A 251,754-nucleotide genomic window follows, 5' to 3' on the forward strand; every position below is an offset into this window, starting at 1 on the left:
TGCGCTCTATAGATTTCAGTCTACTGGCAATCCATGACGTGATTTATACTACAGTAGACCCCCGGCAATCCGGCCCCTGTCTAATCCGGCACCTCCTGTAATCCGACATGTCTAATTTGAATTTACTTTTGACCTACATAGTGAAGTATGATTTGAACTTCAGAGTATGTATAACATATAGAATCTTATCATTGGATCTATAATTTGTCGGATTACAAGGTACTCTTTTTTAAAAAAATCCGGACTATAGGGGGTCTTAGGCAGTACTCTATAATCCGACAAATTCGATAGTCCGACAATGTCCTGCAAAACGTTTGTCGGATTACCGGGGGTCCACTGTATTTCCACACAAATTCCACATACCTACCCATTTGTTTATAGCCAAAAATCCGTATTCCCTTTATTTGGTATATTTTTTATACAAATATCAAATATACAAAGTTTAAGGCCTTGCAATCGTTTTTCGCATGTTAGTTAAAACAAACTCAATTGAATCATTCTATTTGCATTATTCCTCACTGTACCTTGAACCGTATTTTAATAATAACAAAGCTTATTTTCGTACATGTTATTTTAAAATGTAGTGCATTTATAAATGCTGTATAAAAGGAGACGTATCATTATGACCAGTTATATTGAGTGATATATTGGTTTAGAATTTACAAGCGATAAAGAAAATCTTAGTATTGAATATTGTACCTGCTTGTGTTTTTAAAAATATGGGTTTTAAGACAGTGGTCTATTTTTGGTTACTCGCTTTTTTGGTTCAAGTAAGTTTTTCTACCTAAGTAGGTACTTTTGGTTTTCTACTTATTGGACCTATTAGCCTCTCTCCGTCACTTACTCCATACAATCTTAGCCCCAATTTCATTTGAATATTAAGCAACCAAAGTCTATGAAATTTTGCAGACATAGTCTAGAAACTAATATCTGTGTCTGTGGTGTTTTAGATTTTTCTAAAAATATGCAGTTTTAAAATTACAGGGGCTGAAAGATTTGTATGTGAATTTTTAAGACCGCGTAACTTTGAAACCGAATATTTTAACGGAAATGTGGAAAACCACAGGCATAGATATTAGTTCCCGGAACGTTTCTACAAAATTCCATTGAGTATGATTTGTTAGTATTCAAATGAGAGACGAACTACGTTTGTATGGAGCGAGTGACGGAGAGACCCCTCTTAATTTAAAGTTCTGTATCTGTATTTATTTCTTTTTAAGCTCATTGCTAACAAGATAAAGTAAAACAGCATTAAAACCTGACTAATATTTTATTTCATCATCATCATCATCAGCCGGTGGACTTCCACTGTTGGACATAGGCCTTCCCTAAAGAGCGCCACCACACCCGGTCCTCAGCCTTCCTCATCCAGCCACTTCCCGCCAGCCGCTTTATATCGTCGGTCCATCGTGCTGGAGGGCGTCCCACACTACGCTTGCCTAAACGCGGTCTCTACTCAAGGACTTTCCGGCTCCAACGGCCATCGCCTCGACGACAGGCATGGTCTGCCCACTGCCACTTCAGCTTGCTAATAGTTTATTTAACATTGCACTATTTATATTAATGAACTCAAAAATTTTTCCTCTTTCATTTGATACAATAGCAAAAAAAAATTGGTTGTCTGTAAAGTCGGTTTACTGACGATAGTTGAACGTGACAACAAAGGCCGATTGTGCTTCTTTGTCGCTCGTTCCGCGCTCTCGCTTGCACTTCAAGCCTTACATGGAACGCCTCAGAGCGAGGTAACGCCGCATGAGTCATGTTTTTTCGTGCGTGCAGCCGGCTCTATCGAATTATAAGACGTTGTCACGTCAAAAAATTTTTGGAGATCCACACTTTTTTGGATGTAAATCCGTGAGATTGATTTTTTTCGTATAAAATGTCGTCTATATTACCCGGACCATAATAACGAATCGATTGACACCTCATTCATAAAAATCGGCTCAGTAGTTTAGGCGCTACGGTGGAACACACTAAATACAAACCTACATACATACATACTAAATTTACTTACATAGATTGCTAAAATCATAACCCTTCCTTTTGGCTTTGCCGTAGTCGGGTAAGAAAGGAAAATCTCGTGTAAATGAAGAGTAAAATAAGTGTAGCAGTTATAGCTACTAAATCTAAGTTTATTTTTCCAGATAGCAAGCTCCCACTGGATCGGAGGTTACGGATTCCATCCACCACCACCAATCATTGGTGTGGGAATCGTGAGGCCGATTCCACCACCCTTCTTCTACCATCCGCTGCCGCCGCCACCGCCACCACCATTTTTCTATGGCTAAATAAATAAATGTTCGAAAATATGTATAGTACCTCTCAAATTGAACGTATGTAAGGATTTTAAATACTAATAAGTTCATTCCGACAAGGCTCTTTTGGCACTTGAGTGAGGGCGCTGTTGTCGCTTTATGACGAACTCAACAAGTGCACTTCTCTAGATGGCGGCTTTAGTTCCGATTTTGGCTACGCGCCAAAAGAGCCTTGTCGCACTGTATAGATAAATGATGAAAAGAGTAATTGAATTTTTAATCACCAAGTAAACTTTTTAAGGAGTGATGTTTCACAGTTTTCCTTTAGGAAATCTATTCCTTTAGGTTATTTTATAAAAAAAAAGTAGCGAGCAGGTTACCGCCGCCCATGAACATTTGCAGTACCAGAGGAACCGCCAATGCGTTGCCGGCCTATCAGGAATTTGCTGTTATCTAACTAAGAATCCGCCCTAAGTATTATATAATTGTATTATGTATAAACCTTGTAAAAACCTATTTTCTTGATAAAACAAATGCAAAAATGTTACTAGTTACTTAATAAGGATAAATTTTTGTTTTTGTGTTTTATATCGTTTGATTAAGTTTGATAGATGGAAATAATTTTGTATTCTAAAAATATTACTTACTTACTTATTAAAGATAAACACCTAAAAATATGTTTTTTTTTCTTTCCTTTTCCAAGTTACCAACCAAACCAAGTAGATATTGTAAAAATAAAATACACAATAACTAACTGTAGACAAACAAAATAATGTTTGAAAAGCGCTGTATTACTTCAACAAGTGTAAATTAAAAATTTATAACACCCCCGACAAGTGAAGGTTACAGTAACTAGAAAAGAGCTGATAACTTTCAAACGGCTGAACCGATTTTCTTGAATTATAGCTAAGAACACTCTCGATCAAGCCACCTTTCAAAGAAAAAAAAAACTAAATTAAAATCGGTTCATTAGTTTAGGAGCTACGATGCCACAGACAGATACACAGATACACACGTCAAACTTATAACTCTCTCTTTTTTGGTCGGGGGTTAAAAATAGCTGATCATCATTCTATACTCTATACTAATAAATAAAATTGGAGTGTCTGTCTGTAATTTCGAAATAACTACCTCATATTAAGCTCATATGGTTATTTGAACGATACCATAACTGAATCACACGTTTTTAAAATTTTTGTCTGTCTGTCTGTCTGTCTGTTTGAAAAGGCTAATCTTTGGAACGGCTGAACTGATTTTGACGGGATTTTCACAGACAAGTAGAGGATTGGCCAGGGAGTAACATAGGCTACTTTTTTAACCGACTTTCAAAAAGGGAGTTGTGTTTTTCTACCTATGTACACCGAAATCTCCGAGATTTCTGAACCGATTTGCGTAATTTTTTTTTAATCCCACGGGAAAGTTCCCACGGGATTTCAGACCCTAAATCCACGCGGGCGAAGCTGTGGGCATCAGCTAGTAATAAAATATATTCAACTCAATTCAAACATTGCAACTCCTACGCTCCGCCTCAGGAAAGTGAGAAAGACATTATTTTGTGGGAATGAGTGTAATATGTATTTTATAATAAAATTCCACAGTCAATTTCAGACTTGCCTTCACACAAGTTTAAAAACTCTATTAAAAGTACGCTCCTAGAAAAAATATATTATACAATCGAAGATTATGTAAATGATAAACAAGTGTAAATTAAAAATTAATAACACGCCCGACAAGTGAAGGTTACAGTAATAACTAGAAAAGAGCTGATAACTTTCAAACGGTTGAACCGATTTTCTTGGATTATTGCTAAGAACACTCCCGATCAAGCCACCTTTCAAACAAAAATAAATTAAATTAAAATCGGTTCATTAGTTTAGGAGCTACGATGCCACAGACAGATACACAGATACACACGTCAAACTTATAACACCTCTCTTTTTGGGTCGGGGGTTAAAAAGCATGGAGTTTACTCGCTTCAGCAACGCGCGGGGCTGTAATTGCTTGTATAGTGTGGCATATTATTGGAAATTGAACAGTTAAAAAGAGCAACCGCCGAGTTACTTCCTGATTCTTCTCGGTATGAACGGCATTCCGAACCAGTGGTAAATTATTTTGACGATTCAAAAGCACTTGTAAAAGTCTACTTGAATAAAAATCTGTTCTATTCTATTCTACTCAAGGGAAAATCAGAAAAACCTATAGGTACATACATTTTCTGAGGGCTTCCCCATGTTTACTTCTTACCTACGTCAGACGATCTAATTTACAAGCAGGTAGGTAGGTAAGTACCTAGTGTTTTTATTTGCTCTTCGTAACTCTTAGTATAAATAGAATATTAGCGACTGATCGCTAATTATTTATTATTCACCTTTATACATGGATATTGTATATATCTACTTATTCCGATGTGTAAAATTGGTACATTACTGACTGACAAACAACGTTTCTAGTATAGTACCTACCTATTTTGTATGTACAAAGCAAGTTAGAAATATCTAAATAACCTGGGTACCTACTTATACTTAGGTACATTAAGAATCAAAAACATAGGTTACTATTGGGTTACTAACATAATATTGTATTGTAACACTTTTACTGTCTGAGAAAATTAAAAACCATGTACCTAACCCACTCTTTATAGATTCAATAATTACTGCCATACCACTTATTGTCCGCTTATTTTAGACTGCAACATCACTTAACACCAGGTGAGATTGCAATCAAGAGTTAACTTGCATATGAATTTAAAAAAAACACTAACGTTAAAAATTCGGCTAAATATATCACTGTAATTCAATTAAATTACTTAGCAAAATTGACAAATGTAAATCAATTTATAACACCCCCGACTAGTGAAGGTTACAATAATTAGAAAAGAGCTGATAACTTTCAAACGGCTGAACCGATTTTCTCGGATTATAGCTAAGAACACTCTCGATCAAGCCACCTTTCAAACAAAAAAAAAAAAACTAAATTAAAATCGGTTCATTAGTTTAGGAGCTACGATGCTACAGACAGACACAGATACACACGTCAAGCTTATAACACCCTTCTTTTAGGGTCGGGGGTTAACAAATAACAACGTCGTTAAAATGCGAAAGAGTGTATGTCTGACTAATAACTTTTCACGGCCCATCCGTTAAACCAATTTTGGCGAATGCAGAGATAGCTTGCATCCCGGGGAAAGACATAGGCTATTTTTTATCCTGGAAATCAAAGTCCCCACGGGGTTTTTTTAAAACCTAAGTCCATGCCGACGACGTCGCGGGCACCATCTATTTGGTACAGAGATGTATTTTATCCTGGAAAGGAATATATAGGATTTAGGTTTTTCAAAATCCCGTGGGAACTCTTTAATTTTCCGGGATAAAAAGTAGCCTATGTGCTAATCCAGGATATTATCTATCTCCATTCCGAATTTCAGCCAAATCCGTCCAGTGGCTTTTGCGTGAAGGAGTAACAAACATACACACACACACACACACACACACACACATACAAACTTTCGCCTTTATAATATTAAGTGTGAAGTGTGATTTTTAGTCCGACATATAAAAGAGTTCACTCGGAATTTAAAAAAAAATTAACCAAGTGCGAGTTGGACTCGCACACTAACGGTTCCGCACCATCGTATAAGAAATAACACTGATTTTCCGGCATCAAAAGTATCCTATGTGATTATATCCGCATTTATAATATTAGTATGGATATGGTTACCAAAAGGTTGATGTCTTATTCCATTTTCTCATATACTTGTCAAAGTAAACAGAAAAACCATGAACTTGGTAATTTATTTGCGCTTACTAAACTCAAAATAGAGTTATTTTCAACCTTATTTCCAAATAGATATGAACTGCCTATAAATTCGTAGTATCAAACTAAATTTGTTTTCAGTTAATTCTAGAAGTCGTTTTATAAAAGAGCGCATTTTCCATTTCACGTAATTGTTGAATGTGTATTACAGATTACGGTCGTAATATTGTGTAATATTGTGTAATTTAAAAAAAATGTCCTTCGCTAAATCTCTAATTTTGTTTTTCACTATCATTTTATTAATTCAGGTGAGTGTTTTATTTTTTTATTCTGTGGTAGGCTGGCTAGTTACCATCCTATTGGAAAGCCTTGGATTAAAAAATTGTCTCAATTCTTAATCTAAGCAATCCAATCCTTACCAATCCTTAAGAGGGGTCTCTCCGTCACTCGCTCCATACAAACGTAGTTTCAATTTCATTTGAATATTAAGCAACCAAAGTCCATGAAATGCAGACATATTTTAGAAACTAATACCTATAGTGTATCTGTGTATCTGTCTGTGGCTTCGTAGCTCCTAAACGAACGAACCGATTTTAGTTTAGTTGTTTTTCTTTGAAAGGTGGCTTGATCGAGAGTGTTCTTAGCTATAATCAAAGAAAATCGGTTCAGCCGTTTGAAAGTTATTAGCACTTATCTAGTTACTGTAACCTTCACTTGTCGGGGGTGTTATAAATTTTTAATTTACACTTGTTAGTTTTCTTATAGAGGTTTTTGTGTCGGGGGTTTTTTAAATTTTGAGTTATTGGTAGGGCCGTCATATTTTTTAATTTTTTGAATTTCGAATCGCCAGAGAAACTTGCACTTAAACTTTTTTTTAATCCCCGACCCAAAAAGAGGGGTGTTATAAGTTTGACGTGTATATCTGTGTATCTGTGTGTCTGTGTATCTGTGTATCTGTGTATCTGTCTGTGGCATCGTAGCGCCTAAACGAATGAACCGATTTTAATTTACTTTTTTTTGTTTGAAAGGTGGCTTGATCGAGAGTGTTCTTAGCTATAATCCAAAAAAATTGGTTAAGCCGTTTAAGAGTTATCAGCTCTTTTCTAGTTTTCTTGTAGAAAAGAAGGTTAGATAACCGTTAGGTTTATAATATTATGTCAATTGACAAATGTCAAGCTGTCAAGATGGACGTTGCCTAAATACATAATTATTTATTTGAAAATGATGTTTTGGAAAACTCAGATACTTTAGATCGTAGGCGCGGAATAGTCCAAGAAAATCAGTTCAGCTGTTTGAAAGTTATCAGGTCTTTTTGGTCTTTTCTAGTTACTGTAACCTTCACTTGTCGGGGGTGTTATAAATTTTTAATTTACACTTGTTAGTTTTCTTATAGAGGTTTTTGTGTCGGGGGTTTTTTAAATTTTGAGTTATTGGTAGGGCCGTCATATTTTTTAATTTTTTGAATTTCGAATCGCCAGAGAAACTTGCACTTAAACTTTTTTTTAATCCCCGACCCAAAAAGAGGGGTGTTATAAGTTTGACGTGTATATCTGTGTATCTGTGTGTCTGTGTATCTGTGTATCTGTGTATCTGTCTGTGGCATCGTAGCGCCTAAACGAATGAACCGATTTTAATTTACTTTTTTTTGTTTAAAAGGTGGCTTGATCGAGAGTGTTCTTAGCTATAATCCAAAAAAATTGGTTAAGCCGTTTAAGAGTTATCAGCTCTTTTCTAGTTTTCTTGTAGAAAAGAAGGTTAGATAACCGTTAGGTTTATAATATTATGTCAATTGACAAATGTCAAGCTGTCAAGATGGACGTTGCCTAAATACATAATTATTTATTTGAAAATGATGTTTTGGAAAACTCAGATACTTTAGATCGTAGGCGCGGAATAGTCCAAGAAAATCAGTTCAGCTGTTTGAAAGTTATCAGGTCTTTTTGGTCTTTTCTAGTTACTGTAACCTTCACTTGTCGGGGGTGTTATAAATTTTTAATTTACACTTGTTAATTTTGACTTGTTTTCCAGACTATCAGCTGTCACTGGTACGGAGGATACGGACGATACGGTCGCTTCGGTGGGTTCGGTGGGTACGGGGGATACGGTGGGTACGGCTTCCCCCCTCCCGTCATCGTGGGGGGTTACGGCTTTGGGGGTTTCTATAGACCGCCGTTCTTCGGACGTCCGCCTTTCTTTGGTTGAATCCATATTAAAAAAAAGTGTTTTTCCATTTTTCCCTGATTGCCGATATTTTTTCAAAAAAAAGTTAATTTTTTGACAGTTTTGTGTTGAAAATCTGTCAAAATATCAATTTAATCCGTCAGATACTGGCTTTCGAAAAATCAAAAATAGGTAGAGCTTTAAAATGGAATTTTAAAACTTATAACTGACAGATAAAGTAGAGTTTTTGTCAATTTTTGTATTGGAAATCTGTCAAAATTTCAAATTTTACAACTGAAAAACTTTATACAATATGGGTAGATGTTTTGTAAGTAATAATTGTGATATTAATTTTTATTAAATAATGCAATGTTATAAATTGTTTTTTTTTTCTTCTAATGTTAGGAATGTAGATTGTTACCTTGTTATTATTAATAAAAGTTATAGAAAACTGAAAAAAGATCAGATTTAATAAATAATTGACCGTTTATACAGGTTTGGAACCTATAAATTCAAATCAATTAGTTTTATTTTTTTTAATATTCAAATTAAGAATAGGGCTAAACTCCTATATTTTCAATTTATATATTTTAATGTATGTATAATTTATAAGGTCTTTAATTTTGAACACTATTTTTGTATCCTGTTGCTCCTCTTTCATTTATTTTTTATATTCTTTCTTCCGTTAAAAAATTGAGTAGGGTTGTATCTTGTTGCTTGAATTAAAAGTAGGGTAATAAAAAAAAACATTGCCGACATGATTTGTATAATATAACACATATATTAAATACACAAGTTAAGTTTCTTAGCATAAACAACTTTTTCATAATAATTCTTTAAACTATGTAAACATTTTGAATATCATCAACCGGAAACGAACTATTTTTTTTTCTAAAATATAAGCATTTTAGGCCTTTTTAGTCAAACTGTAAATTTTCAACTGGAAACAAATAAGATATCTCATATCTTTAACAGTGGTTACATATTTTTTTGGCAGAAAAATATCTTTTTTTTTTCGCTATACAACTTTAAGAAAATACTTAGACACCATACGCTTATCTATAGTTTTTTAAAGAAAAAAATGTGATATGCTTATATTTTTTTCTATATAACTAGGAATATATTTAAAAAAAAAGTTACATTTATAATGATATGTTTTACCTAGGCACCTAGATTAATCGAGTCACTTAACATTATGTTTTTTTAGAATAATCTAAGCGAAAAATTACTCTTATGTATTCTAAATTGTATTGTATTCTATAATTCAGTAAAACGACACTTTTACACATCAATTATTTTTAAAAACTATTTTTTATATAAATGCCTCAGCCAGTGATACTGATATGTTTAAGTTTCGATAATGAAGACTTTAATTAAGTTAACCTAGTTAATTTTAAAGGTTAAACATGTTAAAATTTACTAGTAATAATAATAATAACATGGTGATTTAACATTCATAAGAATAGTTATAACATTTATTAGTTTAATAAGGTTATTTTTTATACTAACAACTACTCACATCGTAATTTCAATAATAATTTGAAATAAGTGATAAAAAATTTAAATAAAAAAAATCACGTCTCTCTACACTTTTTTGGATTTTTCTCAAAGCTTCTATAATTCAAAATTAAAGGGCAAATCGGTGGCCGTTTTTCAAAGCGTTTGAATTGTTTTTTTTTATTTTTCGAAATCGTAAATTGAAAATACGATCGTTAATATAAAATTGAAGGTTCTTTTAGTAACTTCTCTGTTAAAAATAGTGTCTTTTATGGAAAATACATCTATATTCATAGTTATGGAATATAAAAATATAATATTTTGTGCTTTGTTAAGAGGTTTTTCGTAGATATAGGTAACTTTTTTAAATTATAGTAGACTATTACAGTAAAATTCAATTCCTTGACAGAATTCCTTTCAATCGTTTTAAGTCAAAGGTCGTATTTTCAAATATTTTTCTCTACATCGAGGAAATACAATAATATAGACTTTTATAATATATGTATATAATATAATGTATTTTGAAGACAATAATTGCTGAGTATTTCTGACATTTTCCATAATTATTTTATTGTATATCCTCAATTTATATTTAAATCGTTTATACATGAAAAAAAAAATATTTTTTCGCTTGTTTCTTAATGCACGAGTTTAAATTAGAAAAAAAATGATAGGGGAAGCATAGATATTATGCCTTTACTTTCATTTTTTTTCAAATCAGTATCATTTTTGACTTGAATTTTTTTATTTATAAACGATTTAAAATGCCATATTTTACGTTGAGTAAAGTAAGACTTAACAACGAATCTTGAAGGCATGAAGCAGGAATAAGGCAAGAATCAAGTTACAGACAAATTACAGTCTTACTTTACTCTCTGTAAAATTAAATAAAAATATTAAGCCCAGAGCAGACATGCGGCTTACGGTTAAGTTAATTTTCATTTAACAAGTTAATGGTTGACTAGAGAAGTTGTAATTTTTTTAAATTAAAATAGCAAACAAGTAGGCGCGTCATCTGATGTTAAGTGATTACCGCCGCCCATGAACATTTGCAGTTCTAGAGGAACTACCAATGTCGGCTTTTGAGAAATTTTAGAAATTATGAAACCGCCGTTGCCGGCCTTTCAGGAATTTCAGAAATTACTTTATTTTCTTCTTTTGCCACACATTTAATGTTTTTCCAAGCCATTTAATTAATAAAATTGCAAATTTGTTTTATAAACTGGAAACCATCAATTCCTTAATTTTTAAAAATGTATATATTATTATTTTTGTTATTTTTATATCTGTCTTTATGTGGCAATAAAATAATTTTGGTTTTTTATTCTTGCAAGTTCAATATTTTAAGTCAAAGTTACTAAGTCTTTTGAATCGAGCAACTGCCGAGTTTTATTCCAGGTCTTCTCAGTAAAACCTGCTTTCCAAACAGTTGTACTTATTAACACATCATGTCTTCCATAACATTGATAAAGAATCCAAAGATAAGTTTAAGACAGAAGTCGTCGTGTCGCGCGACTACAAGTCGCAAGTCTGCTCTAGCCGTATATAGTAAGAGTTTTAATGCATCGTATACACTCCGATCCTCTTCTCTCCGGCCGTGTGTTGGACGATCTCTCTGATCTGGTCTGTTGCGACGGGGCCGATGCAGACGAGCGGCTCCTTGAAGTAACCACAGCTCTGAAATTAAAGAATATTTTTAATTAATCTCATTAATTCTCTCATTAATCTCAACATGCATGAAAGTAAGTGCATAGTGTAAATGCGGCTTTAGGGAGGGGTCTCTCCGTCACTCGCTTCATACAAACGTAGTTCCAATTTCATTTGAATATTAAACCAACCATTAAGCACGCGGTCTTAAAAATTTACATACAAATCTTTGAGCCCCTGTAATTTTAAAACTACACATTTTTAGAAAAATCTAAAACACCACAGACACAGATATTAGTTTCTAGAATATGTCTGCAAAATTTCATGGACTTTGGTTGCTTAATGGTTGGTTTAATATTCAAATGAAATTGGAACTACGATTGTATGCAGTGAGTGACGGATAGAGCCCTGTTAAATCTAACAACTAAGCCATAAGGTTATATGAAAAACAACAAACAGTGCGGAAAAACAGTACCTAATAAAACTAAATTCCTGAAAAAACATGAAAATGTACTTAATTAAAACAGAGAATGATAGGCATTTATATTTTTCCGAAATAATTTTTCCACGAAAATATTTTTCCTAATTTATTCACGAGGGGTAAAAAGGCTTTCACGGCTGGTGGGTGTATTTTCTGAGAAATTGAATAAAAGCAATGTTATCCAATAATGTTGGTGAGGTGTGCTAGGGTTGGCTCTGATTCCATTATGTTTCTACTAGCTTATGCCCACGACTTCGTCCGCGTGGACCACACAAATTTCAAACTCAATAGCTCAACGGTTATAGGAGCGGACTGAAATCCGAAAGGTCGCCGGTTCAAACCCACCCGTTGCACTATTGTCGTACCCACTCCTAGCACAAGCTTAACGCTTAGTTGGAGGGGAAAGGGGAATGTTAGTCATGATTAAAAATGGCTAATATTCTTTTTTTTTTAAAAACCCCCTATTTTAGCCCCTTAGGGGTTTCATTTCAAATCCTTTCAAAGCGGATGTCTACGTCATAATAGCTATCTGCATGCCAAATTTCAGCCCGATCCGTCCGGTAGTTTTATGCGTTGATAGATCAATCAGTCATTCAGTCAGTCAGTTAGACATCTTGTCCTTTTATACATTTAGAAGATAATCACACTAATATTATAAAGGCGAAAGTTTGTATGTGTGTGTGTGTGTGTGTGTGTTTGTTACTCCTTCACGCAAAAACTACTGGACGGATTGGGCTGAAATTTAGAATGGAGATAGATTATACTCTGGATTAGCACAAAGGCTACTTTTTATCCCGGAAAATCAAAGAGTTCCCACGGGATTTCGAAAAACCTAAATCCACGCGGGCGAAATCGCGGGCATCGGCTAGTCTGTATAATAAATTCAACTTATTTAAAAAAGGACAAATTCGTATCTCTAAAGTCCATCATCCTATTACTGACTGGAGCTAATATCGCTTAACCAGAGCAATCGAGTGATCGTCGTAAATAAGCCAACCTAACTAGGAACGACTTTTTAAATACAAAAAATATTTGTTGAAAAAAAAAAAAACAGAAAGTCGTTAGCGACAGCCCTAACTATAAAAATAAGAAAAAGATATCGTCTTTAATATAATATTCTGTATATATTTTTTTACATTGACAGGGCTCTCTCCGTCACTCGCTTCATACAATCGTAGTTCCAATTTCATTTGAATATTAAGCAACCAAAGTCCAAGAAATTATGCAGACATATTCTAGAAACTAATACCTGTGTCTGTGGTGTTTTGGATTTATCTAAAAATATGTAGTTTTAAAATTACAGAGGCTCAAGGATTTGTATCTAAATTTTTAAGACCGCGTAACTTTGAAACCGAATATTTTAACAGAAATCTGGAAAACCACAGACACAGATATCAGTTTCTAGAATATGTCTGCAAAATTTCATGGACTTTGGTTGCTTGATATTCAAATGAAATTGGAACTACGTTTGTATGAAGCTAGTGACGGAGAGACCCCTCTTAAGTATAGTATTTTATTTATATTTTAGAAAGTTTGCCGGGATTAGAAAAATTGGATTCTGACAATAAGGTTAGGAGAACGGCTTACTTTTAGGTAAATTTAAATTTGTATAGTCCACACCGATGACTGATTCTTAAGGGAAGGCCTATGTCCCACTGTGGACGTCCACAGGCTGATGATGATGATAATGACACGGAGGAAGTCACGGGTATAAGGTAGTTATTAAAAATTAAAAAAAAACCGGCCAAGTGCGAGTCAGACTCGCGCACTGAGGGTTCCGTACTCTGGTATCTTTTCCAACTTTCTGCACGATAAATCAAAAACTATTACGCATAAAAATAAATAAAAATCTGTTTTAGAATGTAGGTACAGGTAAAGCCCTTTCATATGATACCCCACTTGGTATAGTTATCTTACTTTGAAAATTTAAACACGTTTTAATTTTTTTTGAATGATGTAACCACAAATTCGCGGTAGGCCTTGTGCTACAAGACCTACCTACTTACCAAATTTCATGATTCTAGGTCAACGGGAAGTACCCTATAGGTTTCTTGACAGACACGACGGACAGACAGACAAAGTGATCCTATAAGGGTTCCGTTTTTCCTTTTGTAGTATTGGCGTCACTCAGAAAAGCAGGTATTATTTAAATATTTTTATCGAATTATTGGAATGTCCTCTCCAAAACCAACACAAAAAAAAAACACAAGTTTAATGTGCAAGGTTATCCGAGAGTTTTAATCTAAACAAACTAATGCCAAAATAAATAATTTAATTAGAGCGTGATTGCTATCACAACATCTAATTATCCAGTTCACAACCCAAATACCGAAAATATGCGATATCGCTCCGAATCTCAGAAGGAGACTAAACTAATACCTTCAAAACAGTAAACACCCGTATTTATGCAAGTTCAATCTTGTTGGCCTCCTAGTAACAGATTGTATGACATCGAATGAGCCAAATATCGATTTTACCAAACTACCTTCATCAGCTAAATTAATAATTTTATATTATTGTTATTTTTTCTGTTGTTTCTGTTATTTTTTCTGTATTTCTGTTATTTTTTCTGTTGTTCTTGTTATTTTATTGTTTATTGTTTAAAAATAGGATAAAATGGGAAAAATAAATAAATGAGAGTTATATTATTTTTGACAACTCAAATCAACTTTTTAAAAATAACCTTACAGTTGGTTCCTACCTTCCTGGGCTTTTGGCGATGTCTGCGTTGCATGATGCAGCAGAGTCCGCGGGTGATGTCGCACTCACTAGATGTCGTGCAGTCATCGTTGTATTGCTTGTGTCCAATTGATGGTGGGCGGCAAACGTGCATCTCCCCTAAGGAAAAAAAATCAGATTGTTCCCTTTACTTGTACCACAATCTCTTCCTTCGTATTATTAACAGGGCTCTCTCCGTCACTAACTCCATACAATCGTAGTTCTAATTTCATTTGAATATTAAGCAACCAAAGTCCATGAAATTTTGCACAATTTTCTAGAAACTAATATCTGTGGTGTTTTAGAATTTTCTAAAAATATGTAGTTTTAAAATTACTGGGGCTCAAAGATTTGTATGTGAATTTTTAAGACCGCGTAGCTTTGAAACCGAATATTTTAACAGAAATCTGGAAAACCACAGGCATAGATATTAATTTTTAGAATATGTCTGCAAAATTTAATGGTCTTTGGTTGCTTCATATTCAAATGAAATTGGAACTACGTTTGTATGGAGCAAGTGACGGAGAGACCTCTTAAATAAAAAATCTGGTAAGTGCGAGTTGAACTCGCACACAAAGGGTTCCGTATCATAGTGCAAGAAATAATACTTTTTTTAAATTCGCACGGCGGCCATTGTGATTTTTTAACCCCCGACCCAAAAAGAGGGGTGTTAGAAGTTTGACGTGTGTATCTGTGTATCTGTCTGTAGCATCGTAGCTCCTAAACTAATGAACCGATTTTAATTTAGTTTTTTTTTGTTTCAAAGGTGGCTTGATCGAGAGTGTTCTTAGCTATAATCCAAGAAAATCGGTTAAGCCGCTCTTTTCTAGTTACTGTAACCTTCACTTGTCGGGGGTATTATAAATTTTTAATTTACACTTGTTTATTGCTTGTTGTTGTAGTGGCATAGAAGTATACAATCGAGTGGTGTTGGAATCTGTGTGGTCCTGCGTACAGATTTCGTTGTTTTGGCGGGTTATAGCAAATTAAGCTTTTGGTTCCTTGTACATAAAATAAAAGATTCCGATGAATTGAGAAACTCCTCCTTTTTGATAGTCGTTATCTCTCACCTGGAACCACCTCCTCGCAGACCAGCCCAGCATCACATTGGTTCTCTCTGTTGCACATTTCACCCATTTTCCGTCCAGTGAAGGCGGGAAGACAACGCCCTCCGTCTTCTGCGTAAGAGAAATATTCACTTAATCTGATTCTACGTAGTATAAGGCTCATTTTTAGGGTTCCGTACCTCCAAAGGAAAAACAGAACCGTTATAGGACCACTTTCTCTGTCTGTCTGTCTGTCAAAAAACCTATAGGGTACTTCCCGTTGACCTAGAATCATGAAATTTGGCAGGTAGGTAGGTCTTATAGCACAAGTACAGGAATAAACTTACCGCGAATTTGTGGTTACATCATTTAAAAAACATTAAAATGTCTTTCAATTTTCAAAGCAAGACAGACGGACAGACAGAAAGACAACAAAGTGATCCTATAATGGTTCCGTTTTTGCTTTTGAGGTACGGAGCTCTAAAAAAGTATAAACAATTTAACTTGTTGCTACTGTTTATATATTTTCATCTCTTTCGGAAAAAAGCAGTGGCACCGATTAATCAGTAGTGAGCTGGAGATTTGATGGATTACGATGATGATGTATTAATTATTACATAGCCATGCTTAGATTAAATCAACCAGTCCATATAATCTAAGTTAGTGCTATGTTAATTTATTAAATATTCCTTCTACTCAATCAATCATGACTTACCCATCTAAGTTTATACTAAGTAATTAATCGAGATAACTACGCGGTAATTGCAGCTAAGTCGTTCAGACATCTCCTCTTCGGGGAGTCGGGGGTTCGATCCCGGGAACCTTTAAGTTTTCGGAGTTATCATGTGCGTTTTCAAATGTAGTATTATATAGAAGCAGGCGTTATTTTGCGGAAGTCTATGATATACAATCAATCAATCAATTTATTTATTTGCTGATACAGGTATTACAGGTGTAATTATAAAATAGTCCAGCTGTATCACGCCAAGCTGGCATGCAAATACATTAATTCAAAATAGTGAATAGACAAATTAAATTAAAAGTAAAATTTTCGTTTGTTTGAAATAAATGATGTTATACAATAAAAGGAATTTACAATTCTGAATACAAGGAACCAAAAGCTTAATTTGCTATAATCCGCTAAACCAAAGAAATCTGCATGGTGCAACATGCAGCATGCGACATGCACCACCCGCCCTCCCACTGATAAACATGCACCAAGCAAGCCACACGCACCACCACCACGCAGCACCACACAAATCCCAACACCACTCGACGCACGTTTCGCCCCGACACCAGAGCATCCTCAGGAGATTTAGACCTTACAATGCCTAGTTGCAATTATGCCTGCTTGGTGGTTGGCTTTTCCTGCATGTTTACCAGTGGGAGGGCGGACGGTGCATGTCGCATGCTGAATGTTGCACCATACAGATTTGTCTGGTTTAGCGGATTATAGCAAATTAAGCTTTTGGTTCCTTGTATATCATGGACTTCCGCAAAATAACGCCTGCTTCTATAGGTACTACATTTGCTTTAATTAACGGTGAAGGTAAATATCGGTGAGGGAGAATGCTCCATAATATTCCCAAAGGTATGCGAAGTCTTACCAATCTGTACTTGTCCAGTGACACCCGTGTTCAGTAGTGGAAGAACGAAACTATAAAGGTTTTTATATTTTACAATGGAACTTTAAAAGAGACCGCACCAAACCTTGTCATTCGAGTAACGCACATAAAGGTGCGCCATTTTGAATCTTTCTCCATTAACCTTAATTAAACTACGAAGCAAATTCATGGTGAATTTCATGGTGAGGAAATTATGATTACATTGTAACTTTGTTGAGTAAACATAGCCATTAAAACACCCTTAGGAATGGGACTTCGGGTTCTTAGTAAGAATGAAAGAAAGAAAAATGTTGATAGCTTGAATGAATTGCCACAAAATTGGCTGTATCACAATCCAAGGGTCACTGGTAGAAATCTCATAAATGTAGAGAAAAGTGCTTCCCTGTCCCTTTTTCATTTTTTTTCTCATTCTGATACACATTAAAAAAATCGACCAAGTGCGAGTCAGACTCGCGCACCGAAGGTTCCGTACTCGGGAATTTTTTCCGACATTTTGCTCCATAAATCAAAAACTGATATGAATTAAAATAAACAAAAATCTGTTTTAGAATGTGCAAATAAAGCCCTTTCATATTATGATACCCCACTTGGTAATAGTTATCTTACTTTGAAAATGGAAACATATATTTTTTTTGGCGATGAAAGTGTAACCCTAACCACAAAATGGTTTTCAGATTTTTTCTTTACTTGTGCTATAAGATCTACCTATCTGATAAAATTCATGATTCTAGGTCAATGGCAAGTACCCTATAGGTTTTCTTGACAGAAACGACAGACGGACAGACAGACAGACAATAAAGTGATCCCATAAGGGTACCGTTTTTCCTTTTGAGGTACACGGAACCCTAGAAAATGAAAAAATAAAAAGTTCTCACGGGATTTTTAATCCACGTGGACGAACTCGCGAGCTTCATAAGCTACTTAGATTTTTGCGTGCCTTTCCAAAGGTTAAGTTCTTAACAAGAAATGCCAAGGCAACAGGATTAGCATAATTTCTCCATAATAAGCATTTTTATTTTTCAATCGTAAACAGTTACTATATACTGCTGACGTCGAGTTTAGATTCTTTGTTTTTATTTCTTAGTATTTTGAATGGGGTAAGCTCGCACTGCGAAAATTCATCGCGCGATATTTCCCGCAGAAATCTCTGACATGGAAATCGTATGAAGTTCGTGCGATTATTTTTCGTAAGTGCATGAGGCTCCATGCATTTCCCATATTATACCACAAAATCGCGCGGTGGAAATTCCCAGTGCAGGCATACCCTTATAACATTAGGCATTAACTTAGCTCATATCTCAGAATAAGCATAATTTCTCCATAAAAAGCGTTTTTAATATTCAATCGCAAACTATATCGGTATTAGAAACATACTGCTGACGTCTAGTTTAGATTTAATTTTATTCTAGAATTTTTAACTAAACTGCTGCTACAGGGTGCGCTGAAACAGTGGGTGTCATCGGCACCCTATATTATGCCTTGCTAATCCTGTATACATACCAGTCTCCAAGCACATGAGTCCACGGCAGCAGTCACCATTACTCATACAGGGTGCGCTGAAACAGTGGGTGTCATGCACCCTACATGCGATTGCCTTACTACACCCTAGACCCTGTATATACATACCTGTCTCCAAGCACATGAGTCCACGGCAGCAGTCACCATTGCTCATACAGGGTGCGCTGAAACAGTGGGTGTCATGCACCCTACATGCGATTGCCTTACTACACCCTAGACCCTGTATATACATACCTGTCTCCAAGCACATGAGTCCGCGGCAGCAGTCACCATTGCTCATACAGGGTGCGCTGAAACAGTGGGTGTCATGCACCCTACATGCGATTGCCTTACTACACCCTAGACCCTGTATATACATACCTGTCTCCAAGCACATGAGTCCGCGGCAGCAGTCACCATTGCTCATACAGGGTGCGCTGAAACAGTGGGTGTCGTCAGCATCCTCTATGCGGTTGCCTTCCAGTGCCTCGGCGGCGTAGATCTCTTCAGGTTCGACCTGGTAACAAGAACTTGTATTATTAAAGCAATTAAATCAGTTTTTCTTATTTTTAGGGTTCCGTACCTCAAAAAGAAAAAACGGAACCCTTATAGGATCACTTTGTTGTCTGTCTGTCTGTCGGTCTGTCCGTCCGGCCGTCGTGACTGTCAAGAAAACCGATAGGGTACTTCCCGTTGACCTAGAATCATGGGCAGGTAGGCAGGTCTTATAGCACAAATAGGTAAAGGAATAAATCCGAAAACCGTGAATTTGTGGTTACATCATTAAAAAAAATTAAAATGTGTTTAAATTTTCAAAGTAAGATAACTATATCAAGTGGGGTATCATATGAAAGTGCTTTACCTGTACATTCTAAAACGAATTTTTATTTATTTTTATGCATAATAGTTTTTGATCATCATTGATGATTTATCGAGCAAAATGTCGAAAAAATACCCGAGTATGGAACCCTTGGTGCGCGAGTCCGACTCGCACTTGGCCGGTTTTTTAAATCTATTTATGAACCAATTACTTCAAATAAAACATAACGAATACAATGAAAACACTGAGTACTTAAATACTGAAACTTTTGAGATGTGTGCTATAAATAGATAAATAACAATCAATGCAAAATAAGTTATTCTTAGGTACTGTAAAAAGTGTTTTTTTTTTTTTAAATTGAAACCATATTAAAACAGTTTTGATCCAGGGCTTATTGGGGCTTATGTAGGCACCAAAAGCGCCACTTCGCTAAAAATAAACTAAAGGGTTGCAACTTTCAACTTCAAAGATCCATTGGATGGCTGCCACTTCTCTCAAAAGGTCACGCTTACGGCTCGTTTGACTTGTTCGGTGACCTTTGACGTCAAACGATCGGGCGGCCCTAAAATAACATTTGTTTTTGTATGAAAAAGGACTGACAATAATGGGAAATGATCGATGAACACAACAAGTGTAAATTAAAAATTTATAACACCCCCGACAAAGTATTTGAGTTTTCCAAAACATCATTTTCAAATCTAATCTAATTATGTATCTAGGCAACGTCCATCTTGACAGCTTGACATTTGTCAATTGACATAAGATTATGAACCTAACGGTCTGTTACAAAGTTACAAGAAAACTAGAAAAGAGCTGATAACTTTTAAACGGCTGAACCGATTTTCTTGGATTATTGCTAAGAACACTCTCGATCAAGCCACCTTTCAAATAAAAAAAAACTAAAATAAGATCGGTTCATTCGTTTAGGCGCTACGATGCCACAGACAGATACACAGATACACACGTCAAACTTATAACACCCCTCTTTTTGGGTCGGGGGTTAAAAAGGTGTCATCATGATCAACCCATCGCCACGCCTGGCCAAGTGCGGATTGGTAGACTTCACACACCTTTGAGAATATTATAGAAAACTCTTAGGCATGCAGGTTTTTGGAGTCCCGTACCTCAAAAGGAAAAACGGAACCCTTATAGGATCACTTTGTTGTCTGTCTGTCTGTCTGCAATTTGCAGCTGTAAAAGTTTATTTGAATAAAATTCTATTCTATTCTATTCTATTATCGTACAAGTTTAACAATTTCGACCATCAAAAGGAGTACAATTGTACCTACTTTGATATGATAAATGATTTTGACTTTGACTTTATGTCCAGCAGTGGAGTCCCTCGGTTGATGATGATGATGTTTAGGAGCAGACCTTTACGATGGTTTGCGGTCCGGAACTAAAGTGGACCCTGGAAATGCAACTCTGGGTCAAATAGCCATCTTACCTGCCCATAAGCGTAGTGGCGATAAGGGGACCGCCCGTAGCCCATGTTGGCCAGCATGTCGGAGCTGAAGCGGTTGAACAGCCCGCCCCACGCGTGGGCAGACCCCAGGCACACGATGAACAGTAACGCGCTGGCGGCCATGATGGTGCTGGGAAAATATATCACTTTAAAAAAAGAAAAAAAACCGTCCAAGTGCGAGTCAGACTCGCGCACCGAGGGTTCCGTACTCGAGTATTTTTTCGACATTTTGCACGATAAATTAAAAACTATTATGCGTAAAAATAAATAAAAATCTGTTTTAGAATATACAGGTAAAGCCCTTTCATATGGTACCCCACTTGGTATAGTTATCTTACTTTGAAAAGTTAAACACTTTTTTAATGATGTGACCAGAAATTCACGGTTTTCAGATTTATTCCTTTACTTGTGCTATAAGACCTACCTACCTGCCAAATTTCATGATTGTAGGACAAGGGGAAGTAGGTTTCTTGACAGACACGACGTACGGACGGACAGACAGACAAATTTTATCATGAAAAAGAACTAGAAAATCCTGTTACCTAATGATTCTCTTTGAATTTTGTTTCGTCAATTCTTCAAAAGAGATTTTAATTACAGAAAAACTTTAGTTTCCATGATAAAGTTTTGATGGCAAAAGTTTAGTCATTAAGAGGGCTCTCTCCATCACTCGTTTCATACAATCGTAGTTCCAATTTCATTTGAATATTAAGCAACCAAAGTCCATGAAATTTTGCAGACATATTCTAGAAACTAATATCTATGTCTGTGGTTTTCCAGATTTCTGTTAAAATATTCGTTTTCAAAGTTACGCGGTCTTAAAAATTTTCATACAAATCTTTGAGCCCCTGTAATTTTAAAACTGCATATTTTTAGAAAAATCTAAAACACCACAGACACAGATATTAGTTTTTAGAATATGTCCGCAAAATTTCATGGACTTTGGTTGCTTAATATTCAAATGAAATTGGAACTACGATTGTATGAAACGAGTGACGGAGAGAGCCCTGTTAAAAGAAACCAACAGCTTTCCTCTTGAATTCTGTCAAAAAGACTAAATTAATCAAAGAAACAAAAATTTAGAAAACAAATGGTGAAGCCAAATTAATCTTTTCAGGTAATTTGCGAGAACTTTTTGTTTTAATGTTTTAGGGTTCCTTACGTTCGAATGAAAAAACGAAATCCTTATTCACATTGGTAACGGATCGAAGTATATAACTAGTAGGGAATTATAAATAACTAGAGGATGCCCGCGACTTCGTCCGCGTGGATTTAGGTACACAAAGATCCCGTGGGAACTGTTTGATTTTCCGGGATAAAAAGTTGCCTATGTCAATTACAGGGACGCAAGCTACCTCGGTACCCATACAAATCGGTTAAGCGGATGGGTTTTTGGGAATCCCGTGGGAACTCTTTGATTTTCCGGGATAAAACGTAGCCTATGTCCGTCCCCGGGATATAAGCTAATCGTGTACCAAATTTCGTCAGAATCGGTTAAACTGTTGGGCCGTGAAAAGGTGGCAGACAGACAGACAGACAGACAGATACACTTTCGCATTTATAATATTAGTATGGAAGTATAGATAAATAATTTTATTATTTGGGCAAGAAGAGAAATATAGATAATTATTTATTTTATTATTTGGGCAAATACTTACAGAAAAAATATAATTTTCTGTCACAAATTAATCATAGAAGCATTTAAGACTATATAAAGAAAATTCAAAATTGTTAACTTTGGAAACATGAATTAGCTACCAATAAAAATTTTACAAGAAATTTTGCGTACAAAGTTAAGTCCCTGAGTAATTTTTCCAGGAAAAGTGCAGTTAATCATTTTTACTCACGAAAAACTTTAAGCGCTCGAAAGGTTTAAAAAGGCAGCAAAAGCAACAGTTTTTCGAAAGGTGAAAAAAAAACGAAAGTTACTTTCATTACATACAAGGAGGCATGTAGGCCATGGAATATACCCGACTGCGGCAAAGCCAAAAGGAAGGGTTATGATTTTAGCAGTCTATGTATGTATGTGTGGGATGTATGTTTGTATCCAGATTCTGTGTGTTCCAACTTCCACCGTAGCGCCTAAACTACTGGGCTGACTTTGATGAATGAGGTGTCAATCGATTCGTCGTAAAGGTTTGGGTGACATACGCTACATTTTATATATAAAAAATTGACCTAACGGATGTTACATGAAAAAAATGGGGGTCTCCAATTTATAACACCCCCGACAAGTGAAGGTTACAGTAACTAGAAAAAAGCTGATAACTTTCAAACGGCTGAACCGATTTTCTTGGATTATAGCTAAGAACACTCTCGATCAAGCCACCTTTCAAACAAAAATAAACTAAATTAAAATCGGTTCATTAGTTTAGGAGCTACGATGGCACAGACAGATACACAGATACACACGTCAAACTTATAACATTCCTCTTTTTGGGTCGGAGTTTAAAAACAAAATACAAAGTAATTTTTTGATATTTGTTTTCAATCAAAAACGTAATGAATGTTTCCAGAACTCATATAAAAATTAAAAAAGGTTCACTCTAACAGATTAATTGGGTAGCCGAGCCTACATAAATGGAAGCTCTCAAAATAAATTGTTTGGAGCAATTTTCGAAATGAAATTGTATTTTTTTTAGCAGCGGGTTGCGTGTTTTAATCCCACACACTCTATGATAAATATTTCTTTTATAATTGGATACCTATTACGTTTGTGTATGAAAATAATTGAATCTGTTTTCTTTTATTAACCCCCGACCCAAAAAGAGGGGTGTTATAAGTTTGACGTGTGTATCTGTGTGTCTGTGTATCTGTCTGTGGCATCGTAGCGCCTAAACGAATGAACCAATTTTAATGTACTTTTTTTGTGTGAAAGGTGGCTTGATCGAGAGTGTTCTTGGCTATAATTCAAAAAAAATGGTTCAGCCGTTTAAGAGTTATCAGCTCTTTTCTAGTTTTCTTGTAGAAAAGAAGGTTAGATAACCGTTAGGTTCATAATATTACGTCAATTGACAAATGTCAAGCTGTCAAGATGGACGTTGCCTAGATACATAATTATTTATTTGAAAATGATGTTTTGGAAATCTCAGATACTTTGGATCGTAGGCGCGGAATAGTCCAAGAAAATCGGTTCAGCCGTTTGAAAGTTATCAGCTCTTTTCTAGTTACTGTAACCTTCACTTGTCGGGGCTGTTATAAATAATTTACACTTGTCCATACTAATATTATAAATGCGAAAGTCTGTCTGTCTGTCTGTCTGCTAACTTTTCGCGGCCCAACAGTTTAACCGATTTTGACGAAATTTGGTATAGTTAGCTTATATCCCAGGGATGGACATAGGCAACTTTTTATCCCGGAAAATCAAATAGTTCCCATGGGTTCTTTAAAAACTGGAATCCACGCGGGCGAAGTCGCGGGCATCCTCTAGTACTTAATATTTTAAATGCGAAAGTGTGTCTGTCTGTCTGTCTGCTAGCTTTTCACGGCCCAACAGTTTAACCGATTTTGACGAAATTTGGTATAGTTAGCTTATATCCCAGGGATGGACATAGGCAACTTTTTATCCCGGAAAATCAAATAGTTCCCATGGGATCTTTAGAAACCGAAATCCACGCGGACGAAGTCGCGGGCATCCTCTAGTACTTAATATTTTAAATGCGAAAGTGTGTCTGTCTGTCTGTCTGCTATCTTTTCACGGCTCAACAGTTTAATCGATTCTGACGAAATTGGGTACAGAGTTAGCTTATATTCCGGGGACGGACATAGTTTACTTTTTATCCCGGAAAATCAAGGAGTTCCCACGGGGTTGTAAAAGACCCATCCGCTCAACCGATTTGTATGAAATTTGGTACCGAGTTAGCTTGCGTCCATGTTATGACATAGACAACTTTTATCCCGGAAAACCAAGCAGTTCCCACGGGATTTTCAAAAACCTAAATCCATGCGGATGAAGTCGCGGGCATCCTCTGGTTATAAAATATTTTATCAAAAAAAATAGACAGTGACGAAATTTTTTACGTAATCTAGACATATTCAATACGCGTAGATTTAGGTTTTTAAAAATCTCATGGAAAGTAAATCAGTTATCTTTTTTAGGGTTCCGTACCTTAAAAGGAAAAACGGAACCCTTATACAATCACTTTGTTGTCCGGCTGTCTGTCTGTCAAGAAACTTATAGAGTACTTCCCGTTGACCTAGAATCATGAAAGGCAGGTAGGTAGGTCTTAAGCATAGTTTACACGGAGCCAACACTGGCTGCCAATAAGACTGGCAGCCAGTGCTGGCTCGGTATTGGCCTTGTGTAAACAGTTTTTCAAGCCAAGCCAGCGCTGGCTGCCAACGCTGGCGAGAATAGAGCGACCGTCTATTTTTCTAGCCAGTGACCTCCGCCCGCATACCCTTCGACCCCCGCGCCAGCGTTGCGGACCCGTGTAGACGAGTCTCGCCAGTCACTGGCGAACGTCCGTACGGTGTGTGTTCTTTGTTGTTTTTCCAAACGTGTGCACACTAGAAGAAAAAATCCGTGAATGATTGGCCGCGTCTAAACAACAAGGGCCAGGCCAACGCTGGCTTGTCTGCAGACTGGCGCTAGCATTACTGGCTTCGTGTAAACTCTACTTCATAGCACAAGTACAGGAATAAATCTGAAAACCCCGAATTTGTGGTTAAATCATTAAAAAAAAATTAAAATGTTTTATAATTTTCAAAGTAAGATAACTAACTATACCAAGTGGGGTATCATATAAAAGGGCTTTACTTGTACATTCTAAAACATATTTTTATTTATATTTATGTATAATATTTTTGATTTATCTTGCAAAATGACGGAAAAAATACCCGAGTACGGAACCTTCAGTGCGCGAATCTGACTCGCACTTGGCCGGTTTTTTACAGGGATATTCAAAGTAAGTATATAAAAGGTTTTTAAATCATCCTAATCAACGCGAAAGAACGAATAATAATCTATATTTATAAATTCAAAATTCAAGATATTTCTATTCAATTAAACTTTTACGAGTACCACTACCACTGGTTTGGAATGCCTTTCCTACCGAGAAGAACCAGCCAGAAACTCGGCGGTTGCTCTTTTCAAAGATTAAGATTAAGATTAGAATACACAATATTATGCCATGTATAAATGTAATTGGAGCAAGCTGCAGGCCAAATCCACGCTCTTTTATCATTTACATAATCTTCGATTGTATAATATACTTTTTGTAAAATAAAAATAAATTTGCACCAAATTGGATAAATCTTTTTTTTGTATTCGTTATTGTCAGGACAAGGTTTTTACTAACGATTTTTTTTTGAAAAATGCACAGGAAAAAACAGTTTCCACGGGATGCGGACGAAGTCGCTGGCAACAGCTAGTCTTAATATATAAAACAATCAACGTACAGTGAAAACTACTCCAAAAACTTAATTTGCAGATTATTATTATCCCTCTAACAGAACTCTACTAAAAAAAAGAATCTTCAGTATATGCGCGACGCGTCGCCGTCTAGTTAAATAACTCAAAATTTAAAAACCCCCGACACAAAATGCTCTATAAGAAAACTGGAAAAGAGCTGATAACTTTCAAACGGCTGAACCGATTTTCTTTAATTATAGCTAAGATTACTCTCGCCAAACCACTTTTCAAACAAAAAAAAAAACTAAATTAAAATCGGTTCATTAGTTTAGGAGCACCGATGCCACAGACAGATACACAGATACACACGTCAAACTTATAACACCCCTTTTTTTAGGTCGGGGGTTAAAAACTAGTCCCAAAACTATAAGAAATGTTTATAGATAGAAGACAATATCTCTATAACAGAACTCTACTAAAAAAAGAATCTTCAGAAAATGCGCGACGCGTCGTCCGTCGTCGTCTAGTTAAAAAAGTAACAGTAGTGGGGTAAAAATAGAATAAATATAAACCGTTCCTTACCTGTTACACGTCTGATCTCCTGGATGGCCGGGGCTCGACTGGCTCTCGTCAGATCCATAACCAGGATATCCATTGCGCATGGGTGGGTAGGTAGTGTTTATATTGGAAGAGATGTTTGGAGATGGGCATCGTTGCTACTTCTCAATCATTTCATTTGGTGAAATTATTTTTCGTTCACAGTCATTTTTTTTAAAGAATATTAGCCATGTTAAATGACTAATATTCCCCTTTCCTCTCCAACTAAGCGTCAGGCTTGTGCTAGGAGTAGGTACGACAATAGTGCAACGGGCGGGGTTTGAACCGTCAACCTTTCGGTTTTCAGTCCACTCCCTTACCGGTTGAGCTATTGAGGCTCTTTCAAAGGCAATTGTTCATGGAAGGTGATTTTTCAATTTTCGCATTTACAATTGTTTACTACATTAATTTAACTAAAGGTCCCTATTCTCTAGAGTTCTCTCTGTTAGGTAATACTATAGGTACAAATGACAAAGACCAAAAGTCAGTAGGTGTTCAGTGGCCAACCAATCACAAAAGTACTATGCAGTGATGCAAGTGTTCTCACTCGCACACTCTTTAGCGGCTCAGATTGGGTGAAGACCATACGTACGCGAAAACAAGTGTAAATAAAAAATTTATAACACCCCCAACAAGTAAAGGTAACTAGAAAAAAACTGATAACTTTCGAACGGCTGAACCAATTTTCTTGGATTATAGCTAAGAACAGTCTCGATCAAGCCACCTTTCAAACAAAAAAAAAAAAACTAAATTAAAATCGGTTCATTAGTTTAGGAGCTACGATGCCACAGACAGATACACAGATACACACGTCAAACTTATAACACCCCTCTTTTTGGGTCGGGGGTTAAAAATAAAATAAAGCAGATTAAACTTCTGTGCGATATGTGTTTTTTCACCTGGGTAGCACATACCTAGAAAGTTTTTCACGGCATTTTTCACATGCTATACCTGCGCAGTGAGTGGCCCATCCCTAGTAGGTGCTAGGTAGTGTTTATATTGGCAGCCAGGGGGGTACGTAGTGACGTCATTCGTATATCGCGTGGGCTTGCGATTTTCAAATTTTATTGTAGCTGTCATACTTGATTAAGCATTTTGTCCTAAAGTGGGATTCAAAGTGCCACTAACTTTGCCATCCCATGTCTAAAAGCCGTTTACTGCAAAAAATAGTTTTTGCGTTTTCGCTTAAAACATTTTGAAATGAAATGAAATGATTCTTTATTTTGCGAAATGTGAGTAACAATGATGCATTTGTGTATGGCACATTTTGCCATTTGTGTATGGCGTGCAAAATATATAGTTAGACTATTAATTACAATAAATAACCAATAAAAAATAAGAATATTAATTGAGATTGAAATGACCACGCGACCCATGACAGTGAGATATTACAGTTGGTTAGGTACAGCAGTTCATTATTCTAAGAATTACAATACTTTACATTGATTTACTAAATGATGCCCGCGACTTCGATTGCGTGGATTTAGTTTTTTTTAAATCCTGTGGAACATCTTTGATTTTCCAGGATAATAAGTCGCTAATGTCAATTTCCGGAATGCAAGCTACCTCCGGTTAAACAGATGGGCTTTTGAGAATCCCGTGGGAACTCTTTAATTTTCCGCGATAAAAAGGAGCCTATGTCCTTCTCCGGGATGTAAGCTAACTCTGTACCAAATGTCATCAAAATTGGTTAAATTGTTGGACCGTGAAAAGGTAGCAGACAGACAGAAAGACACACTTCCGCATTCATAATATTACTATGGATTAATGACATTAAGTTTTTTTTAAATATTACGTTTAAAAAAAACAAAAAAAAAGTCTTAACAATTTCCACCTTATTCAAAACGCGCCCTTAGCCACCTCCTATACAAACACGTCGGAAACAATTTCCTGGAGATATAATATTTAATACCGGTATAAACTGTAAAGTAATTCCAGGAAATAGATTCTCTAGCTTTTAGTTTTCTAGCCTTATTAGCTCAACCGTATAAAGGTACTTTTTTTTCTTTTTTAAAACAATATTAGCCATTTTAATCATGACTTACATTCCACTTTCCCCTCCAACTAAGCGTAAAGCTTGTACTAGGAGTGGGTACGACAATAGTGCAACGGGTGGGGATTGAACTGCCCACCTTTCGGATTTCGGGCCGCTCATATAACCGCTGAGCTGTTGAGATTTAGTTGTGGGTTCAAATTCTACCGAATTATCTAGACTTATATAGAGTGTAAGGGATATCTAATGAAAACAGATAGAGCTAAGAGGTTCCTTTTCCACTTTTTAGGGTTCCGTACCTCAAAATGAAAAATCTGGCCAAGTGCGAGTCGGACTCGCGCACCGAGGGTCCCGTACTCGGGTATTGTTAGCACCACCACCACGCAGCACCACACAAATCCCAACACCACAAGGTAAGGTCTACATCTCCTGAGGATGCTCCGGTGTCGGGGTGAAACGTGCGTCGAGTGGTGTTGGGATTTGTGTGGTGCTGCGTGGTGGTGGTGCGTGTGGCTTGCTTGGTGGCTGGCTTTTCCTGCATGTTTATCAGTGCGGGCGGTGCATGTCGCATGCTGCATGTTGCACCATACAGATTTCTTTGGTTTGGCAAATGCAAAATAACGCCTGCTTCTATACTAGAATTTTTTTAGAGGTAAGTAAGTTGATGAGTTACAGGAAAAAACTAACCAGGTAAATAAATATAGAAAAACCAACAAATTAGAGCACAAAACCATTTATTTTACAAGTAAACAACAATTATACAAAAATAAAAACACAATAATACCAATTCAAAGCAACAATTTCTCTAATTCAATCAATACATTTTTGATTAATTTAATCAACGTAGTCAACAAACCAGACCCGTCATTCAAACCGGTTAAAACACCCAAAACTAGGTTCAAAACTTGTATAACTAGACCTATTAAAAGACCTGGCGCTGCTAAAACGTTAGATCTAAACAAAGAAATCAATATACTTATATACAGAAACAGAACGGATGCCAAATCGGTCAAAGTAGCATAAAGTAAAGGTAACGTACAGCCAAAATAAGGCAATAAGGCTGGTGTTAGGTTCTGAACAGTATTGGATAGGTTGTTGAGGTTGTTTATAAGATTAATAAGAAAAGTAATCTATAGGATAAGCATGGAAATTGATAAGTTAAAGGAAATAACTAACCAGGTAAATAAATATAGAAAAACCAACAAATTAGAGCACAAAACCATTTATTTTACAAGTAAACAACAATTATACAAAAATAAAAACACAATAAATCAACTTAAAGCAACAATTTCTCTAATTCAATCAATACATTTTTGATTAATTTAATCAACGCAGTCAACAAACCAGACCCGTCAGTCAAACCGGTTAAAACACCCAAAACTAGGTTCAAAACTTGTATAACTAGACCTATTAAAAGACCTGGCGCTGCTAAAACGTTAGATCTAAACAAAGAAATCAATATACTTATATACAGAAACAGAACGGATGCCAAATCGGTCAAAGTGGCATAGAGTAAAGGTAATGTACAGCCAAAATAGGGTAATAAAGCTGGTGTAAGGTTCTGCACGATATTGGATAGGTTGTTGAGGTTGTTAATAAGGTTTATAAGGAATGGTATAAGAAGACAGCCCAGTTGGTTCACGACGGGTAGTATTTCGGCCATCTGGTCAAATGAACAACGCAGCGCTGACACTGAATACGCTGGAATCATTGCTTGACTGCTTTTTACCTGAAAAACGATCACACTAATATTATAGCCTCGATAGCTCAACGGTTGAAGAGCGGACTGAATTCTGAAAGGTCGGCGGTTCAAACCCCACCCGTTGCACTGGCACAAGCTTTACGCTTGATTGGAGGGGAAAGGGGAGTATTAGTCATGATTAGCATGGCTAATATTCTTTAAAAAAAAAGGTGAAAGTTTGTGTGTATGTGCGTGTGTAAGTTTGTTACCCCTTCACGCAAAAACTACTGGATGGATTTGGCTGAAACTTTGAATGGAGATAGATAATAATATCCTGGATTAGCACGTAGAGTACTTTTTATCCCGGAAAATCAAAGAGTTCCCATGGGATTGCGAATACCTAAATCCACGCGGACGAAGTCGCGGGCATCAGCCAGTATTTCAATAAATTGGTTAACGCACATGCAAATTGTGGAAATGACTCCGATCGGCGGTGTTCCCATTAGATTACAACATGGGGTTATTCAATGGGCGGACCAAAAAATTCCTGAAAGGCCGGCAACGCATCTGTGGTTCCTCTGGTGATACAAATGTTCATGGGCGGCGGTGATCACTTAACATCAAGTGATCCACCAGCTCATTTGCTCGCTATTTTTATTTAAAAAAAACACAAGGTATATGTAAGTGTAAGTTCATAAGTTCGCCAGTTAAAATGCTGAGGGCCATAACGCAAGAAGTTCGCTTCACTATTATTTATTGCAAAGTTATGATGTCCATTAAAAAAAAATCGTTTCTTTATAATACTTTAACTATCTGTCTGTCTGTATGTCTATCTGTCTGTCTGTCTGTTTATCCATCCGTCCGCCCGTCGTGTCTGTCAAGAAAACCGTGAATTTGTGGTTTCATCATTAAAAAAAATTAAAATGTGTTTCAATTTTCAAAGTAAGATATCTATTATCAAGTGGGGTATCATATGAAAGGGCTTCACCTGCATATTCTAAAAGAGTTTGTTATTTATATTTTTGCATAATAGTTTTATTGTCGGAAAAATTACTTGAATACGGAACCCTCGACATGCGAGTCTGACTTGCACTTGTCCGATTTTTGACATATAGCATCGAATTCAATCTCCACTTTAATGCCCCCCCCCATTTCGTATGGGAGCTAGGGGGGCTCACATGAGCCTATAGGATGGATATATCATATACATATGGATATATGGATATAGCATAGGATGGATTCACAATCCATCTACGTATTAAGAGGAGTCTCTCCGTCACTCGCTCCATACAAACGTAGTTCGTCTCTCATTGGAATACTAACCAATCATACTCAATGGAATTTCGTAGAAACGATCCGGGAACTAATATAAATGCCTGTGGTTTTCCAGATTTCCGTTAAAATATTCGGTTTCAAAGATACGCGGTCTTAAAAATTCACATACAAATCTTTGAGCCCCTGTAATTTCAAAACTACATATTTTTAGAAAAGTCTAAAACACCACAGGCACAGATATTAGTTTCTAGAATATGTCTGCAAAATTTCATGGACTTTGGTTGCTTAATATTCAAATGAAATTGGAACTACGTTTGTATGGAGCAAGTGACGGAGAGAGCCCTGTTAACAATCACATTTAGTTTGTAGAATAAAACGTACTACTAAAAGGACCTACTGATAATGTACCTACTTTTATTCACTTAACAAAGATGTCACGTTTTCTTTACCTTTATTAGGACCTTAATGTTACATTTATAGCACTAAAAGCTTTTTAGACCTTTTATTAAGGCTATTTTGTCTCTGTTAATGTCATTAAAGGAGTGTGTTTTTGAAACTTATGGTCTGTAGACCAGGAGAAAGGGAATATTAAATTTTGTATCAGAGTTTTATAAGTTTTCTAGCTTACGTATGGCCGCAACTTCGTCCGCGTGTACTACACAAAGGAGTGACATTTGCGAATTCCATAGAGTTTCAGACCCAAACTAACAGAACCATGTTCCCACGTTCACGAATCAAACTTCTCATGCTTGTTCTAGTAAACCAGTCTAACAAAAAACTTCATCAAAGTCTATCAAATAAAGTTGGGAGAAACAAGATATTCACTTGTATTGCCATGCAACGGTTATTTACATATAATGTGTGCTTGTGAATAATTATATTTTTGATCCCCATCTTCTAAAAGTATCAGGCTTACACGGAAAAATACTCTGAAAAATATTATTAAAATTAAATGATTTCTGAATCTGAACGGTTTTTAAAAATGCTGGGTCCAAATTCGCCAACCTACTTTCAAACCCCTATTTTACCCTCTTAGAGGTCGAAATTTCAAAAATCCTTTCTAAGCGGATGTCTACGTCATAATAGCTATCTGCATGCCAAATTTCAGCCCGATCCGTCAATTAGTTTGAGTGCGTTGATAGAGCAGTCAGTCAGGTTTTCCTTTTATATAATACTAGCAACTCGCCCCGGCTTCGCACGGGTGTTCTATGGAAAAGTAGTTATAATGGCTAAAATATAAATGTTTGGTTTATACTATCGCGGACTTTTTTGTAGGCATTATTGAGTTCTACAACTTTTCTATAGAAGTCAACCATACATCTCTAACCATTTAGGCAGCGTTCGCGAGAATCGTAAACGTACGGCAGTTTTTTCGACGCCTTACTCCACAATTTTCACTACCACGAAAAATCCTATCTATTTTCCGGGATAAAATATAGCCTATACGGATTCGGAAGAATCCCTCTAAGTAATAGTAAAAGAAATTTTGAAATCGGTCCAGTAGTTTTTGAGCCTATTCAATACAAACATACAAAAATACAAAGGTTTCCTCTTTATAATATGACCAGAGGATGCCCGCGACTTCGTCCACGTGGATTTAGATTTTTATAGATCCCGTGGGAACTGTTTGATTTTCCGGGATAAAATGCCTATGTCAATTACATGGACGCAAGCTACTTCGGGTACCTTTCATACAAATCGGTTAATGGATGGGTCTTTAGAAATCCCGCGGGAACTCTTTGATTTTCCGGGATAAAAAGTAGCCTATGTCCGTCCCCAGGATATAAGTTAACTCTGTATCGTCAGAATCGGTTAAACTTTTGGGCCGTGACGCATTTATAATATTATAATAGTATGGATGGATATGGATTTAGATTTAGATAAGAGTCATCATGATCAACTCATCGCCGGTACACTACTGAGCCCGGGTCTCCTCTCAGAATGGGAATGATTTCGGTCATAGTTTTCCATCCTAGCCCAGTGTTGATTGGTACATCACACACCTGTGAAATCATTTATGTGGAAAACAAGTTGGCAATCGGAGGTCCAGCGTTCTTGTATTAGACGTATGTATTAGGTCAGTGATTTCTCTACCAATGCCTAATAATATGGCCATGATCTAACACCTTATTACAAGTGTAAATTAAAAATTTATAACACCCCCGACAAGTAAAGGTTACAGTAACTAGAAAAGAGCTGATAACTTTCAAACAGCTAAACCGATTTTCTTGAATTTTAGCTAAGAACACTCTCGATCAAGCCACCTTTCAAAAAAAAAAAACTAAATTAAAATCGGTTCATTAGTTTAGGAGCTACGATGTCACAGACAGATACACAGATCACACGTCAAACTTATAACACCCCTCTTTTTGGGTCGGGGGTTAATTTAAAATTAAATATACTAACCAAGCATAGTACTGCAAAGCACGATAACACAATTTTATGCATTTTTACCGAAAAATAAGTAAATTAATTATTAAAATTAAAAAAAACACAGTCCCTAATAAAACTTTAGGCACGATGTGCACAAAAAATAAATACGTAACTTATATACTTTAACAGTTACCCACATTATTTATTATCAAGAATTATGAAAATGTTTGTTACTCAAGTATTTTTTTTTTGTTAACATTTTGTTTTTATCTATATTGTACAAGATTTTCTCAAGCATTTTGTTTTAAATAGATAAGATAGGAAAGTAATTTCTATTGCTAAAATATATACATAGCTTGGGCCATAGTCTATCACGCTGGGCAAGTGAATTGGCAGACTTTACATACTTAGAACATTAATGGACATCCAAGGAGCCAAAAGCTTAATTCAGAGTCAAAGTCAAAATCATTTATTCATAGTAGATACAATTGTACTCCTTTTGATGGTCTAAATTGTTCCGCCGGCAACGCATTGGCGGTTCCTCTGGTGCTGGAAATGTTCATGGGTGGCTGAAAAAAGATCACACTAATATTTTATAGGCGAAAGTTTGTGTGTTTGTGTGTGTGTATGTTTGTTACTTCTTCACGCAGAAACTACTGGATGGATTTGGCTGAAATTTTGAATGACGATAGTTAATAATAACCTGGATTAGCACATAGAGTACTTTTATCCCGGAAAATCAAAGAGTTCCCACGGGATTGCGAAAAGCCTAAATCCACGCGGACGAAGTCGCGGGCATCAGCTAGTATTTCAATAATTGGTAACGCACATTCAAATGACTTCCATTGGCGGTGTTCCCACTAGATTACAACATGGGGTTATTCATTGGGCGGACCAAAAAATGTCTGAAAAACCGGCAACGCCCTGTGGCACCAGAGGAACTGTGGTTCCTCTGGTGATACAAATGTTCATGGGTGGCGGTAATCACTTAACGTCAGGTGACCCGTCTGCTCGTTTCGCTATTTTGTTATTAAAAAAATACAGCTCCGAAAAGTAAAATGCGTGCCCGGGATCGAACCCTGGGTCCCGTGAGTACCTATGGCCGATAATCACTATGACCACTTTTTACTTGCTTCTCGATCTGAGAAGAGACCTGTGCTCAGTAGTGAACTGGTCATAGATCAATCATGATAATGATGATAGTACCCATCCAGTTCAAAGGCGGTAACCCATCCAAGTACCGAGCGACGTAGATCAACGTGTGATGACCCCCCTGGCACAGTGGTAGCCCCTGTGGTCTTATTAGTGGGAGGTCCCGGGTTCGATTCCCGGCAGAGGTTTGGAATTCTATAATTTCTATTTTTTTTTTTTTTTTTTAATTGAAAATATTACAATAAAACTTAAAGCTAGCCTTATCTAATTACTATACAAATCATGCCCGCGTGGAATGGTGCCAAGAATACTGGCTGCATTTCCGCGTTGGACAGCCAGGCTGATCCGTTGTGCAAAAAATGAGCCAGCCCTTCTGTCACCCGATGAGGCTATTAAACGCGGTGAAATGTCTCGTAAAAATTTCTTTGCACTAAGACTCCATGGCCCCAGGGTCTCCACGGCAAACGGAACAAATTTTTGGTCTGGTCTGGTGGGAGGCTTCGGTCGTGGTTAGTTACCACCCTACCGACAAAGCCGTGCCGCCAAGCGTTTTAGCATTCCGGTACGAAACCGTGTAGAAACCAAAGGGGAATGTGTTTAATAAAAACTGCCATATCCCGTCCAGGTTAACCTGCTTCCATCTTAGACTGCATCATCACTTGCCACCAGGTGAATTCAAAAAACATTGTTAAGTCAACGCAACTTTGTAGTGTAATCAACAGCCTGCATGATCGCAATTAGGCCATACTATGTAACTGATAATAATTGATATAATTTTTTAACTAATAAATTAGGTAACCATAACTTTTGATAATTACTTATCTAACAAAACTTACTGTTAGCTATACATAATACTACAATAACGCAATGTTTTTTAATATATAACATGAGAACTTATTTATAATTTAGATAAACTTTTAGGTTTTACACAAAAATACGTTTCTAGCGTAAATAGATATAAATTTTATTTTCAAAAAATGTCAAAAACAATCACATTTGCGTTCGTTTTAGTAGCATTTGTCGCGTTTACGGTAAGTGAAAAGTGATATAATTTAGTTCTTTACTAAAAACCAGCCAAGTGCGAGTCAGACTCGGCTCAGTGTGCCTAGTGGGAGATTTGAATTGAAACAGCGCCATCTTCTTGTCACTAGATGGCGCTGTTTCAATTCCATACAAAACGCAGTTAACTTTTACGCGATCGAATAGGTTAAAAATCTCCCACTAGGCACACAGCTCTTTTTCTAGTTATTACTGTAACCTTCCCTTGTCGGGGGTGTTATAAATCTTTAATTTACACTTGTACTTATACTTATTAGAACTGTCAAAGCTGTTTGGCAATTCAGTCCCAAGCTTTTGTTACCATCATTTAAATAATCCTTTAGCTTGTAATAGGATTTTTCTATCAGTGTATTTTTTATCTCCAATATCTATCCATCATAGCCTCAATAGCTCAACCGGTAAAGGAGTGGACTGAAAACCGAAAGGTCGACGGTTCAAACCCCGCCCGTTGCACTATTGTCGTACCTACTCCTAGCACAAGCCTGACGCTTAGTTGGAGAGGAAAGGGGAATATTAGTCATTTAACATGGCTAATATTCTTTTTAAAAATAATAAAATAAATCTTAAAAGTTGCTCAGCGAGCTATGGAGAGGGCTATGTTAGGAGTTTCCCTGAGGGATAAGATCCGAAATGAGCAGATCCGCAGGAGAACCAAGGTCACTGACATCGCCCAAACTATTAGCAAGCTGAAGTGGCAGTGGGCAGGCCATGCCTGTCGTAGAGGCGATGGCCGTTTGAGCCGGAAAGTCCTTGAGTGGAGACCGCGTTGTGGGACGCCCTCCAGCACGATGGACCGACGATATAAAGCGGCTGGCGGGAAGTGGCTGGATGAGGAAGGCTGAGGACCGGGTGTGGTGGCGCTCTATAGGGAAGGCCTATGTCCAACAGTGGACATCCACATGCTGATGATGATGATGATGGTCTCCAATATGTATTTCTTCTGTTTGCATATTTCCAGACTCCTGTATCAGCAAACGGTGTCCAGCTCCCAGCGGTATACCCACTAGTGAACATCCTACTCCCACTTCTGAACAACGTCTACAACCTTCTGCTCTCCCTTCTATCAATATTTGACACCCTACCTCCCGCCATCAGTGCCGTGATACCAGTTGACTTGGGGGCTCTGGAGACTTCCTTATTGAAGCTTTACTCTCAAGCTTTAGCCATCGTCAACTTCTTAAGGTAAGTTAATTATAAAACCGACTTCAAAAATCGAAAACACTAAAAAGTAGAAAATAATTTTTGTTTAGCTACATGTGTAATGTACCTAGGTATGAAGTCGAGCGAGCATATTAAAACAAAATTAGAAATCCAAGAGTGAAGCTCGCCCGATTTCATACCTAAGTACATTAGACATATAGCTAAACAAAAATTATTTTCCACTTTTTAGTGTTTTTGATTTTTGAAGTCGGATTTATTTTTCTTTTGAAAATTTTTTATTTCACAATTTTTAGTGGCCCCACTGTACTATAATATGCTATGCCCAGTTAAAACCCTACTGTTTACTAAGCTATTACACTGATCGCGAGCAATTTGCTCTCATCCATTGAGGAGTTATGTTCTCCATCTCCGAAGATATTTATCAGATCTTCACCAAATTTATATGGGACCACTTGCACAGTATACCCTTTCAAACAAAAAAAAAATTCCAAATCGGTCCAGGGGTCTTTGAGTAATCGGTGAACATACATAAAAAAAAAAGATCCCGACGGATTGAGAACCTCCTCCTTTTTTGGAAGTCGGTTAAAAATCAACTTCACCATCACAGCCGCCAAGCGAATAATCTCTGCAAATAAAGATAATTAAAAAAAGATTGCGTGGGGATTTCTACATTTTTCGGCCTTGTAACGCTTAGATTACGTATGAAGTGGTAGGTACTTTCAAAGTTTAGCCATCGTCAACTTTTTAAGGTAAGTCAGTCTGTGGCATCGCAGCTCCTAAACTAATGAACCGATTTTAATTTAGTTTTTTTTTTGTTTGAAAGGTGGCGTTGTTTCGAAGAAGAGCAGAGAGGACTAACTTTTCTCAGCTGCATAAATATCAATTAATTATTTATCTATTACTGAGAATTTCAATGATAGAAAACCCCGGACTCGAACCGTGGATCCTGTGATCCGCAATTGAATAAACGGCGTTTATTAACCCCCGACCCAAAAAGAGGGGTGTTATAAGTTTGACGTGTGTAACTGTGTATTTGTGTACCTGTCTGTGGCATCGTAGCTCCTAAACTAATGAACCGATTTTAATTTAGTTTATTTTTGGTTGAAAGGTAGCTTGATCGAGGGTGTTCTTAGCTATAATCCAAGAAAATCGGCTCAGCCGTTTGAAAGTTATCAGCTCTTTTCTAGTTACTGTAACCTTCACTTGTCGGGGGTGTTATGAATTTTTAATTTACACTTGTTTATATTTTCAAGGTCCCTGCCAGAATATGCGACAGGAGCGAACCCCAAGTCATCATGCACTATCGTCTCCAGCCTCCAGGGTCTGCTGGGTTCCCTGGTTACAGCCATCACAGAGCTGGCTGAGGATCTGCTCATTGGCATTGGTGGTGGTCTACTACCTGCTCTACTCAAGCTGGTCCTTTGCGTTGTGCAAGCGTTGCTCAACTTGCTCATTTGAGCTTGACATCAACGCTACTTGCTATAGTTCTACTAACATTTGTCGTTAGACATGATTTCTACTTAGATGCTACTTACTGCAGATATTGTTTTGAGTGTTTTATTTAATAAAATTAGTACCGTTATTTTGTTATTTTAGAGTTTTATTTTATCTGAGCTGTGCTTATTTTATATTAGCCGATGCCCGCGACTTCGCCCGCGTGGATATAGGTTTTTTCAAATCCCGTAGGAACTCTTTGATTTTCCGGGATAAAAAGTAGCCTATGTGCTAATCCAGGATATTGTCTATCTCCATTCCAAATTTCAGCCAAATCCGATTAGTAGTTTTTGCGTGAAGTAGTAACAAACATACAGACACACACACACATACAAACTTTCGCCTTTATAATATTACTAGCCGATGCCCGCGACTACGCCCGCGTGGATTTAGGTTTTTTGAAATCCCGTGGGAACTCTTTGATTTTCCGGGATAAAAAGTAGCCTATGTGCTAATCCAGGATATTATGTTTCTTCATTCCAAATTTCAGCCTAATCCGTCCAGTAGTTTTTGCGTGAAGGAGTAACAAACATACACACACACACACACACACACATACAAACTTTCGCCTTTATAATATTAGTGTGATAGTAGTGTGAAGTGTGATGTGCTAACTTTTTATGTTTCCTTTTCCTTCCTTTAAACACAGTGACAGGCTTCTACCTTCAAAGTGGTCCTTCGTGTTGTACAAGCGCTGCATAACTTGCTCATTTGATCTTGACATCAACACTACTGCATTTGATACTTGGCATTTGAGATAGACATCAATGCTACTTACAACTAACTAAAAGCTTAATTTGCTATAATCCGCTAAACCAAACAAATCTGTATGATCCAACATGCAGCATGCGTAAGCTCCGCCCGCCCTCCCACTGATAAACATGCAGGAAAAGCCAGCCACCAAGCAATACCCACCACCACCTAAAAACACTCGTTTTGAATGAAACGCACTTAAGGGCTCTCTCCGTCACTTACTCCATACAATCGTAGTCCCTATTTCATTTGAATATTAACTAACTTTGAAACCGAATATTTTAACGGAAATCTGGAATGCCACAGGCATAATTCCCGAAATGTTTCTACAAAATTCCATTGGTTAGTATTCCAATGAGAGACGAACTACGTTTGTATGGAGCGAGTGACGGAGAGACCCCTCTAGAGAGCAAAAGTTTTTACTACTGTTTGTGTGCAGCTGAAGTAAATAGGTATGTATAGAGATATTACTTACTAGCTGGTGCCTGTAACTTAGTTCGCGTGGATATAGATTTTTTAAAGCTCGTTGAGTTTTGGGGATAAAAAGTAGATTATGTGTTAGTCCAGCCCGGCTAGCATGGGCAGTAGATAAAAATTATATCCCCCGATTATATCCACTGATGTCATAGAAATCAGTGGATATAATCCGGGATATAATTTTTATCTACTGCCCATGCTAGCCGGGCAGGGTATAATCTATCTCCATTCTAATATAATCTATCTCCAATCTCAATTCCAATCCGTCCATTAGTTTTTGCGTGAAAGAGTAACAAATATAATACACATGTATATTTGTTACTCTTTCACGCAAAAACTACTGAACGGATTTCGTTGAAATTTAGAATGGAGATAGATTATACCCTGGACTAACACATAGTCTGCTTTTTAACACGGAAACTCAAAGAGTTCCTACGAGATTTTTAGCAAACCTATATCCACGCGAACAAAGTCGCAGGCATCAGCTAGTAAGTAATATCTCTGACTAATAATATACCTATTTACTTCAGCTGCACACAAACAGTAGTGAAAACTTTTGTTGTTAACTTTAAATGCGCTTCAAAACGAGTGTTTTTAGTTCCCGTAGCAGTTTTATGTCGGAACATATAAAATAAACTCAGTTTTACAACTTACTCAATACAGCTACCTAGGGTACTATGAGTTTTGCAACTAAGGCACACATTTAGCGAAAAAACGCCCACGTATTTCCGCTTTGTAGGGGTTTTTTTTCTCTCTCGTCTGGCTTTACAAAGATTAGCCAATGTCAAGTTTGTAGTTATTTGTAACAAGTTAGTTTAACTATACAAGTATGGACCCCGTCTGTGCCGGCGCTCGTCGACACACGCACGACACCTCCTGAGAGCGCTTTTCAGTTTTAACAAAAAAAACACTCCAAAAAGGCAGAGCACGCCCACCAGCCAACACCAACACAGACGAAGTCCTTTAACGAACTTCCTTTGTAGGGTTACGACTTGCATATCTTCAGAGAAAAACCGATCAAGTGCGAGTCAGACTCGCGCAGCGACGGTTCCGTACTCGGGTATTTTTTCCGACATTTTTCACGATAAATCAAAAACTGTTATGCATAAAAATAAATAAAAATCTGTTTTAGAATGTACAGGTAAAGGTTGGCTACGTAGAGAAACTCCATGCAAGCATGAATAGCTCTCTTTATAGAGATCTATTCATGTGCGGTGAATACTACCTTAGTGATACCCGCGCAACCGCCAGTCCGTTGAGGAACAAACACAGGTTTTAGTGGGTGCAAGCCCCACATAACCCCTCCGTTTCCCCTGACGGAAGGGTATGCGTTAGGCATTTCCTGTGTATAAAAAAAAAAAAAAAAATAGAGATCTATTCATGCTTCTAAATCTCTAAATCTCTAAATCTCTCTATTTGGAGTTTCTCCCCATTTTTAGGGTTCCGTACCTCAAAGGAAAAACGGAACCCTTGTAGGATCATTTTGTTGTCTATCTGTCTGTCCCTTTGTCGTATCTGTGAAGAACACCTATAGGGTACTTACCGTTGACCTAGAATCATGAAAGACAGGTAGATAGGTCTTATAGCGCAAAGGGAAAATTCCGAAAACCGTGAATTTGTAGTTACATCACACAAAAAAATTAAAATGTGTTTCAATTTTCAAAGGGAGATAACTATACCAAGTGAAATATCATATGAAAGGGCTTTACCTGTACATTCTAAAATAGATTTTTGCTTATTTTTATGTATCGTATAGTTTTTGATCTATCGTGCAAAATGCCGGAAAAAATACCCGAGTACGGAACCCTCGGTTCGCGAGTCTGACTCGCACTTGGCCGGTTTTTCTGATAGCAAGTGCATTATGAAACCATCCCATACATCCGTGCTCAATCATTAACAAATGTACCTGCCTAATCACATCTGATGCTATTATCTAATAAATCTTGATATCAGTCTGTACGTAAACGTTTATAAAAGACATAAGAGTGTATTATCACGTATTTAATACGCAGATTCGGATTCAATTCATCTCATTTTTACGTTTTATGTAAGAATGTTTTAAAATAATGTTCAAAACTATATTGTTATTACATAGCTGTATTTTTCTCTTGGTAAGAGTTTTCTTAATTAAAAAGCGGCGTATAAACCGGTGTACAGTACAACCAAATTAATAATGCGCATGCAGATCTTCGCTAATTGTCGTATTCCGAATCATTGAATCGTAAGAGCCCTAAACAATGCACTTGCATTTTGCACCTTGTTGTAAGCGAATAGGAGTCAATATCATGTGTATCATACGACCGTTGCCGAACAGTGACGAAGATTTCTATGCGCATTATTAATTTGGTTGTACTGTAATTAAATGAAATCAAGTTTTACAATAAAAGCAAAAAAAAACTAAATGAAAGCTGTTGAAACTTATCTATTTAGTAGATACCTACCGTTTTGAGTGAAATTACATAATTTGGGTAGAGTTTTGGCCCGTTTTACTTGAAAATGTGTTGGGATTTGAATTCAGTTGACCAAAAACGTTAGGAAAAATGTGTTTTTTTTTTTTTGCCAGCTCCTGAACGCGAAGCTGCTGCGTTTAGTATTTTTTTTTAATTTACAGGCTAGCGCTTGGCTGCAATCAGACTTACTGGCAATTGATGATGCAATCGTAGATGGAGTGCGCTTGCTTAACAGGGCACTCTCCGTCACTCGCTTCATACAATCGTAGTTCCAATTTCATTTGAATATTAAGCAACCAAAGTCCATGAAATTTTGCAGACATATTCTAGAAACTAATATCTGTGTCTGTGGTGTTTTAGATTTTTCTAAAAATATGTAGTTTTATAATTACAGGAGCTCAAAGATTTGTATGTAAATTTTTAAGACTGCGTAACTTTGAAACCAAATATTTTAACAGAAATCTGGAAAACCACAAACATAGATATTAGTTTCTATCATATGTCTGCAAAATTTCATGGACTAAAGTTGCTTAATATTCAAATGAAATTGGAACTACGATTGTATGAAGCGAGTGACGGAGAGATCCCTCTTAAAACATGCCTAATATAAATTAACAGGCATATTTTTTACTTCCTAAAAATACGTATCAAAGATCCGTCAAATACGAATCGTAAAAACACGAATGAGTGCACACGCGTACGTACGTTTTGTATCGTATTTTTACGAAAACGAATTCGAATTGAATACGAATGAGTGCACAAACGCCCTTACTAAAACTAGGCTACAGTACGTAAGAAGGTTACAATTTAATATTTTAAGTATAAGTTACTCAAATATGCATTTCTCATTTCAGGTAAAGTCTAATCCTTTACAAGGACTTCCTTCATACCCCGTAATCCAATACCAGGAAGATTACAGGAATCAGCTACCAATCTTCGTACAGCCAAGCGATTTTAATACTTACCCACATCTACATTTGATTCAAAATCAATTAACACCATATCAGAGTATTCCTATTTCATATAACGACTACGTGCAACCAAATTATTTAGATAATATTCTTCGAAATGGGTTGAAATCAGCTGTATATGAAAATTGTGTTCAAAATGGTGGTCCGATTCAACAGTACGTAAATCCTACAGATATTCCTGTACCCAATGTTATTAACAATTATATTATAGTACCAGTTCAAACTAATACTAATAATAATACTAAAGATTGTCGAAAAATAACAAGAACTAAGACAAGAGATGATGGAATATCTACCATAAATGAAAATGATGACCAAAAAAAGAATAGAAAATGTAGAAAAAGAAAGAATACATCAAAAAATACAAATGATAAAGGTCATGAAAATACAGGAAAATGTTCATGTGATAAAAAAATAAATCGAGGTGAGAAAGAAAGTGAGGCAAACAAGCAATCAAGCGATCAAGATATAAAAGTGTGTAGAAAAAAGAAATCTAGAAATAAATCGCAAACACTGGAGAGGTCAACAGAAAAAGAAAGTTCGGTACATAATAACAAACGGGAAAAAGATAATAATTCAAATTTAAAATTGGAAAATAACAAAAATGCTAATATGAAGAATTGTAATAAAATTGAGAAAGCCTGCAAATCTATCGATAGTGAAAACGATATAAGGGAAACAAGTAAAAGAGTTAAAATTGACAAAAGAACATCAAATTATTGTAAAAAAGAAATTAGAAATGATTACTCTTGTGATTTTGATCGAACACGAGATCTAGATGATTTATTTAACATAAACGAAGATTGCACTGAACTTGATATCCGTTGCACTCGTAATAACAGAGAAGATAATACCCAAAACTATCAGCAACAATATTACCCACCCAGTGATTTTTCTAGTAACATGTCACCATATAACATGATGTTTAATCAGAAGTCATTTAATACAAATGGATATTTTCCCTTTGATTTTGACTACTTATATAATATGCAGCGATTTCCAAATGAAAATATGAATCCACCACGGAAAAAACCAAAAATCATTACACGAACCTTTCGAAGAAAGAAGCAGAAGAAGGGAAATAAAAAAAACTGCAATCGAAATAAACAAAATACGCAACAAAATGGTAGTTGTGAAAAAAATTTAGAGTTATTACCAACAGTCGTTGACGTTGCAACAGGCCATGAATGTGATTCTCTAAAACCAGCTAAAATAGTTGAAACGATAACTGAAAAAACTCAGGATGACCCCGATATTGACAGAGAAGAAACAGACATACAATTAAGTAGCCATGAAGATTTGAAAGAAATTGCTCCACATGATTGTTTTGATTGGAATCATGAAGATCACTCACCTGTTTATAATGATTACTATCCAGTGTTCCATTCAGATAATGTTTACACAAGTGAAGAAGAATTTTACTGGAATAACTTTAATGACAGACATTATTATTCTTGCAGCGATATGAGTGAGCAAGACAAAGATATCAAAAAGTATGACAGCACAGACAATGGACCAGTAACCCAACAAGATAATATTATTAAGCCTAATGATATCAAAACTTTTGTTTATAGTAAAAAAGGTAAAGAAAATAACGAAAAAGTAAACAGCAAAGAAGAAAATGATAACACAAAACTAAAAACATCAAGTGAAGAAATACAATTCAAATCACCACCTGCATTAGACTTTCCAGATTTCAAAACTGAAATGATAAATAAAGAAAATCGTAGTCCAAAAATTGAAATATATTACGAACCAAATGACAAAGCAATCAATAAATTTGAAAATAGTAAAATGTCTTCGTATTCCAATACGAAAAAAGCCGAATCAAATGAGAAAAGAAGCAAAGTAGTGGATCAAAATGATGTTGAAACAGTTTTTGGGCATTCCAAAGTAGTCAAATATGGTGCACCACCAAACAATGTAGATTTAAGTTCGGATATTATCAATGGCTCCGATGATCGTGACAAAGAAGACAATTACCCTCATCCTAGTGCTGAGAAAACTACTATTGTAATAGCTCAATCTTTACCTTATCCATACTAATATTATAAATGCGAAAGTGTGTCTGTCATTCTGTCTATCTGTCTGTCTGTCTGCTACGTTTTCACGGCCAAACAGTTTAACCGATTCTGACGAAATTTGGTACACAATTTCGGGGTAATAAATTATCCCGGAAAATCAAAGAGTTCCCACAAGATTCCTAAAGGCCCATCCGCTCAACTGATTTGTATGAAATTTGGTACCGAGGTAGCTTGCGTCCATGTTATTGATATAGAATACTTTTTATCCCGAAAAACCAAATAGTTCCCACGGGATCTTCAAAAACCTAAATCCACGCGGACGAAGTCGCGGGCATTCTCTAGTCCAATATAAAGATTTAACTAAATAATATTTAGAGGTAGCCTTTAGTTTATGTATTATGTGTAGTTAACTTATTTATTTACAAAAATAGAGGTAGGTATTAGAGAAATATGCATTTCAATAATAATAAAAAACACTTTTTCAAATTGTTGAAACATATCTTGTTTTATTCTACGATATTTACGATTCTTAACTACGATACCTTACATACTAAATAACAGTCTTATAAATTAACAAAGAAAACTTTGATGCTGATGATGATGATGGTGATGATAATCGAAATTTGAATTTTCATAAATTTAGCTATTTCATTTATTGGCACTCCAAGCACTATTAACATTAGCAATTAGCATGTTGCTGACGCGATCTTCCCCATCCCAAAATCGTCTTATACGCCTATAAAAAAAAACTCACTTTAAAAAAAACTTATTACTTAAGTCTTTTTTTAACCCCCGACCCAAAAAGAGGGGTGTTATAAGTTTGACGTGTATATCTGTGTATCTGTGTATCTGTGTATCTGTCTGTGACACCGTAGCGCCTAAACTAATAAACCGATTTTAATTTAGTTTTTTTTTTGTTTGAAAGGTGGCTTGATCGAGAGTGTTATTAGCTATAATGGAAGAAAATCGGTTCAGCCGTTTGAAAGTTATCAGCTCTTTTCTAGTTACTGTAACCTTCACTTGTCGGGGGTGTTATAAGTTTTTAATTTACACTTGTTTAAATTACTATCACAATATTATTTCTTGGCTCCTTTGGTGGCATTACATTAATAGTAATCGAAGCAATGTATGGCATTGACGACTCCATAATACTTAAATTGTCTGTATTTACTTCTGACATCTTTGTGTTCGGTGTTGGTTTTGTACATGTTAGATCATTCAAACATGCAAGAGATTCTACGGAAGGATTGGGTAGATATAATACAGGTATAGACGATGAAACAGGAGTTTCAAAATAAGCAGTACTTAGAAATGGATTTATAAATGGAGCTGTTACTGAATTCATACAGTTCTTTGGGGCGCAGTTTAATTGATTAATCAAATCTACTGAATTCATTGAAACCACATTTAAAAAATCTCTTTCAGAATAAGCTGGTGGTGTGCTGCTTGGATTTATTATTGGATAAGTAAAATAATCTAATGATTTCTTAGGTGTTGGAGGGTAACCAATCAATATTTTTTCGGATGGACTTATTAATGAAGGTGAAACTGACTCAATTGGTTTTTCCGGAGTATTTGCTAGAAGAGCTGATAAAACATTTGAAGTTAGCTCAGGCACTAACTTATTCAAATAATTGCTTAAATAATCCGTGTAGTATTCATTATTAGATTTGAATACAGAATTTGATGGTACGATTATTGGCCCAGTATACATTGAATATTCATTTAAATTGTTGGTATTTATGGGTGCATTACTTGTTTGAGTTAATGCCTGGTCTACTCCTCTCTGCTGAATTGGAGTTTCAGATGTATCTAATGAAATTGGACCACCAGGTACAGAATTAGGTATTGCAAGAGGTTCTTCAATGTCTTCAGACACCTCAGCGTTAAAGCACTTACTTGGTTGAGGAGTTATACCCATGCTATCATCCTCATTTTCTTCTGTAATTAAGAATTTATCACTATTAATTGCACTAGTATCAGATAAACCTGATGAATACGGACCGTTTTGTAGAGAATTGGGTATTTCTAGAGGTTTTATGCTGTCTTCAGATTCCTTATATTTAAAGCACATATTGGGTTGAGAAGTTATGGCTGTGTTAATACCTCTATTGTCTACTGGGATTAATAATAATCTACCACTGTTAATTGTATTGGTCATTTGATTTTCGGGAACCACTATATTTGGAGTAGATACTGCATACATTGGAAGTGCATTTAAATTATTGGTATTCATAGGAGAGTTATCTGATTGAGGTAAAGCATTAGCTTCTAATTTTTGTCGATTTAGAACTTCAGGTGAAATGATTTCACATAGAATGTTAGGGGAAAAATTCGGTATTGCTAGAGGTTGAATGTTAGCAATATTATTATCTAATGACATCGTATATGGGTTATTTGATTGAGTAGTTATAGCTATATACACTATCTAGCTATATATACTATGAAATGGATTATCCACCCGATCACTAGGTATTACTCTGTTATGAATACTTGTTATTGGTATTGGAAGTATTATAACGTTGTCATCTGTATTTTGTTCTGATATCGTATTCGGTAAAGCTGAAAGTGGTGTAGCCTTAACGTCAGTTATTGGTAGAGCACTTGCGAAATTTGCCTTTACAATATTTGCTGGAGACATTACTGGAGTTATGACTTCTTTATTAGCTTTATATGCATCATTTACAAATTTCTGTATAGTTTCCCAATTTGGAAGGGATTTAAGAGGAATAGTCGGTTCTACTATTTGTTTATCTTCTAATATTCCTAGGGAAATAGTAGGTGTACAGACTTCAATATTTCGGTTTGGAATTGGATCAAATATGTTATAGTTTTCTATATTATTTTTTACTGCAAAAGTTCCAGTTGGTAACGTTTGCACACATGGTGCTATGGTAGGTTCTGTTAATATAGAGCTACCATACTTGTTTTCTGGAATAATGGAATTAATTTCATAATTTTTGGGAAAGCCATCTGTATTAATAAGTAATGGTGATTTGATTGCTGGTGAAATTTCAGGAGCTTTAAACGGAACATGGTTTGATCTGTAATCAGATGATAAGGTAGAAAAATCATTTAAATTTTCTACTTGTAACCCAGGAGTTTCAAATCTGTTTACAACTTTATAATCCATTGGCAATGGAGGAAAATTATTCGAAGCAAAATTATCAAATTCTTTCATCATTTGTAAGGAGGATTCTTGCAAATATAGTTTATCATTTAGTTTTGGATTCTGTACTAAACACGATTGAGCAGCTTGTAAATTAGGCTGAGTACATGTAAAAAATGCTGGAGATGTTTGCACTACGTTTGAAGGGAATCTTATTCCAGAGTTTTGCACTCGATTTGATACCTCTTGTAAAGGATTTTGTAAAACAGTTTTGATGCCATTAGATTGTTTAAGATCTTCTTCAGCTTTAATTATGGTTGACAGCCGCTCATTATTTCCCTGATTGAAATTTCTAAAATCAACTTCGAATGGCTTGATATCACTTTCAGTTTTAGATGATATTAATTTACATTTGCCATATCTCAGTAGTTCATTCTTAAGGTGAGATCCTTCTGTAAAAGTTTTAGGAGTATTATCAATTTCTATTAAGCGCATGTCCTTGGATCTAGCTGTTGGATCAAAATGCTCATATTTCAGTAGATCTAGGTTAAAATTATTTTCTTGTGTAGAACTTCTAATAGGATCAGGAGGTTTGGTTGTATCGACATCTAGATTTCTTCTGGTCCATGATGATGGATCTGGGGTTTTCATTTTTTGAGGCTTTTGGGAATTGCCATTGCCTTGTAATCTTTTTCGTATGTTATCGATTTCAAATTTATTGGTGTCTTTTTTTGTTTTAATCAATGAAAATAAGTCAGGATTTTCATTTTTCAATAATGAAGATACTAACTCTGATTCTGGATATGATGATTTAGTATTCCAGCATGTTAAGGGTACTGTTACTGATTGAATAATGCTGAACTGAAAAAAAAATTTAAAATTAAATTAAACCTTGATAAAAATTACTGTTAAACTTTGCAACACACACGCTATGTCTAGATTTTAGATAGATATTAAAAAGGAAATAAACATTATTTTTTACCTCACATAGAAAAAGCAGCAAAATATCAATCTTAAAATCCACCCCCATAACTGACGAATTTCGCGCGACTGTTAAATTTTGAGTTAACTAATTTATATAAAGTGTTACAAATCTATTTTTAAAAATTAGTTAACATGATAGATATTAACTGATATTATTATAAGATACGCAACTATTCTATTACCTATTTGAAATGCGTTCCTCTAATCGTCACGCACTTATTGTGTAAAAGTAAATTCGAACGTAAAATATTACATAATTACAGCTTTTGCTTCGTTGTAAAATTAAATAAGTAAGTTGAAATTAAAAAACTATTTTAACAGGGCTTTCTCCGTCACTCCTTTCATACAATCGTAGTTCCAATTTCATTTGAATATTAAGCAACCAAAGTCCATGAAATTTTGCAGACATATTCTAGAAACTAATATCTGTGTCTGTGGTGTTTTAGATTTTTCTAAAAATATATAGTTTTAAAATTACAGGGGCTCAAAGATTTGTATGAAAATTTTTAAGACCGCGTAACTTTGAAACCGAATATTTTAACAGAAATCTGGAAAACCACAGACATAGATATTAGTTTCTAGAATATGTCTGCAAAATTTCATGGACTTTGGTTGCTTAATTTTCAAATGAAATTGGAACTACGATTGTATGAAACGAGTGACGGAGAGAGCCCTCTTAAAGTTAAGAAAAGCTTTGACATTATTAAAAAAATATATGTACGTATGTAATGGTTATAACTATTACAATTACTGCAGGAATTTTTTGATTTTTTTGATGATTGAAAAAGTAACTTATATGTGTTAATAATGTTAGCCCTATTAAAAGGAAACTCACAGTTTGGCTCAGAAACGAAAAAAATGCTTTAAACATTTTGAAAAGGTTCCAAAAATATGTGAGTACGTATATCAAGTAGGTAAGCACCTACCGGAAACTCGAAGTGTAATCTTATTGTTTAATCAGTGGTTACAAAAAATATCTTATCTTTCAAATAATAATATTTACATTATTAGGTACATAGTTATAACTAGAAACTATCTATTGTATAATAAATACCTATTAGTATTAGAAAATAGATAAGAAATAAAATTGATAACAAAAATTATCAACGAAGTTGAAAAAAGTTTCTTGTAAAAAGATTACATAAAAAAATCTATTTTGCAATATTGTGATAAACTTTAATTATAAATACTGTTAATTACAATTTAAAATTCATTCGATCTTTACTTCCAAGTCATTTGTTTGTTTTAAAAAAACAAAATTCAAAATGGCGTCCAGACTAATTGCATTTATTGCTATCCAAGGAATTCTTCTTCAGGTAATTAAAAAGTTCTCGTTTTAAAAATTATTTGCCTGGCATAACCAAGTTCTTGAGAGCTTTTTAAAAATTCAAAGTTACTAAAGTAAAATTATTACCATACTTTTCCGAGCATATTCAGAACCAATGAGACCTTCCTTTATAACCTCTAGAGTCTAGACCCAGTACGTGTGTGAATGTCAGTCAGTCAGTTACATTGGCAGTTACTATTAGACTTATAGACTATTGGAAATAGCCCGAATTTCAAATTTGCTAGTCAGTTTAGATACGGCATCATTGAAAAATCTGGCCTGATTATTTTTTCATCACACCTATTCGAAAACGAATATTGCATAATCGAAGGGGCATAAAAATTCCATTTTCCAGAAAGAACGTTCAGACTTCCATGGAAGTTTGAACTTTCTCTCTGGAAAATAATGGGTGGCCAAAATATTTTGTTCCCGGGTCACATAAGTATATTAAATTCCTCGCTACGCTCAGGAATCTGCGTTAGAAGCCTTCGCTTCGCTCTGAATTCAAAATAACGTCCTCGAGGAACAAAATATCACTTTGCCACCTTGTGACACAAAATAACTATTCTATACTTACAACATAATCTTTTTCCACAGACTGCCTACACCCAATGCATCAACCGAGTTGTACCGACAATGGGACCTAACGTCGTGGAAACCATCCTGCCAAACCAAGTCCTTTACAGAGAACCAGGTCTACCAATCCTCCCTACCCCATGTGGAGGTCAAATCTTGCCCCCCATCTACCAGACCCCCATAATCTCTGGGCCTATTGGACCAGTGGTATCAGAAGTTGGATACCCAACAGTTATGCAAGACAGTAGCGTGGCCAACAGTTTGGCAAATGCCTTACAGTTGCTAGTAGTTAGTAACTTGTTGAGTACTACCCTCCCCACCCCGTGCGAGATGCCTCTTTACCCGTACGAGGTGATGGGCATGCCTGCATATAACTATATCTACTAAAATGCGTTTTGTTAGTAATTGGTGATGTTTGTTGACTAAATTACATAATATTGTTGTTTCCATTGTGTTAATTTTTCGTTTTTAATTAATAAATTGTAATATACATTAGAAACTAGCTATTTTTAACTTACTTCCACCTTTTACACCCTTTACCTCAAGAACACATACATTTCAAAACTAAAAAACTTATTTCACATTGAACATTGTGTCTAGCTAGTTAGATAGGGAAACGACTAAAAATCCTTACAGTCATTCTAGGCGCCGCGTCTCATCAAAGTCCCATTTTGTCTGGGTCTATGGTTTTAAAATTGAGATACTCAACAATTATCCAAGATGGCGAAGCGAATATTTTAGCGAATGCCTTACAGATAGATATCGTCCTAGATGCCGGTACTCCGTACCGTCCTCAGTGCAGAATATACCCATACCCGTACCTCATACGGGTATACGCCCGTACGAGGTTATGGGCATACTAAATTTCCTAATATGTATTACTAAAATAATAATATGCATCTAAAGTTCGATAACTACGTACCTAGGTAAAACAATTTTTTTGTATTCTTTGTTCTTTTTGGTTTTGGGCACATTTTTCCAACGAATTTTGAATTCTTAATAGATTTCCTATGTAAAAAAATATCAAACGTCAATATCCTCAGCAGTTAAAAGATGGAACTAAGAATCAGCACAATTCATGGGTGTTAATTAATTAAGTTTTCATTTGTTTTGTGGTTTTTTTTTTTAAATTATATATGTATTATATTATATTTGTGGTTATTTGGCGATTGATTAATAAATTTATTGTTAAACAAGCGTTGATTTAATTTTATTTACCCAACTATCTCCTTCTTTAACCCGGGAAACCAAATACGTGTATTATTCAATTTAGTAATGCTGGAACTCAATTATTATTCAAAGTTCCAAACTTGGTATATTTAACAAGTTGATTTAGTAGATTATTATTCCAAGATGAAAGATATCTAACTTCTAAGTTAAATATTGTCTTTTAATCAAAATTCTAAGAATTAAGAAATGGTATCTAAATTAGGTACCTATCCAAAAATGTCTACTGCAGTACTGATATTTAAAAAAAAAAAATTTCGAGTGACGCCTACGTAAGTTACTTAAGAAAAGTTATTTAAGTATAAAGTATTCATATTATGTAGTACCAAAATTATTATTTATTGTTTTAATATACAAGTGTAAATTAAAAATTTATAACACCCCCGACAAGTGAGGGTTACAGTAACTAGAAAAGAGCTGATAGCTTTCAAACGGCTGAACCGATTTTCTTGGATTATAGCTAAGAACACTCTCGATCAAGCCACCTTTCAAACAAAATAAAAACTAAATAAAAATCGATACATTAGTTTAGGAGTTACGATGCCACAGACAGATACACAGATACACACGTCAAACTTATAACATCCCTCTTTTTGGGTCGGGGGTTAAAAATAAGATTTCTTGTGAGCCTACGTAAGTTACTTAAGAAAAGTTATTTAAGTATAAAGTATCCATATTATGTACCTAGTACTAAAATTATTTATTGTTATAATGTAAAAGTGTCTGTCTGTCTGTAAATTTGATACTGTAAATTTGAGCTTGTATCCAGCAGAAGGACAACCTAGGTTATTTCTGTCTAGGTCATTAAGGATGCAGAAACATCTTGTATCCCAGCTGTACCTAATATTATGTACTTACCTATGTTTGAGTTCTGGAAAATTAAAGTGTCCCAGTGGAATCCTTAAAAAACCCTAAATCCGCGTGGATGAAGTTGCGGGCATCATCTAGTAATTCAGAATTCATAATCCATACTAATATTATAAATGCGAAAGTGTGTCTGTCTATCTGTCTGTCTGTCTGTCTGCTACGTTTTCACGGCCCAACTGCTGAACCGATTTTAATGAAATTTGGTACAGACTTGAAATACATCCCAGGGAAGGACATAGACTACTTTTTATCCCGGAAAATCAAAGAGTTCCTACGGGATTTGAAAAATCGATATCCACGCGGGCGAAGCCGCGGGCATCCTCTAGTAAGTAATTAATTTAGAATCGGCGGTATAATCCTAATGCTAATCCTAATATCCTAATATCCATACTTAATATCATAAATGCGAAAGTGTGTCCGTCTGTCTGCTTTTTCACGGTCCAACAGTTTAACCGATTCTGACGAAATTTGGTACAGGGTTAGCTTATATCCCGAGGAAGGTCATAGGCTACTTTTTATCCCGGAAAATCAAAGATTTCCCACAGGATTCTTAAAAACACTTAACCGATTTGTATGAAATTTAGTACCGAGGTAGCTTGCGTCAATGTTACTGACATAAGCAACTTCTTATCCCGGAAAATCAAATAGGGATCTTAAAAAAACCCTAAATCCACGCGGACAAAGTCGCGGGCGCTTAGAGTCTAGTACCAAATAATCAAACGTTACATTAAAATACGAAATGGGAACACATCCAGAACGGATGGGAGCATAATGTAACGCGAAACTCAATCTTGCTGCCTGGACGTGATGTGGAAACAGAAACGGCTATTTTCCATTTATATTTACTTTCAGCCGCCATTTCATGAAATGTATCTTTGTTGGAGAGCAGCTATGCTCGGAGTTTATTTACGTGCTCAAATCAGAAATGAGGCAGGTAGCACAAGTAAAGGAAAAAAACCGGCCAAGTGCAAGTCAGACTCGCGCACTGCGGGTTCCATACTCGGGTATTTTTTTCAACATTTTGCACGATAAATCAAAAACTATTATGCATAAAAATAAATAAAAATCTGCTTTAGAATGTATAGGTAAAGCCCTTTCATTTGATACCCAGCTCAATTTTCAAAATAAGATATACAAAATGGGGTATCATATGAAAGGGCTTTACCTGTACATTCTGAAACAGATTTTTATTAATTTTTATGCACAATAAAGTGCGTGTTATGAGTTTGACGTGTGTATCTGTGTATCTGTCTGTGGCATCGTAAACCGATTTTAATTTAGTCTTTTTGTTTGTAAGGTGGCTTGATCGCGAGTATTCTTAGCTATAATCCAAGAAAATCGGTTCAGCCGTTTGAAAGTTATCAGCTCTTTTCTAGTTACTGTAACCTTCACTTGTCGGGGGTGTTATAAATTAATTTACACTTGTTATTAAACTGAAAAAATACGCTGACAACAAATATTACGTAACATTCATTAACTTAATCAATTATACTTATTCTATCACACTAATATCACACTAATATTATAAAGGCGAAAGTTTGTATGTGTGTGTGTGTGTGTGTGTGTGTGTGTGTGTGTATGTTTGTTACTCCTTCACGCTAAAACTACTGGACGGATTGGGCTGAAATTTAGAATGGAGATAGATTATACCCTGGATTAGCACATAGGCTACTTTTTATCCCGGAAAATCAAAGAGTTCCCACGGGATTTTTAAAAAACTACATCCACGCGAACGAAGTCGCGGGCATCAGCTAGTATTACAATAAAACTTAAAACTAGCCTTATCTAATTACTATACAAATCATGCCCGCGTGGAATGGTGCCAAGAATACTTGCTGCATTTCCGCGTTGGACAGCCAGGCTGATCCGTTGCGCAAAAAATGAGCCAGCCCTTCTGTCACCCGATGAGGCTATTAAACGCGGTAATTAATCAATTACTTAATCAATTTGCTCTTTATACTGATAACAGTAACAATTTACCTAAAACGTGCTCGATAAAAGATGTTAGATAATTCGAGAATCTATATCAACAAAAGTCTAGATATAAAACTGCAGTTACTTTGCTCCCACTGGACCAATATGGCTCGAAGATTAGTTTTAGTTATTCTAACGGAATTCCTAATTACAAAGGTAAAGATAAAAAGTTAATACTGCTACTGTGCTCTTAACAAAGGAACTTCCTTCATTTTAACTAAAATGAAATACATTTTATGCTTGAAATTCTAAGTTGAAACTGCAGTGTTAACTGAATTCAAAAAACCGCCCAAGTGCGAGTCGGGCTCGCGCACCGAGGGTTCCGTACTCGGGTATTTTTTTGACATTTTGGACGATAGATCAAAAACTATTATGCATAAAAATAAATAAAAATCTGTTTTAGCATGTTAAGGTAAAGCCCTTTCATATGACATCCCACTTGGTAGTTATCTTACTTTGAAAATTGAAACACATTTAAATTTTTTTTAATGATGTAACCACTAATTCGCGGTTTTCAGATTTATTCCTGTATCTGTGCTATAAGACCTACCTACCTGCCAAATTTCATGATTCTAGGTCAACGGGAAGTACCCTATATGTTCTTGACAGACACGACGGACAGACAGACAGACAACAAAGTGATCCTATAAGGGTTCCGTTTTTCTTTTTGAGGTACGAAACCCTAAAAACCAGTCCGGACGAGCTGGACTCCCAAAGAAAGGGTTCTATCTACAAGATAAAAAATTTAATTTACTAAATCGAATATAGATGGGGAGGTCCGTTTTTAACTTGCAGTGTGTATACCTTGAATGATGGTACGGAATCCTTCGTATGGGAATTCGACTTGCACTTGACTGGTTTTTACTTGACAATATACTTTTCAATTATTGCGTCAGTTAGTATTATATATTGAGTCAGTTGCTATCACACTTAATATTATAAAGGCGAAAGTTTGTATGTGTGTGTGTGTCGTGTGTGTGTGTGTATGTTTGTTACTCCTTCACGCAAAAACTACTGGATGGATTGGGCTGAAATTTAGAATGGAGATAGATAATATCCTGAATTAGCACATAGGCTACTTTTTATCTCAGAAAATTCAAGAGTTCCCACGGGATTTTGAAAAACCTAAATCCACGTCAGCTAGTTAAAAATATGTGTAAGTAGATATAATATACAATGATTATATATTTTCAGGTCACACCGTCGTATGTGCAGCGCTATTCACCGAGTCCTTACGTCGTTCGAGATCCAAGATCCTCAAACCCTTATCAAGACTACCAATCGTACTACGCGAGATATGCCACCCAAGCAGCTCAACCAACGTATCAGAGGTCTACACAAGCACCAAGACCTGTACAATATCGACAACCAAGTTATCCAAGACCTCCAGCACCTTTACCACCGACTGTTCCAAGACCTATGGAATTTCGACCACCTTATCCAACACAAATAGCTGCACCAACTATTCCATCACCGGTGATCGGTATGGAATACCGATCACCAAGGTATCAGAAATCAGCAGAATTTGTACCACCAGTTGTACCAACTCAAAAGCCTGTAGAATACCGAATACCGTACCAGAAACCCGGAGAATATATCATTCCAGCAATCCAAACTGTGGATTATCGTCAGCCATTCCAACAAGTGACTGAATATGTCGCTCCACCATTCCAATCAATGGAATATCCGTACCAAAAAGCTGTAGAGTTATTAACACCAACCATTCAGTCAGCTGTGGAATATCAATCACCAACGTATCAGAAAACATCAGAACTTATACCACCAACAATTCATATACCTTCAGATTATGAGCCAGGCTATCAGAAAGTTGTAGAATTCATAGCAAATCAGAAGCCTATAGAAACCCAACAATCTACATGCCTTACTGATTTGACTTCTAATTTACAATCATCAGAGATTCCTACATCATTACTCGACTCATTACAATCATTGGCTTTGTCGAAATCTGATTGTTTACCAAAAACTAGTTCAAGAGCATTAGACACGGATGTAATTAATAATTTAGCTATTGCGTTACAATTATTAATAGTTAATAACATTATTAATCATCCCAGATCAGAATCAACTGAATCAATGTCTAATTTATCTGATTCTATCCTAGAATTAGTTTATCCTACAGAATTACCAGCATCTAATCCTTATAATCTTCAAAGTCCTTGTGAAATGTGTAATGCTAAATTTTTAGGGAGTTCAAACTTTGGTGACGATGGTATAATATCTAAAGGTATGTTAGGATTAGGTTCATATGGCACAGGGTCGCCTTTATCAAGATCTGGTTTTAATTTAATGTCTCCATATGACGCCATTGCAGCTTCTTCGTCATTGTCTGATCCTTCGCCATCTGCATTTACGTTGAAGAGTAATTTTCAAAGCCCATACGCTGCTATGATGGCAGCTGATAATAATAAGGATTTGTTTTCGATGTCTGATTTATTTTAATATATATGCCCGCGACTTTATCCGCGTGGATTTAGGTTTTTAAAGATCCCGTGAGAACTGTTGCTCCATGAAAAGGTAGCAGACAGACAGACAGATAGACACACAGGACACTTTCGCATTATTATAACATTAATATGGATGGCGATCTCTGGTATGAATAAATTGTGCTCTAGTCGTAGTATTAATAGTTTTTTTTTTTCTCTCGTCTGGCTTTTACAATGATTAGCCAATGTTAAGTTTGTAGTTATTTGTAACAAGTTAGCTAAACTATACAAGTATGGACCCCGTCTGTGCCGGCGCTCGCCGACATACGCACGACACCCCCTTAGAGCGCTTTCCAGTCAGTTTTAACAAAAAAAAAAACACTCCAAAAAGTCACAACACGCGCGCCAGCAAACGCCACCACAGACGAAGTCCCATAGTTTTTATTAATATTATTTGTACATATTTTGTTAGTAAGGGAACGTTGAATAAATAAATATCTACTTAAATCATATTTTTGTATTTTATTGTACTCATCCTACTAGTATAATGAACATACTACGAGAGAACTGATCATTCATAGTCGTGGTACTAATTTATTTATTTATTTATTTATTTATTAGGACACCAGAAAATTATAATATTACTTAATACATTCTTAAATCTATAAATACACACACACATTATTAAATATATAACTTATTAATTAGGTGTCACAACTTGTGCCAAAAGAAATAAAAAATAATCATTATTAAACAATAAAAAAGTTTAGGTACAATGTACAAAATTTATGCCTTAAAATAAAGTAAAATAAAAATACTAACTAGTTAGTTATTAATGAACAAATGGTGAAAGTGACTACAAGTAATAAGTAATGTGTAATTGTAGTATGTAATATGGACCGATTTATGACCTTAACAATTCCATTATTTGTTTCTTGAATTTTGGTAGTGTGTTGTGGAAGATGTCAACCTCTTTACTGATTGTGTTGTAGGTTTTAGTTAATCTGGATACGGCGAAAAATTGTTTGAGGTTAGTTCTGGCTATGGGTTGGTGTAAAAGACCGGTTGCGTGGCGGGGAATTCTGCGTGGGACTTTTAACTGGAAGGCTTGTAAAAGTGGTGGGCAATCAGTTATACTTCTTAGAGTGATGAATACTATGCTATACTTCTAATGAACCACATTTTGCGATATTGCTTTTCCTTAGTATTTCTTTTTAATTTTATCAAATAATATACAAAAATTGCTATCAAATATATCTAAATATATGAAAGGAAAGGCTGACTGACTGACTTATCAACGCACAGCCCAAACTACTGGACTGGACGTAGACCACAGTAGACTGAGAAAGAACTTTTGAAAATTCAACCCCTGAGGGGTCAAGTTTGAAAGTTGTGTAGTCCAAGCGGACGCAGTCACGGCAATAAGCTAGTTATTTCATAAATTTCAACGTTGTTTTAAATTTTAAATCGAGTAAAAAAAAATATTACATAATTAGGAATTTTTAGTTCCATAATCGTTCGTGCCTTATCTACCTTTTTCTATATAACACAATCTTACATAAGATTTGTGTTGCATAAAGTATTAAAGAACATGACAAAATTAAGATTTATTTAAATGTAGGTATGTATTAAATGTTATTTAGATAGACAGACCATATTATCAACTAGCCGATGCCCGCGACTTCGCCCGCGTGGATTTAGGTTTGAAATCCCGTGGGAACTCTTTGATTTTCCGGGATGAAAAGTAGCCTATGTGCTAATCCAGGGTATAATCTATCTCCATTCTAAATTTCAGCCCAATCCGTCCAGTAGTTTTTGCGTGAAGGAGTAACAAACATACACACACACACACACATACAAACTTTCGCCTTTATAATATTAAGTGTGATTTTTTAGAAATCCTACATACTGTAGTTTCTACATAATTCTACTCCACTTTAGATATTATTCAATTTTTTTTAATCAGAGAGTTTTTTTTTCTTAGTGGGAGGCTTCGGCCGTGGCTAGTTACCACTCTACTAGCAGCAAAGCTGTACCGCCCAGCGATTTAGCTTTTCAGTACGATGCCGTGTAGAAACCAAAGTATGGATTTAATGAAAACTGCCATACCCCTTCCAGGTTAGCCCGCTTCCATCTTAAATTGCATCATCACTTACCACCAGGTGAGATTGCAGTCAAGGGCTAACTTGTATCTGAATAATAATAAAAAAACCGGTCAAGTGCGAGTCAGATTCGCGGTTTTCAGATTTATTCCTGTACTTGTGCTATAAGACCTACCTACCCACCAAACATGATTTCATGGTCAACGGGAAGTACCCAATAGATTTCTTGACAGACAGACAGCCAAACAGACAACAAAGCGATCCTATAAGGGTTCCGTTTTTCCTTTTGAGGTACGGAACCCTAAAAAAGTCTGGTGGTCCTCGGATCTTGCTCTATATAGTGGTTTTATTATAAAGATACTTTGTGAAACAATTCAAAACATCTTTATCATAATTTCTAAAATAATTAGGTATTGCATACGCAATAAGTTCACATGACATTATGCAAGTAACCTATATAAAAGGTTACTGTGTCATTCCAGTGGCTTCATTTCAAGATGGAGTATAGAATTGTAATCTTTGCATTTGCAGCCTTATTGTGTCAGGTATGTAAAATCACACTAAAATTACAAACGCGTAAGTTTGTGTGTATGTGTGTATGTTTGTTACTATAACACGCAAAAACTACTGGACGGATTTGGCTGAAATTTGGAATGGAGATAGATAATATCCTGGATTAGCACATAGGCTACTTTTATCCCGGAAAATCAGAGAGTTCCCGCGGAATTTTGAAAAATGTAAATCCACGCGGACGAAGTCGCGGGCATCAACTAGTCACACTAATATTATAAAGGCGAAAGTTTGTATGTGTGTGTGTGTGTGTGTGTGTGTGTGTGTGTGTATGTTTGTTACTCCTTCACGCAAAAACTACTGGACGGATTTGGCTGTTTGGAATGGAGATAGATTATACCCTGGATTAACACATAGGCTACTTTTTATCTCGGAAAATTAAAGAGATCCCGCGGAATTTTAAAAAATGTAAATCCAGGCGGACGAAGTCGCGGGGATCAGCTAGTCACATTATCACACTAATATTATAAAGACGAAAGTTTGTATGTGTGTATGTGTGTGTCTGTGTGTATGTTTGTTACTCCTTCACGCATAAACTACTGGACGGATTGGACTGAAATTTAGAATGGAGATAGATTATACCCTGGGATAACACATAGGCTACTATTTTTCCCGAAAAATCAAAGAGTTCCCGCGCGGACGAAGTCGCGGGCATCAGCTAGTATTTTATAAATCATGCTCTAATGTTATTTGTTTTTGGTTACAGGTCCAATCCCAACTATGCTACTGTCCAGAAGTGGAGGTTATTAGCTGCCCACCAATGGTTTCAATACCCCAAGTCCCAACCACACCTATAATACCAACTACTGTAGTAGACAACTCAGTAACAACAGCTTTACTTAATGCCTTACAACTACTTATAGTTAAGGACATTTTACAATCGCAATTAGGTCCATCTTGCCTACCAAATTTGTTTCCTATAGAAACCCCGTGCTATGAATATATTAGTCCTATAACATCTTGCGCTACTCCTATAGCATCTTGCGCTACTCCTATAGCATCTTGCGCTACTCCTATAGCATCTTACGCTACATCTTGCGCTACTCCTGTAGCAACTTGCGCTAATGCTATAGCAACTTGCGCTACTCCTATAGCATCTTGCGCTACTCCTATAGCATCTTGCGCTATTCCAGTAGCATCTTGCGCTACTCCTATATCATCTTGCGCTACACCTATAGAAGTTATATCACCTGTAATAGAACCTTATCCATATTTAGGTGGATGCACTGAAATTAGTTATCCAAATATTGGATGTGCTTCAAATTATTACCCTTGTGGAACTGAATATGTTAACCAATATGTTCCTACTTGTGGAAATGCAGTAGTTACAATACCATATAACAATGGCCGTAATATATGTTACAATGAGTTAGTTACTTCAATTCCTTACAACTCTTGTGGAGAAATTATCAGTACGTGTAGTACTTATGGAACACCAGAGACTATTCCTCTATGCGGACAATGTTATGGTATTCCTGAAGTTATAACATCAAATTGTAATTGCAATTATGGCAATCCTTATAACACTTTTGGTGTCACAGAATATATTTCACCATGCAACCCAGGTTGCGGAGTACAAGAGATTATACAGCCTTGTATACAATACTACAGTGGGTGTCCTGAAGTCATATCACCCATCTGTAACCCAGGGTGTGCTGGTATGCCAGAAGTGATTCCTGCCAACCCGTATGGGTGTTGTCGTGAAATTGTCACACCTTGCAACCCAGGTTGTTCAGGATTTGATTTTTGTGGGGCACCAGCGACCTTCTGTGGTAATTCTATAGGTTCTTGCGCACCAGCGGCGGAGGTATTCATCCCATCATGCATTCCCGCGCAATTGACCGGCAATTTTGGTTATTCCCCAACCTTAGGTCCTTGTATTAATTTTAATATCGAACCCGTACCTTTTGGATCCTGCTTATGTTAAGATATCGCTGAAATTAATAAACACGGTTTACATAATAAATACGGTTTTAGCAATCACTCTTGTTTGTTTTATTTACTAACTAGCTGATGCCCGCGACTTCGTTCGCGTGGATGTAGTTTTTTAAAAATCCCGTGGGAACTCTTTGATTTTCCGGGATAAAAAGTAGCCTATGTGCTAATCCAGAGTATAATCTATCTCCATTCTAAATTTCAGCCCAATCCGTCCAGTAGTTTTAGCGTGAAGGAGTAACAAACACACACACACACACACACACACACACACACATACAAACTTTCGCCTTTATAATATTAGTGTGACTAACTAACATAACTTAGACCCGCGACATTTCGAACAGAAGACAACGCCCTCTGATTTGGGAGGTCGGGGGTTCAATTATTTTGTTGCATGATAGGCTTGCGCTTGATGACAAACATGCTATAAAGAAAGCAATGATGGGATCTAAGTTGGAGCGCGCTTGCCTAGATGCCTCTTCACTCTTAAGAGTTTCTTGCCGAGTTTCTTGCTGGTTCTTCTCGGTAGGAAAGGCATTCCGAACCAGTGGTATATGCTTTTGACGATTCAAAAGAACTTGTAGGTAAAAGTCTAATTGAATTAAAATATTTTGAATTTGAATTTTAAGAGGGCTCTCTCCGTCACTCGTTTCATACAATCGTAGTTCCAATTTCATTTGAATATTAAGCAACCAAAGTCCATGAAATTTTGCAGACATATTCTAGAAACTAATATCTATGTCTGTGGTTTTCTACATTTCTGTTAAAATACTTATTCGGTTTCAAAGTTACGCGGTCTTAAAAATTTTCATACAAATCTTTGAGTCCCTGTAATTTTAAAACTACATATTTTTAGAAAAATCTAAAACACCACAGACACAGATATTAGTTTCTAGAATATGTCTGCAAAATTTCATGGACTTTGGTTGCTTAATATTCATATGAAATTGGAACTACGATTGTATGAAACTAGTGACGGAGAGAGCTCTGTTAAAGGTACCTAAGTTATACGTGGCAGAAAACACGACTGCCGAAAGAGCCAAACCATAGCGTTTCGTATCAGAAACGTTGAGCAAAAACGCTTCGTGTAGATTGGATCTCGAACATCGCATCCCAGGCACGCACGTCTAACTTTTACGTCTGTGTTATATGTGGTTTAAATTACTTAATTAATTTAAATTACTGGCCACTTCGCCGTTAAAGCCAGTAATTTAAATTACTGGCTTTAACGGCCATTAATATTTAATTGGTTTAATATTAATATTTAATATTAAACGGCCATTATTATTTAATTGGCTGGCGAAGAGAATCTTGAGGAACCTCCTGCCTGAGAGTTAGTCCATAATATTCGTAAAGGTATGTGAAGTCTGACAATCCGCAATGAACCATTGTAACAGACTATATCTAGTCTGAATCTAGTTTTCATTCTGAAAGGAGACCCATGGTAGAGATCTTTGTGAAAAAGAGGGGTCTCTCCGTCACTCGCTTCATACAAATGTAGTTCCAATTTCATTTGAATATTAAGCAACCAAAGTCCGTGAAATTTTGCAGACATATTCTAGAAACTAATATCTAAGCCTGTGGTTTTCCACATTTCTGTTAAAATATTCGGTTTCAAAGTTACGCGGTCTTAAAAATTTACATACAAATCTTTGAGCCCCTGTAATTTTAAAACTACATATTTTTAGAAAAATCTAAAACACCACAGGCACAGATATTAGTTTCTAGAATATATCTGCAAAATTTCATGGACTTTGGTTGCTTAATATTCAAATGAAATTGGAACTACGATTTTATGAAGCGAGTGACGGAGAGAGCCCTGTTAAGAAATACACATTGAATTTTTATTTCATCAATATTTAATTGTAACAAGAATAAATTAATAAAACTAAAAACTTATACAATCAAAGCTTAATTACGTAACATACTAAGTAAATTACCAACTACACTATTCATGTTCACATTAGAAATGGGTAAACTAGAAATAACATTAGGGGAACCAACGAAATTGGAATACAAAGACGCAGTAGGAGAAATAAGATTAGGAGAAACTTGATTTGGACATGTTGAAATAACGCTAGGGTTTAATAAATTAGGGGAAATAGGATTAGTCAAAACTGGATTTGAACATGGACAAGTATTACCAATAGGATTAATAGGTTTAGTCAAAAATAAATTCGGTTGTGTTAGCATTAGTTCTTTCAAAAACGGTGCAGCCAATTGCAATGCAACATCAGGGCCGCCCTTTTTCTCTTTTATCAAATTAGCTACTGACATTAGTTGTATAATATCTATTAAAGTTTTGCATACATTTGGGGTACAATCCGATATTATAGTTGTAGGATTAATTTCCCTTAACTGTGAAGTTAATAACGGTTGAATGTCTCTTATTTGTGAAGTCGGTAATGATTGGGCTTCTCTCATTGGTTGATATATTGGTGCAAACTGTTGAGGGTAGATTACGGATGATTCCACAATTTTTTCTGGCACCTGTCTGTTGTAGATTATGTTGCGTTGACCAGGACATTGTGATGTGGCGACCTGTAACAAAGACAGATTAAAAACTAAATGAAAACAAGTGTAAATTAAAAATTTATAACACCCCCGACAAGTGAAGGTTACAGTAACTAGAAAAAGGCTGGTAACTTTCAAACGGCTGAACCGATTTTCTTGGATGATAGCTAAGAACACTAGAGAGTATCTGTCTGTGGCATCTTAGGTCCTAAACTAATTAACCGATTTTAATTCAGCAAGAAACAGTTAAAAATTATTTTGCTATAATCCGCCAACAGAAAAATCTGTATGGTCAAACATGCAGTTACAAGCTAAGCACCGCTTACCTCCCCAACCAAGCAATAAAGTCAAGTCAACAATACAGCATTGTAAAGTCGAAATCTCCTGAGGATGCTCCGGTGTCGGGGCGAAACGTGCGTCGAGAGTAGTGGAAAAGTCTTGTGTGGTGGTGCATGTGAATGGTGGTGGCAGTGCTTGCTTGGGAACTTGGCTTTATTGCTTGGTTGGGGAGGTAAGCGGTGCTTAGCTTGTAACTGCATGTTTGACCATACAGATTTTTCTGTTGGCGGATTATAGCAAAATAATTTTTAACTGTTTCTTGCTAAACATGAACTTCCGCAAAGTAACGCCTGATTCTATCCAAGATTTTAATTTAGTTTTTTTTGTGTGAAAGATGGCCTGATCGATAGTATTCTTAGCTATAATTTAAGAAAATCGGTTCAGCCGTTTGAAAGTTATCAGCTCTCTTCTAGTTACTGTAACCTTCACTTGTCGGGGGTGTTATAAATTTTTAATTTACACTTGTTAGAGACATGTTTTAGAAAATTCTCATGTTTCTTGACGATAACTCAAAAGCTACTTTTTAAAACCGCTGTTTCAGGGTTGCAAACGGGACCATATTACTAAGCCTCCGCTGTACGTCCGTCCGTTCGTCCGTCCGTTAACGGGACGTATCTCGTGCACCGTAATAGATAGAGAGAAATTTTCCCAGAATATATTTTTCTATTGGCGCTATAACAACAAATTAATAATAACTAAAAATTTCAAAATGGCCGTTATGAAAATTTAAAAAAAAAACAAAAAGTGTTATGTCTTCTACGTTTGTACGGAACCTTACGTGTGCGAATCCGACTCGCACTTGGCTGATTTTAGTACGGCAAGGTAAATTGCAGCAATCACACTATCACACTAATATTATAAAGGAGAAAGTTTGTATATGTGTGTGTGTATGTTTGTTACTCCTTCACGCAAAAACTACTGGACGGATCGGGCTGAAATTTAGAATGGCAATAGATTATATCCTGGATTAGCACATAGGCTACTTTTCATCCCGGAAAACCAAAGAGCTCCCACGGGAATTTTAAAAATCCTACATCCACGCGAACGAAGTCGGGGGTAAGCGGGTATCAGCTAGTTTACCATAAAATCAAATAAGACACTTACTTGAATGCCAATACAGGTAAAACAAACAATAGTTACAATTTGTTTCATTTTAGTATAACTTCAAGCCTGCGCCACTGATATCTCAAATTTTATAAATAAGAAAATTCAGAACCATTTTATATTTATTGATATTTTATCTGTGAATCGTGTCTTATCAGATCTTAGTCGATCTTTGTAAGTTTTAAAGAAGAAACGTTATTTTTAATATGATGATAATTGATAACGGAAACGTAATTTTACGCAAGAATTTATTCTAAGAATATCGATAGCTGAAAACTTAGCTCCTGAAATTAAATCACACTATCACATATATATGGTGCAGGGCTATTGCGTAATGCAGTCGCAATCAGCATAGTCTGACTATACTCTATTCACGGAAAAAAAACACACTAATATTATAAAGGCGAAAGTTTGTATGTGTGTGTGTGTATGTTTGTTACTCCTTCACGCAAAAACTACTAGACGGATTTGGGTGAAACTTTTTAATGGAGATAGATAATATCCTGGATTAGTACATAGGCTACTTTTTATCGCGGAAAATCAAAGAGCTCCCACGGGAATCCACGCAGGCGAAGTCGCGGACATCGGCTAGTGTTCCATAAAATAATGAAATAGTCTCGATTTGGTACCTGTTACATTGTGTTTAGTTGGGGTTGGTTAATAATGGGCATCCACGACTTTTACTTCACTAATCTGAAAGAAAACATAGTGAGACTACCTGCATGCCTGAAAGTTTCCCAATCTGCACTTGGCCAGCTTAGGCTATGCCTATAGGGCTCTTAAAATAAAAAAATAAACTATTGTTACTGTCAGTTGTCATTGTTGTGTCAGTTGGCAGTGTTTTCACTTTTAGATATTTTACCTTATTTTAGGGCGAAACAAATATTATTGGGTACGACTTAGGGCGTTCTTATGGTGGCAGGAATTTAGGGTAATTTGGGTTAAAATCGAACTTCAGATGGTAACCCTATATCCAGCTAATATAACTTTTGTATTTCTTTTAATTTACCAAAAAGAATAGGTAGAAAGAGGTGGAAATTGTCCTCCATTACCACCTCTTTCTACCTATTCTTTTAAAATATTTAATAACAGAGTATTTTTCAGTGTAATTAATAGGGTAGGTACCTAGGATTATATGATCAAGGTGAATTCCTACAGAAACTGGGGTAAAGCCAAAATTGTAAGTAGAAACACTGTGGGCGACTTGTCTGTGTTGGTGTTAGCTGGCGGGCGTGCTCTGCCTTTTTGGAGTGTTTTTTTTGTTAAAACTGACTGGAAAGCGCTCTGAGGGGGTGCCATGCGTGTATCGGCGAGCGCCGGCACAGACCGGGTCCATAATCGTATAGTTTAATTGACTTGTTACAAATAACTACAAACTTGACATCAAGCTTGACATTGGCTTATCTTTGTAAAGCCAGACGAGAGAGAGAAAAAAAAAAGAAACACTGTTGCTGGTTGTCAGTGTCAATTTCACGTGATATGATATTTGACACTGACAGTTGACAGTGTGATTTGCTGATTAGCTGAAACCAGCTGAAACTTGATGCGGTTTCGGCAATAAAAATTAAAAATCATTAATATTAATAAACAGTGCAAATATTATTTACAAAAATGGTGGAAGCGCAAAAATATAGGATCGAGCAAGAGATGACTAATCTAGTCAATGAGCTAGACAGAAGTTATTTGAGAAAAATGCAGGTCAGTTTGATTTTGAGGTTAGGCCTTCGCCTTATCGGGATAGCTTATGCAACTTTTAACGGAATTTGTATCCTGGAGGACAAGTTACTACGCAGATAAAGTAATTTTGGTCCGGTAGCTGCCTATTTTAAAAAAGTTTGAAGAGAAATCTGTTTTCGCTTTTATTAAAAAGAAAAATTTCTAAAAAATTGCGCTCATCTGTTGCTCTATTCCGGCATGATTGGTGAACAAACCAATAAACCAACAGACAAACACTTTCGCATGTATAATATGATGCTGCAAGGGACCTGACCACCATGGGATGGGATGGGATTTAGAAACTGTTGTTTATAAATTGATATTGAAGGTATCTTTACCAAGTAAAGACTGTCGTTTGTGTTCGAGGACCCAACTCCTCAATCCTGATGCTGTAAGGAATTACATTCCTAAATCCTTGTGATCACAGAGGATTTTTAAAGGATCATCCGTTTAAATGTTTTACGACAGAAATACTTTGCATCCCTGGGACGGGCTATTATGGAGAGGCTACTTTTGTCCAGGAAAATCAAAAGTTCCCACGGGATGTTTAAAAATCTAATATGTATTTGTATATACTATTTTTTTTGTTTAATATTGATTTTTAACCCCCAACCCAAAAAGAGGGGTGTTATAAGTTTGACGTGTGTATCTGTCTGTGGCATCGTAGCGCCTAAACGAATGAACCGATTTTAATTTAGTTTTTTTTGTTTGAAAGGGGGCTTGATCGAGAGTGTTCTTAGCTATAATTCAAGAAATTCTGTTCAGCCGTTTGAAAGTTATCAGCTCTTTTCTAGTTACTGTAACCTTCACGTGTCGGGGGTGTTATAAATTTTTAATTTACACTTGTTTAAATCTAAATCCATGCAGGCATCTAGTAGTGAAAAAAATAAAATCTGTTTTAGGGTGACATGCACAGATGCGCTGCAAAATGCTGTGACGACCAGCAGTCCTCACTGGAAAGGGTTCACGGATGTATAGAGAACTGCACCACATCGTTAAACCAGGCTAACAATTATGTACAGGTAAGTTTTCACTCATCATAAGCAGTGATAGCCTAGTGGTTAAAAGGGGTGATAGTCTAGTGGATAAGATGTGGACCTCGTAATCAGAGTGTCCGGGGTTGATCCTGGGTATGCACCTCTTTTTTAGAGATATTGGTACTGATTCCGTTGGCAACTAAATTTTAGAGTATTCGTATCCTCTTCTTACTAATGTAATATGAAAAGGACAAACACAAATTTAATTTAAAGCTGTCAACCCTCGTGACTTTAGCTACCAGTCCCGAGCCTATTGTTTAAATTTGTAGGGTGCACTAAAATTTAGATTCTTTCTCCATAATGTTCTCAAAGGTGTGTGAAGCATCTCTACTAAATTGACAGCTCTGTAACTAGTGCTATCCTTTTCTATAGAGAGCATTATGAAAGAGATAGCAATACATTTAGATCTCAAAATTTATTATTAACTTAGAGATTATGTATGTAACAGAATGTTACATACATTTCTTGTTTTCCCCCTGTAGCCTTCAATTTATTTTGGCAAATACTTCCTTACTCATTTTTATTCCATACTAGCTGATGCCCGCGACTTCGCCCGCGTGGATTTAGGTTTTTCAAAATCCCGTGGGAACTCTTTGATTTTCCGGGATAAAAAGTAGCCTATGTGCTAATCCAGGATATTATCTATCTCCATTCTAAATTTCAGCAAATCCGTCCAGTAGTTTTTGCGTGAAGGAGTAACAAACATACACACACACACACACACACACATACAAACTTTCTCCTTTATAATATTATTGTGACTAAAAATAAAAATTGAACTATTATCTGTCAGTTATTTCATTCAGAAATCATAACAGCTAGTTATCATCATCTCTTCTCAGACTTGGGCTCGTTTAGAACCGTCGTAGCTTTAGTTTTAAGTTACGTATTAATTATTATCACCACTATATCGACCATCAAAAGGAGTACAATTGTACCTACTTTGAATAAATGATTTTGACTTTGACTTTGACTTTGGCTCTAATGAGCTCCAACACAGCTGGTCCTCAGCCTTCCTCACTAAAGCTGTATTAAAAATTTATTTTACAGAAAGAAATGAATCTCCTACAGAACAGACTGCAGCGTTGTGTTATGGACTGTAATGATTCAGCAAGAGATAGGTTAGGGCCGGACCCTAGTCAAGAAACTGTGAGTATTTTACAAAATGGATAATCAACAAGTGAAGGTTACAGTAACTAGAAAAGAGCTGATAACTTTCAAACGGCTGAACCGATTTTCTTGGATTATAGCTTAGAACACTCGATCAAGCCACTTTTCAAACAAAAAAAACTTAATTAAAATCGGTTCATTAGTTTAGGAGCTACGATGCCACAGACAGATACACACGTCAAACTTATAACACCCCTCTTTTTGGGTCGGGGGTTAAAAATGAATTGTCAAATGCCTTCCTACCGAGAAGAACCAGCAAGAAACTCGATGGTTGCTGTTTTCAAACTTTGTTCACATGGACTACACTACACAAATTCCCAAACCCGTATTCTACCCCCATAGGTGATAAATTTTTAAAAATGGATGTCTATCTACTTCATACTTTTTATCTCCAGTAGTTTCAGCTATGTGTTGATAGATCAGTCAGTCAGTCACCTTTTCCTTTTATGTATTGAGACTAGCTGATGTCCGCGACATCGTTCCAGTGGATATAGGTTTTTAAAAATCCTGTGAGAACTCATTGATTTTCCATATTTTCTATATGATTTGACATATCCACAGTATAATCTATCTCCATTCCTCAGCCAAACCCGTCCAGTAGTTATTTGCGTGAAGGAGTAACAAACTTACACACACACATACCCACAAACTTTCACCTTTATAATATTAGTGTGATAGGCTACAACGCTGTGTAAGCTGAATTGTACTTTATTGCATCGTAACAAGAGTTGTTATTAATTAAAATGTCTGCAAAGTCCTCCTTCTTTACCTGGAAGGTACTAATAAGTACTCTGTGATAAAAGTATATTTTTTTTTACAGATCGACAAATGTACGATAGAATTTGAGAAGTGTGCAATCAAATGTGTTGACAAACACATAGCCTTGATCCCTAGCATGATGAAGTCCATGAAGAAGGTCCTAGCCAGTGGGAAACCCCCTCCAATGAGCGAATGAATATATATACTAAATTAGATGTTCTAAGATAGTTTAACACTGGTGGTAAAGTGGGAAGGGCACGGAACCTTAAAGCTCATTTTTAACCGACTTCGAAAAGATATAAAAAAAAGACTATAATATATACCTACTAATCTATACTAATAAATAAAATTGGAGTGTCTGTCTGTAATTTCAAAATAACCACCTCATATTAAGCTCATAGGGTTATTTGAACCTTAACTGAATCACACGTTTTTAAAATTTTTGTCTGTCTGTCTGTCTGTCTGTCTGTCTGTTTGAAAAGGCTAATCTTGGGAACGGCTGAACCGATTTTGACGGGATTTTCACAGTCAAGTAGAGAATTGACCAGGGAGTAACATAGGCTACTTTTTTAACCGACTTTCAAAAAGGGAGTTGTGTTTTTCTACCTATGTACACCCAAATCTCCGAGATTTCTGAACCGATTTGCGTCATTTCTTTTTTAATCGATAGAGGAACTTTGCGACATTGTTTCATAAAAAATTTGGAGTCCAACTCCTCAATCCTGATGCTGAAGGGGATCTGACCAATCCACGCGGGTGAAGCTGCGGGCATCAGCTAGTATAAAAATAATATGTATCCCATAGTGAAAAATCGGTTTAAAAAAGGTAAAACTGTAGTTGTATTCATTATACTGAATATTGCTGCTCTAGTAATAACAACTCTATGCTTACATGTACTTTGTTGTTATATATACGTTTCTGACGCATTTATAAGCCTTAATTCGCACAAGCGTTAAGAGGGCTCTCTCCGTCACTCGTTTCATACAATCGTAGTTCCAATTTCATTTGAATATTAAGCAACCAAAGTCCATGAAATTTTGCAGACATATTTTGGAAACTAATATCTGTGTCTGTGGTGTTTTAGAATTTTCTAAAAATGTGTAGTTTTAAAATTACAGGGGCTCAAAGATTTGTATGAAATTTTTTAAGACCTCGTAACTTTGAAACCGAATATTTTAACAGAAATCTGGAAAACCACAGACATAGATATTAGTTTCTAGAATATGTCTGCAAAATTTCATGGACTTTGGTTGCTTAATATTCAAATGAAATTGGAACTACGATTGTATGAAACGAGTGACGGAGAGAGCCCTCTTAAAACCCGGCGTTGCGCTGAGATCCGAAGTGCGCGTTAAAAAGCGTTGACGTGTGAACAGATACTTGGGAATGCATTTGTTCTATTTGAACGCTTTTTTAACGCTGGTGCGAATGAGGCCTAAAGGTACAATATTATATTATGTACAGTTTACATTGTTAAGAATAAGTAAAATTGTAGGTAGTTACGAATAAAAGATTTGTTGATTAAAGTATTTTTTATTTTCTTAACATCTATTCTACTAATCTATACTAATCTACACTAATATATATATATTATAATAAATAAAATTGAAGTGTCTGTCTGTAATTTCCAAATAACTACCTCATATAATTAAGCTCATAGGGTTATTTGAACGATACCATAACTGAATCACACGTTTTAAAAATTTTTGTCTGTCTGTCTGTTTGAAAAGGCTAATCTTCGGAACGGCTGAACCGATTTTGACGGGATTTTCACAGACAAGTAGAGGATTGACCAGGGTGTACCATAGGCTACTTTTTTAACCGACTTTCAAAAAGGGAGTTGTGTTTTTCTACCTATGTACACCGAAATCTCCGAGATTTCTGAAGCGATTTGCGTCATTTCTTTTTTAATCGATAGAGAAACTTTTTGACATTGTTTCATAAAAAAATTGGGATTCCAACTCCTCAATTCTGATGCTGCAGGGGATCTGACCAATCCACGCGGGCGAAGCTGCGGGCATCAGCTAGTTTTTTATAATAAAGAGGTAATGCAAGGAACCAAAAGCTTAATTTTCTATTATGCGCCAAACCAAAGAAATCTGTATGGTGCAACATGCAGCATGCGACATGCACCGCCCGCCCTCCCACTGATAAACATGCACCAAGCAAGCCACACGCACCACCACCACGCAGCACCACACAAATCCCAACACCACTCGACGCACGTTTCGCCCCGACACCGGAGCATCCTCAGGAGATGTAGACCTTACAATGCCTAGTTGCAATTATGCCTGCTTGGTGGTTGGCTTTTCCTGCATGTTTATCAGTGGGAGGGCGGGCGGTGCATGTCTCATGCTGCATGTTGCACCATACAGATTTGTCTGGTTTAGCGGATTGTAGCAAATTAAGGTTTTGGTTCCTTGTATATCATGGACTGCCGCAAAATAATACCTGCTTAGGTATACTACATTTAAAGAGATAATGTTTATAAGTTTGTTTGTAGGGGGTAATCTCTGGAACTACTGAACCGATTTAAAAAATTCTTGCACCAGTAGAAAACTACATTATTCCTAAGTTACGTAGGCTATATTTTATTTAAAAAAAATTAGAGATCCCTACGAAATTGTAAGAAGCTACCCGTGCGAAGCCGCTTACTACGGAATGCATACTAACACGCGAAATTGTGTGTCTGTCTGTTAGCTTTTTGCGGCACATCGCTTACTTAACCGATTAGATTGCATCACTTGCCACCACGTGAGATTGCAGTCAAGGGATAACACTTGTATCTGAATTTAAAAAAAAACAAGTTCGATATAGTTCAGTTAGTTCGCTTAGTTTAACTTAGTAGTTCGCGATGTGAGTATGACGTCATAGCTATGTGAACTAAGCTAGGTCAAGTTAACTAAGCCTAGTTCGCGGTATGGCCTGCGCATTTACCACTTCTATAAAGTGCCTATTCTTTGGGTCCTACTGTATGGTCTGAACTCAGAATTCATACACGTATACTTAGTACGCGACAGATCGAAATGGCAAATGGGGTATCAGACTAATATTATAAAGGCGATAGTATGTGTGTGTATGTTTGTTACTCCTTCACGTAAAAACCACTGGACGGATTTGGCTGAAATTCGGAATGGAGATAGATAATACCCTGGATTAGCACATAGGCTACTTTTTATCCCGGAAAATCAAAGAGATCCCACGGGATTTCAAAAAACCTAAATTCACGCGGGCGAAGTCGCGGGCATCGGCTAGTAATATTATAAAGGCGAAAGTATGTGTGTGTATGTTTGTTACTCCTTCACGTAAAAACCACTGGATGAAATTTGGAATGGAGATAGATAACATCCTGGATTAGCACATAGGCTACTTTTTATCCCGGAAAATCAAAGAAATCACACGGGATTTCGAAAAACCTAAATTCACTAGTCAGCTAGTAAATTATGAGGCGGGGGTCGCTCCACACACCCGCTGCATAGCGCGGACGACGATCCCGATTGCCATCTCGACTTGTCGCGAACTATAGGTACCTACCTATATGAAACACGACATTCGTGAGGATAAGCAAATGGGTATTAACGTTTATTATGTAAAACATTGCACCTACTATAGTTTTTCTAGTATGTAATTGTACATCTATTGCACAAAACTACCTATATTAAATGAAGAGAGGTTTTGTAAATGGGTCTCTAAGTAAGTGAGTGGTATCACAGTTACAATGGCTGCATTTTACAAGTTTATTTTCTTCCTAGCTTTTTGCAGCGTAAGTATTTTGATATATCTAGGTCTAGGTAGTTTTTTTCTCTCTTGTCTGGCTTTACTTAGATTAGCCAATGTCAAGTTTGTAGTTATTTACAAGTTAGGGAAACTATACATGGTGTTTGATAATTAGTATATAAGGACGACACGTACCCATGCTACTTTGATCTGATAAATACAATGCTGAAGTATAATCTATACTTAGGTATTAAATAATAATAAATAAAATTGGAGTGTCTGTCTGTAATTTCGAAATAACTACCTCATATTAAGCTCATAGGGTTATTTGAACGATACCTTAACTGAATCACACGTTTTTAAAATTTTTGTCTGTCTGTCTGTCTGTCTGTCTGTCTGTTTGAAAAGGCTAATCTTTGGAACAGCTGAACCGATTTTGACGGGATTTTCACAGACAAGTAGAGGATTGACCAGGGCGTAACATAGGCTACTTTTTTAACCGACTTTCAAAAAGGGAGTTGTGTTTTTCTACCTATGTACACCGAAATCTCTGAGATTTCTGAACCGATTTGCGTAATTTTTTTTTTTTTAATCGATAGAGGAACTTTGCGACATTGTTTCATAAAAAATTTGGATTCCAACTCCTCAATCCTGATGCTGCAAGGGATCTGACCAATCCACGCGGGCGAAGCTGCGGGCATCAGCTAGTGACGAAATAAAATTGTAAAAATTTCCGTACAGTTTTTATTTTTCATTTTTTCATGTCAAAGTTTTCATGATCCTAACGTGCCCTAACTCACTGAGATCGTTGGCCATCTTTAAATAGGCGGAGGCAACGATCTCAGTGAGCTAGGGCACGTTAGGGTCATGAAAACTTTGACATGAAAAAATAATAAAAAAAATTTGTTAAAAAGCTAAATTCCACGCGGACGAAGTCGCGGGCATCCTTTAGTTTATTACAATCTTTTCCAGATGTATGCTGCTGCAATGGATGTTTTAATATCCCCTAACGGATATTATACGTCTCTAGCTGAGTACGGATGCATGCCGGTAGCTGAGTGTGGATGCTACATGCCTGCATGCGGATATACGGCTACGAATGCATGCGGATATAATATACCTGTTCGGGTGCCTGAGTCATATGTGACTATGCCTGCATGCGGATGTATGTCTGTATCTGAGTACGGATATACACCCATGCCGGAATACGGATGCACAGCCATGCCTGCGTGCGGATGCACAGCCATGCCTGCGTGCGGGTGCACAGCCAAGCCTGCGTGCGGGTGCACCGTACCTTCATACGAGCCTGTGTGTGCATGCGGTATATCCACGCTCGGCTGCACCATACCACCATTAGCACCCGTGCTCGGATGCCCGAAGTATCTACGACAAATCACCATACCACGTCCACCTTGTATAGATGTAATAACTATTTAAAAGGATTATTAAAAAATGTTTTGAAAATATAAGCGTGTTTTATTCATCCGACGGACCTACTTAGTAATAGGTTAGTAGAAGGACAGATTTTAGGCAAATGTAGACTTTAAAATTTCATCATTTATTTATTTCACGTGTTTTTTTAAAAATTATAGTTAGCTAGCGCTTGGCTGCAATCAGACTCGCTAGCAAGTGATGATGCAGCCTAATAGATAGCCTAGATATTAGTTTCTAGAATATGTCTGCATTTCATGGACTTTGGTTGCATAATATTCAAATGAAATTGGAACTACGTTTGTATGGAGCGAGTGACGGAGAGACCCATCTTAAACTGCAACGGCATTTATTATCGGCGATATCGCAATTAATTGAAACCTGTCAACTGTAAAAATCTTCATCTAAAACTATGAATATTGCACGTAATTCTAAGTTTATTACCTACTGATAACAATTCATGTGTTAACGAGTTACATAAGATCGATCTTAATAATCTTTTTACAAAGATTTAAGATAATAATTAATATTGCGTTATTTCTTTTTATAAAAGGTTAATTGTTTTCGGAAGTGATCATTAGTAATCGTTTTTTGGTTGGGAGGAGTCAAAATAATTTCAACTGACTTCATCTAAAGTAGGTAAGACATTTTCCAGAGTGGAACTCAGGGAAAAGGCCTTTTTATGACTTTCCTGGCGCTGTGGTCTTATTAGTGAGAGGTCCCAGGTTTCAAATCCTGGCAGGGAAAATTTAGAATTTTAATAATATCTTTATTTATTCAAGCAACAAAGGCCCACAATATTATGTTAGTAAACATCTTAACCTATGTTAGTAACTAAATTATAATGTAATGTATGTTAGTAAGAAACTTATTCTATGTTAGTTAATATAATTAATATACTTATTAACTAATGCAGACATCCAGTGCGCTTTGAGAGCGCTGTCCTGTCTGTCTGCTATCACCTTCAGGATAATGTTGGGACTTCTCTCCAGCCTGCTTTTAATTGAGGCGATTTTATAATTTCAAAATTTTCTTGATCTGATCTGGTGGGAGTCTTCGGCCGTAGCTAGCTACAATCCTACCGGCAAAGCCGTGCCGCCAAGCGATTCAGCGTTCCGATATGATGCCGTGTAGAAACCAAAGTATGGGTTTAATAAAAACCGGCTAAGTGCTAGTCAGACTCGCGCACTGAGGGTTCTGTACTCGGGTATTTTTTCCAACATTTTGCACGATAAATCAAAAACTATTATACTTACATAAAAATATAGGTTTCTTGACAGACACGACGGACGGATGGATGGACAGACAGACAGACAACAAAGTGATCCTATAAGGGTTCCGTTTTTCCTTTTGAGGTACGGAACCCTAAAAACTGCCAATCCCCTTTCTTCCATCTTAGACTGCATCATCACTACCACTAGTAAAAGTAGCAGTCAAGTGCTAACTTGTATCTGTATATAAATAACTAAAAACCGGCCAAGCGCGAGTCAAAATCACGCACCGAGGGTTCCGTACTATGGTATTTTTTCCGACATTTTTCATGATAAATCAAAATCTGTTTTAGAATGTACAGGTAAAGCCCTATCATATTATTATACCCCACTTAGTATAGTTATCTTACTTTGAAAATTGAAAATACGCCACGACTCCTGCCACTGGATCGAAAAATCGATAATTTAAATTCATCGCATCAATTGTGGTATTTTGAACCTTATATTATAACTTGTGTTTTTTTTCCAGTTAAGATGAGATACCAACTGTTAGTTTTGCTGACAGCTCTAACCTCTCAAACAGCATTTGCAAGATGTCGACGTATGGCCCGACGAAACCCTGTAATGGCAGCTTTACAAAACATCTTAACATCTGGCAATAGCATGCCAGTACAAATGCGAAACCGAAGATTACCAGTAGAAACTAGCATGCCAGTCAATATACCTTTGCCGTACATAAGAAACGTACAACAGAAATGCTCGTGCCAATTGGAGCAGCCATGCCAGACAGTGTTACCAGAAATGAGAGTGCCAGATATACTAACAATCCAGGAAATAAGGAGGCAAGAAGACGCGAGGATTCCAGAAATAAGGATGCCAGCAATGATTACCGAATTGCCAAAGCAATATATTCCGGATATGCCAGTCGCCTCTGTTATGATATCACCTGCTAGGTTTCTGCCTGAATTTAATGATATGCCATTGTTAATACGAAATAATCCAGAAATTACTAACGTGCCAGTAATACAAGAAAGATATGAATGTCCATGCCCTCTACCAAAGGCCTTAGTTAACCCGTTTTTACCCGCAGCTTCGCCCGTCTCTGCATATGCACCGCCAACTTCTAATTTACTACCACCTGCGACTCCTGGTCTAAGCAAAAATCAGCACTTAAGAAGAATACCTATTCCACCACCTACATTGTAGTAACTTTAATTTTTATGTAGTAAAGTATTCAAACTGTTTATTTATTTAATTAATAAAAAATGTGATCATATAATGATGCGTTTCAGTAAACCTTTTAAAACGATATTTATATTTTGACATGACTGCCAGAAAAAAATTATGTGTACTTTAGGGTGTATGTATGTGAGTTTCTTTATCCCACCGTAACTTCTAAATACCTGAATAGATTTGGATGTATGGGGTATCGTTAGAATCCATATATTATTCAAAGCAATTTTTTAAATAATTCAATAAAGTAGCTTAATGGTGCCATTTTTGATTGTTACAAATGTAACTCTTTACTTTGTTTTTTTTGGCAAGGAAGTTTTATGGTTTTAGTTACTTTAATTATGATTCGTTACATACCCATTTTTCACCTCAAATCTGTTCATAGTCCACCGACTGATTGCAGATGGAAGAGATATGAAAAAAAAAACATACTCATTATGTATAGAACGATGTAATCCTGTCATCGTGTTGTCGACCAATAGACGTCCACAGCTGGACACAGACGTCGTTAGTAGGGATTTCCATATGCCACGGTCTTGCACCCGCCTGGATCCAACGGCTTTCTGCGACTCATTTGATTTAGTCGATAGTCTTGATTCCAGATGTAGGAAAAAAATTAAGTATGACTAAAGTTCTTACAAACTAAAGCTGGTATCCAGTGCGATTTGAATACGCTCTCCTGTCTATAAACAAGCACCGTCAGAACAATATTGGAACTGCTCTACACTTCACTTCAAGTAAAAGTAGACTTGTTCGATCTTTTTTCTATAAGATTGCAAATAAATCGTTAACTTGCTTTTCTGCAAAGAAACTGGACGCTACAGTAATAAGGAAGGACCAAAAATATTACTCTGTCGAACTATACCAGAGAACCAAAAATTAATCAATACAAATAATATTGGATCCTAATTTTGCTCCACTAAGAATTTAAATTATGTAATGAAGAGTAAAATTATTTCAAAATTCTTTGGTTAACTTTCAAAATTACACAACTTTGGTGTCACAAAAGACGATAACAATTAATTTGTAACAGCATGTTATTATTTGAAATATTCATAGCAATGAATACGTATTTCTGTTGAATTCAAAATAATTTATTGTGAAAAATCTGATAAAATTCAAGCTATAAATAAAAACGTAGTACATAAAGGCGGTCACGGTACTTAAATTTTTATTTGCCACGTAATTTTAAAAAATGTTACTTTTCATTTTAATTTTAGCTGCATCTAATATTGGCGTGAGTATAATATTATCTTTTTTAATAATAACCATTCAGATTGTCCAACTATTTCAAAATGGTGGTAAACTTTATTTATTTTCCAAGTTATCGTTGTACATGACAATTTACCCACTATGTTTTTTTTGTATACATATAATAAAATTGGATCCCTAATTAATAAAATTAAACAGTTACCTATTATAATGATATCGAAATTCACGTTTTACAGATTTTACGTTAACAACATTATAAATGCGAAATATTACTTAATAATATAGATGCGAAAGTGTGTCTGTCTGTCTGTCTGTCTGTCTGCTACCTTTTCACGGCCCAACAGTTAAACCGATTCTGATGAAATTTGGTACAGAGTTAGCTTTTATCCCAGGGACGGACATAAACTACTTTTTATCGTGGAAAATCAAAGAGTTCCCACGGGATTCCTAAAGAGTAAAGACCCATCCGCTCAATGAATTTGTATTAAATTTGGTACCGAGGTAGCTTGCGTCCATGTTATTCACATAGACAACTTTTTATTCCGGAAAACCAAACAGTTCCCACGGGATCTTCAAAAACCTACATCCACGCGGACGAAGTCGCGGGCATCCTCTAGTTATTAATACTTAGTTTTAATTTCTTTTTATAGGTCCATTCTCTACGATGTGTAACACCTGCCAACCAACTTTGTTCTGGATCATACAATCAAATTACTTGCTCCAGAGATCCATATGAATCACCACCAATTCTACCTTGTGAAGGAATCTACTTACCACAAAAAGCCATGCCAGTGCCAGTAGCTGTCATGCCAGAAACAACCGTGTATTTACAGCAAACAACCGTGCCAGTGATTCCGTTTATTACCGAATTGCCAAACTGCCCGGACTTTTGTTTTAATGAAATTCTAATGTCACCATTAGGTTGTTTGGATCCGATATTAACTATTTATGGCACTGGCAATGTGTATTCCTTGCCAGAGTTGCCAGTAAGCCCTCTTTTGCCAGCTGCGTCGCCTGTTTGTTCACTGGCATCGCCATTTTCGAAGCTTATGCCACCTGTGTGTGATTATGAGTGTTACAGCCGTCCTATACCACCACCTTTTATATAGTTTAAAGCATAGATTATCAATAAAATATTGATTCGATTCTAGACTTTTATTAACCCCCGACCCAAAAAGAGGGGTGTTATAAGTTTGACGTGTGTATCTGTGTATCTGTGTGTCTGTCTGTGGCACCGTAGCGCCTAAACTAATGAACCGATTTTAATTTAGTTTTTTTTGTTTGAAAGGTGGCTTGATCGAGAGTGTTCTTAGCTATAATCCAAGAAAATCGGTTCGGCCGTTTGAAAGTTATTAGCTCTTTTATAGTTACTGTAACCTTCATTTGTCGGGGGTGTTGTAAATTTTTAATTTACATTTGTTTTCTTTCATTTAAAAAAACCCTCAATAGCATAATGGTTAAGGAGCGGACTGAATTCCGAAAGGTCGGCGGTTCAAACCGCACCCGTTGCACTAATGTCGTACCTACTCTCCGGCTCTTTCAAAATCAATGTACCTACTCCTAGAACAAGCTTTACGCATAGTTGGAGGGGAAAGGGGAATTTGAGTCATAATTAACATGACTAATATTCTTTAAAAAAATCAACATTACGATTTATAAGTGTGGGAGGCTCCGAGTTCATCTTGGCGGGGTGATTTACTTTCTTATGATATTTAAATTGGCTTTGATCTGGTCTAGTGGGAGGCTTTGGCCGTGGCTACTTACTATCTTATGTCCAATTAACACCAATCGCGTATGCAGCACGTACACGTGACACGTGACGCGCGTGAACCCATAGACGTAACTGCATGCATTGCGTCTACGTAAACGTTCACGCCACGCAAGCGGCCATGTCTCATACAGTTCCATACATTACAACGCTATGGTACGCGCTACGTCTACGCTTACGCAGCCTGTGTGAACGAGCTCTTACCGGGGAAGCCATGCCGAGACTCGCATTCGGTTGCGATACTGCATTGAAGTCAACTAGGCACTCATAATATGGGTTAAATAAAATCATTATCATCATCATCATCATCCTATGGCCGGCTCACTACAGAGCACGGGTCTCCTCTCAGAGTGAGAAGGGTTTTGGCCATAGTAGACTATGCCTGGTTGCACGGTAGACCACGCTGGCCAAGTTCGAATTGACAGACTTCACACACCTTTGAGAACATTAATGGATAACTCTCAGGCATGCAGGTTTCCTCACGATGTTTTCCTTCACCGTTAAATCAAGTGATATTTAATTACTTAAAACTCACATAACTCCGAAAAGTTAGAGGTACGTACCTGGGATCGAACCCTGATCTTTGATTAGTAAGCGGACGTCTGAAGTGAACCATTAGACCATCACAGCTAAATAAAATGAAGATGATAATTTATTTATTTTAGAAGTCTTTATTGTACAAATACATAATAGAAAAACAATACATAGATTAAGGGCGCAAAGGCGGCCTTATTGCTACAGCAATCTCTTACAGGCAACCTTTATGGTGAAAGGTTTTAATTGACCATTTTTTTTTTATTGAAAATATTACAATAAAACTTAAAGCTAGCCTTATCTAATTACTATACAAATCATGCCCGCGTGGAATGGTGCCAAGAATACTGGCAACATTTCCACGCTGGACAGCCAGGCTGATCCTTTGTGCAAAAAATGAGTCAGCCCTTCTGTCACCCGATGAGGCTAATAAACGCGGGGAAATGTCTCGTAACAATTTTTCAACTGGTCATTTAGGAGAATTTGAAGATTTTTAGGTCCATTTCACTCTTGTCATTATTGAAGATATTGTACGACATCCCACAGGAATGGGATTATAATATACATTAACCGACATCGTAACTCGTAGGCATTCGTAGCATCGTAGCATTATCGTAGCTCAATGAGTCAGGAGTCGGGCTCTCAAGGCTGAAGTAGCAATAGCAATACGCGGAATACATAGCTTGAATACAACTCAGAAACTTTATTATTGAACAAGTAGAAAGAAAAACCGGTCAAGTGTGAGTCGCTTACATGTTAGACTGTCACATCCATTACCACTGTCCGGTGAGATCGGAGTCAAAGGTTAACTTGTATGGGAATTTAAAAAAAACTGTCAACACATACTTATATGTGTTGACAGTTTTTCACCCGCATCTCCCCGTGCGGGAGAGTGCGGGTGACGTGCGGGGTGTCCCCTTGCCTCATACCCCGATTGGTGTACTATATCCACCTTCTCGCAATCTATTAATCATTTCTTTGGTCTTCCTCTTTCTTTACCCGACTGCGGCAAAGCCAAAAGGAAGGCTTATGATTTTAGCTGTCTATGTATGTATGTATGTTTGTATCCAAATTCTGCGTGTTCCACCGTAGTGCCTAAACCACTAAGCCGATTTTGATGAATGAGGTGTCAATTGATTCGTTGTAAAGATCCGGGCGACGTAGGCTATAGTTTTTACGAATAAAATTGTCCAACGGATGTTACATCAATAAAAGTGGAGGTCTCCAAAAATTCTTTTTGCTGTTGTATCGAGTGGGATGTCAAATGAAAGAGGAGAAAGTTCTGAGGTCATGAATATAAATGTACAACGACATTAAAATATATCAAGCGACAGAAAACAATTTTACTATAATATTTCAGCGTTTATTATGACGATCGCAGTCGGGTTTTAGTTTTCAACTTTATCTTGTCCTTAGACGTAATTTTGTCACGTATAATTATGATAAAAATAAAGATAATATATTTTGTAATAGATAGATATCTTTTACGTAATAATACGTAAGAACATGTTATATTTTGAGATAAAAGATTCTAAAATCATAATTTATGTAATTATGTATATACTATCTATTGCATAATTAATAGATCTCGTAAGATAAGCAGCTAGTTAATTATAATTTTACAGTATTTAAAGAATGGATTTTTCTTTCAAATACATTATCACTATTGAGATTAACTCGAAAAATGTACAAATTAATTGCACTTCTCTCAGTCTTTTTATTTATTAATGTAAGTAAAATAATTATTTAATTTAAAAAAAAAACAAATCATTATGTACTTGAATGAGAAAGAGATAAAGTAGTTAGTTTTAATTTTTATCCCCTTCAGGATAGAAAAAGTGATAAAGAGTTTTACCACACTAATATTTTTTTTACTACCACCCAAAAATCACCGCCTATACCATTACCAATGTTACCAACTTCAATTAAGGGGCATGAGACCGGCTTGCCAATTGCCGACTAATTTGTGAATAGTCGATACTTTAATAAATTTCTTAAACTGGACCTTTTCAAGTAAAGATTTTTATATAAATCTGTGAGGATGATACTGCCATTGTCGGAATCAGAATGCCATAAGCCTACGTTGTCGTATTAGTTTACAAATTGCGAAAAACCAAATTAAATTTGAATTTTGCGGGCAGGCCGGTCGCTTCGCCCTTAACTACGTTGCTTATAAAATTATTATTTTTATTGCTAACCTATCTGCTAAACTTTATCAAACTACCCACAGTATTAACCAACTTTTTTTTTTCAGAACACCAACGCTCAATACAAAATCACAGATGGCGTAGTACCACAGACAACAAAACTAACACCACAGAGTCCAACCTACAAAATAATAAGGAACGTTCCACCCGCAAGCCTTATTAATCCACTAACCCAGTCTTTCATGAAGCCGAAAAGGTATACCTTCAGAAGAATGACAGGTTTAGCTTCAAACCCTACTCAAAGACTCACAAAGAGACAGCAAGTCGCTGAAACTTTAAAACAGAAGGCTATAAAAAGCTTAATAGCGGCAAAAACTGTCCTTAATAAAGAACCTCTATCTGCCAATCCACAAATGAAAAGAATTATATCTGTCTACTAATACATTATACGCTGGACCTGCAATTGCCGATCTGTTTTTGAAGCAACTCGATTTTCGCCATTTTGGCGCTGATAGAAGCAGAGAACGTCTTGTGAGCGTATTCGGAACTAAATTGTAGTGCTAAGACATCTGTCAACATAGTGTCAACAGTCAATAAAAGTAACAGAACCAGATAATGAAGGCGCAACGTTGTTTAGTATTGTTGAATACAAAAATTAACATGGGCAAAAATTACAATTCTGTTCCTTTTAAAAATTACAAATTTTTACGATAAAAATTATATCAAAATTTAAAATTTAAAAACGTCTCTGACATCATGACAGGGGTTTTTCGTATATAAGGTCATAAAAAAACATAGTGTCAAGACGAAGACCATTTTGACACAAAGCGTCAATTTTAATTCCCGGTACCCTCAGTGGGGCGCTTCAAATCGCCACCAAAATAAAGTTTAATAAGACTTTGCTTACACTTAAGTTTCAGTTAAAATGAGATAGATTTATGCCAGTGGTATAGCGCTGTCTCGTTTTAACAGTGTCTTAAGTCTAGGCATAGTCGAAGTGTACTCTATAGATCTCAGCCTGTCTCTAAGCACACCTTTTTTTCCGCTGGTTTTTTTTTTTAAGCAATTACGCATCCCGCACAAAAGCGAGTATGTGGGACTCACTGGCAATGCTACAGCATTCTTCAGCATACCTTCTAAAAAGCCAAGCGGTACCGTCCGCGTCAAATATGAGGCGTCTCAGGATCCTGGGTATCGTATGCGGCTGAAAACGTCTCGACGTTGAACTGGGGCAGGTTTACTATGGCATTCCTATTCTAGCGTACTTGTATATTAATAGCTCTATTTCAGTGTAACTTCAGTTAGAAAAATAATGTTTAATTGGTGTTATTTATTAATTAATTTATTCTAGTAATAAGTATTGGAAAACAATAAAGCTATTGTAAAAAATATTAAAGACTGTTTTTTAGTAAGTTTAACCGTTGAATTGATACTTTATTATTTAGCAACTAAAGTTGCCATTATGCTCTGGTCACTTTAAGGTTAACGTCAATGCCTAACAACGCCATAATTATCACGATAATCAACGCGTTAAACTGAGTGGCCACACTTGAATGGTTAGCGTCTAATGCCAATTGAATTGGGCTTAAAATCGTCTAACGCCAAACGGCAATGTGAATGCCGTTAATCAAATTATCGCGTTGATCGTGGCTACATCTACGGTTAACGGGAAATGCCGCTGAAAAATGGATTAAGGAACGGCGGATTAACAGGGCTCTCTCCGTCACTTACTCCATACAATCGTAGCCCCAATTTCATTTGAATACTAAGCAACCAAAGTTCATGAAATTTTGCAGACATATTCTAGAAACTAATATCTGTGCCTGTGGTGTTTTAGATTTTTCTAAAAATATGTAGTTTTAAAATTACAGGGGATCAAGGATTTTTATGTGAATTTTTAAGACCGAGTAACTTTGAAACCGAATATTTTAACGGAAATCTGGAAAACCACAGACATAGATATTAGTTTCTAGAATATGTCTGCAAAATTTCATGGACTTTGGTTGCTTAGTATTCAAATGAAATTGGAACTATGATTGTATGAAACGAGTGACGGAGAGAGCCCTCTTAACGGCCAAAATTAACAATAATTAAATCCCATAGGTAATCAATCTGTCAATAAGCTATTTAGCTGGGTAATAAGTTAACAGGGCTCTCTCCGTCACTCGTTTCATACAATCGTAGTTCCAATTTCATTTGAATATTAAGCAACCAAAGTCCATGAAATTTTGCAGACATATTCTAGAAACTAATATCTGTGTCTGTGGTGTTTTAGATTTTTATAAAAATATGTAGTTTTAAAATTACAGGGGCTCAAAGATTTGTATGAAAATTTTTAAGACCGCGTAACTTTGAAACCGAATATTATAACAGAAATCTGGAAAACCACAGACATAGATATTAGTTTCTAGAATATGTCTGCAAAATTTCATGGACTTTGGTTGCTTAATATTCAAATGAAATTGGAACTACGATTGTATGAAACGAGTGACGGAGAGAGCCCTCTTAAAAGTTGTATGGTATTTTGAAAAATTTCAACATTGCTAAGTTAAACTTATCGCTTAGGTCGTTATTCAATGCAAATACTAATCATACTTTAAAAAAACGGTGAAGTGCGAGTCGGGCCTCACTTTTTTAGGGTTCCGTACATAATTACTGTGGCTTTTTTTAATTAGATACTCGGTACTTAATTTCATGAAACCCAAAAAAATCGTAGGTGGGCATTGATCCGAGTTTTGCATGCTATACAACGCGGGTTTGAAAAATACTAAATCACTAAAACTACAAGATAAGGCAAATGGTTATTGCCATTGGATTGTGTTAAGGTACTTAGTATTACGCTATGTTTTTGCTGGCGTTCTAGTTACACCCTGTATGAAAGCGTCTTTAGCTTGAAAGTGCATTTTCCACAACGGGTAAAGTCATTGTGAAAAATAGAAGCCTAGATAAAATCATTTTCTAAACGAAATCTTTCTTTGAAATGAAATTTCCATATAATAAGAATTTTCCGCTTACATTGACGCTTGCAAAAAATGATTTTTATTTGTTCACTAGAGGATGCCCGCGACTTCGTTCGCGTGGATGTAGGTTTTTTAAAATTACCGTGGGAACTCTTTGATTTTCCGGGATAAAAAGTAGCCTATGTGCTAATCCAGGGTATAATCTATCTCCATTCTAAATTTCAGCCCAATCCGTCCAGTAGTTTTTGCGTGAAGGAGTAACAAACATACACACACACACACACACACATACAAACTTTCTCCTTTAGTGTGATTAAAGGCTTCTTTCCCTCAAATTAAATACCTTTATTAATACTATGAAAATACATTTTTTTTAAATTATACAGTGTGTTTTTTTAATCCCATTAATATGGCGAAATCCAAAACTACAGGAGATACAGGAAAACTGTCTTAGGAACCTTTAGGTATTTTTTGTGAAAACAATTTTGGCATAGCCGATCTTTTGGTCAAGCGTGAGTTGTACATAAAAATCAATGAAATTGACTAATTTTTTTAAATGCCGATCGACTCAGGATCATTAATTCATTTCGATCGACTCACTTTCATGTAAGGACTTTCATATAGTCATTAGTAAAAATCAATTTTTAACCCCCGACCCAAAAAGAGGGGCGTTATATTATGTTTGACGTGTGTATCTGTCTGTGGCATCGTAGCTCCTAAACGAATGAACCGATTTTAATTTAGTTTTTTTTTGTTTCAAAGGTGGCTTGGTCGAAAGTGTTCTTAGCTATAATCCAAGAAAATCGGTTCAGCCGTTTGAAAGTTATCAGCTCTTTTCTAGTTTTCTTACAAAGGTTTTTGTGTCGGAGGTTTTTCAAATTTTGAGTTATTACGAGTAGATAAGTGATAGCGGGGTCCGGGGGTCGGGGCTCGTTTTCTCCCTCCCTCTATCTTTTTGGAATTGTGTACGAAAAGAGCAACCGCCGAGTTTCTCGGTGGTTTTTTTCGGTAGGAACAGGCATTTGGAATCAGTTGCAGTGATTTAGTGACAATGCAAAAGCACTGGTACAAGTTTGTTTAAATAAAAAAATCTTTCAATATAAATAATAAGGACTGGCTCATTTTTAGGGTACCGACCTCAAAAGGAAAAACGAAACCCTTATAGGATCACTTTGTTGTCTGTCTGTGTGTCTGTCCGTCGTATCTGTCAAGAAACCTATGGGGTACTTCCCGTTAACCTAGAATCATGAAATTTGGCGGGTAGGTATGTCTTATAGCGCAAGTACAGGAATAAATCAGAAAACCACAAATTTGTGGTTACCTCATTAAAAAAAATTTAAATGTGTTTCAATTTTCAAAGTGAGATAACTATACCAAGTGGGGCATCATAATATGAAAGGGCTTTACGTATACATTCTAAAACAGATTTTTATTTAGTTTTATGTATAATAGTTTTTGATTTATCGTGCAAAATGTTGGAAAAAATGCCCGAGTACGGAAATCTGCGCCAATCTGACTCGCACTTGGCCGTTTTTTACTTTTTGAGCAACGGATCTAAGTAGCCAGGCTGTCCAGAATTCTATGTGAAGCAACGGGAAGTACCCTAGGTTTTGATTCCCTTGACGGGTCTTGACAGACAACGAAGGAAGAAGGGACCCTAATGTCTTATAAGGGTTCCTTTTTCCTTTTGAGGTAGGGAACCCTAAAAGGAGAGCCGTACTCAGTAGTGAGCCGGCGATGAGTTAAAATGTTGGGAACGATTCAACCTAAAGATTTTTCACAGTTTCCGCATAAGCACGACTCCCACTAAGATACAATTTTGAGCTTTTCTTTCGCTATCTTAAAAAAACTAACACACGCTATAAAAAGCTAACAATAATTTTTTCCATTTCCAAAAATATTTATCACCGTCTACCTTAAAAATGACGTAAACAAAGTACTTTTTAAATTTAATTTCAAAACTTCCGTCAGTAATTATAATCATAGCAATTAGTAATTAATTTCTTGTTAATTTTATCTGTATTGTGCAAGCAATAATTTCATTTTCGAAGATAATGAAATTTTTTTTTAGATAAGTTTTTAGATAAGGATTTGTTATATAAAACTATTTTTTCACAGTCAACTATTCATTCATACTTTTGTTTTCAATTATAATGTTTTTAACATTTTTCGTTATAATAATCGCTTATTTTCAGGTAACTTATCCATTTAAAAATCTTCTATATAAAAATTAATAATATTTGTCTGTTTGTCTGTCTTTATTTATGCGTTCGCGCATCGTTCATCCGACTGAGTTAAAGTTTTGTACAACTTATTTCTATTTATTTTCAGCCAATCTCGAGCCAAGAATTGCAAATAATACAACTCTTACCTAGTAATAATATTGGGCAAAGATATCAAAGTAATTTAATACCATCAAATAAATTAGGATGCAAATGCCAATCATGCCAAGGACAAAAAAATTTAATACAGTCAAATCAATGTGGATGCAGAAAAGATCAATATATAGTTACAACTAATAATAACGAATGCGGTTGTCAAAGGCAACTAAATGTATTGCGAAGAAATATTGGATGTGGTTGCCAAGCATGTAATAATTTGATACCACAAAACGATGTGAGATGTACATGCAATAAACAAAATGTAATCCCAAAAAAATATATTGGATGCAAGTGCCAAGGACTAAATAATTTACTGCCAATTGCTATTGGATGCGATTGCCAGTCACAAAATGCTTTAATACCGCCGAATACTTGTGGATGTAAAAAGCAACAAGATATCCTCGTGCCATTAAATAATATTTGGTATGAAAGTCAAGGATCTAATAATTTGATACCTGTAAATGACATTGCATTTACAAGAAGATTACCGTTAAATATTTGTGGATGCCAACAAAACGTAATAATACCAAATTCATGTGGGTGCAAACGTCTACAGGTACCAAAAAATATCGGCTATGAAATTCAAGGATTAAATAATTTAATACCATCTAACAGTATTGGATGTAAATGCAAAAGACAAAATGTACCACCAAATAACGTTGGATGCGTATGCCAGAGACAACTTAATATATTTCCAATGCCAAAAGGATTGATTTCCAGCCGAATTCCAGACATGCCATTCGAAAAAGATATAACTTTAAGCAATTCATTTTCTATTACCGATTTGCCAGTCACCATGTTACAAAACGAGTTGTCAGACAGAATAAATAAAGGAAATATGCTGCATCATGACAATTGGTTTAACTTAAAAGATCGCTTGGCAGCAATAACAGATCTGGTATCAGCTACTACCAGTTTGCTGTCAAAATTGACAAAAATAGATGATGTCAATCCTTTTCCTACTTATAAACGTGAAAATGTTTCGATTACCGAGATGCCAGTGGCTGGCAATGACGGATAATGTAATAGGAATCTCAGTCGTATGATGTAAAATATAGTTAAATTGTCTATATTAATTTATTTTATTTTTGTAAGTTTTAAAATAAAATATTTATTTATTTCAATTTGGAATATTTGTTTTTCTTTCTCTATATTTTATTATCAACTAGTTAACCCGCCCGGCTTTGCTCGGGTGATTTATTGTTTGTATTAATCTGGGTTCGCTTTTAACTGGGATTTTGTGAGCTGATTTTTTAACTTTTTTGACATACATACTTAATTAATTGGTTAAAAGTTTGTATAATTTGAAGAAATTTTTGGAATACTCTACCAATTACTATCTGGGTATGTTTAAAACAAGAGTGAAAACTACTGATACTAACTAAACTAGGTAAACGCGTTCCATCTTAGGCCACATCATCACTTTCCATCAGGTGTGATTGTGGTCAAGCGCTTGCCTTTAATGAGTTTAAAACAAAAACTTTGGAAAAGAGATCTAAAGACCAGTCAAGTATGAGTCGGTCTCACACACGAAGGATTCCGTACAGTACAAGATATTACAACACTGTGTAGATCCTTTTTTATCTAGTTTGCATGGCGGCCATTTTGAAATTCGCCATTTTTTATTATTTACTAACTGATACCCGCGACTTCGTTCGCGTGGATGCAGGTTTTTAAAATTCCCGTGAGAACTCTTTGATTTTCCGGGATAAAAATTAGCCTATGTGCTAATCTAGGGTATAATCTATCTCCATTCTAAATTTCAGCCCAATCCGTCCAGTAGTTTTTGCGTGAAGGAGTAACAAACATACACACACACACACACACACACACACACACACACGCACACACACACATACAAACTTTCTCCTTTATAATATTAGTGTGATAGCGCCAAATGGAACTCTCTTTTTCTTAAACGTTTCTCAGAGTTAAAATTTTCACTCTGTGATATTTTTAACCTATACCTACAATGGGAATGAACGGGTACGGAACACTGAAAGGAAATAATGACCTCGTCTTAAGAGGTGTCTCTCCGTCACTCGCTCCATACAAACGTAGTTCGTCTCTCATTGGAATACTAACCAAGCATACTCAATGGATTTTTGTAGAAACGTTCCGGAAACTAATATCTATGCCTGTGGTTTTCCAGATTTCTGTATAAATAAATATTCGGTTTCAAAACTACGCGGTCTTAAAAATTCACATACAAATCTTTGAGCCCCTGTAATTTTAAAACTAGATATTTTTAGAAAAATCTAAAACACCACAGGCACAGATATTAGTTTCTAGAATATGTCTGCAACATTTCATGGACTTTGGTTGCTTAATATTCAAATGAAATTGGGACTACGATTGTATGGAGTAAGTGACGGAGAGAGCCCTGTTAATGCTATAAATGCAGTTAAAAGTTAAAACACGTACCAACAAAATGGACAAAGGAAACAAAATGAATCATCCTAACGATAAATTACTATCATACAAATATAAGGGATAATGTGAACTACTTATAGTGTTAATAAACATATTATATTTAATAGTAAAATGGGGCGGACGTCTGTGTTGATATTTTGGATTGCATCATTAACTGTAAGTGAAAATAATTTTTGGACACTATGTTTGTGCCTAATTGCATAATTTTGGCTTGTAAAGGCGTATATTTTTAACCTCCGACCTAAAAAGAGGGGTGTTATAAGTTTGACGTGTGTATCTGTCTGTGGCATCGTAGCGCCTAAACTAAAGACCCGATTTTTTTTTTTACTTTTTTTTTTTATGAAAATATTACAATAAAACTTAAAGCTAGCCTTATCTAATTACTATACAAATCATGCCCGCGTGGAATGGTGCCAAGAATACTGGCTGCATTTTATTTTAATTTAGTATTTTTTTTGTATGAAAGGTGGCTTGATCGAGAGTGTTCTTAACTATAATCCAAGAAAATTGGTTCAGCCGTTTCAAAGTTATCAGCTCTTTTCTAGTTACTGTAACCTTCACCTGTCGGGGGTGCTATAAATTTTTAATTTACACTTGTATGTTTACGTAATTAATTAATTATTATCACTCAATACAAATCTAACAATTCTGACCATCAAAACGCGTAGGTACAGTAACTACTAACTACCTACTTTGAATAAATGATTTGAATTTTAAGTTGGTTGTGATGATTTACAGGTGATATCCCTTTCTGAAGCTGGGATACCCTTGAACCTTCGCTGCTCATCAAGACCGACCCTATCCACCATCAGCAGGAGTGCAGCTGCACCGTTTCTATCTGCGGAACCATGTCTGTCGTTCGTTCCAGGCTTCGTACTTCCGGAGCCAATAGCTGATCTAGATGTAAGGAATCTTTCATTTCATCATAGAACCTCAATAGCTCAACGGTTAAGAAGCGGACTAAATTCCGACAGGTCGGCGGTTCAAACTCCATCCATAGCACTATTTTTGCAATTTGTAGTACTCCTTTCCTAGTTTTGCACTCCTTTTTTAATTTTTAGGGTTCCGTACCTCAAAAGGAAAAACGGAACCCTTATAGGATCACTTTGTTGTCTATCTGTCTGTCAGCTCGTCCGTCCGACCGTCGTGTCTGTCAAGAAACCTATAGCGTACTTGCCGTTCACCTAGAATCATGTGGCAAGTAGGTAGGTCTTATAGCACAAGTACAGGAATAAATCTGAAAATCGCGAATTTGTGGTTACATCATTTAAAAAAAAAATTAAACGTGTTTCAATTTTCAAAGTAAGATAACTATACCAAATGGGGTATCATATGAAAGGCTTTACGTATACATTCCAAAACAGATTTTATTTATTTTTATGTATAATAGTTTTTGAGTTATCGTGCAAAATGTTGAAAAAAATACCCGAGTACGGAACCCTCGGTGCACAAGTCCGACTCGCACTTGGCTGGTTTTTTTTATCATCATCTAAATTCTAACCCTACCCTACTACAGCTATCCTACCCGACGGCCTACTGAACACGGGTTTCCTCTCAGAATAACTGGTCAAGTTTGGATTGACAGACTTCACACACCTTTGAGAACATAATTTAGAACTCTCACGCAAGTAGGTTTTCTCGCGATGTTTTTCTTTACCATTAAAGCAAATGATGTTTAATTGCTTGAAACGCATATAACTTCGGAAAGTTCGAAGTGTGTGTCTGGGATTAACCTTCGATCTCCCAAATAGGAGACCTACTTCTTGACTACTAGCCTATCACCGCACGGCTAAATAATACTGGGAGTTCTAGCTAGTATTTTTTTTAAGAATATTAGCCATGCTAATCATGACTAATACTCCCCTTTCCCCTCCAATTAAGCGTAAAGCTTGTGCCAGGAGTGGGTACGACAATAGTGCAACGAGTGGGGTTTGAACCGCTGACCTTTCGGAATTCAGTCCGCTCCTCAACCGTTGAGCTGACAAGGTTCAAATTTGTAAACTAAATTTAAAAAAATATATATTTTTCAGGTTGATGAAACACCAGAATCACCAGAAACGGCGTTTAAAACTATTGTTATACTTCACAAAGCGCACCGCAACGATGACAATAGTATAAACATAGTAATAACAAGAGACGGAAAACAACCGACAGACGAACAATCAAATGAATGTAGTGAAAATAATTACAGTGATGATGGAAATATGACTGATGAAACTTTAATGAATCAAGATGAAATCTTGGATTCAACTAATAATGATGAACCAGTACCTATTGGTGCGTCTACAGAAGAATTACCAGTACAAGATGATAAAATGAACCTAGTAGAAAAAGACACTCCAATAGATGAAAATGCATGTGATACATGCATTTAATATAGACAGTTAGTAGAAGTTAAGGAAACAGAAAATAATAGTAGTAAAAGTTGAAATTACGAAAATAATAAAAAAATATAAATTAACAAGGAACAATAATGTGAATTTACAGATTAGAATGAAAAAGATGATAAAAAAGTACCATTGTATAACGTATAGCAAAAAAAAACACAAGAAAAAAAGATAAATCGGATGCAAAAGTAGAAAAAAAGGCAAATAACTTCTAGGATAAAAATTATTTAAGTAAAATTAATTGTAGTTTTTATTAATACCTAGAACTGTTTTTTGTAAGACATTACAAAAATGAATATTTTTTTCTAATACGTACCATTAAAACGAATTGTAAAATTAGTAAATAGTATTAAAAACAGAGTTACCAGAATATTATATTTTGTTCCCGTTCATCCAAGAAGTTAAAGTGTGTTTGTTGGTTTGTCCTCCAATTACGCCGCAAAGAGCAACGCGATGACACATGCATGTATTTAAAGATCTGAAGAGTGACATAAACAACTTTTTTGACGGAAAATTCAAGGGTTCTCACGGGTTTTTTTTTTATTTATGATAGTCACCCGTCCCGGCTAGGTAGGTACTAAATGTAGTTATTTTGTTTATATTTCAAACTAGCTGATGCCCGCAGCTTCGCCCGCGTGGATTGGTCAGATCCCCTGCAGCAACAGGATTGAGGAGTTAGACTCCAAATTTTTTATGAAACAATGTCGCAAAGTTCCTCTATCGATTAAAAAAGAAATGACGCAAATCGGTTCAGAAATCTCGGAGATTTTGGTGTACATAGGTAGAAAAACACAACTCCCTTTTTGAAAGTCGGTTAAAAAAGTAGCCTATTTTACGCCCTGGTCAATCCTCTACTTGCCTGTGAAAGTCCCGTCAAAATCGGTTCAGCCGTTCCAAAGATTAGCCTTTTCAAACAGACAGACAGACAGACAGACAGACAGACAGACAGACAGACACACAGACAGACAAAAATTTTAAAAACGTGTGATTCAGTAATGGTATCGTTCAAATAACCATATGAGCTTAATATGAGGTAGTTATTTCGAAATTACAGACAGACACTCCAATTTTATTTATTAGTATAGAAGAATAAGACAGCTTTTTCGACGAAAGCTCTCAATCGGCTTGATTTCTTTCGACATCTTGAACAATTTATCGTCCTACAAATTAACACAAAACAAAGAAACTACACGTATAGCTACTTTCCTCTTGAATCACTCTATCGACGTATTTTAAAAGATCTAAGCGTATAGAGTTAGCGACTTTGTTTTATACTAAGAGGGAAATTACACTGAAAAATGTAAGGACAGCCACCGAAATTTTCTAAGCTGCAGTCCTAATCAAGAAATATTTATTGCCTCGCATAGGTAGGCTCTTCTACCTAGAAAAATATTAGAACTGTTGGTGAGTAACGTTTGACACTATGAATTTCATCCATGCCGAGTAAATTTCGCTGTTGGGAATTAGAGATAGCGATATGTAGGTAGAGAAAAGCGCGCGTTTGACCACGATCACACCTGCAAAATGATGATACCTAAAATGGGACGCGCTTGCCTAAAAGCTCTTCACCTGAAATTCACTTAATGGCCTAAAACTACGTGTACGAAGTCGTGACCATAGTAAATATCGTTTCTCTTTGACCTTGAATTTGCAAGTGTTTCCATCTCTACCTGTCACAGTTCAATTTCAAAATGGTGATAACTTCACAATAGTTTTGTCACGTTCTCTAGAATTAAAAAGTTTAGATTTTTTTTTAATTTTTACTACACAAAATGTTTTACAGAAACAAAAATAATAATTGAAATAAGTACATTGCTGCGAAAAAACCGGCCAAGTGCGAGTCAGACTCGCGCGCTGAAGGTTCCGTACTCGAGTATATTTTCCAACATTTTGCACGTAAAATAAAACAAAGTAATAATAGGTAGGTAAATGATAAAACTGCATCAAACTCTTTATAGGCTTAGACAAAAAATATTATTCGAATTGTGAGAATTTTTCAAAAATTACACAATTCAATCAACACTTCAAATAACATTTTAGATTTTGAAATTAATAAATAAGTATAGATAAGAAGGACTTTCCCAATCCAACGCCTAAAATATCACGCATGATCGCAATCAAAGATAAAATGTTAGAGATAAGAAAATATGCCTATTATATAAAGGATGATATAAAACAAAGACACCACATAGTAATCTGGTCCATCAATTAATTAAGACATAATGAAGACTCTTAGATATATATTTTGTGCTGTTTTTCTTCAGGTAAAATACTATCATTTTATCCATACTCCCATCCATAATTCCATACTTATGTTATAATATATAATATAATAATATCTAATAATATATAATATAATATAATATAATATAATGTATATAATATAATATATAAGTAAGTATGGCAATATTGTATAGTATCGATTTATTTCATTAAACTTAATAATTATTTTTTTCTAGATCGCGACAGCCCAGGTCCTATCAAACATACCAAGATATGCTACACCCGGCCAAATTATAACGAACCAGCCAATGCCAATTCAACAAATGACCAATGCCAATATCAATCCAATAGCAATACCCGACGGCATACCAAGAACTGGATACCCCAACGTTGTAAACGGCATGCCATATATACCCAACAATTTGGCCAATGCCCCAATAGCCAACGCTATAAACGAACAAGCAATAGTTGCTAACCCAAACATTGGTGGTATTCTCACCAGTGAAATAGCCAATGCCAATATTGGCGGTATCAATCCAAATATAGCAACATTAGCAAATATGGCAAACATAAATGGCAATATGGCAACTTTTAATCTTGGAAATGGTGGTTTTACCGTTACTAGCGGATCTCCAGGGATTCCAGGGTTTGGAATCCAAGTATTGGCCGATGCTTTGGAAGTTGGTGGTAAGGTGGCAGTCAATGGTCAAATACCAATATTTGGATCGGTTTCTTTGAATGGAAATTTGCCAACGGAGGGGTCTGCGTCAGTCAGTTACGCTTGTGGCGGACAAAAAACTTCTGATGGAGTAGTAAATTAATTAAATTATTTATGTAAAACTAAGTTATTTATTTTTGTTATATAAGCAAAATAAACTGTGAAACTGATTTTTAGTTGCTTTTTATTTTAGTTATTTTATATAGATGTTAGTCCTTCAATTATATTTTTATTTTCATACTAGATTGGGTAATATTTTGTTGACTTTACTTTTACTAAGCTAAGACATAATTTCGCCATATTGTCAATTTAACATCCTGTGAAATGGTTTACTAGACTGTTAATGGAAATGAATGTCCCACCATGCACAAACGAGGCATTAGCTTCCTTAACGAGGCATTACATTTAATGACAGCTATTGGAGGTCCGTTAACTTTGTAACGGACCGTCAGGTTCATAATATTATGTCAATTGACAAATGTCAAGCTGTCAAGATGGATGTTGCCTAGATACATAATTATTTATATTTTGAAAATGATGTTTTGGAAAACTCCGATACTTTGGATCGTAGGCGCGGAATTTCTAATTTATAAAATATTATAATCACAGTTAAACGAGAAAACATCTAGCGGAGCTAGTGTATACAATTAAAAAAAAAAACCTAACCCTAACCTAACCCCAACCTAACCCTAACCTAACCCCAACCTAACCCTAACCTAACCTAACCTAACCCAAACCTAACCCAAACCTAACCCTAGACTAACCCCAACCTAACCCTAACCTAACCTAACCCAAACCTAACCCAAACCTAACCCAAGACTAACCCAAACCTAACCCAAACCTAACCTAAACCTAACCCAAACCTAACACAAACCTAGCACAACCCTAACCCAAACCTAACCCAAACCTAACCCAAACCTAACCCAAACCTAACCCTAACCTAACCCAAACCTAACCCTAACCTAACCCAAACCTAACACAAACCTAACCCTAGACTAACCCCAACCTAACCCTAACCTAACCTAACCCAAACCTAACCCAAACCTAACCCTAGACTAACCCAAACCTAACCCAAACCTAACCTAAACCTAACCCAAACCTAACACAAACCTAGCACAACCCTAACCCAAACCTAACCCAAACCTAACCCAAACCTAACCCAAACCTAACCCTAACCTAACCCAAACCTAACCCTAACCTAACCCAAACCTAACACAAACCTAACCCTAACCTAACCCTAACCTAACCCTAACCTAACCCTAACCTAACCTAACCTAACCCAAACCTAACCCAAACCTAACCCAAACCTAACCCAAACCTAACCCCAACCTAACCCTAACCTAACCTAACCTAACCCAAACCTAACCCTAGACTAACCCAAACCTAACCCAAACCTAACCTAAACCTAACCCAAACCTAACACAAACCTAGCACAACCCTAACCCAAACCTAACCCAAACCTAACCCAAACCTAACCCAAACCTAACCCAAACCTAACCCTAACCTAACCCAAACCTAACCCTAACCTAACCCAAACCTAACACAAACCTAACCCTAACCTAACCCTAACCTAACCCTAACCTAACCCTAACCTAACCTAACCTAACCCAAACCTAACCCAAACCTAACCCTAGACTAACCCAAACCTAAACCTAGCACAAACCTAACCCAAACCTAACCCTAACCTAACCCAAACCTAACCCTAACCTAAACCAAACCTAACACAAACCTAACCCTAACCTAACCCTAACCTAACCCTAACCTAACCCTAACCTAACCCAAACCTAACCTAAACCTAACCCAAACCTAACACAAACCTAACACAAACCTAACACAAACCTAACACAAACCTAACACAAACCTAATCCAAATCTAACACAAACCTAACCCAAACCTAACACACACCTAACCCTAACCTAACCCAAACCTAACACAAACCTAACCCTAACCTTACCCATTTTTTTTTTTTTTTATCGCTGGGAAATGCTTTTACGCATCCCTCCCGGAAGCAGAGCTGATCACGCTGCTTCCGAGGGGGTATGTGGGACTCGCTGGCATCAGAATACCCACTAAAAAACCCTAACCTTACCCAAACCTAACACAAACCTAACACAAACCTAATCCAAACCTAACACAAACCTAACCCAAATCTAACCCAAACCTAACCCAAACCTAACACAAACCTAGCACAAACCTAACCCAAACCTAACCCAAACCTAACACAAATCTAACCCAAACCTCACACACACAAAATTTTTTATGTAAAATATTTATTTTGTATGTTTTTTTTTTTAAATAAATGTTGTTTTATATTATTAGTTTGGTTTTATTAACCCTCGACCCAAAAAGAGGGGTGTTATAAGTTTGACGTGTGTATCTGTGTATCTGTCTGTAGCTTCTAAACTAATGAACCGATTTTAATTTAGTTTTTTTTTGTTTGAGAGGTAGCTTGATCGAGAGTGTTCTTAGCCATAATCCAAGAAAATCGGTTCAGCCGTTTGAAAGTTATCAGCTCTTTTCTATTTACTGTAACCTTCACTTGTCGGGGGTGTTATAAATTTTTAATTTACACTTGTAAATTATTATGGTATTGATAAAAATAAACGAACATAGTCAATTTGGTTTATGTTAGGTTTGGGCGAGGTTTGTGTTAGGTTAGGATTGGATTAGGTTTCGGTTAGGTTTGGGTTGGGTTACCAAAAAATATGGATAAGTGACGTGCTGATTTGGAAAAGATAGGCACTCAGCAGTTTTGTTAAACCTGTATGCTCAGTTTTGGTATGACATAATATAATCCTATATACTTGATTTTGGTGTGACATATAAACCTTTATACTCGATTTTGGTATGATGTCTGACTTATTGTTAACTTGTTGTGTATTTTTGTCGAATTTTGATGAAACTTTTTTTTTTCTCTCGTCTGGCTTTTACAATGATTAGCCAATGTCAAGTTTGTAGTTATTTGTAACAACTTAGATAAACTATACAAGTATGGACCCCGTCTGTGCCGGCGCTCGCCGACACACGCACGGAACCCCCTTAGAGCGCTTTCCAGTCAGTTTTAACAAAAAAAAAAACACTCCAAAAAGGCAGAGCACGCCCGCCAGCTAACACCAACACAGACGAAGTCCCTTGTCGAATTTTGATGAAACTTTTTATTTTAGTCTAATTTCTATTCCTTATTATACAGGATGTCCAAAAAGTCGTGGATCAAACGCAATAGGGAGATAGTGGAGGTCATTTTCACACACACAAAATACACAAAATGCATTCACGAGGGGTGTTATAAGTTTGAAGTGTGTATGTGACGTGTGTATATATGTGTGTGTGTGGGTCGGCGGTTAAAAATACTACGTAGGCATAACAAAACCAAACTAATAACACAAAACAATATTTATTATTAAAAAAATCATACAAAATAAATAATTAGATACATTAGTTTAACGAATCACACATTCGGTATCGGCGTTTCGCCATTGCACGCGCAGTTGCTGGCCACGGACACCATGCCACCTGCTGGCAGATACCCTTCGAATGTGACGAAGCCTATAACCGGCACGTTGCCAGACACAGCGGTGGATCCTCCCACAGGCATCTCCCCTGCCACTGCGACGTCGCCAAAGCCTAAAAAAAAATTGGTTGTCTGTAAAGTCGGTTTACTGAAGATACTTGAACGTGACAACAAAGGCCGATTGTGCTTCTTTGTCGCTCGTTCCGCGCTCTCGCTTGCAATTCAAGCCTTACATGGAACGCCTCAGAGCGAGGTAACGCCGCATGAGTCATGTTTTTCGTGCGTGCAGCCGGCTCTATCGAATTATAAGACGTTGTCACGTCAAAAAAGATTCCGACGAATTGAGAACCTTCTCCTTTTTTTGAAGTCGGTTAAAAATATATAAGATGCGTCATCGTTCATTCATCACCATCATCATCATAGTCTACAAGCTTAATTTGCTATAATCCGCCAAACCAAAGAAATCTGTATGTAAGTAAACTTTGCAATTACGCATTGTAAGGTCTACATCTCCTGAGGATGCTCCGGTGTCGGGGCGAAACGCGCGTCGAGTGGTGTTGGTTTTTATTCCGGAAAATCAAAGAGTTCCCACGGGATTTCGTATAATCTAAATCCACGCGGGCGAAGTCGCGGGCATCGGCTAGTTAGTTCTAATACTACAAATCGTCTATCTATTTATTTTCGGACTATTTCTTCCGTACGCGACGTTTTTGGGCAGTCTTGTAAAACAAAAGTCGTCTTAAAGAATTAAATATATACTTTACCTATTGGTGACACCCCCGACAATGGTAGAGCAGTGGATATTGGACCACTTTCAAAAGCAAGGTTAGCGTTCTGAGCTGCAATATTACCCACAGCTGCATTAGCAATTGCTGCATTAGTAGTTGCAGCTATTGCATTGCCAGCTATAACATTGCCATTAAGAGGGTATCCGCCAATTGTGTTGCCAGGGTATGCGACATTTGCCAAATTGTTGGCGATGGCATTTGTCGCAAGGTTGTTGGCGAAGCCATTGGCTAGGTTATTGGCTGCCATGGCGTTTGCTGCTAAGCCGTTGAAGCCATTGTTGAACACGTTATTGGGAAGAATTGCTTGACTGAACGCACCCTGAAATAAAAAGAAATAACTTACAGAAAAGCCATGCTGCCAAAAGACTTACGTTCCAGTACGATGTACCTACTTAAGAGGGCTCTCTCCGTCACTCGATTCATACAATAGTAGTTCCAATTTCATTTGAATATTAAGCAACCAAAGTCCATGAAATTTTGCAGACATTCTAGAAACTAATATCTATGCCTGTGGTTTTCCAGATTTCTGTTAAAATATTCGGTTTCAAAGTTACGCGGTCTTAAAATTTACATACAACTCTTTGAGCCCCTGTAATCTTAAAACTACATATTTTTAGAAAAATCTAAAACACTACAGGCACAGATATTAGTTTCTAGAATATGTGTGCAAAATTTCATGGACTTTGGTTGCTTAATATTCAAATGAAATTGGAACTACGTTTGTATGAAGCGAGTGAAGGAGAGAGCCCTGTTAAACTCCTACTTACCCCTTATCAATTTCTGTAGAACTCGATATGTACGAGTTTTATAAAATAATTTATGGTGCCCCTTCTAAGGGTGGAGGGTTAGTCCGCTTCCATCTATTATCATTCATCACTTACCACCAGGTGAGGTCTCAGTCAAGAGCTAATTTGTAGTTAAAAAAAACTCTTTGGAAAAGATTTTTAGCAAGCATGCATTATAGCAAGTCGAAAAAATAACCGAGTACGGAACCCTCGGTGCGCGAATCTAACTCGCACTTGGCCGGTTTTTTTAATGACAACTCCACGTTAATCTTTTACTAAGTGCTCGCTCGCAGGAGCAATTTTTATCTCCACAACATTTTTTAGGCGACTATCAAAACCACGTACAAATTGGACAAAATTGCCTACAAAGCTAAAGATACTAAAGTTATACATGTACCGACCTATGCGTGAAAGTTTTACAAAAATTAAACAAATTATAAATAAAAAATTTATAACACCCCCGACAAGTGAAGGTTACAGTAACTAGAAAAGAGCTGATGACTTTCAAACGGCTGAACCGATTTTCTTGGATTATAGCTAAGAACACTCCCGATCAAGCCACCTTTCAAACAAAAAAAAAAACTAAATTAAAATCGGTTCATTAGTTTAGGAGCTACGATGCCACAGACAGATACACAGATACACACGTCAAACTTATACTCTTTTTGGGTTCGGGGTTAAAAAATGGAACATTAAAAATTACCTGAACAATACAAGCAATAAAAGTGACAAAATAGATTCTAGACATCTTGATATAAAACACACAGTAAGAATACATACAAAAATAATGTATCAGAGACTTTTAAATACATTTTTATCTTAAAAATCTATTCTTTCACAAGGTTTGAGTAATATACGTGATCTTTGGTACAGAAATAAGGAGTTATTGTTATATCATTTTAAACATTTAGAATGATTGATAAAACAATGATTGTGTCACTTTATCTCTACAAAATGAACAATTAAACACGTAGCGCGTAGGTATTTTCAAAACACCTAAACTATTATCCAAAACATTCATATGGTTTTGAGATGGTAGACCTCCTTTTATGTCATTCCACCCTCCATTGTAACCGACTTCAAAAAAACCAGCCAAGTGCGAGTGGACGGACGGACGGACGGACGGACAGATGGACAGACAGACAACAAAGTGATCCTATAAGGGTTCCGTTTTTCCTTTTGAGGTAAGGAACCCTAAAAATTAAAAAAGGAGTGCAAAACTAGGAAAGGAGTACCTACTAAAAAGTGCAAAAATAGTGCAATGGAATATGGATGGAGTTTGAACCGCCAACCTTTCGGATTTCAGTCCGCTCCTCCGTTTTTCCTTTTGAGGTACGGAACCCTAAAAAGGAACCCTTATAGGATCACTTCGTTGTCCGTCTGTCTGTTCGTCCATCTGTCCGTCTATCGTGTCTGTCAAGAAAACCTATATAGGGTAGAGTTCTCTGCCTTTCCTAGTTATAATCTTAGGTCAACAATTAGTAAAATCTAGAGGAAATAAAATACCTTTTTCATAAAATGGTTCACAAACTTTTATTAGCAAAGTACACAAATACGCATCTGGCCAATAACAGTTGGCCAATGATAATAACAGTATAAAAGTAGTCACAACAAGAAAATAGGATTATATCTATCCGTGAAACTTATTCGATCAAAAGTTTTATTAACTTCGTAGGTGTGATCAAAAGTTGGCGCTTTATTTAGCCAGGAGAGTATATTCGTATATTTTTTACCTAACTGCGGCAGAATGTACAGGTAAAAGCTCTTTCATATGATACCCCACTTTTTTTTAAATGATGTAACCACAAATTCGGGGTTTTCAGATTTATTCCTGTACTTGTGCTATAAGACCTACCTACCTGCCAAATTTCATGATTCTAGGTCAACGGGAAGTACCTACCCTATAGGTTTCTTGACTGACAGAGAGACAGACAACAAAGTGATCCTATAAGGGTTCCGTTTTTCCTTTTGAGGTACGGAACCCTAAAAATTGACTTTTGCTGTTGTATCGAGTGGGATGTCAAATGAAAGAGGAGAAAACTGAGTTCATGAATATAAAATACTAGCTGACGCCCACGACTTCGTCCGCGTGGATTTAGGTTTTTCAAAATCCCGTGGGAACTCTTTGGTTTTCCGGGATAAAAAGTAGCCTATGTGCTAATCCAGGATATTATCTATATCCATTCCGAATTTCAGCCAAAACCGTCCAGTAGTTTTTGCGTGAAGGAGTAACAAACATACACTCACACACACACACACACACACACATACAAACTTTCGCCTATTAGTGTGATGTACTACAGAATTAAAATATAGCAAGCGACAGAAAAACAATTTTGCTCTAAATTCAATTGCGTTCAAGACGATCGCAGTCGGGTTTCAGTTTTCAACTTATTCTTTCAACTTAGACCGAAATTTCATATTCCCGACTAGTTTAGATTTTGAGATAGCCCCCGTCACAAAAATGCTCTAAAATTGATAACTTTGATGGCTGCCCATTTGCTAATTTTTTAAGATATATTATATTTGTATTCGTACTCTACTCAATGAGCTGAAACAATGCTAGGGTAAGAAAAAAAAATCGTTGCCTTTTTTATGTATGGAAGTCCCCCTAAAGAATACTTATAATTTAATAGAATTTCTAATTTAATATTTGGTTTTGGATTCACGTTCTGCGCCGAATACCAAAATTTCACAAACTCATTAACACCCATATTACCCATTTTTATGCATAATAGTTTTTGATTTATCGACCAAAATGTCGAAGAAATACCCGAACACGGAACCCTCAGTGCGCGCGTCTGAGTCGCACTTGGCCGGTTTTTTTTTTTAAACTTACACCTCACCATCGTCGTTTAGTACAAAATAAAATGAGAGAATTTTTTCAACAGAGTTCTTTATTTTGTGACAAACATAATAACAATTTAATAACAAAAACATACTAATTAATACAAAGCTCCACAACCGCACCCCCTGTTGTACCCGTACCCGTACCCGGGTCCAGCAATACCGGCCTCAAGCCCCAGGGGGTACCCGTAGCCCAGCCCAGCACCAGCGCCGTAGCCATAAGGCCCAGCGTACCCGTTGATAGCGTCGATACCCTCAGTCAGCATGCCCACGTTTCCGTTCCCGCAACCGTAAGACACCGCCCCAGCACCAACACTGGGCAAACCGCCTTCCAAAGCCACGGCTCCCAAGAACGGCACAGCGCCAGACACGGCTAACGGGCCTTCGTACACGTTCTCAGACGTCATGGACACGCCGGTGACTGCGATGGGGGACGCGCTCCTCACTGGGAAGCCGCCTCCGTAAGCAGCGGCGGGCGCGAAGCCGGCGCAGGGGGCGGCTAGGGCGGCTTCAGGGTAAGGGAGAGCGTTCCATGGCGCGGCGAAGGGAACAGGACCTCGGACCAAGCCGTCGGCGATACCGTTGTATGCAGCTCCGATGCATTGCGCGGAGATGACCTGGAAAAACAAAGGTTGGCTCAATTTAGGACGATAGATTGGAACGGCATTCCGAACCAGTGGTAAATTATTTGACGATTCAAAAGCACTTGTAAAAGCTTATTTGAATAAAAATCTATTCTATTCTATTATATTCTATTCTATTCTACTACTCAGTTTGAAGATCCATTAGAACCTTACCTGGACAAAAAGTGCTTGAGCACAGAAAAGGAGAATTGCCTTGGCTGCCATTGTTAAAAAGTAGTTTTGTTAACTGGTTGAAGTAGTAACTGAATATGTTTTCCAAAATATTTTAGTACATTTTATACCTTAATAATTACCAAAGTTAATTGATAAAATGTTTCTAAATCAATGAAAAATGTTATTAGAAATGAGAATTACTTCATGAAATATTTATTACATGATTCATATCGTAAAAGTTAGGTCAATACTCATTATATTTCAAAAAGTTATGTCTTTATATTATTATTATTACATTGATAACAATTATTAATTAACATTGATTTATTATTTTGTGTATTAAAAAATTACCATGAAAATAATTTTGTATGTTAGGTCATCTATTCAATGATAACATTTGCATAACTAATACTTTAAACTTTTTATATAAAAACAAAAAGTTAAATCGAAATCAATATTGTACCCTTGACTTCAATCAAACACAAACATGTCCTCCTTTGCTTTCCTTTTGCTTTGCGCCCAAGCTTGCTTGGTACAGGTGAGAAAGAAATTCTCTATTTTGATTTAAAACACCCTTTCAGATTTAGAGTTTTTATAAATCACGTGGGAACTCATTGATTTTCTGGGATAAAAAGTATTCCATTCTATATCCGTTCATATGCAAGCTATCCTTGTATCAAACGTCAAAATCGATTACACAGGCCGTAAGACGCTGGCAGCCAGACAGACAAACAGACACACTTCGCATTTGTAACATTATATTAATACTAAAGGATGCCCGCGATTTCGTCCGCGTGGATTTAGGTTTTTAAAGATCCCGTGGTAATTGTTTGATTTTCCGGAATAAAAAGTAGCCTATGCCCGTCCCCGGGATATAAGCTAACCCTGTACCAAACGCCAGAATCGGTTAAAATGTTGGGCCGTGAAAAGGTAGCTGACAGACAGACAGACAGACACACTTTCGCATTTATAATATTAGTATAGATGGATTCTATTGTAAAGTTCAATTTAAAATGCTTGGTAGGATTTAATTTGCGTATTACTATTTATTCCGAACTTCTTTTCATTCTGAAAGGAGACTCGTGCTTAGTAGTGTGCCGATGACGGGTTGAACGTATCATGATGAAACCTACTTCAGCTAGGGCTTAAAAAGCGCTAACCTTCCACGGAACTTTTGTAATTACCATCAAGTGTATATTGTAAAGCGCATACCTAATCTTGAAATAAATATCTTTTCCAGAATGTATTCAGCCAATGCCTCGGCGCGGGCCCACTCGCTTACGGTCCAGGCATCGCCCCAGGTGTTGCTCTGGCACCTGGCTTAGCGCCCTACGGCTTGGGAGCCGGCCTGGCTGCTGGACCATTCGGCGTGGCGCCAATGGCTGTGGAGCTCGGTGGATTGGGAGTAGGCATGGCCCCAGCAGCTATAGAACTCGGTGCATATGGCGGAGCTGGTATCGGTGACGTGGCGGTCGCTGGTGAGATGCCAGTCGCTGGCACCACCCTCGTCGCTGGCCAGGTGCCGATCCTCGGCGCTGTGCGCTTCGCGGGCGATCTGCCAGCCGCTGGCACTGTCACCATCACTGGCAGCTGCGGGTGCGGATGCAACCGCGGACCTTACTACTACTAATTTATAAAATATCACAATTTTAATCTAACATAAAAGGAATTAGAACACATTTTTTAAATTTGTTTTGTTAACTTTTTTGCTAAGTGTTTAACTAATATTTTATTTCAATAAAATTGATGTGTCGCAAAACTATGTTTATTACTTAACATATCCCTCCATGAGCGATTGAAAAAGCTTAATGAATATTAATAAATTAAGTAATATACATTTTATGGTACTTACCATAAAGTTAGTTACTTGCGCTAACAAAAATAATAGTACAAAAGAAAAACAATACCTAACAAAGATATACATATAAGTATCTATCTAGTAATTGTACGTTAAGACGTACAATTTTATTGGCTCAATCTACATTTAATTTAGGTTTATCAGGACAGGTATTATCACCCACAAAAGCACATGTCCAATATGTCTAACAGTGCATAGGATGATTTATTTGATTATTTTGAAGTTATGCCTACCTGTATTTTACAAAAAGAACACTGCAGTAAAATTATCAATCAAAAAATGTTAATTTGAAGAATACTTATACCCATAAGTTAGTTTTTAGAACGTGTAATAAATGCCACAGATGTAGCATCTTCTGGGTTACCTACAGTTTGGGTCATTTTGAAACATTGCTTTCATCCACACATGTCAATGATTACTGCCGGACTTGAAACCCTCACTAGGAACTTACCATCAGCGTGATAAAAATTAAAGTATCTTACTCGTGATTACGTATAGATATACGTAATCACGAGCAAGATACTTTAATTTTTATCAGGTATCTGTTGTAAGTTGCAACCTATTTTCGAACGAGTAACCTAGAACCTGGAATGAATGCTGAAAACAAAGGCCAAAAAACTCATAAATTGAAGGAGTCCTCGCAAAAAATATATTAAAAAAAAAATTTATCTTTCAATAAAAGCCATTTCTATGTGTAGAACCAGAACTCTAAGTACACTCTTTCTCAAAGTTATCCATACTTAGGTACTAATATGCGAAAGTGTGCCTGTGGTTTGCTTGCTGCCTGCTTGCTTCTTGCAACCCGTAGACAAATATAGGCTACTTTTCATCCCGGAAAGTTCAAGAGTTCCCAAGAGACTTTTGAAAACTTAAACTTACAAGGACGAAGTCGCGGGCAATAAAAAAAACCGTCCAAGTGCGAGTCGGACTCCCTCACCGAGGGTTCCGTACTCGGGTATTTTTTCGACATTTTGCACGATAAATCTAAAACTATTACGCATAAAAATAAATAAAAATCTGTTTTAGAATGTACAGGTAAATCCCTTTCATATGATACCCCACTTGGTATAGTTATTTCACTTTGAAAATTGAAACATGTTTTAATTTTTTTTTAATGATGTAACCATAAATTCGCAGTTTTCAGATTTATTCCTGTACTAGTGCTATAAGACCTACCTACCTACCAAATTTCATGATTCTAGGTCAACGGGAAGTATCCTATAGGTTTCTTGACAGATACGACGGACGGACAGACAGATAGACAACAAAGTGATCCTATAAGGGTTTCTTTTTTCCTTTTGAGGTACGGAACCCTAAAAATCCTGACTCACTCATTAATTGGCCCATCAACGCCCAGCCCAAGCCCTTGAACCTAGATAGCTAAATTTTTGAACAGAGGTTCTCTTTATAATGTAGCTGAACAAGGAATAAGGCCGAATTTCTTGAAATTCCTTCGCAGAATAAAAATGATTTTTATTTTCGTCTAATAAAGCCGCGGGTAATCGTTAGTTATCGTTATTTAGGACTCATTGTAATCTCGGATTGCGACAATCTCAGTAACGTTAAAAGACTTTCCTTTTGCTTTTGTAAAATAATAAAATGATCGGAATCGACGATTATCTGAATACTAAGTAAATATTCACTCTATATATATTCAGCAGTTAACACAGGTCATGCTTAAGGCCTATAGGTATTAGGTTTGGTAATTTTATATCATTATATCCTGACTCTCAAAGATCGATCTATGCAAAATTTGATTTCATCGGACAATAATTCTTCAAGAATTTTACTTGCGTTCTTTGAGAGAATCGTCGAATAAAATTAAATACATTTTAGGTCGTTAAATAAATTCTACCACAGTTTTAATTGTAACCCAAGCACATATTGTAAATACCGCTACATATTAACTTGTATTACTTGGGCTGTATTTACAATATGTGCTTGGGTTACAATTAAAACTGTGGTAGAAAAACGAGGTGTTTCGGTCTTGATAATCAGAAGTGAATTGGTTGAATTCGCTGCCCGGGGTTCGTCCAGGCCAGCAAGATATTTGAATCGTTCCGAATTCAAATTGTGTTCTCTAACTGACAGCTGCAAAGTGTGTTGCTTTCTTCGCAGCTGCCGGTCTTAAAAGAGGCTGCATGCCTCTACATCACCCCCCTACGGAGTGAAAAAGAAGAGAAAATAAAAAAAATAAAAAAATTATTTGCTAAGCAGCTTGATAGGGTATTGCTGCTATAACAGTTGGCTCGCTACAACTGAACCTTTGCTTTGAACCCTTTGGACCCGACACGCTGGTTCATACTTCATACATGCCTCGTGAGGACATATCCGAGGCGCCCTGAGGAGGATCCAGGTTCTATAAAAACATTACTTTGTTCTTCTGTGCTGAAAAACATATTCGAACAATTATTTATTATTATTGTGTCATTTCGTCGCTGCGCGTGCGAAACCGCGTAAGAGCAGTTTGTAAATACCGCGTAACAGCAAAACGCGCAAAATTGAAATATCGTGCTGGCCGATTCTAAACGCTTATTGGCTTCTATTAGACTTCACCTGAGTTGAATTATCCAATGAGAAACGTCAGTTTTGCTATCGAAACAATACCGCGGAACAGGAGGAGGCCTGAAGTTGGAAGCAAGTGCGCGTATTTACTACGGCCGGTGAGAAAAATGTGCTGCAGTCAGTGTATGCTCCCGAAAATAATTATTTTGCCGTGATTAACCAACATGTAAGTATGTTTTAAATGTTTATTATTTTTCGTTTATAATGAGCTCATACTAAAATATTTAAATTACATGTAATTCTGTTTTAATTTAATGGTTCTGACCAATGTAAACCCTAACAAGTATTTACGTGGTCTTGACATCACTCACATTTATTTGTTTTGTTAAGTTACGCGGTATTGCATTTTACTGAAACTTATAAATAATTCATTTCTTATTTATAGATAAATCCCTTGCATTCTCAAGTAAGTACCCAAATGATGGAGGACCGATAACTTTATTTTGGAAGAAAAAATATATAAAAAAAAACGTAAAGGAGATAAAAATAATTGGAAAAGAATGAAAAATAAGAGAAAGAGAATGATGGGAAAAGAGAACGTTGGATTTAAAAAAGAGGGCACAAAATTTGTTCAGAACGATCCTAAGCCAGCGAGAATAATGGGGCCAATATTATGTATGTCAACAAAATGCTTCAGTGGTAAAGCTATGTATTGTTCAAAATTAACGGAAGAAGTTCGATCTGAAATATTCAATAACTACTGGAAAATGACTTGCCAAAAAAAATGTACATAATATCTTCAATGGTGGATAAAAAACCTTAATCTAGAAAAACTACCTAAATTTAATGATAAAAAGAAAGAGTTTGCCTGAAAACGTTTTTGGATACATTGGGTATAAAAAATGGACAGTTCGCTATTGGCTTGGAGATGGGACAATAGACATTGTTGCACTTGGCTATGGCTAGGAACGTAGTAATAACTCAGAAGTACTTGGAGAAAGGCCACACGCAGATGGAAGTGGATTCAGTCCACACGGGGATTGAAAGCCGCAATAACAAAGGAAGCCAAAAAAGTACCAAGCCCTTATGAAGTTATTACACCTGATTATACGTTTTTTAAAGATTTTGGTCTTAAAGATTACCAGATTTATGAATCAATAAGACCTGGCTGAGGAGCGGGTGATCATTGTGTGATTGATATAAAAGCACTGAGATATAATCCAGATGGCACCATAGAATATAAACTCCACTTTTCAAATGATTTTGTCCCATTGCCTAGAAGACCAAGGAAGATTACGTGTTAGCGAATTCAACCAATTCACTTCTGATTATCAAGACCGAAACACCTCGTTTTTCTACCACAGTTTTAATTGTAACCCAAGCACATATTGTAAATACAGCCCAAGTAATACAAGTTAATATGTAGCGGTATTTTTATTTATCAAGTTATCTATCATACGCTGCATGGCTGCTACAATACCAAAAATGACGAAACAACAAAAATTTATGACAAATAGTATTTATTTGAAAGTAACAATCAATTTATAAATCAAAGAACATAAAAAAACAATAAATCGTCATCACAAAAAATTACCTATTTTGGAAGTATAGAAAATTTTACTATGTACACACCACAAAACTTTTATACAATTAATACTGTTTAAAACAAAGCTCCACCGCATCCCCTGTTGTACCCGTACCCATAACCACGTCCGGCGATAGCGGCTTCAGGCGCCAGGGGGCCATACCCATAGCCCCCCACTACACCGGCGCCATAAGGTCCAGTAAAGGGTGCGATATCTTCGCTCACCATACCAACATTTCCATTTCCACAGCCATAAGAAACTCCACCAGCCCCAACAGTGGGTAAACCACCTTCCAAAGCCACGGCTCCTAAGAAAGGTACAGCACCAGTCACGGTTATGGGGCCTTCGTACACGTTTTCGGATGTCATGGTTATGCCGGTGACAGTCATAGGGGATACACTGGTAACTGGGAAGCCACCTCCATTGGATGGTCTGAAGCCAGTATATTCTGCAGCCAAAGGAGCAGCACCACATGATCCGGGAGCCCGTATAGCAGCTAAAGGAGCCTCAGCGATGTATGGAGCGTTCCAAGGTGCAGCGAAGGGTCCGGCCAAACCATCACCGACTATCCCGTTGTATCCGCGGAGACATTGGCTGGAGATGCACTGGAAGACAATAATTAATTGAGAAAAATTTTGTAGGTACAAGAGTAGTCTGTATAACGTAAACCCTACTAAGAAAGAATTTGTAAAAATTCTAGCCGCAGTGGGTCAGGTAGTTGTACTAGGTGTAAAATTAGGTTGTTTTCGATAATTACAATGATTTCGAAAAAGCTGTATTCTAAACAATTTTATTACAATCTCAATTATGCTGATTAGCTGTATTAATGGTAGGTATGATATACGGTAAATACGATCCTTACACTGTAGCTATGGCAGTCTATGACCCCAGAATGAGTAATAGGACATTTTACAAAAGGATTTAGGGTAACCAAATAACCATAAGTCTACGCTAAATAAACCAAATTAGGTATAATAAACAAAACTTAGAAAACAGGTAATTAAAACAAGTGCCTACCTGGGCAAAAAGTGCCTGAGCACAGAGTAAAAGAACTGCTTTTGCGACCATTTTTCTAATGTGGTACGAGTAAATGTTATTAGATAAAAGAACAATTATTGAATATGTTTTTAAAAACATTTTTGCACGTTATATATTCCAAAAATTACAAAATCGATAAGAATTACCACAGATACCTACTTAGAATTTTTAAAGAAACAATGCACAATGATAAAGTTAGGCCATTTTTATTCAATTGTAATAAATGTCAGTATTGGATGATAACAGTTACATAACAGATACGTATTTTTTGTATAAATTCTTAGCAAAAAATGTAAATCAATATTCTACGCTTGAATCCGTCAAATACAAACATGTCATCCTTTACTTTTCTTTTGCTTTGCGTCCAAGCTTGCTTGGTACAGGTGAGCAGGAAATTCATAATAATTTAGTTCTGAACTTTAATTTAAAAAAAATTAACAACGTCTATAGCAGGATGATTTTTGGAATTCCGTAGACGAGGGGTGCCAACGGCCTTCTATACCTAAGCCTCTGGACGTAGAGTTAAAAATTTCATAGGGAGTATAGCTATTTCTATTGCCGCTCTAACAACAAATATTAAAAATTACAAAATTTAAAAATAGTTATTACTTGTGTCAATGGTACGAAACATTTCGTGTGCGAATCCGAGTATAACTGATTTATAGTAATTATAGTAAATATGCTAAATAGAAAAGCTTCGCCTGGCAATTTTAAAAATATTTTTAACTATGCATATTAATTATCATTTCCAGAATGTAGTCAGCCAGTGCCTCGGTGCAGGCCCACTTGGTTACGGTCCAGGCATCGCCCCCGGCCTCGCTCTAGCGCCTGGCTTAGCGCCTGGCCTAGCGCCTTATGGCTTGGGAGCCGGCCTGGCCGCTACTCCATTCGGCGTGGCACCAAGGGCTGTCGAGCTTGGCGGTTTGGGACCGGGCTTGGCTCCAGCACCTATAGAACTTGGCGCATATGGTGGAGCTGGCATTGGTGACGTGGCAGTCACTGGTGAGATGCCAGTCGCTGGCACCACCCTCGTCGCTGGGCAGGTACCGATCCTCGGTGCTGTGCGCTTCGCGGGCGATCTGCCAGCCGCTGGCACTATCACCATCACTGGCAGCTGCGGGTGCGGGTGCAACCGCGGACCATATTATTACTAAACATAAAATAATTTATTTTGTTAAATCACAATAAAACATTGTTATAATATTCAGATACTTTGTCTCATTTTTCCTTTATTTTTTTGTTAAAAATTTTATGATTCCGTATTAAATGGATAGATAGATAGAAAACTTTATTGCACACAAAACTTGAGACTTGGGTCTCAAAATCTCAGCTGCTAATCGAGTTTATTGCCAGCTCTTTTCAGTAGCCTATTATTTTATTCGTGGTAGATTCTGCTTTTCGAATCGGTGATAGAGTTACGGTATAGATCATGAGCCTTAAGTTTGTCAAGATGAAATATTTTTTTATCTTGAATTGGAAAAATAATAACACTGCATTTTTGGAGAGTCTATGAGATTGCTCAGTCGTGTACCAACTATTCCAACATTTTATTTTTTTCTACTCTAGCTATTTTCTCCTCTTGTCTTTTTTATCCAGTCACATTGACGAAAGGAAAACATGCACATCATCAAATTTTGACAGCAAACATAGGTATACGTTAACTGTAATCTTTAGCAACTGGTTGCTACTTTTCCACTATATAAATTTCAAGACAACTTTAATATCGTAAAATACTGGTAGCTTTTGTCAATTAGTTTTGCTTGAATATTTAAAACATAATAATTATGTCATAATCTTTATCACTGAAGTTTAGATTAAATAATATTATTTATTAAGAGTCGCAATAAAATTATAAGATTTACAGGCATTTGCACAGTAAGGTTTCTGATTAATTTATTAATACATTTTATCCTGAGATAAAAAGCTCTTGTCTCTCCAACTTTAAATCTATTCAAAAATGTAATTTATAGGTACGTTGCTACATACTACGTGAAAGAAGAGAAGCACAAACTAACAAAACGCACTTTCACATATATATTTTACTAGCGACTCGCCCCGGCTTCGCACGGGTGTTCTATGGAAAAGTGGTTATAATGGCTAAAACATAAATGTTTGGTTTATACTATCGCGGACTTTTTTGTAGGCATTATTGAGTTCTACAACTTTTCTATAGAAGTCAACCATACATCTCTAACCATTTAGGCAGCGTTCGCGAGAATCGTTAACGTACGGCAGTTTTTCGACGCCTTACTCCACAATTTTCACTACCACGAAAAATCCTATCTATTTTCCGGGATAAAATATAGCCTATACGGATTCGGAAGAATCCCTCTAAGTAATGGTAAAAGAAATTTTGAAATCGGTCCAGTAGTTTTTGAGCCTATTCAATACAAACATACAAAAATACAAAAATACAAAGGTTTCCTCTTATAATATTAGTATAGACTAGCTGATGGTTTATGTGTTTCAAAATCCCGTGGGAACTCTTCAATTTTCCGGGATTAAAAGCTGTTAATCTATCGAGCCTATCTATTAATCGAGCAGGGTTTAATTATCCCCATTCCAATTTTTAGCCCAATCCATCCAGTAGTTTTTGCGTGAAAGAGTAACAAACACACACACATACCCCGATTTTCATCTATATAATACTAACTGATGCCCGCGACTTCGTTCGCGTGGATATAGGTTTTTTTAGGTTTAGGACCTCATTGACTTTCCAGGATAAAAAGTAGCTTATATTATGTTAATCCAAGGCATAATGTACCTCCTTTCCCAATTTCAGCTAAATCCGTCCACTAATTTTTGCGTGAAAGAGTAAAAAATACACACACACATAGCCCAACTTTTGCCTACAAAAATATATTAGTGTGGTAATAGTATTATCACTTCATCTCTACAATAATTTTCATCTTAACAATTTCATTTTCTTAATAAAAATGATTTGCTAGAATTACTATGAGTATATTAGTTATTTTATTTTCACAGTACCTAATCTTTAACTGTTTTATTTTCTCCAACAAAGGTCTAAGAACAAATATTATTTTCTTGGTTATCATCAAAACATGGAAAAATACAGCATATTTGATGAATCATATGAAATTACTAATGAGTTGTATAACACCAAATAAGTTAGAGCCTTTGATTTTTTTAGTTATTTCTAGTACTTAACAAAAGTTCAACCGACTCTTCGAGTTCTCGGGAGTTTTTTACGAGTTACTTTGCGGGATCAGCTGTTTGCAGGGTTGTCAGGACTTGTCAAAACAAATCCTTTAAGCTTCATCTCTCCCACAGGTTTCTGGGGAAACTCATTATTTTTTGTTACATCTACACATCGGTCCTAACCTCAGCTTGCCGGGATGTTACGGACATTATCTAGCACCTTGTATTAACAATATTATTATTATTATTATGTTCAGTTACTGTATACTTCCCTTTTGAATACAAAACGGGTTTGTGTATAAGTAGGTATTTGAAACTCATAGAGCTTTGATGGGAGACGTGATGAAAAAAATAGAAAATGTAACGTTTAGAGAGTTTAATATTTTATTTTTTAAGTTATATTATACAACAAATTAATAATAGTAGGGTCCGCGGTTGCACCCGCACCCGCAGCTGCCTGTGATGGTGACAGTGCCAGCGGCTGGCAGATCGCCCGCGAAGCGCACAGCGCCGAGGATCGGCACCTGGCCAGCGACGAGGGTGGTACCAACGACTGGCATCTCACCAGCAACTGCCACGTCACCAATGCCAGCTCCGCCGTACGCGCCGAGTTCTATAGCTGCCGGAGCCAAGCCTAAACCCAGCCCGCCGAGCTCCACAGCCATTGGTGCCACGCCGAATGGTGCAGCGGCCAGACCAGCTCCTAAGCCGCAAGGTGCTAGGCCAGGTGCTAAGCCAGGTGCTAGAGCGACGCCGGGGGCGATGCCTGGACCGTAACCAAGCGGGCCTGCACCGAGGCATTGGCCGAATACATTCTGGAAGAGATATTATGAATATTAAAGGGTGTTTTGTAAATAAAAAATTAACGAATTACCATACAAATATCACGCATTGAAATATTGTAAAAAGCTCATTTAAAACTTTTAGAATTAAATAAAATCAAAGATTTTCTTTCTCACCTGTACCAAGCAAGCTTGGACGCAAAGCAAGACGAAAGCAAAGGAGGACATGTTTGTATTTGATCAAGTTAAACGAAGTCAACAATGAGTGTTGAATATTGATTCTTACTTCAGATTTTATATTAAAATACGATATCAGTTATGTAAGTATTATCGATTTATACTGACATAATTACTATGTAAGAAACAATGACCTAACTTCAATATTTCTCAAATTATTACCACAAAATTATTCTAAATAACATGTAACAATTAAGGTAATCCTTATCAGTTTGTTTAAGTAATCTTTCAAGTATAAAGTCCACAAAAAATTTTGGAGAACACATTCAATAACTTTACTTTCAAGTTCCAACAAATAACTATCACATTTTGTTCAAAATGGTAGCAAAGGCTGTTCTTCTATTCTGCGCTCAGGCACTTTTCGCACAGGTAATCTATTTATTTTGTTATGACTAGGTACTGAAATTCAGAAATTCTATTAAAAAATCAACATATTTAATACTAAGTCATGCCCATGACTTCGTCCGCGTGGAGTTAAGTTTTAATATTCCCGGAAACTCATTGAATTTACGGGATAAAAGGTAGTTTGTCCATCTCCAGGATGCACGCTGTCTCTGTACCAAATAGTTAAGGCTCGCAACTTCATGAATGTGGATTTCGGTTTTTTTTAACCCTTCGGTATTTTTTAATTTTCCGAAACCAAAAATGCATATATGTTCTCCCCCATGGTGCAAGCTATATCTGTACCAAAGATCAAAATTGGTTAAACGAATGGGCCGTGAAAGAAACACAGATATTATAATATTTCGCATTTATAATATTAATATGCAAGCATGCATATGAATTTTGGACTAAGAAAATAATTAGTTTGCGTAAACCAATCCAAAATTAGTGACTTCCATTAAAGTACGCTATTGACTCAAAAACTCAAAAATATCCTTATCTGTTTAAAGTTTCAGATTGTTTTCAAAACTTACATGGTAATTGGTAAAGATAAGATTTCTCTGAAAAAATTATAATTGACTTATTTTGCTTGTCCTTTAGTGCATCTTAAGCCAATGTATCGGCGCTGGATACGGAATCGCTGAAGGTCTGGCTAGAGGTCCGTGGAATGCTCCGTACCTTGCTGAAGCCCCATTAACCGCTTCCTGGGCTGCTGGTCCTTGTGCTGCTACTCCATTCGCCACAGCTGAATGGGCAACTGGCTATGCACCTCTTGCTTCTAATGGAGGTAGCTTCCCGATTAGGAGCGCTTCCCCCATCGCAGTCACCGGCGTGTCTATGAGTTCTGATAACGTATACGAAGGCCCCTTAGCCGTGTCTGGTGCTGTGCCGTTCTTAGCAGCTGTCGCTTTAGAAGGTACCTTACCCACTGCCGGTGCTGGTGCAATCACTTACAGTTGCGGGAACGGAAACGTAGCCATGTTGAGTGAGGATTTCAATAACTTCAATGCGTATGGACCTTACGGCTACGGCGCTGGTGTCGCGGGGGGATATGGCTACGGGTACCCCCTGGCCCTTGAAGCGGGTATTGCTGGACCTGGATATGGTTTCAATAGGGGATGTGGTTGTGGCGCAATTTACTAAACGCTGTTTAGTCATTATTTCTAGTTTATTATTGTTTGTTAAGTTGTCTGATACCTTTACAATTCTTCGATAATAAATAGTAATTGGTTATAATATATCCTTGTATTTAATTTATTTGTAACGGTTATACATTATGCGTTTTGACGAAAGACTATAAGGTATTAAGTCATGTTGGAAAATCGGGTACCTCGGTACTTATGTGTCGATCCGATTGTTTATTTGGTTCGAAGTGTAATAAAGCATATTACACGTATAAAGAGTATAAGGCCCAGTAGGTATCCCCCAAAGCAGATATATTATGGACAGATCTCTGCCCATATCTGTTTTGGGGGATAGGTACCTACTGGGTTTTTACCACTTATGTTTAGTAGAGTAATCAGATTATTTGTAACTTAATTTTTAAAATCCCGTGGGAACTCTTTGATTTGCCGGGACACAACTAAATAAAAAAATATTTTTTATTCAATTAAACTTTTACAAGTACTTTTGAATCGTCAAATGCGTCTACCACTGGTTCGGAATGCCTTTACAACGAATCAATAATTGACATCTCATTCATCCGAATCGGCCCAGTAGTTTCGGTGCTACGGTGAAACACACAGAATGTGGATTCAAACATACATACATAGGTACATACATAAATAGACTGCTAAAATTATAAACCTTTATTTTGGCTTTTATGTAGTCGGGTAAAAAGCTTAGAGAGGAAAAGCGCACTTTGATCCTTATTACGTCACTTATGTTTAAAGTTCCAACGGGACTCCATCGTCACGCTTCCACTGTCCGTCCGTCTGTCTGTCAGCAGGCTGTATCTCATGAACCGTAATAGATAGACAGTTAAAATGTTCACAGAATGTGTATTTCTTGTGCCGCTATAACATATAATAATAATAAAAATTTCAAAATCCCGCCATGTAAAAAAAATAATTAAAAAGTACATTATCATATTCGATGGTACAGGACATTCGTGTGCAACTCACACTTGGCCGGTTTTAAATTAGAAAGAAATAAAAATAAAATGCTGGTCAGTTGAAATCGGACTCGCACACAAAAGGAGAGAAATTTTGATGGCGGATCCTTCTGTCAGGAGACGCACCGGGCGCCGAACGGCAAATGACGACCTCCAGCCCCCATGAGTTGCCGGTCTCCGGTTGACGGGCGTAAGAGGCGTTTGTCAACCGAAATATATACAAGTCAGAAGGTAGCGCGCCGTCTAGCTCGCTTCTGAGACGGATCTGGTAGTAGCCAGCCTAGCGATGGGACCCGCCCGCACCGGCCAGTCCAGACCAGTCAGTTGAAGGATAAACACAGGTTTTAGTGGGTGCAAGCCCCATAGAACCAGCGGCGTGCAAGTCATAGAGGCATAGAAGCGCTGCTTACCCTGGTTCAAATATTTCAATGATCATTATTCATCATGAGCGCTAGTAAATAGGCAACTACCTAACTTATGCCTACCCTGGCTACAGATCATGTGCACGCCACTGCATAGAACCCCTCCGTTTCCCCTGACGGAAGGGTATGCGTAGGTATTTCCTGTGTATAAAAAAAAGATCGTGTGTATAAATAGGAATAAACGTACTTGATACTATGTAATTTTTTAAATTTACCTATGCTGATTCTTATTTGTGCTTTTCGTCATGTTGATTTTCATTTGACAGGGCTTAGTCACCCGAAGTTGAAAGAGGCAGCTTTTAATAGAGAAGCTTTTCGTATGATGATTGCCAAACTTCGTTTCGAAGAAGGCACGCGATGATGATGATGCTGATGCTTTATATTTTATGCATTAATCACGTTTTGTGCTATGCAGTTTATTCTGATTTACCTTGCAGTAATCATAGGATTTTAAACAGAACTATAACAACAATGTTTTAAAATAAAATATGTTTATCTCCATCTAATAAATCTACTATCAAAACTAGGTGAAATTATAAAAAACAAGTGACATGTTCTGGGCTCAGGACTTTGAGGTTTCTAAAAATTCAGTATCAGGTTCTGTTAGACAGATGCTAAATCAAGAATAATAAGACAAAAGTGCTTGTATTTTAAAGGTATTTTATTTGTAAAAGACTGTTAACATTATTACTACATATTATTCTGGCTACAGAATTTTCTTTATATAACACGGTATGGTCCGCGGTTGCATCCGCAACCGCAGCTACCAGTGATGGTGACAGTGCCAGCGGCTGGCAGATCGCCCGCGAAGCGCACAGCGCCGAGGATCGGCACCTGGCCAGCGACGAGGGTGGTGCCAGCGACTGGCATCTCACCAGCGACCGCCACGTCACCGATGCCAGCTCCGCCGTATGCGCCGAGTTCTATAGCTGCCGGAGCCAAGCCTACTCCCAGCCCGCCAAGCTCGACAGCCATTGGTGCCACGCCGAATGGTGTAGCGGCCAGGCCAGTTCCCAAGCCATAAGGCGCTAAGCCAGGCGCCAGAGCGACGCCGGGCGCAATGCCTGGACCGTAACCGAGCGGGCCTGCACCGAGGCATTGGCTGAATACATTCTAGAAAAATATTGTTTTAATAAATAATTGTTAGCGTTTCAAAATATCGGATAAATACTCTAATTAATCCCATCATATTTTCATTATATTTTGAAAATATTACAATGAAGCCTTATCTAATTACTGTGCAAATCATGCCCGTGTGGAATAGTGCCAAGAATACAAGCTGCATTTCTGCACTAGTCAGCCAAGCTAATCCTTTGAGCAAATATGAGCCTGCCCTTCTGTTACAAAAAAAAATTTAGCACTAAGACTTCCCAGGGTCTTTACGGCATAAGCAACAAAAAATTTACAAAATACACGATTTAAAAAAAAAAGTTGACAGCCTCCCAGACTGGTGAGTGCTGTGGTCTCATAAGTGGGCGGTCCTGGGTTCTAATTTCAGTAGGGGCAATTTGGATTTCTTTAATTCCAAAATGTTTCTGGTCTGGTCTAGTTGAAGATTACAGCCGTGGGTAGTTACCACCCTACCGCCGCCAAGCGATTTAAAGATGAAAGGTATGGGTTTTAGAACGCCATACCCCTTCCAAATTAGTTCGCTTCCATCTTAGACTGCATCATCACTTTCACTTACCACCAATGGAGATCGCAGTTAATGACTTGTAATGGGATTTAAAAAAATAGTGTCTAAAATAAAAATTAAATAATGAAATCAAAGAGTTCCCACGGGATTTATAAAAAACCTAAATCAGAAAGAGTGTTTTAAATCAAAATAAATCAAGGAATTTCTTTCTCACCTGTACCAAGCAAGCTTGGACGCAAAGCAAAAGGAAAGCAAAGGAGGACATGTTTGTGTTTGACTGAAGTCAAGGGTAGAATATTAATTTCATGTTTACTGTTATAAGTTTTTATACGAAAAGTTAATAAAAGTTATGTAAATGTTATCATTTAATATTGACAAAATTAACTTTTGGAAAAAAACGCTATACTATAATCTAAATTTCTAATAAATATTGTCAAATACATATTATTTCAATAGGTATTTATTACATTTTGAAAGTGTTAATATAAAACTAACTATTACGTATTAAAATGTATAACTTAATAATCTATTACATATATTATTATGTATAATATCAGTTGTTATCATTAAATAATGACATAGTAACTTCTTTGAAATATTTACGATACGATTAATATTACAAAATATTTGATTAAATAATTCTATAAGTAAATAATTTTCTTAATAGTTTCGTTTACTTTTATCAGTGAATTTAAGTAATAATTTGGTATAAAACGAAATAAAATATTTTCAAAAACACATTCACTTTGCTTATTCAACCTAATAGCAGTTAACTTATTAAATACTACTTTTTAAAAATGGTAGCGAAGGTAGCTCTCCTTTTCTGTGCTCAAGCACTTTTATTCCAGGTAAGTAAATAATAGGGGTTAAAGTATGAAATTGCCGTTTTATTGTAATAGGTACTTCGAATTCACATAGAACCTTCATGGTTTGAGATTTTTGAGTGAAACATTTTTCATACGGTACCTATGTAGTTCTTCTTTTAAATAATGTGCAACATTCGACTATCAACTTTCAGTTGTTTTTTTATTCGGCTTAGACAATAAAGCTGGATACTTCTACTTTTCAGTACAAATCGGCAATTTCATACTTTAACCCCTATTGAATCTTCAAAATTAGCAAATCAATCATCATCATTATTATCAAACCATTGCCGGCTCACTACTGAGACAAGTCTTTAATACAATGAGAAGGGTTTGGACACAGTCCACCAGCTGGCCTAGTACGGATTGACAGAGTTCACACACCTTTGAGAACATTATGGAGAGCTCTCACGCATGCAGGTTTCCTCACGAAGTTTTCCTTCACCGTTGAAACAAATGATATTTGATTGTTTAAAAAAAAAATTTGCACGTCCAACTTAGACGTGCAATTTTTTTTTTGTTATTGTATCGAGTAGGATGTCAAATGAAAGAGGAGAAAATTCTGAGCTCATGAATATAAATGTACTACAACATTAAAATATACCAAGCGACAGAAAACAATTTTACTATAATATTTCGGCGTTTATTAAGACGATCGCAGTCGGGTTTTAGTTTTCAACTTTATCTTGTTCTTTGCAGTGAAGCCTTTCTAAAGCCACATAATGAAACTGCAAGTTTTTAACCAACTGTACAATCTTCTCATCGTCATAAATTGACCCAACCTTTGTCTTTCTAGTACATCTCCGCGCAATGCATCGGAGCTGCATACAACGGTATCGCCGACGGCTTGGTTCGAGGTCCTGTTCCCTTCGCCGCGCCATGGAACGCTCTCGCTTACCCTGAAGCCGCCCTAGCCGCCCCCTGCGCCGGCTTCGCGCCCGCCGCTGCTTACGGAGGCGGCTTCCCAGTGAGGAGCGCCTCCCCCATCGCAGTCACCGGCGTGTCCATGACGTCTGAGAACGTGTACGAAGGCCCGTTAGCCGTGTCTGGCGCTGTGCCGTTCTTGGGAGCCGTGGCTTTGGAAGGCGGTTTGCCCAGTGTCGGCGCTGGTGCGGTGTCTTACGGTTGCGGGAACGGAAACGTGGGCATGCTGACTGAGGGTATCGACGGTATCAACGGGTACGCTGGGCCTTATGGCTACGGCGCTGGCGCTGGGCTGGGCTACGGGTACCCCCTGGGGCTTGAGGCCGGTATTGCTGGACCCGGGTACGGGTACGGGTACAACAGGGGATGCGGTTGTGGTGCTTTGTATTAAGTAGTATATTTTTGTTACTTAAATTGTATAATTCTATTATGTTTGTCACAAAATAAAGACTGGTGTTGACAAATTTTTCTCTATTTATTCGGAATGTGTACCCTACTTCCTTTTGTCAAGATATATACCTTTTTTAGGTTAACCGAATGATGTGTTGTAATGATGTAGTAAATCTAGTTTCATACTCTTGGGTTGTCTTTAAAGGATTTGTAGGGAATAAGCCGCCTTTGCACCCTTTAGTGCTTGCTCGTGTCAACTCGCAGTTTAACACTATTGTACACAAATTATATATTTTTTACAATAAACACATAAATAAAGCTTTTTATTACTACTAACTAACCTGCTTTAGTATTGTTCTGGTGGGATTTTTGACATTCCTTTCTTAATAGTGGTCAAGTTAGACGCTATAGAGAGATTCACTGAGTAGAAATAAGTGTTAGAGACCCTACGAATCTCAACCTTTTTCCTTGGACTGCCCGTCTGTCCGTCTGTCCTTTGGTCGTGTATATCAAGAAAACCTATAGGGTCTTATACTATCTCTATGTATAGGGTACTTTCCGTTGACCAAGAATCATGAAATTTGGCAGCATGTAGATAGGTCATAAATAATTGGGCTCTACACTCGCGGCGCGAACGGCCGCGAAAGCCCGCGACAACTGCGAATCACGAGTGTAGATGTTGTTCACGCCTTCGTGCTTCGCGCCTTTCCCCGATCAGTGTCGGTTTTTGGTCCGCGACAAAGGGTTTCGTCCATACTCACGAACAAGACTGTGAAGATTTGCGAGTGTGGAGGGACACAGTTCACGCGTGGATCGCGGCATACATTCACGGCGTGACTTCACGTGCGAGTGTAGAGCCGGCTTTATAACACAAGTACCTACAGAAAAAAATCCAAAAACTATGAATTTGTGGTTACATCACAAAAAAAATTAAAATTAATTTACTAAAGCACACTTTTTGTGTAGAAACTTACAATATTCTACATAAAAGTCTTAGGGGCGTATATCTTGCATTGTTACGGAACCCTTCGTGCTCGAGTCCGACTCGCACTTGACCGGTTTTAACATAAAAATGGTGACCAAACGAGCATTCGGGTCACCTGATGTTAAGTGATTACCGCCGTTCATGACCAATTTGCAGCACCAGAGGAACCGTCAATTCATTGCCAGCTTTTAAGGAATATTTAAATAATTGCATGCAATAATATCTTACGCATGAGTTGAGAGCCTATAAAAAACAATATCACCGGTAAATCTACAGAATCCATCCGCCCGTAAGTCTGTCTGTCTGTCTGTCGGGCTGTATCTCGTTAACCGAAATAGCTGAAATTTTCACAGAATGTGTACTTCTATCGCCGCTATAACAATCAATAATTTAAACAAAATTCAAAATGGCTGAAACAAATTAAAAAGTATTGTACTATTTCTTGTACAATGATACAGAACTCTTCGTGTGCGAGTCTGATTCGCACTTGGCTGATTTTTATTTCTGACTAGCTGATACCCGCGACTTCGTTCGCGTGGATTTAGGTTTTTTGAAATCCCGTGGGAACTCTTTGATTTTCCGGGATAAAAGTAGCCTATGTGCTAATCCAGGATATTATCTATCTCCATTCTAAATTTCAGCTAAATCCGTCCAGTAGTTTTTGCGTGAAGGAGTAACAAACACATACACACACACACACACATATACAAACTTTCGCATTTATAATATTAGTGTGATATTTTTTTTACTCAATATCTCTATTGAGTTTGCAAGAATTTTCCGGAAGATTTTCCTTACGAACTTACTTAAGAGTTTATTTCTCTTATTTTTGTATCAATGCCCAGGGTTTTTCTACCAACTATCTTCAGACGACGAAGTGATCCTATAAGGGTTCCGTTTTTCCTTTTGAGGTACGGAACCCTAAAAATGACCCTTTGTACAATTTTCGGTATTTCGAGATATTAATTAATGATTCATCAGGATATAAGTATTTGGTTTGCGACTGTATACTCAAAATAAAATACAGAAATGCAAGAATTCAAAATTTGTTTATTAAAATCATTAAAACCAAAATTACATTCAGTAAAATGGTCCGGTACGAAGCCTATAAGACCGTTAAAGCCGTAAGTCCGCGACTACACCTGTAAGTTTTACTCACGGAAGTAACTTACGAAATTAATTGACAACAAATTTACTAATGCAAATGTACTTATAAGAGAATGTTTACATTAGTAAATTTGTCGTAAATTAATCATGTAAGCTAATTACGTGAGTATAACTTACAGGTGTATCCGCGGTCTAAGGTCCAGTAAAGCCGTAAGCAAGACCGTCAAAGCCGTAAGTTCCAGCGAAGCCGTAACCAAGACTGTCAATGCCGTAAAGTTCAGCGAATCCGTAGGGTCCAGCAAGCCCGTTATAGTAACGTCCAAGACTTTAGGACCCCGTAAAGGGTTCAAAACCCGCGATATGGCCAGGTTCCGCAGCCACGCTGATGTCATTAACACTCCTGTTGAGCTGTAATACCCTGGTACCATGCGCTGTATTGTGGACAATTATTTAGAGAGTTTGACAGATTAATCAATTGCGCTTGTGTCCAACGTTGATTCAAGTCGGTGGTTCAATGGGTGACCGAACGATGGTGGTTCTAGAATATAACCAGGTAGCTTTTTTCTATAATTAATACCGCTTCACGCGCCTAGAGACTCTGCGTCCAGAAATCACTACCACCAGTCACTGTTAGTGGTAAGTGCAGTGTAGGACGAACTACAGTCCGTTGAACCCATGATCTGAAGAAGGTGGTGAGAAATGGGTGGTTGAGGAAGGTGGAGGACCGTGTTTAGTGGCACGCTCTTGAAAAGGCATATGTACAGCAGTGGACGCAATAACAGGCTGATGGAATGGAAAAACTGTCAGTGGATGTTTGTATCAGCTCTCTAAAGTGTTAAATCATCCTGTCGATGTATGCTCCCTGGTAGCATGCGTCTAATAAATATAATAATTAGAGAGTTTGAAAGCTCTTCTAAGTAATTGATCTAGGTTAATTTAGGGAACTTGACTTTTAGGTAGGTTAAGATTGATTTAGAGAATTTGAGCTTTAGGTAGGTTGAGATAACTATAGAAGATGAAAGAAAAAAAAAGTAGGAAGAAAGAACGGAAAAAAGAGGGTACCAAAAGAAGAGAGCCAAGATCACATTTTAGCACAAGCGTCCACTGCAGCCACAGCCGCAGCCGCAACCACGACCAGCGAAGCCGTAACCAAGACCGTTCAGCCCATTGAAGCCGCAACCAAAACCGTCAAAGCCGTTAAGTCCATTGAAGCCACAACCAAGACCATCGTAGCCGTAAAGTCCATTGAAGCCACAACCAAGACCATTATATCCGTAACCAAGACCGTTAAAGCCGTTAAGTCCATTGAAGCCGCAACCAAGACCGTCAAAGCCATAAAGTCCGTTGAAGCCGCAACCAAGACCATCATAGCCGTAAAGTCCATTGAAGCCGCAACCAAGACCGTCAAAGCCGTAACGTCCTCCGAAGCCGTAACCAAGACCGTCAAAGCCGTAAAGCCCAGCAAATCCGTAAGGTCCAGCGATTCCGTCGTAAGGTCCTAGAGCTGCGATGTCCTCGCTGATGATAGCAACTTCACCGTTTCCGCAACCATAAGCGACCGCACCACCACCCACAGTTTGCAGAGCGCCTTCAAGGGCTACCGCGCCTAGGAACGGCATAGCACCAGCCACAGCCAGCGGTCCTTCATAACAGGTCTCTGTAGTCATGGATACTCCTGTAGGGGCGATGGGAGAGAAGCTAGTTGTTACTAGGCCTCCTCCGTTGGACGCGGCGAGCGCAGCGGGTCCCAAACCACCACACAAGCCGATTGGACCGATGCCGTCATATGGACCGGCGAATGGACCGATGCCTCCACACCCACAGCCACATCCGATATCAAATCCGTTATACGGTCCGCAGCATTGAGCAGAAATGGACTGCAATCAAAATGAAAGTAATGATTTCTATACATTAAAAAAAAAAAACAAAAAAACTTCAATACAGCTTCACACTTAGATTTCTAGTATTTTTTATTATGCTCGCTCGACTTCATACATGTAAGAGTAGGAGAACTTGCTCCAATAAAACTCGCGCCGTTGTTATTATTCATCACAGTTTATTATCAATCTTTAACCATCTTTAATATTACTTTTATCCTAATAAACTTTTACAAATACTTTTGAATCATTAAATGAATCTACCACTGGTTCGGAACGCCTTTCCCACCGAGAAGAACCAGCAAGAAACTCAGCGGTTGCTCTTTTCAAAGATTCGATTTATAATAAGATTCAATTTACAATATTTTAACCGAAATTACATTTAACCGTCAAACTAAAACGAACAAATTGAAAGAAGTTAAGAAACTCAACATTTAAACCAAAGTTACAATTAACTGTCAAACTAAACCGAATAAATTAAACAAGTAGAGAAATTCAACGTGTTATCACTTCGACTGTCGATAATAGAATGCCGCTCCGCTGGACCGCTTCGCTTTTAAATACTATCGTGGCGGTGGGGTTCGGAAACGTCGACGACGTACGATGCGTCATTGAGGATTCTACTCGTCATTCGATCTATGAATTACGTGTCTCATTATTGCGCCGATATACATACATTACACGTGTAGAAACAAAAATATTATTTTTAGAGTTCCGTACCTCAAAAGGAAAAACGGAACCCTTATAGGATCACTTGTTGTCTGTCTGTCTGTCTGTCTGTCTGTCTGTCTGTCTGTCTGTCTGTCTGTCCGTCCGTCTGTCCGTCGTGTCTGTCAAGAAAACCTATAGGGTACTTCCCGTTGACCTAGAATCATGACATTTGGCAGGTAGGTGGGTCTTATAGCACAAGTACAGGGATAAATCTGAAAACCGCGAATTTGTGGTTACAGCATATAAAAAAAAATTAAAACGTGTTTCAATTTTCAAAGTAAGATAACTATAACAAGTGGGGTATCATATGAAAGGGCTTTACCTGTACATTCTAATACAGATTTTTATTTATTTTAATGCGTAGCTTAGATTTTGATTTATCGTTCAAAATGTCGAAAAAAATACCCGAGTACGGAACCCTCAGTGCGCGCGTCTGACTCGCAATTGGCCGGTTTTTTACTTTAACTTAAGCTTGTATAACTTACCTGGATAAGTGCCAGAGCACAGACCAAAAGTGCGAGCTTGAACATTTTTGGTTTTTCCGTATGCAAAGGAATTACTTTGAATGATTTTCAGAACATATTTCTAGGTTTATATACTACTTGGGCTTATCACGTGACTTATTTTCTAAATAAATTAAGAAATGGTTTACTGTCCAACAAAATTATGAAAATATCCCCATAGCAACTGAACAAATACGTTTAGTAGGTAACTAATGTGTACTTTAAAAAATCAAATACCTACTAACTGAGTTACAAAACTTTATGACAACATTAAAAGTGTGTGTATAGATATTTTATTTTACTGATAAAAAATTAACTAATTATTTTCAAGTTGGTATCGCGCGTTTTGTTTCAAAATTTTGTAAAAATTTAAAAGAATGGTATTTCAAAATTATAATTGAGTTTTCTATAAAAGCGGGTGCTGGTTTAGGAGTAACACCATTCGATTTGACGTTGTTGTAAGACATACAAACACACAAAATGAAAAGCTTCGCTCTCCTTTTGGTTTGCTTCCAAGCTTGCTTTGTGCAGGTAAAGTTTTAATCTTGTTTTAATATAATAAATAGAATATTCAAATTAACTTTTTACAAGTGTTTTTAAATCGTCTAAATACTTTACCACTGCTTCGGAATGCTGTTCCTACCCAACAAGAAACTCGGCGGTTGCTCTTTGAAGCCGGAAGGTCGGGGGTTCGATCCCGGGCATGCACTTGTAACTTTACGGAGTTATGTGCGTTTTAGGCAATTAAAATAACACTTGCTTTAACAGTGAAGGAAAACATCGTGAGGAAACCTGCATGCCTGAGAGTATTCCATAATATTCTCAAAGGTATGTAAAGTCTACCAATCCACACTTAACCAGCGTGGTACAAGTAACCCTTATCATTTTGAGAGGATACCCGTGGTCTGTAGTGAGCCGGCAAATGGCTAATCATGAAGATGATGAACCCTTAATTAAATCAAGAAGTAGCCGGTAGCAACCCTAATACCGAGCGCAAAACTTATATTAACTTACAAAAAAATTCTTTCATTCACAGAATGTCTTCAGCCAATGTCTAGGTACAGGCCCTTACGGTTATGGACCAGGAATTTTGGCTAATGGACCTTGCACTGGACCATATGGACCTGAAGTCATCGCTCCTGGCATTGCACCCCTAGCTGGTCTCATAGGCCCTGGACCTTATGCTGGGTATGGATTAGGAGCTGAGCTAATCGCTCCAGGATTGACAGCAGCGTATGGTGGAGCTGGTATCGGGGATGTAGCGGTCGTTGGCGAGATGCCAGTCGCTGGCACCACCCTCGTCGCTGGGCAGGTGCCGATCCTCGGCGCTGTGCGCTTCGCGGGCGATCTGCCAGCCGCTGGCACTGTCACCATCACTGGCAGCTGCGGGTGCGGGTGCAACCGCGGACCCTACTACTACTAAACATAAAATAATTTATTTTTTTAAATCACAATAAAACATTGTTATAATATTCAGATACAACTATTACTAAATACTACAATTGTTTTAAAAAAATGGATTAATAAAGTTTAAGTATTTGTTCTAGATTTTATTTTTATTTCTTTACCTACTATTATTTGTCATAGCTATCTAAACTAGGAACAAATTATTTCCGCAAAGAATCAGCCTGACTGTTTAGCAAGGAATGCAGACAGTATTCCACGCGGGCATAACTTGTACAGATATTTAGATTAGGTTTTATTGGAATAATTTCGAAAAAGAGCATTGTTTTTCAAGTGAATTCAAACCTTGGATACATTTCAAAGTTTGCCAGTACCGTCATGGAACCCTATTTACATACAGAGCAAATCTCATGATCCCTTGACCTTTCCCTGGACCATGAGGAGCTAAAATCATCCCTCCAGGCATGGAACCCCTCGCTGGTCTCATAGGCCCTGGATCTTATGCTGGGTATGGATTAGGAGCTGAGCTGATCGCTCCAGGATTAACAGCAGCATATGGTGGAGCTGGTATCGGGGATGTAGCAATCGCTGGCGAGATGCCAGTCGCTGGCACCACCCTCGTCGCTGGCCAGGTGCCGATCCTCGGCGCTGTGCGCTTCGCGGGCGATCTGCCAGCCGCTGGCACTGTCACCATCACTGGCAGCTGCGGGTGCGGGTGCAACCGCGGACCCTACTACTACTAAACATAAAATAATTTATTTTTTTAAATCACAATAAAACATTGTTATAATATTCAGATACAACTATTACTAAATACTACAATTGTTTTAAAAAAATGGATTAATAAAGTTTAAGTATTTGTTCTAGATTTTATTTTTATTTCTTTACCTACTATTATTTGTCATAGCTATCTAAACTAGGAACAAATTATTTCCGCAAAGAATCAGCCTGACTGTTTAGCAAGGAATGCAGACAGTATTCCACGCGGGCATAACTTGTACAGATATTTAGATTAGGTTTTATTGGAATAATTTCGAAAAAGAGCATTGTTTTTCAAGTGAATTCAAACCTTGGATACATTTCAAAGTTTGCCAGTACCGTCATGGAACCCTATTTACATACAGAGCAAATCTCATGATCCCTTGACCTTTCCCTGGACCATGAGGAGCTAAAATCATCCCTCCAGGCATGGAACCCCTCGCTGGTCTCATAGGCCCTGGATCTTATGCTGGGTATGGATTAGGAGCTGAGCTGATCGCTCCAGGATTAACAGCAGCATATGGTGGAGCTGGTATCGGGGATGTAGCAATCGCTGGCGAGATGCCAGTCGCTGGCACCACCCTCGTCGCTGGCCAGGTGCCGATCCTCGGCGCTGTGCGCTTCGCGGGCGATCTGCCAGCCGCTGGCACTGTCACCATCACTGGCAGCTGCGGGTGCGGGTGCAACCGCGGACCCTACTACTACTAAACATAAAATAATTTATTTTTTTAAATCACAATAAAACATTGTTATAATATTCAGATACAACTATTACTAAATACTACAATTGTTTTAAAAAAATGGATTAATAAAGTTTAAGTATTTGTTCTAGATTTTATTTTTATTTCTTTACCTACTATTATTTGTCATAGCTATCTAAACTAGGAACAAATTATTTCCGCAAAGAATCAGCCTGACTGTTTAGCAAGGAATGCAGACAGTATTCCACGCGGGCATAACTTGTACAGATATTTAGATTAGGTTTTATTGGAATAATTTCGAAAAAGAGCATTGTTTTTCAAGTGAATTCAAACCTTGGATACATTTCAAAGTTTGCCAGTACCGTCATGGAACCCTATTTACATACAGAGCAAATCTCATGATCCCTTGACCTTTCCCTGGACCATGAGGAGCTAAAATCATCCCTCCAGGCATGGAACCCCTCGCAGGTCTCATGAGCCCTGGATCTTATGCTGGGTATGGATTAGGAGCTGAGCTGATCGCTCCAGGATTAACAGCAGCATATGGTGGAGCTGGTATCGGGGATGTGGCAGTCGCTGGCGAGATGCCAGTCGCTGGCACCACCCTCGTCGCTGGGCAGGTGCCGATCCTCGGCGCTGTGCGCTTCGCGGGTGATCTGCCAGCCGCTGGCACTGTCACCATCACTGGCAGCTGCGGGTGCGGGTGCAACCGTGGACCCTACTATTACTAAATAATACAATTATTGTTAAAAAAAAAGATTAATAAAGTTTAAGTGTTTGTTCTATATTTTATTTTTATTTTTTACCAATTATACTTTATCATTTATCATTATCACACTAACTAATCACACTAATATTATAAAAGCAAAAGTTTGTGTGTATGTATGTGTGAATGTTTGTAACTCCTTCACGCAAAACTACTGGACGGATTTGCTGGGAATGGAGATAGATTATACCCTGGATTAGCCTTTAGCCTGATTTAGCCTCGCGATAAAAAGTAGCCTTTGTTACTTTTTATCCCGGAAAATTAAAGAGTTCCCACGGGATTTAAAAACCTATATTCACGCGAACTAAGTCGCGAGTATCAGCTAGTCGCTATTTAAACTACGAATTGTTTCGTCAAAGAATCACTTTTTAGGTGAATTCAAACCTTGAATACATTTCAAAGTTGGCCAATGCTGTGATACGAAAGAATCTATGGCATAACTATTCATAATCTAAAAGCTTAAAACGCACATAACTTCGAAAATTTTGAGTTGCCTGTTCGGGTTGAACCCCGGATAGGAGAAGTGATTGGTAGGTTATAAAGAATTAGCTGATGCCCGTGACTTCGTCCACGTGGATTTAGGTTTTATAAAATCCCGTGGGAACTCTCTGGTTTTCCGGGATAAAAAGTATCTAGGTCATTTTCCGGGACGCAAGCTACCTCAGTACCAAATATCATATTCTTTAAGAATCCCGCGGGAACTCTTATTTTTTATTTATTTGTACCAGATAAAGACAAAAAGCAAGAAAAAGTGGACAGGGAAGCACTTATCTCTATAAGAGATCTCTACCAGTGACCCTTGGCAGTGCGATAGGTTGTAAAGGGAGTAGAATAGGTACAGCAAAGATAGACAGTATTCATATGAACTCTTTGATTTTCCGGGATGAAAAGTAGCCTATGTCCGTTTCCGGGATGTAGGCTAACTCTGTACCAAATTTCATCAAAATCGGTCAAACTGTTAACCCGTAAAAAGCTAGCTGACATGAGAGACAGACACACTTTAGCATTTATAATATTAGTATGGATAAAAAATCATTGTAACTTTTCCAAGAATGTGATCCAGAAAGATACGAGTAAATAGGTATTTAATCCATTATCAACCCATCGCCGGCTCACTACAGAGTACGGGTCTTCTATCAGATTAAGAAGGAATATGCTGGCCGAGTGCGGATTGGCAGACTTCACACACCTTTGAGAACACTATGGAGAACTCTCTCTAAGGCATGCTTGTTTCCTCACGATATTTTCCTTCATCGTTGAAGCAACTAATATTTAAGTAGGTAATTATTTATAATATTAGTAGGATAATAGAATAGAACATATTATTTTTATTGATTTAAACTTTTACAAGTGCTTTTGAATCGTCAAAATAATTTACCACTAGTTCGGAATGCCGTTCCTACCGATAATAATCAGCAAGAGACTCGGCGGCGGTTGCTCTTTACAAGTGTTCAATTTACAATAATATGCCATACTATACAAGCAATTGCAGCCCCGCGCATTGCTGGAGCGAGTCAAGTCCATGCTTTTTTATCATTTACTAGCCGATGCCGATGCCCGCGACTACGCTCGCGTGGATTTAGGTTTTTTGAAATCCCCTGGGAACTCTTTGATTTTCCGGGATAAAAAGTGGCCTATGTGCTAATCTAGGATATAATCTATCTCCATTTCAAATTTCAGCCAAATCCGTCCAGTTGTTTTTGCGTGAAGGAGTAACAAACATACACACACACACACACACACACACACATACACACAAACTTTCGCCTTTATAATATGAGTGTGATATAATCTTCGATTGTATAATACGCTTTTTCCAGGAGCATACTTTTAAGAGATTTTTTTATACTTGTGTAAAATTCAAAAGGCAAGTCTAAAATTGACTGTGAAATGTTATTATAAAATATTACACTCATTCCCACAAATGACTTTCACATTTTTCTGAAGCGGAGCGTAGGATTTACGAGCCTATTACGGTTTCTATTTTGCCTGTCGTGGAAATTGCCGATTTCACCGAACGCACATAATTCCGAAAAGTTAAGGGTACGTGCCCGGGATCGAACCTCCGACCTCCGATTACGAGGTGGACGTCTTTAACAGGGCTCTCTCCGTCACTCGCTTCATACAAACGTAGTTCCAATTTCATTTGAATATTAAGCAACCAAAGTCCATGAAATTTTGCAGACATATTCTAGAAACTAATATCTATGTCTGTGGTTTTCAAAATTTCTGTTAAAATATTCGGCTTCAAAGTTACGCGATCTTACAAATTCACATACAAGTCTTTGAGCCCCTGTAATTTTAAAACTACATATTTTTAGAAAAATCTAAAACACTACAGGCACAGATATTAGTTTCTAGAATATGTCGGCAAAATTTCATGTACTTTGGTTGCTTAATATTCAAATGAAATTGGAACTACGATTGTATGAAGCGAGTGACGGAGAGAGCCCTATCACAACTGTTATGTAGTGATAAGTGAAGTGAATTGAACGTATAGCAACAATTTCAAAAACGTTATGTTATCATAATATAATTACATGACATTTTTGTAATTTTACTACTATTGTTACATTACATGCATTTATTTTAAGTAACAATTTATAAACTTTTCATATAAAAGGGAAAGGACACAAGTCTAAAACCATTCAAGCTCGAAAACTCAAAAAAACCAGCAAAATGTACAAGGCCGTAGCGCTCTTCTGTGCGTCTGCCCTCATCCAGGTAATTTTTTTTTTATATACAGGGTGTCCCAAGAAATAGTGTCAAGCGATTGTCCAGAGGTAGAACAATACTAGGGCTATCTGAATCACCCCTATGTATGTTCCGCGGTTTTGCGTAATTTTTGAGTTTTGATTTTTTTTCAAATTTTTTGACTAATCCCGACTTGCAAAAGATTATTCGTCACAGATTCCTCAATTATTGAGATATGTGCTTGATTTTTTTTTAATAGCTAGGTGAATAGCATACCTTGCATACAAAAAAACAATTGTGGTCAGATCTGATACCGTTAAGTCGTAAAAAAAAGTTGAATCCCATAGTTAGTAAAAATTCAAAACCTACATAAGTTTTTCGCAGGTGATTAAAAAAAAAAGTCACTTATAAAATTCTGCCCAGACCTTTTTTAAAAACTTGCTTATTTTATCATCTAGTAACACTGTAAATTTCAATGAGCTATCTTTATGGCTTCATACTTAAAATTTGACTCAAAGCGTAACTAACCAAAGATAACGTAGGTACGACCTGGGAACTGGGAAAGGGATGAACTAAATAAAAGTAAATAATAATAATAGTTATGTATTGTATTTACAAAAAAAAAATTCAATATGTCTACCTTCGTGCTGAATACATAATGTACATCTTCTAAAAAAGCTTTTTTTTAATCTTAAAAAATATTTTTTATTACGTCTTCGGCCTGTCTCAACTTCTCTCGTAATTCCATTACGTTTCTTAATTCTTTTAGGTACAATATCTCTTTGTAGTAGCCCCAGACATAAAAATCGATGGGATTTAAATCGGGCACATATCTCAATAATTGAGGAATCTGTGACGGATAATATTTTGCAAGACGGGATTACTCAAAAAATTAGAAAAAAAATCATAACTCAAAAACTACGCAAAACCGCGGAACATACATAGGGGTGATTCAGGTAGCCCTAGTATTGTTCTACCTCTGGACAACCGCTTGACACTATTTCTTGGGACACCCTGTATAATAAATACTGACTGATAATTAAACCCTGTTTTGGGGAAATTATATATCAAATCTTTGAAAAGAGCACTTTTGTAAATTGAACACTTGTAAAGAGCATTCCGCCGAGTTTCTTGCTGGTTCTTCTCGGTAGGAGAGGCATTCCAAACCAGTGGTAGATTCTCTTGACGATTCAAAAATACTTGTAAAAGTCTAATTGAATAAAATTGTTTTTGATTTATCATGCAAAATGTCGGAAAAAATACCCGAGTACGGAACCATCGGTGCGCGAATCTGACTCGCACTTGGCCAGTTTTCTCTTTATTGTACAAATAAATAAATAAAACACTTTTTTACAGACCATCTCTGCCCAATGCATTGGCGCGGGATACGGATTGGCTGGCGCATGGCCGGCTACCACATTGGCCACCCCATTGGTCGCTCCATGCGAGACCATCGCTCCAATTGGCTTATACGGCGGTTTGGGACCCGCGGCACTCGCCGCGTCCAACGGAGCAGGCTTAGTTGTGACCAGCCGCTCTCCCATCGCCCCAACAGGAGTGTCCATGACTTCAGAGAACTGCTACGAAGGTCCGCTGGCTGTGACTGGAGCTATCCCGTTCTTGGGCGCGGTTGCTTTGGAAGGCGCGCTGCCAACTTTGGGTGGTGGCGCAGTCAACTATGGCTGCGGGAATGGTGACGTGGCCATTCTCAGCGAGGACTTCGCGGGGCCCTATGCCCTCGGACCTTATAACGCTGGACCCTACAGCTTTGCTGGACCTTACGGCTATGATGGTCTTGGTTACGGCTACGCTGGTCGTGGACCTTATGGCATTGGCTGCGGTGGACCGTTTTTGTAAAATGTAGGTTTTTTTAGTAAATAAATTTTTAATTTTTTTGAAAATCTCTATTTTTTCTTTTGCTTCCCTTCTACTTATAACTCTCTAATTTGTGTATTTACTTACTATAGACATTAAGTACCAGGACATGATTGTTAAACAGGGGGATTTAACACTACTGAGAACACTTCCGAAGGATAATAGAGTCTTGATAGCGTCTCCAAAATTTTTTTTTTGTTATTGTATCGATTATTGTATTGATTCGTTGTAAAGGTCCGAGTGAATTAAGCTATATTTTATAGGTACGAAAAAAAATAACCAAACGATGTTACATCAAAAAAAAGTGGAGGTCACCAAAATTTTTTTTTTTTGCTATTGTTTCGAGTGGGATGTCAAATGAAAGTGGAGAAAATTCTCATGACAAATGTACAATAACATTAAAATATACCAAGCGACAGAAAAACAATTTTACTGTAATATTTCAGCGTTTATTAACAGGGCTCTCTCCGTCACTCGTTTCACACAATCGTAGTTCCAATTTCATTTGAATATTAAGCACCCAAAGTCCATGAAATTTTGCAGACATATTCTAGAAACTAATATCTGTGTCTGTGGTGTTTTAGATTTTTCTAAAAATATGTAGTTTTAAAATTACAGGGGCTCAAAGATTTGTGTGAAAATTTTTAAGACCGCGTAATTTTGAAACCGAATATTTTAACAGAAATCTGGAAAACCACATAGATATTAGTTTCTAGAATATGTCTGCAAAATTTCATGGACTTGGGTTGCTTAATATTCAAATGAAATTGGAACTACGATTGTATGAAGCGAGTGACGGAGAGAGCCCCCGCAGTCGGGTTTTAGTTTTCAACTTTATCTTGTTGTCTGACCGATGAATGATAACAGAGATTTGTTCTGCAGATTCGATGCTGCAGAACAAATCTCGGTCATCATTCTCATACTTATAGGTAAAGGTGCGTACGCACTAGAACTGAACTGCAGCTGCACTACACGTGACTGCACTACGCGGCACGAAATTAATTCTAGTATCGACTAATTTGTGAGAATAGTCGATACTAGAATTAATTTCTTAAACTGGACCCTTTAAGTAAAGATTTTTATATAAACCTGTTAGGATGATACTGCCATTGTCGCAATTAGAATGCCATAAGCCTACGTTGTCGTATTAGTTTACAAATTGCAAAAAACCAAATTAAATTTGAATTTCGCGGGCAGGCCCGTCTCATGCCCCTTAACACTTTTATTTCAACTTTTTGCGTACCTAAATAGATAACATTAGGAGTTTGAAAATTCTCAAACAATTTAACATTGGGTATAGGTAGTATATTTATTCATTAGTTGAAATAACTTTAAATTTAGTAAATTTTTTTCTAAATACTTTTCCCAAACGACTGATCAACCTTTTTCGCGCGCTTGATTTCGGTGAAAATCATCGTGCCCCTCACCCAAAATGGCGTTTTTAACCCCCGATCCAAAAAGAGGGGTGTTATAAGTTTGACATGCGTATCTGCGTATCTGTCTATGGTATCGTAGCTCCTAAACTAATGAACCGATTTTAATTTAGTTTTTTTGTTTGAAAGGTGCCTTGATCAAGAGTGTCTTAGCTATAATCCAAGAAAATCGGTTCAGCCGTTTGAAAGTTATCAGCTCTTTTCTAGTTACTCTAACCTTCACTTTGTCGGGAGTGTTATAATTTTTTAATTTACACTTGTTCATGTAGGTTGTACCTACATCAGCCCTGAGAAAGAATTTTCAGTAATTCTTACGGAACCATCAAAATCCAAATCCAAGCGAAATCGCGGGAAAACAAATGTGATAATAATAAAAGAAATCAGTAGTATATCACAATTTTATTGACCAAAAAAACATATAATTTATTAAAAACAAACAAACGGAACAATATTACCTACTTCCACACACACTTAAAGAACCTTCCACAGCCAAATTATCCGATTGGACCTTTAGACCAGTTGGTCCAACTGATGAATAATCTACTAAGAAATCTATGATAAATCTATCAATAGATCTTTAAAAAAACGGCCAAGTTCGAGTTAGACTCGCGCACTGAGGGTTCCGTACTTGGGTATTTTTTCCAACATTTTGCACGATAAATCAAAAACTATTTATACATAAAAATAAATAAAAATCTGTTTTAGGATGTACAGGTAAAGCCCTTTCATATGATACTCCACTTGGTATAGTCGTCTTATTTTGAAGATTGAAACACTTTTTTTTTTTAATGATGTAACCACAAATTCGCAGTTTTCAGATTTATTCCTGTACTTGTACTATAAAACCGACCTAGGTACCAAATTTCATGATTCTAGGTCAATGGGAAGTACCCTATAGGTTTCTTGACAGACACGACGGACGGACGGACAGTCAGACAGACAGACAGACAACAAAGTGATCCTATAAGGGTTTCGTTTTCATTTTGACGTACGGAGCCCTAAAAACCATAATCCAAACGAAATTCCGGAAAAAACTAGGTTGATAATAAATGAAATCAGTAATTATAATAATATCACAATTTTATTGATCAACAAAAACATATAATTTATTAAAAACAAACAAACGGAACAATATAACCTACTTTTTAGGTACTTTACTAATAACGTCCAACAGGCACCCCATTGCCAACATTATAGCCAAGGCCAGTCAAGCCAGCGGACACGCCAAGTCCATCGCCAAGTACACCCTCAGAGACGATACCAACGTTGCCATTGCCGCACTCATATGCCACGGCGCCTTGGCCAATCGCTGGCAATGGACCTTCCACTGTCACAACTCCCAGGAATGGTAACTTCCCAGACACACTTAAAGGACCTTCAACAGCTAAATTATCAGATTGGACCTTTAGACCAGTTGGTCCAACTGAAGAATAACTGGCCACTTGGAAACCACCGCCGTTGAATATCGCAGCGTTTTCTGGTATGTATTGTGGTGGTGCATATGGTATGTATGGCAAATTGTTTGGCAAAGCTTCTGGGATCGGTGCGAGGGGAAGACCAGGGTTAACTCTGCATTGTGCTGATATTGTCTACAAAAAAAAAAAAAAAATTAGCTTTCTATAATCCATACTGATATTATGAATGCGAAAGTGTGTCTATCTATATGTTGGTTTTATGGTCCATCTGTTTAACCGATTTTGACGAACAATGATAGCTTGTAAGTTGTAACACAGCGACGAAAATAGATTACTTACCCCAGCTAGATGGATGGATTAGATATTTTATTTTGTTAACCCCCGACCCAATAAGAGGGGTGTTACAAGTTTGAGGTGTGTATCTATCTATGGCATCGTAGCTCCTAAACTAATGAACCGATTTTAATTTTTTTTTGTTTAAAAGGTGGCTTGATCGAGAGTGTTAGCTTAACTCTATAATCCAAGAAAATCGGTTCAGCCGTTTGAAAGTTATCAGCTCTTTTCTAGTTACTGTAACCTTCACTTGTCGGGGGTGTTATAAATTTTTAATTTACACTTGTTTACTTAGAAAATTTACTTACCTGTAGAAATACTGCTGATAGACAAATTGTTAAAATCGCTGAGACCATTTTGAGTTTGAATAAAAAACTAAATATGAACTCGATAAAATTTGATGATTGAATGATTTTTTTGCCGATAAGTTAAGTTTTTATACGATAAAATGGTGTAATTATTATGTTATTAAGTAATTCTAATAATTTATCTACGGTAAGTTGTATATTGCTTTGTTTAAATTATTATGTATAGTTTAGAAATAGTACGGAAATAAATAGATAGACAATTTGTAGTCTTAGAACTTATAATAAAAAAACCGGCCAAGTGCAAGTCAGACTCGCGCACCGAGGGTTCCGTACTCGGGTATTTTTTCCGACATTTAGCACGATAAATCAAAAACTATTATGAATAAAAATAAAAATAGAATCTTTTTTAGAATATATGAATATATCAAAGCCCTTTTATATGATACCCCACTTGGTATAGTTATCTTACTTTAAAAATTGAAACACATTTTAATTTTTTTTAAATGATGTAACCACAAATTCGCGGTTTTCAGATTTATTCCTGTACTTGTGTTATAAGACATACCTATCTGCCAAATTACATGATTCTAGGTCAACGGGAAGTACCTACCCTATAGGTTTCTTGACTGACAGACGGACAGACAGACAGACAACAAAGTGATCCTATAAGGGTTCCGTTTTTCCCTTTGAGGTACGGAACTCTAAAAAATATCACTTGCTTCAACGGTAAAGGAAAACTTGTGAGGCCATCCTGTATGCCTGAGAAATGTCTTGCACGCTTGTTCCTTATGCTCTACAAGATTTAACATGCATCCGAATTGCTATGAAACTTTGTGCAGTTATTGTTGGAACTTGCGGGAAGATTTCAGTCATAGTACGTACCATCAGCGCATAATATTTACCTATGTGATCCAAGAGTCGTTCATATACAAAGAGGCAAAGCATCGAAAGTCGAAGACCCATACTAATATTATAAATGCGAAAGTGGCTGTCTGTCTGTCTGCTACCTTTTCACGGCCAAACAGTTTAACCGATTCTGAAGAAATTTGGTACAGAGTTATCCCGGGGACGGACATAGGCTAATTTTTATCCCGGAAAATCAGTTCCCAACGGGAAACAGTTCCAACGGGATTCCTAAAGACCCATCCGCTCAACCGATTCGGTACCGAGGTAGCTTGTGTCCATGTTATTGACATAGACAACTTTTTATCCCGGAAAACCAAACAAAACGGGATCTTTAAAAACCTACATCCACGCGGACGAAGTCGCGGGCATCCTCTAGTTAGCTATAAGTACATTATGAAAATGCCTACGTGATGATTTTAAAGGTCGTAAGGTCTTGAACTTGTAATTTGTGGCAATGCAGTTGTGTAGTACCACAATAACGTGTTGAGAATTGTTACATAATAAAGTTATGATAGGTAGAGATATTGATGACTATGACGTCATTTTTAGGGTCCCGTAACTAAAGAACGACTCCGCTGTTTGTCTGTTTATCAGCGGGCTGTATCTCATGAATCTTAACAGGGCTCTCTCCGTCACTTACTCCATACAATCGTAGTTCCAATTTCATTTGAATATTAAGCAACCAAAGTCCATGAAATTTTGCAGACATATTCTAGAAACTTTACTAATATCTGTGTCTGTGGTGTTTTAGATTTTTCTAAAAACATGTAGTTTCAAAATTACAGGAGCTCAAAGATTTGTATGTGAATTTTTAAGATCGCGTAACTTTGAAACCGAATATTTTAACGGAAATCTGGAAAACCACAGACACAGATATTAGTTTCTAGAATATGTCTGCAAAATTTCATGGACTTTGGTTGCTTAATATTCAAATGAAATTGGAACTACGTTTGTATGGAGCGAGTGACGGAGAGACCCCTCTTAATTGGGAGAGTTGATCAGTGTGTCTTTCTCGCTATAACAACAAATCAATGGTTGTACTGATGTTTAACAATAAACATAATTCAAACTTCTTTGAGTAGTCGCCATAATATTCTCTAGGCACAGATAATAGACGATTTTAGCGGGAACTTTGGTTACGTTCGATATTCAAAATTTTATCTCGTTCGGATACGCTTCAGCTAAAATAAATAACACAAAGAATTTATGTCCATAAAAATTTAATAATAACTAAAAAAATACAATTTAATAAGCATAAAGAGAGCCTAAATACTAAAATTTTCTTCCAGTCTTCTTAAATGGTCGACATTCGATTCTTGACTTGAATTTAAACTTAGAATATCATTCTTATACACATCCAAACTTCTTTGAGCGGTCGCCATATTGGAATAGACTTCTCTAGGCACAGATGATAGACGATTTTGCGCGGGAGCTTTGACGTTTGAACGTTCGATATTCAAAAAAGCCCTGTCGTTCGGATACGCTGACGGTAAAATGAACGGGATTTCAGGTTTTGGTATGTTTCTAAACATGTTTCGTTCAACAATTTGGCTTTGGGGTACATTGGCGATGTGGTTAAGCGATTTCGCCCACTGCTGTTGCTGGGTGGGTTGCAATCTGTTAGGATAGTTGAAAATCCAAAGTCGGTCGCCTACAAACATAGGTCTCGGTGTAATAATGCCTAGGCTATTGTAATACTGTTGAGCTAGGATTTCGACATCGTTCGTGTATTTTCTTTTCCATTTTGTCCGACGATTTTGGAACCATATTTTTATCTGGAACAAGAAATGTTTAAGTTAAATGCCTTTGCCGCCAAACTTACCAACATCCATAGAGAGAAGTTGATATAGGGCTCTCTCTGTTATGTAATCCCTTAAAAATGACAAAGAGAAAAAGTCAGTCGGCGTTAACCATTTTGAGTGGCTAACCAATCACAAACGAACCTACGTTTTTCGTACTACAGTACTACTCTTTTTTTTTCATTCATTATAATGGGCAAGCGCTTGACCACAATCACACTTGATGGAAAGTGATGATGTGGTCTAAGATGGGACGTGTTTACCTAGAAGGTGCCTATTCACTCTTATTTTTAAGATAATCGGATTGTAATCGGTAGGAAACGCAGATCGCGGAAGAATACTCCACCCGTTGCACTATTGTCGTACCCACTCCTGGCACAAGCTTTACGCTTATTTGGAGGGGAATGGGGAGCCATGCTATAATTATGTGTAATATTCTTTATAAAAAATAAAAATAAACTGATGTGCGCTTATACTCTGCTTAATATTCTACTATAGGTTATGGGCCCAGCATGCTTCCACTGTTATATTTTTTTGGTGTATTACCTGGGTCTCGGTGAGGCGGAGCTGCCTCGCCAGTCGTCCTCGCGCTGCCACGGAGAGGTATCTGTTCTTCTCGAACTCGGCCTCCAAGCTTTTGATCTGTTGCGCGCTGAACGCTGTCCTGGCCCTCTTGCCTCGAGAGCTGCATGAACCTGAGAAATACAGTCAACCTTACCTATTGCGACCGTTATAGCGTTTAAACTATCGTGAGTTATTTTCATTATACTTAAATAATGATCCCGGCTATACTTTGTAGTTTTTTTTTTTTTTTTTAAGAATATTAGCCATATGCTTATCTTGACTAATACTCCCCTTTCCCCTCCAATTAAGCGTAAAGTTTGTGCCAGGAGTGGATACGACAATAGTATAACTAAAAATACAACAACACAACAGACAAGTACAATAATAAAAATTTTACGAATAAAAATCATAAAAACGGAGGGAAACGCAATAAGATGACGTATCCGAAGATAATTGTAATCTTATCTAATTCCTAGTTCCCTGGAAGATGTGACTCTATATTACCAAACTACCTGCGAACTCTTACTTTAAAGAAAAAAAACACTATTACAAAGACTTAAAAACTCCTTCGAAATTGATCCTTCGCGGTAACAATTTAAAAAGTAAAGTGACGTTTATTTTGGCGCGCTCATTAGCGCGGGAAGCGCACCAAGATGGCGCATCCGACACGTTGATATATTGCCTCTAATTACTCATGGTCTGAGGTGTTTATTGAAAATAGTTGTCAGGTGGCGAAGGGACGCGTCCGCTTGCGTTATCAAACTTCCTTATTTTAACTAGTTAATTCATCATCATCATCATCATCAGCCTGTGGACGTCCCCAATTGGGCATAGGCCTTCCCTATAGAGCGCCACCACAACCGGTCCACAGCCTTCCTCATCCAGCCACTTCCCAACAGCCGCTTTATATCGTCGGTCCATCGTGCTGGAGGGCGTCCCACACTACGCTAGTTAATAATTTTTTTCCATTCCATCAACATCTACTGCTGGACATAGGCCTTTCCAAGAGCGGGCCAACAAACACGGTCCTCCGCCTTCCTCATCCACCCGTTCCTCGCCACCTTCTTCAGGTCATTGGTTCAGCGGATTGGAGATCGTCCCATACTGCGCTTACCGGTGCGCGGTCTCCAATCCAGGATACGTCTGCCCCATCGGCCGTCGGTTCTTCGACAGACATGGTCCGCCCATTGCCACTTCAGCTTGCTAATCCTTTGAGCTATGTCGGTTGCTTTTGTTCTTCTGCAAATTTCCTCATTCTGGATTTTATGCCTGAGAGTGATACCCAACATAGCTCGCTCCATAGCCCGCTGAGCGGCTTTTAGTTTACGGACGAGGCTCATTGAAAACCTGAATTTCCTAAACCTGAATTATCTGAATTTCTTAAACTGTACCCTTTCAAGTAAAGATTTTTAACCCCCGACCCAAAAAGAGGGGTGTTATAAGTTTGACGTGTGTATCTGTGTATCTGTCCGTGGCATCGTAGCTCCTAAACTAAAGAACCGATTTTAATTTAGTTTTTTTTGTTTGAAAGGTGGCTTGATCGAGAGTGTTCTTAGCTATAATCCAAGAAAATCAGTTCAGCCGTTTGAAAGTTATCAGCTCTTTTCTAGTTACTGTAACCTTCACTTGTCGGGGGTGTTATAAATTAACTTACACTTGTTATATAAACATGTGAGGATGATACTGCCATTGGCGCAATTAAAATGCCACAAGCCTACTTTGTCGTATTAATTTACAAATTGCGAAATACTAAATTATTTTTGAATTTCACGGGCAGACCTGTGTCATGCACCTTAACAGGGCTCTCTCCGTCACTTACTCCATACAATCGTAGTTCCAATTTCATTTGAATATTAAGCAACCAAAGTCTATGAAATCTTGCAGACATATTCTAGAAACTAATATCTGTGCCTGTGGTGTTTTAAATTTTTCTAAAAATATGTAGTTTTAAAATTAGGGGTTCAACGATTTGTATGTTAATTTTTAAGACCGCGTAACTTTGAAACCGAATATTTTAACAGCAATCTGGAAAACCACAGGCATAGATATTTTTAGTTTCTAGAATATGTCTGCAAAATTTCATGGACTTTGGTTTGCTTAGTATTCAAATGAAATTGGAACTACGTTTGTATGGAGCGAGTGACGGTGAGACCCCTCTTAAGGCTATCGTTGTCAACGATCCCCCGTCGATTTCCTACGTATGATATTATTGTTCTTATCTCTATCTGCCCTGGTTCGTGCATTCTCGGTTCCTAGATCGGTACATTTGTGATAACCAAATTTCAAATTGCTGTGATTGGCTGAATTTACCATGTTCTTGCTGCGACAGTGAGTTTGAGCCACTAGCGGAACAATGTTAGCCGGTCAGAAATGATTGCAATTAGTCAACCTGATTGACGTCCGCGTTCTGTTTTCGATTACAAAAAAGAAAAAATTGTTGTTGCAATCATCATCTTTAGCAAATAGTGAAAGAGAGTCGGCCAATCAGAGGTCACAACTACCGTCACACTTTCTGTCACACTATGGCAGTAGGCATACCGAGTAATGAAAACAATTTTTCATTCTGTCTAGGTCGAAGTAGGGTTGCCACCTGGCTCTTTTTGATTTACAGGCTACCACCATCAAAAATACGGGGTTTAGATTTGAAGAAATTTGAAAATTTGAAGTATTTGAAGAAATAGGCGGTGGTTCTCTCTGAAATGCATGGAAAGCCTATTCAGATATTTCAGTTTATTTGTAAGTTTTGTATTTTTTCTCTGTATGTTGCCGTGTCTTGATTGGTGAACTGTGTTTGCAATGTGGTTTTAAATAAAAGATTTATTTATTTAAATAGCTTTTAAAAACTCTTAGTGTTGTAAAGCAAAATGTTATACATTTCATGCATACAATATTTTCATTTCAACTTAAAATTACATTTAATTTGTAATTCCACCTTCACAGTATCAATACTATGGCCGTAGCCAGGAATCGATTGCGGGAGAGGTTTTATTAGGGCCAGAACTGAATCCTGTCATGAGGAAAAAAACATTCGCTCAACTTTATGGGCTAATTACCTGGTTAGTGGAATTTCGCCTTTCAATTTGACAGTGAGATAAAATACAACAATAAAAAAGCGCGAGCGCAGTGATCGTAAGTGTTTTTGGTTCAATACAGAAAAAATTAAAGTGAAAGGGAAAAGAGTGTAGCCATAGCAAGATTTTATTTTTAAAGCTTCCTATCCATACTAATATTACGAATACGACAGTATATCTATTTGCCTATCTATTTGTTACCCTTTCACGGCCCATCTTCTTTACCAAAATTTTGGTACTTACTATTCAGAGGTAACTTGCATCCCAGACATTTTTTTTAGGCGGCTTTTTAGCCCGGAAAATCCCCCACGGAATTTTTAAAAATCTAAATTCATGCAAACGAAATTGCGGGGTTTACACCAAGTAATAGAAATTCAAAGCGCGAGTGAAGTGAGCGCGAAATGTTTGATATATTTCCAAAAAAAAATTGGTAAGCAAATGCAAGAAATAGTGTAAGTATTATTTTAGGCTTAGGTTTTTGACGGCTTCTCAGGCGCAGTCGCCATTTCAAAATTTCTGGTCTGGTGGGAGGCTTCGGTCATGGCTAGTTATATGGTTAGTATGGCCCTAACGGCCAAGAAGACTGCATCATCACTTACCACCACTAGAAAAGATTAAAGTCACGGGCTAACTTGTATAAAAAAGGCTTACATCCTCAAACCAAGCCCCGCCGCCTTGGCTACGACCATGATCAATATCGAGTGGGTTTCGGCTACGCATTGCCGCAAAAGGAAAATATTCTTTCTACTGGACATAACGTCAGTGTTTTATTTCGCCAGCCAGCTCCTGCTGAATTTGTAAAAAACCGGCCAAGTGCGAGTCAGACCCACGCACCGAGGGTTCCGTATTCGGGTATTTTTTCCGACATTTTACTCGAGAAATCAAAAACTGTTATGCATTAAAAAAATATGCATAAAAATAAATAAAAATCTGTTTTAGAATGAACAGGTAAAGCCCTTTCATATGATAACCCACTTGATATATGTAGTTATCTTACTTTGAAAATTGAAAATACTAATATTTGTTCATGAACACATGACAGACGGATAGAAGGATAGATGGACAGACGGACAGACGGAAAGACTGACAGAATGACAGACAACGAAGTGATCCTATAAGAGTTCTTTTTTGCTTTTGACTTACGGAACCCTAAAAATATTTAGTTTTATTTGCCCCGTATTTTATTTTCATAATTACAGGTTTCTGTATCCTGAAATACGGGGTAACCAGTAAAATACGGGGCCTCTGGCAACCCTATTCGGAAAACACTGTCACATTCAAGTTAATGTCAAATATTTTGTTTTCAATTACAGAAAGCTGCATCAATCATTATTACAATATTTTCTTTGTTGTGATTGGCTGAATTTTTGAGTTTCAGCCAATAAACAGACTGTTTGCCAATTAAACGTCATAACAATATAAATGCCAGAAAGTTTAACCAAATAAAACAAACTTAATGAGAACCTAGTGAGAATGCAAACGGCACACAATTTATAATACATATTATGTTAGTCGTATATATAATAGATATTATAGTAGTCGTTCACTTTGGTAATAGTCAGATTGTCATCAGTAAAATTGATATTGGTTGATGTATCGTAAATTATTGTTTCGGTGACAAATATTTTTAATATCTATTTATCTTTGAACAGAGTGGAATAGAATGAAATGGAATGGAATACAATGATAAATTTTTATTCCTGTAAACTTTTAGGTAAACTTCAAAGTGTTTTTGGATGGTCAGAAAAATTTACCACTGGTTCGGAATGCCATCCCTACGTTTTCTAGGATTTCGTACCTCAAAATGAAAAACGGAACTCTTATAGGATCACTTTGCTGTCTATCTCTCTGTCTGTCGTGTGTGTCAAGAAAACCTCTAGGGTACTTCCCGTTGACTCAAAACCATGAAATTTGGCAGGTAACCTAACTGCGTAATTTTGGGTAGTTTTTTTAATCGATAAAGAAAGTTTGCGACATTGTTCAATAAAAAATTTGGATTCCAACCCCTCAATCCTGATGTTGCAGGGGACCTGACTACTAAAGCTAATGGGATTTAAAAAGTGTCGATTATTAATTGATATTGAAGGTATCTATACCAAGTAAACACTTTGTCGTTGACCTCAACCCTGACGCTGTAAGAAATTGCATTCCTAAATCCTGGTGATCCCTCGGGATTTGAAAAGGATCATCCGTTTAAATATTCTTACGTGATACAGAAACAAGTTGCATCCCGGGGACGGGCTATTACGGAGAGACAACTTTTGTTCTGGGAAATGAAAGGATCGGGATTTTTAAAAACCTAAATCCACGCGAGCGAAGTTGCGGGCATTAGCTAGTTGTAAATATATTTAGAAGCTACTATAAGATAATAGATAAGGTACTTATTTCCTTATATTTTTATTGTATGGCAGCGCGCGGTTTTAAATTATAAATTGCACGTCCTGTCCTTTTCTGTAATACATTTTTTTCTCAATATCTACCGCTTTATCTCATAGCAAGAGTCCGTAAGACATAATACTGTGAAAATAGCAAAATATACAATTTTTGCAGTTTCCACGTCAGTACCTGTCGAATTTTTCTAACAGTGTAAGCAGCAGAGCTGAGTTTACCATCTAGTGTTGATATGTGGGTGTTCCATAGAAGCTTTGCATCTAACATTATACCGAGAAACACGGGGTTCTCCTTTATTTTCAAGATATGATTATTTATCAATGAATTTATGTCATTTAAGGTCCTGGTATTGGGCAGTGTGAATTCAACACACTTAGATTTCTTTGCATTTGGAAGTAAATTGTTAGCAATAAATCAGAGAGTGACCTGTGATATGGCATTACATATAGTATACATTGTCAAAAATTATAATATTAAAGCTGTGCGTATTGCGTGAGGAATAGGTTGCAAGAGAGTTGCAACTTGCAGGGTTTGATGCATGCGCTATTGCCAGCAAACATGAGACATATTTTTATCTACAGGCAAAGTCTACGCATAACGGTAGGTAACGCATACGTCTAACGCAAGTTGAAATGTACCAGTGTATTTAGTTAGACCTATCGACAAGTTTGGAGTTGGGTGCAGTCTAAATGTGGCCCGTGTGTTTAGACTGTCAGTTTCTGTCAGTTTCACGTGTCGTCCCCCGCACTTCACCACCCCGCTTGCACAAATCGAGACAGCACGAAATTTTCAAGATTTCTGGGTGTAATTTCTGGTTTTCGTAGTTCCCACATAATTATAACAATATAAAATATATAACGATAATTTTTTTACTACATAATATTCATTAAATTTTCTAGGTCTGTGGTTTTTCCAAATTTCATTAAATTGCTTCGTTGTCTAGAAAACCGAGCACAAAGTTGGGCCTTTTTTTAAAGAAAAATACAAATCTTTGAGCCCCTGTAATTTTAAAACTACATATTTTTAGAAAAATCTAAAACACCACAGACACAGATATTAGTTTCTAGACTATGTCTGCAAAATTTCATGGACTTTGGTTGCTTAATATTCAAATGAAATGGGAACTACGATTGTATGGAGTAAGTGACGGAGAGAGCCCTGTTAAGTCAATTTCGTAACCAGATAATATTTTTTCCGCGTCAAATTACCTCGAATGTGGTACATTCTCATATTATTGGATCGTTAAAACTAAAATACAACTCTAATAATGTCTTCAGTAATTTCTTTAACGGTCGTTGTGAGTGGCGGTAAATTGTGTGGGTGATAATCTATTTATAAAATCATTATCCAATTATGTGTAGTAAATGTTATTATGTTCATCCATACTTCCATACTTAATATTATAAATGCGAAAGTGTGTCTGTCTGTCTGTCTATCTGCTACCTTTTCACGGCTCAACCGTTTAACCGATTCAGACGAAATTTGGTACAGGGTTAGCTTATATCCCGGGGACGGACATAGGTAACCTTTTATCCCGGAACATCAAAGAGTTTCCACGGGATTCCCAAAAATCCATCTGCTTAACTGATTTGTTTGAAAGGTACCTACCGAGGTAGCTTGCGTCCCTGTAATTGACATTAGTTAACTTTTTATCCTGTAAAATCAAACAGTTCCCACGGGATCTTTAAAAACCTAAATCCACGCGGATGAAGTCGCGGGCATCCTCTAGTATTCCATATTTACATAAGTACTTATCCAATATTCTAATAGTTACCTACTATCCTAATCTTACCAGTAATATAATGTCCTTCCCCAAAATGCAATCATCGTCAAAATCGATTAATTTGATGGGCCATGGATAAGACAGACAGACAGAATATACACTTTCACTTTATAATAATATTATCTTAATACATATTATAAAGCGAAAGTGTGTGTGTATGAGTCGCATACCTTTAAAAACAACGCAAATGACTGCGTCACAAATATGTCAAAAATAATAATTTCCGAAATAATGACTTAAAATTACGAGAATTATTCCATTTGTCATGTAGGTATAACAAAGACTACAATAGAACTCAAAATAAATTCATTAGCGTCTAAAAATAACTCCATCCGTTCAAAAGACAATATAAAACATGGCTCGTACAAGTTTAAAACTCTACAACACTGGTAAAGCAATTAATGTCAAAGTATCGTCACCTGTCAACGGCTAACAACTTTTTTCGCGCCATTGTAAACTACCGCCATTATAAATACAGATTAAAAATTTTCATCATACTTTTTAACTCGATAGAAATAAGTTCGAAATTCGAACGTTGCACAGTTAAAAATTAGAAACAATAAAATTGTCGATGACCGCTTGACACACGCGCTTTCGTTCAAAAACCCGTTCGGTTTCAGTAATAGAATTTTACAGCTTTTTAATGATCTCCCGACCACTAACATTTCAGACGGGGAGTTTCTTTTCATCTTTATTTCTTTTTTTTTTTTGGAACGGTGAATAATTACTGGGTAGAGAGATTTAGCTAACAAGAGTCGGGACGGCACGGAGATTTATCTTTTCGTAACAAATTTAGAAAATGAGACATCAGTTGCGTTCGGGAATCGTTTTATTTGCCGCTGGAATGGAACGTCATGGAAGCAATTCAAACGGCTAATTTGAAGCGCGGCGTGGAAAGCGCGCTTTCATAATGACGACCACGACACGATTTCTATATTATTTTTAGTCCTTTTGGCACCATACGGCCGTGGCTAGATACCAACCGTCCGTATCACCCGGTAACCATACTAAGTACTGTACTAAAGCCGTGCCAATGATTTAGGTTCCGGTTCGATGCCGTGGTAGAAACCGATAAGGGGTATGGGCTTAATAAAACTGCTATACCCTTTCAAGTTAGCCCACTTCCTTGTTAGACTGCATCATCACTTACCACCAAGTAAGATAGCATTCGATGGTTAACTTATAAATTGCAACGAAACAAAAAATAACTACATACTTAGACATTGGCGCGAGGTATGCCTACGCACCTTTTGACACCTATGAGCGTGCTTCAAAAAAAATTACAGCTATACAATGCGTTGAAAATTGCAAAGCAATGGCGTTATTAGTTTTGTGCAATGATGCTACTGAATGGATTTGGCTGTAATTTGAAATGGAGATAGATTATACCCTGGATTAACACATAGGCTACTTTTATCCCGGAAAATCAATGAGCTACCAGGAGATTTTTAAAAACTTATATCCATAGGAACGAATTCGTGGGCATCAGCTAGCCATAAATAATTTCATCGTTTAAATCCTTGAATTAAAAGTAATGAACTAAACCTTGTTCTATCACTTAAATTCTTCGGGATAAAAATATGTATTCTATCTTCCTTTATAGAATACGGGCTTTATAGGATACGAGGTACTGAACCAATGCTGACATATCCGTCAGCATTGGTTCAGTACCTATTCAAGCCCTGAAAAGTAACAGGCCGACAGTTACACGTGGAACGGACAAAATGTCCCAAAAAAAATAAAAACGTATGACTAAGGTCTTGCGATAATTATGTCGTATAGTGTGAAAAGTTTCATTTTCTGTTGGCAGATTGTAAAAAAATTTGCGCGGTAATTTTGAAAGTTATTTTGCCGTCATTAAGAAAATTTTAAAATCCATAAATTTTTATTAAACTACATTTACAATTTCAAAACGTTTAAATTTCTGAAATGACTCTTAGCCCGCTATTTATTACTACAAGTGTAATATAATAATACATAAATGTAGTAAATAATGTTCTAAATTCATACTACTTAATAATATTATAAATTCGAAAGTATGTTTATGTGTCTGTTTTTTTAGGTTTCCGAACGGAACCCTAATAGGATCACTTTGTTGTCGGTCTGTCTGCCTGTCTGTCTGTCTGTCTGTCCGTCCGTCCGTCCGTCGTGTCTATCAAGAAAACCTATAAAGTACTTCCCGTTGACCTAGAATCATGTTTGGCAGGTAGGTAGGTCTTATAGCACAAGTACAGGAATAAATCCGAAAATTGTGAATTTGTGGTTACATCATTTTTACATTTTCAAAGTAAGATAACTACCTATACCAAGTGGGGTATCATAATATGAAAGGGCTTTACCTGTACATTCTAAAACAGATTTTTATTTATTTTTATGCATAATAGTTTTTGATTTATCGTGCAAAATGTTGAAAAAATACCTGAGTACGGAACCCTCGGTGCGCGAGTCCGACTCGCACTTGGCCGGTTTTTTTTAATTTACTAACTAGCGCTTGGGACTTCGTCTGTGATGGCGTTTGCTGGCGCGCGTGCTGTGCTTCTTTGGAGTGTTTTTTTTTTGTTAAGAGTGGCTGGTTTTTGTGTTAGTTGGTGTTTTTTGGTGGTGGAACTGACTGGGAAGCGCTCTAAAGGGGCGCCGCGCGTATGTCGGCGGGCGCCGGCGCAGACGGAGTCCATACTTGTATAAATTCAATAACTTGAAAATATCACAAACTTGACATTGGCTAATCAGAGTAAAGCCAGATTTAAAGAAAAAAAAAACTAGCGCTTGGCTGCAATCAGAGCTGCTGGCAAGTGATGATGCAGCCCAAGGTGGAGCGCGCTTGCTTAAAAAGATGCTTAATCACTCTTGACTTACCTAAAGGTACCCTACCTACTTTTCAAGTGAACGGGAAAATTGGTTCACGGCCCATTAACTTAACCGATTTTTGATGTTTGGTATGGTACCTATAGAGATGGCTTGCGTCCCAGGGTCGAATGACTTTACGAGGTCTATTAATCCCGAAAAATCAAAGAGTTTCCACGGGATTTTATAAACCCCTAAATCACATAGACACAGTCGCGAGCATCATGGTCTATTTGGTACAGGTGCCTATGACCTATGTCCTCTCCAGGAAAAGTAATTCTTCATCGAAATGCAAGGTCTGAGGACAAACCAGATACTTAGACCGTGAAAAATTAAACATTCACAAGTGTAAATTAAAAATTTATAACACCCCCGACAAGTGAAGGTTACAGTAACTAGAAAAAAGCTGATAACTTTCAAACGGCTGAACCGATTTTTTTGTATTATAGCTAAGAACACTCTCGATCCAGCCACCTTCCAAACAAAAAAAACTAAATTAAAATCGGTTCGTTAGTTTAGGAACTACGATGCCACAGACAGATACACAGATACACACGTCAAACTTATAACAACCGGTAACTCATGTTCACGAACATCGCTATTGCCATACAGTATTATCATGTGTGTGCGTATGTGTGTATGTGTGTGTGTGTGTGTGTGTGTGTGTGTGTGTGTGTGTGTGTGTGTGTGTGTGTGTGTGTGTGTGTGTGTGTGTGTGTGTGTGTGTGTGTGTGTGTGTGTGTGTGTGTGTGTGTGTGTGTGTGTGTGTGTGTGTGTGTGAGAGAGAGAGAGAGAGGGACATACACACTAGCGCATTTATAATATTAGTAAATAGGTAGCTAGTACATAATATGAAAGGATGATGAGCCAATGAAATATTTTTAGTTAAATTTAAAACAGATTATAAATTGTAATCATGTCATTTATTCAACACTTAATTGGCGCCAAAAAGGATTATGGCGTCGTTAGAAGCATGGCGTAAACGTCAATGGGCCGCGAAGGCGCGAAGTTATGGTTTTTTATTTTTTTTATTTTTTAAATTCTTTTTTATCTGCCTAAATGAAATATTAGTGCTTCGAGTTACATTCTCTCCTTTTACAATGATTAATTTGTAAAACTATCTTTGTGGGGTTTTTAAAAGTAACATCGCTTTTTTGGTAAAGATGTTGAAAAATTGCGTGTTTTATTTTTATGAGACATCCGTTTGAGTTTTTGCTCTTATACCTACATTTACTGTTTTTGAAGTTGGAATAAAAACAAAGATTCTGGTTGTTTTTTAGGGTTTTGTACCTCAAAAGGTAAAAGGAACCCTTATAGGATCACTTTGTTGTGCAAGAAACAGTTAAAAATTATTTTGCTATAATGCGCCAACAGGATAAATCTGTATGGTCAAACATGCAGTTACAAGCTAAGCACCGCTTACCTCCCCAACCAAGCAATAAAGCCAAGTTCCCAAGCAAGCACTGCCACCACCACTCACATGCAACACCACACAAGACTTTTCCACTACTCTCGACGCACGTTTCGCCCCGACACCGGAGCATCCTCAGGAGATTGCGACTTTACAATGCTGTATTGTCAAGTCTGTCCGTCTGTCGTGTCTGTCAAGAAAATCTATAGGGTACTTACCGTTGAATCATGAAAGGGAGATAGGTAGGTCAAATAGAACAAGTAAAGGAAAAAACCCGAAAACTGTGAATTTGTAGTTAACTACATCACAAAATAAATTAAAATGTGTTCATAAACAAATTAGTATTTTCAATTTTCAAAGTAAGGTAACTATACCAAGTGGGGTATCATATGAAAGGGCTTTACCTGTACATTCTAAAACAGATTTTCATTTATTTTTATGCATAATAGTTTTCGATTTGTCGTGTAAAATGTCGGAAAAATACCGGAGTACGAAACTCTTGATCCTTTAGAACCCCGTGGGATCACCAGAATTTAGGAATGCAATTACAATGGCATATCTATTATTGTAAATTGATTACTTGAAAAGAGCAATCGCCGAGTTTCTTGCTGGTTCTTCTCGGTAGGAACAGCATCCCGAACCAGTGGTAGATCATTTTGACGATTAAAAAATCACTTGTAAAAGTTTAATTAAATAAAAATATTTTGAAATTGAAATTGAAATTCCTTACAGCATCAGGTTTGAGGAGTTGGGTCCTCGAGGTCAACGACAAAGTCTTTACTTGGTATAGGTACCCCTAATATCATTTTATAGCCGACAGTTTTTAATTAAGCTTCGGTGGTCAAGTCCCCTGCAGCTTCAGGATTGAGGAGTTGGAATCCAAATTTTTTATGGGACAATGTCGCAAAATTTCTCTATTGATATAGCATATAGATATTTAACCCCGACCCAAAAAGAAGGGTGTTATAAGTTTGACGTGTGTCAACTGGTACTGTGTAGGTATCTGTCTGTGGCATCGTAGCTCCTAAACTAATGAACCGATTTTAATTTAGTTTTTTTTGTTTGAAAGGTGGCATGATCGACAGTGTTCTTAGCTATAATCCAAGAAAATCGGTTCAGCCGTTTGAAAGTTATCAACTCTTTTCTAGTTACTGTAACCTTCACTTGTCGGGGGTGTTACAAATTTTTAATTTACACTTGTTTAGCCACAAAAGATATCGAAAAACTCTCATACTTGTAACATATTTGCAAAGCATTGCAAACGCACCTTTAACTGAAAATTACCTGATGGATATTCAGTAGATTTGGCTTCCATGAACTCCTGCGCATCGCCCGCCGTAGAACTCTCCACATCCAACTGTTCAGAACAACTGCTATTTCCATCATCTTCATTATCCTGTTCTTTATTATAAACCAAGTCATCAGAAGTGGAAGCTTCATGGTTATCACTAACAAACTTATCAGCGAGCAAACTGTCTATAGAGAAAGGTAGTTTAACTTCTGGTTTATCTATTTTCACATCGTTTTGTATTTCCATTTCAATGGATTCTGATTTGATGTCTTCCATATTAAATTAATTAACACTTTTAATTACATTTACTTTTTAATTTAAGTAGGTATTAATTTCTTGAGCAAATTTTTTACTGATTTAATTTGTTGCAATTTCAAATTCGTTTATATCTTCCGGTCAATTTAAGACCTTACAATAAATAACCCTACAACCCCTTTTTTAAGTTATGGTCCTAATTTAGATTTTTTTTAACTTTTTGCGTTTTTGATAAAGGTTTCTTAACTTAATTGTTTACACTACCTACTTAACTTAGTTCTTTGTCTATACTACTTATAAAATTTGATTTTCCAAAGTTTAATAGAGCAACTCAGCCTTAGCCATAAGTAATGTAATTTATAAAAAAAAAAAAGAAAAAAAAAAGAATGTATGTTTAATTTTTGTTTCTTCATAATTTAATTGCTTTTGGTTCACTGTAACTTTTCTGGGAAACTTTCACAGAACTCTGAAGAATTTCACCAACTACCTACTATCGTTCTTAGCGTCTTTTTAAATATTGGTTCTATTCACAATTTAGCTGACTTTTGTTCACAATAACTTCTCTACGAAAGTTTCACAGAATTTAAATGAATTTCACCAATTACTATGCGTATTATCGCCACGTCTTCGTCCGAAGAACTGAAACCTTAAGAGTCCTCATTAGAGTCAATTTTTTCTAATCCACCATCTCACATCTCACCCACAACAATAATTTAAACTAATTCGAAACTTAACGACGCGTTTTTATCAAATTGGAATACGAAATCGACTGACTTCGAGACGTTAACTGAACTACTGAAATCGTAAACCTGAAATTTACTAACCCTTATGTTCATTAGAAATAAGGTTGAAAATCCGTTGATTGGAAAGCATCTGGCAACGATTCCATTTCAAATGAAGATGGAAAAGTTCGACTAATGGGCGTTAGAGTGAATGACAAAATTGTATGCCACATTTAAGAACTGCACAACGAAATTTAAACTTTATTACTAATTAGATAGAGTAGATTTTAGATTTTGGTGGATTAAACGATGCAAATAGCTCTCAAGCGTCAGTTTCAAAGATATAATTAGCTTTAAACCAATGGGAAGGCGGTAGGCGTGGTGGATGCGCAAGCGCATGTCCCTCGGTATATCAAATTGAAATTTATTTAAGGATCCCAGTGAAATATGTGCTCGGGCATTAATTGTGATAATTATATTGTTAGTTGGTTTAATTGGACACGTCTCCCGGTCGAGATTCTCTAGTTTGTGAGCCTTAATGAGTGTATTGAGTGAGCTTAAACGCGTTAGAGTCGTAACAACTAATTAGAGTTGAGTTTGATTTGTGTTTGAGTTTATATTGTCTGTTTGGGCGACTTGGTTTGTTGTGATTTAGATTTAGTGCTGTTCCTTTCTCTTTGTCACTATAGAAGCTCTTTGAATCGATTGATGGTCTTAAATTAGCATAATGTATAGAGACTGCATGTTTCATGGCTAATTTAATACTTGGTACCTATTTGGAAAGCTAAGTCATTGATATACATATACTATGACCTACCTACTCAAAAGATACCCAAGGTATCTAAATACTTAAAATTTCAGAAATAAAAATCGGTTAAGTGCGAGTCAGACTCGCGCACCGAGGGTTCCGTACTCGGGTATTTTCCCGACATTTCAAAATCTGTTTTAGAATGTACAGGTAAAGGCCCTGACACCCTACTCGGTATAGTTATCTTACTTTGAAAATTGAAAACACTAATAATTTGTTCACCAACACATTTTTTTTGTGATGTAACCACAAATTCATGATTTTCTGATTTTTTTCTTCACTTGTGCTATCAGATCTACCTACCTGATTCTTCAAATTTCATGATTCTAGGTCAACGGCAATTACCTACCCTATAATTCTTGACAGACACGAGGGACGGACAGACAGACAGACAGACAACAAAGTGATCCTATAAGGGTTCCTTTTTTTCTTTTGAGGTACGAAACCCCAAAAATTGTTTATCTTGGAAGTCATGAATGAGGCTCTTTTAAAATGCTGATGGTGAACCAAAAAAAATGCCCAATTCCAATATTGACATCCTCAAAACATAATTCCATCCGAAACCACCGTTCTTCCATAATAGAGATATCAATAAATAACACCTAAGACCCCGGTTCGTGCCCTTTTAAATAACCGACATATTTTGTCATCATAATTAGGACGGGATTCGGGATGGCGCTTAGCTTTTTTTTGTCACTTTTTTAGACAAAGATTGATGCGCGTTCAGCCCGTTTAGAGGTTGGTTAAGTGCGAGTTCTAATTTTAAAAATAGAACACTACTAGCCGATGGCCGCGACTTCGCCCGCGTGGATTTAGGTTTTTCGAAATCCCGTGGGAATTCTTTGATTTTTCCGGGATAAATAGTAGCCTATCCAGGATATTATCTATCTCTATTCCAAATTTCGGCCAAATCCGTCAAGTAGTTTTTGTGTGAAGGAGTAACAAACACATACACACACACATACACACAAACTTTCGCCTTTATAATATTAGTTTGATTAGTGTGATAATTGTTTCAAAGTTTAAGCTCATCTATATATTCTACAAAGTTGCCTCTATCAAATTCCAGGACGCAAGCTACCTCTGAACCAAATGTTTCATGTAAATCGGTTAAATGGATGGACCTTTGAGAATCCCGTGGGAACTATTTAAGTTTCCGGGATAAAAAGTAGCCTATGTCCGTCCCCGGGGTGCAAGCTAACTCTGTACCAAATTACATCAAAATAGGTTAAACCGTTAGGCCGTAAAAACCTAGCAGACAGACAGATACACTTTCGCATTTATAATATTAGTATGGATTCTAGACTAGAAGATCTAAAAAAATTGAGTATTTGTATTCCGTTTCTATCTATAATGCAAATTGACATGACTGCTTCAATTCGTGATATTAAACTTATTTTTTAACCCCCGACCCAAAAAGAGGGGTGTTATAAGTTTGACGTGTGTATCTGTGTATCTGTGTGTCTGTGTATCTGTGTATCTGTGTATCTGTGTATCTGTCTGTGGCATCGTAGCGCCTAAACGAATGAACCGATTTTAATTTAGTTTTTTTTGTTTGAAAGGTGGCTTGATCGAGAGTGTTCTTAGCTATCATCCAAGAAAATTGGTTCAGCCGTTTGAAAGTTATCAGCTTTTTTCTAGTTACTGTAACCTTCACTTGTCGGGGGTGTTATAAATTTTTAATTTACACTTGTTCATACAAACCTTCAATGGATCAACAAGTGTAAATTAAAAATTTATAACGTCCCCAACAAGTAAAGGTTACAGTAACTAGAAAAGAGCTGATAACTTTCAAACGGCTGAACTGATTTTCTTGGATTATAGCTAAGAACACTCCCGATAAAGCCCCCTTTCAAACAAAAAAAACTAAATCAAAATCGGTTCATTAATTTAGGAGCTACGATGCCACAGACAGATACACAGATACACAGACTTTTAGAAATAGCCTTGGAAAGCTAGTATTTTTACTAATTGTTGTCAACTGAATAATTAATGTCCACTAATGGACATAGATTTCTGGACAGACTTCCACACGCTACAATCTTGCTCCTCAGCGTCGCTATCCAGCGGTTCCCGCAGACTCGCTTGATCTCATTTGTACACCTAGTAAAAGAGAAAACGAATAAGAAAATCACACTTCACACTAATATTATAAAGGCGAAAGTTTGTATGTGTGTGTGTGTGTGTGTGTGTGTGTATGTTTGTTACTCCTTCACGCAAAACTACTGGACGGATTTGGCTGAAATTTGGAATGAAGATAGATAATATCCTGGATTAGCACATAGGCTACTTTTTATCCCAGAAAATCAAAGAGTTCCCACGGGATTTCGAAAAACCTAAATCCACGCGGGCGAAGTCGCGGGCATCGGCTAGTTATTTATATTTTGCATTCTCCTAAAGAACCCTAAAGCTATGCGAACGAAATATTAACAACTTTACAAGCGCCATTTCCGCATATTTGAGTTCGAAGTTTGAACTCATCGTCATCAAATCGTTGCGGAATGTGAAATTGTACAATAATTCACACAAAGAATTTACATTGGGATTGCACTGTTTAGTTTTTTTTTTTAATTTAATACCTCCTTTTTTAACCCAATAGTTAGAATGTGTAGATTTTATAATGAGTTGGTCTCCACTAACGATATTGACATATTTAATAGCAAAGCTACTGTGTTTATTAAATCTATCCGAAGCTGTGATGCTCTAAATAACATATAATATCTCAATAGCTCTACTAATGTCTAATTTTTTAGGTTAAGTTATTTACTTAAGTTTAAATGTTACGATACGATTACTTTATTTTCGATTTTTGGTAATTGTTTAGTTCTGTTTTCTAGTTTTCTAAAATTTTAGTTTTTGGTGTATAGCTGTTCTAAGCGACACGTCCATTATCTTATTGACTGCATATATGTACACACTTTTTTTTGGAGAGTGGCTAGTCTTTTTTTTTCATGGCTTTATTGTAATATTATATTATTATTGTCATTATCTGTATTGTGTGCTTGATAAACAAAACAAAAACAAAACAAAACAATGTTTTTTTAAATGGGGATAGGCAAAGATCGGTAGTCGTTAAGTGCTGTCGTATTAATAATTTTATGTTGAAACAATATTGTTTTAATTTTATCAAGTATAGTTCCCCAAAAATTTTAGAGTGGTGAATATTTTTAATCGTGGACATTTATCGATTACAACGTCCATTGCTGGACATAGGTAGTTAACTCTTGTAGGGACTTCTACACGCCGAGGTCTTTGCATCATCGCTATACAATGGCGCCCCTACGAGTCATAATTTCATCTGTCTACCTAGTGGAGGTTCCCAATGCTGCGTTATGTCCCTTGCATGATTCTTAAATAAAAATAATCATTATTAACTACCTTTGACATGCAAAATCTTTTTTCATTAAAAATAGCGAGCAAATGAGCAGGCAGGTCACCTGATGTTAAGTGATTACCACCACCCATGAAGATTGATAGTTGATACCTACTTCACAGTAAACTGCATACTATTATTAAGTAAACTCTCATACTATTATTAATTGTTCTATTACTAAGACAAGAACAGGCTCAATTAATTAATGTTAATCGACACGGATGAAGTCGCGGGTGTTATGTAGTTACCTACCTAGTTATAAAAACTATGAACAGAATAAAAGTTCTCTAAAGTCTATTTCTTAATTCAATGGTCTAAATTAATTATACAGGCGGAGTAGTAGGCACATGCTAGTAACGCATAAATAACATGACACGTCCCGTTTCCGCATATTTGACTTCGGCATGCACCATTGGGCTCGTCAAATGATTGCGGTGTGCATGTTGAGCTATTATTTACACGTGTTGAACGTTAAAGACACCTTTTTTGTCCTAAGCGCCACATCAAAGTAGCGTTATACCTAATTATCTTTTTAAACCTGCTACAAAAAGTTCAGATTCAGGCTAAAACATGCTATTCAAAAGTAAGGTCGTAAAAAAGTATAATTTATGTTCTATTGCCATTCGTAACTGACTAGGTCCAAATAGTGAGAGTCTAGAGCCATGCCCGGAAAATTAAAAAATACTTAAATCATTAGTGTCACTGTCAATGTCAACCTAAATATGACGGACTTCGTCTGTGGTGGCGTTTGCTGGCGCGCGTGTTGTGACTTTTTGGAGTGTTTTTTTTTGTTAAAACTGACTGGAAAGTGCTCTAAGGGGGTGCCGTGCGTATGTCGGCGAGCACCGGCACAGATGGGGTCCATACTTGTATAGTTTAGCTAACTTGTTACAAATAACTACAAACTTGACATTGGCTAATCATTGTAAAAGCCAGACGAGAGAGAAAAAAAAAAACCTAAATATGACATCAATGACAGTGACAACTGACAAGTGACAACCTACAGCTTGACACATTTCAAATAAAATTGTGTTTTTACGTGGACGTATTGTTGTAATTTATGTATTTAATTAAATAAAACATAGCTAAATTGATAAAAACTGTGTTAAACTTTATTACCCAGTGATAACGGCCACGTGGAATGATCTTCCAACGCCGCGTTTTAACCAAAATGCGTGCAACACCAGTGACTATAAGACGATCCTTTTGATAATTTGTTTACAATTTTATTATGCTTTTTCTCGTGAATAAAAGTGATGTTAAGATATAGTATATAAATAGAACCATTCACAATGAGATTGAATATACGTAAATTCATTTTCGTGGGCGGGATCTTCGTTGTAATATGGTTATTAATATCGTACTCTTCTATGTTTGTACCGGTGGTTAAATCGAAAAATAGTGCCTCTGAAATGGAGTTGGAACTCGATAAATTACAAAATAAAATGAAGGACCAGTTGAGTGATAGTTACAAATTGTTAGAAAAAGTTAAAAGTCATTTAAAATTTAGTGAAGAGAAAAATATTCAAGAAAAAGCTAAGGAGTCTCTAAATTCGGAGAATGAAGTTGATATGCCTCAGAGTAAGTTAGCAGATATTTTTGAATATTATGAAAGCTTGTCTCCATTATGCCTGACTGACTAAAAAATAACTTATTAAGTACTTCTTTATATTACACTAGATGATGCCCGCGACTTAGTCCGCGTGGATTTAGGTTTTTCGAAATCGCGTGGGAACTCTTTGATTTTTCGGAATAAAAAGTAGCCTATGTGCTAATCCTGAATATCATCTATCTCCATTCCAAATTTCAGCCAAATCCGTTCAGTAGTTTTTGCGTGAAGGAGTAACAAACATACATACACACAAAGTTTCGCCTTTATAATATTAGTGTGATAGTGTGAAGTACCAACTATGAAGTTTAATTGAATAATACAATTTTATTGTATACATTATCAATTTGTCACTATCAGTGCTCTACAAAAGTACAACCACTTTGGATGGTATAAATGAAGTAGGAAAGAATATTTTTTTTTACTTATTTAAGAACTTAAATAAATTTGTCAATTTATACAGTACTGAATAAAGCCTGCTGTGTGGATTTTGGTATAGTTATTTTACTTTGAAAATTGAAACATATTTAATTTTTTTTTTTTTGATGTAACCACAAATTCACGGTTTTCGAATTTATTCCTTTACTTGTGCTATAAGAACTACCTACCTGGCAAATTTTATGATTCTAGGTCAACGGGAAGTACCCTATAGGTTTTTTAGATTGACACCACGGACAGACGGATGGGCGGACAGACAGACACGACGGACGGACGGACGGGCGGACAGACAGACCCTAAAAATATGTATACTGATATTCCGATACTATGTAGTTGAACAGCCCACATATTGTTATAACATGCATGTTATATAATTATACTTATTATTATACTAATTATACTTATTATTATCTAAACAACAGTAAGGCCATCTGGCACATTACAATTTCACATATCAATGCATGTTGTTACAAATCCAGTACTTACCTGCATGTTGCTTTTATTTGAACTACAATATGCAGTCACGCTCTGCTATTTAAAGTCTGTTCGCTTAGACACCGTAGCCTCTGTCTTAATTATTTATTTTCGTATATTATTACAACAACCATAACAATAAACAAGTGTAAATTAAAAATTTATAACACCCCCGACAAGTGAAGGTTACAGTAACTAGAAAAGAGCTGATAATTTTCAAACGGCTGAACCGATTTTCTTGGATTATAGCTAAGAACACGCTCGATCAAGCCACCTTTCAAACAAAAAAAAACTAAATTAAAATCGGTTTATTAGTTTAGGAGCTACGATGCCACAGACAGATACACACGTCAAACTTATAACACCCCTCTTTTTGGGTTGGGGATTAAATAGTACTTACTTACTTAAATCAAGAAGTGGCAGATGGCAACCCGCACACGTGCAAAACCGGGGAGGGTCGCTAGTTAAGGTGCATGGCACGGGTCTGCCCGTGAAATTCAAATTTAATTGGGTTTTTCGCAATTTGTAAACTAAAACGACAAAGTAGGCTTTTCGGCATTATAATTGCGCCAATGGCAGTATCATCCTCACAGGTTTACATAAAAATCTTCACTTGAAAGGGTCCAGTTTAAGAAATTAGTTACAGTATCGACTAATTTGTGAGTAACTCATGTCAAACTCATTATTTTTAACCCCCGACCCAAAAAGAGGGGTGTTATAAGTTTGACGTGTGTATCTGTGTATCTGCGTATCTGTGTATCTGTCTGTGGCACCGTAGCGCCTAAACGAGTGAACCGATTTTAATTTAGTTTTTTTTGTTTGAAAGGTGGCTTGATCGAGAGTGTTCTTAGCTATAATCCAAGAAAATCGGTTCAGCCGTTTGAAAGTTATCAGCTCTTTTCTAGTTACTGTAACCTTCACTTGTCGGGGGTGTTATAAATTTTTAATTTACACTTGTTTTACAATACTTTAGTACAATAATTATAAAATAATTATGACTAATTTCTTAAACTGAACACTTTCAAGTAAATATTTTTATATGTAATCCTGTGAAGATGACACTGCCATTGGCGGAATTAGAATACCATAAGCCTACTTTGTCGCATTAATTTACAAATTGCGAAAACCAAATTAAAGAATTTCGCAGTTAGACCAGTTTAGTGCGCCTTAAGTAATAATGCACCAATGGTTAGTTCAAATAGGTAATTTGATCACTGGACTCAATTCAATGGTAGTAGATATTGGTATGGTTTCCCAATTAAAGTGCACGCTTCGAATGCTATGAAGTAGGTATGAAGCCTTTTTATTTTATGCTTTCCTGATACTTCGTAACGTATACCTATTCATTTATATTTTATACTAGCTGATGCCCGCAGCTTCGCCCGCGTGGATTGGTCAGATCCCCTGCAGCATCAGGATTGAGGAGTTGGACTCCAAATTTTTTATGAAACAATGTCGCAAAGTTCCTCTATCGATTAAAAAAGAAATGACGCAAATCGGTTCAGAAATCTCGGAGATTTCGGTGTACATAGGTAGAAAAACACAACTCCCTTTTTGAAAGTCGGTTAAAAAAGTAGCCTATTTTACGCCCTGGTCAATCCTCTACTTGCCTGTGAAAGTCCCGTCAAAATCGGTTCAGCCGTTCCAAAGATTAGCCTTTTCAAACAGACAGACAGACAGACAAAAATTTTAAAAACGTGTGATTCAGTTATGGTATCGTTCAAATAACCATATGAGCTTAATATGAGGTAGTTATTTCGAAATTACAGACAGACACTCCAATTTTATTTATTAGTATTGACTAGAGGATGCCCGCGGCTTCGCCCGCATGGATTTCGGTTTTTTAAAATCCCGTAGGAACTCTTTGATTTTCCGGGATAAAATAACTGTAATAAAAACTCTCTGTATATTTTAAATGTAAATAATAATAAATAAAAAAATAAAAAAAAAGTAGCCTATGTGCTAATCCAGGATATTATCTATCTCCATTCCAAATTTCAGCCAAATCCATTCAGTAGTTATTGCGTGAAAGAGTAACAAACATACACACACATACAAACTTTCGCCTTTATAATATTAGTGTGATCCAGCAAAGCTTAGTGGTTAGAACGTCCGGCTCCTAATCGGATGTCGGGTGTTCGATCCCGGGCACGCACCTCTAACTTTTCAGTTATGTGCGTTTTAAGCAATTAAATATCACTTGCTTTAACGGCGAAGGAAAGCATCGTGAGGAAACCTGCATGCCTGAGAGTTCTCCATGTACTCAAAGCTGTGTGAAGTCTGCCAATCCGCATTGGGCCAGCGTGGCAGACTATGGCCTAAACCCTTCTCACTCTGGGAAGAGACCCGTGCTCAGTAGTGGGCTGGCAATAGGTTGATCATAATCCTATGCCCCGGAAATGAGTCAGGGATGCAAGCTATTCAGCAATTCATATTCTTCGTTGTTTCTCTTGTTGTTAAAAAACCTTAACGAACACTTAGATTTTTCGAGACCAAAAAAGTAGCATATTATATGTCCTTCCCGAGATGCCATCTCTGTCCAAATTTCGTCAAGGAGAAATCTGGTACACTAACAGATATACTTTCGCATTTATAGCTAGCTGATGCCCGCGACTTCGTTCGCGTGGATATAGTTTTTAAAAATCCCGCGGGAACTCATTGATTTTCCGGGATAAAAAGTAGCCTATGTGTTAATAGAGGGTATAATCTATCTCCATTCTTTTCAGCCAAATCCGTCCAGTAGTTTTTGCGTGAAACATTCACACATATACACAAACTTTCGCCTTAATAATATTAGTGTGAATGTGATAGTGTGATTGATTGATTAGTATGGATGAGGTACAGAAATACCACGTTTTTGGCTCACAAAATTTGAGTCTCCAATACAGCAAATACTTACCCATTTCTATTACTCTGTTTAGATTCTGTGTTCTTTAACACATCGTTTTCTACTGTCCCGGCCATATTAACGGCCATCAACGCGATGTTCAACGGCCTTTCCCGTTGATGTAGATGTAGCCACGATCAACGTACAACGGCATTCACAATGTCGTTTGGCGTTAGACGATTTTAAATTTTTAACCCAAATTCAATTGGCATTAGACGTTAACCGGTCAAGTGTGGCCACTCAGCTTAAAGCGTTGATTATCGCGATAATTATGGCGTTGTTAGGCATTGATGTTAACCTTAACGCGACCCGAGCATAAGAAATAGGTAGGAATGTTAGAGAATTCGCATGTCTGTTTTTCGTGGAGTAAGGTAAACACATTCGTGCGGATGTTTTCAAATTCTATACTAGTTGCAGTTAAGCTTGGTTAAGGTGCCCACGCACTTGAACTGAACTGCGCGTCGCGCGTCGCGGCTGGAGAGAATATCGTGCGGGGCGCTGCCGCGGGGCGCAGTTCAGTTGCAGTTCAGTTAACGTGCGTGGGCACCTTTATTTTATTTATTTTATTTTATTTATTTTATTTTACATCTAATTGAACGGCAGTGCCACTTACACGAACTAGATGATTATTACACAAATACAAAAAGAGAAAAATAAATAAAAGGTAAAGCTAGAACAAAATATGTTACCATAAAAGATTTTAAATTTTGAATGTATGTACGCTGAGAGCACTGAATGATCCTGTTCATTCAATGCTCTCCGCGTACCTCAGTAACTCCTGAACCAACGATGTCCACCCGTCATTGAATGGATCCCATTGATCATTTATATCCGAGAGCGCGTTGAAGGAAGCCAATGAACGCGGTATCGGTGCCATAGATCGAGCAACAGTACGATGAACTGGTACCACGAAAAGTTTATTCTTTCGTGGACGAAGATTATTATTTAATTTAGGTACTCGTATACGACAGAGTTGGTCATGAAGGTCTGGAGCGTCGACATCCCCTCGCAAAATTCGGCACATGATTTTTAGTTGGTCGCTAGTCCGTCTGACCTCCAAGGAGTTAAAACCCAAGCAACCTAAAAGAAATTTGGTTGGATATAGGAAGGGGTAATATCCATAGCAACGCTTATACAAGTATCTTAGGAAGGCCTTTTGCACTTTTTCTAACATAAGTCCGTATTTTTTCTCGTACGGATGCCAGACACAGGTACTTGTTTCGAGTTTGCTTCGGACTAAGGCATAATATAGTAACCTTATTACTAAAGGGCTATGGAACTCCCGAGAGTTACGCAATACAAATCCTAATCTTCGAAATGAGTCAGCTGCCACTGTATTGATATGGTCTCGGAAGGTTAATTTGGTATCAAAAGTTACGCCTAAGTCTTTCACATTTTGTACTCTGGGAATGGGAATTCCATCCATTTTATATTCATGTATCAAGGGATACCGAACTTTACCAAAGGTCATGACTGAACATTTGTCACGGTTGAATTCCATTTTGTTCGTTTTACTCCAGTTACATACAGCTGTTAGATCGCGTTGCAACTTGAGGCAATCTTCGGCAGAAGTTATTTCTAATATAAGTTTTAGGTCATCAGCATATAATAGACATTTTGCATATTTTATACATTCTGGAAGATCGTTTATCATAATTAGGAAGAATAGGGGTCCTAAAATAGAGCCTTGGCTTACACCGGATCGCGTATGATAAGGTTTAGACTCATATATGCCATAGCGAACGAATTGCTGACGATCACGGAGATAGTCAGAAATCAAGTGTAGAAGCTGAGGAGATAAACCAATAGCACTGAGTTTGCTAAGAAGAATATCGTTATTTACCCTATCAAAAGCTTTACGGTAATCAAAATAAAGGGCATCTGCTTGATGCCCTCTATCTAAGCAGGACGATATGTACTCAGCAGCTGTTAATAGGTTGGAGTTGACAGACTTTTTGGCCCTAAAACCATGCTGTTCGTCACGAAGTAAATTACCAATTTGCCGGCTTATCATTCTATGCACGATTCTTTCGAATACCTTGGCCGGCGTTGAGAGAATAGCTATAGGACGAAATTCCTGGACGGACGTCGTACCGGTTTTTTTAGGTATTGGTGTAACTCGGGTCAGCTTCCATTGAGCAGGATATTGTCCTGTTTTTAAGATCAAATTAAGTATATGACAAAGAGGGAGACAAAGATATTTTCGACACATTTTCAAAACATCTGCTGGTAAGTTATCTGGTCCAGTTGAGCAATTTAGCTTCAGTTTATCAATGCCATATTTTATGTCGGTTACTGTAAACTTTTGGATATGGCAGACAGTACTATTTAGCTTACCGTCATTAAGACATGCCTCAACTACACTCAACTTTGGCACCTCAGACAGAAACACGTTTGCAAAGAAATTCGCAAAGGCTTCAGCCGCATCTACTCCTGTGTGCATACTACCATTATATGTAACGTTAGGTTCAAATCCCCCTTTAGACCGAAGGCTACTGATGAAGTCCCAGAAATATACAGGATTGGTTTTAATGTTACTTTCAGCCCTCCTAATATAATCGTCAAACGCTTTTGGAATACGAGCCTTCAAATTGGACCTAATTTCTGAAAACCTAATATAAGTCTCAACACATTTAGTCTTAATCCATTTAGTATGCAATTTTAATTTCAATTCTGTTTCTCGTATTATATCGCTTGTAAACCAAACTGGATAGCGTTTAACCCTACTTTTTTTCCTACTCTTTTTAGGGATACATGAGTCAAAAACATCATACATGATATTATAGAAACAAGTTGTGGCTGACTGTACATCCATTGTGGCTAAAAGATCTTCCCAAGAAACTGAAGACATTAGCGTTACGAGTTGGTCGTGGTCACATTTTCGAAAATTCCAGTCTCTAGAGGAGCTTATGTTGCTAGGCTCCAATCGTTCAGAGTGCTTGGCTGCACGAGTATTAATTCTGATGTTAAGAGGAGGATGATATAAATCAGGCCGAACCATTCCCTCCGTATCAGAGACTATCGCTTCAACACGCTCCTGGACAAGTACTACATCTAGAATACTCCCGTGAGAGTTTACAATGTTATTTCTTTCGGACAAACCACAGAGTGATACAAAATATGAGTAATAACGAATTATGTTTGAGGACGCACTGTTTAAGTTTAAATCTCCCAAGATTACCACTAGTCCTTTTAATTCAAGAATAAAGCTTTCTATTTTGCAGAACAAGTTCATGTAGTCTTCGTCGGAGGCACTGGGTTTTATGTAGACCACACATATAAACATAGACCGACCCTGTATGTTACAAGAAATCCATAGATCTTCACCGTTGTCGGTTTCCAACTCACGTCGTCGTTGCATAAGTATACCGGAACGAGCTACGATCAGGACGCCACCGCACGGCGAGCCTCTGTCGCGGCGCAATACACTCCAGCTGCCACTGGCTATTTCTGCATCTTCAACGGTATTATCGAGAAATGACTCCGTAACAGCTACCATGTCACATGCTTGCGACAAAAGATTCATGGTCCAAGTTTTTGTTTTTGTTTTAAGGCCACGAACATTTTGGTACAAGATGTTAAAAGCAGAATGGTTTTTTGAATTATCCATGCAGCTGTTCGTTTGGGTTGCGAAAGGGCTGACGCCTGGCCTCCGGGTTGCCCGAGTTACCTGAGGATTTACGAAAATTAATCCAGGTCTTGATCCTTGCATTGATCGGCCAGACATCTTCCGAAAGGCATTTATCGTAATCAGCCACTGGAACTCCGATTTTAAATGACTTGTAATTACCTTTAGGTACTAACTCTTCCACAGTGCAGGTATTCGCAGAACAAAGTTGCTGTAGGTATTTCAATATATCTTCTGCACCCGACTCCATGTTCCAGAGGTGCAGGTATTTCCGGGGTTCTACTGCTTTTAAGAATGTCGCAGATGAGCTCGCGGTGCCACAAATCATGCTAGGCTTTCAGGGCTTTTTCCTGCGGACTTCTACCCATTGTCCTAAAGATTCAGACCCCTCCTGCTGGGTTGTAGAAGCCGGTGGCTGTGGTACACTGTTTAACATCGACGACCCAGTTATAGACCCAGAGGGTCGCGAGTGGCGCTGCCCAGCGGCTTGCCGATAGCTTCGAAGTTCGCGCGGATTCGGCACGAGATTATCGATTGGCGAGGGTAGCACGGCGGGTTGCGAAGCCACGTTCTGTATATTGACAGTCTCACCTATCACAGGTTGACTCTGTTCGTCTTTGCTGCTTGCTATGTTGTACATTTTCGACTGATCGCAACTGTCGATAACTGCCGTGACAGTATCAAGGCGCGAAAAGTAACTATCGCACTTTGCGTGGTATGATGTCAGCAGAGTCATGGCCTGACTAAGTTGGTTTTTTAAGCCAAAAATCTCTTCGCGCAGTTGTTTAATTTCCAGACGAAGGTCTTCAGTATTTTGTATTTCTTGCTCGTCCGCGTTAGAAGCTAGAACAGTCGCCTTTTTCCTGTAGGTAATATTGTTAGCGGCAGAACTGCGCTGTCTACTGGAGCCTACGGGAGTCAGGCTGTTATCACCGCCTCTCTTCGCCATACATGCACATTCGGGACAGGTCCATGTATCAGCAGTCACAGAGGCCAATTCTAAAATACCTGTACAGAGTTCGTGGTATGATTTCTTACAAGTGTTAATCATGCATTGTAGAAACGCTTCTTCGGGAACAATAAGCTTGCAACAAGCTGCACAATCCATTTTGAGCGTAATCAAATTAGCCGAAAAAAAAGAAATAAAATTATTCGGCGTCTAACGACGACTGGCTTTATGCAGCGCTTGAAGCGATTGATGAGACGGCCGCTGTCGGGAGGTCAATGACCGCTGCGCGCACTCAATCAGCTGTTGCTTATTGTTAACTGCAATTCAACTTGAATTCACGACTGAGTGAGTTAATGTTTTTGTATATTAACTAGCACTTACGCGATGGATCTGGGTGAAAATACCACCATTTAAACAAGTAACAGTTCAGTTACAAAACTATACATAGTAAACTTGCAAAACTTAACTTTTGATTACATTACTTGAATTAAAATTGAATTAAAATCATAACTCATAATGTGATACGCGCACCACCTATACAGCACTAACTATACTATTATCTTATACTACATATCAGATAATAGGCATGTTTACCTTATCCTATTTCCGTAGAATACTTCATGAAAGTTAGTTTTAGGGTTGCGTACCTCAAAAAGAAAAACGGAACCCTTATAGGATCACTTTGTTGTCTATCTGTCTGTCTGTTTGTCTGTCCGTCGTGTCTGTTAAGAAAACTATAGGGTACTTCCCGTTGACCTAGAATTATGAAATTTGGCTGGTAGGTAGGTCTTATAGCACAAGTAAAGGAAAAATCCGAAAACCGTGAATTTGTGGTTACATCACAAAAAAAAAAATTAAAACGTGTTTTAATTTTCAAAATGAGATATCATATGAAAGAGCTTACCTGTAAATTCTAAAACAGATTTTTATTTTTACTCATAATAGTTTTGATTTATCGTGCAAAATGTCGGAAAAAATTACCGAGTTGTGCGCGAGTCTGACTCGCACTTGGCCGGTTTTTTTAGGGTTCCATTACCATTTCCAGAGAAAAAAAATCCTTATAGAATAGACGGACAGGCAACCGTTGTCTGTCTGTCTATTCGAAAAACGTGAATTTGTGGTGGGTAACCTAAATCACAAAAAATAATTAAAAAATGTTATTTCTTGTACGACATTACGGAACCCTTTGTGTGCGTATCCCACTCGCACTTGACCAGTTTTATACATTTCACGTGAAATGCCCTAAATACCGCTAATAAGGATGTCAAACAAAATTTAAGCTCTTAATATAATTTGTTATACTATTGGACAGTTACATAAACACATGGGTCACTGACCCTACATTGTGCTTATTACAATACTAAATGATGCCCGCGACTCCGTCCGCGTGATTTTAGGTTTTTTTGAAAATCCCGTGGGAACTCTCTGCTTTTCCGGGATAAAAAGTTGCTGACTTCAATTTCCGGGGCGTAAGCTACCTCGGTACCAAACATACAAATTGCGGATGGGTCTTTAAGAATCCCGTGGGAACTCTTCGGTTTTCCGGGATATATTTTGAATAGGAGGAAACATTATTATCGATATAGGCCCTTAAACAACTTTTTTTTAGAATTTTTGTCTGTCTCTGTCACGCGAAATCTCAAATTCAAATTCAAAATATTTTTGTTCAATTAACTTTTACAAGTGCTTTTGAATCGGCAAAATAATCTACCACTGGTTCGGAATGCCGTTCCTACCGAGAAGAACCAGCAAGAAACTCGGTGGTTGCTCTTTTCAATTGCAGCCCCGCGTATTGCTGGAGCGAGTCAAATCCATGCTTTTTTGTCATTTACATAATCTTCAATCTATACATATAATAAAATTGTAGAAAAGTGGTGTCTGTACAATGGAAATATATAAAAAAAAGTAGCAGGGGTTGTTATTATGTCGATGCCGAACCCGAAATTGTAATTAATTTTTTTTGTCTGTTTGTCTGTGTGTTTGTGCACGCTAATATCAGAAACGGTTTATTCGATTTAGATACGGTTTTCACTAATATATTGTAGTAAGCTTCACTTAACATTTAGTGTTTATTTCATGTCAATCGGTTCATAAATAAAAAAGTTATGTCAATTTAAAGAATCACGGCGAACATTTTTAACGTACGCTGCCCGAAATGTCACTATTCCACGCGAACGAAGTCGCGGGCACAGCTAGTTGTATAATATGCTTTTTTCATGCATATTTTTAATAGATTTTTTTAAATGTGATTTGTTTAAAATGTAGTAGTGAGATAATGCCTTATTTTCCTTATTTTCAGGCAGCACAGTGTTACCAGTATTAGTGATAGCTTGCGACCGAGTCACAGTGAAGAGGTGTTTGGACAATTTAGTGAAATTTAGACCAGACAAGGATACATTCCCTATTATAGTTAGTCAGGTAAGTCTAATCATCATGATCAACCTGTCGCCGGCTCACTACTGAGCACGGGTCTCCTCTCAGAATGAGAAGGTTTAGGTTCCCCAAAACTTCACAAAACTGGAAGATGTACCGCGATACTATGAACTCCGACCCACACGTTAACATAATATGCGTATACCAAGCTCCAACCTGAAAATACACAGTACCGGTCCCAACACGATGTGTACAAAGATATATAACAAAATCCCTGACCACATTAAAGCAATCGAGAACAATATAGCGTTCATCAATTCATTAAAAACATTCTTAATCGAAAAAGCCTATTATGAAATAAATCTACTACTAATAACTAAATCGACTACTTTGACGAGTAATACAGCGCCGTCTCTCTGCTAAAATTGCTGTGCCCCAACGGGGTTCCAATATTGACATTGTAAAATAATAATTAAACATTTACTGTAATTGTTATTGTTATAAATTATGTTAAAATATTGGAATGCATGAAATAAATGACTAAATGACTAGGTCATAGTCTACCACGCTGGCCAAATGCGGATTGGCAGACTTCACACACCTTTGAGAACGTTATGGAGAACTCTCAGGCGATATTTTCCTTCCCCGTAAAGCAAGTGATATTTAATTACTTAAAACGCTCATAACTCCGAAGAGCTAGAAGAGTTTTTTTTATTTATGTAACTCTAAATTCACGGTTTTCGGATTTTTCCTCTATTTGTGCTGTAAGACCTAAGTATTTAAATTTTATGATTCTAGCCTAGAATTTCTTTTCATGATTCTAGGTCAACGGGAAGTGCCCTATAGGTTTTCTTGACAGACACGACGGACAGACAGACAGAAAACAAAGTGATCCTATATGTGTTCCTTTTTTCTTTTTGAGGTACGGACGTCAAGAGCTCTCGCCGGATTTATAATAAATAATAAATAATCCTATAGATATAACTTCATCAATACTATACTATTATTTACTACGCCAACCTTTTTAACCCCCGACCCAAAAAGAGGGGTGTTATAAGTTCGACGTGTGTATCTGTGTATCTGTCTGTGGCATCGTAGCTCCTAAACTAATGAACGGATTTTAATTTAGTTTTTTGTTTGAAATTTGGCTTGATCGAGAGTGTTCTTAGCTATAATCCAAGAAAATCGGTTCAATCGTTCGAAAGTTATCAGCTCTTTTCTAGTTACTGTAACCTTCACTTGTCGGGGGTGTTATTTTTTAATTTACACTTGTCATAACCAGGATTGCGGTCACAATGAAACCTACAAAGTGATCAGATCGTTCACGGACGTCGATCCGTCAATCACAGTGGTTCAACAACCCGAGCTGTCTGAGATACCCCTACCCCGGGCAAAGGTCAAGTTCAAGGGGTATTACAAGATAGCCAGGCACTACCGCTTCGCTCTGAACCATGTCTTCGTAGGCTTGGAGTCTGATATACATAGTCCTATAGATATAACTTCATCAATACAACACTATTTATTTACTACGCCAACCTTTTTAACCCCCGATCCAAAAAAGTTTAGTTTTTTTTTGTTTGAAAGGTGGCTTGATCGAGAATGTTCTTAGCTATAATCCAAGAAAATCGGTTCAACCGTTTGAAAGTTATCAGCTCTTTTCTAGTTACTGTAACCTTCACTTGTCGGGGGTGTTATTTTTTAATTTACACTTGTTATAACCAGGATTGCGGTCACAATGAAACCTACAAAGTGATCCGATCGTTCACGGACGTCGATCCGTCAATCACAGTGGTTCAACAACCCGAGCTGTCTGAAATACCGCTACCCCGTGCAAAGGTCAAGTTCAAGGGGTATTACAAGATAGCCAGGCACTACCGCTTCGCTCTGAACCATGTCTTCGTAGGCTTGGAGTATGATGCTGTCATTATTGTTGAAGGTAACGTTGTAATTGTTGTTATAATTGTCTACGTAATAAGCACACAGCTAACTGTTGCTGTGTATATATCGTCGTCTTAGAGTGAAAACCTCGTGAATGCATTTTTGCTCAAATTTATTTTATTGCGTTTCTAGGAAGAAAACCTCACAACGCACATCCTGATCTGACTAATTTGTTCATTCGATACTCGTAACGCCATCTATGACATTAAATGAGAAACTCGTAAATACTCGCTTCTAATTTTACAGCACGCAGTTTTTTCTTCCTCCTGAAAAGTTACTTCTTTTACACTTACGAGGTTTTCACTCTAAGCCGTCGATATATGCCTGTTGCTAATGTCTACAATGACACTAACAATTTTACATCATAATATAATAAAGCCAAAGTTAATGATATTTTTAACCCCCGACCCAAAAAGAGGGGTGTTACAGGTTTGACGTGTGTATCTGTGTATCTGTCTGTGGCATCGTAGCTCCTAAACTAATGAACCGATTTTAATTTAGTATTTTTTTGTTTGAAAGGTGGCTTGATCGCGAGTGTTCTTAGCTATAATCCAAGAAAATCGGTTCAGCCGTTTGAAAGTTACCAGCTCTTTTCTAGTTACTGTAACCTTCACTTGTCGGGGGTGTTATAAATTTTTAATTTACACATGTCACTTTATTAGTAGTATATTCTGATTCAATTTTTTATTTTTGTCTTTGCAGATGATCTCGACATATCTCCAGATTTTTTCGAGTATTTTTTGGGAACCTATCCCCTATTATATAAGGACCCTAGTATATGGTAGGTTTAATGTAATATCTTACATAATATTTAATAGTTATTTCGACAGCAGAGTGAAATCCATACTTAATACTATAAATGCAAAAGTTTGTCTGTCTGTCTGCTACGTTTTCACGGCCCAACCGCTGAACCGATTTTAATGAAATTTGGTACAGACTTGGGATACATCCCGGGGAAGGACATAGGCTACTTTTTATCCCAGAAAATCAAAGAGTTCCTACGGGATTTAAAAACCACTATCCACGCGGGTGAAGCCGCGGGCATCCTCTAGTAGTTTAATATTTAGAGTTCTGGACCCGAAGGTTGTCAACGGGATCGTACTATAAGCCTCCACTGTCCGTCCGTCTGTCTGTCTGTCTGTCAGCGGGATGTATCTCCTGAACCGTAATAGGTAGATAGTTAAAATTTCCACAGAAAGTGTGTCTATTGCCGTTATAATAACAAATAGTAAAAAATTCAAAATGGCTGCCATGAAAGTTAAAAAGTGTTATTTCTTTTACGATGGTACGGAACCCATTCTGAGCGAATCCGGCTCGCACTTGACTGATTCTTTTCATGTTACTAGGTGTATATCAGCATGGAATGACAATGGAAAGAAAGAATTAATAGACTTATCTCGGCCTGAACTTCTGCATAGAACAGATTTCTTTCCTGGCCTTGGCTGGCTGCTAAAGAGAGACACATGGCTACAATTGGAACCCAAATGGCCTGAAGCGTGAGTATCACTACTAATCACATACAGGGTGCAACCAGAAGGCTAGCAAAAGCGTTATTATTATACTACTCTGAGATTTCTGAACCGTTTATCGTTAAGGGAACTTTGCGATAAGGTTCCATATAAAATTTGATTCCAACTCCTCAATCCTGATGCTGCAGGGGATCTGACCAATCCACGCGGACGAGGTCGCGGGCATCATCTAGTTATGTATATTAAAAATTCCCTGACTGACTGACTTTTTTTTATTCATTATAGGCAAGCGCTTAACCGCAATAATGACTAATTTACTGTTACTAATATGCAGTGTAATGTATTTGTTTAATTGTCACAATAGGATGAAAACTTCTCTAGCACGATCTAAATTCGTGCAGCGCCATCTAGTTTTAACTATAGAATTTGCGTTATTATTCATGCTTTCTTTCTGGAAGAGAACAATTTAGCCTTTATCTTCTATGCCTCAGACCCTGTTATTGTATTTTTTTCAAATCCAAAGTTAATGTATTTCATGGAAACCCTCCAGTGTCTCGCCGGTTCGGAAAGAAAATTCTACTGAGAAGATTTTTTTTTTCAGATTTTTCGATGACTGGCTTCGGGATCCTGTCAACACGCAAGGCAGGGCTTGCATTAGGCCTGAGATATCCAGGACGTACAGCTTTGGAAAGGTAAATTCCAATTTCAAAATATTTTTATTCAATTAGACTCTTACAAGTACTTCTGAATCGTCAAAACCATCTACTACTGGTTCGGAATGCCTTTCCTACCGAGAAGAACCAGCAAGAAACTCGGCGGTTGCTCTTTTCAAAGATTTGATATACAAGTAAGATAACGTTCAGAAACTGAAACCCGATTCATCATTATTCCATTACCGGATCACTACTGAGCACGGGTCTCGGAGAATGTGAAGGGTTGGGCCACAGTCTACCACGCTGGTTAAGTGACTAATTACTACTACAAACCCGACTCGATCAATCAGCCTGTTTGCGTCCACTGCTGGACATAGGCCTAGAAATTATAGGCTTATTGGGATACATAAACATCGAACTGTGATGACGAAACATGCTTTTATTTTAAGTAAAGCCACGTCAGTTAAGATGCGTTGAAGAAAGTTTTATTTAATTAGTTGTAGGAGTGGGAGGTCGAAGGTTCGATTCCGGGCACGCACTTCTAATTTTTAGGGTCCCGTACCTACCTCAAAAAGAAAAACGGAACCCTTATGGGATCACTTTGTTGTCTGTCTGAACCCTATAGGGTACTTCCCGTTGACATAGAATCATGAAATTTGGTAGGTAGCAATGTCTTATATCAAAAGTAAAGGGAAAAATCCGAAAAACGTTAACTTATGGCATCACAAAATAAAGGTGGTATTTCTTGTACGATTTGTATGCGAGTCCAACTCGCACTTTACCGATTTTTAGGGTTCCGTACCTCAAAAGGAAAAACGAAACCCTCATAGGATCACTTTGTTGTCTGTCTCTGTCCATCTGTCCGTCTGTCAAGAAAACCTACTAAAAGGTACTTCCTGTTGACCTAGAATCATGAAATTTGGCAGGTAGGTAGGTCTTATAACACAAGTAAAGGAATAATAATCCGAAGTTTTTTATTTATCGTGCAAAATGTCGGAAAAAATACTCGAGTACGGAACTCTCTGAACGTACTTTGACTCGCGCTTGGCCGGTTTTTTTAAATTTTACCTACTTTTTCCAGATAGGCGTAAGCAAAGGCCTATTCTTCGACATGCATCTCAGATACATGCAGCTTAACATGGAGTTTGTGGAGTTTACTAAACTTAACCTCACTTATTTACTTAAGGTATGTGCTTTTTTTAGATAACAAAATAGCGAGCTAACTAGCAGGCGGATCACCTGATGTTAAGTGATTACCGCAGCCCATGAACATTTGCAGCACCAGAGGTACCGCCGATGCGTTGCCGGCCTTTCAGGAATTTGTTGGTCCGCCCCTTGAATAACCCCATGTCGTAATCTAGTGGAAACACCACAAAAGAAAGTTAGCATAGTACCATGGCAAAAACTTTTACGCAAGTGTCAACAACACCTCTACAAAGTTTCATTGGATGGTCGGAAACATTGATTTTATATTTAAAATTTACTAGCTTGATGCCCGCGACTTCATTCGCGTGGATTAGGTTTTTTAAAAATCCCGTGGGAACTCTTTGATTTTCCGGGATAAAAAGTAGCCTATGTGCTAATCCAGGGTATAATCTATCTCTATTCTACAGCCCAATCCGTCCAGTAGTTTTTGCGTGAAGGCGTAACAAACATACACACAAACTTTCGCCTTTATAATATTAGTGTGAAGTGTGATTTAACTTTCTTTACAGGAAAATTACGACGCTTCCTTCACAAACCTAGTGTCGAAACTACCGGAAATGTCGCCCGAGGACGTGAAGTCCGGCGCGGGAACCGAACCCGCGGTCCGCGTGTCCTATTCCTCCGCCAAAACCTACCAGAGGGCTGCTAAGCGACTTGGCCTTATGGACGACTTTAGAGTAAGTGTTTACCCTAGCTTCATCTCACCCGAGTAAGTGTTTACCCTAGCTTCATCTCACCCACTATTGAAAAACAATTCTTTTTCTTTTCTTTAAAACTTTTCTTTGAAAGGTTGCTTGATCGCGAGTGTTCTTAGCTATAATCCAAGAAAATCGGTTCAGCCGTTTGAAAGTTATCAGCTCTTTTTAACCCCCGACCCAAAAAGAGGGGTGTTATAAGTTTGACGTGTGTATCTGTGTATCGGTGTATCTGTCTGTGGCATCGTAGCTCCTAAACTAATGAACCGATTTTAATTTAGTTTTTTTTGTTTGAAAGGTGGCTTGATCGAGAGTGTTCTTAGCTATAATTCAAGAAAATCGGTTCAGCCATTTGAAAGTTATCAGCTCTTTTCTAGTTACTGTAACCTTCACTTGTCGGTGGTGTTATAAATTTTTAATTTACACTTGTTTCAGAGTGGTATCCCCCGAACTGCCTACCGTGGTATAGTGACATGCTTTATAAGAAACCGACGCGTCTACCTTGCGCCGAGTTACGAGTGGACCAAATACGATCCACACTGGGGATAGTACCTGTTTACATTAAAGGACAATGAGCAAAACACAAGATCCTTGGTTCTCAGTAGAAATGTGCATTATTGCTACTTAAAAAAAAAAAACTTTGATTATTTTTGAAGGAAAAATTCCTTTAGTACCATTGTGATTTGAAACTCAACGAAACGAAAACCCGACGCTAAAAAAATTATTTTTAAACTTGGTAATAATATCATAAATATATACCTACATATACAAACGTTCTCCGCCTTCCTCAGAAAAAAAACCACCAATGGTGGAGCACTGTGTTTGGTGGCGCGCTCTTGGTAAGGCCTATGTCCAGCAGTGGACGTATACAGGCTGATGGAAAGGAAATACAAACGTACCGTGGTATAGTGGATGCTTTATAAGAAACCGATGCGTTTACCTCGCGCTATGAGTGAACCAAATACGACCCACACTGGACCGTATTTGGTCCACTCATTCCTCTGGCTGGATGAGGAAGGCGGAGGACCGTGTTTTGGTGGCGCGCTCTTGGTAAGGCCTATGTCCAGCAGTGGACGCATACAGGCTGATGGAGTGGAATGGAAATACAAACGTACCGTGGTATAGTGGATGCTTTATAAGAAACCGATGTGTTTACCTCGCGCTATGAGTGGACCAAATACAACCCACACTGGACCGTATTTGGTCCACTCATACCTCTGGCTGGATGAGGAAGGCGGAGGACCGTGTTTGGTGGCGCGCTCTTGAAAAGGCCTATGTCCAGCAGTGGACGTCCACAGGCTGATAATGATGATACCTGTTTACATTAAAGGATAGTAAGCAAAACGCAAGGGCCTTGGTTCTCAGTAACATTGCTACTTTTAAATTATTTTTCGGGTTTCGTACCTCAAAAGGAAAAACGGAACCCTTATAGGATCACTTTGTTGTCTGTTTGTATGTCATGCCTGTCAAGAAAACGTATAGGGTACTTCCCGTTGACCTAGAATCATGAAATTTGGTACGTAGGTAGGTCTTATAGCACAAGTGAAGGATCCGAAAACCGTGAATTTGTGATTACATCACAAAAAATAGAATTTAGTGTCTTTTCGGCAAACTAAAGAATAAATGAAATAAACTATTATATTGCATTCCGATAGCATTTTTATTTAAATGCAATTCTCATCCTTCTTTTTCTGTACAATGTACCTGAAAAATTTTGAAAATCTTTTTTGTACAGAATAAAAAAAATCGCTTTTTAATTTTAAAAAAAACGCCTTTATGTAAAATGTGATGAAATTCTGTATTCTGCTTAAAATAATAATAAAACAACGTGGCTAATTCTTTTGTACACAATATCTAAACTAAACTGGCAAGTCCATATCTAGTGCTATCCTTTTCCGCCGGCAGCATTACGAAAGGGACAACAATAGAATAAAACAATGTGGCTAATTCTGTACACAATTTCTTAACTAAACTGGCAAGTCCGAATCTAGTGCTATCCTTTTCCGGCGGCAGCATTATGAAAGGGACAACAATAGAATTAGCCCCGATTTCCTACTTTTAACTTGCTCAAAAATCATTTTTATAAAAAAAAAAACTTTGTAAAGTACCTACTCTATAAATAAATAAGTAAGAATTTTTCTTTATAAAATCTAAATATACTTAATTTTGAAAACTTTGTAAGGTTTTTTCCTCGCAACATGCAGCCCTGATTTCGATTATATGCTTAGTAAAACTAAATTTGTTATAAATAACGTTTAATTTTTCCCTTTTTTATAGTTAATACATTTATTTATATTAGCCATCTGTTCTGGTTATTTTCTATAAACTACATTTAAAGAAAAAAAAATTCAAACTAAATTTAGAGTATCTGCATGTTTTTCTCTTCAACATTAAAAAAAAAAACTATGAAAAATCAAATATTTAATAACAATTTAAAAGATCAGTGCTACCACGCTCAAGACATGTTTTGTCTTTATCTTTCAAAGCTGATTAGAAAAAGATGCAAAAACTCAAAAACTTAGTTTAGAAATCCATTGCGATTATAGGCACCATTTTCTTGTTATTTTTTATCCATACTATATTTGTAGATATAACTTCCATAGATTAATTATTATTATCATTTATGTAAAGTCTGCTCGGTTAGAAACTTGCAAACACTAATTTATTTGTTATCTGCAAATTCATTTTCTCATTAATCAGACTAGCCAGTTCTTGATCTTGCAACATTTTTAGGGTTCCTACCTCAGAAGGAAAAACGGAACCCTTATAGGATCACTTTGTTGTCTGTCTGTCTGTCCGTCCGTCCGTCCGTCCGTGCGTCGTGTCTGTCAAGAAACCTATAGGGTACTTCCCGTTGACCTAGAATCATGAAATTTGGTATGTAGTTAGGTCTTATAGCACAAGTACAGGAATAAATCTGAAAACTGCGAATTTGTGGAATACATCATTAAAAAAAAAATTGAAAAGTGTTTCAATTTTCAAAACTATACCGAGTGGGGTATCATATGAAAGGGCTTTACCTGTATATTCTAAAACAGATTTTTATTTATTTTTATGCATGATAGTTTTTGATTTATCGTGCAAAATGTCGGAAAATTACCCGAGTACGGAACCCTCAGTGCGCGAGTCTGACTCGCACTTATGTTTGGAAATTTCTAAGCGAACAGACTCTAGGTAGAATAATGTATGTGTAGTAAAGTATGTGATAGTTGATTTGTTTTTGAATTTGTGGACAATGCAAACTAAATATTGTAACATCGACCATAAAATTGCTTTACCACTCTTAGTTTGAATGTCGTTTGCACATCATAAAGCTACAAGGTCTATTTTCGCTTACAAAACCTACATACATACATTTATACAAGTGTAAATTAAAAATTTATAACACCACCGACAAGTGAAGGTTACAGTAACTAGTAAAGAGCTGATAACTTTCAAACGGCTGAACCGATTTTCTTGGATTATAGCTAAGAACACTCTCGATCAAGCCACCTTTCAAACAAAAAAAAAAAACAATTAAAATCGGTTTATTAGTTTAGGAGCTACGATGCCACAGACAGATACACAGATACACACGTCAAACTTATAACAGCCCTCTTTTTGGGTCGGGGGTTAAAACGGCCTTAGTGTTTGGATGGCCACAAGCGCTTGTTCGATAGTGAAAATTTAAAATATCAAGCCAGAAGTATTTTATTAGCTCTTTAAATTTGTTCCTTAACCCAAAGTAATAAGGTTCAATTTTTAATGAAAGTGTCAAGTATATTTTCTGGAGTACCTAAGTAGCCCAGAACGAAATCTAATCATCCCGAATTCACGCAATCTTGTCTATTCTAACTCCTACCCTATTTTTTTTTATAAAAGATTATTAGCCATGTTAAATGACTAATATTCCCCTTTCCTCTCCAACTAAGCGTCAGGCTTGTGCTAGTAGTAGGTACGACAATAGAGCAACGGGCGGGGTTTGAACCGTCGACCTTTCGGTTTTCAGTCCACTCCTTTACCGGTTGAGCTCTAAGGTTTTAGGCTAAAGGTTTTGTAAAGCGCAAAGTCAGAAGCTTGCGAATGAAATTCTGAATGAAGGGACGACGGAGCGAGTCCTTTTGATGTAAAAGACCACTGGCATATTAGATCAAAAATTGCGATTCTGACTTAGGTACTAAGACAGGTGACTAGGACATCAAAAAATCGTAAAAAATGATAGGTAATGCAATTTTATGGACGACTATTATACCTACGAGTCATGAGTATGTGGGTGTATAATTTACCTATAGTGTAATACTTAATGTTGTAAATAAATTGTATTGTTATACTGCGATTATTTTTAAAATATACTAAAAATAATCTTGTTCGAATGACTTTTATTTCACAACTTAAACGCACGGCACCCCCTTAGAGCGCTTTCCAGTCAGTTAACAAAAAAAAACACTCCAAAAAGGCAGAGCACGCCCGCCAGCCAACACCAACACAGACGAAGTCCAATAGTGGGTACCTACAAACTCTGGGTTTGAGTCGTAGTCAGTTACACTTGGGTTGTACTGTACTAAATGCATGGACGTACTTATAGTACCCCTTATAAGATCACTTTGTTGTCTGTCTGTCCGTCCGTCCGTCCGTCATGTCTGTCAAGAAACCTATAGGGTACTTTCCGTTGACCTAGAATCATGAAAGGTAGGGAGGTAGGTCTTATAGCACAAGTAGGTGCAGGAATAAATCTGAAAACCGCGAATTTATGGTTACATCATTAAAAAAAATTAAACTGTGTTTCAATTTTCAAAATAAGATAACTATACCAAGTGGGGTATCATATGAAAGGGCTTTACCTGTACATCCTAAAACAGATTTTTAAATTTTTTTATATATAACTAACTAGTTAGTTAATAGTTTTTGATTTATTGTGCAAAACGTTGGAAATAATACCCGACTACGAAACCTTCAGTGCGCAAGTCTGACTCGCACTTGGCCGATTTTTTATTTATATATGGATTTTGATATCATCAAGTCAATGCTGTCGACCTTCTTAGACCTAAACACTAGAACCCAGAGCCGTAAAAATGGAAGAAAAAAAGCATCACACTTCCTTGACTGATAGTTGGTTTTGTAAACGTCAAATCGCAGAAAAAAAAACATATTCATAAAAAACATGGCGGGTGGAGAAGTGGAACTCGCGCAATCTGCGGCTCCTGGAGGCGATACGATATTCGGGAAGATATTGAGGAAAGAGATTCCTGCTAAATTCGTCTATGAAGACGACCAGGTAACTTTTGTGTTCATAATGCTATTTTTTTTACCGGCCGGTTTCATATCAGCTGTTCCTGGATAACCTTTGCCTTTACTATAAAAAAAAACATTCTGGAATATTGTAGAAAAGAAATAGAAACTAGTGTTTGACTTTGATATGTAACAAAATTAAATGTAGAAAATCCGCGAGTTCCAAGCAAGCCATTAGCTGAATCCACTACTTTTTTTATACTTATTTAATCTTAACTTTTCGGACGATTCACAATATAATCATGTAATCATCATTGCCCAGCCTTAGTACCATCATTGAGTGTAGACCACGGGTCTCCCCTCAAAATGAGAAGGGCTTAAGCAATAGTCCACCACGCTGGCTAAGCACAGATTGACAGACTTCACACACCTTTGAGAACATGGAGAACTCTCAGACATGCAGGTTTCCTCACGATATTTTCCTTCACTGTTAAAACAAGTAATGTTTGATTGCTCAAAACGAATATAATTCCGAAAAGTGAGAGGTGGTGTTGAATAATAGTTATTTGTTATGCAAGGCTACAAAGTTGTTATTTTGTTGTGAGAGTTTGTATTGAATTCCGAGCCAGCAAGGATTCTATAATCCATACTAATAATATTGTAAATGCGGAAGTGTGTCTGTCTGTCTGTCTGTCCTTTTTACCGCCCAACAGTTTAACCGATTTTGACGTTTAGTACAGGGTTGGCTTATATTCCAGGAACAGACATAGGCAACTTTTTATTCTGGAAAATCAAAGAATTCCCACGGGATTCCTAAAAAACCCATCCGCTTAACCGATTTGTATGAGATTTGGTACCGAGGTAGCTTGCGTCCCTGTAATTGACATAGGCATTTTATCCCGGAAAATCAAACAGTTCCCACGGGATCTTTAAAAACCTAAATCCACGCGGACGAACTCGTGGGCATCCTCTAATAGTAATACAATAATAGTAAAGACTGTAAGGGCGAACTGCGTTTCTGAACGTCTCAATAAGTGGTATTTTTAGTAGAAATAAAAAAGATGTGTAAATCCACCAACAATAGACTACAGTTCGTCACGTTTGAATTTCAACTCATACTTTACATGTTAGCGAACAAAATTACCACTTTCCACACAGATTTCAAATTGCAAAGGAATCCCTACCGAGTGAGTGAGATGAAAAATTAATTATATGTATTTCAGTGTGTGGCCTTCCACGATGTGAACCCGCAAGCACCAACCCACATCCTGGTGATCCCAAGAAAGCCAATCCCTCAGCTGTCTAAAGCGGGAGATGAAGATGAAAACTTGCTAGGTATCATTTATGTATTTAACAAGTGTAAATTAAAAATTTATAACACCCCCGACAAGTGAAGGTTACAGTAACTAGAAAAGAGCTGATAACTTTCAAACGGCTGAACCAATTTTCTCGGATTATAGCTATCAAGCCACCTTTCAAACAAAAAAAAAATTAAAATTATTTTAGGAGCTACGATGCCACAGACAGATACACACGTCAAACTTATAACACCCCTCTTTTTGGGTTGGGGGTTAAAAACATTGATTATCATAGTAGGTCACAAACAACATACTATACTTATTATGTTGTTCATGACCTACTATGATAAATCTTACTCAAAGTTCAAGTGACCATGTTTGCTGACATAATATACACATCATTCTAAGTTTCTTATTGAGAATTGTAGAAAAATGGTTTATTTAATCTAAGATTTTCAAGCAAAGCTTTTTTAACCACCAGGTTTCTAGTGGGCATTGTTTTTGCGAAGGAAAGTCATGTTTTTTTTTCATCCATTATAACTTAACACTGGCGATTTGTACAGCACTGCAAAAGTTCATGGGCATCGGTAATTACTTATCATCAGATGCTCCTTTGATCGCTATTTGTATAAAGATAAAGAAAGTCTTGGATCCATAATATTACATCATCACTGGCAACACCTGGTGGTGAAAGTGTTCAGTTTAAGAAATTAGTCAAAATAATGAGTTTGACATGAGTTACTCACAAATTAGTCGATACTATAGCTAATTTCTTAAACTGGACCCTTTCAAGTAAAGATTTTTATATAAACCTCTGAGGATGATACTGCCATTGGCGCAATTAAAATCCCATAAGCCAAAACCAAGTTAAATTTGAATTTTGCGGGAAGACCCATCGCATGCACCATAAAAAAACTTAAATAAAGGAAAAAGTCTTGGATCCATAATATTACATCACCACTGACAACACCTGGTTGTTCAACTAGTATTAAAGTATATATCTTTTCTATTTCCAGGACATCTGCTTTCTACAGCTCGCAAAGTTGCAGCCCAAGAAGGTTTAGACAAATCTGGATTTCGATTGGTTATTAACGATGGGAAGAATGGTGCGCAGAGTGTTTACCATCTACATATTCATATTCTAGGGGGGCGCCAAATGCACTGGCCCCCTGGCTAAGTGTTGGTGTTTGTCTGTGGTTAATAAAGCGAATGTTGATCTATATAGAAAGCGAAAAGGTGTTTAATTTCTTCCATCTTAGGAGTTAGGAAATTACTGCCTTCAATCCAAAGACCAAGAAAGAGTTTTAAATTTCGCGCCAAATGAATACTTGTTAGACAATTTGGCCAATGCTTGGTCTATGAGAAACCGATAACCGGTCGGATGATTTTCACAATCGAGTTGGTTCGTCTGTATTCAACTTTTTTTTTTTAATTTATTTTACGGCCCTGGATAACAGTCCTTTAAGGCCTGTATTCAACTTTTAGCAAAGATGGCCACAGAGTACATAATAATATGAGATGGCTCCCTAATATTTATTATTTGTCTGGGACTTCGTCTGTGTTGGTGTTAGATGGCGGGTGTGCTCTGCCTTTTTGGAGTGTTTTTTTGTTTAAACTGACTGGAAAGCGCTCTAAGGGGGTGCCGTGCGTAGGTCGGCGAGCGCCGGCACAGACGGGGTCCATACTTGTATCGTTTAACTAACTTGTTACAATATAAATTTGACATTGGCTAATCTTTGTAAAGCCAGACGAAAGAGGGAAAAAAAAAAATTTGTCTGTGGTTGGAAAATCTGTGTGGTCTGTACTCTGTGATGAGCGATGACAATTGACAATTATTAAAAAAAATTAACAACAACAATTTCAAGTTGTTATTTTTCAATTATCATTACAATAAACAAAGAAAAATGAGTGGGAATCATTTAATTAATTCAATATTCAGCGATTTCCAGAAGAGCTTGGACGAAGAACAGGAGGTTCGCGAAGTAAGTAACGTGAAAACAAGTTCGCTAGTCGCTACATCCCAAACAAAATGCCGCAAGACTCAACAATAATTGTTTTAAATAATCAAATTTACTGTTAGAAACAAAGTCATTACAGTACGAATAAATTTTATCGATGTCTTTTTATATCGTTTACACTTATGGGTGCTCATATTACATTAATTAGTAACAAATTTTATATTTTTAGGTTATACGCAACGTTTGCAAGGAAGTTGACCAAATATCGCGGGAAATAACAACAATTCTCCAAGTAATACATCACGATGAGGCCGGGAGTAAGTATTATAGAGTAAGATCCCAGGACCGCCAGACATTACTTTTTTAATAAGAAACAAAATGTGTAGTATAGTGTTGACTGGTGTATACTTTTAACTAAAAGCCATGCCTTGCCTAGTGTTAGGATGTCCGCCTTCTAATTGAAGGTTGGGGGTTCGATCCCAGGCACGCTTCTCCAACTTTTCGGGAGCTATTATTATTATCTATTTAACAGACTAAGCTGCGTCTATATCAGAAGTGCTTCGGGTTTTCCAAGTGTTTGTCTTGAACTGGTTAACAGAGCTTGTCATAACCACATCCTTGGGCAATTTATTCCATACTCGCCGATGCCCGCGACTTCGTCCGCGTGGATTTAGGTTTTTCGAAATCCCGTGGGAACTCTTTGATTTTCCGGGATAAAAAGTAGCCTATGTGCTAATCGAGAATATTATCTATCTCCATTCTAAATTTCAGCCAAATCCGTTCAGTAGTTTTTGCGTGAAGGAGTAACAAACATACACACACGCACATACAAACTTTCGCCTTTATAATATTAGTGTGATGTGATGTGAACAACTCTGCTGGTCAGAAAGTTTTTTAAGGTAGCTTCATATCATGCCCCTTAAATCTAGGATTGCTGCTTCTCGACACATTGCGTTTTTAGCAATTAAAATATCACTTGCATTAGTGGTGAAGGCATACGTCGTAAGGAAACCTGAGTGCCTGAGAGTTCTCCATAGTGTTCTCAAAGGTGTGTGAAGTCTGTCAATTCACACTGCACAAGCATAATCAACTATGGCCTAAACCTTTCTCATTCAGAGAGGAGATCCTTGTTCAGTAGTGGGCCGGTGATGAGTGGATGATGAGGGGTTGATATAAAAGTTTATGTTTCCAGTATCACCAGCATGCTTGAAGGCCCGCGAACTATTCGAGAAGGCAAGTGAGGGCTACGGGAAACTGAAGCAAGCTGTTCCAGCCACAGATTACTATAAGTATGGATATACTCATTGATTTTTACATTTTTAGGGTTCTGTACCTCAAAAGGAAAAACCCTTATAGAATCACTTTGTTGTCTGTTGTGTCTGTCAAGATAACCTATAGGGTATTTCCTGTTGACATAATCATGAAATTTAGCTGGTACGTAGGTGTTATAGCACAAGTAAAGGTAAAATCCGAAAACTGAATTTGTGGTTACATCACAAAAAAATATTAAAAAAACCGGCCAAGTTCGAGTCAGACTCGCGCACTGAGGGTTCCGTACTCGGTAATTTTTCCCAACATTTTGCACGATAAATCAAAAACTATTATGCTTAAAAATAAATAAAAATCTGTTTTAAAATCTGTGTTAGTGTTTGTTTAGTGTCCCTTTCATATGATACCCCACTTGGCATAGTTATTTTACTTTGAAAATTGAAACGCATTTTTTTTTTTAATGATGTAACCACAAATTCGCGATTTTCAGATTTATTCCTGTATATGGGCTATAAAACCTACCTACCTGCCAAATTTCATGATTCTAGGACAACGGGAAGTACCCTATAGGTTTCTTGACAGACAGACGGACAACAAAGTGATCCTATAAGGGTTCCATTTTTCCTTTTGAGGTACAGAACCCTAAAAACATTAATGCGCCTTGGTCTGTGTGTCAACTTATATGCCCATATAAGTTGATTGCCTTACTTGAAGCAGCCATGGAGAGCACTCTTAAATGCTCATATATCCACAGGTACCAAGACCACTGGCGTTACATGACTCAGAGGTATTGCTTCCTCATCTCACTGACTATTTGGCTGGAGCAAGGCATCCTGGCCACTCATGACACAGTTGCAGCAATCCTAGGCAGTAAGTAATGTTACAATTTTTTTGAGAGGGCTTTGAAGATTTTGGCCTACGCCATAGAATAGTCCGCCATTTTACTTTTTTAGGGTTCTCTACCTCGAAAGGAAAAACGGAACCCTTATAGGATCACTTTATTGTCTGTCTGTCTGTCAAGAAACCTATAGGGTACTTCCCGTTGACCTAGAATCATGAAATTTGGTAGGTATGTAGGTCTTATAGCACAAGTACAGGAATAAATCAGAAAACCGCGAATTTGTGGTCACATCATTTGAAAAAATATATATATGTTTCAATTTTCAAAGTAAGATAAGTATACCAAGTGGGGTATCATATGAGAGGGCTTTACCTGTACATTCAAAAACAGATATTTATTTATTTTTATGTAGAATAGTTTTTGATTTATTGTGCAAAATGTTGGAAAAAATACCTGAGTACGGAACCCTCAGTGCGCGAGTGTGACTCGCACTTGGCCGGTTTTTTTTTTCTAAAATAGCGGCCAGGCATAAAACCTGTATTGATCAGACTGGTTAGACTGTTGTACTGATGACTCCACCAGTACAATTTTAATAGTTTATATCTCTGAAAGGTTTTGCCTCATAATATAATACTTGTTTGTATTGTCGCTACAAGCCAGCCAGCTATTGGTTAGTCTAAGTTTTATGTGTGACCGCCATTTTGAAAAATAAAATAAAATGGCGGGCATGAAGGTAGGCCAGGCTCCATATTAAAATATTCAAACCCCTTTGGAAGCTTTTTATGTATTTGAAAACTAGATCTTAAAAATCCTGTGGGAACTAGTTTTTCAGGACCAAAAGTAGCCTATGTCTTTTCCCAGGTAGCAAGCTATCTCTGTTTCAAATTTCGTCAAAATCGGTTAAACAGATGGGCCATGAATACTAGCAGACAGACAAACACTTTCGCATTTATAACATTAGTATGGATGTTTCAGTAAGTGCAGTGGAAGAAAAGGCTGGATTTCATCTTGATATAGAAGACTACCTCGTGGGCTTACTGCATATGTGCTCAGAATTGGTAAGTAGATCATCTTGAGACGTGATCACATGCCGGCCCACTACTGAACACAGGTCCTATCTCAGAATGAGAATGATTTGGTCATAGTCTACCACACTGGCTTAGTGTGCATTCACTTTTAAAAACATTATGGAGAATGAAAGCTGTTAAAACTTTTTTTTGATTCTGATAAAAGTTAGGCCTTGACTGAAATCTCACCTGGTGGTAAGTGATGATGCAGTCTAAGATGGAAGCGGGCTAACCTAAAATTATTTAGAAATAAAAATCTGTTTTAGAATGTACAGGTAAAAGCCCATTATGATTGGGATTTCAATCTTTGAAAGTTGAAAATATTATTGTACTGTAAGAAGTGGCATATTATTGTAAATTGTACATTTGAAAAGAGCAACCGCCGAGTTTCTTGCTGGTTCTTCTCGGTAGGAACAGCATTCCGAACCAGTGGTAGATTATTTTGACGATTCAAAAGCACTTGTAAAAGTTTAATTGAATAAAAATAATTTGAATTTGACAGTAGACCATAGACAATAGAGAATAATACATAGACTATGGAGTTACAGACGGATGACATTATACAACAGTACACATTGGTTGCAGGCGCGGTTAGCAGTCAACTCAGTGACACGAGGGAACTATGAAAAACCGTTACAGATATCCAAGTTCGTTATGGAACTCAACGCTGGATTCAGGTATGTTGCAAAATCAGTTGAACAGGTTTAGAGCCTGCTTCATAGAAGCAATAACTCGTTGGCGGGTGGAACTAAAGCTGGGTCCAGACGAGTGTAACGTGTAATGTAACCCCCCGTCCGCACACTGCCCGTGTGGCATGGGAAGGAGCGAGGAACGGAGGCAGAGACATAGTGTGACCGCGTTACTCGCATGTTCCTGGCTCATGCCCATCGCTCCCTATTTTGTCGGTAAGTAATAGCGCGCACGCTGCCACAGTTTCGACGTCCATCGCGTTGCAAAGACAAGCGACTTAGTGCGGCGGCGTCGCGATTAAGTGCGCGAGTAGAGCAGTGTGTGGACGGGGGGGGGGGGGGGGGGGGTAAAATTACGAATGACATGAAAGACGACGAATCGATTGACACCTCATTCATCAAAATCGGCCCACGGCGGCGGCGCTACGGTGTAACACACAGAATCTGGATACAAACATACATACCCACATTCATACATAGACTGCTAAAATCATAATCCTTCCTTTTAGCTTTGTCGCAGTCGGGTAAAAAGTGGGGGTCTCCAAATTTTTTTTTTTCTATTGTATCGAGTGGGATGTCAAATGAAAGAAAAAATTCTGAGCTCATGAATATAAATGTACTACATTAAAATATATCAAGCGACAGAAAAACAATTTTACTATGATATTTCAGCGTTTATTGAGACGATCGCAGTCGGGTTTTAGTTTTCAACTTTACCTTGTTACTGCACTAGTATGTGAAATGTTTTTTTTTTCTTTGTTCACAGGTTATTAAACCTCAAGAACGATCACCTTCGCAAGAGATTCGACGCTCTCAAGTATGACGTGAAGAAGATAGAGGAGGTTGTCTATGACTTGTCCATCCGTGGTCTGTTGCCCAAACCGGAAGCGCTGGACGCACCGGAAACCGCTGACGCTAAGACTGACTCTTAGGTTTAAGTTTATTTTGGATTAAATTAACTATGAATTAAATGATTTTTTTAAATAAAATTGTGTTTAATTAATAACATGTCACCGCCAATTTTTATGGTTAGATTTTCGTTTTTGATGTCATTTTGTTTGGTTTTAAGGCTCTAGTATCGACTATAACTCACAAATTAGTCGATACTAGCATTAATTTAATTTAGAACTATCAAACATCGTGACTTTAGCTGCCAGTCGCGAGCCTATTGATTTTTGTAGTGTTCACTAAAATTTAGACTTTAATTTAAAACTCATGTTCTGTCCTTTTTTAGCAATATTAAAAAGAAAAAGATACAGATACTCTAAATTCCGCATTCCTTGACTAAAATAGTCCGTTACAAACTAAAATAACAGTACTAAACTAGGTTCTAAGTCTAATGCTACGTGGCATTATGAAAGGGATAGCAATACACAAGACCTGTCATTTTAATTTCAGATTGTTACTATATAAGTTACAGGCGAAACGAATCAAAAGCGTGTAAAAAAAAACAACAGTATTTATTGTGACACATTTATTCTATAAACGATATCAAAAACTTAATATAGGTATTGACAACTTAATATACAAATTGTAAGGACAGTGCTAGTACAAGTGTAAATTAAAAATTTATAACACCCCCCGACAAGTGAAGGTTACAGTAACTAGAAAAGAGCTGATAACTTTCAAACGGCTGAACCGATTTTCTTGGATTATAGCTAAGAACACTCTCGATCAAGCCACCTTTCAAACAAAAAAAAAACTAAATTAAAATCGGTTCATTAGTTTAGGAGCTACGATGCCACAGACAGATACACACGCCAAACTTATAACACCCCTCTTTTTGGGTCGGGGGTTAAAAAACGAAGACAGGTGAAAGTACTGATGATTACAGTAGCCAGTAGGAAATGTGGACCTTTAGACAGGGATTTCGGCTTCGTGTAGCGTTGTCTCTGTCACTCACACTTATGTGACGTTTTATCGCTCTTAACGACAGAGACAACGCTCTAAGAAACTGCTATCTTTCTTCTAAAGATGTACAATACTTTCTGCCGGATACTGTACTGATAAGATACCACAAAAAACGCGTTTTTTTAAAATCTGTATTTTTAAAAGTTCGCAATGTATTGCGAATAAAACTGACGGACGCTGCGTAGATAGGTGCCGCGAGATCAATGCCGCGTCGCATAGGCAGGGCATTGACCCCGAGTTTTGCATGCTCTACATTGCGGGTTTAAAAACTACTGAATCACTAAAACTACTAGTTGTTTATGGCAAACTAGGGGATGCCCGCGGCTTCGTCCGCGTGGATTGCGATTTTTTAAATCCCGTAGGAACTCTGATTTTCCGGGATAAAAAGTAGCCTATGTCCTTCCCCGGGACGTATCCCAAGTCTGTACCTTTCATTAAAATCGGTTCAGCGGTTGGGCCGTGAAAAGTAAAACGTTGCAGACAGACACACGCATTTATAATACATTTTAGTATGGACGGATTGAGTTTAGGTGCTATAATAATAGCGCTAAGTTTATAGTAAGGCGGCCGTTTAGTGGTAGGTCCCGGGTTCGATTCCCGACAGAGGTTTGGAATTTCATAATTTCTAAACGTCTGGTCTGGTCTGGTGGGAGTCTTCGGCCGTGGCTAGTTACCACCCTACCGGCAAAGCCGTGTCGCCAAGCGATTTAGCGTTCCGATACGTGGGTTTAATGAAAACTGCTATACCCTTCCAGGTTAGCCCGCTGCCATCTTAGACTGCATCATCACTTACCACCAGGTGAGATTGCAGTCAAGGGCTAACTTGTATCTGAATAAAATAACTAAAAAGAATATACTAGCATTCTAATTACAACCTATACTATTATTCCATAATTAGTTATACATTATAGGAAAATAGAGTAACACCAAAGAAATCATTTTTGTGCAAAGAATGGACCTGGCTGGCTGAGCGCGGGAGCACAACCAGTATTCTCAGCACATAGCACAGTTTTTTGTACCTCCTGAAAATTTTAAGATAATGGACTTAAGTCCTTTTCAAAATACCCGATACATTTTCATCTATACCTTCTAACATAATAAAAAAAGTTTTATTCTAACATTTGAAAAATGAACCTATGTGGTTCCGTTGGCACCCTTCGGCGGACGTTTTTAGGGTTCCGTAACCCGAAAAACGTTAAATAATCATTCTCTCTCGTCTCTCTCACTAGACCGACTTTTGACTTTGCTCAGATTTAAGACACTGTTAAAACGAGACAGCGTTATACCGCTGGCATAAATCTGTCTCGTTTTAACTGAAACTCAAGTCTTAGTAAATTCAAAGTGCGCTCCATAGATTTGAACCTTAAACCATGCATGGTACATAATTATTATTACTTAAGTCTTAAAATATCACAAAACAGTAAACGTTTTAAAAACAATCACAGACTGGAAGTGAAAATGGTCCTTTTAAAAGCCGATTCACACCAAGCACATACACGTGACACGTGCGTAGTGACGCGCGTGAATCCGTAGACATAACTACACGCATTACGTCTACGCGAACGTTCACGCCACGCAAGCGGTATGCCATGTCTCATACAGCTCCATACATTACAACGCAATGCTACGCGCTACGTCTACGCTTACGCGGCCTGTGTGACCGGCGCTTTAGTCTTCAAGGACTTAGTATAAGATTCTACATCTCACCAAACGTTAGAATTGGAGCAATTTCAAGTGTTTCGAACACTTCAGCGTTAATGTAAAATGGTCCTCAATGACCTTGCTTTAAAGTTCAGTTTATCCATGCAACTACAGCCAGCGCTCGAATTTAATTTGGTTTTTCGCAATTTGTAAACTAATACGACAAAGTAGGCTTATGGTATTCTAATTCCGACAATGGCAGTGTCATCTTCACAGGATTACATAAAAATCTTTACTTGAAAGGGTGCAGTTTAAGAAATTAGTCAAAATAATGAGTTTAACATGAGTTACTCACAAATTAGTCCATACTGTAACTAATTTCTTAAACTGGGCCCTTTCAAGTGAAGATTTCAAAGCTCGAATTCTATCAGCGTTTTGGTGATCTATAAAATCTCGTACTAAGCATACAGAACTTAAGATTTCTATTTTCGACAACTATAATTTAGCATCCTATAGTGAACTGTGCGATATCGTACCCTACGAATAACGAAAAATTATTATCACAAACATATTCGAAAGAATTGCTATCCATTTCCACACGTACAATTAACAAATTATTTTTATAATATTTCTCGGAAATTATCTTCCAATTTCTACTTTTTATACCCTGATTATAAACTTCTAGTAATTCTAAGAACTTTTTCGCGTTTTTATTAAAACTGATGGCTTTAACTTTTAGTTTATGGTTGTTTATGGCACTTTTATAGTCTATGACACTATGATCTGGTAGAATGTTTCTCAGCCAAACACTAGTTCCTTTATTATGACAACTATAGATTATTCCTTTGTTTAAAATTCCATGATATTTAAGCAAAGGTAGAAATTCCGTTTCGGAATCCATGTTTTCTATTGCATTTTGTATTTTCCTTTGAATCACTTCTGTTTCAAGAATATTTGATTCGATTAGGACTATATCATGACAAGTTTTATCTATTTCTTTATTTCTATTATTCAAATCTTTTATCTGAGTTTCATTTGCATGTTTTGAATCATTACCTGTGTCTAATTTAGAATTAATTTCATCTATTTTGTGAACTTTTTTTAGTAATTCAGTTTTGAATCCACTTTCAGGCGCTAAATTTTCTTTATTATCTTCTCTGACTTGAAAGACATCTAATTTAGAATTAGTTTCATCTATTTTATGAGATTCTTGTAATAATTCTTCTTCAAATTCACTTTTAAGTCTTGAATTTTCGGTATAGTCCATCCCTACTTGAATAACGGCTAATTTAGAATTAATTTCATCTATTAAATGCGATTCTTCTAGTAACCCTATTTTAAATTCACTTTCAAGTGTCGGAATTTCTTCATAATTTTCTTCTACTCGTAATTCGTCTGATTTAGAATCAGTTTCATCTATTTTGTCAGATTCTTCTAATAATTCTACTTTAAATTCATTTTCAAGTGGTAAATTTTCTTTATAACCTGCTCCTAATTTTGAATTAGCATCTATTATTATTTCATCTATTTTGTGAGATTCTTCTGGTAAACCTATTTTAAATTCACTTTCAAGTGTCGCAATTTCTTCATAGTTTTCACTTACTCGTAATCCGTCTGATTTAGAACTAGTTTCATCTATTTTGTGAGATTCTTCTGGTAATTCCAGTCCAAATTCCCTTTCAAGTGTTGAATTTTCTTTACTATCTGTTCCTGTATGGATTATGTCTAATTTAGAATTAATTTCCTTGGTTTTCTCAGAGTCTTCTGAATCTACTGTGCGACTTATAAGTCTTAAATCTTCTATATTGTCATCATTTATTGAAGTTATACAGAATTTATGTTTCACTTCAACTGCTTCATAGGATTCATCTAATTCTGTTGCCTCATATTTACGTTTACGACTCAAATTTTCATTACAATTAGTCTTTATTATTGACATTTCCAATTTTGTTTCAATTTCTACTTCTTTGAGTTCTTTTCTAGTTTCATCTCTTTCGAATTCGTTTGTGCGTTTTATATCTTTGATGTTATTTGCTTCCATTTCATTCTTTTCTTTCATGGAATGTGTTTCCTCGTTATGAAGAGACTCTTTTGGCTCATTTTTACTTTTAAGTGTTGAATCCTCTTCATAATTTGAGTCCACTTGGATTATATCTAAGTTGGAATTCGCTTCATCAGTCTGAAGCGTTTCAGAAGAGTTATCTGTCTCGCAGTCACTCAAACAGTCTTCATTCTGTCTTATTACTTGCATAATTTCGTCGGTATCAAACGATTCTTCTGACCCGTAGTCACTTAATTCTTCTTTCTCTATTTCTACTATATCTAATTCAGAATGTTTTCTATCAACCGGATGCGATTCTTTTGATCCGATTTCAGTTTTACTATCTTTAGTATTAGTAAGAACTTCATTTAAACTTGTAGCATTCAAATTTTCACTGCTATTTCCATCTATTAGTATTATGTCTGATTTGGTATGCGTTTTGATTTGGTTCGATATTTCTGATTCAATCTCATTTATAGTGGCTTTTATATCATTAAAAGCTTCGAAGGCTTGCTTATCAACTTTGATTGATTCTAGTTGAATCATTTCTATTTTTGAATGGTTTTTAACTTCTTGGTGCGATTCTGATACAATTATAACATCACTATTTTGACTATCACTGCAAACGTCAGGAACATATTTGGATTTCAAATCTTCACTGTTATTTGCTTTAACTTGTATAGTGTCTGATTGGGAAGATTTGTCTCCGGTTTGATGCGATTCTTTTGATTCTACATCATCTGTACTACCTCTTATACCATCGCTAACTTCATATTCATCGATAAGTTTTAAATTTTGACTAACATTTTCTATTTGTTTTTCATCGAATTGGGATTGTTTTTCAACGTCTTCATTCAATATTTCTGATTCAATCGAATCATTTGTATCAGCTTTACAACAATTTTTAGTTTTATCTGTAGTTGTACTTATATTTAATTCAGCATGAATCACTTTTACTCCAATGCTTTTATTGATCTCAACATTTGTTACTTGATCGTTGTTGTAACTAGAATTTTTAATTTCCACTAATGTTGTTATGTCGTCACATATTAAGAACTTTTCACTACGGTCATACCATTTTCTCATATTATCAGTTATTTTACAAGGAATATCTAGTTTATCATTTAATTTTGACGACTCAATATATTTTGAGTTGTCATTTATATTAAAATCGTTATTTTCATGATCGTTGGGAATTGTATCTGTGTTATTATTATTATTATTGTAAGTTAACAAGTTGATCGTTACTTGTATCAAATCGATATCGATTCTTCTAAAATCATTATTATCACCTGTATTCATATCTTTAGCGTACAAGGGAAACCATTTGAATTTCTCACTAGCTTTTGCCATTATATCTTCACTACTGTTGACTGTAGAGTTATTAAGTTTTGTACCATTACATTCATTTCTTACATTTCTTTTTCGCATGTTTTCTTGTATTACTTTATCATCAACTGCAGAGTAGTGTATTGAATCAATAGATGGATGTGAAGCTGTGCTGTCTGGTTTACTTATATCATTAGTAATTATCAAACGTTCACGTATTTTATCTGTATTATCTGTATTATTGGCTGTAGCTTTATTTGTATTTATATCAGCGTCTGTATTTTGTTTATTAGCTTCTTTATTACTAGCTTTGATAGTTTCTGGTTTTCTTTGGTTATTTGCATCATCTGCATTTGGTACTGTAGTATCAATACATCTTTTTATAATATTTTTTATTACTTCAGTGTTGATAGCAGGTTTCCGGCAGTTCAACTTGCGCAGGAGGATTGACCTGTAAATGAACGTAAAATTACTCATTTCTGTGGGTCATGTTCTCTTCCATTGTTTACACGCAGCGAGTTTATCATCATCTTAGACTTACATAAACGAACCAGTTAATGACTTTATGTTCGCAATATTTACCATCCATTAGTGACTCAGAAAATATGAGAGAGAGAGAGAGAGAGAGGGAGAGAGAGGGAGGGAGAGAGAGAGAGACCATAGTACAAGAAGTAACTTTTTTTTTTAATTTTCAAGGCGGCCTTTTGAAATTTGTCTCTACCTGTTACGGTTCATGAGATACAGCCCGCTGACAGACAGACAGACAGCAGAGGTTTAGTAACAGGGCCCTGTTGGCACTGAGAACCCTCAAATTCAAATTCAAATTCAAAATATTTTTATTCAATTACAATTTTTCAAGTACTTTTGAATCGTCAAAAGCATCCAACCACTGGTTTGGAATGCCTTTCCTAGCGAAAACTAAATTAATAAAAAAATCAAAAATTTGAAAAATTTAAAAAAAAATCACCTGGTTGGCTTAGCGTAGAACTGCACATCCAAAAAGCATGCATTATTGACTTGTAATATTTTATCCGACAATTCTTTTACCGGCTTATAAGGAATTGCAACTTTATTATTAACACAAGAGCAAATCGTCTCCACAACATCACAGCACTTTTCCGTCAAAGCCGCATCAAAATCGATCCACCTTTCGGAATCTTCACTTATCAAAAACTCCAATACTGTTGAGCAAATGTGAATTTCGAATTCACTTTTTGTCATTTTTTTTTCGAGATTGACATTTTCTTGCAAATCTTGCGTCTCTTTCGAAAGTGTTGGCCATCTCATTCTGTCGGTTGTATTTACTACGAAGTCTATTTTTTTTGTTATTGTTAGTTCCCTGAAACAATAAAAACACTAGTGCTTCTGAAACTTCAATCAGGGGTTTAATGAAACCCCTGATAATGGCATAGTATGGCATATTATTGTAAATTGTACATTTGAAAAGAGCAACCGCCGAGTTTCTTGCTGGTTCTTCTCGGTAGGAACAGCATTCCGAACCAGTGGTAGATTATTTTGACGATTCAAAAGCACTTGTAAAAGTTTAATTGAATAAAAATAATTTGAATTTTGAATTTTGAATTTTTGAAACTGCCATACCCCTAGCAGGTTAGCCCACTTCCATCTTAAACTGCATCATCACTTACCACCAGATGAGGTTGCAGTTAAGGACTAAGGTGAGATTTATAAAGCGCACTTTGACTTTGCTCAGACTTAAGATTGAGTTAAAACGAGACAGATTTATGTGAGAGATATAGCTCTGTCTCGTTTTAACTCTGGCTTAAGTCTGAGTGCGGTTTATAGATCTCACCCTTACTGTTATCAAAATGTTTTTTTAACAACTTCTTTTAACAATGTGGCAGATTTTTTCATTCCTATGCAAGTTAACACTTGATTGCAATCTCACTTGGTGGTAAGTGATGATGCAGTTTATAATGGAAGCCGGCTAAATTGAAAGGGGTATTAGTTTCTTTATACCGAACTGCTAAATTGTTTGGCGGGACAGTTTTGCCAGTATGGTAGTAACTAGCCACGGCCGAAGCCCTCTCACAACAGCAGACCAGAGACAATTATTTGGAAACTAGCTGATGCCCGCAGCTTCGCCCGCGTAGATTTAGTGTCTGAAATCCCGTGGGAACTTTTGATTTTCCAGGACAAAAGTAGCCTATCCGTAATAGCCCGTCCCCGGGATGAATTGAAAAAAATTTACGCAAATCGTTTCAGAAATCTCAGAGATTTCGGTGTACATAGGTAGAAAAACACAACTTCCTTTTTGAAAGTCGGTTAAAAAAGTAGCCTATGTTACGCCCTGGTCAATCCTCTACTTGTCTGTGAAAACCTAGAATTTAAGGAACAACATGTATAATTTAAATGTGTAACTCTGTGGGCGGTACTTTAGTAAATAAATAAATAAAAACCCCGTCAAAATCGGTCCATCCGTTCCGAAGATTAGCCTTTTCAAACAAACAGACAGACAGACAGACAGACAAAAATTTTAAAAACGTGTGATTCAGTGTTGGTGTAGTTCAAATAACCATATGAGCTTAATATGAGGTGGTTATTTCGAAATTACAGACAGACACTCCAATTTTATTTATTAGTATAGATTACGAATTCCCAAATTGCCCTTACCGGGAATTTAACCAGTGACCTCCCACAAGACTATACCGCCTACCACTGCGCGCACGAGGTCGACTCATTTGATGTCTGTTCATAATTACGGGTCTGCCTGTTTATTTTCGTAATTACGGGTTTCTGTATCATCATACCCTGAAATACGGGGTAACCCGTTAAATACGGGGTAACCCGTTAAATACGGGGTAACCCGTTAAATACGGGGTAACCCGTTAAATACGGGGTAACCAGTTAAATACGGGGTATCTGGCAACCCTGCTTAGAGTACAACTAGTGGGCGTCTTCCAACGCTATCCAGTGCGAGGTCGCCATTCCAGCAGCTTGGGACCCCAAAATCTATCGGTTTATCGATCTATGTCCTGCCCATTGCCACTTCAGCTTTGCGACCCATTGAGCCATATCTATACTAATAAATAAAATTGGAGTGTCTGTCTGTAATTTCGAAATAACTACCGCATATTAAGGTCATATGGTTATTTGAACGTTACTATAACTGAATCACACGTTTTTAAAATTTTTGTCTGTCTGTCTGTCTGTCTGTCTGTTTGAAAAGGCTAATCTTGGGTACGGCTGAACCGATTTTGACGGGATTTTCACAGACAAGTAGAGAATTGACCAGGGAGTAACATAGGCTACTTTTTTAACCGACTTTCAAAAAGGGAGTTGTGTTTTTCTACCTATGTACACCGAAATCTCCGAGATTTCTGAACCGATTTGCGTCATTTCTTTTTTAATCGATAGAGGGAACTTTGCGACATTGTTTCATAAAAAATTTGGAGTCCAACTCCTCAATCCTGATGCTGCAGGGGATCTGACCAATCCACGCGGGCGAAACTGCGGGCATCAGCTAGTCAAGAAATAAAGTGCCGTATTAGCCAAGCCAAAATCATGTTCCACAAGATGTCCAAGATCCTCTGAAAAACCAAATTACAGCTTCAGCTGGAAGCCGCCTTGTAAAGTGCTGTCTGGTCCACCCTCTTGTATGGTTGTGAAACTTGGGTTCTCAAAAAGGAAGCAACTAACCGCCTACAAGCTTTCGAAATGTGGATCTACAGGAAAATGCTCAAGATAACCTGGAACAGTTTTACACCGAACACCAAGGTAATGGAATTGGTCCACAAAGAGAGAGAACTCATGTCCACCATCATGCCCGCTTTCCTTGGGCATTTACAGAGAGGAGGACAATTCTCATTCCCAAGATTAGTTTTGGAAGGGAGAATTGCAGGCAAAAGAGCTCAAGGTCGCCAAAGACGCAAATGGTTGGACGATATAAGGGGGGTGGACAGTGCTTAGTTACCCGAAGTTGAAAGAGGCGGCTTTTAATAGAGAAGCGGATGATGATCGCCAAACTTCGTGTCGAAGAAGGCACGCGATGATGATGATGAGCCATATCGGTTACTCTGGGTCTCCTACATCATCATCATCATCATCATCAGCCTGTGGACGTCTACTGTTGGACATAGGCCTTCCCTATAGAGCGCCACCACACCCGGTCCTCAGCCTTCCTCATCCAGCCACTTCCCGCCAGCCGCTTTATATCGTCGGTCCATCGTGCTGGAGGGCGTCCCACACTACGCTTGCTTAAACGCGGTCTCCACTCAAGGACTTTCCGGCTCCAACGGCCATCGCCTCTACGACAGGCATGGCCTGCCCACTGCCACTTCAGCTTGCTAATAGTTTGGGCTATGTCAGTGACCTTGGTTCTCCTACGGACCTCCTCATTTCCGACTCACCTCTGATCTGAAGAAACCATCATATCTAAGGTCAAGTGGGGTTCCGTGTCCATAACTGACGCGATTTCCTTCAGGATTTCATTCTCATGCTCTGTCAGGGTGATACTAGTATGTTTCCTTTTATTCAGAACGCATATGATGTTGTCGTAACATCTGCAATTTTAATAATATGGTCTACATATTTTATGTATGAAGACCGGCCAAGTGCGAGTCAGACTCGCGCACCGAGGGTTCCGTACTCAGGTATTTTTTACAACATTTTGCACGATAAATCAAAAACTATTAAATAAACTATAATATATTCATAAAAATAAATAAATATCTGTTTTAAAATGTACAGATAAACCCTTTCATATGATACCGCATTTGGTATAGTTATCTTGCTTCGAAAATTGAAAATACGAATAGTTCATGAACACATTTTAATTTTCTTTTCGGCGTACGGAACCCTAAAAAACACACTGAATAATTCACAAGTACCATTCTTAGGTACAAAGTAATATACATAAATACACTATGTCACCAATATTTTTGATGCGTATTTCATATTTTTAACCCCCGACCCCAAAAAGAGGGGTGTTATAAGTTTGACGTGTGTATCTGTGTATCTGTCTGTGGCATCGTAGCTCCTAAACTAATGAACCGATTTCAATTTAGTTTTTTATTTTGTTTGACAGGTGACTTGATCGAGAGTGTCCTTAGCTATAATCGAAGAAAATCGGTTCAGCCGTTTGAAAGTTATCAGCTCTTTTCTAGTTTTCTTATAAAGGTTATTGTTTTGGCGGTTTTTTTTAAATTTTGAGTTATATAATATCAGTTCAGTATGGATTAATAATTAAAAAAAAAATACATTTTTTGTCTTTGGCACAACTTCACTGGATAAGTGACAGCTTGCTCCCGCCTTGCTCTGTCTTTGCTGATCAGATCCAGTATTTTATGGAGGAACTCCATCCTATCCAAGACTCGACGGTTAAGTTTGACAGGTTTTGGGGGCTCCTCTTTGATTTGTGAGGTGACAGGTTTCAATTTTTCTTCGGTTGGAGAGGTTTTGAAAGGTTTCAATCTTTCTTCAAGGGTTTTGACAGGTTTCAGTTTTTCTTCAGTTTGAGAAGTTTTGACAGGTTTCAGTCTTTCTTCAGTTTGAGGAGTGTCGACAGGGTTCAGCTTTTCTTCAGTTTGACAGGTTTGGACAGGTTTCAGTCTGTCTTCAGTTTGAGAGGTTTTGACAGGTTTCGATTTCTCTTCAACTTTTGATTTTTTGACAGGTTTGACAGGTTTTGTGGATTTTGGTTTTTCTTTCACCACGTGACCAAACCCTTTGCCGCGTACCTAGGAAAAGTATTAATTACATCATGACAAAAAATATGTTAATGAAAATCAATTAATTTGAACTTTTGATGACCTCCTGGTGCAGAGGTCAGCGCTGTGGTTTTATTAGTGGGAGGTCCCGGGTTCGATTCCCGGCATAGGTTTGGAATTTTGCATTTTCTAAATTTCTGGTCTGGTCTGGTGGGAGGCTTCGGCCGTGGCTAGTTACCACCCTACCGGCAAAGACGTGCCGCCAAGCGATTTAGCGTTCCGGTATGATGCCGTGTAGAAACCAAAGGATTATGGGTTTAATAAAAACTGCCTCCCTTACAGGTTAAACCACTTTTAATTTAGACTCCTACATCACTTACCAACGGGTGAGATTGCAGTCAAGGGCTAACTTGTATCTGAATAAAAAAACAGGGCCAAGTGCGAGTCAGACTCGCGCACCGAGTGTCCCGTACTCGGGTATTTTTCCGACATTTTGCACGATAAATCAAAAGCTACATTATGCATAAAAATTAATAAAAATCTGTTTTAGAATGTACAGGTAAAGTCCTTTCATATGATACCCCACTTGTTATAGATATCTTACTTTGAAAATTGAAACAAGCATTTTTTTTTTCTGTGATGTAATCACAAATTCACGGTTTTCGGATTTATTCCTTTACTTGTGCTATAAGACCTGACCTACCTACCTTCCAAATTTCATGATTCTAGGTCAACGGGAAGTACCCTATAGGTTTTCTTGACAGACACGACGGACGGACGGACAGACAGACATTCAACAAAGTGATCCTATAAGGGTTCCGTTTTTCCTTTTGAGGTATGGAAGCCTAAAAATATACTATAATTTGGGCTAATACTCACAATATCGAGTGCCGGTATGATAGGCTCGACGATGCCATCGCCCCGCGGCCCTAGGGCTCCGCCCTGCCACCCCATCAAGCGCATCATTCTGAAATCAATAATATTTTACAGTCGTCTTTAATTAACTAAATTAAAAAAAAAACCGGCCAAGTCCGAGTCAGACTCGAACACTGAGGGTTTCGTACTCGGGTATTTTTTCCAACATTTTGCACGATAAATCAAAAACTATTATACATAAAAATCAATAAAAATCTGTTTTAGAATGTACAGGTAAAGCCCTTTCATATAATACCCCACTTGGTATAGTTATCTTACTTTGAAAATTTAAACATATTTTAATATTTTTTTTAATGATGTAACCACAAATTCGCTGTTCTCAGATTTATTCTTGTACTTGTGCTATAAGAACTACCTACCTGCCAAATTTCATGATTCTAGGTCAACGGGAAGTACCCTGTAGGTTTCTTGACAGACACGACGGACAGACAGACAACAAAGTGATCCTATAAGGGTTACGTTTTCTTTTTGAGGTGCGGAGAACCCTAAAAACAGCACTAAAACTCGACTACTACCCGCGAACTGTCTAAATATGACTATCCAAAGTAAAGAGTGACGTCAGAGTTACATAACTCATAGCCTTGTCGCTTTCCAGTGGAGTGGACATGGCTACCAAAAGTATATCTTTCCTCGGACCTAGAGACCTACTTGTAGAACCAACAGACCTACCTATAGGACTAACAGACCTATCTGTAAGACCAACAGACCTATCTGTAGGACCTAGAGATTAGAGACCTATATGTAAAGACATCCAAAGTAAAGAGTGACATCAGAGTTACATACCTCATAGCCTTGTCGCTTTCCAGTGGAGTGGACATGGCCACCAGAAGTCTATCTTTCCTTGGACCTAGAGACCTATTTGTAGGACCTACAGACCTACCTATAGGACTAACAGACCTATCTGTAAGACCAACAGACCTATCTGTAGGACCTAGAGATTAGAGACCTATATGTAAAGACATCCAAAGTAAAGAGTGACATCAGAGTTACATACCTCATAGCCTTGTCGCTTTCCAGTGGAGTGGACATGGCTACCAGAAGTCTATCTTTCCTTGGACCTAGAGACCTATTTGTAGAACCTACAGACCTACCTATAGGACTAACAGACCTATCTGTAAGACCAACAGACCTATCTGTAGGACCTAGAGATTAGAGAACTATATGTAAATGACATCCAAAGTAAAGAGTGACGTAAGAGTTACATACCTCATAGCCTTGTCGCTTTCCAGTGGAGTGGACATGGCTACCAAAAGTCTATCTTTCCTCGGACCTAGGGACTTATTTGTAGGACCAACAGACCTACCTATAGGACTAACAGACCTATCTGTAGGACCAATAGACCTATCTGTAGGACCTAGAGAATAGAGACCTATATGTAAAGACATCCAAAGTAAAGAGTGACATCAGAGTTACATACCTCATAGCCTTGTCGCTTTCCAGTGGAGTGGACATGGCTACCAAAAGTCTATCTTTCCTTGGACCTAGGGACCTATTTGTAGGACCTACAGACCTATCTGTAGGACCTAGAGACCTTGCTCGAATTTTGCTTATGGTCGGTTTGTCAATTTTTTTCACTGCTGGTATTCTGTAAGCAATATTTTTTGTTAGTATTTTTAGGATTTGGTATCCCCAGAAATAAAAGGAATCCTTATAGGATCACTTTGTTGTCTATCGGTCTGTCTGTCAATACTCGTCAACTGAATCAAAACCTATTTATTATTATAATATCTTAAACTGAAAACTTTCAAGTAAAGATTTTTATGTAATCCTGTGAAGATGATACTGCCACTGTCGCAATTGAAAATGCCTTATGCCTATGTTGTCGTATTAGTTTAAAAAATGTGAAAAACCAAATTAAATTTGAATTTCGCGGGCAGGCCGGTCGCTTCCACCTTAAGGTGAATGAATTTGAGGATGAAGACGCGAGCCAAAGCTAGTGTTAGATACTTACATCTTTGCTCCATTTTTCGGCAAAGCAATTTCTTCTATTTCATGCTTCAAAAGATCTTTATTCAAGACTACAAGTTTGTCTGTGATTTGTAAATTTTTTGCAAAATTGTCTTCAGTGTCTGAATTTGCAGACAATTTTTCTTTTACATTTTCTTTCAACATAGACAGTTTCCCTTCTATATTTGTTGCATTTATAGACGATGTTCCTTCTCCATTTTCTGCATCCATAGACAATTTTATTTCTTTTTTTTTCTCTATATCGCCTTTCGTAGTATTCTCGTTGGATATTGTGATAATATTTGAATTACTATTTACTGAAGTTTGACTTGATATAGGTTTCGGAATATTTTCTTTACTAAATGGAGCTACACTTGGAATATTTTCAATGTTGACTTGGGGTGTCACAATGTTTTCTTGCCTGTAATATAATAATAGTACATTACAATAATGGTATTAATTCTGAACACAAGTAAATTTTAGAGTATTGGCATCCTCTTTTTACTAATGTAATATGAAAAGGACAGACACAGTTTGACAGTTTTTTTTTAAAGTGACTGTTATCAAAAAAATTGCAAATCTGTCCAGAAACCTCGAAAAAAGCGGTGTACATACATTCAAAAGTTTAAAACTAAAGGCAGACTGCGATCGTCTTAATAAACGCTGAAATATTATAGTAAAATTGTTTTTCTGTCACTTGGTATATTTTAATGTGGTAGTACATTTATATTTATGTACTCAGAATTTTCTCAAAAAAAATATTTTAGAGACCCCTACTTTTTTCATGTAACATCCGTTATGTCAATTTTTTGGTACAAAATGTAGCCTATGTCACCCGCACTTTTACGACGAATCGATTGACACCTCATTCATCAAAATCGATCCAGTAGTTTAGGCGCTACGGTGGAACACACAGAATCTGGATACAAACACACACATATACATACATACATAGACTGCTAAAATCCTTCCTTTTGGCTTTGCCGCAGTCGGGTAAAAAGAACGGGTCAAATTGAGAACCACCTCCTTTTTGGAAGTAGGTTAAAAATAGAATGTACTTACGATTCGTTCGCATTACTTCTTGTATATCTTGGTACTTTCATGAATGTCACCTCTCTGAAATATATAAAATAAAAACTGGTCAAGTGCGAGTCGGACTCCCATACGAAGGGTTCCGTACCATCGTACAAGATATTTTAACTAATATTATAAAGGCGAAAGTTTGTGTGTATGTGTGTGTGTGTGTGTGTGTTTTTTTGTGTTTGTTACTCCTTCACGCAAAAACCACTGGACGGATTTGACTGAAATTCGGAATAGAGATAGATAATATCCTGGATTAGCACATAAGCTACTTTTTATCCCGGAAAACCAAAGAGTTCCCACGGGATTTCGAAAAACCTAAATCCACGAAGTCGCGGGCGTCAGGCTTGTATTTTAATATTTTTGTGTGCAACACAGCAAGTTAATGACAACAGTGCCATCTATATGTGATTTAGTAAATTAATTTTTTCGTGAACTCATTTAATTTTTTTTGTGATGTAACCACAAATTCACGAATTTTTTCCTTAACTTGTGCTATAAGACCCACCTATCTTCCAAATTTCGTCATTCTAGGTCAACGGGAAGTACCCTATGGGTTTTGTTGACAGACACGACGGACAGACGGATGGCCAGACAGACAGACAGACAACAAAGTGATCCTATAAGGGTTCCGTTTTTCCTTTTGAAGTACGGAATCCTAAAAAACAACAAGTCCTTACCTTTTTTTAGTGTGAACATTATATTTGGCAGCGTAGACCTCCAGCTTGCATGCCTTGTCAAACTCTTTGAAGAATTCACACATTTTGTCCAGCAGCTCATTGCAAGCTGGAGACAGTATGTCCCGGAAAGATATACGCTTGTTGAAGATACCTAAAAGAAATTTAAAAAAAAAAAAAAAAAATTTAGGTTTTTTTTTACTAACTCGTGTCTAACATTGAATAATAACCACTAAGCTCATTTTCAGAATTATGTTGATACTAGCTGATGCCCGCAACTTCGTCCGCGTGGATTTACGTTTAACAAAATCCCGCGAGAACTCTTTGATTTCCTGGGAAAAAAAGTAGGTAGCCTATGTGTTAATTTAGAACCTCAATAGCTCAACGGTTGAGGAGCGGACTGAATTCCGAAAGGTCAGTTCAGTCCCCTCCTGTTGCATTATTGTCGTACCCACACCTAGCACAAGCTTTAAACTTAGTTGGAGGGGAAAGGGGAATGTTAGTCATCATTGACATGGCTAATATTCTTTTAAAAAAAACCAAGTATAATCTATCTCCATTCCAAATTTCAGCCAAATCCGTCCAGTAGTTTTTGCGTGATTGAGTAACAAACATCCAAACATCCACTTTCACATTTATAATATTAGTAGGATGTCAATCAGTCAGTTTTACTTTTTTTGGTATTGTTAGATGTAAGTAACAATCTTTACTCTCCAAAAAATGAAAAAAAAAAAAATGCCGAAACTTGATTCCGAAAATCGGTCACCCATCCAACTACCGACTAGACTTAACATTGCTTACCCAGCGCAAACAACTGACATGCGTCGCAATTAGGCCATACACCCTGCAGATATTTAAAAAAATAAAAACAAAAATACCCACCTAAAAAATTCTCCAAAAATTTTGCCTCGACAGGTGCTAAATCCGAAAATATGATACTTGCTTCTTCTTTCTTTAGCAGAAAATCCAAAATGTGCTGCAAAGTCTTCCTTAACAATACAGGAGATATAGATTCAATGATCTTATGCTTGCTTATCAAAAATTTTTCACTTTTGGTTTTCTTTCTTATGGCTATAGTATTTGTTTTTTTGGGTTGTGTGCCTACTGGATAGTGTACCGGTGATTCCGGTTGGGATTGGTTGGATTCCAGGTGGGATTGGCTGGATTCCAGTTGGGATTGGCTGGATTCCAGTTGGGATTGACTGGATTCCGATTCACTATCGCTGCTTTGGCAATCTGGAATTTCACTGGAAGAAATATTGAATTTATCATTAGTATTTTTTTTATTCAGATACAAGTTAGCCCTTGACTGCAATGTCATCTGGTGATAAGTGATCATGCAGTGTCTAAGATAGAGGCGGGCTTACCGGAACGCTGAATGGCGGCACGGCTTTGCCCGTAGGGCGGTAACTAGCACTCTACTATGACACCCTGTAGAAAACAAAGCCCGCTTTCATCTTAGACTGCATTATCACTTACCACCAGGTGAGATTGCAGTCAAGGGCTAACTTGTATCTGAATAAATAAATAAAAAATATAACATCAGAAATCAGAATATTACTTAGCCCGTTCTAAATTCTCTTGTGTATCTGGTTCTTGATTTTCTTTCTTTGGGATTTTTTCTATCACTAAATACCTGAAACGTGAATAACAAAACTCATATTAGAATCTCTACTATTAGAAAATCGTAACAGTTCAGTTTGTACTTCAATCACACCACAACTGAGCAATGCATTGGCATGATTATTCACATGAAAATAGTTAAGTAGTTGGGCTACTTTTTATCTCAGAAAATCAAAGAGTTCCCATGGGATTTCACAAAATCTAAATCCACTCAGACAGTCACAGGCATCAGCTAGTCAAAATAGATAAAATTTTCAAAAGAAAAATAAAACCGACTTCAAAAACCAAAAACACTAAAAAGTAGAAAATAATTTTTGTTTAGCTACACATGTAATGTACCTAGGTATGAAGTCGAGCGAGCATATTAAAACAAAATTAGAAATCCAAGAGTGAAGCTCGCCCGACTTCATACCTAGGTACATTACATGTGTAGCTAAACAAAAATTATTTTCTACTTTTTAGTGTTTTTGGTTTTTGAAGTCGGTTTTATTTTTCTTTTGAAAATTTTTTATTTCACAATTTTTAGTGGCCCCACTGTACTATAATATGCTATGCCCAGTTAAAACCCTACTGTTTACTAAGCTATTACAGTGATCGCGAGCAATTTGCTCTTATCCATTGAGGAGTTCTGTTCTCCATCTCCGAAGATATTCATCAGATCTTCACCAAATTTATATGGGACCACCTGCACAGTATACCCTTTCAAACAAAAAAAAAAAAATCCAAATCGGTCCAGGGGTCTTTGAGTAATCGGGGAACATACATAAAAAATAAAAAAAAAAATAAAAAAAAAGATCCCAACGAATTGAGAACCTCCTCCTTTTTTGGAAGTCGGTTAAAAAGGAAAAAGGCAGGGCCTTAGCTTGGCAAACGACGGGTCTGCCCGCAATATTCAAATTTTATTTGGTTTTTCGCAATTTGTAAACTAATAAGACAAAGTAGGCTTATGGCACTTTAATTGCGCCAATAGCAGTATCATCCTCACAGGTTTATATAAAAATCTTTACTTGAAAGGGTCCAGTTTAAGAAATTAGCTCTAGTATCGACTAATTTGTCAGTTATAGTCGATACTAGAGCAAATTTCTTAAACTGGACCCTTTCAAGTAAAGATTTTTATATAAACCTGTGAGGATGATACTGCCATTGTCGCAAATAGAATGCCATAAGCCTACTTTGTCTTATTAGTTTACAAATTGCGAAAAACCAAACAAAATTTGAATTTCACAGGCAACCCGCCACATCCACAATCAATTAATGTACATGAAAGCAAATAAATAAATGAAAATATGAAAGTTGACTGATTGACTGATCTATCAACAGGCAGTTCTAACTACTGAACAGATCTAGCTGAAGTTAGGCATACAGATAGCTATTGTGACATAGACACCTACTTAGAAAGGATTTTTGAAAATGAAGCCCTAAGAGGTCAAATAGGGGTTTGAAAGTATAGTTTATGCAGAAAAAGTAACAGGCTTAAGTTAGAGGGAAAGATGACTGACTGACTGATCAACACACAGCCCAAACTACTGGACAGATCGAGCTGAAATTTGGCATACAGATAGCTATTGTTACATAGACACCTGCTTAGAAAGGATTTTTGAAAATGAAGCCCTAAGAGGTCAAATAGGGGTTTGAAAGTATAGTTTATGCAGACAGAGTAACAGGCTTAAGTTAGAGGGAAAGGTGACTGACTGACTGATCAACACACAGCCCAAACTACTGGACAGATCGAGCTGAAATTTGGCATGCACATAGCTATTGTAACCTGCTTAGAAAGTATTTTCGAAAATGAAGCCTTAGGGCTCCCCCCCCCCCTTAGACGGGTAAAATAGAGGTTTGAAATTTTTAACCCCTGACCTAAAAAGAAGGGTGTTACAAGTTTGACGTGTGTATCTGTCTATGGCATCATAGCTCCTAAACTAATTAACAGATTTTAATTTAGTTTTTTTTGTTTGAAAGGTGGCTTGATCGAGAGTGTTCTTAGCTATAATCCAAGAAAATCGGTTCAGCCGTTTGAAAGTCATCAGCTCTTTTCTAGTTACTGTAACCTTCACTTGTCGGGGGTGTTATAAATTTTTAATTCACACTTGTATAATCAATAATGATGAAGTAATAGGCTTAAGTTAGAGGGAAAAGCGACTGACTGACTGATTTATCAAGACACAGCCCAACTTCAACAGATTTGCCTGCAATTTGGTATGCAGATAGCTGTTATGACGCAGACATCCGCTTATAATTAGCTTCATAGCCTCAATAGCTCAATGGTTATAGGAACGGACTGAAATCCGAAAAGTCGGCGGTTCAATCATCCCTCGTTGCACTATTGTCATACCCACTCCTAGCACAAGCTTTACACTTAGTTGGAGGGGAAAGGGGAATGTTAGTCATGATTAAAATGACTAATACTCTTTTTTTTAAAATAAATGAAGGATTTTTTTTTTTTAAATGTGTTTGAAATTCTTGTACTCATGGGTATAAACTTTTGGAGAATTAAAATAGCGTGGATTTAATACTAACCCCTTTGTACCATCCGCAGATTTGTTAACAAAAACCTTATATCGATATTTCGAGCTGAAAATCCGCATCGTTTCCCAAACAGGCGCATACATCGACCTAACTCCCAACCCAACTTCGTGTTTGCGTTGCCATATCAGATTGTGCAAATACTCCATATGGTTTACTGGCATTTCTGGGTACTCCATAATCATTTGGGTGTCATCCTTCAAGTATCTTAGTGTGGTGTAAACCCATTGAACTTTAAATGATTGGGGAATTTCGTCATCCATTTTTTCTTAAAAGTCTGTAAAAGATCAATTTTTAAAGGACACTGCACTTATTTTAATAAATAGATAGGTAAGTATTTACTTATATTTGATTAGGAAAAATCTTCATTAACATAGGTAAGTAGGAAATAGGTATACTATATTGAAATGATGGTGAATACTGAATATCACAAGTTGTTTTTATCGCCGGTTACTATTTCGGTTTACTATTTATTTACCCACATTTTGTGGCGCTAGATAAAAAGCTGCTAGTTTACCTTTATTATATTTGGAAATGTTTCTCTTCCTCGGTTCTAAGAAATTACCTATATTATGTACTAAATGCGATTTTTGTTCTAGTTAGTCAATTTAATAGAAAGAATTCAAATTCCCCTTTCGGTTCGTTGTTGTTCGCAAACTCAACCAACCAAAGACAATTTTGTAATTTTTGTTGTGGCTATTGTGGCTGTCAGTAATTTAAATCAAAGCAGAATAGGTACATAGTCTAATTATTAGGACTTCGTCTGTGTTGGTGTTAGCTGGCGGGCGTGCTCTGCCTTTTTGGAGTGTTTTTTTTTTGTTAAAACTGACTGGAAAGCGCTCTAAGGGGGTGCCGTGCGTATGTCGGCGAGCGCCGGCAGACGGGGTCCATACTTGTATACAAATAACTATAAACTTGACATTGGCTAAACTTTGTAAAGCCAAACAAGAGAGGAAAAAAAAAAATAGTCTAATTATTGTAGAGTAACCAACTCAGATAGTCGGTGCAACAAACATAGTTGGTCGGCTCGAAAAGTCCACCAATATCAGGCCGTGAATCGTGATTTGGCTCTAAATTCTAATGGCCAAACAAACTAGGTGCAAGCTGGTACATAAAATTCTTCTAGGTATGTCGTCTGAGGTTGGAATTCGGATCCAAAGACACGATCGGATCGGATCGGATCGGAGTGTTTAAGGATCTGCAGCTTGTGGTCTGTGGTTGTTAATTTTTTCTTCCTCTGTGTCATTATTATTATTTCCAAATTCCAATTCCAATTAAAAATCCTTAAAAACGTAATAAATAACATAAAACCAGCATAAAATCTTGTATTATTCGGTAAAATGTCCTTCAACGTGAGCTGGGATGTGAATAAATACCGAGAGGACCATGAAAGTGAAGAACATTGGTTGTTACGGAAGGCGTTCATGGAACGATGGAAAAAAGATTATTCTGAAGAGAGATTGGTCTGTTTGGCGCGAGTGTTCTTCAATATCGAGTTTATGGGGTGCAGATACCCCACTGAGATCATGCAGGAGGTTGCCAGACTTTCGCACGACGTAAGTACATAATATAACCTTTACTTACATTTCCTTAGGGTTCCCTACCCGAAGAGTGCCAACGGGACTCCATTACTAAGCTTCCGCTCCGTCCGTCGGTCTGTCTGTCTGTATCTTGTGAACCGTATTGCCGTTATGAAAGAAAAGAAAGAAAAACTGTTTATTTGGTACCAACAATAACTTAAAATAAATAAAATAAGAAATGGGACGCGTGGTGTGTGGTGCCAAAATGGACTCCACTCAGCATTTGCTGCGCCTGTGTCGGGAACGCAGGCACAGCGCTGGTCTTCCGTGAAGCCAGAAGTTTCGGACGGTAACTATAGGATGCAATATACAAAATACAAATACAATACAAAATAAATAATGTGGTTAGTAGATATAGGGTTAGTACAATAATTTAATGATAAAGTAGGTATATAATAAAATAAAGTAGAATAAAGATGTGGGAGGACCTGAACTACGCGCCTTCCTCACCCTTTTGCTGACGCAATAACAAAATTCTTAAATTTGATTTGAACCATGTTTTTGATTTGCTGTTGTTATAACAACAAGAATTGAAAAATAACCGCCATGAATACATAAAAGTTGTTATTTCTTGTACGATATTACGGAACCATTCGCGTGCAAGTCTAACTCGCACTTGACCGGTTTTTACATGTGTACATGACCATGAGACAATGTACTACATATATTTAGTAAATAGAAACAAACACTATAGTGGCATATAATAATAAAGCCTCAATAGCTCAACGGTTATAGGAGCGGACTGAAATCCGAAAGGTCGGCAGTTCAAACTCCACCCGTTACACTATTGTCGTACCGACTCCTAGCACAAGCTTAACGCTTAGTTGGAGGGGAAAGGGGAATGTTAGTCATGATTAAAATGACTAATATTCTTTTTTTTTTTTAATATTATTTTTCAGGTTGCCCATCAATACAGGAATTTGAAGAAGACTAAACTCCAACGTACATTCGTATCAGCATCCGATGCAGCAGAAGACAGGGCGAAGGGGATCAAACGATCAGGGGGAGTCATCATTGAGGGTCCCTCATCTAAATCAAAGAGGATCAACTTTGTCCCACAAGGGCATAACGATACCACTGAGACTATAAACATATCAGACGACGAGGCAAATGATAATCACGATACACCAAATGTATGTAATGTTAAATTTAAATACATTAATTGCTGACTCTTCTCAGTAAAAGCTGCTTTCCTAACCATTGTTTGAGTCATGTCTTGATGAAGCACTTTCTATGACTCGTAAATGATGCCCGTGACTCTGTCTTTGTTGATTTAGGGCATCAAAATCCCAGTGGGAACTTTTTGATTATCCAGACATAAAAGTAGTTTTTGCTGGCACTTCTCAGTAGAATTTGCTTTCCTAACCATTGTTTGAGTCATGTCTTGATGAAGCACTTTGTAAGACTCTTAGATGATACCCGTGACTCTGTCTTTGTTGATTTAGGGCATAAAAACCCCAGTGGGTACTTTTTGACTATCCAGACATAAAAGTAGTTTTTGCTGGCACTTCTCAGTAGAATTTGCTTTCCTAACCATTGTTTGAGTCATGTCTTGATGAAGCACTTTGTAAGACTCGTAAATGATGCCCATGACTTTGTCTTTGTTGATTTAGGGCATCAAAACCCCAGTGGGTACTTTTTGATTATCCAGACATAAAAGTAGTTTTTGCTGGCACTTCTCAGTAGAATTTGCTTTCCTAACCATTGTTTGAGTCATGTCTTGATGAAGCACTTTGTAAGACTCGTAAATGATGCCCATGACTATGTCTTTGTTGATTTAGGGCATCAAAATCCCAGTGAGAACTTTTTGATTATCCAGACATAAAAGTAGTTTTTGCTGGCACTTCTCAGTAGAATTTGCTTTCCTAACCATTGTTTGAGTCATGTCTTGATGCAGCATTTTGTAAGTCATGTCTTGATGCAGCGTTGTGTAGACTACTAGATCGTACTTTTTGACTATCCAGGATAAAAAAAAACAATCCTTTGTCCATCTCAGATGCGCAAGCTATTTCTGTACCAAATATTTCAAAATTGGCTAAACAGATAGGTCATTACTAGGTAATAGACAAACAGACATATTTCATAGATTTATTTAGTATGGATGGAAGGTGTTAATGTAACGAATTATTGCAGGTGATTCCTATACAAAATGATAAACCAAACAACCATAACGAAACTCCAAATATCAATAACGAAGAAAACAACGAGAAAGGGACAACTCGTATAGATCCGAACGAATATTTCCAAGAGATGCTAAATATGAAATGTTTGGACATAAGGTGTTTTTCTGAAAGGATGTTCAATTCTGCTTTCGGGAGGCTGGTACTTTTGATCCGACCGTGGAGCTCTAAATTGGGGAATATACAAAGTAAGTAGACTAGTAAATTCTTCTTCTTCTTCTTCTTCTTGTACCCACTCCTGGTACACTTAATTACTCGGTAGCTTTACGCTTAATTGGAGGGGAAAGGGGAGTATTAGTCATGATTAGCATGGCTAATAATTAAAAAAAAAAATTTAATGTCAAATGTTACTTACATTTACTACTAGGTAGGCCATGGAATGACTAGGCATCTTTGATTTCACATCACTCCTAGCCTAATAGCCTAGTACCTATTTGACCTCGATGTTGATTCAGGATCACAAGTGTAAATTAAAAATTTAAAACACCCCCAACATGTGAAATTTACAGTAACTAGAAAAGAGCTGATAACTATCAAACAGCTGAACCGATTTTCTTGGATTATAGCTAAGAACACTCCATCAAGCCACATTTCAAACAAAAAAAAAACTAAATTAAAATCGGTTCATTAGTTTAAAAGCTACGATGCCACAGACAGATACACACGTCAAACTTATAACACCCTTCTTTTTGGGGTGGGGGTTAAAAACAGATTTTCCTCACTTTAGTTCACTCTGTTTTAGGTAGCTGCCAAACATGTCATATACCAATAACAAGTACATACGAAAAAGGTTGTTTCTCGCTGCTAGTGAATGGACAGCTACTGGCGCGAGCCACTGGCGCGAGCAGAGCCGAGGCGCGCAGTGTAGTCGAGGTCATGGCGTGGAATGTATGTATGTATGCTGTAATCTGTAAAAGAAACTAGCTTGTGCCGGTGACTTTGTCCGCGTGTACTACACAAATTTCATACCCCTATTTCACCCCCCTTTTTTTTAGGGGTCGAATTTTCAAAAATCCTTTCTTAGCGATGTCTACGTCATAATAGCTACCTGCATGTCTTTCAGCCCAATCCATCCAGTAGTTTGAGCTGTGTGTAGATATGTCAGTCAGTCAGTCAGCTTTTCCTTTTATGAAAAAATTTGCGCTCACTACGCTTGTGTATGTTTTAGTGCTACCCAAAACTACTTTTCTTTTATAATATGAGTGTCATTTTCGAGGTTGCCAGAGTGCTGATTAAGAAAATGACGTCCAAAATGGCTGACTTTTTATTATAATGATTGTTGTCTTGTTTTGGGTCTATCTTGTGCTGAATAAGAAAATGATATTCATTTTCAAATCCAAGATGGTGGGCTTACATTTTTTTTGGAAAATCCGAAGTTTCGCTTCACTTAAACTTAGGTATACAGAGCCACACCCGTTTTTAGGGTTCCGTACCTCAACAGGAAAAACGGAACCCTTATAGGATCACTTTGTTGTCTGTCTGTCTGTCAAATCTATAGGGTACTTCCCGTTGACCTAGAATCATGAAATTTGGCAGGTAGGTAGGTCTTATAGCACAAGTACAGGAATAAATCTGAAAACCCCGAATTTGTGGTCAGATCATTTTAAAAAAAAAAGTGTTTTAATTTTCAGAGTAAGGTACCAAGTGGGCTATCATATGAAAGGGCTTTACTTGTATATTCTAAAACAGATTTTTATTTATGTTTATGTTTAATAGTTTTTCATTTATCATGCAAAATGTTGGAAAAAATAACCGAGTACGGAACCCTCAGTGCGCGAGTCTGACTCGCACTTGGCCGGTTTTTTTTCTTTAAACTTTTTTATTGTTTCAGAGGTTAAGAGAAGAACTAGTGAGTGTGGTCATCAAAGAACAGTTTATAGCACAAGGCGACAGAATATCAGTCAATGATGTGTCAGGTATGTCTATCTGTCATCATCTCATTAGAGCCTCGATAGCTCAACGGTAGAGGAGCGGACTGAATTCCGAAAGGTCGGCGGTTCAAACCCCACCCGCTGCACTATTGTCGTACCCACTCCTGGCACAAGCTTTACGCTTAATTGGAGGGGAAAGGGGACTATTAGTCATGATAAACATGGCTAATATTTTTTTTTTAAACTAGTACTAGAGTCTAGACTATCGACCCGCCCCGGCTTCACACGGGTGCAATAAATCTAATTAATGATGTGGTATCAGTGTGGTTATTTGGTTATATTTTTTTAGGGTTCTGTACCTCAAAAGGAAGAACAACCCTTATAGGATCACTTTGTCGTCTGTCTGTCTGTCCGTCCCTCCGTCTGTCTGTCTGCGTCAGCGGGTTGTGTCTCGTGTACTGTAACCGGTAGAGAGTTGAGATTTTCAATGTGAATTTCTGTTGGTATTGAATTTTCGACTTTAATTAAGGCATTAGGCCCATTTTTGCCCGACTGCCGCAAACCCTAAAGGAAGGGTTATGATTTTAACAGTCTATGTATGTGTGTATGTATGTTTGTATCCAGATTCTGTTTGTTCCACCGTAGTGCCTAAACTACTGGGCCGATTTTGATGAATGAGGTGTCAATCGATTCGTCGTAAAGGTCAGGGTGACATAGGCTATATTTTATACCAAAACAATTGACCTAACGGATGTCACATCAACAAAAAGTGGTAGTTTCCAAAAAATTTTTTTGCTATTGTATCAAGTGGGGTGTCAAATGAAAGAGGAGAAAATTTTGAGTTCATGAATATAAATGTACTACAACATTAAAGTATATGAAGCGACAGAAAAACAATTTTACTCTAATATTTCAGTGTTTATTAAGACGATCGCAGTTGGGTTTCAGTTTTCAACTTTATCTTGTACTGTTATTATTGAGTTTCGACATTTGACGCTCGAATTCTATGAAAATTGGATATGATTTTGATTGCGTGAATATTTTTTTTTTTTAGGTAAAAAAGGACCCGAGTTTGGCACCCCTGTGGATAACAGTGTTGCCACTAAGTAAGTTATAAAAAAACAAATATAGTATTTAGATTTGCACATTATTATAATTTAGAATTGTTTTAGGGTTCAAAAGAAAAAACGGAATCCTTATAGGATCACTGTTGTCTGTTTTTCTATCTGTCTGTCTGTCTGTCTGTCTGTCGTGTCTGTGAAGAAAACGTATAGGGTACTTCCCGTTGACTTAGAATCATAAAATTTGGCAGGTAAGTAACTAGGTCTTATAGCATAAGTAATTGAAAAAATCCGAAAACCGTGAATGTGATTACATCAAAAAAATTAATGTTTTAAATTTTCAAAGTAAGATAACTATACCAAGTGGGGTATCATATGAAAGGGCTTAACCTATACATTCTGAAACAGATTTTTATTTATTTTTATGCATAATAGTAACATTTATCGTGCGAAATGTCGGAAAAAATACCTGTGTATGCAACCCTCGGTGCGCGAGTCTGACTCGCACTTGGCCGGTTTTTTTAGTCCATACTATCCATACTAATATTATAAATGCGAAAGTGAGTCTGTCTGTCTGTGTGCTAGCTTTTCACGGCCCAACTATTTGACAGATTCTGACGTTTGGTACAAGGTCAGCTTATATTCCGGGGACGGACATAGGCTACTTTTTATTCCGGAAAATCAAAGAGTGCCCACGGCATTCTTAAAGACCCATCCACTCAACCGATTTGTATGAAAGGTACCGAGTTAGCTTACGTCCCTGTGATTGACACAGGCAACTGTTTATCCCGGAAAATCAAACAGTTCCCACGGGATCTTTAAAACCCTAAATCCACGCGGACAAAGCCGCGGGCATCCTCTAGTTAAGTATTAATATATTTATTTGTGTAGGATGATGAAACTCATGGGCTGGAAGGGAGGCGGGCTGGGTGTTGACGCGCAGGGAATCGCTGAACCCATCAAGCCACATTTACAAATGGTAAGGTAATTTGAAGATTTTTTTATATGAGAATAAACGAGCAGGCGGGTCACCTGATGTTAAGTGATCACCGCCGCCATTGAACATTTGCAGCACCGCAGGTGAGGTACCGCTGATGCATTGCCTGCCTTTCAGGAATTTGTTAGTAGTTTAATAGGCATGGTGCCTAATAGTCAAATCAGATTTTTTTTATCAAACAGTAAAACCTCAGAACAATTTTTTTAATTCAGATACAAGTAAGCCCTTGACTGCAATCTCACCTGGTGGTAAGTGATGATGCAGTCTAAGATGGAAGCGGGCTAACCTGACAGGGGTTGTTATAAAACCCATTCCCCTTTGGTTTCTACACAGCATCATACCGGAAAACTAAATCGCTTGGCGGCACGGTTTTGCCGGCAGGGTGGCGACTAGCCACGGCCGAAGCCTTCCACCAGACCAGACCAGTGATTTAAAAATAAGCATGATAAAGTTGAAAATTAAAACCCGACTGCGATCATTTTAATAAACACTGAAACGTAAGAGGAAAATTGTTTTTCTATCGCTTTGTATATTTTAATGTTATTGTACATTTATATTCATGATCTCAGAATTTTCTCCTCTTTCATTTGACATCCCACTCGATACAATAGCAAAAAAAAATTTGGATACCCCCACTATTTGATGTAACATCCGTTAGGTTAAATTTTTCGAATAAAGTATAGCCTATGTCACCCGGACCTTTTTACAAGGGATCAAATGACACCTCATTCATCAAAATCGGGCCAGTAGTTGAGGCACTACGGTGGAACACACAGAAACTGGATACAAACATACATAGACTGCTAAAATCATAACCCTTTCGGCTTTGCCGCAGTTGGGTAAAAATTAGAAAATTAATAATTAATTTGGTTGTCAGGTAAACCGCGCGGGCCTCGGTAGCAACTCTACAGATATCAATCAGCTAAGGCGTGCAGGTCATGAGCTGATGCGGCGATACATACAAACTGACACCTTCGACCTGGACCTGGTGTTCAGTGCCGACTTCAGCAAGGAGGAGCGGGCTTTGTTGCACCAGTGTGCGCAGAGAGCTGGTCTGGCTTCCAGGAGTTACGGTGCTGATGCTGACAGGTGAGGGTTGCAGGTCACAGGAGTACCAGGCTACTAGGGTAATAGGAAATGCCAAGAGATCTATAAGGAATTTGGAAAGAAGGCGGCAGGGGGATATATTTCAGTGATGCAGGTCATGGTGATACATACAGACTGACACCTAAGACCTGGACCTGGTGTTCAGTGCAGACTTCAGCAAGGAGGAGCGGGCTTTGTTACACCAGTGTGCGCAGAGAGCTGGCCTGGCTTCCAGGAGTTATGGATCTGATGCTGACAGGTGAGGGTTGCAGGTCACAGGAGTACCAGGCTCCTAGGGTAATAGGAAATGCCAAGAGATCTATAAGGAACTTGGAAAGAAGGGGGCAGGGGGATATATTTCAGTGATGCAGGTCATGGCGATACATACAGACTGACACCTTTGACCTGGACCTGGTGTTCAGTGCAGACTTCAGCAAGGAGGAGCGGGCTTTGTTACACCAGTGTGCGCAGAGCTGGCCTGGCTTCCAGGAGTTACGGTGCTGATGCTGACAGGTGAGGGTTGCAGGTCACAGGAGTACCAGGCTAATAGGGTAATAGGAAATGCCAAGAGATCTACAAGGAACTTGGAAAGAAGGGGGCAGGGGGATATATTTTAGTCGTGCAGGTCATGGCGATACATACAGACTGACATCTTTGACCTGGACCTGGTGGTCAGTGCCGACTTCAGCAAGGAAGAGCGGGCTTTGTTGCACCAGTGTGCGCAGAGAGCTGGCCTGGCTTCCAGAAGTTACGGTGCTGGTGCTGACAGGTGAGGGTTGCAGGTCACAGGAGTACCAGGCTACTAGGGTAATAGGAAATGCCAAGAGATCTATAAGGAACTTGGAAAGAAGGGGGCAGGGGGATATATTTCAGTGATGCAAGGTCATGGCGATACATATAGACTGACACCTTTGACCTGGACCTGGTGTTCAGTGCAGACTTCAGCAAGGAGGAGCGGGCTTTGTTACACCAGTGTGCGCAGAGAGCTGGTCTGGCTTCCAGGAGTTATGGATCTGACGCTGACAGGTGAGGTTTGCAGGTCACAGGTGTACCAGGTTACTAGGGTAATAGGAAATGCCAAGAGATCTATAAGGAACTTGGAAAGAAGGGGGCAGGGGGATATATTTCAGTGATGCAGGTCATGGCGATACATACAGACTGACACCTTTGACCTGGACCTGGTGTTCAGTGCAGACTTCAGCAAGGAGGAGCGGGCTTTGCTACACCAGTGTGCGCAGAGAGCTGGTCTGGCTTCCAGGAGTTATGGATCTGACGCTGACAGGTGAGGGTTGCAGGTCACAGGAGTACCAGGTTACTAGGGTAATAGGAAATGTTAAGAGATAGGGAATTTGGAAAGTAGAACTTTGTGTATAGTGAGAACAACCAGTAAGACAGCTAAACGACTTCCTTAGATTTCATTTGCTCCTGTTACTTTTTAGTGAAGTCATGTGAGGGTTCCAGGTTCCAGGTTACAGGAGTACCAGGTTCCTAGGGTAATAGGAAATGCTAAGAGGTCTATAGGTAATTTAGAAAGTAGAATAGCAAAGGACTCGAACCCAGAGCCATAAAGCAAAAAAATGAGCTGAACGTACTCCCCGTGCGAGCCGCGTACTTCTTCCGGGAAGAAAATCAATGCTAAACAAATATGCCAATGGACTTCGTCTGTGGTGGCGTTTGCTGGCGCGCGTGCGGTGCTTTTTTGGAGTGTTTTTTTTGTGAGAAGTGGCCGGTTTTTGTGTTCTGCTGTTGTTTATTGGTGGTGGAACTGGCTGGGAAGCGCTCTAAATGGCGCTGCGTGTATGTCGGCGGGCGCCGGCACAGACGGGGTCCATACTTATACATATAGTTTCCATAACTTGTGAATAACTACAAACTTGACATTGGCTAATCAGTGTAAAGCCAGATGAGAGAAAAAAAAAATATGCCAATCTGCACAGGAGACATATGGACATGTCACACATGTCTGCGCATTGTAAAGAAACAGATCTCTGCCGGGTTTGTGTATTTAATCTTTAGTCTATGGCCTGCGCAAATCGTCATGTTGCCATTTCAGAGTAATTAAAAAGTTTGGCATAGCTGAACCAAAATAAAATTGATTGGCAACTAATCTAAATAAACATGTGTATAGAAGGTAAAGGTAAAGGTGACTGACTGACTGACTGAGTGATCTATATCAACACAACGAATCGGGCTGTAATTTGGCATTGCTATTATGACGTAGACATGCGCTATGGAAGGATTTTTGGTTTGAAAATTTGTGTAGTGCACGTGGATTATTGTTTTTTTTTTTTTTCTTTAAATCTGGCTTTACTCTGATTAGCCAATGTCAAGTTTGTGATATTTTCAAGTTATTGAATTTATACAAGTATGGACTCCGTCTGCGCCGGCGCCCGCCGACACACGCGCGGCGCCCCCCTAGAGCGCCTCCCAGTCAGTTCCACCACCAAAAAACACCAACTAACACAAAAACCAGCCACTCTTAACAAAAAAAAACACTCCAAACAAGCACAGCAAGCGCCATCGCAGACGAAGTCCCACGTGGATTAAGACACGGGCATTAGCTAGTAGTTATATATTTTTCTTTTCTTCCCAGATTCCTGGTGGTGAAGAAAAAATTGGATCCATTCTCTCTGGTCCGTGCCGTCATAGAGAAGGGCGGAAATACACCGAAGTACCAAGTTATTCTACCTGTCTCTTTGCGAGGAAAATAATTAAGTTAAAGCCTGACTAGAAAAATAAAATACATCGCCATATGGAAGAAACCAGTGGAACTAATTTGTATAAGACCATATAACCATAGTAAACATAGACCATGTACTAGTGGCGCCCTAAGAGCAAGTTTTATATTTCTGGTCAGGCTTTTAAAGAATTAAAAGTAAAATATACACAAAAATAAAAGACTATTTTATTGTATACCATGCTGTGTTTTATTTACGAATACTAACAAAACCTCAGTGTTAATCATTTCAGTCACCAACCAATCACAAACGAAACTATATTTCCAAATTAAATTTCTACTGTATTTTGAAACAAAGGTTGACTAAAAGATTAAAGAGTAGGTCAGAAAACATAGTTTGATTTGTGATTGGTTGGTGGCTCAAAATGGTTGACGCCCACTGAGTTTTTTGTCCTTGTCATTTCTATGGGATTACGTAACAGAGAGAGCCCTATACTACCTTCTCTCCGTGGATAGAGTATACCCAGTTTGATTTGTGATTGGTTGATGGCTCAAAATGGTTGACGCCCACTGAGTTTTTTGTCCTTGTCATTTCTATGGGATTACGTAACAGAGAGAGCCCTATACTACCTTCTCTCCGTGGACAGAGTATACCCGCGACTTCATCCGCATGGATTCAGGGTTTAAAATCCCGTGGGAACTCCTAATTTTCTGGAACAAAAAAAAAACAAATTACGTCAAAATCGGTATAAACGGATGGGCCTTGAAAGCTAACAGACTGATAAACACAATATCGCATCTATAGAATAGAATTAGGTATTTATTTTTATTCAAATAAACTTACAAGTGCTTTTGGGAAGACCTATGTCCAACAGTGGACGTCCACAGGCTGATGATGATGAACTGCTTTTGAATCTTCGAAATAATTTACCACTGGTTCGGAATGCCGTGCCTACTGAGAGAACCAGCAAGAAACTGGGCGGTTGCTCCTTTGAAATTATAATATTACTTAATCATAATATATTACTAGCTAGGACGTCACAGTACGATTTCCCTTTCTTAGTTTGTAAGCATTATACTTCAAAAACACGAGATAAAATCTTCCACCTACCGCCATCATTGATAAACATCTAGTTAAATAAAATTAGTATTCTGGAAAGCCTCTCATACGGGTTTGATACTATCATCAATTTATCAATCATAGGGGTCCAATTGAATGTATTTAGTATAAATTCCCTTGCAGTTTTGGATTAAACCACAAAAGATTTCCAACCGCCATTGAAAGCAGTTTCCCGCCAAAGTTTAACTTTGACAGTTGACAGTTATTTAAAAAATAAAATTGTTTTTTTTTTTTAAATTACAATGGTTTCTAAATCGGCATACGCTATATTCGCATTCTGCCTGATTTACGTTTTTGTTGAAGTCGAAAGTTCGTTTATAAAGCCGAACAATGTTCCAAGGGTTGGACGGAGCAGCGAAAGCGATCCTTTCGACCAAGGTTTGATGGGATATGTTATTAAAACTATCCCTAGTAAAACCATTCCAAGGATGGGACGGAGAAACTTTGATAACGTGAGTTTTTAGAACTACTTTTAGGTTATAATATGACGTCATGACAAATCCAATATGGCGGAGATGACAAAGGGATTAAATATATTGAGTTTGGTCAAATGAAAATGCTCATTAATCCAAAAGTATCATGGAAAAACCATTAGTTAGTAAATTTTGTGGGTATTTTTCTAACTATTTTTTGTTTTTTAGGTAAACCGCTACGATATTCCAAAGTTGTATCAAGAATCTGAGGACAATTTGAAATATTTTAATGGTACGTAGAGCTTGATAGCTAAGTGGTCTTGGGATTCGTATTCCGGGGGTCGTGGTTCGATCCTGGGCATGCACTTCTAACTTTTCGAAGTTAACTAACTTTGTGATTTTTAAGTAATTAAATACCACTTGCTTTAACCCCCCGTCCACACGCTGTCCGTGTGGCATGGGAAGAAACGAGAAACGGAGGCAGAGACGTAGTGTGGATGCGTTACTCGCGTGTTCCTCGTTCATGCCCATCGCTCGCTATTTTGTCGGTAAGTATGCAATAGCGCGCACGCTGCCACAATTTCGACTTCCATCGTGTTGCAAAGGCAAGCCAAAGGCTACAATATTATACTAGGTACTGAGGCAAGCGACCTAGAGCGGCGCGTCGCGATTAATTAATTAGGTATTGCGCGAGTATTCAGAGCAGTGTGTGGACACACAGTTACGGTTAAGAAAAATATCGTGAGGAAACCTGCATGCCTTATGCGAAAATTATGGAGAACTCTCAGGCATGTAGGTCAGTTAATTAATGTGTGTGAATTCTGCCAATCCTCTTTTGACCAGCGGAGACCCCTGCATAATAGTGGGCTAGCGATGGGTTTGAGAATTGGACCTATTTATGTAAAAAGGAGCCATCCTACGTTGAGTTACTTTTTGATATTCAACTTTGAAGTTTGAACTCTTCAGTTGAATATTTAAATCCTTGTTACAGATGAAGATATTTCAAGAATAAATCAAGAACAGGAGAATTCTTACGGCAGCCGGTAAACACAAAGAAGATCATTATGTGAAATCCTGCTAACAACCTTCTATCGATTCCCGGCCAACTTTAAATGCTTTATTTCAGTCTAGTCATTGTGTTTTTTGTTTTAAGTTTGAGAATAAATACATTTGCATGCTATTCGTATGTATTTTCTTTTATAATATTATCTCCGTCAATTTCTTGATCTAATTTTGTTGCAATTTTGAAATCTTAAAAGACTAGAATCCGGAAATATTTATAAAAACATCATGAAAACTTTTGCGTAAAATGAAACGTTTCACATATTGTGTCAATGTCAGACCGATGTTGTATGCGACCAAATTAAAAAGGCTGGAATAGTCTTTTCTTACACTTACTACTCTTCAAGCTTCTTTATTAAGCTATCTCGCTCTACCTATTATAACGAGGTTACACAATTTAGTCGACCTAACATTCTGATTTACTTCCACGATTTTGGTGGAAGTAATTTTCCATTTAAATCGGTTTTAAACCATAAAATTATCAGTGAGATTAGTTAAAAACAAAATGGTTTTGACCGAAGACATAACTTTGCCTGAAGAATCGGAACTGACGGTGGAAGAAGTCAATTTATCCACTGCTACTTTGAGAGCTGGCTCCTTCCATCTAGGAAAATACTGTGAACAAGCTAACAATGTAAGTATTGTTGTGTTTTTTGAGGATAATTACTGAGTTTCTGAGTTATTTTTTACCAATAGTGGTGTCTATGTTGTTAAGATTGATTGCATAATCACAAAACAATAGGTTATGTTTTGGTGATTTTTTTTACAAATACAGGCCCATATTCTATAAACATATCACACTAATATTATAAAGCCGAAAGTTTGTATGTGTGTGTGTGTGTGTGTGTGTGTGTATGTTTGTTACTCCTTCACGCGAAAACTACCAGACGGATTTGGCTGAAATTTGGAATGGAGATAGATAATATCCTGGATTAGCACATAGGCTACTTTTTATCCAGGAAAATCAAAGAGTTCAAGGAAATTCAATTCAATTATCTTTATTGAGAAGTTATGGGAATGTGAACATTATGGAAATCCTTTGTAATTGAAAGAAGAAAAAAAAACTGTTTATTTGGTGCCACAAAAATACAGTAACATAATATATAAACTCGAAATAAAATGAGATGTGTGATGTGTGGTACCAAAATGGACTCCACTCAACATTCTTTCAGCATTATTTCTTAAATATCTATCAAATTTATACCTGTTATCTAATTATCATATGGTCTTAAACCTCAAAATATGGTTAAACTCATTAGTGACCTAAAATAATTCCAGGAATTCATGCTGTGTCGTTTTGAAGAAAATGATCCTCGTAAATGCATCAACGAAGGCAAAGCAGTCACCGCCTGCACGCTGGATTTCTTCCGGAAAGTGAAGAAGACCTGCCTGGCGGAGTTCAACCAGTACACCACTTGTATTGACAAGAGCTCTGGGGATTTTGGACTGCAGCAGTGAGTAGAAAAAATTAAGTTCCAAGTTATTTTACACAAAAAGAAAAAAAAATATTTTTTTATTCTAATATTTTTAAGGGGCTTTTTAGGTGTCCTATATGCTAGCCCCATCAGTATAATCTAAATTAAAATTAAATTAGTTATAAACCTAATACTACAACAATTGGCCCCTATAATACGGGCTGTCCTAGTTTAGGGGCCAGGACTCCATGAAATGCGTGTATCTAAATTTGTGAAATAAATTTTCATTTCATTTCAATTTGAGAGAATCAAAAAATATTAATTTAAATGCAATCCATATTTTAGGTATGTAAATTTTACACACCGGATTTCTTAAGGATCCATCCGCTTATCCGATTTGTATGAAATTAGGTACTGAGGTAGCTTGCGTCCCTGTAATTGACATAGGCAACTTTTTACCCCTGAAAATTAAATAGTACCTACCTACAGGATCCTTAAAAACCTACATCCACGCGGACGAAGTCGCGGGCATCCTCTAGTTACTCATATAATATCAGGTTTTTTAGGATACATAAGAAACTACTACTATCACAAAAAAAAGTTTTATCAAAAAACAGGTACTTGCAGATTCAAGTGACTGGATCATAGACTAATTTCTTTTGATGCAAACTAAATTGCCGCCTCAACACAAATATTTGGCAAATGTTTTGCGAATGAACTCAAATTATACAATTGAAGTTGGCCCAACCAACAAATGTTTGCTGAAGATTTGCCAAATATTTGCCGAATGTTAGCCAAAGATTTGCCGAAGATTTACTGAATGTTTGCCAAAGATTTGCCGCATGTTTTCCGAGTGTTGGCCAATGGGGTTACACTATCAAAAACTTGTCTTGTGCACCTTTGCAGCTGCCGCAAAACCCAAGGTGTGTTTGATGGGTGTATGCTGGAAAAGCTTCATCTTGAGCGGCCATCGTTTGGCTACTTTACCGAGGCGAGAGTTCATGCTACCAACAGGTAAATTGTTATATTTAATTTTTTAGGGTTCTGTCTGTCTGTTTGTCTGTCCGCCTGTCTGTTGTGTGTGTCAAGAAAACCTATAGGGTACTTCCCGTTGACCTAGAATAATAAAATTTGGCAGGTAGGTAGGTCTTATAACACAAGTAAAGGAAACAATCTGAAAACCGCGAATTTGTGGTTACATCATTAAAAAAAAAAATTAAAACGTGTTTCAATTTTCAAAGTAAGATAACTATACCAAGTGGGGTATCATATGAAAGGGCTTGTACCTGTACATTCTAAAACAGATTTTTATTTATTTTTATGTATATTAGTTTTTGATTTATCGTGCAAAATGTTGGAAAAAAGACCTGAGTATGGGTCTGACTCGCACTTGTATTAAGATGATCTTTTAAGGGGTTTTAGTTTTCAACTTTTATATTTTCAGGCCCAAGCCCCCCGTTGAAGAGAAGGCGGTATACCCGGACGCTACTCCAGAACTTCCGGATACAGTGGAAAGGAAACCCGCCAGATTCGGTTCACGTTTCTACTGGATGACGGAATAAACATTTTACAGATGATCCAATCCACGAAGACCGTTTGGCTGTGTGTGTGAGTGCACATGTACACATTGTTACTGTGTGCGTGGCGCTCAGTGTCGACAGTAACGCCGTTTACGTCACGCACACAATTAAAATCAAAATCTGCTGCCCGCAACTTCGTTCGTGGATGTAGGTCCGATAAAATCCCGTGGGAACTTGTTAATTTTCCGGGATAAAAAGTAGCCTATGTGCTAATCCAGGGTATAATCTATCTCCATTCTAAACAGCCCAATCTGTTCAGTAGTTTTTGCATGAAGGAGTAACAAACATACACACACATACACACAAACTTTCCCCTTTATAATATTAGAGTGAAGTGTGATAGGTACTATTGTACACCTTTTGTTAGTCCGATTTGTTAGTTATAAAAGACTAGAGGATGCCCACGGCTTCGTTCGCGTGGATTTCGCTTTTTTTTAATCCCGTAGGAACTCTTTGATTTTCCGGGATAAAAAGTAGCCTATGTCCTTCCCCGGGATGTATCCCAAGTCTGTATCAAATTTCATTAAAATCGGTTCAGCGGTTGGGCCGTGAAAACGTAGCATACAGACAGACAGACAGAAACACTTTCGCATTTATAATTTTAGTATGGATGATATAGTGGTGATAATTAATTACGTAAACTTAAAACTAAAGCTACGAGGGTTCCCAACGCGCCCAAATGCATTAGCACTTATCGGTACATTCACTATTACAACCAAGGCTAAGCGGTCATCGTGAAATGGAGCATCTACAGCTTACCTTGAGTTTGCACTGACGAAACATTTAAATAAAAAAACCGGCCAAGTGCGAGTCGGACCGTACACGGAAGGTTCCGTACCGACGTACATGAATAGAATAGAATACATCTGAAATATTTTTCAACAACAATCATTGGTTTTGGTGCAAACTCATGGTTAGTTCAATAGTCTAATATGATTATTGGTTCAGTGTACGGTTAGCATTATACCTAATAAAGTGTGTGTACAACCCATGCAGGCAAAAAGACATTGCATACCTACCCTGTTGGTTGGTTTGGCGTTTGCAACGTTAGTAAATAGATGAAAAAGGGTTGATCAGAAAAAAACTTCAGAAAAAATGCTTGATTGTTCATTTAATTATATGGTAAAATAAATCATGTTAAACCGATTCAAAAATGTTTTGTAAAGAATTGTTTGAAATAAGTAAGCAAAAGTGTACATATATTTTATTGTTTTACTTTTCTTATTAGATCGCTAAAATAATTTGTAGTGTAATAAAATGTTGGAATTTGCTTGCTTCTTTTTTAATCACCCATTCTTTATATTTTCTTGGTAATTATTATACTTACATTAATTAACAGTTAGACTAGATGGTGTCCGTGTGGGTTAAGATATTTCAAAATCCAGTTGGAACTCTGATTTTCTATATTCCATTTCCGAGATGCGTACCGAATAGATGAGGCCCGCAATTTCATCCACTTAGGCTGGTTTTACAGTGACGCTTTTAGTGACGTTTTAGATTTAGGTTTTTTAAATCTCGCGGGAAATCTTGGGTTTTCCGAGACAAAAAGGTAGTATGCCCGAGAGGAATCCCCGAGATGCAAGCTATGTCTGTACCTTTCATAAAAAACAAATTAAACTAAAGCCATGAAAGACCAGCAGACAGACAGACACTTTCGCATTTATAGTATTACTTTGGATAGTAAAATGAAATGCGGGACATGCCGTAGGAAGTATCTAAGCAGCCAGTGGGGTTAGGGCTCCAAAGAGTAAAACCTCAATGCTTGCCATCTCTTGAATCAAAGTGTAAAACTTCACGATCTTTAAATCCTTACATTTAAAAAGTAGTTAGTTAGCCATTATCTTTATTTTCTTTTGTTGAATTCATTAACGAAGAACGCTTTTATCTCAATTTAAAATTAGTTTTTGTATTCCGTGTCGACTGACGTTTGATACATTTACAATGTTACCCGTGACAACTGTATCTGTGCAAAAAAATATGTCATCTGTGTTGGGCATGAGGCATTTATTTTGTTTATTAATTGCAAAAAAAAAAACGTTTCCTTTTGTTGTGGTTGTGGACTGTGGTATTATTTTGCTGTTTTTGTGATTCCCAGGCTGAATTAAATCTTGATTACTGAAACTGTATTTCATATATTATCATAATCTATAAAGTTAACTAACCTAACATCACTGTTTCAGTGTTTGAATTGGATAGGTAAATCTTTTGCCTTTGATTTTATACCAACAGTGAGTTTAAACGTATCATATTTTGTAACAAAATAAAAATTAAACAATGCCGAGACGCAGGAAACAGCATTGGAACGACTTGAATCCTGGTTCTCAGAGGTATAACCGGCAAAATCCCTATAATAGTTACCAAAGTTTTCAAAGGAATACGGGTCAAACTTTTAACAACAGTTACTCTAATCAAGCAAATTTTACTCCAGGAGTTGGTTACTATTATGATAATTCTGCATTTCAAACCAATTACCCTCAAAATTATAGCAACAATTACTATGACCCAAGTTTTCAAAGAAATTTTCCTCAAAATCGTAACCAGAGTCACTTTAACCAGAATTATCAAACTAATTTCAATCAAAATGCAAGAAATACTGACTATAACCCAAATTTTCAAAGTAATGTACCTAGACAAAGTATGAATGACTTAATATTTGAAAGTAATATAAAAACTGAAGACATAGAGAAGCAAGAGGAACCAAGTAGTATAAAGCAAAAGGATAGTATAAAAAATATCAAAGAAACCCCTGTTAAAAGTAACCCATGGTATATAGCTCAGCCAGACCCTCCTCAAAAAGGGTCTAATCAAAAGCCAAAATTTACTGACAGGTATAATAAACTAACAGAAAGATTTACTGAAAAAGGATATATAATAAAGGAAACCCTGTATCGAGATCCAAGTTTATTTTATGCTAATAGTAATAGGTAAGTATTATTTCTTTCTTTTACGTCTTACTAGAGGACGCCCGCGACTTCGTCCGCGTGGATTAAGGTATTTAAAGATCCTGTGGGAACTGTTTGATTTTCCGGGATAAAATGCTTGTCATACAGGGACGCAAGCTACCTCGGTACCTTTCATACAAATCGGTTAACCGGACGTGTTTTTAGGAATCCCGTGGGAACTCTTTGGTTTTCCGGAATGCCGGTATTTCCGGTAGCCTATGTATGTAGCCTATGTAGTTAGATAGCTTACATACTTGGCTGCATAGTAGTCAAATTTTTAAATGGAGTTTATTAACGACTATGTGTATCAAAAATATTCATTCAATGCAACATATTATTGTGATAGTAGCTTTAGTTTTAAGTTACGTTAATTATATGGTACAAACAATTTCGACCATCAAAAGGACCATACAAAGTACCTACTTTGAATAAATGACTTTGACTTTGACTTTGATATTTTTCAGCAATGTTGATTCACCTTCAGATAATGAAAGTAATGACAATAATTGGACGGACACATTTTGGCAGAAACATGATAACACTGATGTACCAAAACATTCCAAAACGTCACAGAGTACTAGAACAGTTCCCAGGAAAAACCAGAATAAACTCGAGAGATCTTTGAATGATATGCTCGCGAAACCAGCAGAAATGAGCAAAGGGAAAAGGTTAGACTTTGTGCTGTCATAACATTTGGCGTCCTTTTTAACCCCCAACCCAAAAAGAGGGGTGTTATAAGTTAGACGTGTGTATCTGTGTATCTGTCTGTGGCATAGTAGCTCCTAAACTAATGAACCGATTTTTATTTAATTTTTTTGTTTGAAAGGTGGCTTGATCAAGAGTGTTCTTAGCTATAATCCAAGAAAATCGGTTCAGCCGTTTGAAAGTTATCAGCTCTTTTCTAGTTACTGTAACCTTCACTTGTCGGAGGTGTTATAAATTTTTAATGTACATTGTTATCTATCTTCGAATAATGTCATGAGCAGCGGCAATACACAATGGCCCCCAGTCCCCGGCAGCGCTACTATTCCCGTCCACGGTAGCGGAAAGCGGCTGGCGGGAAGTGGCTGGATGAGGAAGGCTGAGGGCCGGGTGTGGTGGCGCTCTTTAGGGAAGGCCTATGTCCAACAGTGGACGTCCACAGGCTGATGATGATGATGATGAAGTAACATGTTTTATGTTTTTTTTTAGTTTATTATTAAAAATGGGATGGCAAGGCGGTGGTCTGGGGAGGGAGGAAGATGGCATCGTTGAACCTATCGCACCCAGAGCTACATATGTAAGTATCTTGTACTATTTTGAGGATAAGCTTCGGTTGACAGAAAGAACCGGCCAAGTGCAAGTCAGACTCGCTCACAAATTCGGGGTTTTCAGATTTATTCCTGTACTTGTGCTATAAGACCTACCTACTTGCCATGATTCTAGGTCAACGGGAAGTACCCTATAGGTTTCTTGACAGACACGACGGACAGACAGACAACAAAGTGATCCTATAAGGGTTCCGTTTTTCCTTTTGAGATACGGAACCCTAAAAACCGGCCAAGTGCGAGTCAGACTCGCGCACCGAGAGTTCCGTAGTACATTTACTGTAGTACATTTATATTTATGAACTCAGAATTTTCTCCTCTTTCATTTGACATCTCACTCGATACAATAGTAAAAAAAGAAAATTTTGGAGACCCCAACTTTTTTTGATGTAACATCCGTTAGCTCAATTTTTTTCGTATAAAATGTAGCCTGTGTCACCCGGACCTTTACGACGAATTGATTGACACCTCATTCATCAAAATCGACCCAGTAGTTTAGGCGCTACGGTGGAACACACAGAATCTGGGTACAAACATACGTATACATACATAGACTGCTAAAATCATAACCCTTCCTTTTGGCTCTGCCGCAGTCGGGTAAAAATTAGATAACTTTTACAAACTTTTTTTTTTCGCTCTCGTCTGGCTTTTACGAAGATTAGCCAATGTCAAGTTTGTAGTTATTTGTAACAAGTTAGTTAAACTATACAAGTATGGACCCCGTCTGTGCCGGCGCTCGCCGACACACGCACGGCACCCCCCTAGAGCGCTTTCACAAAAAAAAAACACTCCAAAAAGGCAGAGCAGACCCGCCAGCTAACACCAACACAGACGAAGTCCATTTACAAACTTAGATGTTAAGAGTGTTTTTGTTCACAGGCCGTCAAAACGATAGGCCTCGGTCATCTGACAGAAAAACCTGAAAAACCTGAAAAACCTAAAAAACCGATACCATTTGCAAATATAAGCAACAAAAAGTTGAAGCACCCCGAGTTTCAAAGCCACTTCTGCACAAATGTACTGTTATACATTCTGGAGTTTGTCAAAAACGATGAAGAGAACAAAATAGTTTTTGAACCGCGCTTACGGAAGCTGGAAAGGAAACGGATACATCTAATCGTTGAGAAAATAAGGTAGGAACTTTTGATCTGAACTGTCAAATAAGTTAGGCTTTTTTTTTCTCTCTCGTCTGGCTTTACACTGATTAGCCAATGTCAAGTTTGTAGTTACTTACAAGTTAGGGAAACTATATGTATAAGTATGGACTTGAAATATTTGATGAAATTGTCAGGTAAGGTAGGCACTTTCTATAAATTATTATTATTAGATAAGTTAGGAATTTTTGGTGAAGTTGTCAGATAAAGTAGGAATTTTTGGCGAAATTGTCAAATAAGGTAGGAATATTTGATGAACTTGTCAGATAAGAAAAGTACTTTTATCATAAGATTATTTCATGATAAGGATCAATTTAAACAGCCAGGCTGATCCGTTGCGCAAAATGCAGCCAGCATTCTTGGCACCATTCCACGCGAGCATGATATGTGTATTAATTAGATAAAGCTAACTTTAACTTATTGTAATATTGTCAATTTAAAAAAAAAAAGAAAAAAACTCAAGGCCGGTTCACACCAAGACCTACACGTGACACGTGCATAGTGTCGCGCGTAAACCCCTAACACACCGGGTTACGCATACGTCCACGCTTTACGCAAGCGGTGTGCCATGTTTCATACAGTTCCATACATTACTACGCAATGGTACGCGCTACGTCTACGCTTACGCAACCTGTGTGAACGAGCTATAAATATATATTATGTATTATGAGTTTTAAATTGATCTCCGGGTCTGCCTATAGACTGTATGATAATCTAAAAAATTCTGAGAATTAAATATGTACCTAATTGTATCTTTGATTAGCTGATACCCGCGACTTCATTCGGGTGGATGTAGGTTTTTAAAATTCCCGTGGGAACTCTTTGATTTTCCGGGATGAAAAGTAGCCTATGTGCTAATCCAGGGTATAATTTATCTACATTCTAAATTTCAGCCCGATCCGTCCAGTAGTTTTTGCGTGAAGGAGTAACAAACATACACACACACACACATACAAACTTTCTCTTTTCAAATTCAAATTCAAATTCAAAATGTTTTTATTCAATTAGACTTTTACAAGTTCTTTCGAATCGTCAAAAGCATCTACCACTGGTTCGGAATGCCTTTATAATATTAGTGTGATATTCCAGGGAAAGTGACAATTTGGAAGATTTCGAAAATTTTGAAAACTTCTTGGAGGGGCATTTGGAGTTAGTCAAGGAGATTTGGGTGCATAACTGCTATGAGCTATGGACTGAGAGCGAAGGGAAGAAGAAAAACCGGTAAGTTGCTCTGTCTTCTTAGGGTGGTGACCCCTACCATATATCACATACTAGACGATGCCCGCGACTTCGTCCGCGTGGATTCAGGTTTTTATAGATCCCGCGGGAACTGATTGATTTTCCGGGGTAAAAAGTTGCCTATGTCAATCTCAGGGACGCAAGCTACCTCTCGGTACCAAATTTCGTACAAATCGGTTAAGCGGATGGGTCTTTACGAATCCCGCGGGAACTGTTTGATTGATTTGCCGGGATAAAAAGTATCCTATGTCCGTCCCCGGGATGTAAGCTAACTCTGTAGCAAATTTCGTCAGAATAAATTAAACTGTTGGGCCGTGAAAAGGTAGCAAACAGACAGGCAGACAAACAGACCGACACACACATTTTCGCATTTATAATATTAGTATGGATATGGATTTGCCGTTAAGTTGTCAACCGATACATAGACATACAGGACATAGGTCTTATGTAGGGACTTTCATACGCCATAAGGTTTTTTGGACTAACATGTGGTGCCAAAGTCAAAGTCAAAGTCAAAATCATTTATTCAAAGTAGGTACAATTTTTTTTTTTCTTTAAAAAAGAAAGCCATAGCCAGCCCTTTCCCCTCCAACTAAGGGCAAAGCTGTGTTAGGAGTGGGTACGACAATAGTGCAACGGGTGGGGTTTGAACCGGCGACCTTTCGGAATTTAGTCCGCTCCTCAACCGTTGAGCTATCGAGGCTTTTGATGTACATTTTAATTGTACTCCTTTTGATGGTCGGAATGGTGAGTTCCCATATCCTTCCGCTGAGGACTCTATTGAGAACACAATTTTGTCTCTGAGTTTAACGATTGTTATCAGATGTTGGTGATAATAACCAGGGACGAGGACTGAGAGGAAGGTAAAAGCCAAAGTTGCCACCTATCCAGTCACTGACTCAGGTCGTCATTACTTAACCAGAACAATCAGTTCATATCGCTTTCTTAACTTTGTTACACCATCTGACTTTCTAGATTTTTATTCGGCATTAAAATAACGACTCACACTTGACCGTTTAATTGTTTCAGTCGACTCTGTCTGTTCAAAGAAGCACCGGCACATGTTTACTTAGTCACTCCAGAAGACTTGACAGAAAATGATAAAAAAAAAGATGATGTAAATGACAAAAATGATGATAATGATGTTAATATTAAAGAAGAAAAGGATTCTGAAAAAATTGATGGTGACAATCAAGATGATAGTAGCAATGATACAGAAAGAGATAGCGATAGTAATATAATTGAAGAAAATTTCAAAAAAGATCAAGGTAATGAAAAATTTAATTCTGAAAATACATCGCAAGACATCAAAAAGGAAATTTCTGAATTGACTGATTCTCAAATGGCTGTGGATAGTAATATGGATGGTAATAACCAAATTTTAGTCAGTAATGAGAATAAAACACTCGAAATGACGCAAAAGGTTAAAGACAGTGATTTTTGTTGTGAAATCGTACCAAATATGGAAATAAATGAGTTACATAAAAAAGATCAAGAAAATGATTTTAATTCTGAAGATAGTAAAATAGATACATCACAAGGCGTTAAAAAGAAATTTTCTGATTCGACTGATAGTCAAATGGCTATGGATACGAATATGGATGGTAATAATCAAATTGTAGTCACTAATCACAATAATACACTCGAAATCGTACCAAATATGGAAATAAATGATAAAGTTAAAAAAGAACAGGAAAATGATAAATTTAATTCTGAAGGTAGTGAAATAGATACATCACAAGACATAAACAAGGAAATTTCTGATTCGACTGATAGTCAAATGGCTATGGATACGAATATGGATGGTAATAATCAAATTGTAGTCACTAATCACAATAATACACTCGAAATCGTACCAAATATGGAAATAAATGATAAAGTTAAAAAAGAACAGGAAAATGATAAATTTAATTCTGAAGGTAGTGAAATAGATACATCACAAGACATAAACAAGGAAATTTCTGATTCGACTGATAGTCAAATGGCTATGGATACTAAAATGGATGATAATAACCAAATTGTAGTCACTAATCACAATAATACACTCGAAATCGTACCAAATACGGAAATAAATGATAAAGTTAAAAAAGATCAGGAAAATGATAAATTTAACTCTGAAGGTAGTAAAATAGATACATCACAAGACATTAACAAGGAAATTTCTGATTCGATTGATAGTCAAATGGCTATGGATATTAATATGGAAGAAAATAATCAAATTATAGTCAAAAATGACTATAACACAATCGAAATGACACAAAATATTGGGGATATTGATTATAGTTGTGAAATCATACCAAATTCGGAATTAAGTGAAGTAATAATGATAAGTAGTGATGAAAGTGACTCGGAAAGTACTGAAATGACCACAAATGATGACTTAAGTCATGAAATTAAACCAAATAATGATAAAAATGTCGAAATAGTTGAAGAAAATCAATCATCAGTTCAAAATGAAAACAAAGTATCAGAAGGAGTTGCTGATATTAATATTTGTACTGATATAAAGTTTGAAATAAAAATCAAAGAAGAATATACGAAAATTTGCGAAAAAATGACGCAAAATGATGAACGAACTTATCATGATTATCTAAATAGTTATTCAGGATTATTTATTAAAACGGAAAATCCGAGAGACGAAAAAGGGAGTATTTTATCAAAAATAGTTAAATATTTCAAAGAATTCAGTACTGATGAGACATTCAAGGAATTCAGATTTCTTGGACCATTCAACAGTGAGCAAATAATGCAAATAAACGCCTTTTTCAAAATTTGTATGAAGCAAGACAATATTGAAAATTGTTATGAAAAAAATGACTTGTTGGCAGCGTTTGATAATGGTCTTGTAAAATTTGACGTATTGGAGGATAATAATGGAAAAAGATTGTAAGTATAATGCACGGTATATTTAGGACTTCGTCTGTGTTGGTGTTAGCTGGCGGGCGGGCTCTGCCTTTTTGGAGTGTTTTTTTGTTGTTAAAACTGACTGGAAAGCGCTCTAAGGGGGTGCCGTGCGTGTGTCGGCGAGCGCCGGCACAGACGGGGTCCATACTTGTATAGTTTAACTAACTTGTTACAAATAACTACAAACTTGACATTGGCTAATGCTTTGTAAAGCCAGACGAGAGAGAAAAAAAAGGTATATTTATAATGATTAATAGGGGTGATGTCTAATAGTCAATTGAGCGACTTTTTATCAAACGTCAAAACGCTCGCTTAGTATGGAATCTTGTACGAAATTCACAGATGTGACGTCATAACATTTGACGTCCTTTTTTAATTAAATCGATAATTTAAAATGGTTAGCAAACTTAAAAATTCCAGCGAATGTGGATATTAGAAATTTTGGAAGACCCTCTATTTAATAATTACTAAGAAATAATTTATTTTTGACCTAGGCATCATCCCCATTATTATACACTAGAGGATGCCCGCGACTTCGTCCGCGTGGATTTAGGTTTTTAAAGATCCCTTGGGAACTGTTTGATTTTCCGGGATAAAAAGTTGCCTATATTAATTTCAAGGACGCAAGCAACCTCGGTATCAAATTTCATACAAATCGGTTAAACGGCTGGGTTTTTAAAAATCCCGTGGGAACTCTTTGATTTTCCGGAATAAAAATTAGCCTATGTCCGTCCCCGGGATATAAGCTAACCCTGTACCAAATTTCGTCAGAATCGGTTAAATTATGCCCTCGTCTATGACGTGGCATTGACGGCACCTATCTACGAATCTTCGTTGACCTCTATCGTCACGTTTTATTTGCAATATATTGCGAACTTTTAAAAAATAGAGGATTTTTCCCGTTTTTTTTGTGGTATCTTATGAGTTAATCATCACAAACTATCACCTGTTTTTTTTTTTTCGTTTTTGCTAGCGTTTTAATATCACTTGTATATGAAAACCCATTTTGGTGAATGTGATTTGTGAATTTTATGATAACACTAAATCTTTGTCCGCGTGGATTAGGTTTTTTAAAATCCCGTGGGAACTCTGCTATTCCAGGATAAAAAGTTTCCTACGCAAGCTAGCTGTGTACCTTTCATATAAATCGCTTAAACGGATGGGTCTTTACGAATCCCGTGGGATATCTTTGCTTTTCCGGGATAAAACGTAGCCTATGTCCTTCCCCGGAATGTAAGCTAACTCTGTACCAAATTTCATCAAAATACGTTAAAATGTTGGGCCGTAAAAAACTAGCAGAAAGACAGACACACTTTCGCATTTATAATATTAGTATGGATAGTGTGGATTTAACTTAACTTTTGTCTATTTAAATTGTTTTTATATAAATTTAACAATTTAGATAGTTAATTAAAGTAATATAAGTATGAAAAACCTGTTACTTGATTGTATTTTTTTCAGCATCAAAAAAGCTGGGGAGTTACCTTCTGAAGATGAAGACGAAGAAGTTAAATATGCATCAGGTCTTTACCTATAAATACAATACCTTTTTTCGTAAATTGTAATAATTTATATTACATTAAGTAAAATAATTTGTTAATAATAATAAAATATTTAAATAAATAATCTTTTATTTCCGACAGATAGATTTTTTTTCTATTCAGATACAAGTTAGCCCTTGACTGCAATCTCACCTGATGGTAAGTGATGATGCAGTCTAAGATGGAAGCGGGCTAACCTGGAAGGGGTATGGCAGTTTTCATTAAACCCATACCCCTTTGTTTCTACACGGCATCGTACCGGAACGGCTAAATCGCTTGGCGGCACGGCTTTGCCGGTAGGGTGGTAACTAGCCACGGCCGAAGCCTCGCACTAGACCAGACCAGTAATTCAGAAATTAATTAATAATTAATTAAAATCCAAACCCTACCGGGAATCGAACCCGGGACCTCCCCCTAATAAGACCACGAAAATTTTTACCTAATTTACATAACTTAGAGTGGCTAATTTTTTGTACACACGGCGATTCTGATGAAACTAAAAGAGTTTCTGTATCTTTTTCTTTTTAAGAGGGCTCTCTCCGTCACTCGTTTCATACAAACGTAGTTCCAATTTCATTTGAATATTAAGCAACCAAAGTCCATGAAATTTTGCAGACATATTCTAGAAACTAATAACTATGTCTGTGGTTTTCCAGATTTCTGTTAAAATATCCGGTTTCAAAGTTACGCGGTCTTAAAAATTTACATACAAATCTTTGAGCCCCTGTAGTTTTAAAACTACATATTTATAGAAAAATCTAAAACACCACAGACACAGATATTAGTTTCTAGACTATGTCTGCAAAATTTCATGGACTTTGGTTGCTTAATATTCAAATGAAATTGGAACTACGATTGTATGAAACGAGTGACGGAGAGAGCCCTGTTAAGACTTCAGTCTCCGGGGTACGTACCTACTACCTACCATATTAAAAAACTGCCCAGTCAGACTCGAGCACCGAGAGTTCCGTACCTACTCGGATATATTTTGCACGATAAATCAAAAACTATGCGTAAAAATAAATTAAAATCTGTTTTAGAATGTACAGGTAAAGCCCTTTCATATGCTACCCCACTTGGTATGGTATAGTTGTGTTTGCGCCTAACTTTATAGTCCCGAATAAAAGTATATTTATTTATTTATTTTATTTATTTATTCTCTTTACCTCAAAAGGAAAAACGGAACCCTTATAGGATGACTTTGTTGTCTGTCTGTACGTCCGTCAAGAAACCTATAGGGTACTTCCCGTTGACCTAAAATCATGAAATTTGGCAGGTAGGTAGGTCTTATAGCACAAATATGCAGGAATAAATCTGAAAATCGCGAATTTGTCGTTACATCATTAAAAAAAAAATGTGTTTCAATTTTCATAACAAGATAACTTATACCACCAAGTGGGGTATCATATAAAAGGGCTTTACCTGTACATCCTAAAACAGATTTTTTTTAAATGTAAGTATAGTTATTTATATAAGTTTTTGATTTATCGTGCAAAATGTTGGAAAAAATACCCGAGTACGGAACCCTCGATGCGCGAGTCTGACTCGCACTTGGTCGGTTTTTATTTATGCATACGATAAGTGCACAGACGCCCTCAAAGGAGGACCGGCAGAACAGACGATCGGTGGAGTCTCGAGATGACCTTAGGTGTAAAATTAAACAAAATATTTCGATAGGTATATATTTATTGCAAGTATCGAGGTACAATATTTACAAGGAGCCAATTTATAACAAAAAAAAAACCCTTCAAACTGAAATCAACAATTTTATATTAAAATTTAGAATTGTAGAAACACATTCATAGCACATCACCTTTTTTGACGTGACAACGTCTTATAATTCGATAGAGCCGGCTGCACGCACGAAAAAACATGACTCATGCGGCGTTACCTCGCTCTGAGGCGTTCCATGTAAGGCTTGATAGACTACAGGCCCATGTTCAAAAATGGATGGGTCATATGAACCACCAGGTGACGTATACAGGACGATATAAGAGCATAAAATAATAAGATTCAGCACTATGCCGTCACTTGTAAGCTGTCCAACAGAGTGCTGGTGAGAATTCAAAAGTGCAGGTAGAGTGAGTACATTTTGGTCATATATTTTTGTACGGCATTTTTACCATCGATAGATCCATGAAAAATAATAAGAAAGCGCGCAGTGCCGTAAAAAAATGGTGCGCCACAAAGTCAGTAAATTTTTTGATTTTCTGACAATTTCCGGGGTAAATTTGGTCATTTAATTCTGTACGGCACTAGTTTCATACTGTTTCAATACAGCCTCTAATCCATTATTCCGCAACGCCGTACAAAAATAATGCGACAAGGGGAAAAAATTGAGGGTAGCAACCCCCTTTCTTTCCGTGGTCCGGGGGGTGATTTGAAACAACATAAAATTAATTTATTTTGAAAGTGTTTTATGCATAGATAATATTTTTTTACATGCCGTACATTTTCGTTGGTCCAAAGGTTTGTAGGGGATGTGGATATTATATACACACCCGTTCACTTCAGTTAGACGGCATAGTGATTTTATCATATTATCAATTGTTCTCTTCAAAAATATGTTAATGCCGTACAGTATCAGATGGCCATAAAGTACTACACCCTTAAAATGGTAGCGTCATTTTCATCAGCCTAAAAGATATGGTCTGCATTAAAATGTACGGCATATTTTTTTCCTAATTTATTTATCTTAATACTATTTAAAACAAGGGAAAAGCGTAGAAAATTGCTATATTTTATTAATCTATGAATGTTTAAACTTTTGCAATAATTTGAAAAATTTCAGTTTTTGTATTTCTCTATAATTTTTTTTAGAACAGTTTTTTTTGAACGGCAATACTATACAACAATAGTATTTTACACTATCATGTTAAAAAAAAAGTTGCCGTACAGAGTCACATGATTTTACAGCTTTAAAAATCAAGTATACCATGAAATTAAGATAATTATTGATACACATTCAAATGAACACTAATTTTTTGACGGCATTATTTTTAATAGTACTTTTGAGTGCTAGATAATGTTTTGGAATCAAAGCCGTACTTTTTCAAATCACCCCCCGGACCACGGAATGAGAGGGGGTTGCTACCCTCAATTTTTTCCCCTTGTCGCATGATTTTTGTACGGCGTTGCGGAATAATGGATTAGAGGCTGTATTGAAACAATATGAAACTAGTGCCGTACAGAATTAAATGACCAAATTTACCCCGGAAAAGGTCAGAAAATCAAACAATTTACTGACTTTGTGGCGCACCATTTTTTTACGGCACTGCGCGCTTTCTTATTATTTTTCATGGATCTATCGATGGTAAAAATGCCGTACAAAAATATATGACCAAAATGTACTCACTCTACCTGCACTTTTGAATTCTCACCAGCACTCTGTTGGACAGCTTACAAGTGACGGCATAGTGCTGAATCTTATTATTTTATGCTCTTATATCGTCCTGTATACGTCACCTGGTGGTTCATATGACCCATCCATTTTTCAACATGGGCCTGTAGTCTATGAGGTGCAAGCGAGAGCGCGGAACGAGCGACAAAGAAGCACAATCAGCCTTTGTTGTCACGTTCAACTATCGTCAGTAAACAGACTTTACAGACGACCAATTAAAAAAAAATGTTTTAGTCTTGTGACGTCATTAATCAAGTTGCCTATTCACTCTTGGCTTGAAGGTACCCATATTAAAAGTGGGGGGAAAACTGATGCCCGAAGGGCGTTCCGTATCCTAGCGGTTTAGATTAGAAACGAGGAAGCGAATCGCTTCGTACGTGTCCGAGGGATTTCGACTACGTACGGATGCAGACCTTGACAATGCCTGGCAGTACGATGGTAGAAAGGTGAAGGAGGTACCAGATCAAAAAAATTTTGTGCACACTCTGAAATATATCCTGTAGAGTACCAATGGACAGACTATGTGACGTTTTGTTGGTTTCTACGATAGAGACAACGCTCTACGAAACCGTTCTCTTTCTAAAGTTCGATGTGAAATATTTACCGTCTCTTTCTAAAGTTCGATGTGAAATATTTACCGTCTCTTTCTAAAGTTCGATGTGAAATATTTACTGCCGGGTACTATGCTTGCCAACTTCCAAAAAAGGACATAAAATAATAATGGTCAAAATCAATCCATACTAATATTATAGTATAATATTAAGTTCGTCTATCTGTCTGTCTGTCTGCTAGCTTTTCAAGACCCAACAGTTTAAACGATTTTAATGTTTGGTACAGGGTTAGCTTACATCCCGGGAAAGGACATAGGCTACTTTTTATCCCAGAAAATGCAAGAGTAATTCCTACGGGATTCCGAAAGTTCCATCCGTTTAACTGATTTATATGTTTGATACAGACGTAGCTTGGATACCGGAAATTTACATAAGCAACTTTTCATCGCGGAAAATCAAAGAGTTCTCACGAGATTTAAAAAAAAAATTGGTTGTCTGTAAAGTCGGTTTACTGACGATAGTTGAACGTGACAACAAAGGCCGATTGTGCTTCTTTGTCGCTCGTTCCGCGCTCTCGCTTGCACTTCAAGCCTTACATGGAACGCCTCAGAGCGAGGTAACGCCGCATGAGTCATGTTTTTTCGTGCGTGCAGCCGGCTCTATCGAATTATAAGACGTTGTCACGTCAAAACCTAAATCCAAGTCCAAGTCGCGGGCATCATCTAGTAATCAATATTTTCGTGTGGTGCTGCAAATGTGTTTCCACCATTATTTTCAATCAGTAAATACACGTACATTAATTCCATACAGGATTTGCTTACATTAATCTATTATGTAGTAATTATTTCCAAAACTTCGTAAATACATGTAATTACTAATTAATTATTATTAATTATGCTACAAAATAAATTTGGAATAAGTATAAAAAAATTAAACTAAATAAATAGGTAGGTGTTTTTTTTTTTAATTTTCTAAATTCATGTTTCTTCTTTAAGAATACGTACATTTCATTTTGAATTCTTATCTACTCTATGAAAAAAACAAATACGTGTTTTTTTTTAAATTCTAAAATAGGATTTTTTTTTAAAACTAAATTCACGATATGTATGAAAAAAATCATATGTTAACATTATTACTACAATAGAGAAAAATTGAATACATCTTTTAACAATTCTAAAAGGCTATTTACAATAGAAACCCTAAGGAGGATTAGAAAAATGAGAAAGATTAAAGGAGATCATTCTCGCTCCATACATTTTTGGGCCTTTTCTGAAAGTGCCGGCCAACGAAAAAAAATGGTACGGATCGTTAGAACTAGCCATTTGGAGTAATAGTTAATATGGCAGAAAAGTTGTAGGATTGCTCTGAACCAAGTTATACAAGGTCGAAGATTTGTCATTTTCATACATTTTATTGATTTCTAAAAGTGCTGGGAAACTTAAAATAATGTTAGATATTGCTAGAACTAATGATTTGAAGCAATTGTCATTATGACCCGAAGGCTGTGGGACCATTATATGTCGTGTTATACAAGTTATATAAAAAAATAATATACTTTGTATAATTAATTGTAACCGATTTTATGATTTTGTTACTGTTCTGATTGTTTTATACGAATTTGAATACACGCACAATTATTTGATCTCATCCAGCCATCTCCCAAACTTCTGCCACTTGGATATCTCCGGCGAGCTCTGTGATGAATGCACCATTTGGTTATAAGTAATGTTCACCATAGTAACTACGGGCTTGCTTCAGTCGATAGCTGCCCAAAGCAACCTGTGTCGATTCTTCTGTGAATCTAGGAAAGTCATTGAACGGAGGATGTTGACTTCCATAGCCTGGAAATGAGCTCTCCTTGTATTATAATTACATATTGTTTGTGATAACAAGTTCTGCTGAACTGTTTTGCTCACTGGCCGTTCATGGATTACGTCAAGAAAATCACGTGCATGCACGTTGTTGTCTATCAGAACATGATAGCCGTTCAGCAATGCTGACAAAATCCTGAAATAATCGATCATGTTACTTAATGTCCGGTTACAAATCCTGAATAACCCTGAGTAGACAAAAATCTCTTCCAAAGCGGTCGTTAATCATTTACATTATCCAGCAGCAAATGGTAAAAAGTCTAGATTTATTGGCTTCGTCAGTAGTTAGCTGGGTTTTTACTGATGTTTTGTTACTGGCATTTGTGCCACATAACCGCACACCTCAAGAAAGAAAGATTACCTCAAGATTGTTTATGGTATCTCTAAAACCATGGACTAAGATAAAAATCCAGTAAAAATCTTCTATATCATTTAAAATCTACGCATTGTAAGTTGCTGCAGTAGGGTATGATTTTCACTGAAAAAAGTAATTAGTGCTTTTCTGAAGATATATGTACATGCCTGTATCTGTCTGTACATGCCCTTTATAGATAGCCTTTCTTTCTTGAGGCATGCGGTTATGTGACACAAATGCTAGAAACAAAACATTTAAATGAAACCCAGCTAATTACTGACCAAACCAATAAATCTAAGCTTGTTACCATTTTCCGCTGGATGGTGGAAGTGATGAACAATTGCTTTAAAAGAGATTTTCGTTTGCTCAGGATTGATCAGAGTGACCGGGCATCAAGTAACGTGATGGATTATTTCAGGATCGCGGTAACATCGCTAAACAGCTATCATGTTCTGATAGACAATAACGTGTACTACAGACGTGATTTCCTTGACAAAATCCATGAATTGATCAATGCGCAAAACAGTTTAGCAGAACTTGTTATCACACACAATAATTATAATAGAAGAAGAGCTCATTTCCAGGCTATGGAAGCCGACCTCCTCCGTTCAATGACTTTCCTAGATTCACAGAAGAATCGACGCAGGTTGCTTTGGGCAGCTATCGACTGAAGCAAGCCCATAGTTACTATGGTGAACAGTACTTATAACCAAATGGTGCATTCATCACAGAGCTCGCCGGAGATATCCCAGTGGCAGAAGTTTGGGAGATGGCTGGATGAGATCACCTAGTATTACAAGGCCGCATACAATCCAGGTATGTATAAACGAATTTTGTCTACATTGCAGCTGATCCAGAACTTCGTGGGAGTCTAAATAATTGTGCGTGTATTCAAATTCGTATAAAACAATCAGAACAGTAACAAAATCATAAAATCGGTTACAATTAATTATACAAAGTATATTAATTTTTTATATAACTTGTATAACACGACATATAATGGTCCCACAGCCTTCGGGTCATAATGACAATTGCTTCAAATCATTAGTTCTAGCAATATCTAACATTATTTTATGTTTCCCAGCACTTTTAGAAATCAATAAAATGTATGAAAATGACGAATCTTCGACCTTGTATAACTTGGTTCAGAGCAATCCTACAACTTTTCTGCCATATTAACTATTACTCCAAATGGCTAGTTCTAACGATCCGTACCATTTTTTTTCGTTGGCCGGCACTTTCAGAAAAGGCCCAAAAATAATGATCTCCTTTAGTATTATAATTGATTTCAGGTAAAAATAGTAGGTACAACATTTAGGAAGGTACAACATTGTTTACTTAATATTCTTTCAGCACGGCAAATGAAAGTATGACTGAGGAAACAATCACGCGGCAGATTAAGCACCCCGTTTCACAGCGCCATTTCGTACCATCAAATAAACCGATAAATCATGTTCCAAGGTTCAATGTCAGAGTTCTATCTATGGTCGGTAACCAATTAAATTCCCTATCTTCACCAATTTCCAATCCTAATTAGGATTCCTAAATTACGATTCGTGTAAATAACTTCGATAAGTAATTAGACTGGATTTTTTCTCTCTCTCGTCTGGCTTTACAAAGACAAGCCAATGTCAAGTTTGTAGTTATTTGTAACAAGTTAGTTAAACTATACAAGTATGGACCCCGTCTGTGCCGGCGCTCGCCGACACACGCACGGCACCCCCTTAGAGCGCTTTCCAGTCAGTTTTAACAAAAAAAAACACTCCAAAAAGACAGAGCACGCCCGCCAGCTAACACCAACACATATAATGCGTGTATATTATTTTCATGTGCAATTATATTTATCGAAGTTAATTAAGCCTTATAGAATCCACGATATGTATAAAAATTAATTTACATAATAGACTAAAAATAACTCTTTTTATTTGGCCACAATCAAAATTAGAGGAAGAGTAAAAATATGTCATTTAATAACATTATTTCAGTATATATCTTTAATATATATTGCACTTATATAGCTTTTTCGCACTTTGTTGATATTTATTCCTTTACTAACGGCCGAAAATAATAAATCTATCTGTCGATAAGTCACTTAGTTATCTGTCAAAAATTGTATGTTTCTTGACAGATATCGAATAATTAACGGATTTAGGCCTCATTCGCACGAGAGCTTTTTAAACGTCCGTTAAAAAAGCGTTCAAATAGAACAAGTCGTGCGAATGAGACCTAAGCCCTAATTCGCACGAGTGTTAAAAAAGCGTTGACGGGTGAACAGATACTTGGGAATGCATTTGTTCTATTTGAACGCTTTTTTAACGGACGTCAAAAAAGCTCTCGTGCGAATGAGGCCTTACAGCAGCTCGATTGTGGTATTATGTCGCAATCATCTCTGATTGGTTGAAGCTCGCTCGCTATTGGCTACATGCATTGTTGCAGCAGAAATATCATAAATTCAGCCAATCACATCAATTGCGATTGTAATGATTGATGCAGGTTTTCCGGAATTGACCACTAGGTAGATTGATTTATAAAATTTTGGGTGGTTAGAAATTTTCTTGACATATTTTTACAATAATCACTTTTTGAAGCGAAACTTCTTGACAGTTTTTTTTTTAAATGGAATCCTAACAAAAAGTAAAACTTCATTGGCTGGGCAGCGTGTATCGTTGCTCATATGAGTGAGCGAGACAGAGTACCTATTTTTTTCTCTCTCTCGTCTGGCTTTACAAGGATTAGCCAATGTCAAGTTTGTAGTTATTTGTAACAAGTTAGTTAAACTATACAAGTATGGACCCCGTCTGTGCCGGCGCTCGCCGACACAC

General features: G+C 37.1%; 33 protein-coding genes and 5 long non-coding RNA genes across 53 annotated transcripts; 26 read left to right on the forward strand and 12 right to left on the reverse strand.

Moving 5' to 3' along the window:
* Positions 1-6,195: 6,195 nt before the first annotated feature.
* LOC123879133 lies at positions 6,196-10,144 on the forward strand. Its single transcript, XR_006798952.1, has 2 exons — positions 6,196-6,316; positions 8,037-10,144. It is a non-coding gene; the product is annotated as an uncharacterized LOC123879133 (long non-coding RNA).
* Positions 10,145-11,132: 988 nt separating this feature from the next.
* LOC123879109 (ITG-like peptide) lies at positions 11,133-27,022 on the reverse strand. The gene is made up of 6 exons (XM_045926650.1): positions 26,900-27,022; positions 20,947-21,094; positions 19,061-19,196; positions 15,582-15,689; positions 14,495-14,631; positions 11,133-11,342 (listed from the first exon to the last, which is right to left on the reverse strand). Exons 1-6 carry the CDS (start codon positions 26,977-26,979, stop codon positions 11,223-11,225), a joined length of 729 nt encoding a protein of 242 aa, XP_045782606.1. The 5' UTR covers positions 26,980-27,022; the 3' UTR covers positions 11,133-11,222.
* A 3,085-nt stretch (positions 27,023-30,107) lies between these two features.
* LOC123879121 lies at positions 30,108-34,423 on the reverse strand. Its single transcript, XM_045926664.1, has 2 exons — positions 34,270-34,423; positions 30,108-30,636 (listed from the first exon to the last, which is right to left on the reverse strand). The coding sequence occupies exons 1-2, from the start codon at positions 34,309-34,311 to the stop codon at positions 30,184-30,186; spliced, it is 495 nt and encodes a 164-aa protein (XP_045782620.1). The 5' UTR covers positions 34,312-34,423; the 3' UTR covers positions 30,108-30,183.
* Positions 34,424-36,263: 1,840 nt separating this feature from the next.
* On the forward strand, positions 36,264-39,198 carry LOC123879122. The gene is made up of 3 exons (XM_045926665.1): positions 36,264-36,419; positions 37,406-37,629; positions 38,862-39,198. Exons 1-3 carry the CDS (start codon positions 36,366-36,368, stop codon positions 39,064-39,066), a joined length of 483 nt encoding a protein of 160 aa, XP_045782621.1. The 5' UTR covers positions 36,264-36,365; the 3' UTR covers positions 39,067-39,198.
* A 3,097-nt stretch (positions 39,199-42,295) lies between these two features.
* On the forward strand, positions 42,296-45,923 carry LOC123879101 (MATH and LRR domain-containing protein PFE0570w-like). Its single transcript, XM_045926639.1, has 2 exons — positions 42,296-42,443; positions 43,637-45,923. Exons 1-2 carry the CDS (start codon positions 42,399-42,401, stop codon positions 45,797-45,799), a joined length of 2,208 nt encoding a protein of 735 aa, XP_045782595.1. The 5' UTR covers positions 42,296-42,398; the 3' UTR covers positions 45,800-45,923.
* Positions 45,924-48,235: 2,312 nt separating this feature from the next.
* Positions 48,236-50,000, reverse strand: LOC123879106. Its single transcript, XM_045926645.1, has 3 exons — positions 49,869-50,000; positions 48,866-49,747; positions 48,236-48,567 (listed from the first exon to the last, which is right to left on the reverse strand). The coding sequence occupies exons 1-3, from the start codon at positions 49,914-49,916 to the stop codon at positions 48,544-48,546; spliced, it is 954 nt and encodes a 317-aa protein (XP_045782601.1). The 5' UTR covers positions 49,917-50,000; the 3' UTR covers positions 48,236-48,543.
* A 1,045-nt stretch (positions 50,001-51,045) lies between these two features.
* Positions 51,046-58,531, forward strand: LOC123878941. Its single transcript, XM_045926317.1, has 4 exons — positions 51,046-51,186; positions 51,795-52,157; positions 55,869-55,997; positions 57,036-58,531. Exons 1-4 carry the CDS (start codon positions 51,136-51,138, stop codon positions 58,299-58,301), a joined length of 1,809 nt encoding a protein of 602 aa, XP_045782273.1. The 5' UTR covers positions 51,046-51,135; the 3' UTR covers positions 58,302-58,531.
* A 2,220-nt stretch (positions 58,532-60,751) lies between these two features.
* LOC123879103 (guanine nucleotide-binding protein subunit gamma 4-like) lies at positions 60,752-62,940 on the forward strand. Its single transcript, XM_045926643.1, has 2 exons — positions 60,752-60,932; positions 61,664-62,940. The coding sequence occupies exons 1-2, from the start codon at positions 60,885-60,887 to the stop codon at positions 62,882-62,884; spliced, it is 1,269 nt and encodes a 422-aa protein (XP_045782599.1). The 5' UTR covers positions 60,752-60,884; the 3' UTR covers positions 62,885-62,940.
* Positions 62,941-68,349: 5,409 nt separating this feature from the next.
* Positions 68,350-77,783, forward strand: LOC123879127 (protein FAM136A). 2 transcript variants are annotated; one of them, XM_045926676.1, is made up of 5 exons: positions 68,350-68,550; positions 69,471-69,590; positions 70,656-70,754; positions 71,596-71,761; positions 77,773-77,783. In XM_045926676.1, the coding sequence occupies exons 1-4, from the start codon at positions 68,464-68,466 to the stop codon at positions 71,728-71,730; spliced, it is 441 nt and encodes a 146-aa protein (XP_045782632.1). In that variant the 5' UTR covers positions 68,350-68,463; the 3' UTR covers positions 71,731-71,761; positions 77,773-77,783. The 2 variants fall into 2 exon arrangements, with proteins under 2 accessions (XP_045782632.1, XP_045782630.1); XM_045926674.1 differs by lacking the exon at positions 77,773-77,783 and having other exon boundaries at positions 71,596-71,854.
* On the forward strand, positions 77,184-79,176 carry LOC123879111. Of its 2 annotated transcripts, none has more exons than XM_045926652.1 (2): positions 77,184-77,317; positions 78,423-79,176. In XM_045926652.1, exon 2 carries the CDS (start codon positions 78,428-78,430, stop codon positions 79,097-79,099), a length of 672 nt encoding a protein of 223 aa, XP_045782608.1. In that variant the 5' UTR covers positions 77,184-77,317; positions 78,423-78,427; the 3' UTR covers positions 79,100-79,176. The 2 variants fall into 2 exon arrangements, with proteins under 2 accessions (XP_045782608.1, XP_045782609.1); XM_045926653.1 differs by having other exon boundaries at positions 77,232-77,320; positions 78,421-79,176.
* A 961-nt stretch (positions 79,177-80,137) lies between these two features.
* Positions 80,138-81,168, forward strand: LOC123879131. Its single transcript, XR_006798950.1, has 2 exons — positions 80,138-80,363; positions 80,989-81,168. It is a non-coding gene; the product is annotated as an uncharacterized LOC123879131 (long non-coding RNA).
* A 2,912-nt stretch (positions 81,169-84,080) lies between these two features.
* On the forward strand, positions 84,081-86,169 carry LOC123879130. The gene is made up of 2 exons (XR_006798949.1): positions 84,081-84,369; positions 84,895-86,169. It is a non-coding gene; the product is annotated as an uncharacterized LOC123879130 (long non-coding RNA).
* A 1,129-nt stretch (positions 86,170-87,298) lies between these two features.
* Positions 87,299-103,362, forward strand: LOC123879134. Its single transcript, XR_006798953.1, has 3 exons — positions 87,299-87,619; positions 88,265-88,266; positions 103,350-103,362. It is a non-coding gene; the product is annotated as an uncharacterized LOC123879134 (long non-coding RNA).
* Positions 89,871-91,259, forward strand: LOC123879105. The gene is made up of 2 exons (XM_045926644.1): positions 89,871-89,942; positions 90,079-91,259. Exons 1-2 carry the CDS (start codon positions 89,901-89,903, stop codon positions 91,147-91,149), a joined length of 1,113 nt encoding a protein of 370 aa, XP_045782600.1. The 5' UTR covers positions 89,871-89,900; the 3' UTR covers positions 91,150-91,259.
* LOC123879118 lies at positions 92,606-95,318 on the forward strand. Its single transcript, XM_045926662.1, has 3 exons — positions 92,606-92,717; positions 93,300-93,464; positions 94,592-95,318. Exons 1-3 carry the CDS (start codon positions 92,673-92,675, stop codon positions 94,934-94,936), a joined length of 555 nt encoding a protein of 184 aa, XP_045782618.1. The 5' UTR covers positions 92,606-92,672; the 3' UTR covers positions 94,937-95,318.
* Positions 96,549-113,733, reverse strand: LOC123879112 (chorion class CB protein PC404-like). Of its 2 annotated transcripts, XM_045926656.1 has the most exons (3): positions 113,584-113,733; positions 112,621-113,171; positions 96,549-96,582 (listed from the first exon to the last, which is right to left on the reverse strand). In XM_045926656.1, exons 1-2 carry the CDS (start codon positions 113,701-113,703, stop codon positions 112,641-112,643), a joined length of 651 nt encoding a protein of 216 aa, XP_045782612.1. In that variant the 5' UTR covers positions 113,704-113,733; the 3' UTR covers positions 96,549-96,582; positions 112,621-112,640. The 2 variants fall into 2 exon arrangements, with proteins under 2 accessions (XP_045782612.1, XP_045782610.1); XM_045926654.1 differs by lacking the exon at positions 96,549-96,582 and having other exon boundaries at positions 112,484-113,171.
* On the forward strand, positions 97,064-98,059 carry LOC123879113 (uncharacterized PPE family protein PPE24-like). Its single transcript, XM_045926657.1, has 2 exons — positions 97,064-97,212; positions 97,408-98,059. Exons 1-2 carry the CDS (start codon positions 97,171-97,173, stop codon positions 97,990-97,992), a joined length of 627 nt encoding a protein of 208 aa, XP_045782613.1. The 5' UTR covers positions 97,064-97,170; the 3' UTR covers positions 97,993-98,059.
* LOC123879115 (chorion class A protein Ld19-like) lies at positions 101,268-103,817 on the reverse strand. The gene is made up of 3 exons (XM_045926659.1): positions 103,677-103,817; positions 102,165-102,507; positions 101,268-101,513 (listed from the first exon to the last, which is right to left on the reverse strand). Exons 1-3 carry the CDS (start codon positions 103,749-103,751, stop codon positions 101,338-101,340), a joined length of 594 nt encoding a protein of 197 aa, XP_045782615.1. The 5' UTR covers positions 103,752-103,817; the 3' UTR covers positions 101,268-101,337.
* On the reverse strand, positions 105,859-106,763 carry LOC123879116 (chorion class B protein PC10-like). The gene is made up of 2 exons (XM_045926660.1): positions 106,618-106,763; positions 105,859-106,437 (listed from the first exon to the last, which is right to left on the reverse strand). Exons 1-2 carry the CDS (start codon positions 106,666-106,668, stop codon positions 105,919-105,921), a joined length of 570 nt encoding a protein of 189 aa, XP_045782616.1. The 5' UTR covers positions 106,669-106,763; the 3' UTR covers positions 105,859-105,918.
* On the forward strand, positions 107,003-108,296 carry LOC123879126 (chorion class CA protein ERA.1-like). Its single transcript, XM_045926673.1, has 2 exons — positions 107,003-107,155; positions 107,858-108,296. The coding sequence occupies exons 1-2, from the start codon at positions 107,105-107,107 to the stop codon at positions 108,245-108,247; spliced, it is 441 nt and encodes a 146-aa protein (XP_045782629.1). The 5' UTR covers positions 107,003-107,104; the 3' UTR covers positions 108,248-108,296.
* LOC123879132 lies at positions 108,024-114,811 on the reverse strand. The gene is made up of 2 exons (XR_006798951.1): positions 114,745-114,811; positions 108,024-108,233 (listed from the first exon to the last, which is right to left on the reverse strand). It is a non-coding gene; the product is annotated as an uncharacterized LOC123879132 (long non-coding RNA).
* LOC123879125 (chorion class CA protein ERA.1-like) lies at positions 113,832-114,807 on the forward strand. Its single transcript, XM_045926672.1, has 2 exons — positions 113,832-113,987; positions 114,357-114,807. Exons 1-2 carry the CDS (start codon positions 113,937-113,939, stop codon positions 114,756-114,758), a joined length of 453 nt encoding a protein of 150 aa, XP_045782628.1. The 5' UTR covers positions 113,832-113,936; the 3' UTR covers positions 114,759-114,807.
* Positions 114,812-117,124: 2,313 nt separating the features above from the next.
* Positions 117,125-122,703, reverse strand: LOC123879123 (chorion class CA protein ERA.1-like). Of its 4 annotated transcripts, none has more exons than XM_045926670.1 (3): positions 122,552-122,703; positions 121,719-121,814; positions 117,125-117,458 (listed from the first exon to the last, which is right to left on the reverse strand). In XM_045926670.1, the coding sequence occupies exons 1-3, from the start codon at positions 122,600-122,602 to the stop codon at positions 117,177-117,179; spliced, it is 429 nt and encodes a 142-aa protein (XP_045782626.1). In that variant the 5' UTR covers positions 122,603-122,703; the 3' UTR covers positions 117,125-117,176. The 4 variants fall into 4 exon arrangements, with proteins under 4 accessions (XP_045782626.1, XP_045782623.1, XP_045782625.1 ...); XM_045926667.1 differs by having other exon boundaries at positions 117,125-117,508; positions 121,718-121,814; XM_045926669.1 differs by lacking the exon at positions 121,719-121,814 and having other exon boundaries at positions 117,125-117,578; positions 122,552-122,659.
* On the forward strand, positions 117,996-119,404 carry LOC123879114 (chorion class B protein Ld34-like). Its single transcript, XM_045926658.1, has 2 exons — positions 117,996-118,151; positions 118,767-119,404. Exons 1-2 carry the CDS (start codon positions 118,101-118,103, stop codon positions 119,307-119,309), a joined length of 594 nt encoding a protein of 197 aa, XP_045782614.1. The 5' UTR covers positions 117,996-118,100; the 3' UTR covers positions 119,310-119,404.
* Positions 122,704-123,032: 329 nt separating the features above from the next.
* On the forward strand, positions 123,033-124,588 carry LOC123879117 (chorion class B protein PC10-like). The gene is made up of 2 exons (XM_045926661.1): positions 123,033-123,185; positions 123,997-124,588. Exons 1-2 carry the CDS (start codon positions 123,135-123,137, stop codon positions 124,513-124,515), a joined length of 570 nt encoding a protein of 189 aa, XP_045782617.1. The 5' UTR covers positions 123,033-123,134; the 3' UTR covers positions 124,516-124,588.
* A 1,941-nt stretch (positions 124,589-126,529) lies between these two features.
* Positions 126,530-129,828, reverse strand: LOC123879108 (chorion class B protein PC401-like). Of its 2 annotated transcripts, XM_045926649.1 has the most exons (3): positions 129,680-129,828; positions 127,787-128,483; positions 126,530-127,756 (listed from the first exon to the last, which is right to left on the reverse strand). In XM_045926649.1, exons 1-3 carry the CDS (start codon positions 129,722-129,724, stop codon positions 127,695-127,697), a joined length of 804 nt encoding a protein of 267 aa, XP_045782605.1. In that variant the 5' UTR covers positions 129,725-129,828; the 3' UTR covers positions 126,530-127,694. The 2 variants fall into 2 exon arrangements, with proteins under 2 accessions (XP_045782605.1, XP_045782604.1); XM_045926648.1 differs by having other exon boundaries at positions 126,530-128,483.
* LOC123879124 (chorion class B protein M2410-like) lies at positions 128,532-141,523 on the reverse strand. The gene is made up of 3 exons (XM_045926671.1): positions 141,386-141,523; positions 140,483-140,918; positions 128,532-128,550 (listed from the first exon to the last, which is right to left on the reverse strand). The coding sequence occupies exons 1-2, from the start codon at positions 141,431-141,433 to the stop codon at positions 140,487-140,489; spliced, it is 480 nt and encodes a 159-aa protein (XP_045782627.1). The 5' UTR covers positions 141,434-141,523; the 3' UTR covers positions 128,532-128,550; positions 140,483-140,486.
* On the forward strand, positions 130,082-131,243 carry LOC123879128 (chorion class CA protein ERA.1-like). The gene is made up of 2 exons (XM_045926677.1): positions 130,082-130,228; positions 130,734-131,243. The coding sequence occupies exons 1-2, from the start codon at positions 130,178-130,180 to the stop codon at positions 131,118-131,120; spliced, it is 438 nt and encodes a 145-aa protein (XP_045782633.1). The 5' UTR covers positions 130,082-130,177; the 3' UTR covers positions 131,121-131,243.
* On the forward strand, positions 135,945-137,918 carry LOC123879120 (chorion class B protein PC10-like). Its single transcript, XM_045926663.1, has 2 exons — positions 135,945-136,051; positions 137,378-137,918. Exons 1-2 carry the CDS (start codon positions 136,007-136,009, stop codon positions 137,876-137,878), a joined length of 546 nt encoding a protein of 181 aa, XP_045782619.1. The 5' UTR covers positions 135,945-136,006; the 3' UTR covers positions 137,879-137,918.
* Positions 141,524-143,494: 1,971 nt separating the features above from the next.
* On the reverse strand, positions 143,495-158,158 carry LOC123879107 (homeobox protein MSH-B). Its single transcript, XM_045926646.1, has 3 exons — positions 157,439-158,158; positions 144,637-144,785; positions 143,495-144,066 (listed from the first exon to the last, which is right to left on the reverse strand). Exons 1-3 carry the CDS (start codon positions 157,719-157,721, stop codon positions 143,557-143,559), a joined length of 942 nt encoding a protein of 313 aa, XP_045782602.1. The 5' UTR covers positions 157,722-158,158; the 3' UTR covers positions 143,495-143,556.
* Positions 158,159-163,614: 5,456 nt separating this feature from the next.
* LOC123879102 (alpha-1,3-mannosyl-glycoprotein 2-beta-N-acetylglucosaminyltransferase) lies at positions 163,615-183,395 on the forward strand. Of its 4 annotated transcripts, none has more exons than XR_006798948.1 (10): positions 163,615-164,184; positions 174,888-175,006; positions 176,684-176,897; positions 177,602-177,680; positions 178,246-178,395; positions 178,970-179,060; positions 180,103-180,207; positions 180,737-180,904; positions 181,358-181,730; positions 181,941-183,395. XR_006798948.1 is itself a non-coding variant. In XM_045926642.1 (10 exons), exons 1-10 carry the CDS (start codon positions 163,896-163,898, stop codon positions 181,469-181,471), a joined length of 1,329 nt encoding a protein of 442 aa, XP_045782598.1. In that variant the 5' UTR covers positions 163,615-163,895; the 3' UTR covers positions 181,472-183,395. The 4 variants fall into 4 exon arrangements, 3 of the variants coding, with proteins under 3 accessions (XP_045782598.1, XP_045782597.1, XP_045782596.1); XM_045926642.1 differs by adding an exon at positions 176,244-176,424 and having other exon boundaries at positions 176,865-176,897; positions 181,358-183,395; XM_045926641.1 differs by having other exon boundaries at positions 163,615-164,188; positions 174,892-175,006; positions 181,358-183,395.
* Positions 183,396-186,020: 2,625 nt separating this feature from the next.
* Positions 186,021-188,657, forward strand: LOC123879129 (adenosine 5'-monophosphoramidase HINT1). Its single transcript, XM_045926678.1, has 3 exons — positions 186,021-186,176; positions 187,354-187,465; positions 188,445-188,657. The coding sequence occupies exons 1-3, from the start codon at positions 186,063-186,065 to the stop codon at positions 188,603-188,605; spliced, it is 387 nt and encodes a 128-aa protein (XP_045782634.1). The 5' UTR covers positions 186,021-186,062; the 3' UTR covers positions 188,606-188,657.
* A 582-nt stretch (positions 188,658-189,239) lies between these two features.
* On the forward strand, positions 189,240-194,235 carry LOC123879110 (translin). Its single transcript, XM_045926651.1, has 7 exons — positions 189,240-189,410; positions 189,616-189,703; positions 190,579-190,675; positions 191,410-191,525; positions 192,472-192,554; positions 193,149-193,240; positions 194,019-194,235. The coding sequence occupies exons 1-7, from the start codon at positions 189,333-189,335 to the stop codon at positions 194,182-194,184; spliced, it is 720 nt and encodes a 239-aa protein (XP_045782607.1). The 5' UTR covers positions 189,240-189,332; the 3' UTR covers positions 194,185-194,235.
* Positions 194,236-197,098: 2,863 nt separating this feature from the next.
* On the reverse strand, positions 197,099-215,360 carry LOC123879100 (repetitive organellar protein-like). 3 transcript variants are annotated; one of them, XM_045926637.1, is made up of 14 exons: positions 215,144-215,360; positions 214,621-214,903; positions 212,042-212,116; positions 211,363-211,727; positions 210,484-210,634; positions 209,786-209,839; positions 208,728-209,144; positions 208,258-208,361; positions 207,983-208,046; positions 206,720-206,807; positions 205,392-205,870; positions 204,542-204,694; positions 201,142-201,513; positions 197,099-200,625 (listed from the first exon to the last, which is right to left on the reverse strand). In XM_045926637.1, the coding sequence occupies exons 2-14, from the start codon at positions 214,887-214,889 to the stop codon at positions 197,307-197,309; spliced, it is 5,910 nt and encodes a 1,969-aa protein (XP_045782593.1). In that variant the 5' UTR covers positions 214,890-214,903; positions 215,144-215,360; the 3' UTR covers positions 197,099-197,306. The 3 variants fall into 3 exon arrangements, with proteins under 3 accessions (XP_045782593.1, XP_045782591.1, XP_045782594.1); XM_045926635.1 differs by lacking the exon at positions 207,983-208,046 and having other exon boundaries at positions 208,194-208,361; XM_045926638.1 differs by lacking the exons at positions 207,983-208,046; positions 208,728-209,144 and having other exon boundaries at positions 208,194-208,361.
* A 487-nt stretch (positions 215,361-215,847) lies between these two features.
* LOC123879230 lies at positions 215,848-226,317 on the forward strand. Of its 2 annotated transcripts, XM_045926846.1 has the most exons (9): positions 215,849-216,182; positions 217,106-217,339; positions 218,340-218,574; positions 219,129-219,274; positions 220,218-220,302; positions 221,312-221,363; positions 222,210-222,297; positions 223,193-223,404; positions 225,995-226,317. In XM_045926846.1, the coding sequence occupies exons 1-9, from the start codon at positions 215,967-215,969 to the stop codon at positions 226,110-226,112; spliced, it is 1,386 nt and encodes a 461-aa protein (XP_045782802.1). In that variant the 5' UTR covers positions 215,849-215,966; the 3' UTR covers positions 226,113-226,317. The 2 variants fall into 2 exon arrangements, with proteins under 2 accessions (XP_045782803.1, XP_045782802.1); XM_045926847.1 differs by lacking the exons at positions 219,129-219,274; positions 220,218-220,302 and having other exon boundaries at positions 215,848-216,182.
* Positions 226,318-227,205: 888 nt separating this feature from the next.
* On the forward strand, positions 227,206-228,778 carry LOC123879232. Its single transcript, XM_045926849.1, has 3 exons — positions 227,206-227,650; positions 227,840-227,903; positions 228,603-228,778. The coding sequence occupies exons 1-3, from the start codon at positions 227,441-227,443 to the stop codon at positions 228,656-228,658; spliced, it is 330 nt and encodes a 109-aa protein (XP_045782805.1). The 5' UTR covers positions 227,206-227,440; the 3' UTR covers positions 228,659-228,778.
* Positions 228,779-229,043: 265 nt separating this feature from the next.
* On the forward strand, positions 229,044-231,789 carry LOC123879231 (NADH dehydrogenase [ubiquinone] 1 alpha subcomplex subunit 8). The gene is made up of 4 exons (XM_045926848.1): positions 229,044-229,307; positions 229,952-230,127; positions 230,995-231,102; positions 231,533-231,789. Exons 1-4 carry the CDS (start codon positions 229,179-229,181, stop codon positions 231,648-231,650), a joined length of 531 nt encoding a protein of 176 aa, XP_045782804.1. The 5' UTR covers positions 229,044-229,178; the 3' UTR covers positions 231,651-231,789.
* Positions 231,790-233,704: 1,915 nt separating this feature from the next.
* On the forward strand, positions 233,705-242,830 carry LOC123879228 (putative uncharacterized protein DDB_G0282133). 3 transcript variants are annotated; one of them, XM_045926843.1, is made up of 8 exons: positions 233,705-234,592; positions 235,075-235,278; positions 235,802-235,889; positions 236,797-237,050; positions 238,161-238,292; positions 239,340-239,782; positions 240,623-241,196; positions 242,676-242,827. In XM_045926843.1, the coding sequence occupies exons 1-8, from the start codon at positions 233,943-233,945 to the stop codon at positions 242,749-242,751; spliced, it is 2,421 nt and encodes an 806-aa protein (XP_045782799.1). In that variant the 5' UTR covers positions 233,705-233,942; the 3' UTR covers positions 242,752-242,827. The 3 variants fall into 3 exon arrangements, with proteins under 3 accessions (XP_045782799.1, XP_045782798.1, XP_045782797.1); XM_045926842.1 differs by having other exon boundaries at positions 235,078-235,278; positions 239,340-241,196; positions 242,676-242,830; XM_045926841.1 differs by having other exon boundaries at positions 239,340-241,196; positions 242,676-242,829.
* The last annotated feature ends 8,924 nt before the right edge of the window (positions 242,831-251,754 follow it).

The sequence above is a fragment of the Maniola jurtina genome, chromosome 27 (genome assembly GCF_905333055.1).
Source record: "Maniola jurtina chromosome 27, ilManJurt1.1, whole genome shotgun sequence".
NCBI lineage: Eukaryota > Metazoa > Arthropoda > Insecta > Lepidoptera > Nymphalidae > Maniola > Maniola jurtina.

What these genes read in the sequence shown, in the direction of transcription:
- LOC123879109 (XM_045926650.1), bottom strand. Translation starts at nt 26,979, where the DNA reads ATGCGCAATGGATATCCTGGTTATGGATCTGACGAGAGCCAGTCGAGC. An exon ending in ACTCATGTGCTTGGAGACAG is followed by an intron (nt 15,690 to 19,060) that starts GTATGTATATAC and finishes TCTCTTACGCAG; the next exon opens with AAGACGGAGGGCGTTGTCTT. An exon ending in ATCGCCAAAAGCCCAGGAAG is followed by an intron (nt 11,343 to 14,494) that starts GTAGGAACCAAC and finishes CTTTAATTTCAG; the next exon opens with AGCTGTGGTTACTTCAAGGA.
- LOC123879121 (XM_045926664.1), bottom strand. Translation starts at nt 34,311, where the DNA reads ATGCATAAAATTGTGTTATCGTGCTTTGCAGTACTATGCTTG. An exon ending in GCTTTGCAGTACTATGCTTG is followed by an intron (nt 30,637 to 34,269) that starts GTTAGTATATTT and finishes ATCGTTTTTCAG; the next exon opens with GTAAAAAGCAGTCAAGCAAT.
- LOC123879122 (XM_045926665.1), top strand. Translation starts at nt 36,366, where the DNA reads ATGTCAAAAACAATCACATTTGCGTTCGTTTTAGTAGCATTTGTCGCG. An exon ending in TAGCATTTGTCGCGTTTACG is followed by an intron (nt 36,420 to 37,405) that starts GTAAGTGAAAAG and finishes GCATATTTCCAG; the next exon opens with ACTCCTGTATCAGCAAACGG. An exon ending in GCCATCGTCAACTTCTTAAG is followed by an intron (nt 37,630 to 38,861) that starts GTAAGTTAATTA and finishes TATATTTTCAAG; the next exon opens with GTCCCTGCCAGAATATGCGA.
- LOC123879101 (XM_045926639.1), top strand. Translation starts at nt 42,399, where the DNA reads ATGTTCAAAACTATATTGTTATTACATAGCTGTATTTTTCTCTTG. An exon ending in ATAGCTGTATTTTTCTCTTG is followed by an intron (nt 42,444 to 43,636) that starts GTAAGAGTTTTC and finishes TTCTCATTTCAG; the next exon opens with GTAAAGTCTAATCCTTTACA.
- LOC123879106 (XM_045926645.1), bottom strand. Translation starts at nt 49,916, where the DNA reads ATGGGGGTGGATTTTAAGATTGATATTTTGCTGCTTTTTCTATGTGAG. An exon ending in TGCTGCTTTTTCTATGTGAG is followed by an intron (nt 49,748 to 49,868) that starts GTAAAAAATAAT and finishes TTTTTTTTTCAG; the next exon opens with TTCAGCATTATTCAATCAGT. An exon ending in TTGAAACTCCTGGGTTACAA is followed by an intron (nt 48,568 to 48,865) that starts GTAGAAAATTTA and finishes GAAATATTGAAG; the next exon opens with TCTGTACACCTACTATTTCC.
- LOC123878941 (XM_045926317.1), top strand. Translation starts at nt 51,136, where the DNA reads ATGGCGTCCAGACTAATTGCATTTATTGCTATCCAAGGAATTCTTCTT. An exon ending in TCCAAGGAATTCTTCTTCAG is followed by an intron (nt 51,187 to 51,794) that starts GTAATTAAAAAG and finishes CTTTTTCCACAG; the next exon opens with ACTGCCTACACCCAATGCAT. An exon ending in CTGCATATAACTATATCTAC is followed by an intron (nt 52,158 to 55,868) that starts TAAAATGCGTTT and finishes GCTCGATAAAAG; the next exon opens with ATGTTAGATAATTCGAGAAT.
- LOC123879103 (XM_045926643.1), top strand. Translation starts at nt 60,885, where the DNA reads ATGGAGTATAGAATTGTAATCTTTGCATTTGCAGCCTTATTGTGTCAG. An exon ending in TTGCAGCCTTATTGTGTCAG is followed by an intron (nt 60,933 to 61,663) that starts GTATGTAAAATC and finishes TTTTGGTTACAG; the next exon opens with GTCCAATCCCAACTATGCTA.
- LOC123879127 (XM_045926676.1), top strand. Translation starts at nt 68,464, where the DNA reads ATGGTGGAAGCGCAAAAATATAGGATCGAGCAAGAGATGACTAATCTA. An exon ending in AGGCTAACAATTATGTACAG is followed by an intron (nt 69,591 to 70,655) that starts GTAAGTTTTCAC and finishes TTTATTTTACAG; the next exon opens with AAAGAAATGAATCTCCTACA. An exon ending in CGGACCCTAGTCAAGAAACT is followed by an intron (nt 70,755 to 71,595) that starts GTGAGTATTTTA and finishes TTTTTTTTACAG; the next exon opens with ATCGACAAATGTACGATAGA.
- LOC123879111 (XM_045926652.1), top strand. Translation starts at nt 78,428, where the DNA reads ATGAGATACCAACTGTTAGTTTTGCTGACAGCTCTAACCTCTCAAACA.
- LOC123879105 (XM_045926644.1), top strand. Translation starts at nt 89,901, where the DNA reads ATGTTTTTAACATTTTTCGTTATAATAATCGCTTATTTTCAG. An exon ending in TAATAATCGCTTATTTTCAG is followed by an intron (nt 89,943 to 90,078) that starts GTAACTTATCCA and finishes ATTTATTTTCAG; the next exon opens with CCAATCTCGAGCCAAGAATT.
- LOC123879118 (XM_045926662.1), top strand. Translation starts at nt 92,673, where the DNA reads ATGGGGCGGACGTCTGTGTTGATATTTTGGATTGCATCATTAACT. An exon ending in TTTGGATTGCATCATTAACT is followed by an intron (nt 92,718 to 93,299) that starts GTAAGTGAAAAT and finishes GATGATTTACAG; the next exon opens with GTGATATCCCTTTCTGAAGC. An exon ending in AGCCAATAGCTGATCTAGAT is followed by an intron (nt 93,465 to 94,591) that starts GTAAGGAATCTT and finishes TATATTTTTCAG; the next exon opens with GTTGATGAAACACCAGAATC.
- LOC123879113 (XM_045926657.1), top strand. Translation starts at nt 97,171, where the DNA reads ATGAAGACTCTTAGATATATATTTTGTGCTGTTTTTCTTCAG. An exon ending in TTTGTGCTGTTTTTCTTCAG is followed by an intron (nt 97,213 to 97,407) that starts GTAAAATACTAT and finishes ATTTTTTTCTAG; the next exon opens with ATCGCGACAGCCCAGGTCCT.
- LOC123879115 (XM_045926659.1), bottom strand. Translation starts at nt 103,751, where the DNA reads ATGTATTCTTACTGTGTGTTTTATATCAAGATGTCTAGAATCTATTTT. An exon ending in TTATTGCTTGTATTGTTCAG is followed by an intron (nt 102,508 to 103,676) that starts GTAATTTTTAAT and finishes TTTTTATTTCAG; the next exon opens with GGTGCGTTCAGTCAAGCAAT. An exon ending in GTCGGGGGTGTCACCAATAG is followed by an intron (nt 101,514 to 102,164) that starts GTAAAGTATATA and finishes ATTTTTTTTTAG; the next exon opens with GCTTTGGCGACGTCGCAGTG.
- LOC123879116 (XM_045926660.1), bottom strand. Translation starts at nt 106,668, where the DNA reads ATGGCAGCCAAGGCAATTCTCCTTTTCTGTGCTCAAGCACTTTTTGTC. An exon ending in CTCAAGCACTTTTTGTCCAG is followed by an intron (nt 106,438 to 106,617) that starts GTAAGGTTCTAA and finishes TTGTTTTTCCAG; the next exon opens with GTCATCTCCGCGCAATGCAT.
- LOC123879126 (XM_045926673.1), top strand. Translation starts at nt 107,105, where the DNA reads ATGTCCTCCTTTGCTTTCCTTTTGCTTTGCGCCCAAGCTTGCTTGGTA. An exon ending in CCCAAGCTTGCTTGGTACAG is followed by an intron (nt 107,156 to 107,857) that starts GTGAGAAAGAAA and finishes TATCTTTTCCAG; the next exon opens with AATGTATTCAGCCAATGCCT.
- LOC123879112 (XM_045926656.1), bottom strand. Translation starts at nt 113,703, where the DNA reads ATGTTTTTAAAAACATATTCAATAATTGTTCTTTTATCTAATAACATT. An exon ending in CTCAGGCACTTTTTGCCCAG is followed by an intron (nt 113,172 to 113,583) that starts GTAGGCACTTGT and finishes ATTGTCTTCCAG; the next exon opens with TGCATCTCCAGCCAATGTCT.
- LOC123879125 (XM_045926672.1), top strand. Translation starts at nt 113,937, where the DNA reads ATGTCATCCTTTACTTTTCTTTTGCTTTGCGTCCAAGCTTGCTTGGTA. An exon ending in TCCAAGCTTGCTTGGTACAG is followed by an intron (nt 113,988 to 114,356) that starts GTGAGCAGGAAA and finishes TATCATTTCCAG; the next exon opens with AATGTAGTCAGCCAGTGCCT.
- LOC123879114 (XM_045926658.1), top strand. Translation starts at nt 118,101, where the DNA reads ATGGTAGCAAAGGCTGTTCTTCTATTCTGCGCTCAGGCACTTTTCGCA. An exon ending in CTCAGGCACTTTTCGCACAG is followed by an intron (nt 118,152 to 118,766) that starts GTAATCTATTTA and finishes CTTGTCCTTTAG; the next exon opens with TGCATCTTAAGCCAATGTAT.
- LOC123879123 (XM_045926667.1), bottom strand. Translation starts at nt 122,602, where the DNA reads ATGTCCTCCTTTGCTTTCCTTTTGCTTTGCGTCCAAGCTTGCTTGGTA. An exon ending in TCCAAGCTTGCTTGGTACAG is followed by an intron (nt 121,815 to 122,551) that starts GTGAGAAAGAAA and finishes ATATTTTTCTAG; the next exon opens with AATGTATTCAGCCAATGCCT. An exon ending in TGGCTTAGCGCCTTATGGCT is followed by an intron (nt 117,509 to 121,717) that starts TGGGAACTGGCC and finishes CCGGCGTCGCTC; the next exon opens with TAGCACCTGGCTTAGCACCT.
- LOC123879117 (XM_045926661.1), top strand. Translation starts at nt 123,135, where the DNA reads ATGGTAGCGAAGGTAGCTCTCCTTTTCTGTGCTCAAGCACTTTTATTC. An exon ending in CTCAAGCACTTTTATTCCAG is followed by an intron (nt 123,186 to 123,996) that starts GTAAGTAAATAA and finishes TTGTCTTTCTAG; the next exon opens with TACATCTCCGCGCAATGCAT.
- LOC123879108 (XM_045926648.1), bottom strand. Translation starts at nt 129,724, where the DNA reads ATGTTCAAGCTCGCACTTTTGGTCTGTGCTCTGGCACTTATCCAG. An exon ending in GTGCTCTGGCACTTATCCAG is followed by an intron (nt 128,484 to 129,679) that starts GTAAGTTATACA and finishes TTTTGATTGCAG; the next exon opens with TCCATTTCTGCTCAATGCTG.
- LOC123879128 (XM_045926677.1), top strand. Translation starts at nt 130,178, where the DNA reads ATGAAAAGCTTCGCTCTCCTTTTGGTTTGCTTCCAAGCTTGCTTTGTG. An exon ending in TCCAAGCTTGCTTTGTGCAG is followed by an intron (nt 130,229 to 130,733) that starts GTAAAGTTTTAA and finishes TTTCATTCACAG; the next exon opens with AATGTCTTCAGCCAATGTCT.
- LOC123879120 (XM_045926663.1), top strand. Translation starts at nt 136,007, where the DNA reads ATGTACAAGGCCGTAGCGCTCTTCTGTGCGTCTGCCCTCATCCAG. An exon ending in GTGCGTCTGCCCTCATCCAG is followed by an intron (nt 136,052 to 137,377) that starts GTAATTTTTTTT and finishes ACTTTTTTACAG; the next exon opens with ACCATCTCTGCCCAATGCAT.
- LOC123879124 (XM_045926671.1), bottom strand. Translation starts at nt 141,433, where the DNA reads ATGGTCTCAGCGATTTTAACAATTTGTCTATCAGCAGTATTTCTACAG. An exon ending in TATCAGCAGTATTTCTACAG is followed by an intron (nt 140,919 to 141,385) that starts GTAAGTAAATTT and finishes TTTTTTTTGTAG; the next exon opens with ACAATATCAGCACAATGCAG.
- LOC123879107 (XM_045926646.1), bottom strand. Translation starts at nt 157,721, where the DNA reads ATGGAAGACATCAAATCAGAATCCATTGAAATGGAAATACAAAACGAT. An exon ending in ATCTACTGAATATCCATCAG is followed by an intron (nt 144,786 to 157,438) that starts GTAATTTTCAGT and finishes TGTATTTCTCAG; the next exon opens with GTTCATGCAGCTCTCGAGGC. An exon ending in TCCGCCTCACCGAGACCCAG is followed by an intron (nt 144,067 to 144,636) that starts GTAATACACCAA and finishes TTCTTGTTCCAG; the next exon opens with ATAAAAATATGGTTCCAAAA.
- LOC123879102 (XM_045926641.1), top strand. Translation starts at nt 163,896, where the DNA reads ATGAGATTGAATATACGTAAATTCATTTTCGTGGGCGGGATCTTCGTT. An exon ending in GTTGATATGCCTCAGAGTAA is followed by an intron (nt 164,189 to 174,891) that starts GTTAGCAGATAT and finishes ATTTTCAGGCAG; the next exon opens with CACAGTGTTACCAGTATTAG. An exon ending in GCCTTATGGACGACTTTAGA is followed by an intron (nt 180,905 to 181,357) that starts GTAAGTGTTTAC and finishes CACTTGTTTCAG; the next exon opens with AGTGGTATCCCCCGAACTGC.
- LOC123879129 (XM_045926678.1), top strand. Translation starts at nt 186,063, where the DNA reads ATGGCGGGTGGAGAAGTGGAACTCGCGCAATCTGCGGCTCCTGGAGGC. An exon ending in TCGTCTATGAAGACGACCAG is followed by an intron (nt 186,177 to 187,353) that starts GTAACTTTTGTG and finishes TATGTATTTCAG; the next exon opens with TGTGTGGCCTTCCACGATGT. An exon ending in TGAAGATGAAAACTTGCTAG is followed by an intron (nt 187,466 to 188,444) that starts GTATCATTTATG and finishes TTCTATTTCCAG; the next exon opens with GACATCTGCTTTCTACAGCT.
- LOC123879110 (XM_045926651.1), top strand. Translation starts at nt 189,333, where the DNA reads ATGAGTGGGAATCATTTAATTAATTCAATATTCAGCGATTTCCAGAAG. An exon ending in AAGAACAGGAGGTTCGCGAA is followed by an intron (nt 189,411 to 189,615) that starts GTAAGTAACGTG and finishes TTATATTTTTAG; the next exon opens with GTTATACGCAACGTTTGCAA. An exon ending in ACATCACGATGAGGCCGGGA is followed by an intron (nt 189,704 to 190,578) that starts GTAAGTATTATA and finishes TTATGTTTCCAG; the next exon opens with TATCACCAGCATGCTTGAAG.
- LOC123879100 (XM_045926637.1), bottom strand. Translation starts at nt 214,889, where the DNA reads ATGGATGACGAAATTCCCCAATCATTTAAAGTTCAATGGGTTTACACC. An exon ending in GAGAATTTAGAACGGGCTAA is followed by an intron (nt 211,728 to 212,041) that starts GTAATATTCTGA and finishes TATTTCTTCCAG; the next exon opens with TGAAATTCCAGATTGCCAAA. An exon ending in GAAAGCGACAAGGCTATGAG is followed by an intron (nt 206,808 to 207,982) that starts GTATGTAACTCT and finishes TATTGATTTCAG; the next exon opens with AATGATGCGCTTGATGGGGT.
- LOC123879230 (XM_045926846.1), top strand. Translation starts at nt 215,967, where the DNA reads ATGTCCTTCAACGTGAGCTGGGATGTGAATAAATACCGAGAGGACCAT. An exon ending in TTGCCAGACTTTCGCACGAC is followed by an intron (nt 216,183 to 217,105) that starts GTAAGTACATAA and finishes ATTATTTTTCAG; the next exon opens with GTTGCCCATCAATACAGGAA. An exon ending in TCGAGGTCATGGCGTGGAAT is followed by an intron (nt 219,275 to 220,217) that starts GTATGTATGTAT and finishes TTATTGTTTCAG; the next exon opens with AGGTTAAGAGAAGAACTAGT.
- LOC123879232 (XM_045926849.1), top strand. Translation starts at nt 227,441, where the DNA reads ATGGTTTCTAAATCGGCATACGCTATATTCGCATTCTGCCTGATTTAC. An exon ending in GACGGAGAAACTTTGATAAC is followed by an intron (nt 227,651 to 227,839) that starts GTGAGTTTTTAG and finishes TTTGTTTTTTAG; the next exon opens with GTAAACCGCTACGATATTCC. An exon ending in CAATTTGAAATATTTTAATG is followed by an intron (nt 227,904 to 228,602) that starts GTACGTAGAGCT and finishes TCCTTGTTACAG; the next exon opens with ATGAAGATATTTCAAGAATA.
- LOC123879231 (XM_045926848.1), top strand. Translation starts at nt 229,179, where the DNA reads ATGGTTTTGACCGAAGACATAACTTTGCCTGAAGAATCGGAACTGACG. An exon ending in ACTGTGAACAAGCTAACAAT is followed by an intron (nt 229,308 to 229,951) that starts GTAAGTATTGTT and finishes AAATAATTCCAG; the next exon opens with GAATTCATGCTGTGTCGTTT. An exon ending in GGGGATTTTGGACTGCAGCA is followed by an intron (nt 230,128 to 230,994) that starts GTGAGTAGAAAA and finishes GCACCTTTGCAG; the next exon opens with CTGCCGCAAAACCCAAGGTG.
- LOC123879228 (XM_045926841.1), top strand. Translation starts at nt 233,943, where the DNA reads ATGCCGAGACGCAGGAAACAGCATTGGAACGACTTGAATCCTGGTTCT. An exon ending in GAAATGAGCAAAGGGAAAAG is followed by an intron (nt 235,279 to 235,801) that starts GTTAGACTTTGT and finishes GTTTTTTTTTAG; the next exon opens with TTTATTATTAAAAATGGGAT. An exon ending in TCGCACCCAGAGCTACATAT is followed by an intron (nt 235,890 to 236,796) that starts GTAAGTATCTTG and finishes TTTTGTTCACAG; the next exon opens with GCCGTCAAAACGATAGGCCT.